Here is a 282,573-nt window from a genome sequence, read left to right as displayed (position 1 = left end):
TGGGAAATGGGGAGAAGAGGGCAGGAAAACACCTTCCCCGCTAGCCATAAATGTCCCCTTTGCCCCACAAAAACACTCTAGGATTTATTCTACTTTCCCATGGCGTTCACAGTCCTAGGGCCCAGATCCAAAGGACACGAAACTGGACTCCCCTTGGCCTCAGTGGTCTTCTCATCAGGCCCCTAGGGAAGGGATGCTTTCAGTTTAGGGTCAGCACATAAAACAGTGACGCCCAAGGGAGGTATGGCCAAAGGGTGACATTTCTGCAGGGATGTTTCCAACTCTAAAGATGGTCTGGGAGCCATGAGGAGTGGGTTGTTAGTGTCAGCGTCCGAGCTGGGTCCACCCTCTCTTCTAATAACTGCTCTGCAAATAAAACCTTTCCCCTGATTCCCCAGGCCTCCGTGGGACAAGCCCCGCATGTCTGCCTATGCACATATGCAACGGATGTACGGCTACATGTCAGCCTCCCCGGCAGGTCTAAAGGTTAATAGGGCAATCATAGAACAATATTGTTGCATAAAAATAGCCATCTATTCCCACCTAGCCTTCGGGTTCAGATAACAGCCGCAGCCATAGATCCTGGCTCAAGCGGGCCTCCACGCGGTTAGCATTTTATCATGCCAAATGACTGATTTCCAATATCTGGAAGCGTTGCTATTCGACAGGGAAGACGGGCTATATCAAACCAAGCCTGTATTAGTGAGTAAGCGAATTCCTCAGGCACATACATATTTCTGTGTCCCCTGCCGCTGCAGCCTCTTGAGAGCTCAGTGACATCGGTTCTGTTAAAGCCAAACCACCAGATTCCCAGCCAGGGGATCTGATCCCCACCAGGCAGGTTATAATCAACACACCGCCCAGAAAATCCCATTCAGGTGGGGGAGAAGGCTTTGAGTTGGGGGGTTTTGTTTCACATGAGGTCCATCTCTTGAAGATAAACCGCGATCCCCCTGCGAAAGGGTCCGCGCCGCCAAACGGGACCGTCCCATTCGGTCTGGTCCGGCGGCTAGATGGACTCAGAGCAAGAAAAGAAAACGTGACTTCGGGAGACGTTAGTAAGCGGTGGAAGTCGCTGGTGTTCTCGCTACCTGGCGGAGTAGCAAATTGACTAGATTTGAGCGACCAGCCTCAGCTTGACCACTGGCTTCTGCTCGGCTTCCAAGCGCTGCGCAACGGAAAAGAAAGCGCGACGGGTTTCGACTTTTTTTTCCGCGGCTGCTTCTTTCTTTGTTCCTTTCTTTACAACGCAACCCGGTGTTGTTTTGTTTTTTTTCCCTCCTCTCTCTCTCTCTCGGGCTTATGCTTTTGTTTAGCCTTGTAGCTTTGACAAAGTACAAATTTCTTCCTTTCAATGTCAAGAACTGCACAAGCCTAATTTAATCTAATTTACCACGCTGGCTGCTTTTTAGAAATCCAATCTTGTGTATGAAGCACGGAGAACACAGCCTGGGTAGATCTGCGCTCTTCCTCTCCGAAGAACCCGGGAAATGGTTCCTAAATTGCAAAACAAAGCAAAAGACACACACACGTTTTAAAAGGTCTTGGGACATTAATTTAGGAGCGAATGGATGTACACATCTTCGTTTGAACGCTAAAGAAAGTAAACGGGTCGGGCAGCTGTAAAAGGATGAAACTTTTTAAAAATCCAAGAAACACAAAACAGCGAAACGGATTAAATTCCAAAGAAATTCTGATTTTTTTAAAAAATAAACAAACAAACTGATCTTAACGCATTTCGGATTCAAACTAGAAATCTCACTCTGAAGCCACCCTGCAACCTTTTCCATTAAAACTGAAAAACAGTCTCAAGCAGCAGAACTGGAGAAAACTCCGTAGTCGGAGATCCTTCGCTCGTTGGGACGATGGGTGATTTTGTTTGTTTAGTTTAGTGGAAAAATAAAGAGCGTTTGGGTGAAATTCAGATCCATTTCGAACTACGCCGCGAGCTGCCGTGGGAGACGCTGATTCGATTTGCTATTTTCAGAATTAGTCTTATTTCGTGGGTTAGAAATAATGTCTTAAAATTGTACATGGAAGTGTGTATATTATCCACTCACATACACAACCTTCCTCCTATTTACAGGTACAATCTGAAGAAATTATTTATAATCCACATAATAAGTACCTAACAGCTACATATCTAGAGCTGTATAATCTAAACTCTCTCTCTCTCTCTATTATACTATACGATACTATTATATATTAAATATATTATAGCTATACAAACATGCATAGAATAATATTATGCACACGGACACACATTATATATAAATATATGTATGCGCTTGACTATGTGGTGTATATATACATACAATATATATGTGCGTATATATATAAATTATAAAGAAATATGTACAAATATATACAATATTTATACTATATGTTATGCATATAGAATATTACAAGTACTCCTTTTCTTTTTGCGAATACAGACTAACACGGCTGTTCCTCTGATACCTATATATATATATACACACATACAGAGAGAGAGAGAGAGAGATAATGTGTACGTGTGTGTCAAATAGATCTGTGCGTATTTCTTGAAGCAGTTGTGTATCCATATGTAATATATTTCTAACGAAGACATAGTTGCCTTTTCAGTGTATTTCCCCCCTGCTCTCAGAAACCCAAGCGAGTATTTTCTTTCTCCGCAGCCTGACTGGGACCTGAGTCTATTAAGGCTGATGGAGATTCTGTTTAATACTAATGCTTTCTTTTTTAAACAAACGAGTTTGCCGTGGTTGCCAGGAGCGGGGGAAATTTCAAGGACCTGTCTGCATTCGCTTTATCTCCGGACTTGTTCCAGGACTTTCACAATCTGTCAGATGCGTGCTCGGGAGTATTTCAGGAATAATAACAAAAATAAATGTTACAGGCGTTGTGTGGGGCTGGACTCGAACGCTCTGTCAAGGGAAATAGAATTCCCTATAAAATATCTCGCACTTTACATCCCAGGAACGACTGATACTGACGAGAGAGAGAAATCCAATGCAGCGATAGGGTGGGCAGTTTTCTCTGGATAATCTCGGAGGGGGCAATCGGCCTATTAATGAATAAAATATAGCGTTGCCTTTCAGGTTTTTGTAAAGTGCTGACAAATATGATTCATTAGCAATTGTATCTCTACAAGGGAGATTAACACAGAAATGACTTTTCTCCCTGGATGGACTCTCTTGGCTACGCCCTAGCCATGATAAAATACATTTTCATTCACAATGAAACTGGGGGCCGAGACCTCCTGCAACCGAACTCGACAAATGAGTCTGCCACTCCCGTTCAGTTTGGTTGTTTTTTTTTTTGTTGTTTTTTTTTGGGGGGGTTGGGGGAGTCACGGCATTTGCATTCCTTTTTGGAAGGGGACCAAAAGAAGAAATTAGGACAGCAACGCCTCTTGGAGAGAACGCTTAAGAAACCAGGTTTCCTGAGTGCTGGTGAACAATGAAGACAACTTTTAAGATCCGGCTGAATGGAAAAAAAAAGAAGGTTTAAGCGTATTTAAACGTTGTGAACGGTTAGGGTTACGCGGTACATTGACTGGACCATGCAGTCGACCTCGATATAAAGTCTTTCACTACGAAGAGGTTGCAAAACCAGGCCAGCAATCAGGTGCTTATTTCAGTACAGACTAGCAACAAAAGCACTGTCCAGATGTGTGTGGCTGCATATATACATTATTCCACGCATGCATATTATATCCTTACATACCTGTGTGTGTGTGCGCATCAGCACATATTGTATACACGTCCATTACGTGCATTCATATTATATATAATGGATGCATCCATCTCTAATATAGATGTATGTAATATAATGTTATGATGCATGCATAATGTATGCATCATATACATGCCTATTATAGATTATAGACTCGATGCTAAATTCTGTATTAAATCGTAGCATTTCACACGAAACAAATAGGAAACGCTGCACGCCCCAAAAGGGAGGAAAACATTAAACCTATTCCAAGAAACACCAAGCTCCAGGTGATTTTGCTCCTGTGACTCTTAAACATGATCAATTTTCGCAGCACTGCTGAAAAATCGAGGTTGCACAGGCATGTTTAATTATACTCGTCTCTCTGGCCGGGCGGGGGTGTAATAAAATAGGGGGTCCGATCGCAGAAACTTGGTCCAAGCTAATGTCCCGAGTGGAAATGTCCGAGGAACCGCTGCGGAATCGGGCCCTCTGCGGAGGCTAAATCCTGACTCTGAAATCTGAATCTTGAGGGAAGGGGGCTTTATTGAATTAAAATCTTTGTGTGGGGAGGAGGGGTGAAGAAAAAGAAAGCAGAATCCTTGCGAAACCAGCTATAACACAAATAAATGCAGGGATGCCCTTTACACCGGATTATTATGGTACTATGTGACAAATCAAAAGGGGACCCTTCCCTAACTCCCCATGTTAGCCCGAATTCCCTAATTAATCACACTAATCGGGCAGGGCGAGCTAGGGGAAAAAAAAGAAGCAGGAAATCAATAGAGACATTAAATAACAGACTCCATCTTCATGAAAGTGCGGTTGATGGACACACCTCCCACGCCACCAGAGCTCAAAGGTTATGAAAAGGAGACGGGAGAGACAAAGTAGCGGGCCCGATCCTGGTCCCCGAGAGGTCAATAAGAAAAGGAGGACTTGTGGCACCTTAGAGACTAACCAATTTATTTGAGCATAAGCTTTCGGAGCTACACGCCCCGAGAGGTCAATGGCAGTTTGGGCCTTTCTCCACCCCGATCCCCCAAACACGCCCACAGGTAGGGGAAATGGAAAGTTAAATCTCGGAGTCCCTGAACTCCACGTGGTTTCAGATTCGGGCCCCGCGTCCGTAACGTTTGAGGGATCGCGGCCAACCCTGGTGCGGTTTGTTTCTAACATGTGGCTCTAGGGGTCTGCTTCCCGGCAGGCGTGTGCGGTCCCAGAAAGAGGGGGAAGAAAGAACCCACGGAAAGGCATTCACCGGCGGAGCCGGCTGGGAAGCTCCCGTTCTCCCCCATTTCCCCCCCAAACCAAACGGTGCTGCCAGCAAGCCCAATATGGCCCCGCTGGGGGAATTCCTGGTACAAGCTCAGAGATCCGCCGCAAAAGCTCTGTGTAAATAACAAAAATAAAGGGGGGAGGGAAATCAGACAAAATAGAGACACTAGACCAGATGTGGGTCTAGGAGGCCAGCCTAGATGGTCCCTTCTGGCCTGTGAACATAGTACACGGGAAAGACCAGGTCTGTCTGCAACGCACACGCACAGGGCAGAGTCCCTTGTCCTTTGATGACAGAGGAAACCAGCGGGACGCTCCTTGTCTCCAGGGCTAGACCAAGGACCGGCTCAGCACTAGCGGGCCCGCAAGGCTCTAGGCTCCGATGGGGGGACCCCCACTGCCAGCTAGAACGAGAACAGCCGCGGTCCAGGCCGGGGGGAAGGTGGCTGGGCTGCGCTCAGACGCAGGGAGAGGGCACGGAGCGAAAGGGGCTCTGGGAGGTTGTCTTCACCCGGGGCTGCCTTTGATGGGAACTGTTACAGGCCCACCCCTGCCTCGCTTATCGCAGGGTGATGTCACAGCCCCGCAGACGCGTTCCTAAACAAATGTCACAGCTGTTTACATGTGGACAACGGTCTGAACATAACTTCCCCCCTCCAGCTACAAACACTAACTCGCTGGGCTAGGCTCAGATTTCTTTCGCTGGGCCCTTCCCTAAGGGTTGGGGCTGGAAACCCCAAAGCAAAGTCTTGGATGGTCTCACTACTCTCACCCAATCCAAACTCATATCTTAATCCGTGTCAGGGCCAATCCATGGATTCCATCAGGCACCAAGAATCCAGTGTAGCTCAGTGTCCTAGACACCTAATTTTGAAGTCATTGCTCATTGCTGACATAGGGTAGGTGGGTCACAAGATACCTTTTAGCTTCATTTATCACTGCCCAGCAGCCCCCTCAAGCCCCCATATCTTGGTCCTGTCCTGCAAACAAGCCCTGGACGGCAGGGAACAGAAGCCCTGGGCAGTGTGGACTGTCTTAGCAAACACTAATGCCACCAGCCCACCAGCCTGGTATAAAGTTTTTCTTATGTGGTACATTTTTATATAACAAAAAACCTTAATAGATAGATAGATAGATAGATGTGTGCATCTATGTATATGTTTGTGTGGAGATCTGTATATTTGTCTATATTTGTGTAAATATAGACAGATACACAGGCGTCCATATGGAAAGTCTGTATATCTATGTCTATGTACATGCATATATATTTGGAGATAGATAGAGATACATGAGCAAATATATTTGATTTTGCTACTGGTCCACCAGCATGGTATAAAGTTTTTCTTATGTGGTACATTTTTATATAACAAAAAACCCTGATAGATAGATAGATAGATAGATAGATGTGTGTATCTATGTATATGTTTATGTGGAGATCTGTGTATCTGTCTATATTTATATAAATATATTTATATAAATAAAGACAGATACACAGACGTCCATATGGAAGTCTGTATAGCTATGTCTATGTACATGCATATATATGTGTAGATAGATAGAGATACATACGCAAATATATTTGATTTTGCCCTAAAGAAAATCTTTATAGACTGATGCCTAGATATAGCTCTATAATGTATATATCGATGTAGCTGTTTCAACTACTTCCACATTCTGTGAGTGTCTATATTTAATTATCTTCTAAGGGGAAAATTAGTAATTGCTGAGTGGAGAAGAAAAGTACCTGGAATTGTGTAACTGGGCTTTTTCACTCCGATCTTTGGGCTTCGTGTTCTAAAGCAGGATTACACTAACTGCCGTTTCATATTTGCCCAGCTGCTACACGCAACAACCTGCCTCGCATCTGTGGAGCATTTCCCACGATTAATTATATTGGGTGGTCTGATACGATTTTATGCAGAGATCGTTAAACCAGACGCCACCGAACATCGCCCCAGAAATATTTAAGAAAGTCAACGGTGACCTTGGTATTTGACTCCGCGATGGTTTTCCGTATAAAGCAAAACGTGCACTTCACACGATGGAGGGGAAAGAAGAGGCTTCCAGCTTCATGAGGCTTCACTGTGGCTATTAAACCAGAGGCGTGAACAAACGAACCACCAAAAGGGGGTTTGGATCCTTTCCCACTGTCCCTCTTGGAGGAGAGAGGTCCCTTGTTTCGCACACGCTCAGGAAATACGGATGCGCGGAGCCCAGACTGTGTTACTGCTGCTAAGGAATTCCCTTCCCCGCTGCCAGAGCTTCTTTTGCGATTTATTTGCGTGTGAGTGTTTCTGAATGTGCAGTTTTGCGTGCCTCCCATTTTAGCCTTGAAAGATGGAGCGTGTTTGGATAATAGCTCCACAGAGCTGCCATGAGTTTGCCTGGGGTGATGTGGCTGTGTACTCTCCCTGGCTTTGGCTTTGTCTCTCTCACACACACAAGCTTAGAAGGCAATTTATCACACGGAAACTACCAGGTGGTTTAACAAATATTTTTGTGTGTGTTTGTTTAACAAATGGAATCAAAAACTCGATTTTGTAATGACTCCAACGATTCTGCAACCGGGAAGGCATTGAATAAACCAAGGAGATTTTCCAAAGGCTCCGTAGATTTTGTAATAACTGCAAATATTGTTTGATACTTAATTATACTAGCAAAGGAAGTGTTCGTGGTATTTCTAGGAAAGCCATTAATTACAACTGGAACACATTCACACAATGTGTGGGTGTGGGAGGAAAGACGTTCATAAATTTAAATAATTCACACAGACTCTACTTAGCCTTCCTCTGACAGCCCCAGTGAAATATCAAGAAGCACACACCGACCACTCACACCACACACGTATATGTGAGCGATTACACGTGTGGAACACACCTCCATCATGGTATCCCTGGAATAATAAACAGCACCTTTATTCTAATAATAGTATTTATGCAAATTCAACGAGCTATTAGCATAAAAATGCTATTTGTAATTCTAGGGATGCCATTCGTTAAGTCCGGAAAACTTGTGTGTGATCGTTCATATATATATGTGATCGCCATCTATCTATCTATCTATCTATCTATCTATCTATCTATCTATCTATCTATCTATCTATCTATCTATCTATATAACGTGTGTGTGAGCGAGATCGCTCATATACTGTGTGTGTGTGAGAGAGAGGGAGATCGCTCATACACTGTGTGTGTGTGTGCGTGAAATACGTGACTAAATCCACAGCTTTACAAATATTTCACATACACACTGTATGTGTAATATACATGTGTGTGCGCGTATGGAACACATTCGTGTATGTGTATATATAGAAAGAGCGAGAGAGAACACAGTCGTGTGCATATATGTGTCTGTGTATGTGAGAGATTTGTAAAGCTGTGGATTTAGGCACGTATTACACACACATACTGTATGAGTGATCTCTCTCTCTCTGTCTCTCTCTCTGTGACTCACACACACACACAGAGTATATGAGCGATCTCTCTCTCTCTCACACACACACACGCTCCGGGCTTACATAATGGCATCCCTGCAACTAGCATTTGAGGCTAAGAGATCCCTGGATGCTCGCAAGCCCTATTATTCGCACACCAGCGCTGTTTCTAACCCCCGGGGTGCCAGGACCGAGCTGGGGAACACACGTGCGCTCGCTCACATCTGCATGTGTGGGGTGGAAGCGGTCTTGCACATTCACCCCGACATTTCCCTGGGGCTGGGAGAGGAAAGCGAGGCAGCCCCTGTGTGAGCTGCCATCGCCACCCAGGGCCCGAGGTCACAACGCCCCCTTGTGCTGCCTGCCCCCCTGGCCACAACTGCCGCGTGGCTACACCCCAACACGGGCAGCTGTTACCCCCCCCCCCCTCCCCGCGCCCAGCATGGGACACCCGCGCCCAGGGACCGAGGCAGCGGGGCCCCTGCTTTCCAAAGCCCCTGCTCGGAGCCCAGGCCAGCGGGACGCGGGGGGCGCGGCCCGGTCCCGGTCCCGAGGCCCCCCCCCCGCCGGCTGATGGATGGCTCCGGGCCCCGATGCCTGCCAGCCCCATATTAATGAGGTGTGCGCTGACAGCCGCGAGTCAACAGAGGCCGAGGGGCCAGGGCTGCAGGCGCAGGGGCCGCCGGCTCGTCTCCGCTCGCTGCCCGGGCTCAGACTCCCAGGCGCTGGGGTCAGAGCCTCGGCAGACCCGCTCCCTTCCTATACCCCCGCGCTCGCCAGGACGCAGCCTCCGCCTGGCTCCTGGCCCAGTGCCCGGCGCCCCCCAGCTCAGGCACCACTCCCCCCGGCTCCTCCGCCCCCTGCCGGGAAGGGGGAACCTGCCCTCTGCCCCGCCAGCCTGGGCTTGCACGGCTGCGGGGGAGAGGGACCCTCCTGCTAGCCACAGTCTGAGGGCTTGGTGCAGCGGGGCCAGGCGCTGTTCGGAGGAGCTGGGTAGGGTGCACCCACTAGGCTTCCCCCAGAGTCAGTTCCGTGGGGATCCCTGGCACAGCTGGCCTGGCCCCATCCGCATCACAGCTGCACCACTTCTGCTGCCCTGGGCTCCTCCTGGGACATAGGTGCTGTGGGGGTGGCCGCTAAAGCCTAAGAGAGAGGGCAGGGTTTTGCCCTGAGGATTCATAGCTTTTTAAGATTGATAGATGCCTAGGATGGAAGGTCCTATCAACTGAACTGCTGTGTCTTCCAGACCCTAGGATTTCACCCAGTTCCCCCTGCCTTGAGCCAACAACTCAGGAGAGCTCCCTCTCTGCACAATGCCCACTCCTTGCTTTCTAGATTAGGCCTGATCCTCAACTTGTCCTATCTCCAAGGAGCTCTGATCATCATTTACATCAGCTGGGGCATTCCACCTTTGATGAAGCAAATACAAATACAACAAATAATAGTAATTAATAAAATAATCCATGGATTAAGAGTTGGGCTCAGTTTAGAAACCCAGAACTAAATCTCCCTGCCACTGCGACTTTGAGGAATATTTGGTTCTAGATCCATACTTTGTGGCTGGGCCCATCAAGAATGAGCAAGAACCAGGAGTCGGAAAAAGCATTTTCAGCAACATCCACCCAGCCGGGATGGTGCCAGTGTTCATATGTTGTGAAATTAGTCCATCTTATCAGAACCGCTGGGGACATGTCAGGTTTATTCAGTCCATGGGGCTGATCCCACAAACACTAAATGTAGGGGAGTGACTTTACTCACATAAGCAGAGCCACTGATTTTAATGGGATTACTAGAATGAATCAAGTGACTTGGGTGTCAGAGTAGCAGCCGTGTTCGTCTGTATTCGCAAAAAGAACAGGAGGACTTGTGGCAACATAGAGACGAACAAATTTATTTGAGCATAAGCTTTCGTGAGCTACAGCTCACCTCATTGGATACATTCAGTGGAAAATCCATCTGCCATCTTTGAAAGGAAAGGGCCCATTTTCACTCTTAAGTGGGGGTCATACAGGGTGCATGGCGCTTGTATTGGCCCTCTGCCTACGGGCAAATCTGACCCCCTGCCCTGAAGAGCTTACAGTCTCAAAGGCAGTCCCAGGGAAGCCATGACGTGGGTAGGAAGGAGGGTTTAGTGCATAAGGCATTAGGCTGGGACTCAGCAGACATGGGGTCAGCTCCCAGCTCAGACACAAGCTTCCTGTGTGACCCTGGGCAAGTCACTTTAGCTACACTGTGCCTCAGTTCCCCATCTACCAAATGGGATGATACTAATTCATGAGTGTGATGTACTGAGGTAATATGAACTTAAAAATGGCCAGACTGGGTCAAACCAAAGGCCCATCTAGCCCAGTATCCTCTCTTCCAACAGTGGCCAATGCCAGGTGCCCCAGAGGGAATGAACAGAACAGGTCATCCTCAAGTGATCCATTACCAGTTGCCCATTCCAAGGGGATGAGGGTCATATAAATTCATAGGTAGGGCCCTGAACAACACTGAGAAAGGAATAGTGAAGCTACTAATTAACATTTTATTCTTTCTCTTCAAGAGTGGGCTGACCCTCTGTGATCCTTTGGGCTCTGTCTGCTTTGCATAGTATCTGCTTGATGATTTCCAGATCATAGACTTCAAGGCCAGAAAGGATCACCAGATCCCCTAGTATGACCACCTAGGCTTGGCATGGACGTGTTCACCCTGGATTCACAATTAGGCAGATGATTCCACATGGCAAGGTAACTTTGCAAACAGAAAGGCCCAGCAAATAAATAAATAAAGCAGCCCCAAGCACCACTGCTGGGAGTGCAGGGATGAGCTCATCTCATCAGGAATTCAGAATATGCTAAGGAGATTCCAATAGGTCTGCAAATAAAGACACAAACCTCCATCTAAGATCTGGAAAGTCACTGTTCCAATTCTCCTGGTTTGGGTTTACGCGCTTGTTCAATGTAAACTCATGCATCACTGTCATTATTATTACAAATGCATTAACATTACCCAACAGCCGCAGAAGAGCTTGCTCCTTCTTATTGTATATCAGTCCCCCTGTAGAGCTCTCTTACTGCACAGATCTGAATATACCAATCTCAGATGCAAATGAACCCATGGAGTGCGACACAGATTGTAAACTCTGGGAAGTAGGCAGCATGTCTTCCTTTTTAAGGAATGGTGGTATTGTGGCAGGAGGGAGGTGGCAGGAGGGAAGGAAGGCAAGGAAAGGGTGAAATCCTCGACTCATTGAAGTCAATGGGAGTTTTGCTTTGACTTCAGTGGAGCCAGGATTTCACCCCCAAGGAATTCTGATCCAAAATGCCTGCTCGCAGTTTTGTACAGCACCATGCACACCCTTGACACTTACAGGATAAATCATCATAATGAAGAGTGCCTTTATTTTACTGTTTCTCACATCTAGATGGGACTGCACATTCAAAGAACATTCAGATGCCACTTCATGTCCAGCATGTCATGCTCCAGATGTACACATGCCTACATCTCACTTATGGTGTTCACAAGTCAGTAGATTGATATTGATTTTTAAACAGAACTCCCCAAAGAAATCATCACGAAAGGAAAGAAAAAATATATATATAGGCCTGATTTTGCCTGATTCCCTTCTATTTATAATTATGTCAATCCAGAGTAACCCCTTGTGTCAACAGATTTACCAGTGCAGGGCCTTCCTAAGATGAGGCTCATATATTTTAAAGTTTGTAGAGGGTTTGTTGTTTGTTTTTGCTTTGTTTTTGTTTTAAGAAAAAAAATTCCAGCCTTTGCTTTGAACTTCCTGCATTTGTGTGTGTGTGTGTGTGGCAGGGTGAAAGGGGGAGGAGAACCTGAATATTATTTGTGTTTCAAATATTAATTTGAGCATATAATTAATATATCTAACAGACAATGAACACGGGAGATAAAAACTGTCATATTAAATCAGAACACAGGCTACTGGACTAGATAGGCCAATCTGACACAGATCTGTATGTGATGTGTCAGAGGGAAGTCAAGTACCCCTGTCCTGTAATATACCAGGGCAGTACTTTACATGGGGATAATTCCATTTTGATGCACAGAAGGGATGGACGAATAACCTGGGTCATGAGTTTTGGGACCTCCCCTGTCTCTGGGGGCTCGGTCCTGCATGGAGGTGCCTGAGTAGGAGATTCCCCAGGTGGGTGAAGGGATGCTGGAGTCAGTATGGCTATCCAGAAGCGTAGCAGTGACTATTCTCCACCTCCCGGCAGCAATGCCAGTTCCCCGAGGAGCTCCTCATTCCCTCAGTATGGATGAGGGTGCAGTACTTTCACCACAGGCATGGCCCATCTCCATCCATCCCACCTGCCCCTTTTGAGTGCTGTGCACCCCGGCAGGAGACCACGCAGGCACGGGTGCTATTAACCATGCTGAGAGCACAGTGCCTTTGTCATTGGGTCAGGAAGTTGCTACCAGCTCATTGATGAGCATGTGGGCCTCTCATCCAAATCCCACTGAAGTCAAGGGGTGTTTTTGCACTCATGTCAATGGGGCCCAGGCTCTAGATAAATTTCTCCCCCCTGTACCCATCTCCACATCTCATAAGGCTTGCAAATTTAATCCTCAGTCCAACTTTCAGAGAGAAGAGGATTTTTTTTTTTTTAATTAAAGCATAGTTCTGGGAACGGAGTTTGGAGATGGCAGTTTTAGCCCTGGCTCTCATAGACTTTCCATGTGTTCTTGGCCAAGTCACTTCACTGCTCTGTGATTCATCCCCATCTGTTAAAGGAATGAGGCCAGCAATACATACCTACTTCACAGGGCTGCTGTGAGAATTAATTAATGTTTGCCAAGCACTTTGCTAGAAGAGAGGGAAGCATTATTAATTATCGTTATCGAGACACAATAACAATAACCAGCACTTCTCACCTTTGAAGCATTTACTACTTCATCCACCATGAGGCAGAGAAGTTTTCTAAACCCTGCTTTTACAGTGAGGGAGACTTGGGCTGAAAGGTTAAGTGATTAGCCCACGGTCACAGAAGAACTCGGTGTCAGACTTGGGATTAGAACGGTAAATTCCTGGCTCGCAGTCCCATGCTCATCCTATAATTCCATCAAGGTATCCTTGTGACATCCTAACTATGACCTTGAAGCCCAGTTTGAAATTTCCAAGGCTTCACATTCTTTCACATATGTTGATTTGAGAATTCTAAAAACAAAGGTTAGATTGTATTTATGTGTGGTATCTATTTTCAGTTCACAACAAATCCAATAGCCTGTTATGTTCATATTCAAATATACAACGTTGTTTAAAACAGTCATGACAAAGAAAATAAGAATTGGTAGTGCTTTGCATGACTGACCCCATTCACTTTATGATCAAAATCTATAGCCCCTTCCCCACACACTCCCCCCAAAGCCCAATGACCACCACTTCTTAAATAAGACATTTAAACAGACTATACACATGGAGTTAGAATAAGGCCAACATATTTTGTTTTGAAATATTGCATATTTACATTCCATAGTCCAATAACTTCCTATTGGTACTGAGAGTACATGATAGTAACATCAGTGGAGCTGCTCCTGGTCACACTTCTGCAGGCGTAACTCCGGAGTCACTTCACTGGAGTCACACAGGGGTAAGTGAGAGGAGAATTGGGGTCAGTGGTATTTACTCTGCACTTCTCCAGCTCCTTCCACCTGAGGATCTCAATACTCTTTTTAAATATAACTGAGTTTCAACCTCAGCACCCCACTGTGAGATAGGTGGGTATTATTATCTGGGGAAACTGAGGCACAGCATTGTTCAATGACTTGCAGAAGGTCTATAGCAGAACTGGGAAGGGAATCCCACCTCACAGTACCCATTCCATTCCTTAGCCACAAGACTGTCTTTTTTCTGTGTAACATCTGTAAAATATCATACTGACCCTAAGATCAGCGTATGGGACTTCGGAGCAATTCCAATATATCCAAAGTATTAACACCTACGGCTTCAAAAAGTACTCTGCACCCTTAAATCCGCCATACATACAAGAAGGACTCATACTAAAAGCATGTCCTTCTTTTGAAATATACTTTTGTTTTGGAGTAAAGAGCACAATTTTTAACGTCTCCTTGTGTAAACGACCAAGTAGCCTTAACTCCAATAAGGATGCATGTGTCGAAAGGACACATGGGGTAGGGACGTCTATTATCATATGTCTCCTTGTGGTGTGTGTGTCAGAGTTAATAAAACCCTAGGTGTTAGTAATGTGCTGTAGAAGGAATATGGTAAGATGTAAGAATTGATACATTTTACTTTGGTGTGGACAAAGAAACAGAAGTGCATGGCTGTTGAACTTAGCTTTGCAGTCTTTATTGAAGAACAGAGCAAAAAAAAAAATTAACAATGTTTTTTCTACATGAGCATCCTCAGTTTTATTACTTTGGTTTGCACCAGTAACTAAATCCCTTTTCTATCCTCCCTCCCCTTCCAGAGACTTCTAAAATCCCACCTGCTCTTTGAAGCCTCCAGCAAATACATTCCTACAACATGGTCTGGATCAGGGTAAATTGCCTTAGCTCCACTGCAGTTGATTTACACCATGTGAGGACCTGGCTCCAAGCCTTAGTTGAGACAGTAAACTCTTTGGGTATGTCTACATTGAAATGTAAGCCCATGCTTGAGGCTGGGGCTCAAGCCTAACCCCCTTGTGTCTACACTGTAATTGTGCTAATCCAGGGCTTGGACACAGGGGCCCAGGACACTGCAGAGCTGGAGGGTCTGAGCTTGAGTTAAGCCAGGACCCAGGGTCTGAGCCCTATTGTTCTGCAGTGTAGACACAGCCCGACTTGACTTGGGTCCCAGGAGTCAGCCAGAAGTATCCCACAATTCCATGGGACAACTTCCTTAGTCTTCTTTATCCCACCAATCTGCAATCCACTCTATGGAAGTCACCTCTGTTTGTGAAGGGCAGCAGCTCAGGTCAGGGATAACCCATTCTCTTCTGATCCCCAATCTGCGAGCACACTGTCAGAGAGCCTGCCGGGTTTGCAATGGAGAGTGAAACCGACCAAGTCTTTTGCAAAGTGAGCTGCTTCAAACTTCCTGTAACATGTAGGACAGGCAGTAAAGTAGCCCACAGTGCGGAGGTCCTACGTCATGGAGGATAGGTCCATCAATGGCTATTAGCCAGGATTGGCCAGGTGTCCCTAACTTCTGTTTGCCGGAATCTGAGGCCAAGCCCACTTACAGTATGTGGATTTTGGTTTCTTTTTTTCTTTCATCACTGTGAATATGTTTATAATAGCGTGTTGTGGATTTATTTTTATTTTTTTTAATTTCCCACTGGGGAGCATGATTGGCTCTCCGTTGCACAATCCTCTGCTGTGCGCATGTGTACAGAGCTAAAGAGCTTTAAAAGACTGCTTTTGGTTTTGATTTGCCTTTTGCTTTTGCATCGGCTGTGATGAATCACTTGATGATTACCATTCTGTTCATTCCCTCTGGGGCACCTGGCACTGGCCACTGTCGGAAGACAGGACACTGGGCTAGGTGGACCTTTGGTCTGACCCAGTATGGCCGTTCTTATGTTCTCAGGTTCTTAGGGTTAGAGCAGCCACATTTCAGGGAGAGGGAGCCACAGGCGCTGGCTTCCTCCTTGCCTGGGGGGTGCTCAACCCCCCACACCACCCCAGGCCCTGTCCCACTCCAACCCTTCCCCCAGACCCTCACCCCCACCCCACCTCTTCTTGCCCGCACTTTGCCCCAGGTCCCAGCCCCACTCCACCCCTTCTCCCAAGCCTCACTCCACCCTCCTCTTCCTGTCCTTGCTCTGCCCCCCACCTCTTTCTGCCCAGTTTCGCCCCCTCCCCCAAGCATGCTCTGTCTCTGCTCCTCCCCCTCCCCCCAGCACCACAGCTGATCTCAGTGGGTGGGAGGTGCTGGGAGGCAGTGGGAGAGCTGTCTGTTGGTGGGTGCTAAGCACCCACTAATTTTTTTTCATGGGTGCTCCAGCCCTGGAGTCGTGCCTATGGAGGGAGCATTAGGGACTCTGGGATATGATTACTTTGACTCAGGTCTGCACCCTGCAGTGTGGCCATCAGAGCCCTAGGTTCTAGCACAGGTTAGAAAAGTCTTAACGGAGGGTTAAAATACAACATAGATGCTCAAGCCCAGGGTTCCCTAACATGGGTCATCTGACTCGAGTCCCACGAACCCTGGGCTGACGATTGCCATGTAGACCTATCCTTTGGGGCAAGAGCTTTGGTTTTCCTCTTGTATGTTCTGCACGTTGTAAGGCACTGTGTGCAATCATTGCTTAATACAGCGGCATAATAACTCACAGTGTTATCCAGCAGCAGAAATGTGTCACCGTGCAGCTGTAGCATTCCAAGAACAGGATCCTTTAAGCCTTGACACTAGAGTCTGCCGATGAGAGGAAAGAAGGTGCTTTATTGTCCAATTTGTCTGATCACGGAGGGCCAGAGTATGATCTCACTTACACTGGTGAAGATCAGTGGTGTGCCTCCAGATTTACGTTGGCAGAAGTCAGATCAGTATTTGGCCTACCTGTACTTTAAGGTATTGATGGAGGGCAAGATTCTTAGCTGATGTAAATCAGCAGAGCTCCATCGACTTTCCCTGTGGTTAGTTCTTTGAAAGTTCTTTGAAAACACCTGTTGGCAGGAACTCCGCTGGCTCTGGGTGCGGATGGATAGCAACCCAATGAGCTCAGGAGGGCTCAGTAATCTCCCATTAAGTGACTGTTCCCTGGCTGGACAGGAGGGCCAACAGATCTCTATTTAAGCCTGGCAGCAGCAGCTAAGTGGCTGCTCAGCGCACTCCATGCCAGCAGCTGCTCCAGACCTGCTTCCTGTACTGGTCCTAGCTCCGACCCTTGACGGCTCCTGCTCCAGCCCTAATCCCTGCCTTCCTCAGAACTCCTGGTTCCAAACCACTGGTTTATCTCCAGACCACCACTCCGGTTCCGTGTCTTTGGTTCTGTTCTGGCTCCTAACTCCTGGCTCCAACCATTGGCTTGTCTCCTGACCATGACTCGGGTTCTGCCTCTTTGGTTCTGTTCTGACCACTGGGCCAGACTTCTGTTCTGACTACTAGGGTTCCCAGCCTACACCCTGGTGTGTTACGAAAGTGGAGCAGCAGTCAAAAAAGCTAACAGAATGGAAGGAACCATTAGGAAAGGGATCGATAATCAGACAGAAAATATCAAAATGCCACTGTATAAATTCACAGTATGCCCAGACCTTGAATGCTGCATGCAGTGCTGGTTACCCCCTCAAAAAAAGATATATTAGAATTGGAAAAAGTACAGAGTAGGGCAACAAAAATGTTTAGGGGTATGGAGAAAGTGAGTAAGGAAGTGTTGTTTACCCCTTCACATAACACAAGACCTTGGGATCACCCAAAGAAATTAATAGGTAGCAGGTTTCAAACAAACTTAAGGAAATACTTCACGCAACACACAGTCAACCTGTGGAACCCATTGCCAGAGGATGTTGTGAAGGCCAAAAGTATAAATGGGTTAAAAAAAGAATTAGATAAGTTCATGGAGGATAGGTCCATCACTGACTATTAGCAAAGATGGCCTGGGATGAAACCCTAATCTTCTCTGATTCTATGAAACCCCATGCTCTGGATATCCCTAAACCTCTGACTGCCAGAAGCTGAGGATGGATCACTCAATATTTGCCCTGTTTCCTTCATTCCCCCGGAGCATCTGGCTCCAGCCACGGTGGGAAGACAGGATACTGGGCGAGATGGACCTTTGGTCTGACCCAGTATGGCCGTTCTTCTGACTTGAGTGCTATGGGACTTCAAGGGAGCTATGCCCAGTTACAGTAGCTGAGGATCAGGACCGCAATCCTTTCTCTGGGCTTGTCTACATGGCACCCATCATCACAGCAAGCCGGGGTGAAACCCTACAGTACTGTAACCTGCCAAATATTAAGTGGCCATGTGGACCCTGCTGCTGAGCACTAGAAGTTTTGTAGCGTGCTTTGATCTATTGCTGAGAAAGGATTGAATTCAAACAGCAGGGTGTTAGAGTGGACTATAAAATGTACAGCGCATGGTAGAAGGGTCCACACGGCCACTTAGGGCGTGTCTACACTGCAATTAAAAACCCACGGCTGGCCCATGCCAGCTGACTTGGGACAAGGGGCTCAGGATAAGAGGCTGTTTAATTGAGGTGTTCATGCTTGGGCTGGAGCCAGGGGGTTAGGATCTGGAGGATCCCAGACCTTGGGCTGCAGCCCGAGCCTGAATGTCTACACTGTCATTAGACAGCCCCGTAGGCTGAGCTCTGCAAGCCCGTGTCAGCTGTTGGGTGTCTAATTGCAGAGCAGACGTAGTGTGTAGTACTCCGGAGCGCTGTAGATTCACACCCTAGCTAGGCAAGCACTAAGTCACCATATAGACAAGCCCTTAGTAGTTGCCCACTTCTGCTATCATTTCACCCCAGGCACTGGGAAAGGAGGGGAAATGCTACAGGAACTCAAACCATTATCATTAGCCGATGAAGTGAGCTGTAGCTCACGAAAGCTCCTGCTCAAATAAATTGGTTAGTCTCTAAGGTGCCACAAGTCCTCCTTTTCTTTTTGCGGATACAGACTAACATGGCTGCTACTCTGAACCTGTCATTATCATTTTGTTTCTGAAACATTCAAGGCTACCAGCGAAATTCTGAGGCTATTTATAGCATCGTAAAACTGATTCCTCTCCTTCCCCTTTAATCTGTTGTGCAAATACCTTCTAGGAATTGAGAAAACAAGAGCCTGATTCTGCTTTCAGTTAAATAGGGGTAAATCACGACAAGCTCTGCTTGAGTCAATGGGCTTAGACTGAAATAAGCCAGACCAGATTCAGGCCCCAGATAATGGTCCTGATTTCTCCTCTCCCTTGCTCCAGCTTTACATTGATGTAACTCCATTGAAGCTAATGGAGTCACTCTGGATTTACACCAGTCTGAGATCAGACTGTAGGTTTGATTTTTCCATCAGCAGCTCTACTTCTGATGCTGCTCTGTAGACTTTCACCACCGCATTTCCTTACCATTACCAGGAGGAAGGGAGGTAGGGCAGGAAAAATCATATTCCTTTCAATAAAAGAGCTAATAATAGTAAGAAGGGTGGTCTTGTTGTTAAGGGACTTGCTTGGGACCTAGGACATCTGGGGTTAATTCCCAGCTTTGCCATATACTCGCTGTGAGACCTTGGGCAAATCCCTTAATCAACTCTGTGCCTCAGTTTCCCCATCTATAATTTAGAGATAACAATTCTCCCTCTGTCTAAATCTGGTAGATAATTTCCAAGCAATTTTGCTGCTGAAAAATGGATATTTTCCAAAATATTTTTTTCACAACAGATTTTCCATTTTTCATTTTTTTTTCATTAACATTGGAAATGAAAAAAAAAATCTCCCTCCCCTCCAAAATTATTCCATTTTGAAGCCTGCAAAATAAAAACAATTTCACAAATTTTTGCAACATTTTCTTTTCCTTTCTGAACCACCTCTATTTAGCTCCTGATCCTACAACGATTTATGCGTGAGCGCAGCGTGAGACATTCTAACTTCTGTGGAACTACTCCGTGAAGCAAAGTTAAGCATGGGTATAAGTCTTTAAAAGACAGAGGCCTTAGCCTGACACCTCTTTGGGACAGGGACTCTCTTGTTATGTATATGTACAGCACCTAGCGCACAATGGGGCCCTGATACCAATTGACTCCCGCTGCCAGAAATGAAGCATGGTCAAGGGCACATGTCTAGGATTCGAGAAACATGGGTTTAATTCCCTGCTATGCCGTGGACTTTCTGTGTGAGATTGGGCAATTCTCTGAGCCTCATCTCTCCTTCTGTAAGCCCTGCCATTTCTCACAAGGGTGCTGTGATGATAAATATATTAAGGACTGTCAGGTACTACAGTAATAGGGGCCATCTATGTACCTAAGAGTATGTCTACATTGCACATTAAGCCAGGGCTCTGACTCAGGTTTGAGCTCAAGCCCTTCTTCCGTCCATGCACAGATCAGTCTGACTTGAGTCAGCAAGCACTTAGGACCTGGGTCCTAGGAACCTGCTAAAAGGGTGGGTCCAAGCCGTGTAATTCTGCAGTGTGGACACAGCTCCAGCTGCTGACCCAAATCAGAAGGTCCGTTAGTGGAGTATAGACGTGTTAGCACGGATGTGAGAGCCAAGCCCAGCATCAGTGGATACATCTACAGGGCAACAGAATCCCCATGGTGCTGAGTCTCAGAGCCCAGGTCAACTGACTCAGGGTCCTGGGGCTCAGCCCGCGGGGCTAAACATAGTAGTGTAGATGTTGGGACTTTGGCTGCAGCCCAGCCTCTGACAGCTGGTGAGCGGGGAGGGTCTGAAGCCTGGGCTCTAGCCCCAGCCCAAATGTCTACACTGCTATTTTGAGCCTCGCGGCCTGAGCGCCGTGAGTCTGAGTCAGTTGACCCAGGATCTGAGACTCGGCACCTCAAGCGGGTGCACTCAGCGTGAGCATCCACACTGTATTGTAAACCTGGGCTTGGAAACCCCGTGTGCATAAGGTGGAGTCCCACAGCCCTGGGTTTCCAGGACCATGTAGACATACCCTTAGCTAGCTAGACTGTAATATAAATGATCACTTGCATTGCACTTCTCACCCAGGGATCTCAAAGTGCTTTACAAACATTACCAGTGAATTGTGCCTCGCAATACACATCTTAGCTGGGTAAGAATTGTTATCCCTCTTTTACAAATGGGGAAACTGAGGCACAGAGATTAGCCCATGAGCTAAGAACATAGGCCTGGAGGGGACCTCCTGGGTCATCAAGTCCAATCCCCCGCTATTGCAGGCCTTCACCCAGCATCTGACCAGGATAAGGGTGTGAGTCAGTGGGTATGTTTACACTGCCAACCTCTGCCATGGAAGTGAGCCTTGGATTCCAAGTTAACAGACAGGAGTTCCTGCTATGGAACTAAAACTAGCAGTGTAGACATTCCTGCGTGAACTGAAGGCAGGCCTTCCAGACCCACCCATCTGCTGGGTTTCAGAGCCCAAGCAGGAACATCTACACTGCTATTTTTAGCCCCATAGCACCAGCCCCCTACGCTGGGGCTCTCAGACTCACTGCTCTGTTTTTCTGTTTTTGTTTTGCAGTGTAGACGTACCCAGCAACAAAGCTGAGCCCAGAGCCCAGGGGAAAAATTCTGGCCCCACTGAAGTCAATGGGAACCTTGCCATGGAGTTCAGCAGGGCCAGGATCTCACTCCAGGAATCCTGACTCCTTTTAGTCAACCTCTTCTACGTGGCTCGAAATCATTGACAATATAATAATTGAGTGTTGCAAAACTCTTCTGAAAGCCCAGCTGCATTTGTCGGCCCTGAACGGGGGTGAGGGAGGTTTGCATTTCAGACAGTGCAAACAAAGATTAAACAATTGATTAAAAGAAGCCCCACCCACAATAAATAGGGTTTATAGACATGTCTATCAGTGGTTAGCGATCGGTGCCCTCCCTGCAAAATGCTGAGGTCTAATGGATTGTTGGTGCTGTTGCACAGATTAGATAATAAAATTGACTTGGGTATTTATCAGGGTTAGGGACAAGCGCAGGACACAAGTGAACTCAGCTTTGTGAGGGACCAGGAATGCTCTAATCGCAAGGACAATGCAAGACGGACACCAGGAGCTGATTTCTCCTCCCAAGGTGACTCTGCCCACAAGGAGTTTGGACAAGGCCTGCTCCTGTCACAGGGGAAGAAGGAAAGGCTTAGGAGCCCTCTCTGCTGCAGTGCTAATTCATGGACTTTCCCCTCCAACTACTGCAGAGTGTAAATCATGCATTTCCTTCCTGGTATCCATGGAGGAGCACTGCTGTAAAGGAGAGGAGAATGATCTGCTCCCTGTGTTGTTGGCAAAGCTTATAAACTAGACACCATCAAATCATCGACGCTCAGCCCAGTTTGGAAGGAGACGTTCACCTGACATTGATATCTAAATAATACATTTTGATTATGGAGTATTGACGTGTCACAGGTTTATTAGATGTTTTCGCTAGCAGAGGAATAGAAATAAACCCAAACTGAATCAGCCTCAAAGTGTTCAAAATGCCCACCGTGATCTTGCTATCTTCATTCTGATTTCTGTCACACTGCCAATGGAGATCAGGGCCCCACTGTGCTAGGCACTATATACAGTAAGAGTGGGTCATTGCCACAAAGAGCTTGCAGTCTAAATGTGGGGGCTGAGCAAAGGGACACGGTGAAAGCCAGGCAGTGGGTCAGTCCTAAAAGCTGCAAATAGAACTTGCCTCTTCTGACTCCTAATCTTGTGCCTCGTCCACTCAACCGCATGGACCTTTCTGAGAAGCAACCCCAAAAGCCAAGATTGAACCCCTTGAACTTTGGGCTGTTCAACATCTCCATGCAGATCCAGACTTTTCAATCTTGGGCCCTGTGGGGAACTGTACCTTTGAGAGGCACATTTGGAACTGAGACAAAGAATGAAGAAGAGTCTCTCAAGCACCTAGTCTGAGTGATTATCGAACACCTGAGTCCTGGCATTCAGTAATCACTCAGAGACACCACAATCACATTTCTAATTAATCGCTCACCCCTAAAAAGAATATTTTGAAGTTAACAATCATAGCCTGATCTGAGTTACACCTATGTAAATCTGAAGAAAAAATCGATCAAAGTCAATGGAGTAAATTTCTTCCACAACTTTCTTCACATTTTCATACTTTTTTTCTGCAGTCACAAGGGCTAGAAATAATTTTTTTTTTTAAAGGACAGCTGAGATTCTCAAGAAATGACCTGACTCCAGGAGCTAGGGCTTTAAGTAAAACAACAAATATCACGGGACTTGTGATAAAATGGCAAGAGTTGGAAAAATTGCATTGACACCCTAGATTATTAATAGACATAAATGTAAGAAATGAATTTACTCTACACTGTTGATGTTTGTTTACTTTGTTTGCTTTTTGATCTTTGTTTTGTTCTTTTGATCTTAACTTTTTTCACTAGTGGTTAGAGGTTGTCAGAAATTTTCCAGTAAAATGTTTCTCTCTTGGAGAATGCTGATTGTTTGAAAGTGGTTTCACAGAAAGCTGTTGATTTTGTTTTGTAAAAAAGAAATGGAACATTCAATAGAATGTTTTGCTTTCTGTTTCAAAATGACTTTTAATGTACATTTACAATTTTCTATTGTACAACAGAAAATGTGAAAAAGTAAAATCAGAACAAAATGTTTCCGTTTTATCAAAATGAAATGTTCGGATGGACCTGAAACAATTTTTTTGCTTCTTGGTGGTGGGGGTGGGGGCAGGAGGATTTCATTTTGTAGGAAACGTTAAAAAAATGTTTTCACTGTGAATGTTTTTTTAGAAATTGTGGATTTCCCCATGAAACGGAAAATCCAGGCCCGACCCAGCTCTACTGCTGATGCTGTTTGCTTACAATCTTTTCTGAACATCTATCGGTTTAGACACTATAAACAGAGTCTAAAGAAAAGGAGTACTTGTGGCACCTTAGAGACTAATCAATTTATTTGGTTAGTCTCTAAGGTGCCACAAGTCCTCCTTTTCTTTTTGCGAATACAGACTAACACGGCTGCTACTCTGAAACCTATAAACAGAGTCTGTTTCACTTATGCTTATAGCCTGGTCTGGTCATGTTTAGTTGCAGATCCCTGCTGCATTAGCACAAAGCCAGAATGTTTGAGTTGCAATACTGCAGGGCAATATAGCCCTATTTATTTCCATATTGATATCTATCCAGCGCTGGAAAAAATACATGATGGGAACATTTCTGATGGTTTTAGGTTTTGTAATTTCTTCTTCTTCTTCTTCTTCTTCTTCTTCTTCTTCTTCTTCTTCTTCACAAGCTCCAAATTCCAGTCAGAGTTGACTTGTGTGTGCTGGTGGGATTACTCAGCAGGAAGAAGACAACCTGGTTGCAATCAGCAGGGTCTTTCCCCTGACAGCCAGTGCTGCTCATAAAGTAAGTGACCCCCAATCCAAAACTCCCCAGGGTGTGGTTCAGCCCAGTCCCTGCTTGGGTGGGGTCCAACCTTCCCCAAAGCATCAAGCTAGCCCTCAGCATTCCACCCCCATCTCCAATCTCCCAAACTACCATTCTGAGCACCTACCTGCGCATAGGGGACAGGGAAGCTGAGAGGTAGTTAGCGCCTTATTTGCCGGAGAGCAGGGAGCACTCCTCCACCCTGTTACAACCCAGCTTTGTCATGCCCTCCCACAGAAAAGGCTGTGAAAGGGGGCAGGGGTAGGGCAGAGAAGAGTGGTACAAACAAGTTAAGATACAAATGGGACATTCTTAATCCAGAATAGGTGCCCACATGCAGACTCATGTCGAAACAACGAAAGTTGTGTGAATGAAAACCCATACAGTGACAGGTTGTCTGTAAAAAGAAAAGGAGTGCTTGTGGCACCTTAGAGACTAACCAATTTATTTGAGCATAAGCTTTCGTGAGCCACAGCTCACTTCATCGGATGCATACTGTGGAAAGTACAGAACTTTTTATACACACAAACCATGAAAAAATGGGTGTTTACCACTACAAAAGGTTTTCTCTCCCCCCACCCCACTCTCCTGCTGGTAATAACTTATGTAAAGTGATCACGCTCCTTACAATGTGTATGATAATCAAGTTGGGCCATTTCCAGCACAAATCCAGGTTTTCTCTCCCCCCCCCCCACAAGAGAGTGGGTTTGTGGTGTGGTGGGGGGGGGGGGAGAAAACCTGGGTTTGTGCTGGAAATGGCCCAACTTGATTATCATACACATTGTAAGGAGAGTGATCACTTTAGATAAGCTATTAGCAGCAGGAGAGTGCGGTGAGAGGAGGTATTTTTTCATGCTTTGTGTGTATATAAAAAGATCTTCTACACTTTCCACAGTATGCATCCGATGAAGTGAGCTGTGGCTCATGAAAGCTCATGCTCAAATAAATTGGTTAGTCTCTAAGCTGCCACAAGTCCTCCTTTTCTTTTTGCGAATACAGACTAACACGGCTGTTACTCTGAAGGTTGTCTGTAGACAAGCTCTTTTTCTCCTCTCGCCCTGCTTTTACATCAGCTAGCTCCCCTGACTTGCTCCTGATTTATGCTGGTGTAATTCAGGGCTTGTCCACACTTAAAACGTTGCAGTGGTGCAGCTGCTCCGCTGTACAACTTCCGTGTGTAGACACCACCTACACCTGTCAGTGTAGGTAACCCACCGCTCTGAGAGGTGGAAGTTAGGTTGACGGGCAAATTCTCCTGTCCACCTTGGGCGGTCTACACTGAGCATTTTCCATACCCCTGAGTGATGCAGTCATATCGACCTAATTCCCTACTGTAGATCAGGCTTTAGATCCGAATTAAGTCCATAGACTGAGGTCCACTCACTGTTAAATTCAAAGCTCTTTAAAGAGCCTTCATTAGCCTGCAACATTCACACATTTAAATGTTCACATCAAGGTGTTATAAAAACACCCCCTTCCCCAGCCCAAACTTCACTGTGATTGGATTGCGGAAAGCAATCCATCCTGATTAGATCAGAAACCTCAGGTATGGGGTATCAAATAAAAAGAAATAATCAATGGGGGGGGGGAATCAGCAGCTACCTATCTGTAATTTATTAATTTCTTGTTAAAGCGTCAGAGTTCACAAACCATAGGATTAAAATCTAAAGTGTAACTCTCGTGAAACCAGGATTATTGCTAAGGACAGGTAAAGGTTTAATGGGCATGATCCAACTCCCACTGAAGACATTGGAAAGACCCTCCCTGATTTTAATGGAGCTACTTATGTGCTTAAAGTAACTTGCTGAATCAAGCAGTGAAGGACAGTTTAAATATGTATTGACTATTCGGAGATACCAGGTGGGCAAGTTTCAGAGTAGCAGCCGTGTTAGTCTGTATTCGCAAAAAGAAAAGGAGTGCTGGTGGCACCTTAGAGACTAACCAATTTATTTGAGCATGAGCTTTTGTGAGCTACAGCTCACTTCATCGGATGCATTCATCAGGTGGGCAAGGTAATCTTTTACTGGGCCAACTTCCGTTAGTGTAAGAGACAAGCTTCCGAGATACACCAGGCTCCTTTTCAAGCAGGAAATGGAATCTGTGACTGCGAGCATTTGGGAAGCACCATATTTCCCCTAAAGTTAATTGGCAGACAAGCAATTGCTGGTATTTTAATAACCTATTCATTGATTGCAAGGTCCCACTTTGGGCTAGGAAAAATAGGCCCTGAACCATTGCAATCAAAAGGAGTTTTACCCTTGGCTTCAACAGGAACAAGTTTTGACCCAAAATATGCTTAGACAAATCACTAAATACTGTTTTTACTGGGACTGTGCATCTTCAGACTGATTTCAGTGCTCTCCGAAAGCAAGGGTCAGCAAAGGAGAGTTTTGTCTGCTATTACAGCTGGGCAGAAAAGTTCAACAAAGAACCAGAATGAAATTTCACCAAAATGTTCATGAGCCTGTTTTCATTTTCCGACCAGTTTGAATGTCTGTTGCTTCTGTTTAATAAGAAGGAAGAAAGGAAGGAAGGAAGAGATTTTAAGCCTGAACAGAATTCAGCATGGCTAGCTCTTGTGATTTTTATTGTGGATCTCTTGGTGGAGTTTTCTTGAAGCCCCTGCTCCTGGATTCATGTGTTGATGTGAGAATCTCAGCTTTCATTTTAAAAGAACTAACTGTCTAGCTCATGGTTGCAAAGAAATGTGAGCCCTAAAGGCTCCAGGACCAAAGGCAAATAAAGAACCCCAAGTTTATTATTTCTGTAAAAAGTCATGATTTTTATTCCACTCTCATTATCTGTATTTATTTGGAGGAGGGGGAAGGGCACTGACTGAAAACATTTGAATGCCTAAGGTTGAATGGCCCCACTGGCTTATGCGCATGATAATTGTGTGTCTGGGGGGTGTCTTGGTTTCTTTGCTTTATTGTTCTGAGGTTGCTGTTTGTAAGGATGCATGGCTAGGAAGAAAGCCAATGGCTTCTGCTGTGTAGTGGATTTTACAAGCAAATACCGAATGCCCAAAGGTCTGTTGCTGCTAAGTTCTAATTGTGGTATTATTTTCCCTAATGGTCATTGATTTAAATTTTCCCCTTAGTACAGCAGGCATTGAGGTTTTATGGGAGATGTTACTTCATGGGAAAGCTGGGCAGTGACAATGTAAAATCAACTTTTCTGCCTTATATGTTCACAGACAAGGCGGGTGAGGTAATATCTGTTATCGGACCAACTGCTGTTGGTGAGGGAGATGAGCTTTTGAGCTTACACAGAGCAGGTCCTCGGGTCATAGCGTTATACAAAAAACACATTCACTAAAATTCAGTAGGGCTTTGTGCTGAACTGGATTTGGGGCTGATCCAGGACACCTGTCGCTGTCCTCTCTTGTCTACACTGCAATTAAACACTCCCTCTGGCCCGTCCATGTCAGCTAACTTGGGCTCGTGGGGCTTCGGCTGCAGGGCGATAAAACTGCAGTGTGGATGTCCAGGACTGGGCTGGAGCCTGGGCTCTGGGACCAAATGTCTACACTGCGATGGTATAGCCCCACAGCCTGGGCCCCATGAGCCCATGGGCCAGCTAAGAGTGTTTAATCGCAGGGTAGACATACCCTACTGGGACAGCCCGAGCGCGTAAAGGTTTGCAACAATGGACTCTTTGCTTAATACAGGCAGGTATCACCACGTGGCGCTGCTCTGCATAATTGTCCAAGTTCTTTTTCTTAGTGTGCAGGCAAATGTTCAATCGGGGGAAGACATATGCTCTTGTTAGTTCGTTATGCCAGGATGTGTGCACAGGCCAGGGTGCTGGAGCTATGTGTATAGTGGTGGTGCTGAGAGCCATTGAACCAAACTGTAAACCATGTATATGATGGAAACAACTTCAAGCCAGGGGGTGCAGCAGCACCCCCAGCACCCCTAGTTCCAGCACTTAGGGTTCAGGCAGCTCTGCAAGCAGCAGGAGAGTTTGCTGTCCATCATGGTCTGTGATTAGAGTTGATTCTCGAAGCAGAGTATCTCTCTGGGAACTGGGTATTGGTGTTGGGCTGAGATTCTTGGAAGAAGGAATTGCCCTGTGTGCTATTAGACCACATCTGTTCCAGGACTGGTGTGTGTGTGTGTGTGTGTGTGTGTGTGTGTAAATAAGACATATTGCATGTAGAACACATCCAGACTCTATATCCCTGATTTCTCCACCCCCCCGAGAAACTGATTTGCAAGGCCCTGGCCTGGACACCTGTGACCAATCACAGAGGAGTGATGATACCTTCCCATCAGATTCTACCACCTTTCTTCAAATTGGGTAATCTAAGAGTGGCTCTGTTTGCCTTGATTTCAATGGGATTACTCTGGGAGCAAGGTGCTACTTGGCATGAGTCAGGGTGGCAGAATCTGGCCCTTAGTAAAATAGCTTCTTTTTTTTATTGTCAGTTTGGGACGCTGACCTTGTGAACACACGACTTTTCGCCCAGGAGTTCTCTCTCTATCTATGGTACCTCCCTGAGCTCCATTACTGTAGTATCTGAGCACCTCACAATCTTTAATATGTTTTATTCTCAACCCCTCTCCCCTGCAGGGCAGTGAGCAATGCTATTATCCCTATTTTACAGGGATTGAGGCACAGAGAATTAGAATCATAGAATATCAGGGTTGGAAGTCCAACCCCCTGCTCAAAGCAGAACCAATCCCCAACTAAATCATCCCAGTCAGGGCTTTGTTAAAAACCTCTAAGGAAGGAGATTCCTCCACCTCCCTAGGTAACACATTCCAGTGCTTCACCACCCTCCTAGTGGAAAAGTTTTTCCTTTAATATCCAACCTAAACTTCCCCCACTGCAACCTGAGACCACTGCTCCTTGTCCTGTCAGAACACACAGGAAGTTTGTAGTAGAGCAGGGAAGTGAACCCAGGTGTCCCAAATCCACCGCTAGTGCCCTAACCACTTCTAGAGTCCATGGTCCTGCTACCCAATGAGTAAAGTTACTAGTGAATGTAAGTATTTGCAGGGCTGGGCCCTACATTTTGGTTACAGCAGATAAGAAAAAAACACCTGGGCGTGATCAGACTGCAGTAACACCCTGCGCTGTCAGTTTCCTGGAGGATGGAGGTTTGTTCTTAAGACGGCAGCCCGGGTGCCTGGGGCTCCTGAAGAGGGCATTTTTTGTCTTTGGGCATGGAAAGAATGAAAACAAATAAATAACCCACAAGTGTGGAGAGCATCTCAGTAGTTCTACAAACTTCCAACCCTGAGAAAAATCGGGAAAAGTCACGCTGATTTTGTTTTAAATTAGGGCATGAAAAGAGCCATTTCCACCAGCAGATTAATTCACTTCATCAAAAATAAATTACGTTCCAGCTAGGCTGAGTAATAAAAGAGATGTGATAAAACAGGTCGGCTTCCAACTTCAGAGTTGTATTGTCTTTTAAAATCAGCTCAAAATATTAAAGAAATCTATATTGAAATTATTTTTGAAATTGAAAAGTAACATTGGGCTTGGTCCTCTGGTGGTGTAAATGGGCATCATTCATTAAAGCCACTAAAAGTGCACTGATTTACACCAGTCTGGCTACTGAACATTCTCAAGCACTTTGGAATGACGTTTGTTCCTTGACCATTGTTTATCTTAGGCCTGGTCTACATTAGAAAGTTATACAGGTGTAATTATGTCAGCTCGGGGTGTGATTCTTCTCCCGATATAGTTAGGCTTGGCAGAATTTGATTTTCATGTTTTTATCATTTCAATGGATAATATTATTTATTTTTAAGCATTTTTTTTTCAATTTTTGTCCATTTAAATTGTCACAGTTGTGGAAAGTTACGGGGTGTCAGATAATGAAGAGGGTCAGACAATAACTAGTTAATGTCAGATGTTGAGATTCATAAAGATAAAGCTTTGTAACCACTAGAACACATATTGTCAGCATCACATCAATATATACAAAGTACATATCCTAAAATCAAACTCTAATAAGTTTTCAAGCAGCATTTTCTAATTTTTATTATGATCACCAGGAATGGTTTTTCGTCAGTTTATGTGTGTACGGTGAAAATTGACGTTTACCAACTTTTCTCAATAAAAATCTAATCCTTCCAAGCTTAGATATAGTTACACTAATATAACCCCTAGTGTGGATGCAGTTATACTGGTATAAAAGTGCCTTACAAGAACATAACTTATTTCTCTTCTTGAATCAGAATAAGCTATACCAGTCAAAGCACCTTTGTACTAGTATTAATGTACATGCATGGTGGGGGTTTTGCTGCTTTATCTATATCTGTGTAGTTAAAGCAGTAAAACTTTCAAATGAAGACGTGCCTTGAGTGCCTTTTTTCAGCCTTAAAAAAGATCCCATAATTTATTAGAGGATATAACACAAAAAGAAAGGTGCATAAGGAAAAAATGTACATCCCAAGTTCAGTGCGGTCTATTTCTTCAAGAAATACATTCTTTAGTTTGGGGACGTAACAGGTAATACCATAATAATGACAGATCATACCAATACCAAACAAAGAAACTCCATTAAAGTGTGAAATCCCACCAATCCAGTGCTTGGCATAGTTAACATAGCAATGTACCACGGAATGTAGAACTAATAACCAGCAGCCTGTGTGCTGTAAAAAAGGACTGACAAAATGAGTTAGCTAATGACATGTATAAAATCTGACTAAAGAAACATCAGGAACTATAGGTCAGCTTGTTATACCAATAAAATAAAAACCAGCAGGCTCTTATTAAAGGGGATAAGACAAAATGTCACATTTATTGTGAATACGAAAGGAATCATAGTAGGCCGTCAGTTATAGCTATAACATTTCATACATTCACACGTTCGTTCATACACACACACAGGTTCTGCAGCTGCTGTATAGTTACCAGTCCTGAATGTAGCTTGAGTTTGTGGCCTGGGTTCATAGCTTGTGGCGGCTAACTGGCCAGGAAAGCCGGGCACAAGGAAGAGCTGGGTCTCCGTTGGGCATGCACCGATGCCCTTCCATGTTGGCAGCACAATGTTACCCTCCAAAGTCTTCCATCTCCCCCATCCTTTTTGTAGGGTTGAGTTTGAATCCAGAGTCTGTCACGCTGCCTCTGGTTCGGTGTGACTGATCACCCGTCAATTGCAGACATGACTTTCAGCCTAGGACCTGGCTTTGATGTTTCTTCAATTGTACTTTTGTTCTTTTCTTTTGAGGGTGGACTCCTCTTATTTTGTCAGGGCTGTTGTCTGCATCTTCAGCTGTCGGTGTTTACACTTTATTTCATCAGGATAGGCTGGGGCTGGAGGTTGATTCCATCATCCTTACATACCTCATTCACACATCTAAACTAAACTAATAAGATTACAGCAGGGTTTTGCAAAAATGAAGGTTGCAGCAAACTTTCACAAAATGGAGGGAGCATTTTAAAATGGAGTTTGGGACAAGTTAAAATGGAGTTTGATTTACAATATGGACAAGTGTAAGGAATGGCAAACAGTGAATAGAAGTTACAATGTTGAAACAGTGTAAGTTTCAGCGATTTAAGCAGCAATTGGATTGAAAGTGAAACTCAATTAGCCAGTTATTGGGGTAACCACTTTTATGAATGAATGTTGTTTCTTTCATAAAACTTTGCTTATGAAGTTATATTAATAAAGTGAACAATTAAAAACAATTTCATTGATCAGTTCTACAAGCTTGTCATTAAACAAGGTTAAGGCTACGTGCGTTCCTTACTCAGCATTTGCTGTTACTACTAATGATTGCATTTATTATAGTTATGCCAAGAGGGAAATCATGTCTCACCAGTCTATTAGAATTTTTTGAGGGTGTCAACAAGCATGTGGACATGGGTAATCCAGTGGATATAGTGTACTTGGACCTCCACAAAGCCTTTGACAAAGTTCCTCACCAAAGGCTCTTAAGTAAAGTAAGCAGTCATGGGATAAGAGGGAAGGTCGTCTCATGGATAAGTAACTGGTTAAAAGGCAGAAAACAAAGCTTAAGAATAAATGGTCAGTTTTCACAAAGGAAAGTGGGGCCTCCCAAGGGTCGGTAGTGGGACCAGTGCTGTTCAAGATATTGATGAATGATCTGGAAAAGAGGGTATATAGTGAGATGGTAAAGTTTCCAGACTGTACAAAATTACTCAAGACAGTTAAGTCCAAAGCTGACTGCGAAGAGATCTCACTAAACTGGGTGACTGGACAACACAATGATAGATGAAATTCAGTGTCGATAAATGCAGAGTAATACACTTGGGAAAACATAATCCCAACTACATGTACAAAATGATGGAGTCTAAATTAGCTGTTATCCCTCAAGAAAGAGATCTTGGAGTCTTCATAAACAGCTCTCTGAAAACCTCTGTTCAGTATGCAGTGACAGTTAAAAAAAGCTAACAGAATGTTAGGAACCATTAGGAAAGGGATAGATAAAAAGATAGAAAATATCATAATGCCACTATATAAATCCATGGTACACCAACACCTCGAATACTGTGCGCAGTTCTGGTCGCCCCATCTCAAAAAAATTATATTAGAATTGGAAAATGTACAGAGAAGGGCAACTAAAATGATTAGGGGGATACAACAGCTTCCATTCCAGGAGAGATGACAAAGACTGGGATTGTTTAGTTTAGAAAAGAGATGACTAAGGGGGAATGTGCTAGAGGTCTATAAAATCATGAATGGGGTGGAGAAAGTTAATGAGGACGTGTTATTTATTCCTTCACATAACATAAGAACCAGGGGTCACCTAATGAAATGAATAGGCAGCAGGTTTATAACAAGCATAACGAAGTATTCTTCACACAATGCACAGTCGGCCTATAGAACTCATTGCCAGAGGATGTTGTGAAGGCCAGAAAGTATAACTGGGTTCAAAAAAGAATTAGATAAGTTCTTGGAGGATCGGTCCATCAATGGCTAGTAGTCAAGATGGTCAGGGGCACATCCCATGCTCTGGGTATCTCTAAACCTTTAACTGCCAGAATCTGGGACTGGAAAACAGGGGACGGATCACTGGACCCTGCCTTCACCACTCGCAGTAACCGGACTTTGAGTGTCTGCTCAGTAGAGCTGACTGGACACTGTCTTGTCCCCTTTTTTACTGGACTTTCCAGTCGAAAACCAGGCACCTGGCCACCCTAGCACCCACTAAAGCCACCAGGACATGAGGGTGCACAAGGAGTGTAGGAGTGCACCCTGACATACCCCGGAAAGCAACAAATGGCCCTTGCCTTGTCGTTTTCCCTTTGCTGGTCTCCCTGGATGCTCAGAGGGAAAGCAACACACTCCTTTACAACAAATCTTCCTGACTCTTGGATCCTGAAGCGACGGCTGGTGGGAAGGAGAGCTCTAAAGTGGTGCGTCCTGGCTCGCTCCCAGCTCCCAGCCTTTCCCTTGGAATGAGATAACAGGGAAAAGAGATAAGAGGAAAGTGGTTCATTAATTCAGCCAGGATTTCACTTTGTGTGGAAGAAACTATCTTACAAGAGCATTAGACTAAGCCAGAAAAGATCCTCTTAAACCTCAGCCCTCATGTAGTTAATATATACAGCTCCAGGACCAAAGTATATATAGACCATCACAAAATCCCTGCCTTTGAACAGTGTGTCAGCCAAGGGAATGTTTTAAGCCCACAAAACCAAGCAAATGCAGGGCAGCTTTTTCCACCCCGAGGCCTCGGTAATGCGGCTCATGTGGGGCCTGTCCCAGCAGACGATATTCGTACCTGTCCAGGAGACATATGACTTTCAAGGCTGGTAGAGCAATCCAGGAGACATGTGGATGGTTAAGATGCATGTGATGGTCCCTACTACAGCTAGACATGGCAATAAAGGATGCACCCAGATACTGTGCGGACGGGCTCCATATGAGTCTCGAGAGCGATCAGTTCTTTTTGATATAGGCTCTGATTCAGCGAAGTTCAACAAGACTTAAGCACATGCTTAAGCACATGGGTGGCATGTCAACCTCCCGTTGTGGGAGGGTAGCCCCAGCCCCACCCCTTCTGCCTGAGGTCCCGCCCTCCCCTGCCCCTCCTGCCCCCCTTCCCCAGCACTCCCTCCCCTGTTGGAGCCCCGAGCCCTGCACGCTGGCTGCTGGCCTCCCTGCTCCAGGCCTAGGCCACCCAAGTGCCCTCAGCCCCGGAGCGCCGGGCGGCGCATCCCCAGAACCCCCAGCCCCAGAGCACCGGGCAGGTGGCCCCAGCACTGGGCGGCCCGAGCACCCGTCTCAGCCACCCTGAGTCCCCCCAAGTCCTGGGCTGCAGGCTGGCCCGCCCTAGCTCCAGTCCCACCCCCAGCCCGGGCCATGGGGAAAGAGCGGGAAGCAGGAGGGAGCTTGGGATGGAGTGTGGAGGGGCCATGCCTGGCTGTTTGGGGAGGCTCAGCCTCCCCTGGCCTGAGATACCCACCGCCCATGCTTAAGCCACAGATACAAGCACTTGCAGAACAGATACAGACTCAAGCACATGCTTGAAGGTAAACGTGTGCTTGTAAGTGCTTCACTGAGCTTTCACCCCAGGGAAGGAGTGGGGGAGACAGGAGCTTCCCTGGGAGCCACTGTGGCAGGAGACTTCTCGTGGGTACAGAGGAGGAGAGGATATCGAAAACCTGTCTCCCCCAGACTTGTCTGACACTTAGGGTGTGTCTACACTGCAAAGAAAAACCCATGGCACTGAGTCTGAGGGCTGGGGTCAGTTGACGTGGGCTCACGGGACTACAAATAGCCATGTAGATGTGTGGGCTCAGACTGGAGCTGGGGCTCTGAAACCCAGCGAGGGGGGACGGACTCGGAGCCAAGGCTCCAGCTGAAGTGGGAATGTCTCGACTGCTATTTTTAGCCCTCAGCTCAAGCTCTGCAAGCCCAAGTCAATTGATCTGGGCTCTGAGACTTAATGTCACGGGTTTCTCTTTGCAGTGTAGACGTACCCTTACTCTTCAGCTCTGTAGGATTCACCACCGGTGCTGGCTGCTTGGCTGACCGGGCTGTCCCAGGGAAGGTCTGGGTGGAGGAGTAGCTCAGGAGAAGAGTGAACTCTCTGGCTCCTGTGTGTGTGTGTGTCTCTAAGCTTCTCCTAATAACTGTTGCTCAGATGGAGGAGCAGAGTCTGGAGTTCTAAAACTATCAGTGAGGTTTCTGGCTGTGAGTAACCAGTTGTGTTGATGGGACCCCTGATTGTTAGTACCTGGATGCAGTTCAGTGCCATTGTTCTTCAAGGACTGCAGGAGGATACATTTGCAATCCCATGGATAGATGATCATTGCTTATAGAAAAGACCCATAAAAGAGCTTACAATCCAGACAGACAAAGGGTGGGAGGGGAATCAGGTTCAATGAGTGGTCTAAGGTAACTCAGCAGAGCCAGGGACAGAATCCAGGTGCAGAGAGTCCCAGTTCAGTGCCCTGGCTGCGGGGCCAGGCTGTTTCTAGCCTGTGTTACCTTTTGGTTCTCAGGCCATGTCTACATGTACAGCTATGCCTCTGCAGCGTGTCTGGTGAAGACACTGGCGAGAGCTCTCTCATCAGCATTAAAAAAATGGCCCTGCGAGCAGCATAAGCAGGAGAGCAGCTGTGCCCACTAGTGCTTATGTGGGTGTAACTTATGTCGCTAAGGGGGGTGGAATATTCACACCCCTGAATGACATAAGTTTTGCCGACAGAGGCGGTAGTGTAGACATAGCCTTAGCCGGTCTCCGCTCAGTTCCCTTCTCTCTGAAACTTGACGTCTGTTTGGGAGAGTGTTCTGAAAGCCCGAGAGGATGAGGGGGCCATTAATATCTGATTTGGATGCTGAGCACCTTGGAGCAGGGAGCATGCCTGAAAAGAAAATTTATGAGGAAGACAGAAAGGATCTTGTGGCTACAAGTGACCAGAAGTCACCTGTCCTTATGCACTGTTCCTGAGCCCCTCCTTTCACGCACCTGGGCACAGCTGCGTTGTCAATAACATGGAGAGGGAAAGAATGTGCTGGTTGAGATCTTCATTTGTCTTACATAAGAAAGTCACTTTAGGCAGCAATTTACAGCCCTGTCCTGCGATCCTCGGGCATGCAAAGCTCCCAGGATCGGGTGTTAATTTTCGAGTATTTTTTCCATTTTGTTTCCAGCGACATTCTTTTTGGACTTCTTGGCGTCCAATGCTCATCTGCGATTAAGTGGAATATAATGAATGACGCTTGTGATGCTAGCTATGTACGAAAGGCAGCACGGTGCAGTTGACGGAGCATGGAGCGGGAGAATGTGGATTGGATTGCTAACTTTTTGTCACTACCCTGCTTCGTTCCCGCATCTGTCTGTGCATCCCGGCTGGGATGATTTAACTGGGGATCGGTCCTGCTTTGAGCAGGGGGGTGGGACTAGATGACCTCCTGAGGTCCCTTCCAACCCTGAGATTCTATGATTCTATGATTCTATGATACTACTGCTGTGCCGATGTAGATTATAAACCCTTCATTGCAGGAGCTGTCTCTTGCTATGCGTATGTACAACAGCTGTATAGAGGCCCGGACCTTTTCTGAGGGTCTTCGGTGCTGCTGTAATAATAAACAACAGTAATAAGGATTAAGAACATAAGACCGGCCATATTGGGTCAGATCAACGGTCCATCTAGCCCAGTATCCTGTCTTCCAACAGTGGCCAATGCCCGGTGATTATACTACAAGCATTAAATTGATACATATTGTAAACTGTAACATATTTTGCACGGGTAATCCATATGTAGTTTGGTCAGGGTTAGTTATGTTGATTGAAATAAATGAGGATTCTTACCAAACACAAGAGAAATTCTCTTCCTCCCTGCAGCTTTAAGAGAAAGATTTCTTCCACGCTTCTATTTAGCTTGCTGTGATTCTTTTGGGCCAAAGCAGAACCAGGGGTCAATCTGCTTTCACCTAGTGAGGGAAGGTAAAGTTCAGCAGAGCCTGTGGAGTGATCCTGAGATAACAGTTCAGTATCTAAACAGGTAACACCCAATTACAACAGAACTGTGTTGACTTACACTTTCCCTTATCGGAGGAATCAGGTATTCATGTAAATCACAAAAGGATTCGATGGACACCCATTCATTTTAAGCTTCCAACCAAGGAGCAAAGAGAGTAGTTAAACAAAATGCATGTTCCCCTTATCTTCGAGCTGTGACTATTGCTATGAAATAAAAACTAAATAGGAAAGTCGCTTATCAGGAAACTATAATTCCTTAATGTTCATTAGGGGTTGAGTCTGGGCTGGAATCAGACTCTTGGGACCACTTTTCGAACCCAACTGAAGTAATTTTCTGCAGACAAACGATCTTCCCTTATCACACGTTGTCTTGGCAATAAAAAGGCTCTTTCTTAAGATGCGTGTTTAGGCTAGGCTTGCTGAAAAAAAGAGGGTCAGCAAAAGCAGTCTTAATTCTGATGCTTACCTAAAAATAAACTACAAGGGACAGGCCCAATCTTCACGATGTCCTCCTGGGGCTGGAAAAGCATGCTCGGGTGAGTGGGCTTTAGACGGCAGTGTGAGAGATGCTGCGTCAGGACTTCATTGCATGGGCTAATAAGATTCTCTTATCACGTTTATTGGGAGATGGTGAGGCTAATAAACCAGAGTCAGGCTGAGAGCACTTAGTGGGGCAGAAAAGCTCAGTTTTCACAGAGTCTCGACAGTCAGAGCTAGAAAAAGCCCCTTGGATCCCTCCCGTCTATCTCCTGCATTCCGAGGTGATGTCTGTGCCTCGACTAAATAACTCCAACAAAGGGAATTCCACTTCGGACAAGGCAATTTTTTCCCGGAGTTTGGAGGTTTGGTTCGGATAACCACCCACAACCGGAACTTTCCTTTAAATCGGGTTTATTAAATCTTTCTCCCTGACCTTGAAGTCCTTGAACACCATTGCCAGTCCGGGGGAGGGGGGGGAATAGATAGCCCTTTAGTATGGCTTATTATGTATATTGTGAAAAGAAAGGGAGGACTGGTGGCACCTTAGAGCCTAACACATTTATTTATTTATTTATTTGAGCACAAGCTTTCTTGAGCTACAGCTATTGCATCATGTTGCATCCGATGCAGTGGGCTGTAGCTCACGAAAGCTTATGCTCAAATAAATTGGTTAGTCTCTAAGGTGCCACAAGTCCTCCTGTTCTTTTTGCGAATACAGACTAACACGGCTGCTACTCGGAAACCTGTGTATATTGTGATAGCTCCTAGGGGCCCTAACGAGAGCAGGCCCTCACTTTGCTGGGCACTGTACGAACATAGGAAGAGAGAGTGCTTGGCCCAAAGAGATTACAGTCTAAAAAAGTTAACATCTTTCTATGTTTCCAGATTTCTAGAAAGATATTTAAAAAAAGAAAGAAAATGACTGTGGTATTCCCCCCCCCCCCCCCCCCCCAGGAAAAGTAGAAAAAATAGAGGAGGGGCAATGAAAATTTGTTTATGACCTGCAGTCATTTATAAATGTAATCTTGTTGGATGACACAGACTCATTATTGGGTACGTCTACACGGCAATGTAACACGCGCGGCTGGCCCACATCCGCTGACTTGGGCTCGCGGGGCTCAGCCCTCCTCGCCGAGCCCCAGAGCCTGGGCTCGCCTGAGCCCGAATGTCTACACTGCAATGTTATAGCCCCACAGCCCGAGCCCTGCCAGCCCAAGTCAGCTGATGCAGGCCAGCTGTAGGTGTTTTATTGCCATGTAGACATATCCATAGCCTCCAGATATGGAAAAGAACTCCTAGGTCACCCAGTCCATCTCCCTGCTAGTGCAGGATTGATTCATATCAGGGTCTGCAGTTGTGCAGGCCAATCCGGATGCCTGTGTGGAGTTCCACTGATCTCAATGGGGCTGCATAGGGGCACTGGGGCCACATATGCAGACCGATGGCACAATCGGAGTCTGATTTTATTCCGTTGCTTTGTATCAGGCTGAAAGCTTCCTGGGCCACTTGCTGGCAGTCTCAGCACAGAGGCTAATGATTGAATGAGCAGAGAGCCCAAAATTTTCAAAAGCCAGCAGTGATTTTGGGTGCTTCCATTCTGGGGGTGCCCAGCTGTAGGCACATGAAAGGGGCCTGATTTTCAGAGGACAGGTGCCCTTTCAGGTGTCCCGAGTTGCCCTCTAAATCATTATTGCTTCTGAAAGTGTAGGCCTCTAGGGACTCTCTCACCCCTAGAAGTGGGTTCCACCAGGATATGGCTCTGGCAGTTGGAGGGGGACCCATACTGGGTGGGCCTTGTTCTGTGGCCAGTCACAAGTCTTCAGTTTCCAGGGCTGCAAATTCATGAGCAGCATTGGTGGGGGGAAAAGAGAAAAGAAAAGCAAGCATGAGATCACATTCTGATCTCTGGATGGGTGTTGCCTCTGGAATAATGGGTGCCCTGTTGTTCAAATATATGCTGTAGTGATTGCAGTACAAATAAACTTCCGGTTGTGGTTCTGCCAGCGGGAACATGTGAAAACAACTATACGTTCCAGCACACCTCAATATTGCTTCAAAACACAAAGGGTTTGTCTACATGGGCACGTTCAGGAAAATTAATCTGAATTAAGCGAAGGAGTAAATTTTAAGTGGATTAGTTAAACTGCACTAAACCCCTTTCTGAACACCCTAAATTCAGAATGAAAATGGCCTTAATTTGGATTAATTTTCCTGGATGTCCCATCTAGACAAGCCTAAAATTATATTAGGAATGATAGTCTTATTTGAGGCCAAATTCTGATCTGGCTTTCAGATTCCCCTTGGTATGGGGGTTATTCTGATCTGGGCGTTTAATCCAGGTTCAGTTTGAGGGGCAGGGTATTCATCTTTGGGGTTTGGTTCAGGCCTATCTCTCATTTATTATTAATTAGATCCAATTTGCATAGCTTTCATCTACCCCTAATTGTTTTAATGTTTCGGCTCAGGACCATACTGCCTTGGCTGAAATTTGAAATACTTTGGCCAGATTTATAGCTGGCCATAAAACGGAGAGAGGGAAATGTTACAACATTTCCTCCCACCTCGTCCCCACTTGTTTTTTTTTAATTCAAAATTCTGTGGAAAAATGTAGTCCAGATTTTAAAATCTGGAAAATTTCAAGTAAGCACATCCAATAGCAAAAGGGGCAAAACCTCAGGTCTTCCTGTAAATGTGAAGAAAGCAGAATGACGTCAACAAGAGCATAACACAGAGTCGCAGCAAATGAAAGCCCTAGCAGCGATGTCGATGGGAGACATGGGGGACCAGCACAAACGCGATTCAGGTCAGTTTCTTTAGCATAGACAATATTTTCTGTCACTGTAGTTCCTGCCTTGCGTCAATCTGTCCAGTAATAGACATGAACTTAACACAGCACTGTGGTGTAGCACCGGGAAGCTGCTACTGTCAGTGTTTTCACAAGGACGACATTGCTATGGTTTTCTACTGGGACCAAAATATGAAGTGTACGTGGAAATGCACACTAATAACAACAATAAGTTCCAGGGGCTGGTGGTGGAAGTACAGAGAACTGGTAATCTTGACACACCTAGGTTGTTTTGTGCAAAAGGGGGATTCTGATGGGGCGGAGAGTCTTGTAAAAAAGCAAAGGGATGATCAAGTAACAGAAGAACCTGATGTGTGTGTGTGTGTGTTGCTCTGTAGTGTGTAAATACAGTATACGCTGTAATAATTGCAGAGAGAAAGATCAAGTAACTAATTGGCCTCTGTTAGGAACACGATGAACAAGAATTGTCTCCATTTATTTCTTGACCTTTTGCTCTTCTGTGCTGCAAAGCCGGAGTAAACTGTTCCCTAGAGGTCTGTCATGTCCTTCCCTCTCCTAATATCAGCAGTGGGGTCTGGGTGGGCAGGAAAATTGAGGAGGTAGCATGGGGCTGCAGTTTGTGAAGTTACCTGAAGTTGTTTGGACTGATATTAAATTCAAGCTGATAGTACTGTTATGCTGGGAGTTGGGTGAAACCTCAGTGGAGCTGGGGGGTGTTACAGCTGTCCTTCATGCAGGATAAATATAAAAAGCAAATAAGCTCCTCTATGGAATAGATAGCTGAAAGAATAGAAGCCACCACCCAAAACACAGGGCACATGCAAGGGTGGAGTATGAGTTGAACTGTGTGTGCAGGCTGAGGGGCTTTCTCTGAGATCTGAATGCAAGCACAGGGGCCTGGGTGTTGTTTGATGGAAGGGTGTGTGTGTGTGTGTGTGTGAGAGAGAGAGAGAGAGAGGGCAGAAAGACCACAGGATCATACAGAGAAAGCCGCATAGACAGCCAGAGGAACATTTGTAGTGTGACCTTGAGAAAGCGCTCATAGAGAGCTTTTGGGCAGAATGCTGGCTTGAAAGAGACTTTGAACTGTAAGCAAATAAACTGTCTCCTACTATTTGATTCCTACTGTGTTCAGGGATACAGGACTTTGTGTACATTCTCTGTAAATAAACAGCATTGTACCAAAGAAATACCTGACTCTATCATTGATTTCTCTGTCTAACAGAAACAGCACTCAAAACCCCGAATATTGGATAACTGCTAAGGTCAAAAGGGGAACCAGTACTTTACACCTAAGGTCTCTTTCTCTTGTTTAGGGGGATTGAATGGCTCCTGAAAAATCAGAGTGGTATCCTAGGTGTTGACTAATATATGCTGGCTACCATACATATATTATGAATTATCTGCACCATACATACATTAGTATGCATTAAACACAAATAGGATTATGTACAAATATTGTAGCAGTTATATAACCTAAATTGGTCTATACCTTTATGATAATCCTGTTCACTTATGCTAAGTATCCCATAATACCTTGGTGCAGTAAACTTTGGCTTAAGTAGATAGGAAAACTGCCAGGATCAGGACATATGATTATTTTACTATAGCAACAGGCAGGGAGTTATTCTCACAGGCTGGTAGGAAGAGGAAGAGGACAAGACATATGATTGTTCTACCTGGGTACAAACCTAGGAGGAGCCTTCATGCCCCTTGGTACCTGGAATGCATGTGGTCAGAACAAAGAGATACCGGGTACACCATGGTACCAGGAAAACAAGGCAGAAACCTGATGAGTTAAATCTAGTTTCATATGACATATACACCTTTTGCTTATACACAGGTGGGGTATAAAACGATGGCTTTAGGGGTGTAAGTTTGGGACCGCACCTTCTGTGCAAAGTGAACGTAACAACTCTGCATAAGACAGCTTCCCGGAGACTGGTATTGTAGAGAACCTTTTCCCTGAACTATATATATTATTGGCTTACAGCAATAAACTTGACTGACATTGGTTGTTTGATTTCTTGAATATATTTCATAATGAACCAAAGCATAGTCAAGCAACTGACTATCAGATTTATCAACATAGGTGACAACATGTTCTTGGGCCATGTCTACACTACAAAATTATGTCCACCTAACTTACGTTGGCATCCAGCCACCGCAGTTATTAAATGATGTGTGCGTCTGCAGGAGAGTGGGTTTGTGTGTGGGGGGGGGAGAGAAAACCTGGATTTGTGCTGGAAATGGCCCAACTTGATTATCATACACATTGTAAGGAGAGTGATCACTTTAGATAAGCGATTACCAGCAGGAGAGTGGGGTGGAGGGAGGTATTTTTTCATGCTTTGTGTGTATAAAAAGATCTTCTACACTTTCCACGGTATGCATCCGATGAAGTGAGCTGTAGCTCACGAAAGCTTATACTCAAATAAATTGGTTAGTCTCTAAGGTGCCACAAGTACTCCTTTTCTTTTTGTGAATACAGACTAACACGGCTGTTACTCTGAAACCTGTGTCTGCAGTGCGTGTCCTCACCAGGAGCACTTATATGGACTGCATTGCCAGTGTGGGGCATTGCGGAACAGCTCCTGAAAGCCAGTGACAGTGGTTGTCTGGCGCTGCGTCGACCGAATTACATCGACCGTGACTCTACATTGCTCAGGGAGGTGGTGTTACTAAATTGGCATAGAGAGGCACTTACATGGGCAGGAGCCAAATTTAAGGGAAGACACTTCCACAGCTAGGTCGACACAAGGCAGCGTACGTCGACCTAACTCTGTTGTGCAGACCTAGTCTTGATCCTGAAAGGAGTCAATGGGAATTGCGAATGCTGGGCGTGTCTCAGGTTCAAGCCCAAAGACAGGCATACAAATCTGCTAGAGACAAAGGGGATGGGATGAGATGGGGCACCAGCACATCGCATAGCTGGGGTTTATAAATTAGACTCTCAAGAGCCATTGTAAATTTGTAACGGGAAATCACGACTCCACATGCAGAGTCGCCAGTGTGTACCAAGCTGGATGGTGTCTAACTCTTCGCAGACCTGGCATCCATGTGTTACACTCCTTCTCCAGTGAGTCATCAGAATTAACCATTCTCAATGGGTATTAATTATTACTATTCAGCTGTATTATGGTCTTAGCTCGTGGCCCCCGTCAGCAACCAGGAGCCCAGTGTGCTAGGTGCTGTCCATATATACAGTGGCCCTGATCCTAGAGAACTAAGTATAACACAAGAGATGACAGGGGGAGACAGCCAGCCCAGGGGGATCACATAGTACCAGACACCAAGAGGGCTGGTGTGGGAAGCTGCAGTCCTAGTGCATCAGCAGCCACTGAGTTGTGATCTCAGGCTGTCGCTCCCACCACCTAAGCCAACTTTACTGCAGGCCACAAACCTTTGTGCTCTGAATCTCCCTTAGCTGCAATACGGCGAGGAGCCACCAAAGTGTAACTCACGCCCTGTGAGTAGCGTTCCATCCAGTGTTAGCCAGCATGAAGTAAAGTATTAATGACTACTAGGGCAGCCAATTCTGGCTCGTCTCTGCTGTATTCCTCAGCAGCCTTTTACGTGTCATTTAGCAGTAAAAAATAATCTCCCATGACCCTCTCTCTCTTTCCCTGCTGTTCGCACATGTGGCTTCTGTGTCTAACTGGTTTTCTTTTTTGGCAAAGGAGGTGAAAATAAGCTCCTGTGAAAATTATTTATTTAGTATTAATAGCACAGAGTCAAAGCCTCGGCAGACACTTGGAGTAAACAGGATCATGCTAACAACAGTTGTTTGAAGCCAGGGCTTTGCTGTGACCCCAGGGTTCCCAACTGACGCCAGAAAAATGATATTTAGAAAAGCCCTTAATTTTTTTCCTTTTAATCCAAAATGCACCAAAATCTGGATTGCAGCCGGGCTACATCCTGCTGGATGATTAAATCCATGTTTATGTAGGTGTGGTCAACCCGTGCAGTTGTATTGATGGACTGCAAGGGAGATAATATGCCTCCGAGGCTATAAACACAGCCTGCTAATAATAACACTTTGCACTTCGATCACTGCTTTCATTTAGGAAGCGGCTGCCTCTCTGCAGGCACTGAGGAATTAACAGAGCTGACTGACGTTTTTTCCTCGAAGCATTTTTTTTTTCAATTCCAGTTGAAACATTGACTTTTTGACCAAAACAAAACCGGTCATTTTGGTGGGACTACTTTGGGGTTTTTTGGCAAAAAATGAAGAATCCAAAACTTTTTGTTTTGCTATGTTTTCTTCTTTCTCTCCGTTGTTTCCCTTTCCTCCACTTTCCACGGGGAAGGAGGAGAAAGGGGAAAACAAACCCCTTCAAAAAACAAAATCTTTTTTTTCCAGTTTCTGAAAACTGTTTTTTCCCCAGGCTTTGTTCTGTCCAATAACAGAAAAATCTCATGAAAAAGTTCAAATGAAACAAAAAATTGTCATTTAATTTGCAAACATTCACAGAAAATACCTAGCAGTTTTCAAGCCACTCTGTTAATTGAGGTAGGTAAGTGTTGTTTCCCTTATTTTGCTGAAGGATAAAGTAAGGCACAGAAAGGAAGGCTGGGCCAGCGGTTAGGGCATTTGTCTATGGGCCCGAGAGACCTTGGGGTTGACTCTCTGCTCCACCACAGACTTCCTGTGCAACCTTGGTCAAGTCACTTAGCCCCTCTGTAGTTGCCCAACTGTGAAAGAGAGATAGCAGCGCTGCCCTGCTGTGAGGTGCTCAGATACTATTGTAATGCAGGGCAGTGAAGTTCAGAAGGTAGGTGAAGTGACTTCAAGGTTACTCAGTGAGGCAGCAGCAGAGATGGGAGGAGAGCTGGTGAATGCAGGGCTGGTGCTGAGGAGTGGTAATAAATATGGGCATCTCATCCTTTACCTACCTAAAGCCTGTTTATTCTGGCTTTAGGTGAGTGAGATGAAATTCCCCCTGGTTCTTTTAGAGAGAAAGGAGAGACTCTTTCCTGTGCAGCTGGGACCTCCCTGGTGATGTAACTTATGTTGGAGCCCTCCTTTGCTGGAGCCATCACATGTGCATATAACCCCCTCTTCCCCTAGATGTCCCTACTGAGATGTTCTACTATGGAACCAGCTGCTCTAGGGAAAGCAGACAGATTTCTGAGAATTCCTCCTTGTTAAAGCTTTTGGAAGCCCCAAGCTGGCAGCTTTCATGTTCAAAACTGGTGTTATAATCACATATTGGTTTTGGTGGCTGCATAGTAATGTACAGTACATGGAAATGTCAAATGTGGGAGTTCTGCAGCCCTAGGTTACAGTGAAGCTCCCAAACATACTTGGAGCTTTGCCAGAACTTCACAAACCCTTTGCAAACTCAGATAATGGGTAACCTTGCAGCACAAAGGCTCAACAAGGAGTTTACAAACCCTGAGCTTTCTGGGTGTCATGAGTATCCTGCTCCACGTTGGAAGCCATCAGGTGGAAAACCAGTGTGTAATCACATGGGCTGCTGGTGCTGGTCCTCTTTATTTACTGTAGCAGGACGTTATGTTTTCAAGGTGGAACAAATATCAGGCATCCAGACTGAAAAAGCAAAGGACTCCTTCCTTTCAGAAAATATCATATTGCCCTATATAAATCCATGCTACACCCACATCTTGAATACTGCATGCGGATGTGGTCACCCCAGCTCAAAAAAGATATATTGGAATTGGAAAAGGTTCAGAAAAAGGCAACAAAAACTATTAGGGGTATGCAAAAAGAAAAGGAGTACTTGTGGCACCTTAGAGACTAACCAATTTTTTGAGCATAAGCTTTTGTGAGCTACAGCTCACTTCATCGGATGCATACTGTGGAAAATACAGAAGATGTTTGTTTTTATACACACAAATCATGAAAAAATGGGTGTTTATCACCACAAAAGGTTTTCTCTCTCCCCAACCCACTCTCCTGCTGGTAATAGCTTATGTAAAGTGATCACTCTCCTTACAATGTGTATGATAATCAAGGTGGGTATGGAACAGCTTCCATATGAAGAGAGATTAATAAGACTGGGACTTTTCAGCTTGGAAAAGAGATCACTAAGTGGGGGATATGATAGAGGTCTATAAAATCATGAGTGGTGTGGACAAGGTAAATAAGGAAGGAAATATTTACTCCTTCTCATAACATAAGAGCTAGAGGCCACCCAATGAAATTAATAGGTAGCAAGTTTAAAACAAACAAAAGGAAGTATTTCTTCACACAACGCACAGTCAACCTGTGGAACTGTTTGCCAGAAGATGTTGTGAAGGCCAAGTCTATAACAGAGTTCAAAAAAGAACTAGATAAATTCATGAAGGAGATGGGCCAGGATGGGCAGGGATGGTGTCCCTATCCTTTGTTTGCCAGAAGATAGGAATGGGTGATGGGGGATGGATCACTTGGTGATTATCTGTTCTGTTCATTCCCTCTGGGGCATCTGGCATTGGCCACTGTCGGAAAACAAGATACGGGGCTAGATGGACGTTTGGTCTGACCCAATATGGCAACTCTTATGTTCTTATGTACATGGAAATATACAAATGATAATTGATGTTACATCTTGTCTGGACCTGTAATGTACTGGTGAATATCCAGAGTTTGGAATGTGGTTAAACTTTACAGATATTTACCTAAATCACTTGGTTTTATGGTAAAGACAAGCCTGTAATAGAGTTGTCCAAAGGATGGCAATTCTAGTTCTTGAATGATTTAGAGATTTTGAAATTTGGCTTTGTTTCAAACTGGAACAAAATCCTTACATTTTGAAATTCGCCTCCAAGGAAAATTCAGAACACATTTTCACTTTGGATTGATCAAAAGGTTTCATTTTGAAAAAAACGGAAATGTTTTCATTTTGATTTTGACTTTATTTCACATTATTATAGAAAACAACATTTTTAAAAATTTCGAGATGAAAAGCCGTTCCAAAATGAAAAATTTAAATGTTTTGTTCCAAACATGTCAAAATGGGACATTTTGATAATCATCAGAACTATTTTTCCCCTCCCAACTGAAATTTCAGCAAAATCAACATGATTTCGCAAACTGCTTTGATTTTGACAGAAGTGCATTTTCCAAAGGAAAATGGTTCCATGAAATTTTTTTACAACCAGATGTACCTGAAACAAAAGTCTAAACTTTAGGAGTGTTGGAAATGCAAAACCAGACCTAGAAGGATGGTCTTGTTAAAGCAATGGACAAAGGCTCATGACAGCTGAGTTCAACCTGTGTGACCTTCGGCAAGTTACTTAATTTCTCTCTGTTCCCACTCTATAATATAGCATTAACAATACATTCTGTCTCTCATCCTTTCTCTGTCTCATCTATTTGGACTGGACACTCTTCAGGGTATGGATTGTCTCTTCCTACTTTTATGTACATCTCCTAGCACAGTGGGCTCTGATCTTGGCTGGGGTCTCTGTGCTACTGTAAGACAAATATTCATAATTCATTGTTGCCTAATGACCTTTCATCTTATAATGGTGAAAACGTGAACAGAACTAACAAAAATCTTTTTTATCTTATCTGAATTGATTTATCTGTCCCTACAGTGATGCCCCAATAACAATGAAAGCTTCCATTTTAAACAATACAGATACATTTCTTTGGGAGAACTGTGAGGAAGAGTTTTCTGTGCTTTGATAGTGGAAAGACCTACATAGGCATATTGGTAGGCCAATGCAGGTCAGTTGTGTTGCTGCTTTACTTATTCTTATTTTGGGGGCATACTTAGGACTTCAGTCTGCAGGGCTGTTGATCCAGAATCTTTGATCATCATGAAATTCACAAGAACATAAAAAAAATCCCCTAATAAGCAGGCAAAAAACATAACCAACAAGATACAGAAAAAGATACTCCATATAGAAAATGGTATCCTTTTTCTATAGCCCAAAGAACAAGCATGTTTATCACTGAGCTGTTTCATCTGCCCATAATTTTCCAAGCATTAAGTGACTTATCCTCACAACACATCTGTACTGTGTTATTTTTAGTCCTGGTTGAACTTCATTAATACACACATATTTATTGTCTGTATTTGTCTAAAAGCTAGTGTGAAACATGTCAGTCTGTGAGTTGTTCATTAAATTCAGCTATTTGCTAGAAACTATTCATGATTCATGAAATAGTCTTACTTCAGTGCCCTGATTGGATGACTGAAACAGAATAACATGTAGACACTAATAGCTGAGATGCTTTCAGCAGAAGTTTTCAGATGAATACCTGTTTTTAAAAATTCATAGCGATTCCAGGATTCATGGACACTTGGAATAAACTGGTCATCATCTGACTGCTCGTAAACCATAAATAATCTGAGTCCATGGATAACGGTGCAAACCCATTACTTTTATTTGTGAAAATATTTGCACATTTCTAATTGTATGCATCAACCAGTGGGAATTCTTATCCCCTCTCAGTGCGTAAGTTAATTAAGGCAATGTGATGAAGTATGTAGTGTACCATGCTGGGACTTCGGAGCCTTAGTCCTGGTTCTGCTACTGATCTTGGAGAGATCATTTTACTTCTCTATGTCTTTGTTTCTCCTCCTACTGTTCTCTAAGGATGGCTATGTATCACCCCACTTTCTTATCCAAATGCACCTCTTTGACATGCACGCAGTAGTATGATCGCATAGCATATCATATGTCAAAAAGCAAAAAAAAAAAAAAAAACCCCTGTCCAACTACACTTCCCCTGGAAGGAGAAAGAAGGAAGGGATTGTACGTAACCAGTGCTAGTCATATCACTGACGGTGCTATTAGAAGATGCTCCGATAGTACAGTGCTAGGCATAGGGTCATAGGGCTGGAAGGGACCTCAAGAGGTCATCTAGCCCACTCCCTGCACAAAGGCAGGACCAAATAAACCTGGACCATCCCTGGCAGGTGTTTGTCCAACATGTTCTTAAAAACCTCCATTGATGGGGATTCCACAACCTCCCTTGGAAGCCTATGCCAGTGCTTAGCTGTCCTTATATTTAGAAAGTTTTTCCTAATACCTCACCTAAATCTCCCTTGCTGCAGATGAAGCTCATTCCTTCCTGTCCTGCCTTCAGCAGACGTAGAGAACAATTGATCACAGTGCTCTTTATAGTAGCCCTTAACATAGTTGAAGACTTATTAAATCCCCCCGAGTCTTCTTTTCTCAAGACTAAACATGCCCAGTTTTTCTAACCTTTCCTCACCCCAAGAATGATATTAGCCTTTGTTCACAATGGCATCACATTGTTGGCTCGTATCCCATGTGTGATCCACTCTAACCCCCAGATCCTTTTCAGCAGTTCTACCACTTAGCCAGTTATTCCCCATTGTGTAGTTGTGCATTTCATTTTTCCTTCCTAAGTGCAGAACTTTGCACTTGTCTTTATTAAATTTCATCTTGCTGATTTCAGACCCATTCTCCAAATTTGTGAAGGTCATTTTGCATTCTAATCCTGTCTTCCAAAGTGCTTGCAACCTCTCCCAACATCTACAGATTTTTATAACCATGCTGTCTACTCCGTTATCCAAGCCATTATGGAAAATATTAAATAGAACTGGACCCGGACTGACCCCATTAGATATGTCCTCCCAGTTTAACTACTTTTTGAGTATGATCTTTGAACCAGCTGTGCACCAACCTTACAGAAATTTCATGGAGACTGCTTTCCCAAGTTTGCTTATGAGAATGCCATGTGGTACTGTGTCAAAATCCCTGGCATGTTTTAAGTATTTGAAGCAGCATTCTCAACCCATACCTAGGGGGTTTGTAAACTCCCCTGCCCTTCCCATGTTGCTATGGGTGGGACTGTGCTCACTCACACCTAGCTAAATGGGAGGGGAATTCCTGGGATAGCAAAGGTTTAGAATCACTGCAGTAGAGAAAGGGGCTTGTCCAAGATCACACAGAGAGTCGGCAGAGCCAAGAATAGAAGCGCAGACCCTGGGCTCTGCTTAGGTCATTGGACTTCTCTCTCTGAAGGTTTCTGGGTAATGCAGATGTTGCTAGTCTCCACCGTAGGCTAGAAAGAAAATGGCACCCACCCCTTAGAGAATCCCTTAACTATGCCCTAACCAGACATGACAACACTATGAGTTATTTGTTAAGCTGAAATAAACCACAGACGCCTGCTCCTCCCCTCTGTACAAATTCGTCAATTTTTTTTCCTCACACCTTCCTTTCTTCCCTAAAGTGCCAGGTCTGTTCCATTCTCCCACGCCAGTGGTGGAGTGTTTAGCAGTTAATATCCTGCTGTCTCCGATTGCGCGTTGAGAGGTGTAACGTTTGATAAGCTCCATTTAACTTGGCTGTACAACATTGTTTAAATAATTCAAATACAGATTGGCCCTTTAGAAGTGTTTCTGCTCTATTGACCTTGCTGGCCCTGAGCTACCAGGAAATCAGGGCGGGACCCAGCCTGATGGCTTCTCGAGCTGCCAGTCTGAAAATCAATTCCAGCTCTGCACGGCACCAATCACACCCCATTATTTCTAGCTAGCTGCAGGCCCGGTATGTGGTTAACCCTTTGAGAACGATGCTGACTTTGACAAGAACTAAGCCCAAGGTGTTTTTTTCTCCTTCAGTGGTTCTTTGTGGGACTCTCCTGAATCGTACCGCTGCTGTTCTCTTTGGAGTGGGGATTCGCAGTTTTTCACAGTCCACACTCGTTTGGCGTTTCTTCTTTTTAATATTGGTGTGCTGGGTGTCAGTTGAATGAATTCATTAGTCATGTATCTGCATGATTCCGCTCTCTGTGCGCTGACCTGTGTGGAATGAGGAACAGGACCCACTGGATGCGGTAGTATCTTTAGGTGTGGGTCCACTTTTATTATTTCTTTTACAATAACCCTTACAGGCCTCTGGAGTCCATTGTCCTTGACACTGCACAGACACATAGTAAGTGATAATCCATGTTTACAAGAATTTAGGTAATCCACTGGTGAGTGTGTCTTACAGGTCCCTCTCTGTGCTCATCTACATGAGTCTATGAGCAGCTGAGCTGGGGTGCTCTTTAGCTCAAGCTGCAGCTCTGGCTTTTAGCTCTCAAGGTCCCTAGTTTGATCCCCATGTATCTGCTAAGATGGTGGCCATCACATTTGCAATCCAGTTAGACAAGACAGACTAAAGCTGTGAGAAGATGAGTTTTTTTATTATTGCCATTTTACAGAGGGCAAACTGAGGTCATTGGTCCTGACTCAGTAAAGCGCTTTCCTGAAGCAGGGGCAGAGGGTATTTCTACACAGCATTTTGGAGTGAGCGGGAGCAAGCCTCCAGCCCGGCCCACAGACTTGGGCTAGCAGGGTTTGTGCCAGGGCTCTAGAAATAGCTGTCTAGACAGAGCTCTGAAGCTGCAGCTCAGGGTCTCAAGCCCAACCATTCTCTAGGCTTCAGAGCCTGAGCCATAACTTCAAAGGCCTGTCTATACAGCGGGTTTTGGAGCGCTAGGCCGAGTCTGTTGACCAGAGCTGGGAGACTCCTGCTTGCTCCAAAATGCTGTGTAGACGTGCCCTAAGTGACTTGCCCAGGGTCACACAAAAAGGCTATGTCAGGGCTGGGAATTGAAGCCAGGTTCATGTGTCTTACTCACAAGAGCACCCTGCCATTTGCATAAACAATCCGATTCTTTGGGAGTATTCCCAACCTAGAAACAAAAATGTCGACCTGGAGGGTCCTGGACAATGTGCTTGATCGATCCACTGCCCTCTTAGCAAGCCTGAAGAGTAATAAACTCACCCACACAAAAATGACATCTGAAGAAATTTCCTTTCTTTTCAGTGTTTCAGACTTTGGTGAAAAACCACGGAAACAACAATAAAAAGGGGCCCAAAGGGCAAGCTGAACATGCCCAGCTGTGATCTGCCACGACATCTAGGCCAGGGGTTCTCACAACCACTTCTTTGAGGCCGCACTTTGAGGCCACCAACCCTTCCTAAAATACTTAATGAAAAACAAATACATATGCACAGATATGTGCCCAAATCACTGTAATTTATCGAGGCCTTTTTTTTTTTTTGCAGACTCAACAACAAAAGTAATGTCCAGTTGTCGCTATTCTTTACTGGGCCTAAACAGACTAGAAACAAAAATAAGGTGGCTTTGCACATTCTTGTTTTTCTTCTGTTTGTTTCTTTTGCTCTCTCCCCCCCCCCCCCCCTTAAGTCTTGCTAACTAGTCAATCTGCGGCTGGGAAAAGTAACATTGGTATGTTTGTTAAGATCACTTTTCACAGTAGCAGACTTACTAGCTAGCTGGGAGGCTGTGAAAAGTGATATTAGCAAATGTACAAATGTATCACTGTTCACAGCAGACTTACTCAGCCCTGGCAAGCCAGGGGACAAATTAAGACCTGGATGGGGAGATGGATAGGGAGACAGTGGGGGCCAGGGGCAATGTGAAAGGGGGGTAAGCTGAGGGCTCGCCCCCACAGCCATGGTCCAGGGCCAGACCCTGAAGCCCCACAACTGGAGTCTGCCGCCCACCACTCCAGGGCTGAGGCCCAAAGTCCGAGCCTCATCGTCTCCAGGAAGATGGGGAACTCCATGGCTGCCTGCTTCTCTAGAGTTTGTGGATCCACAGGGGGGCAGGGCTCACCCCCTGCTGGTGCCCCTCACCCCAGTCACTGCACTGGAAGCTCTGGCCACAAGAAAAGCCCCTGGTGGCCGAATGCGGCCACAGTGACCGCATTTAGAAATGTTGATCTAGGCTCTGCTGGAACCATGGAGCCACCAACCTCAACAGCATGCAGGAGATGAAGCTCCTAGGAATCAGGATACATATGAACATCAGAGCAAAGAATGCAAAAGCCACTTCTCTGACCTGGCCTTCCTTCTTCATTCAAATGCTTTCTTAGCTCACACAGCTCTGATGTCAGCTGAGACACAGAATCGTAGCCCATTTCTATGATTAAAATAGTCTCTGACTATAATTTCAGCCGAAAACTATGTGATCCAAATGTAAATAAGATGTCAGCGACAATACACAGTGTTGTATTTAACCAGAAACTTACGCTTCTCTATCCCCCATAGGATCCAGCGATGTTTCATAATCTGCTACATAAACTGCACAAAGCATCACTTCACCCACCATTGGGATGGAATGTGACAGCTGCTTAATGCACAGTAAAACAGCCCAATATTTTATGTCAGGAGGTGGAGAATATCTTGTCTACCTGAACTTATAGAGTGTTGTTGTAGCCAGGTTGGTCCCAGGACATCAGAGGGACAAGGTGATAACTTTTATTGCACGAACTTCTGTTGGTGAAAAAGACGAGCTTTCGAGCTCATTCAGAGCTCTTTTACAGAGCAGAAGCTTGTCTCTTTCACCAACAGAGGTTGGTCCAATCAAAGATATTACCAACCTTCCCAGTTGTGGGAATTTACATAGGCAAACTGTAATTATGTCAGGTGGAGTTTGGACAGAACATCACTTTTGATAAGGCTGAAATGCGATCTTCAAGGCTCATACATGGACCCGGCTCCCATCTGACATCTTGTCTGAAAGCTGGCACTTTCAACACTGCACGTGCCTTCTCATAACTTCTTGTGGCATCAGCTCAGAACTAATTCAGAATGAAGAGGGCTTTCTGTTGAGTCACCAGTACTGATCCTGACAGCCGCTGGGTTTTTAACGGAGCTCTCACACCCGGCTTCCAGCAGAGACTCAAGCTTCATGCGGGCTCTAACAAGATTACAGCGCATGGCGACAGAGTTGCAAACTGTTTCATACCTAATATGAAGCAGTTCAGCGAAGTCTCATCACAAAGGGCTGAGGCTGGGTTTACTCCTTGTGAGGGATAAGTGGAAATGGAATGAGGAAACAGCTTCATTTCTGGCAGAGCTGGCTATGTGGACAGGGGTGGATGGCTGGACTTTTCTGGACCTTACTGTTCCTGGGAAAGTTGCAGTGTGGTAAGGGTATTTGGGAGGGATTCTTTGGACCATGGTACAAGGTGAAAACCTATCCTACAGTGGTTAGGGAACAGAACAAAGTTACAGCAACCAGCTCCTTCTCAAGGCACATAAAATACCAAAGGCTAAATTTTCCCTTCAGATGCCTTCATGTTATTTAAGGCCTAAAGGCATCTTTATGATCATCTTGTCTGACCTCCTGCATAACACAGGCCAGAGACCTTCACCCAGTGATTCCTGCATGAAGCCCATAATGTCTCGTGGAGCTAGTCTGTATCTATTATAAAGACATCTAGTCTTGATTTAAAGACCTCGAGAACCCATTGCGCCTAGAGAGCTTGTTCCAATGGTTAATTACCCTTGCTGTTAAAAATACACACCTTATTTCAAGTCTGTATTCATCTAGCTTCAGCTTCCATTGATTGGTCCTTGTTATGCTTTTTCCTACAAGATTTTTAAGTGTATCTACTATCAGACATCTTCCCCCAGGTAGATTCTCCCATTGGAATCACATATACTTAGGTGGTAGCTCATAATACTGTGTCACTTCTTACTCCCTTTACTCCACCCTTGTTGCATGAATAACCTTCTGTCTTGCATCCTTCTTCTGCCGGCCTTCTTCCATGCAGCTTCTGGACTCTGCTCTTCGATGCCACCCACTGTGTCCAACATTTATTCTATGAAGATCTAATTCTCCCTTCAAGTCATGCGCTAAACTCCACAGCTCATTCTCTTTACTTTTTGCTGTATCCCCTTCTCCACACGCTTCTGTCCACCGTCTACTTGATCAGAAAGCTCTGTGGGACAGGGACCTTATCTTGGTGCTTGTCTGTAAAGCATCTAGCGCAATGAGGGTGCAATGTACATCAGACAGAACAGTTACAGACTAGCCCAGGTTGTCTCCTAAAATGGGAAAATCTAAAAGCAACCTATTGGTGCCCCTCTGACTTTGTTCAACAAATTGTTCCAGCCTGTGAACAATGTTTCAGAATTGCAGGGTGTCTGGAGCATGAGTTGGTATCTGTGGGAGACACTCTCACATCTCTAGGCCCTGATGTATAGCTGAGCCAGAAGAACCCAGCAACCTTAAAACAATCACTGGTACATCCACTCTGCTCAGCAGCATGGATTGCTCCTGTACTATGAACAAGAGAAGGAGGTTGGTCTTGTAGTGGAGACACTGGACTGGCCTTCAGGAGCTGTAGGTTCAATTCCTGCTGTAGACTTCCTGTATTCAGGTCTGCAGATATACAATGTGGGTGGTAATAATATACTTCCTTTGTCTCATCTATTTAGTTGATAACTTCTTCAGAGAAGAGACAGCCTTACTATGTGTATGTATAGTGCCTAGCACAATGCACATAATTTTGAGTAGATCCTCTAGGCTTTACTGGGGAGGGCTTGAAAATAATAATCAAATGAATACAAACAGTATCTAGACAGCAATATCTGCATCAAATAAAGTAGAAGGTAGAAAGAACGCATCGCACCTGCCCATACAGCTCCCTATTGCCCACCACTGGGATTTCCAAGGGGCTGAAAGGGGTTAGGCACCCAGCTCTCACTGAAATTCACTGGGATTTGGGTGCCTAAATCCCTTAGACTCTTTTGAAAATCCCCATTTAGAGCTCAATTGCAAGCAGAGCAGGGAGGCCGAATATCTTAACTGACATCTGCAGAGAGCTCCCAAGACAACTGTGTCTCGCCTGAAGAGCCAGGACTATGGCAAGCTGGAATCCAGGCAAAGCTAGGCCACGTTCACCTCATTTTCCCTCTTTTAACTCGCAAAGGGTTAAGGGGTGGGGCAGCTGTTTGGTTAGTAGCTGTCGTGTGAACCTGCACATTTGCCTGTGACTGCATTCCTGGGGCTTTCAGCGTTGGCTCCTTGATAAGCTGGGACCAAAGTCCTCTTGCTCTGGGCAAGGAGAACAAACAGGGCCCCGATGGAGCAGTTATTAATTCCAGCCCTGTGTCTCTCAGCAACGGGCTCGCCGAGCGGCCTTTCACACGCTGATCAATACTGCTGAGAGCTGCCAGGCTCGCACTGGGGTGCCAGGGGAGAGGACTGCTCCCTTCTTACTCCCTTATTTTGCTTGTGATAGAGGTTCTCAAATGTTTCCATCCCAGGACCCCCTTTTCCCCTCCCCTTGTATAGCCAGGATTGAGTTGGGATCTCCTCCCATTTAGCACTATGAGTCGGGGAGGGTGGTCAGAACTAGGGAGTCAGGGAGGGTAGTCACAACTAGGGACGTCCTGGACTGCTGTTCATAATCTCCTTGGAGGGTCACTGGCCACAGGGTGCAGACCCCTGGTTTGTGAGACAGTAGGAAGGGGAGCAAATGGAGCTGGAGTGAAGTAGGAATACCCCTATATAGGACAGCTGCCCTTTCGACCGACACACCAGGGATTGAACCAGGGGCCTCCAGAATTAATAACTCAAGCTTGTACAGCAGGTATAGACACTGCTTTTTAGGTCGGGGCAGGAACAACTCATCTCCTCTGTGGATCAGCACAGATGGGGACTTGTAACAAGCATTCCCCAGTTGGTTATGTACCCACAGTCTCTCCACTCTGCCATTTTCCAGGGGCCATGAGTAGAACTGGTCTGAAAACCAACTTTCTTCCCGGGACACATAGAATCATAGAGTCGTAGGACTGGAAGGGACCTTGAGAAGTTATCTAGTCCAGTCCCCTGCACTCATGGCATGAAGTGTTATCTAGACCAGGGGTGGTCAAACTTTCTGAGCCACATACAATAATCTTCAGAAGTTCGAGAGCCGCAAAACACAAACAACCTTTACACATGCATTTAAAAAAATATTAACATCCTACTAACTGTATCACAGTTAATTACTGCTAGAGCTACAGGCTTTGTGGGTTTCCATCCTGGTCGTAAGTCTTTGGAAATCTGGTTGATACGTTGTCAAGGCAGTACAAAGGAGCTGAGTCAGATGTTGATTTGTAAGGACTGCATGATGTTTCGGTTTTATGAACTTCATCACGGATTACAACGATTCACGGCAGTATGTTGTTCCAAAAATTGAAATGAGTTGAACACTAGACTTTTTGAGTTGAGGATACTTCATTCCTGGCATTTGCTTCCAGAACTCGATTGTAATCTGTGATTTATGCATCATCTTTAGAGCCTGCTCTTCCTAGAGTTCCAGTAGTTCCATTTCTACAGTAGATGTTTCTGTACCAGTGGTTTTGGGAATCGGACAGCCATCGTTGATCATATCAAACATGAATGGGTCTACAAGAAAGGTGAAGCAGGATCTCAGCTTCTGCAAGTCTTCAAACCTGTCTTGAAAGTCATCAAGCAGTCCTTGTAATTTACCTCTGTATTCCTTGAGTTTGTGATCTTCTACTTCAGGGAATGTGTTTACCCTGCTCTTGAGATGGGGAAAATGGTTGAAGTCTGTTGATACTATGTCTCTTTGCAGAAGCTTTAACTTGTTCCAGAAGCTGAAGACTGAGTAAGGTCAGAAATAATCCTTCCCTTGGAGTGCCAAATTGAGAGTTTGCAGATGCTGCATAATATCAGTGAAAAATATCAGATCCTGCATCCATTGCTCATCTTTCAGTTGTGGACAGGACTTTTCCTTTTCTTCAAGGAAAGCACTGATAGGCTCCAACAGTTCCACAAACCTATTTAAGACATTGCTGGTTGATAACCACCTCACAATACAGTAGAAAGAGATGTCGTTAGGTTTGTCTTCAAGATCCAGCTCTTCAACGAAATTTTGAACTATGTGTCTTCCCATTCAAGTGGGTGAAATGGACAATTTCCAGGACTGTTTTCAAAATATTTTCATACTTGAAGTATCTGCCTGTGAGGCGCTCACAATGGACAATGCAGTGAACAGGGAGAAACTCCGGAAATTTGAAATGGCTTTTCAAAAATCCTACTTTTCCCCCCACCATTGCAGGTGCTCCATCCATTGCAACACTGTCAAGTTTATCCAGTGGTCCATCGGCATTTGTCAATGCTTTGTCAAGTGCGTTCTTTATGTCAACAACGCCCGTTGTTTCTTTTAGCCCCACAAAGTCCAACATTTCTTCTTTCACAATTACATCCCCGGAAACATAGTGAACAAATATCGCTAGTTGTGGTTTATCTTGAATATCTGTGGATTCATTGACAGCCAGGCTGAATACCAGAGAATTCTTTAGATCGTTTTGCATCTTGCTTGCAACATCATCGCTGATCTGGGAAATCCGCCTCTCCGTATTGCGGCGCTAAATGGGAATTTGCTGCATTAGTTGTTGGAGTTTTGTGTTCCTTGGATCTAAAACTGCCACTACTCCTGCAATATTCTTTTAAACAAATTCTCCATCACAATACGGACATTTCACATGAGCGGTAGTCCATACCGTGACAAAACTAGCTCTCCCCCACCCCAAAGGCTGCACCCCAGCCAGAGCCCTCACCCCCTCCCACACCCCAACCCCCTGCCCCAGCCTCAAGCCCCTCCCACACCCTGAACCCTTTGGCCCCACCCCACAGTCCAGGGCCTTCTTCTTCCGCCCGAGAACGCGCCCCTGCCCTGCCCCTTCTTCCTGAGGCTTCGCTCCCAGTTTGCTCTTCTTTTCCCCTCCCTCCATCTCTCATTGCTTTCCCCCTTATTCCCCGTCCCTGTCAGAAGGGACTCGCCTGCAGAGCCAGGACTGGGAGCTACAGTCACACTATGCAGCAGGAGGTGGCCCGGGCTGAATAAGGGCTGGCACGGGTGATGACTAGGCACCTCCCCGCCTCGCCCGCCCACAGAAATTGGACTTTGGGTGTCCAGTCAGTAGATCTGACCAGACACTGTCAGGTACCCTGTTCGACCAGACTTTCCTGTGGAATACCAGGCACCTGGACACCCTAGCAGGGAGGGGAGCCGTCTGGAGCATGGTCTCCACACTGACACTGGCACTGTTAAGGAACAAAATCCTGCCCTTTTTGCATGGGAGGACCCTTAGCAGAGGAACTGGCGTGTTTTGTGGCACAAAGGGGGGGGGGCATGTTGGGGGTGCATGGAGCTGGATGATCTGCAGCTAAACAGACGCACTCCTCCTGCCCTGTGCCTGGCTACTCAGACCAGATGCTGGTTTGACTTTCTCATTAAAGCGCCATTGTATTTTACAGCTACATTATTTTTATTTAAACATTTCCATCAGGCAGCACTGAGCGCCCACTGTAAGCTGCAGCCAGGCTGTCCAGCCCCCCTGCAGCCCAGACCCCACCCCCACCCTCCGAAATGGAAGCTGGCCTTTGATTGGTGGAATCATGCCCACAGCTTTGCAAGCAGCCCCAGTGGTTCCATGTGGGTGCTCGGCTCTGGGTTTGGCCTTTAAAAGACAGCTCGAAGAACCCACATGTGGGCAGGGGGGAAAACAAGAGAAAAATTGAAATGCTTTTTGAGTGTTCAAGCGGACTTAGTCATTTCCGTGGACAAATGGCTCGCAGGGAGACAGACGCTTTGGGCCAGGACTCACCAACGAACAGCCTTGACTCAAAGGTTGTGCAGAATCATCTGGGAAAGCGTGGCTGTTTCGGAGAGCACGGGTTGCCAGGAGGGGTGAAGTTTTAATCGTGCAGAACAATCTTTTCTCATGGAAAACTTTCTGTACAAACCCACCAACACCTGTGGTCGTTAAAGGGCCTGTCACACTTTTCTGCCAGAGCAGGGGTGTGAGTGGCATTCCAGCACGGGTAATTTACACACTCTGCCTTTTCCCCGTAGTTCACTTAGATGCTGTTCTTCCTGTTGCTAATGCTGGTAAATTGTGTGCCATATCCCACACCAAAAACGCTGACTATACCCTAAAGGGGGGTAGGTCAAGCCCTGGCCCCACTGAAATCCATGGAAGTTCTGCCATTGACTTCAATGGGGCGGGACTTTACCCTCTCTTTAAATCTATCTACCCAGAACAAACCCACATCTGCAGGCTGATACGACTGCTGCATGAATCATATACAACACCCCCACTTGAGGAGTGACCCCTGGCCCCTTCACCTCCAAGAACTCACCTGGGTGAAAGGAGCTACCATGGTAATAGACTTCAATATCCTCTCCATGCATTAGCCAGTCGCGGACAGACAAGATGTACCACCATCCATCTATCCAGCATTTTGAGATTTGTAAGCCAGATTTGTGTTCAGAGGGCTCCTGTACACGCACATGGGTTGGTATGGATTCCCGGGGGACCAGGGCTGGGAGCGGCTGTCATCCTGGATGAGACCTCATGGCTTGCTCTGTAGTGGCCTATTGCCACAAACACAGTCCACCAGGCTGCAAACAAAATGTCCGTGGAGCCACAGGAGGTCACGGACACGGGTCAGACTCACTCCAGCGCCAATTCCAATGGCATTTCAGGCTTCAGTTGAATATTTCACACATTTCTGCAGCCAGGTGACTACCTAGTAGTGCAGCACCTCCCGATATTTGCACAGCAGGGTGTTGAAATCGTGGGCGCTCAGCTGAAATTTTAAAAACGGGAAAACAGAAAACGGAGATAAACCTATTTTCCCGCCACCTTCAGACCGTTTCCCAACTTTAGACAGTCGGAAACCAGTTCCAAAATTCATTTTAATTGAAAAAAATTGTGGAAAAACAAAGTATTTCTGTGAAATTGTTCAGTTTTGTGCAACCCCAACTTTACAATGAACAAAAAATGTGAAAAATTTCAGGCGGGTCTAGTTGTCAAGTACTGGAAACTCAGTTTTTTCTCCCTTTAGTAGACGAGCTGCTTTCCTTTTGCGCAGTGGTCCCCATCGCAACTTCCTTCCTGTGTTAATGATGAACTCAGTGGCCTGGTCCATGTGTAATGTCCCATCCCATTCAATGGTGGATACTGTAACCACGGAGTATGGGCTACTCCAAAGCTCAGCCTTGTAGAAGCTGGAGTGCCACAGGATTCGAAGCAGCCCAGGTTCCACCAGAGGTAATGCAAAGGCAAATGGGTGGCGAACTAGAGGAAGTAACACTGGGGCCCAGGACTATGGGTAGATGAGTTCATCCCTGAGCTAGGCTGGGGAAGGAGAGCAGAGAGGTCTCTGGCTGGCACAGACAAGGTCTCTGGTGGGAAGCACTGGAATCATGTATGTAAATATTACTTATGGAAACAAATCTGCCGGGAAAGCAGATGTTGTGAACCAGACTAGTGTAAACATGCCCTTTCCTTGGGATTTGGGCAGGCACTAATATCCCCCACCACGCCCAGCCAAATGGAAGTAAAAATTACATTAAAAAACTATTTAAAGCCAAGCCAGTGCCTCTGACTCCTATGGAAAAATGACATCATCAATTCACGTAATCTCTAGTTCTCCTTATTTGCATTAGCCTTGTCAGCGGGGCTGTGTGACAGCAGATCAAAGGCAGCACAGGCCACAGAGCCTTGTCTAGATGGACCTGGGAAAAATGAAACAGCAAACTGTTGGCAACTAGAAATGCTTTCTACTCACGGGGAAATAATCAGAGCTCGATGTGGATCTCAGTGGTTTCCATTCACAGGAGACTGTGTTAACATCCTCTTCAGTTCCCATCCACCTAGGTACATGCCCAGGGAGTTTCACTTGGAATGGATCCCCGTGTTGTCATCTGTATTAAAGTAGCATCTAGAGGCCTCAACAAAGACCAGCCTCCCGATGTGCTAGGCATTGTACAAATGCACAGTAGGAGATGGTCTTTACCTCAAAGAACTTACCGTCTCACTAAGCAAGGCAGAATTATCATCATCAACCTCATTTTATCAGCTGGGGAACTGAGCCACAGATAACTTAGATACCCAAGATCCCATGTGAAACACAGAGCAAAAAGAGGGATTGAATGCAGATCATCTGTGTCCCAGGTAGTGCTTAAACCACACAGCCATCCTTCCCCTCCACATAAAGCCCTATACTTTGGTGAATTTGTCAAATTCTAATAATAAGAATTAATAAGTAGTGGGAGAATACTGAGAGGAATAGATTTGGAGACAGTGTGATTCAGAAAATATGTGAGCTTCTCCAAAGCTTTTAGATGCGTCACTTGGAGTTTGCTTGCCTCATGATAACTCAGCTGTAATGGATATTCAGCACTTGCTGGCAGGATCAGAGGTGGGGGTGGTACAGAGGGCACCTCTAGGAAAAAAATAGATGTAAAGCTTTAAGCTGATGCCCTCCTTGCCCACTAAACTGAGGGCATTTAGAATTGGAGGCTAAAATGTTAGGGTCTGATCATGCATTCTTTGCATTCCATAGGAATGCAGCCCAATGGACACAGGATGGGGTTATTAATTTGTACAGCATTATTCATGCAAACTGTATCCCCAAACCCTTCACAGAGTTAAGCGACAGTGGCAGGATAGAGGGATTTAAAGGCACAAGCAAGGGAGGAAAGAGAAGTTTCCAGATGGGATTTGAAAAGAGATGTGGCAACACAAGATGGAACCACTGTGGAGGAGAAAGTCCCTTGCATGTAACACAAAAGCCAGGGGTCACCCAATGAAATGAATAGGCATCAGGTTTAAAACAAACAAAAGGAAGTATTTCTTCACACAACGCACAGTCAACCTGAGGAACTCCTTGTCAGAGGATGTTGTGAAGGTGAAAACTATAACTGGATTAAAAAAAAATTAGATAAGTTCATGAAGGATAATCAATGGCTATTAGCCAAGATGGCCAGGGATGCAACCCTATGCTCTGGGTTTCCCTAGACCTCTGACTGCCATATGCTGGGACTGGACGGCAAAGGATGGATCACTTGATGACTGCCCTGGTCTGTTCATTCCCTTTGAAGCATCTGGCATTGGCCACTGTCAGAAGACAGTATACTGGGCTAAATGGACCTTTGGTCCGAACCAGTATGGCCGTTCTTATGTTTTTACATTTTTATGCACCAATGTTCATTGTGGGAATGGGCAGAGAGGAGACTGGTGCTAGATGACCAGAGGCAAGGAGGAAAGAGAAAGAAGGAGACAATGTCCATGAGGACGGATGGAGTGATAGGCCCACAGAAGGCTTGCAAAGCAAGGAGATCAATTTTGAACTGGATCCCAAAATGAATGGAGAAGGGGAGTGGCATGGGAGCACTTCTCTACAAACATAAGAAGGGTCCCTAAATTCAGTACGTGCAGGGCTGCAGGGGAATCTCACAAGAGTATGGCATGGTACACGGAGGAACCCCCCAGGCACATAATAGGGTGGAGTCATGGTGGGTGAGTGAAATCCTATGGCTTGTGCTATGCAGGAGATCAGACAAGATGACCATAAAGGTCCTTTCTGGCCTTCCAGAATTTGAATGCACAGAATTTTAGCCTTACAACACCTGTAGCAATGGAGAAGCCTGGCCTCCCACACCTGCATGCCCAGTTGTTCCCCTTCTCTATGGGGATCTCTCCACAGGGAGCAGTGTGGGCAAATAACAAACAAACCGACAACTTGTTTTAAGACTGGGCTGGATCAGTTTATGAGGGGATGGTATGAAGAGGTTGCCTATGATGGCATGTGGCCCATTGGTGACTGCTATTACCAAATATCTCCAATGACTAGAGGTGGGACACTAGATGGGGAGGACTCTGAGTTACTACAGAGAATTCTTTCCCAGACGTCTGAGTGATGGGTCTGACTCACATGCTCAAAGTCTAACTGATCTCCGTATTTGGAGTCGGGAAGGAATTTTTCCACAGGTCAGATTGGCAGGGACCATGGGTGTTTTTGCCTTCCTTTGCAGTGTGGGTCATAGGTCACTTGCTGGTTTGAACTAGTGTAAATGGTGGATTCTCTGTAACTTGAAGTCTTTAAATCAAGATCTGAGGACTTCAGTAACTCGGCCAGAGGTTAGGGGTCTATTTCAGGAGTGAGTGGGTGAGGTTCTGTGGCCTGCAATGTGCAAGAGGTCAGAGTAGATGATCATGATGGTCCCTTCTGGCCTTAAAGTCAATGAGTCTTTGCTTAGATTGCTCTACCCGCAGCCTGCGTTTTGACCCCCAAATTGCCTGTTGCTGCTGGAATTCCCTATCACTTGGTGACTCAGCTGACAGAACGAGAGACAATGGCATTTTACATCAGCCCAGGCTATCAGGAGCCTGCCTTATCCGAGTTGTGTTTTTCTATTAGTCTAACACTCCATTGTGCATCCCCTTATCAGCTGAAATGTTGATGTAATGCCTGGCTTGGAAGTGGTTTCTGCATCCTAGCATTAGGACAGCTCGCTTTTATTTGGTGGGGGAGGGGAAGGAGCAAGAGGAGGTTTTATCAGGATTCTCATGAGATAGGAACCCTGCTTGGGTACTGTTAATGCTGAAGGGATAATAGCAAAGCTGAGTGAACTATTTGCAGCTAGTAATTTATTGGACAAATTTCTGTTGGCAAATTATCTTTGAAGGGTCCTAGCTATTTTTAACCATAGAATCATAGAATCATTGAATATCAGGGTTGGAAGGGACCTCAGGAGGTCATCTAGTCCAACCCCCTGCTCAAAGCAGGACAAATCCCCAACTAAATCATCCCAGCCAGGGTTTTGTCAAGCATGACCTTAAAAACTTCTAAGGAAGGAGATTCCACCACCTCCCTAGGTAACGCATTCCAGTGCTTCACCACCCTCCTAGTGAAAAAGTTTTTCCTAATATCCAACCTAAACCTCCCGCACTGCAACTTGAGACCATTACTCCTCATTCTGTCATCTGCTACCACTGAGAACAGTCTAGATCCATCCTCTTTGGAACCCCCTTTCAGGTAGTTGAAAGCAGCTATCAAATTCACCCTCATTCTTCTCTTCCGCCTCTCCTCATAAGTCATGTGTTCCAGTCCCCTAATCATTTTTCAGAGTAACATCCGTGTTAGTCTGTATTCGCAAAAAGAAAAGGAGTACTTGTGGCACCTTAGAGACTAACCAATTTATTTGAGCATAAGCTTTCGTGAGCTACAGCTCACTTCATCGGATGCATACTGTGGAAAGTGTAGAAGATCTTTTTATATACACACAAAGCATGAAAAAATACCTCCTCCCACCCCACTCTCCTGCTGGTAATAGCTTATCTAAAGTGATCACTCTCCTTACAATGTGTATGATAATCAAGGTGGGCCATTTCCAGCACAAATCCAGGGTTTAACAAGAATCATAGAATCATAGAATCATAGAATATAAGGGTTGGAAGGGACCCCAGAAGGTCATCTAGTCCAACTCCCTGCTCGAAGCAGGACCAAATCCCAGTTAAATCATCCCAGCCAGGGCTTTGTCAAGCCTGACCTTAAAAACCTCTAAGGAAGGAGATTCTACCACCTCCCTAGGTAACGCATTCCAGTGTTTCACCATCCTCTTAGTGAAAAAGTTTTTCCTAATATCCAATCTAAACCTCCCCCACTGCAACTTGAGACCATTACTCCTCGTTCTGTCATCTGCTACCATTGAGAACAGTCTAGAGCCATCCTCTTTGGAACCCCCTTTCAGGTAGTTGAAAGCAGCTATCAAATCCCCCCTCATTCTTCTCTTCTGCAGGCTAAACAATCCCAGCTCCCTCAGCCTCTCCTCATAAGTCATGTGTTCCAGACCCCTAATCATTTTTGTTGCCCTTCGCTGGACTCTCTCCAATTTATCCACATCCTTCTTGAAGTGTGGGGCCCAAAACTGGACACAGTACTCCAGATGAGGCCTCACCAATGTCGAATAGAGGGGAACGATCACGTCCCTCGATCTGCTCGCTATGCCCCTACTTATACATCCCAAAATGCCATTCTTGGCAACAAGGGCACACTGCTGACTCATATCCAGCTTCTCGTCCACTGTCACCCGTAGGTCCTTTTCCGCAGAACTGCTGCCTAGCCATTCGGTCCCTAGTCTGTAGCTGTGCATTGGGTTCTTCCGTCCTAAGTGCAGGACCCTGCACTTATCCTTATTGAACCTCATCAGATTTCTTTTGGCCCAATCCTCCAATTTGTCTAGGTCCTTCTGTATCCTATCCCTCCCCTCCAGCGTATCTACCACTCCTCCCAGTTTAGTATCATCCGCAAATTTGCTGAGAGTGCAATCCACACCATCCTCCAGATCATTTATGAAGATATTGAACAAAACCGGCCCCAGGACCGACCCTTGGGGCACTCCACTTGACACCGGCTGCCAACTAGACATGGAGCCATTGATCACTACCGACAATCTAGCCAGCTTTCTACCCACTTTATAGTGCATTCATCCAGCCCATACTTCCTTAACTTGCTGACAAGAATACTGTGGGAGACCGTGTCAAAAGCTTTGCTAAAGTCAAGAAACAATACATCCACTGCTTTCCCTTCATCCACAGAACCAGTAATCTCATCATAAAAGGCGATTAGATTAGTCAGGCATGACCTTCCCTTGGTGAATCCATGCTGGCTGTTTCTGATCACTTTCCTCTCATGCAAGTGCTTCAGGATTGATTCTTTGAGGACCTGCTCCATGATTTTTCCAGGGACTGAGGTGAGGCTGACTGGCCTGTAGTTCCCAGGATCCTCCTTCTTCCCTTTTTTAAAGATTGGCACTACATTAGCCTTTTTCCAGTCATCCGGGACTTCCCCCGTTCGCCACGAGTTTTCAAAGATAATGGCCAATGGCTCTGCAATCACAGCCGCCAATTCCTTCAGCACTCTTGGATGCAACTCGTCCGGCCCCATGGACTTGTGCACGTCCAGCTTTTCTAAATAGTCCCTAACCACCTCTATCTCCACAGAGGGCTGGCCATCTCTTCCCCATTTTGTGATGCCCAGCGCAGCAGTCTGGGAGCTGACCTTGTTTGTGAAAACAGAGGCAAAAAAAGCATTGAACAGAGGCAAAAAAAGCATTAGCTTTTTCCACATCCTCTGTCACTAGGTTGCCTCCCTCATTCAGTAAGGGGCCCACACTTTCCTTGGCTTTCTTCTTGTTGCCAACATACCTGAAGAAACCCTTCTTGTTACTCTTGACATCTCTCGCTAGCTGCAGCTCCAGGTGCGATTTGGCCCTCCTGATATCATTCCTACATGCCCGAGCAATATTTTTATACTCTTCCCTGGTCATATGTCCAATCTTCCACTTCTTGTAAGCCTCTTTTTTATGTTTAAGATCCGCTAGGATTTCACCATTAAGCCAAGCTGGTCGCCTGCCATATTTACTGTTCTTTCGACTCATCGGGATGGTTTGTCCCTGTAACCTCAACAGGGATTCCTTGAAATACAGCCAGCTCTCCTGGACTCCTTTCCCCTTCAAGTTAGTCCCCCAGGGGATCCTGGCCATCCGTTCCCTGAGGGAGTCGAAGTCTGCTTTCCTGAAGTCCAGGGTTCGTATCCTGCTGCTTACCTTTCTTCCCTGCGTCAGGATCCTGAACTCAACCAACTCATGGTCACTGCCTCCCAGATTCCCATCCACTTTTGCTTCCCCCACTAATTCTACCCGGTTTGTGAGCAGCAGGTCAAGAAAAGCGCCCCCCCTAGTTGGCTTCTCTAGCACTTGCGCCAGGAAATTGTCCCCTACGCTTTCCAAAAACTTCCTGGATTGTCTATGCACCGCTGTATTGCTCTCCCAGCAGATATCAGGAAAATTAAAGTCACCCATGAGAATCAGGGCATGCGATCTAGTAGCTTCCGTGAGCTGCCGGAAGAAAGCCTCATCTACCTCATCCCCCTGGTCCGGCGGTCTATAGCAGACTCCCACCACTACATCACTCTTGTTGCACACACTTCTAAACTTAATCCAGAGACACTCAGGTTTTTCTGCAGTTTCGTACCGGAGCTCTGAGCAGTCATACTGCTCCCTTACATACAGTGCTACTCCCCCACCTTTTCTGCCCTGCCTGTCCTTCCTGAACAGTTTATAACCATTCATGACAGTACTCCAGTCATGTGAGTTATCCCACCAAGTCTCTGTTATTCCGATCACGTCATAGTTCCTTGACATCATCAGGACTTAGTAGATAGAATATCCCAGGTCGGGGTTCCAGGTTAAACCCTGGATTTGTGCTGGAAATGGCCCACCTTGATTATCATACACATTGTAAGGAGAGTGGTCACTTTAGATAAGCTATTTACCAGCAGGAGAGTGGGTTTGTGTGTGTGTGTGTGGGGGGGGGGGGGTGAGAAAACCTGGATTTGTGCTGGAAATGGCCCAACTTGATTATCATACACATTGTAAGGAGAGTGATCACTTTAGATAAGCTATTACCAGCAGGAGAGTGGGGTGGAGGGAGGTATTTTTTCATGCTTTGTGTGTATATAAAAAAATCTTCTACACTTTCCACAGTATGCATCCGATGAAGTGAGCTGTAGCTCACGAAAGCTCATGCTCAAATAAATTGGTTAGTCTCTAAGGTGCCGCAAGTACTCCTTTTCTTCTTGGCAACAAGGGCACACTGTTGACTCATATCCAGCTTCTCATCCACCGTAACCTCTAGGTCCTTTTCTGCAGAACTGCTGCCTAGCCATTCGGTCCCTAGTCTGTAGCAGTGCATGGGATTCTTCCTTCCTAAGTGCAGGACTCTGCACTTGTCCTTGTTGAACCTCATCAGATTTCTTTTGGCCCAATCCTCTAATTTGTCTAGGTCCCTCTGTATCCTATCCCTACCCTCCAGCGTATCTACCTCTCCTCCCAGTTTAGTGTCATCTGCAAACTTGCTGAGGGTACAATCCACACCATCCCTCCAGATCATTAATGGAGATATTGAACAAAACCGCCCCGAGGACTGACCCTTGGGGCACCCCACTTCATACCAGCTGCCAACTAGACATGGAGCCATTGATCACTACCCGTTGAGCCTGACAATCTAGCCAGCTTTCTAGCCACTTATAGTCCATTCATCCAGCCCATTCTTCTTTAACTTGCTGACAAGAACATTGTGGGAGACTGTGTCAAAAGCTTTGCTAAAGTCAAGGAACACCACGTCCACTGCTTTCCCTTCATCCACAGAACCAGTAATCTCGTCATAGAAGGCAATTAGATTAGTCAGGCATGACTTGCCCTTGGTGAATCCATGCTGACTGTTCCTGATCACTTTCCTCTCATCTAAGTGCTTCAGAATTGATTCCTTGAGGACCTGCTCCATGATTTTTCCGGAGACTGAGGTGAGGCTGACTGGCCTGTAGTTCCCAGGATCCTCCTTCTTCCCTTTTTTAAAGATGGGCACTACATTAGCCTTTTTCCAGTTGTCTGGGACCTCCCTCAATCGCCATGAGTTTTCAAAGATAATGGCCAATGGCTCTACAATCACATCTGCCAACCAGCTTGTTTGCTGTTCAATATAACTTTGGTTGGATCATCTAGGGAATTGAATCTGGGATCTTTGGATCAAAAAGCATATGTCCCTAGCACTTCAGATAAGGGACCAACTCCATTACCGTGAGAGCTGTAGCAGACTTACAAATCACTTTATGTGGTTCAGCCACTAGAGGGGGACAAAGACACACCTAGCTAGTATTGGATGTGTCAGAAATGGTTTATGTGAATGTATTTCAGCCTGTGTGAGGCTCATGGACTGTTAGTCACAAATATTGCTTTGAGTATTCTCTGTTGATAATTTGTAAAGTGTAGTTGCTCATCTGAGTCACATGAGATAGTTTCTGCTCCATGATTGGTTGATGGCCATGCCCACAAACTGGTTTCAAGTTGCCCATGAGGCTGCTTCCAATCTGACTCCTCATGTGGACACATGATCATAAGCATCTTGCATGCAGATACGTATTCATGCCAGTGCACAAATTGTACCCGTCTGGGCTTTCACACATCACAATGAACATTTTCAGGAGTCAGTTCACACTGTTCTACTATGACTGGGTTTCACTTCGCATTCAGGTTCACTCAAGCCCATTATGTTGAAGATAAAACTGCAACCAGTACATGTTACTGTCTGTCTGGGCTAAGAAAAGTCTGTCTTTTAGCTCAAGCAGCAGAGCTTCAAAGCTTTCAATCCAGCAGACCCAGGTTCAATCCCAGCTGTTGATGACCTCTCCAGGGGCATGGCGTTACACATAACAAGATATCTGTCTGTCCCACACCCATCACTACAGTAGCTTAGCAGCTACCGTGTCAGCTTTCAGTTTGTTCGATTCAGAAGACCTCACCATGTGCCCAGCTGGCTCCAATGTTGTTACAAACGAACACCTAAAATTTCACCCCCTGAAAAACTGGTTTAACACCCAGCCAGAACAAACACTTCATGCTGAGAGTGGATGAGAAGCTCGTGGGGCTCCAGAAAGCTGCAATCCAGACTCGCTGGTTTCATTTCAAACTTTGAACCCAGGACTAGCAGAGTTCATAATGGCAGACAAGCAGTAACCCTGGTACTGGCTCTCTGCACAGTGGTGAATTTAACTCCTAGGGAGTGGACTTAGCTCATTGAATACCAAAGTCACTTCAGCACCCTGAAGCATGAGAAGATTCACAAACAACCCCAAACCACCTCTCACCAGAGTCACAATGTCCATGAGGACGGATGGAGTGATAGGCCCACAGAAGGCTTGCAAAGCAAGGAGATCAATTTTGAACTGGATCCCAAAATGAATGGAGAAGGGGAGTGGCATGGGAGCACTTCTCTACAAACATAAGAAGGGTCCCTAAATTCAGTACGTGCAGGGCTGCAGGGGAATCTCACAAGAGTATGGCATGGTACACGGAGGAACCCCCCAGGCACATAATAGGGTGCAGTCATGGTGGGTGAGTGAAATCCTATGGCTTGTGCTATGCAGGAGATCAGACAAGATGACCATAAAGGTCCTTTCTGGCCTTCCAGAATTTGAATGCACAGAATTTTAGCCTTACAACACCTGTTTAAAACAAACAAAAGGAAGTATTTCTTCACACAACGCACAGTCAACCTGAGGAACTCCTTGTCAGAGGATGTTGTGAAGGTGAAAACTATAATTGGATTAAAAAAAAATAGATAAGTTCATGAAGGATAATCAATGGCTATTAGCCAAGATGGCCAGGGATGCAACCCTATGCTCTGGGTTTCCCTAGACCTCTGACTGCCATATGCTGGGACTTACAACACCTGTGCTGTTTCTGTTGTTACAGAGTATTGCTTTGAGTCTCTCTCTGTGTGAGTGGTTGTTGTTACAAAGAATTGCTTTGAGAACAGACTCGAACAGAGTCGGTTGGTGATCTCTGGGCAATTCACAGCTATCATAGAATCATCATAGAATACCAGGGTTGGAAGGGACCTCAGGAGGTCATCTAGTCCAACCCCTGCTCAAAGCAGGACCAATCCCAAACTAAATCATCCTATGAGTGCATCGGACTTACAACAGGGAAGCCAAAACTTTTCCCAGGCTTGGGAAGCCTGTGTTGTTTAGTATGATTTATTTGTATTATGGAAATGCCCAGAGTGCTCAGTCAGGGATCAGGGGTCTATTATGCCAGGCGTTGTACACACATATATTGAAAAAGACAGTCTCTGCCCCAAATAACTTAACATCTGAACCTATGATGAGAGACAAACAAGTGGAGATAAACAGACATTGGGGAAAGACCAAGTAATGGTTTCTACCCAATCATGAACCAGAATTTATGATTCATTATTTATAGCCGAGTAGTGCCTAGAAGCCCCAACCCAGCCAAGGGCTCCATTGTGCTAGGTGCTGTACAAACACAGAGCAAGGGAAAATCCTCCAAGAATTTATAATCCAAATGTGAAGTGAGTTGCCCAAGGGCAAAAAGCAGTGTAGAGAGAGGGTGAGAACCCCGGGGTCTAGTGGCCAGCATTTGGAGTAAGCATAAATATTTACCTGGCCCAAAGATCTGAGCACATAACAACTCCCTCAATAAGGACTTCAATGAACTCAGTGCTTCCTTTCAAACTTCTAGCCAGCCGTTGGCTGGACCGGCCATTCTGTCTGCACTGCAAGTAGTTGGGCTTTTGTCTCAGTCATCATTTCCATTGTTATCTGCTTCTATCTGATCTTCTCCCCAGCCAAACCAGGAAACATGTTTCTGTCTCCGTCTTCGACGGCTTTCCATCCTCTTCCTCCGTCAGGAAGACAAAAGCAAACCAAGCCCTTAACAAATCAGACATTTCCCTTTCCCCTTTGCCTCTCATTTCCCCCTCTCATTTTTTATTTGGACCAATTTTCTCATTTTCCTTCTTGTTTATTGAGAATATGCCTGCAGAAGCCTGAACTGTTCTCCATAATTCAGCATGCAGTGGGCCCCATCCTGCTCTGTTAGAATCAGAGGGAGTTTTGTTACCTTTACTAGAACCTCAGCTGGTAGAAATCAGCATAGTTCCACTGGCTTCCGTGGAGCATCACCATTTTCACCAGCTGAGGATCTGGCCCCCGCAACATCAGTGGTGAGCAGAATCAAGCTCCGAGGTCTTAGTTCTTGTATGTCAAGCAGAGCTGTGCTAAATGTTCTCTGGGAAACCTTTCACTTAAGAAAACTCACCTGTTTTGCGGCTGCATTACAAGACTTGTCCAAAAACAGTGCGAGTAATTAACCATTGGAACAATTTGTTAAGGGTCACGGTGGATTCTCCATCACTGGCAACTTTAAAATCAAGATTGGACATTTTTGTCTAGGAATTACTTTGCGGCAGGTCTCTGGCCTGTGTTAGACAGAAGGACAGACTAGAGCAGGGGCAGGCAACCTCTGGCACACGTGCTAAAGGCAGCATGCTGGCTGGTTTTCAGTGACACTCACTCTGCCCGGGTCCTGGTCACCGGTCCGGGGGGGCTCTGCATTTTAATTTAATTTTAAAGGAAGCTTCTTAAACATTTAAAAAATCTTATTTACTTTACATACAACAAAAGTTTAGTTATATATTATAGACTTGTAGAAAGAGACCTTCTAAAAACGTTCAAATGTATGACTGGCACGCAAAACCTTCAATTAGAGTGAATACATGAAGACTCAGCACACCACTTCTGAAAGGTTGCCGACCCCTGGACTAGAGAATCACAATATTCCTTTCTGGCCTTGGAATCTGGGAAAGTTTGCTGACTGATGTAGGGAAGTTTAGGGTGAACCTGTAGGCTCTGCATTGCTTTCAGCCAGTGGGATGCTGCCTAATGTGCCGTGTAATTTGAGCAAAATGTCTCTCCAGTGCTGCCCTACACCTTGGTCTGAACGTTGCTCAGAAGTTCCACCTTTCCACTGCAGCATGGACGCTAAAGCCAGCCACAGTAGTGGAAGGGTGAGAGGTCTTTTCTGATTCCTGATTACTCTGCTTGGGGAAGCAGATGGTCTTTAGTCTGCCTCAGACAGATGAAGATGGCGGAAGCTTGCATGACGTTTTGATGTGATAAGTTGATGTGATAAGGGGAAGAAGATGCTGCTGTGGATAGAGAATACCTGATCATACCACCAGTTATATCTTATTTGCTGGTAAAAGGAAACTTTTAAAGCTCATCACTGTATGTAAAATTCCATCTGAGAATTCTTTTAAAGCAAGGAAACACAGCTAAATTGCCCTCTGTTTTACTGAAGTGTTAGATTCCACCAGAGAAAGACATGGTTGTGATCTTGTGAAATCCAGTTATCTGACTCACTAAAGGACAAATGGTTCATCTTGATGGGATGAAGAGGACAGAGAGAAACTGTTTCAGCAATAAACAAAACAAAATATAACCACTTGCAGGGGGGGTCGGTGTGACGAGAAATGCCGAAGAGTACACCGTGCTGTCTGATAGTTGCTGGGTTAAACCCGCAGGGTCCAGATCTGGATTGTGATAGACATTTTCCAAACACCATATCTTTTTGGATCCAGGGTTTCAGGGCCCACTCTGGGGCCTGTTAACGCCCTGTCGGAGTTAGATCAGGTCTTGAGCTCAGTCCAGAACAGAGAGAGTTTTGAAATTCTGGGCGTAGGTACTGCTCTTGCTGGAGTGCGGTGTATGGATCAGGTCAGCGTTTTGCATTTGAAAACATTTTTGATGGAAAATGGCTTTTTATCTAAATGGAATTTTTTGTGGCAAATTTTCAATTCTTCTGAATTTTTCCACAATGAAATGAAAATTGAGAACTAAAAAAAGTTAAATGTTCAAAAATAACCGAAAATGGAAAAATGTGAGAGAGGGTGATTTTTCTTAAAAACAACATTTTTCCTACTTCTGTTTTTTTGAGGAAAAAAATCAGTGAAAAATTTAGGGGAAAAAATGGACAAAATTTCATTTTTTAAGACATTTTTCATGGAAAAATACTATTTTCCAACCAACTCTAACTATGCAAAATGGGAACTTGGGAGTTTTAGATTCACTAGTTTCTCAGCCAGTGCACGAAGGGTCTGTAAAACACATTAACAAGCAAAGTTTTCTTAATCTTTAGTGATGAGTAGGATGGGCATAGTTTGAATAGGGAGACAATGTTACCTCTGTATTTGGCACTGGGGAATCCAACACTAGACTATTAAGTATGGTTCTGCTGTCCACATTTTAAAAAGGATGTTGAAAAATTGGAGAAGGTGCAGAAAAGAGCCACAAACATGATTGTAGGCTTGACAAAAAGCCTTATGGTGGGAGACTTAAAGAACTCAGTCTATTTACTTTATCAGAAAGACTGAGAGGTGACTTGATTACAGTGGCTAAGTATCGCCATCGGGAGAAAATACCAGGTACTAAAGGGCTCTTTTATACAGTGGAGAAAGGCAGAACAAGAATCACAGAATCATAGAAGATGAGGGTTGGAAGGGACCTCAGGAGGTCATCTAGTCCAACCCCCTGCTCAAAGCAGGACCAATCCCCAACTAACTCATCCCAGCCAGGGCTTTGTCAATCAATGGCTGGAAGCGGCAGTCAATCAAATCTGAATTAGAAATCTGGCACAAATTTTTAACAGGGAGAGTGATTAGCCATTGGAACAAACCACTGAGGGAAGTGCTGGATTCTCCATCTCTTGATAGCTTCAGATGAATGTGAACTCTCCATGTGATGCTGTGGCCAAAACAGCTAATGATCCTGGGATGCATAAACAGGGGGATCTTGACTAGGAGTTGAGAGTTTATTTTACTTCTGTCTATGGGACTGGTTTGACTCCTGCTGCAATATGTCCCAATGCCAACAATTCAAGAAGGATGTTGGTAGATTGGAGATGGTTCAGAGAAGACCCACGATAATGACTAAGGGATTAAAAAACCTGCCTTAGAGAGAGAGAGATTCAGAGAGTTCAATCTATTTAGTTTAACAGAGACAAGGTTAAGGAGAGACTTGATCACAGTCTATAAGGATCTATATGGGGAACAAATATTTATTAATGAGCTCTTCAATGTAGCACGATCCAATGGCTGGAAGTTGCAGTTGAACAAATTCAGACTGAAAATAAGGCATACATTTTTAACACTGAGAGTAATTAACCATTGGAACAGTTTACCAAAGATCATGGTGGAGTCTCCATCACTGACAATTTTTAAATCAAGATTGGATGTTTTTCTGAAAGATCTGCTCTAGAAATTATTGTGGGGAAATTCTCTGGCCTGTGTTATACAGGAAGTCAGACTAGATGATCACAGTGATTCCTTCTGGCCTTGCAATCTGTGAATCTATGAAATCAAGACTGGCTTTCTTTCCAGAAGATTTGCTTTAGCCAAACACAAGGTATGCTTTAATCAAACACAAGTTATTGGGTGCGCTACAGGGGTAAATGGGTGACATTTAATTGCCTGTGATATATAGGAGATCAGCCTAAATGATCTAATGATCCTGTGTGGCCTTAAAATATATGGGTCTATGAAAAGTGGGTGTGGGGTGGCTTACAGGAGAGGTTATGGGCGGTGCCAAGAGTTTGTTTTGGTTTTTGGTTTTGGTTTTTTGCCTACTAGGCTCATGGGGTTTCTAGATGGCTTCCCCTCAGCAAGAAAGGATGAGTGGAAGATATCCCTCAATAGCAGAACTAACAGAAACATTGGAGATAGTATTTAGAGCAGAATTCTAGCCTCCTGCCATTTCAGAACATTGATCATGCTCACTTGATTTGAAGAGGTGATTCCCTATTTGTTGCACTGGAAGAAGGTGCCTAGGATTGTTTTATACTTAGAGAAACTTTAACAACTTAGAAAATCAGGGAGATGAAGGCACACGAGTGGGAATTTTTGCCAGAAGCAAAGAAACTGATTCTGAGCCAGGAAATGTGTTATTGCAATTTTATTACTGAAGCCAGAGTTACAATATCACTGAAGGGGATTGCGATTCAGTGTGGGCAGCTCATCAGGGCTGATTCTGCTTTTGTTTTCTTGCTGGAACCTGGAAAGGATCATTATTTAAAAACCACAGGAAGACAAGATTCTGTCCTCTGTGCTTCAATAAGCGGTGCGGCAGGCAGAGTTGTGGGAAAGAGATGTTTACGGGTCTTTATGCATAGAGGGCAGTGTTACATGCCGAGAGGGGGTTTGTCTAGTGGCAGCCTGGCCATCAGCTTACATCCCTAAACCCCCTGGTGCAACACTAAAGTAAATCTTTCTGGAAGCCTGACCCTCTTTCTTTAGCTCCACTTACCATATTACCCTCCCGTCAATCACGCAAAGAGTCCTGCTGCAAAAAACGAGATCATGTCCCAAGACAGCTACCAAGAGAAAGCAGGAGGAGCTCCTTTCTCCTGCAGCAGGGTACAAAGGAGCTCCCAGTGGGGGTCTCTCCCAGCTGCCAGTGTGTGAATCGAGTCCTGGATTGACGCAGCCAGGTGTGATTCATTTAGAACACGCTCCCTGTGCTTCAGAAGGAGGTGCTGTGGTCCAGGCCCCGATCCTGCACCACTGACGTCTAGGGAAGCGAACTTCTATGAGTGTCGGGCCAAGCCTCTCGGGGTTAAATTAGGGGGCTGAGAGTCAAAATTAGTGGCTCCTTTTCCCAGCTCATCTGTGCACTTGCAATGTAGCGGCGAGGAAGTCATTTTGCCCTTCTTGTGACTTTTGCTCTTTATAGTAGGATCCAAATAACAGCGTTTACTGAATCTACACAACAGGGAAGGCCTAGCTCCGTATTCAGACTGCTACTCTGGTTGAGGTCTGGTGACTTCGAAAACACAGAACATGGTGAGTGCCACTCAAGGCCTTACAAACTATTTAAAGGGATACAACTCAAGTTCTGCACACGACATGTCTGTAAATGGACCTCTGTTTCCAGGCTGTAAAATGGATATAATACTTTCCTCCCTCACAGGGACATGCTGAGGCTTGGTTACTATTTGAGATCCTTGGATGACAGGTTATAAGTGGAAGGGAGGTCTGGTGGCTAAGGCACTGCTACCGGCTTCCTTTATGAGCTTGGGCAAGTTGTGTCTGGTCCAGTGATCAGAAAGCTCCTATTGACATCCATGGAAGTAGTGGATCCTAGAAGCTTTGCACATCAGGTCATTACTTTCTTTGCCCCTCACTTCCCCATCAGTGAAATGGGGATGAACAACACTTCCTTTGTCTGTTGTGCCTATTTAGACTGTAGTTCTTAGCGTAGAAAGTGTCTCTTACTACATGTCCGTACAGCGCCTTGCACACAGAGGCCCCGATCTCAGCTGGGACCTCTAGCCATGACTGTAAAGTAAGTAATATTAATAGTCCCTATAATAACTGCTTCATATGCTAAATGATTTAAAAAAGAAAGGCTCATCATTAAATCCTCCCGAATGCATTTTCCAGCCCCTCCTGCCTTGACCCCAATTGCTTATCAGCTAGGATATGTTTATCCCTCATCTTTCCTCCACCCCACCCCCCTGCTTTCTTTTTTCTTTCTTCTTTCCTGCTTTCTCTCCCACTGTTTCTTTCTCCTGGGCCAGCCCACATACACTCCCTGTCTCCAAGGCCGGGCCTCAGCGTGCAGAGGAGTCACAGGAGTGGAATTTCAGACTAAACTTTCCTTTTGAACACCACATTTTCAAGGGCATGAGACTTTCTCGGCCGTTGTTATGCTGCACAATAGAACTGGAAGGTTCTGGTTTGGGCCACTGTCGAGTCCCGCAGAACCGGTGCTAAGAAAGGACTCTCTCCCTGCCCGCCCCCGGGGAATTTAATAACGAATGGGTTCCTTTGACCGCTTTAGTGGACCATCCTATCAAACACTACAGCAGACACGATATGCTGTAGCATTCTATAGGTGTTACATCACTGTAACATGCACCTTGATGGAGCTGCTCCTGGTTTATACTGGCCTGAGGGGAGAATCAGGCCCCATTGAGCAATGGCTAGAGTACCTTACTGGTTTCCGGAGGGCTTTCCCATAAAGCTATATTCACAGCTCTGCTTGAGGGGGATATACCCTGCTTTGGTCTGTATTCTTCACCAGGTAACCTCAATCTCAGAATCTACACAGAGATGCTACCACGGAGGACTGGATAGCTCAGGAGACTGAAGTAGGGAGCCTTTCACCTCCAGGTCACTCTTAAGATTCCAGTTGAAAACAGTAGGAGCTGAAAGTTGTTACCGTACTACTGCTCTTCAGTGGCTTCTGTGAAATAGTAATACCAATGCGTAGCTCTTTTCAAAGGAGAGCAGTATCCCTGTTTTACAGAGGGGGAAACTGAGGCACGGAGCAGTGACGCGACTTGCTCAAGGTCGCCCAGCAGGCCAGTGGACAACCAGCAGGACCAAGGACTGAATCCTAGTTCAGTGCTCTAGCCACTGGACTGCATGATGCTTTCATTCCGGGCCTTAGTGGACAAGTGTCTACACCATAAAAACCATCCCAGCAGTTGATGCCTGTGGTCCCCGCTCTAGGGGGGTGGAGAATGGAAAACTTTGGCAGATGGCCCCCTCCTACTCAGGGATGGGGCGCAGAGGAGGGCGAAGTTTGCACTGTTGCTGCCCAAGAGAGACACCTGCTCTCTGGATAAATAGAAGCCCTAGGTCCCAAGCGCTGTTAATCTAGTGTCCTTCCCCAGAACTAAATTTAAAATCTTGTCACTCTTCCTTTCTCCAGGAAGGCAAATCAGGTCCAGTCCTCCTCTCAAATAAATAAGGAACAGAAAAAAAGCAAAGCCAAACCCAAGCTGTAAGCCAAAATCACATGGAGCTGGACCGTGCATGGAGCTCCCAGGCACTACGATAATACAAATGGGAAATAGCAACAATCATGATAATAAGACACAGGCTGACTTCGCTGGGTAGTCACGGGCCAGATGTTGCATTCTGTCCACCCCCTTCCTTTGTCTACGTCAGAGGCTCTGGTTCCCAAAGCACTTGTTGTGGGTCAGCAGACAGCTGGCTGGTGATATGGGCCTGACTCCTCCTTGTTTCCCATTTTTAAATGGCATTAAAGACAATTCAGACACATGTCCTGCGTTCCCGTGGGTCTTTTCCATGGGGTTACCCTGAGAGTGTGAATGGGAAAGGAGGCATTCATGAGACTCTCTGCTAACTACAAAACTGTTCAAGGACCCCTTGATCTGTCTTCTGTGTAGACGCCAAGGCATTGCATTGCCAGGCACCCCAGACTGCAGGGCAGGGGTGGCCCCTCGCAGATCTGGCGTGCACCCCGGAATGTCACTGTTGGATTTGTCAAAAGTGCTTAAGCAGCTGAGGAGCATAAGTTGCACTGAAAGTCTGTGGGCCTGGTGTTCTTACGTCACTGACGTGCTTTTGAAAATCCTATCCCAAGCTCTTTGGGGTGGCGCACATGCGAGGCATATGTCTGTATAATGCCTAGTGCGCTAATGGGAGACACATAGAAATAAGAGAGGCAGTGTGTCCTAGTGGATAGAGCTCTGGTTTGGGACCCACGAAACCTGCCTTCTACCCCAGCTCTGCTACTGGCCTGCTGGGTGACCTTGGGCACATGGCTGTGCCACTCCATGCCTCAGTATCCCCAGGGGGACCAGGTAATGGATTGTGAAGTGCTTAGAGATCAGTGGATGACAACAGCTAGGTATTATTAATAACCATAGTAAAAGACTGTCACATTCTGGGGGTGCTCGAGGTGGCCCATTGTGCCTGGGATCACCACCCTTACAGAAAATCAGTCTGCCGCCTGCTTCACCATTGATGCTGGAGGGCTCCCCTTTGGCAGGCAGGGGCCTGAGCCAGGTGCTAATCAACCTGGCTCTCAACTGGGGTGTTATGGATGCTTGTGCAAAGCGGGTCTGGTGAAGACCCCCCTCATCTGACTTGATGGCATTTGACACTCACTCTGAGTAGGTACAAATGGGTAGACCAGGGGCCAGAGTAGTGATGAGTCTGGCCTGATATTTCCAGATACAGTATATCGGCCTCTATATTCCGCACAGGGCCAAAGAGTGGCAAACCCCCATTAGCTCAACTGATGCAAACCCCTGCTTAGCTTAATCTCTAGTTAATGGTCAGCAGCGGAGCAGCTGCACTGATGGCTAGCCACTGGCTGCCCCATCAGGGCTATTGCCAAGGGTGGGTGTGTGAAGCCTGAGGGCCACAGTCTCTGCTAGAGTAAATTCAAGTAGCTCAAGACCGTGCCTTCCAACTTCAGATGGGCCTGGTGACCTCAGGGCTGCAGCCCTCTTCTCTGATTTCCTCTCCTGAAGCCCCAGAGCACAGGCGAGTGGGAAAACCAGCCAACTTGCAGGGCCACTGCGCCCATTCAACGCTGCACAGAGGCAGAACGGCAGAGAAACTAGCCACTGGCTACCTGCCGGCTACATTCTTCCATCCTCCAGGGGGTATTTGGTACAGGGACGCTTTTAATTTTATTACAGGTTTCAGAGTAACAGCCGTGTTAGTCTGTATTCGCAAAAAGAAAAGGAGGTCTTGTGGCACCTTAGAGACTAACCAATTTATTTGCGCATAAGCTTTCGTGAGCTACAGCCCACTTCATCGGATGCATGTACAGTACTTTCCACAGGATGCATCCGATGAAGTGAGCTGTAGCTCGCGAAAGCTTATGCGCAAATTAATTTTATTACAGGCAGACACAAACTAACGACACACGACTCTTTATTAGAACAGTAGTGAAATGATGGGCAAGCTGTGGGGGAGGTAGGATAGTCTGAGTTCCCACAGACCTGCAGAGGAGAGTGTGTGTGTATTGTATACCCAGATGGAAAAGCTACAGTATCAATGTAGAAGCGTGTACCGGGCTGCTGGCCCTTTGCAGTAGTGTCAGAGGCCAGTTACCCCATTCCAAGGGTCTAGAATAAGCAAAACCATCACTGGGTGAGAGGAAGATGGTCCCAGAGAATAGTTAGTGTGAGGGAGGGCAATGGTATGAGGGGAAACCCAGGCTATTGCTCCTTTAAGGGCCTGGGACCAGGAGCCTTGCAGAGTGTGTGGGCCCAGGCTCCCCCCCTCTTTCCCAGGAGTCTGGGGTTATTAGACCCACCTGGGAAGGATGGAGGGTGACTGGGCAAATGACTCAAAAGGCCTGTCGGGAAAAGAAGCCCCCCAGTCTACTACCTGCGCAACCCCTAAACTTGAGGGGTGAGTTGTGCACTAGGAAGCCACCGTCCCAGGAGGGAGGACTGTGAGAGGGTAAAGTTGAGGGGTGAGCTACAGGCTGGGTGGGCCAGGACTGGAAGCAGAAGATGCAGCCCCAGGAAAGAAGGCTGTGAAACCGCTGAACCTGCGGTGGGCTGAATCTACCAGCCACCCCAGACTAGGCGTGCACAGGCCCCACAAAGGAGGAATTGAATTTGAAGGGAGAACAGTTTGCAAGCCAGGGGGCTGTGAAACCCTGAACTGAAGGTGGTGTGTGCAAAAGGGGTTCTTTAGCAAGCTGGATGGTGTTTAGTAAGTTAGACCCCAGGAGAGGGGAATAGTATTTTAAAGACTCTGGGTCTGGGTTAGTTTTTGAATCTCAGGGAAAATGAGGCCTGGCGGGACAGCACCTGTCTACACAGAGGCAGTGTTGGTGGTGACCAGAGCTAGGCACCGGGATCCAGGCTTCTGGCGATGTGTTTCTAGCTTTTGCACTGTTTGCTTTATAAATGTAGGCAAGTCACTTCACTCCTCTGTGGTCAAAAGGTGCCATATAAATTCCAAGTATTAAAACCTGAATCAAAACCCCAGAACCCAAAATATTGTGGTGTCTCGAGGGTCATAATTTGCCTCAAAATTTTGCTGCTTGATCTCATCACTATTATGCTCACTGTTCTTCATGTCTAGAGAAACTCCTGTGAATGCTTCATCTTGTTTAGCTCAGGACAGTGCGGTATCTTTAATAACCCAGAGCGTACTGAAAATAGACCAGTTACCATAGACCCCTTTTCTTTCCATGCCCTGCCATGTGTTCAAACTCCTCTCAGCTGATCCGGGCGGTGATGGAGCTCCTGTTCGTAACACACAGGAAACGTAGCGAATGACAGATGTAAAACACAGACAGGAAAATACTTGAGTGACTTTCGCTGTGATTGTTTCATTCTGTAGTGTCTGAGGCTACACAGATCTCAGGGCTGGGTCTGGCTGGGTAGGGGGAGTTGTTTAGTCGTAAAACTATATTGCCTGGATTTTTTTATATAAAAGGTCTTCTCCCCTCCCCCCTCCATTTCGAATCTCTGGGGCCGTCGGAAGCGTAATGGGCGTGAGAGAGCCTCCATCCATCACAGACCTTGAAGAGTTCAGCGAGGTGCAGCAATCCAAGAGGAGAAACATTCCTCCGAGAACTGTCTCTCGGGTGGGGTGGGGGGGGGGGGGTGGGGAAGAGAAAGGAGGAAAAGATAAGGCCGCCTTAATTTGTCTTTTTTAATTGGCTCAGAATACTTGAACGAAGGCTGGTTTGTTATCCTTGGCTCTGCTCTGGCAGGCGGCCAAGATCCAGGGCCGGGACGGAGGCTTCTGAAGAGTAAACCTCTTGTGAATATCCTATTAAGACTCACTCCAGTTCTTGAAAGGAAGATGTAAGTGGGAACAGAAGTGAGGGGTGTGTTTTTTTAAAGCTGGGCTTAAGGGAACAGCTGGGTAAAAAGGACACCAAGGGCCATGCTTTCATTTTCTTAGCATCTGCCCCAGGGCTGGCTGAGTTTTTTAAATACTGAACCGTGCACTGATATTTCACTGATTCCTCAGTTTCCCTCAATGGCCAAAGGGCCCTTTCTGCCAACCTTACTCCTGGTTGGTAATATCCTACTCCACAGGTAGTTGTTTTAACGGGCCAGATCTCAGCCTGACCTATGCAACCACACAGGGTGAGGAGGGGAAGTAAGACATGCTCCCCCCCATCAGTGGGCAGCTTCCCAGAATCTCTGCTGCAGGCACAGTTGGATATGGCCATGGGGGCATGTCTCGAACTCCACCCCTGTACAGGTGGGCAGAGCCTTGGCTGGAATACTCTAAGCTCCTTTAGGCAGGGACCATCTCTTCAGACATGTCTGGAAAGCACCAAGCCCACTTTTGACATGAATAACATCAGGGGTGACTAGTTTCTGAACCTGTCCTTGTAATCGGAGCATGTACATTGGATGCAAAGGGCAATCCAGTGGCAAGGCACTAGCCTGGGACTCCAGAGACCTAGATTCAGTTCTCTGCTCTGCTACAAACTTCCTGTGGGATCTTTGGCAAGTCACTTAGTGTCCTGGGCCTCTCTCTCCCATCTGTAAACTGGAGATAGTAACACTTCCCTACATCAAAGAGGGGTTGTAGGATGCTCAGATACTAGGGTAATGGGGGGCCAGATAAATATCCTGGACTGTGCCAATTACTGTCCGATCTGTCCATGCTTGCATCCAGAGGTTTCTTCCATCTTTGCCTCTACCCGTGAAGCTGTTTGAGGCAGTGACTATCTGTGTGCTCATCCCTCAGATCTATTGGCCAACCAAGGCCAAATCTAAGACATGAAGGGTAAAGGAGCATAAATATCTAGCCGATTATTTAGTCTCACCTGCTATTTCAACCTGGGGAAAAAAAACTGTTTTCCTTTCTGGAGGATCTGGGTAGTGCAGGGAGGGGGAAGAAAAAACTTCACATAAAATTAAATAATGAAGGAAGCTGGGGCAGCTTGTACAGATAATGGGATGTAGTCCCACTGTGTGGTGGGATAAACTAGGCCACTGCCTTCCAGGAACTATACAAGGACCAAGTGTGAAATGATTGGAGATCAGACTAGATGATCATACTGGTTCCTTCTGCTTTAAAACCAATGGAATGAGTTGAGTGGTCTTACTGGAGAACTGCCCACCTCACAAGCGTGACCCATTCTCCATCCAGCTGGCATCTTTGCTGGAGCCCGAACCCTGGCAGGGTGGCGTTGGGATTTTGCACGGCTGCTGTCCATGCCGTTTCGGAGATAAGCGGAAACCTTCCTTCTCCAGGGTTACCACCTCTGAGGGGTGCCTGGTTTGCATGAGCAAATTAAAAATTATTTGAAGCTAGCCATCGCGAGGGTGTTATCACGGATCATAAAGGACCACATGCCCTCCTGTCCCTTCCCCAGTGCACCACTCAAGCGTGCTTGTGGTAAGTTTCTGGGTGGGGATCTCAGAGCTCGTTCAATGTTCAGCTTTGGGTTGTGCAGATCTCTGCCAGTCCAAGCAAAAACGAAAATCTTGAAACCTTCCGGCGTTCCAGAATGCCAACCTTAGGACATAGGCATTGCCGGGCTGGGCCAGCCCCAATGGCCCTCTAGACAGGGGCCCACCTCCGACAGTGGGCAGCACCAGATGCTTCAGAGGAAGGTGTAAGAACCCCTCAGCTAGCAGATGTGGGATGCCCCCATGTGTTAGGTCTCCTCCTGATCTCTGATGGTTAGAGACTGGCTTACGCCCTGAATCATGAGATTCAGGAGCTCTTCCAAATTGTTTATCATTGATGATGGTAACTCTGGACATCCTCGTTAGCCATATAAATGTCCCATTCCTTTTTTTAATCTCATTTTTCTGTTGGCTCTCCCTGAGCACAGCATCTAGCTGTCGTTTCTCTTTCAGAAAAGGGCTGGTCTCAAACAGCTTGGGGCTTGGTGCAGAGGGCCCTAGAAGTTTGGGACCTTTTCCGAAATCCTGAGGCCTGCAAACTGCGAGTGACACCTACGGAGCTAGAAAGGGAAAAGTTCTCGGACAAACTCAGTGAACATGGGGATGTTACAGCAGAACTCACCCGCTATGGGCCCAGTCCAAAGTCCAAGTGACTCCCATTGACCAGGCTTTGGATGAGGCCTTGTACCCCTGCTCAGACTGTGTCATTGGAGTGTTTTACATTTTTCTTTTAAAGATGTACGAGTGACGTCTTATGGCTAAGCACCAGCCTGGGAGTTGGGAGACCTGGGTACAATTCCTAGCTGTGCCACAGAGTTCCTGAGAAATATTGGGCAAGTCCTTTAATCTCACCATACCTCAGTTTCCCCCTGTGCAAAATAGGGACAATGTGTTGTATCTGCCCCATGGGCAGATTTTGTAAGAAAGGGGTGAAATCCTCAGATGGAAGCTGCTAGGTACAAGCCAAGGCTTGCTGTACCAAAGCTGCCAGAATCCACCCAGCGATGGCTTCAAAGCACTCCCTCTGGTTGAAATTTTCCAAGTTCCCTATGGGATTGGGATGCCCAGTTCCCCCCAGAAATTAATGGGACTGGAGTGTCCAAATCTCCTAGGCAGCTCCACAGGTTCCCCCTCGCTGCCGCTCTTTTCAAATGTAGCCTTTCTGCTTCCCGATAGGCACAAGACTGAGGCCCTGAGCCTGCAAACTCCTACTCATGTGCTTCACTTTACTTGCATGATCAATGCCATTGAGGGCATAGGGCTAATACTGTGCGGCAGAATAGCTCTGCTCAGGTGCTTATACAGCTCCCGTTACCGGAGCTGCCGACCATCTCACAGCCTTCGATGTATTTGCCCTCACAACACCCCTGGAAGGTCGGGAACTGTTGTTATTCCTATTGTACAGATGGAAAACTGAGGCACAGAGAGATCCTCAAAGGTATTTCGGCTCCTAACTTTCACTGATTTGACATAACTTTGAGGATCTGGGCCTAAGTGACTTGCCTGAGGTCACACAGAGCAAGGAATGACACATCCCCTGACTGAGGCCATAGCCAGAGCTCTAACCACTAGACAGCCTTCCCCCATGGCCTAGGTGCATGTGTTTGTAGGACCGAGTCCTGCGCGAGCTGCCTTTTGTGAAGGCCAGAGGGCCGTGTGGACACCTCAGCTAAAAATACCTCCCAGCCCTCCCCCGCCTCATGAGCCCCTGACAGTAACCATGCCATGACATGCTGTCCGTCAAAGCAAACTTGGCCAATGTCAGCCACAGTTCGCTGTAATCTCCCTGGGGGTACGGTGGTGCCAGAAGTGACAGCTACCTTTATCCACATCTCTGGGATGTAAACAATATTGAGAAATACTGACAGGCGGAACATTAGCATCTAATATCCTGCAGCCACTTCACCCCAGACTAAGTTACTGCAAAGCCTCGTTTCTTAATACCCGGGGTTTCTGCACTTATTACCCTTATCTGTGGCAGCAAAGGACCTCAGTGAAAGACACATTTTGGTGCTGGTTTTGGAATGTTTTTGCAAATCCTCACATTTATAGGCAAAGACCAGGAGATCAAAGCCCCCTGGGGTTTATAAAGCACGTCAGGCTGAAAGTTTGACATCAATTAAAATGATATACACGTTGTCCAGATTTATGAGCACACTCATATCCTCCACCCCCCACCAAAAAATTAATGAGAGTCTTTCAAACGAATTACATTTCAAGGTATGTTGGGGGGGGGGGCGGGAGAGATGGGGGCCGGAGAGCAGGAAAGGGATCTGGGGTCTGATTGTCCTTCTGTTTGAGTCCAAGTTGCAGCAGTGCATGAGCTGAGTTTGGCGGGCTCGTCGACACTCTCCCTGGGTGGCTGCTTCCACTGGGGCCATTCCGTATGTCTGTCAAAGCTGAAATTAGGACTGGCTGAAAACGTTTCTGTCAACCCTAGTTTTGGGCAGAAAACGGGGGTTGCCACTAAGCAGGTTTTTCACCAGAAGTGTCTGCTTTCTCCAGAACATTCTGATTTTTCATTGAAAACTGGAGGACTGGAGAATTGTCAGTGTTTGACTGAAAACCCAAAATTTAGGCTGAAAACAGCAAGACTTTGATTCTGAAATGGGAATAGTGCTAGTGACTATGGACCAAGCTCCTCAGCTGGAACTGCATCTCCCATTATGCACCATGGCCTATGACTCCTGTCATGTACCTCCTCCTCTCATCAATAAGGACACTATGGTGCATCATGGGACATGTAGTCAGGCCTATAGGGGAGAATAAGGCACTGCGGCAGGATTTCCAAATCTGCTTCAGTTCTCAGCTGAAATATTTTGTGGGGTTTTTAGTTTTGTTTTTGCTGTTTCCAAAAAGTCAAATGTTTCCATGGAAATTTTGATGAAATCATTTTGTCAAAAATTTCCACAAGGGTAAAATGTTTTCTAACCAGTTCTAGTTGAAACACTAGGGAGCAGCCTGGAGGCATTTCATTTGCAGCCAGGGCCAACCAGTTTCTCTCAGGTTCTCTTCTGGCGAGATTTATTTAATAGATTTTTCAGTTCGCTGGCAACTCTGAAAAAGTGAAAAAGTTTCAGTTTGATTGAAACCGTTCAGCAAACGTGAAATGAATTTGTGAATAGTTGGCTGAAACTTCATTTTTTGGCTAACAATTCGTTTGCTGAAAACGTTTTCCCCTGCTCTACCTCTGACACCTCGTCATCATACATGGAATCAGAGTCTTTAATGGGTGGTCTTTGTTAAAGAAACTAACTACATAATGCAGACATAAACCAACAGGCTTCTACACCACTTGAGTTACAGCATTGTCTCTGCTGTTTACCGTGGCCCACATGCTATCTTGAACAGTCTGTACAACACCCAGGGACATCTAATGGCTGAATAATATACTGCAAGTAAAGATACCACAATAGTATTAGCATTTAGGTAATGGCGTAGTAAGATTTTCACGCTCAGAATCACTGTTTGAATTCTCTCTTAGAACACAGCTTCTTTGACTGGATGCTGGAATTAGCGAACACCTAATGGGTAAAACAACGGATGCCAGAAGAGATCCCCATGGATGAGATTATATCATATGTTTATATGCACTAGGCATGTGGTATGACATATGGCAGCTGCATCAAATTAAAGCAAAACACCCACTGCTTCCTGATACGAGAAGGAGGTTCACACATCAGTTCACAGTTTGCTTTACTTGCTGTCATGCTATTATGACATCTGGAAAGTGACTGGAGGATTTACTTGGATAGGATTGTGAAAAGAACAAGTTTGGCAGACAACGGCACCACAGTGATAGCAAAGTCTGTGACAAAGGGAGTGAGGTTTAACCAATAATTTTGGCAAGTACTGGCACAGAAATTAAATTCCTTTATCCCAAGAAAATTGAACTCAGTAAATTAAGTTTCTCCTACAAGCGAGACACATATAGAACAAGAGAACATAAGAATGGCCATACTGAGTCAGATCAAAGGTCCATCTAGCTCAGTATCCTGCCTTCCAACAGTGGCCAGTGCCAGGTGCCCCAGAGGGAATGAACAGAACAGGTGATCCATTCCCTGTTGCCCATTCCCAGCTCTGACAAACAGAGGCTAGGGACACCATCCCTGCCCATCCTGGCTAATAGCCATTGATGGACCTATCCTCTATGAATTTATCTAGTTCTTTTTTGAACCCTGTTATAGTCTTGGCCTTCACAACATCCTCTGGCAAGGAGTTCCACAGGTTGACTGTGCGTTGTGTGAAAAAATACTTCCTTTTGTTTGTTTCAAACCTGCTGACTATTAATTTTATTTGTTGACCCCTAGTTCTTGTGTTATGATTGTGATTTAACTTCTGTGGGTGCATGTATACATCAGGTCACTCATTGCACAAAGGCCAGCCTGCAGTGTAACTAGGGAATAGATTACTATATGTAGAAATTACAGAAATTTTCAGACAGGACGTTTTTCCAATGGAAAATTCCAACTCATTGAAACAAAAAACATTTCACATAAACATGCTGATTTTGATGAAAGTCCATGGGGGAGGGGGGAATGGAAATAATCATTCTGATTTTCCATTTTGAAACAACTCTCTGTTACAACTTTTACCTTTTAGAATACAACATTTTTAAAAGTCAAAAAACAGAATGAAACGTTCCCATTTTATTGCAATGAAATGTTTCAAATGATGGGAAACAAAAGTGTTCGGTTTGAGGTTTGTTTGTGTTTCATTTAGTTTTGAGGGAAAGCTGGGGTTGGGTTTTGTTTTTTGTTTTTTTGTCAAATCATTCTGCTCTGGAAGACTGGGTTTTCCTCCCCAAACTTGCAGCATTTGCCAGCAAATGAAAAAACCCAGTTTCCATCCAGCTGTAGAAATGCCTCAGGGCACATGAACAATGGTGACGACCGAGCACACTTTGATCACTAACACGTGCAAACACACCTGCTATCGCCACTGTCAGAGTAGTGCCAACTCTCAGGGGTTTATTGACTCTTGCACTATTTGGTGTTTTTCTGCATGGCTTCTGGAGTCATGTGATCATCACGCAAGCATCTCAAGAAGAAGGAAGTTTCCAGCCCTTGCAGAGAAGACCCTGAAAACGTGGACACTGACGGCTCAAACACTGGACGGTAAATATAAAGGTCCCAAAGTGTGTAAAATAAATCTCACGATTTTTACATGTCTCATGATTTTTTGGAGCCTCATTGAGGATTTTTGAAAACTCTGGCAGAACTGCTGCTGCCTTGTCCTGCTACCCACCCTACCCCTTAGTCTCTTTATTCACCCATATCATAGTGTCGAAATAGATTGTGAGCTCTCAGGGGCAGGGACGGTGCTGCTGTTCTTTCTTTGGTCACTGTCTAGCAGAGTGCCTGATTTCTGACTGGCACCTGAGCAATCATTGAACCATGGTGCCTCTCAGTATAAATACAGGTTTCAGAGTCGCAGCCGTGTTAGTCTGTACCCGCAAAAAGAAAAGGAGTACTTGTGGCACCTTAGAGACTAATTTATTTGAGCATAAGCTTTCGTGAGCTACAGCTCACAAGTGAGCTGTGGCTCACGAAAGCTTATGCTCAAATTGTAGCTCACGAAAGCTTATGCTTAAATAAATTTTTTAGTCTCTAAGGTGCCACAAGTACTCCTTTTCTTTCAGTATAAATACTATTTCATTAAAATAATGTTGTTAAAAGAACATGAAGGTTGCAAAATCAAGCACCCCAAAAGTTAAGAAAGAGCAGCATTAAGATGGTCTATGCAACCTTAATCCAACCCCCTTGTGTGTATGCATTAAGATACAGTCTTTAATTATATGAGCAAATCCTATTTATTCCACAGGAGCCCCACTTCATTCAATATTCCTCTTTATCACCAGCATTCTAGGTGTGGCCCATACATCATATATTGCACACCATACAAACCCTGCACTGACTAATTATTCGTTTCCTCGTTGGCTTTTTGATTGTGCTTTTATTGCAGTATTTCAGTTCCTTACAGACATTAGTGACTTTATCTTCACAACAGCACTGTGAGGTGAGGTGGTTTTATTATCTCCATTTTACATCCGGGGAACGGAGGCAGCGAGATTAAAGCCAAAATTGTCAAGTGTCCCCCAATCTGATCAGCCTGGGACCTGATTTTTCAAAGTGCCAAACATTATACATAGACTTGGAAGTCTAGACTTTTATCGGTAAATGTTGCTGAATGTCAATTTCACAGTTCACGCACAATCCGACAAAACCCTATTTCCATTGGCGACAACTGAAATTCGCAGATAGAGAAGGTAAAAACAGTGCTGCTTGAGAACTTCTTAGAGTTTGATTGAAGGATATTTAATTTGTATGGTTTGACATGTGATGTTGACATTTTGTGTTTGAATGGCTTGTGGCGTTTTGAATCTCAGCATCTCCGAGCATTAAATAATTATTGTCTGGGCCCTGATAATTCCCCGCAACTGTGAAAATTTAAATAAAAAATGCTTAACAATAAACACAGATTAGCCATTGCAATTATATAAAAAAATCAAATTCTGCCACAGCTCACTTGTCTGCCAATTCTAATTATACAGCACTTAATCACACTCCCATTGACGACAGGTAAAGCTGCGGGCGCCCAGCACTTCTGCAAATCCGACCTCAGGGGCTCAGCTTGGGTACCCAGAAACTGAGGGACACACAATTAGTGAACAACAGTGAAAAAATTAGTTGAAGTGACTTGCCCATCACCACAGAGGAGCTCTATGATACAGGCAAGGAGAGAATCCAGTTCTCCAGGGCAGTATTCTATTGCCTTAATGAGACCAATCTTTCTGTTTCTGCCATCCCGTCTCATGCAGGGGTTCTGCCGACAACAGCCTCCTTCACTGTACAGCCCTGATTCATCCCCATCCTGTGCACTGTACAAGACAGGGATCCTGGGGGGGGGGAGGGAAATAACATGAGTTCAAAGTGTCCTGTGGAAAAATAATATGCACCCATGTCATTAAAAACTATACCATAACGCATATGCACAAACAGGCAAGCTTAACTGTGGCATTTCCCAATGTCTGAGTTCTTGATTTTGCAACCTTAACATTCCTTTAGTGTAGGGGACTTTGTGTGTGAGTTTTGTTTTGCTACTGTTTGCTCTTAATGCCATTTCCTACATTTAAAAAAACCCGTAAACCGAAAGAACAAAAAGTTCATGTGGTTCCATACTGATGCCCAACATGGGTCGTAAGCAGAGTTGGCATCGTTAGAACCACAGCACTGTCCTCTACTGCTTGAGCTAACAGAGTGACTGGTAGCAGTAGAAGTCTGTTATCTTCTGTGTGGTTCTGCCACTAGAAGGGGCTGAAGACAAATGCTTTGCTAGTGGATTTCACTGCTCTTTTATAGACAGCAGAGGCATGTTGAGATTCAGGACTAATGTACTTTCCCTTAACCCACTAGAGAGGAGTGTTGTCTAGTGTTCACGGAGTCTTCTTCCCGCAAACCCTAGTCTCTCTTTGTCCCCTTCTTCTTCTAGCCCCATCTTCCCAACTCCTGGCCCTCTCCCCTCCCCTGCTGGTATCCTCCGACCACCCATATCCTGCCCTTGCCCTGTGTCCCAGCACCACAGGAGCCCTGGCAACTCAGGGAAAGTTCTGTTTAGACCTGGGATGGATGGAGCATGCTCAGTCGCTCTGTGCGGATGGTGCCCATACAGTTGGGTTAGTACAAAGCAGGGGTGGGCAACCTGAGCCTGAGAAGGAGCCAGAATTTACCAGTGAACATTGCCAAAGAGCCACAGTAACACATCAGCAGCCCCCTGTCAGCTCCCCCACCCCACTCCCAGGCCCTCCCACCCACCGGCAGTCCCGCGGATCAGCGCCTCTCCCTCCCTCTCCACACCTCCCAATCAGCTGTTACGTGGCATGGAGGAGGCTCGGAGGGAGGAGGGAGGAGCGAGAGCATGGCAGGCTCAGAGGAGGGGACGGGAAGGGGTGGAGTGGGGGCAGGGCCTGGGGCAGAACCAGGGGTTATGCCTAGAGCATCCCCCGGCCCATTGGAAAGTTGGCTCCTGTAGCTCCAGCCCTGGAGTCGGGGCCTATACAAGGAGCCGCATATTAACTTCTGAAGAGCCGCTTCCGGAGCCACAGGTTGGCCACCCCTGGTACAAAGGATCGGGCAGGGGCACAGAGAATGGACAGAGGATCACAGGGAATGCACAGGCACAGCAAAAGGCCCCAACGCGACCCCATAGCTAAAATTCAAGGCCAGCTCCAAAACACAGCGGGACTAGAGCTCCTCAATGAAACAATGGCAAGATGATTTTTTTTTTTTTAACATGTGCAGAGCAATTCGTTTTCCCTTAACCCACTGGTCGCAAATGGCCGAGCCATTTCAATGGAAGTTTCCCCTAAAAATGGAGTCTGAGGCACACACCTGACATGGAAAATGTGAGCCCAAAATGTTCACGTCTGGCAAAGGAACTGACGCCAAGGTCTTACAATGGGAAGCATCAGGCAACCTTAACTCTAGGCTACCCTTACTCCCTTTGCCACCGATAACCAATATTTCTAAACTCACCGTGCTGCTGGGAATACACATCCCCCCGGTTAGGCGGCAGATAGGGGAGGCCACCAGAACGTGTAATTATGTTGCACTAAATGAGCTGCAGAGACTTTAGGTAGGCAATGAGCCACAATCGATTATTGCCACAGTCACGGTGGGTGAGGATTTACCAAAGGAAAAGGTCACTTTTTAATGACCTCCATCAACCCTGCCAACCTTCCCTTCCTCCTCTGTCCCAGATGGCCAGATTTCCAGGGGGACTTAAATGCCTAGTGGGATTTTCAAAAGTACCTAAATCCCACTGAGTTCACTGGACGTTGGGTGTCTAACCCGCTTAGCTATTTTCGAAAACCCATCCAAGCCCCGATCTACATCTTTAAGCCCCTAAATCCCTTTGAGAAACCGGCCCGGTGTGATAATTTCAATGGTATCTGCACTTGAGAAACCAGGCTCGAAATGCCAGGGGAATGAATTGGATGCAGAGGCAATGAGACCCAGCGGTCTAAACACAGCACCAGGAGCCAGGAGCCAGACCTCTAAGCCCAGTGCTAGCCCCGGCTCTCCTTAGTCTTGGGCAAGTCCCAGTGGATTCATCGGTAAAATGGTGGGAGAGCTACTCAGCTACTGCACAGGGGTTTTGTGAGGCTCGTTTATTTGAAGCGCTACGTCCGTGCTCAATGTGGTTGTTATCATTTCATGCGCCTCCGGGTTGTGGCAGGGCTGTAAATTCCCTGCGATCGTTTTCCTTGTGGTGTTTGGAGTAAATATAAAACAACCCTAAATATGTGAGACTCTAATAAAAGGTTACAGATCTAAAAATGGACAGAGGATCACAGGGAATGCAAGGGTAAGGATACTGTATCCAAACTAGATGACCCATCCTTAGCATACAGCCTGCTTTCATCTGACTTCCCCTTCTGTGACTCACTCAGATACCCCCAGCCTGTTCATTGGCAGCTCCTCTTCATTTTTGCCAGCATAATTTTGTTCAGTTACTCCAGCGTTCAGTGCTCTTCCTGTGACTGACTGTGGCCTGCAATGTAAATTAGTCTGCAAGGATATAATGAGAGCCAAGAGCGTCTTTAACCCTCGGGAGCCAAATGCATTTGAAAATGAGGTCCAAAAAAGGTCCCCATCAGAGGCACCCGAGGTCAGTAGGGCCGGAGCTGCTGGTCACTGCGAGGTACAGTTGGGAAAGGACAGGGAACGGGTGAGTTAAATAGGTATCCTTACTCCAGAAATGGTTCCACTGGGGCCACTTGTAGAGTAAGATGCTACCCAGAGTCGGTATTTAAGAGGCTTGATGAGGTCAAATAGTCTGCTCTTTGAGATGAACAGGGGTATGGCAGAACAAGGAGCAATGGTCTCAAGTTGCAGTGGGGGTGGTTTAGGTTGGATATTAGGAAACACTATTTCACTAGGAGGGTGGTGAAGCACTGGAATGGGTTACCTAGGGAGGTGGTGAAATCTCCTTCCTTAGAGGTTTTTAAGGCCTGGTTTGACAAAGCCCTGGCTGGGTTGATTTAGTTGGTGTTGGTCCTGCTTTGAGCAGGGGATTGGAGTAGATGACCTCCTGAGGTCCCTTCCAACCCTCATCTTCTGTGATTCTATGAATCAGAACTTTCGTGGAGACATCGTCTTGTGACCCCACCTCTCCTTGCATTCACAAACGGACGGCACCCTCTCCCTCCTGGTGGTTGGCTGCCGACTCTCATGATTTTATCTCACAGTTTGGGGGTGCTGTTGTTGTCGCCCCAACTCCTGGAGTGACATGATTGCTCAAAAGTCTCAGATTTCACTACCAAATAAAAGTTTCTACTGCCCCATGATTGTGGAGAAGACATGAATTCTAAATGCTTAAATTGCAGAAGGAAAATAAACAGAACCCCAAATATTTCATTTTAAAATATTCTAATGTTTAAGACAATTGTAATTTTTGGTGGGGGGATGGAGGGAGCTTTTTGAAAGCTTGGGGTTGGCTATGAGGCACATATAAGTGACCATACAGCCTGTCTTTACCTGGACAGAGTGTTGTTTTTTCCTGTGATGTCCCAGAAACTTCTCAGGACATCTGAAACATCCTGTTTTTTCATTGCATCAATCAAAAAATAATAATAATAAAAGCAATTTGTCTGTTTGGGACATATTGCTGCACCGAGCAGAAGTTGCATGTGTCCTGCAGAACTGCATTCAGAGCTAAAAGGAAAACCCATGTGGGGAGTCAGCTGTGCCAGGGAAGTGTACAGACACCGCTCACAGCAGGCATGGTCAAAGCTGTTCTTTTGCTCAGAGTGAATGTCAGTGACATCTGATCGATGAGAAAACTCATTCAGATGTTATGTTACTGGAAAAAATCCTCTGCCCTGAGAAATATGCCAGCGTGGTGGTCAACTCAAGAGCTGGCAGTCCTGAGACCAGCGGGCACAATAAAAAGTGTACGCTTGCCTTTTGTGGGCTATTTTGAATCCCTAAAAAATGTTGCCACAAAAGTCCCAGGTTTTTATTTTGAAAATATGATCACCCTTATTTAAGTGGAGGAGTAACTTTGGGAAAGAACGGATGTATTTTTAGCTTCTTTACAGCTGGAAGGAAAGGGGACGAGCCAGTATCATCTGATCAGCCAGCTCTCCACAGACAAGTCCCAAGCTCCTTTGTAGAGCACAGCTGAGGAATTGCTGCTCTATATATTAACACTTTTTCTTGTTATATCTGGCCCCATTTATTTTTCAAAGACATAAGTTAAGTGTGGGGCACCATGGTCCAATAGATGGGGTGGGGAGATGGATAGGGAGTCGGGAGTCATATTTTTTCCTTTGCTTTGAAGACAAAGTAGAAGAGAAGGATGGGCCAGTGGTTTGGGCACTAGCCCTGGAAGATGTGGAAGACCTGTTTTCAAGTCTCTTCTTTGCTCCTGGCTTTCCTACGGGCAAGTCACTTTGTCTTCCAGTGGCTCCATAAGGCAAAGCGCTCCAAGAGGACAATGCGCTGGATGACTCAAAATGAAATGTCTGGGATCCGTCAAACAAACCAAAGTATTTTCTTTCCATTTTGCTGTTGGAAAACAAATGAAAAAGAAATTCCTCAAATCAAAATTTCCATGTTGCAGAAACCATCTCCGCTCCTTTGCCTTGCTTCATTTTCACTGAAAGACCAGCAGTTATATCCTCCCCTTGCCTTTCCCTTGACTTCTTCCGATATCCCTCTTAGCCAAAATTATTGTTGTCCCTACAAGACACAAAGTGATGAAGTGACTTGCCCAAGATCAGTATAAATAAAAATAAAACCCTATTCACTAGACGAGGCTGCTTCCAAGCACTGTAAATCCAAGAGGTTTATTTGGGATTTCTTTAATGGCTTTCAGGACATGGGATCATCCATGTGCAAATGGGAGAATCCCTGAAAGCTGGAGTGGGTGGGATGCTGGAGTGGGTGGGATGCAACAGCCACATGCAGGTGGGGCAGCTGATAACTGGCCAAACCCAGTGTTCGGTCACATGCTGGCAGACATAAGCTGTCTGGCTGCGACATTCTGTGTTGTGGCTTTTAGGACAACAAGCGTTAGGATCGTGGGAGCTGTGCAAAGTTGGGGAAAGCTCATGGCACCACATCTGCTCTGTCCTTTGTGGGTGGCCCTGCAGAGCTGGTGTTTTGGTGGAGAAACCACAGCCATCGGGGCTGAGGATCTGCAAGGGAACCCTGGCTGCAAAGTGCTCTTCGGACACCACCACTTGCTTGGAGTTCAAGGGCTGAGAAAGCTCCCCTGCCGATTGCTGCATGGAGCATGCGCCTCAATAGAGGGAACTGCATGCCATCTGACACATGTTACAGACCACTTCTTTACCCAGCAAACTCTGTCTTCAGGGGGGAATGTGGTGGAGTCCCTTAGGAGTCATGGGATAAACATTCTTCCCTGCCTGCCCCTGCCCTTTCTTTTCAAGTGCTGACTAAAGGTGGCAGGCTGGCCAGTCTAGGGACTTCAGTCCTTTATACATGGGACAGGTCCAACACACAGACCTATCGGAAATGTGAGCCAAAGCGGCCAGCCCTAGCAGGGAGAAGGTAGTTCTATTTCCATGCCTGGTCATGGGTGTTGTGGCTATCCTGGCTTGGAAGTCTGGAAATATAGATTTGGTCCTTTGCCTTTTCCACAGACTCTCTTTGTGACCTGGGGCAAGTCTCTTCATCGCTCTGTGCCTCAGTTTCCTATCCCTACAATGGGGTAGGAAGTACTTCCTTGCCTCCCAAGGATGTGATGGGAATAGATGCACTCCCTTATGTGTGCTGCGGTGGTGGTCAGGAAGAGGAGAATGGATGCACTCAGGGCCAAAGGGCAGTGGCATCTAATTAGTGATGTGGACACCTCTCCTCATCTTCAGATTACAGCCACTTGGCTGCAGCTACACTAGCCTTTTTTCTGATGAATTTCCCACCACTGCTAATATAGCCTACCCTACTTGAGCCAGTAATAGGGGTTGAACCTGGAACTCTTTGCGGTGAAAACGTGAATTTCTACGGCACTTGAGCCGGAAGACCTAAATCCCCTACTTGGCCGTTGTAGCAGAGTTAAGCTGTTCGGACCAGCCGGTAGAGGGAGCCAAAGACACACATTCTCCCAGCATGGTTCTGTGAAGCTCTGCTGGTGAAACTACCAGTGTAGACAAGCTTCAGGCATGTGGACGTTGAAAGGCATGAGCGATGACCATCCCGTGGATGGTGTGCACCGGTTAAAGTGTATTTCTGCTCCTTTGGGAAGCAACCCTTTGAGACCCTTGGCTGAAAGGGGCTATGGGGTGCAATATATTGCTATATGTTTTAAACTGCAAGGACATCAACCAGATTATTCAGCATTTAGAATGATTCACTTTGCCCAGCACTTTGTTTTGCTTAATTTAGGGCACAAGGGAAGGAATCTTTGGGCTCCTCCTCTATTTCCCCCCATGCATTTATTCAAGGACAGCTGGGTTCAGCTCCAGCTGGAGTATGTCATAGAATATCAGGGTTGGAAGGGACCTCAGGAGGTCATCTAGCCAACCTCCTGCTCAAAGCAGGACCAATCCCCAATTTTTGCACCAGATCCCTAAATGACCCTGGGTTTAGCAGGCCAATGCTCAAACCACTGAGCTTTCCCTCCCCAATGTCAGTATTGCTTTAAGCACTGCATAGAACGGGGTCGCCTGCAAGCTATTTGCCTAAGGCCCACTGGCCTGTCTTCCTACCAAGGATCTAAGAGTGATGGGAGGAAGAAGCCAACAGGGGAGAAAATGGGGAGGCGGATGCCCCAAAAATGTATGTTTCAGCATTGGCCAATCTGCGGAGAGCAATCCTATTTCCATGGTGGGATTTTGTGCACTCCCTAATGTACTGGTCCCTGCAAGTGGGCCAGAGAGCCAGGAATGCCAGTGTTCCCATCCTGCTCCTAACACGAGTTCTCCTGGTCACCTAAGCCAAGTCACGCTGCAGCCGAATTTTCAGAATGGGCCCCTGTTTTGGAGTGCGCAACCTGGGACATCTTGGGCATGATTCTTCAGAAGTGTTGAGCACCCACAACTCCCAGAGACTGCAGTGGGGTGCATATGGTCCGGGCAGGCAGCCTCCTCCTCCCTGGGATTTCTGTGTGGGTGTGGCCCATTAAGGCAGGGCCCCCACTGACTTTAATAGCAGTGGAGGACTCTGCATCTCAGAGAGCTCTCAGCAGTTCAGAGGAATGAGCCTTCAGGATGAAATATTTGTGTTGTCTTTTCATTATCTTACAATGCAGGAGAAAACAACCCTGTGTTACGTTCCTGGATTGACAATGGAAAAGACAGGCCTGGTCCTACTCTCCTGTACTCTATTGTAAATCAGAACCAGTTCAGGCCAATGAATTTCCTGTGGGAGTAAGTAAAAGGAAATACATTTTCACACCCTGCACTATTAGCCAATGGAACTCATTGCCACAAGATATCATGGGAGTCTGGATCTTAGAGGGTTTAAAAAAAAGACTGAACATTTATATGTATAATAAGAATATCCAGAGTTATAATGGTAAGGATTAAAAATAATAGGCCAGAGCTTTGGAAGGGATATAAACCCTCATGCTCCAAGGCATGCTCCAAGCTCTAACTAATGGTGGTCAGGAAGAAACACTCCCAGGGGCATTTATTCCAGGGAGTCTGGAACCTTTCTCTGAAGCAGCTGGTGCTAGTTACTGTTGGAGACAACATACCAAACCTGACCCAGAACAGCAATTGCTAGGTTCCTATGAGTTACAGCAGCACATAGCTGTCTTTAGCAAGAGGAGAATCAGGTCAGAGCGCTTTGTGACTGAGTGTTGTTGTTTGTGACTCATATATTAATTTTAACGCACAGCTCCTGCCTGTCCTTCTCACTCCCCTGCAGAAGTCAAGGCCCCTCAGCTGGTGCCGTCTGACGCAGGTTGTATCCCTCCTGGCATTACTGCCGGCTGGGTACAGAACATTCTCGCCGGAGGGGAGGGGAGGGCGGAGACGGGAACCCAGCACAGCTGCTCTCCGCTGTTACCTTGAGCTCTGGGGAACTTTAAAAAAAATATTTGGGATGGAGTCAGCTTGTTTTGTGTCAAAGACACACAGGAGTGTTCCAAGAGCAGGAGGGGGAGGGATCGGATGGGAGAATTCTTCGGTAACGCCATGCACAGATGGCTGCATCCCATGACCTTCACCTTGCACATTTGCTAGGGGAAGATCCCTCGGATTTCTCCTACATTCATTTTCCGGTCTCTTCCCAGGTGAAAGCTAACCAGCTTTTGAACCAAAGCACCAGGAGAGTCGAACGCCCCGTCTAGGGCCTGATTCTGCACTCACATTGGTGTAAACTGGGAGCGACTCCAGGAATGGGATCATACCAGTGTACAGGACAGGAGAGTCCTCAGGCCATTAGCCTCCACTCAGGAGCCTTGCATGTTATTGAGAGTTTTGCAGTAGCACTTAAAGTTCCAAGCAAAATCAGCATCCTATTGAGTTAGACACTGGTCAGATATAGAACCTGCTGTCTAAACGCAGGCAAAGTGACTAGTCATAAAGCAGAGTTTGGAAGAGGACCCAGGTTACCTGAGTCCCACTCGAGCGCTTTATCCACTCACCACACTGCCTCTCTCTCGTGTCTAGTCACCACCAAGTGCAGCTAAGACTATAGCGTTTGTCACCCGTTGCTCCTCAGTGAGCCAATGGGAACTAAGGATGCTCAGCAGTAGTGAGAATCAGGCCTGGAGTTATTGCATCAAAGAGAGACTGTGCTGCGGGTGTAACCCACACACCTCCTGGGTGTGGTGTCCTGTCCTAGTTAGTGGCACCGAGACCACTATAAAAGGAGTCTGCTTAGCAGCCAGTTGGCTTTTAGCTCATGCAGAAGAGACTCATGCACTAAGCTCCAGAGGCCCCAGGTTTGATCCCGCCCACCAACGACCAGGGTCTGTTGGCATTACATGGGCAGCACACAATAATGGTTCAGTGTCCCGAGCATTCAAATAGCAACCAGAGTGTGTTTTTTGTTTCCTTCACTCACTTCATAGAATCATAGAATATCAGGGTTGGAAGGGAGCTAGTCCAATCCCCTGCTCAAAGCAGGACCAATCCCCAACTAAATCATCCCAGTCAGGGCTTTGTCAAGCCTGACCTTAAAAACCTCAAAGGAAGGAGATTCCACCATGTCCCTAGGTAACCCACTGCAGTACTTCACCACGCTCCTAGTGAAAAAGTTTTTCCTAATATCCAACCTAAATCTCCCCCACTGCAACTTGAGACCATTACTCCTTGTTCTGTCATCTGCTACCATTGAGAACAGTCTAGAGCCATCCTCTTCGGAACCCCCTTTCAGGTAGTTGAAAGCAACTATCAAATCCCCCCTCATTCTTCTCTTCCGTAGACTAAACATCCCCAGTTCCCTCAGCCTCTCCTCATAAGTCATGTGTTCCAGTCCCCTAATCATTTTTGTTGCCCTCTGCTGGACTCTTTCCAATTTTTCCACATCCTTCCTGTAGTGTGGGGCCCAAAACTGGACACAGTACTCCAGATGAAGCCTCACCAATGTCGAATAGAGGGGAACAATCACGTCCCTCGATCTGCTGGCAATGCCCCTACTTATACCGTCCAAAATGTTGTTAGCCTTCTTGGCAACAAGGGCACACTGTTGACTCATATCCAGCTTCTCGTCCACTGTAACCCCTACGTCCTTTTCTGCAGAACTGCTGCCTAGCCATTCGGTCCCTAGTCTGTAGCGGTGCATGGGATTCTTCCGTCCTAAGTGCAGGAGTCTGCACTCATCCTTGTTGAACCTCATCAGATTTCTTTTGGCCCAATCCTCCAATTTGTCTATGTCCCTCTATATCCTATCCCTACCCTCTAGCATATCTACTTCCGGGGAACCGGGACTGAGAATAGTGGAGGTCACTGCACATTAGTCCAACAGCTTGTTATTTTCTCATTTGGTGTACTGATTCTGGTTTGCACCTCACTCTGCAGGTGAGCATAACGTGAGAGATCTTTCTGTGAGGAGCTTGCAGACTTAGATCAAGGGCTGACAGGATAGGCTGAGGGACCAGTGAAAGGCAGCCCGCAGAGAGAGGCTGGGAGGACAAAGGGGAACAGAGCCCTGCCTTCTTCAGAGCTTATTCCAAAGCTCAGTGTAGTCCTGGGAATCATCCCATTGACTCAAATGGGCTTGGGACCAGGGCCCCGATGCGCCGGGCAGTGAAGGAAGCGGCATTCCACTCCCTGAACCACCAGGCAAACAAATATTGAACAGTTGCCTCATTCACTGAGCATCCTCTAGGGCAGGGGCCAGCTGAGGGAACATCTGTGATCAGGGGTGATCATGCCACTGAAGACTGGATTGTAGCGCTCTGCTTTGCAGCTGTCATGTTCCTTGTAAGGGAGTTATTTTCCATGTGTGTGTACAAAAATGTGAGATTTGAATCCCTTGTCCCATGCACATGTGGGTGCATACATGAATGCACACGGGGTATTTTTCATTCTTTCACACTGTCCTGACTACCCCATTTTAACCTCCACGCCTCCAAAGAGACAGATCAATGCCACAGATCAATAGGTAACTCTGGAAATCTTTGTCCGTGTCTCCACCTTGCAGGTTCTTCTTAGGAACTGATATCGTGGGGATGCTAACGGGGGGTCGTGAACTGTGCACTGAAGATGCTATCACATCAAGCCAGTGTTTACACGCTGCTGCCAGGTTATTGAAGATCAGAGAGTAACTAGCCCTAAACATAGCTACTCCTGGAGTGGAGCGTGTCTAGGCTGGTTGATACATGCTCAGCTGCTGACCTGAAGCTGACCTTTAAGACCCGTGAGTTATCAGGGGGAAGCAGCCATGTAGTGGGGCTGAGGACCACCTAGCGTGCAATGTGAAGGGCACGGTGATTGAATGCAACTTGGCGAAGAAGCTATAGACCGGTCTAGGGACATATCTATAGACCCTGTGCTGGTGACAATCAACATAGTGTCATAGACTGCAACAGAGTTTTGTCCATATATACATGGCAGTCCACGGGGCTGTGCTGCTTGATAGCCTCTGACGCTCTAGCCTATGAAACCCTGTGGGCCAAATCCTGCTCTGGTGTAAGAAAGCACAAATGCCATTGACTTTAGGGAATGTTGTGCCCAAGCAAACCAGGGCAGAATTTGGTCTAATGCGCCCCCAAAGATTCATTTACAAAGCCAGCTGCACTTTCAGGGGGTCTTTCAGATTCACCGGGGTGCCTCAGGAAGTGTTAATGCCGCGGAGATCGTCAAAGACAAAGGTCACTAGGCAGGGGTGAGTCTAGCTGCAGGAGGGCAGGGAATGGGTTCCCTGCCAGAGAAAACTCTCACTGCAGGTTGGAAGTCATAGACTCATGGTCAACAGGGAGCGTCATGACCAGGGATCCTAATTTTCCGTGATAAAAAACTCCAAAATTCTCTGATAAAAAACCATAAAATTTTTCTGTGACGAAAATGAAATGCTGATCTATAGTTTCCCTACCCACAATATATATAGGTATCAGTTGAACACTGTGTTTTATTGATATATTTACAATATTTTTAAGCTGACAGCCTGAGCCCTGCCACATGGGGCTGACAGGCCAAATGCCACCCATTCTCCTGATTAGCTGAATTTTTGACTGTCCGATCTGGCCCTGGTCCCAATTAGGTCCGCTAATCGGGGTTCCACTGCATAGGGTTTTATTTTTTCACAAAATGTAAAAACTAAAGATTCTCTGTAAAAAACACAAAGGCCACATTTTTCTGCATTTTTTTCTGAGGCTGATGGATTTCTAGGCTCCCTGGTCATGACCATCTAGATGACCTCCAGCAGAAGACAGGCCAGAAAATCCACCCTGCAGCCCCTCACCACAGCTGCTGACTCATCCATCGGTTGTGTCAGTGTGGCAGGCAATCTAATGCCTGGCAGTTATCCCCATGCTGAGAGGGGATGGTGCATACAGCCACCTCAGCTCTCTCCTCTGATCGTGTGCCCATCCCAGCAGCTCGCTGGGGCTGTGGAACGAGGAGCAGCTGTCCCCAATTCCATTGTGTTTGGAATCACTGGCAAAGGCACCTGGAGCCCAGGCCCTGCACTTCCTTGTATGTCTTTGTTATAAATCAAAACTGAGGCATGCAGCCCTCAGCCAAGAGTGCTGGGGAGCACTAGGTTGGGGTCTGGGCCTGCTCGTGGCGGGAGAGGCTCCTGCACCTTCTCCTCTGCCCTGTGATCCCACCCTGGGCTGAGCAGGCGTTCAGCCTTGCAGGGACGGATGAGACCTAATTACACCACAGCGTGGCTGGCTGCAGTGTTTGGGGTTTTTCTGGGCGGGCTCTCCAGTAGGTTCTGACCAGGCCTGTCCCTGCTGAGATTGGGGGATGACGATTATTCCTTGTATAGCACCGTACATTCACCCAGCACTGAGTCACATGCCTCTTTCCGTTACACTGCCCTACATTCAGAGGAGCCCCTTCACATCTCACGCGGCTATCCTGTGTCCACCAGTGTGCATACAAGCTGAGCCTGGACCTGAGAAATTCTGAGCATCCTGGTGCGGGGAGATTCCTTTGTGATCAACACTTCTTTCTCAGGAACGCCCCAATGAGCCACGCTCCCTACTGCAGTGGGCTTACAGCCTGAGGGTGTATGCAGGGCTGGAGTTAGGGGTAGGCAACCTAGGTGAGCTCCTGAGGTGCCGGGCTCGGGGTGTGCTGGGCTTGGGGGGCTGGTTTTGTTGTTAGCACAAATAAATACAGATTTACAGATCCTAGCGTACAAATGTATCGTCTTCTATGACAGGGATAAACCAGGCATGCAAATCGGGCATCAAAGTCGGGAAATAGGCTACAAATGCAATAAAAAATAAGGCATGAGCCAGCCATGGGTGTCTAATCGCAGTGTAGACTCAGTCTTAGAAGAAACCCTTTGTCTCAGATCACTATGGTCACCAGGGTGATTTTTGGGGATCTTCCCCAGTGTAAATACAGCTACAGAAATCACCCCCTTGCCCGTACAACCGCAAACATTAAAGATCAAATCCTCAACTGGAGTAAATCAGCATAATCCCACTAACTGTGCTGATTTACACCAGCCTAGGGGCTTGTCCACACTTGGGAATTCACCGACATAGCTATGCTGGAATAATTACTCCAGAATAGTCATTTTGGTGTAAGCCCTTGTCTGGACACCCTTATTCTGTATTCATACAGGGAGCTGTTCTGGGATCACTATTTCAGTGAATTCCCAAGAGCTGACAAACCTGAAGTCTGTAGATTCTTATGGTGTAAAGTTTCCAGGACATTTCGTGGGCACCTTTTCCCAGCGTGAAAGTTTTCAATTCCATCCAATCTGTGGATGCCCCAGCATTGAACAGAGGGAATTTCTTTATGCACTGGGGCCAGTGATGGCATGGGGTGGAAGGACTTGAGTGTGAATTGTATGAAATAGAGCCAAACACTGTACTATCATCCACAGGCCTCCACGTACATGCTCTGCTCTTGCCAGTCTTAGTACGAGCAGGACCAGGCGATGGGTGTTCAGATCCCTAAAATGGCCCCCTCAAGGATTGAACTCACAACCCTGGGTTTAGCAGGCCAATGCTCAAACCACTGAGCTATCCCTCCCCCCAATGTCACTTGACATTGTTCATGTTTCGTGGGTGCGTGACCCTCAATGCTCAAACCCACACAGAGATTTCAAGCTGATCCCACTGTCATTTCCAAAGTCCAATCCCACACCATTAGCCAATGGGAGCTTTTCCGACTTCAGCTAGCTTGGGCTCCCAGTGTGGAAATGAGTGTGCTATGCACTCAGATGAGTGCTTGTGACATGTTCCTTTTCCACAAACCCCTCGGGGAGCAAACAATCAGTTCACACAAGTGTTTGTGTAAAGGAAATACAAAAGCTGCAAATACCAGTGCAGGGAATTGATGGTGTATATTCCGAAGGACACACACAACTCCTTTTTATGGCAATCACCCAGCTCTAGAAATGTTCTTATTGATCGTAAAATTACCCAGCTCCTTCCTACGCCTAGCTGCAACATCTGACTCCTGTTTGTTTCTGCACAAAGGATTCACATTTTTCTGTTCAATAATATGCAAACTGTGTCGAATGAATGCATCATGATGAGCAGCACTGCCAGGGGAGTATTTTTATGTGTAGTACATTATCCAGCCATTAGATGTCTCTGTGTGCTGTATAAAATCATAGAATCATAGGACTGGAAGGGACCTCAAGAGGTCATCTAATCCAGTCCTCTGCACTCATGGCAGGACTAAATATTATCTAGACCATCCCTGACAGGTGTTTGTCTAACCTGTTCTTAAAAATCTCCAGTGATGGAGATCCCACAATCTCCCTAGGTAATTATTTATTTAACCACCCGGGAAGTTAGGAAGTTTTTCCTAATGTCCAACCTAAACCTCCTTTGCTGCAATTTAAGCCCATTGCTTCTTGTCCTATCCTCAGAGGGTAAGAAGAACAATGTTTCTCCCTCCTCCTTGTAACAACCTTTTATGTACTTGAAAACAGTTATGTCCCCTCTCAGTCTTCTGTTCTCCAGACTAAACAAACCCAATTTGTTCAATCTTCCCTCATAGGTCATGTTTTCTAGACCCTTAATCATTTTTGTTGCTCTTCTCTGGACTTTCTCCAATTTGTCCACATCTTTCCTGAAATGTGGCGCCCAGAACTGGACACAATACTCCAGTTGAGGCCTAATCAGTGCAGAGTAGAGAGGAAGAATTACTTCTCATGTCTTGCTTACGACACTCCTGCTAATACATCCCAGAATGACGTTTGCTTTTTTTGGGACAGCGTTACACTGTTGACTCATATTTAGCTTGTGTTCACAATAACTGAGGCACAGGGAGACTAAGACCCAGATCCCCTGAAACCAGCTAGAGTTTGGCACCTAACTACCTTTGAGGATCTGGTTCTAAATGACTCGCTCAAGGTCACACAGGAAGCCTGTGGCAAAGCTGGGGCACATGCCCCAAGTCCTAGGCTAGTGTCCGAACCACCGGATCATCCTTCCTCTCTACTGCAGCTTACTTTGTCTGGGCCTGAGCTTTGAGGCTATACAACAAAACGGGACAACTCTGAATATTAGATTCTGGCTTTTATTTTTACTGTGTCACTGGCCTGAGTTTGGCCTGAGAGAACTGCAGGGGGAGTAGCGGGGAGAGAAGGGCTTAACCGCTCAGAGGGGCAAGAATTTATTTTTAGTCTGTATTCAGTAACAGTAGAAACAGTAGATCAAGAAAACAGAAACAGTAGATCAAGCTCCGCGGCGTCCTGTATTGCATAGGTCATTTGGGCCATTGCCATGGCAGTAGCTCATGAAAGGCAAACCAGCGCCAGCTAGGGGACTAAATGAATAGCAGAGAAGGTAACGATGGCCCACACTTGTTAGGTTGGACACTGGTCATTCTTTGCAGCTATTTTCCTTGCACAATGATTACTTTGTCCGAATTAAAACAGATAATCAGCTCCCAGATTTCGCGTCTTCTGACCATCCTCACATTGAACTTCTGAATCGGGACTTCACGTGCTAGCTTTTTAAAATTAATTATGATTTGTGTTGCCGGAATACCTAGGCACTCCAGTCACGGACCAGAATCCCATTGTGCTAGGCACTGTACAAACACAGAACACAAAGTCAGTCGCTGCCCCAAAGAGTTTATAGTCTAATTAAGTGGATCTGACAAGCTAAGTAATTATTAAGTGGATTTTCCTTCCTGGGTGGACAGCTCCAGAGGTTGAAGTATATTCTCTATCTCCAATGCAAGTATAGTATCTATCCCCAGTAGCAATGCAAACTTCCCTCAAACAACCCGGCGCAGAAAGTTGGGTGCTATTATTGCCTATGGTTTCTCCAGCACCTCACAGGACATAAGGAAGAGCTCAGAAGTTCTGGGCTTGATGCAGGAATTACAGGGCGAAATTCTCTGGCCGGGGCGCTGCAGGAGGTCAGAGTAGAGGGTTGTAAGGGTCCTTTCTGACCTTAAACTCTATGAAGCTCTGAACACAGTTCCTGCCCTCAAGACTGTACAGACAAAGGATGTGGGAGTGGGACAGATGTGTGGGGCTAGATCCTCAGCTCCACTGAGTTTAAAAAAGCGGCATGGATTTACACCAGATGTGAATCTGGCCCCAAAGCTGCCTCAGATAATAGTAGGCACAGAGCCTTTCAGTTGCATATGAACCCCCATCCTCATCCTCTCCTGTGTCCTGGTGCCCCAGCTGTTCACTCCCACTTAGCACTCCCTGGTTAAATACAGCAAGATCTCTTTCCTCCCTGCCCACTGCACCCCAGGGAATTGGGGCTGAGCATGGGGGACAAAAAAAGAAAAGCAGAAGAGACGGCCAGAAGGTCCCACTGTTGTTTAGAGATGGGGGAGAGGCCTGGCCCTGGGATATGGACTAGCTCTGCTGGACTCTCTGCCTGCCCCCACAGAGAGAACAAGGCTGGAAGTTGCTCTGATGGATCTCCTAGGGCTGAGAGAGAACATGATTGCCCCACCCCTGCAGTGTAGGCCAGCTCCAGGCTCTCCTCCCCAGCTCCATCCTTCTGTCTCCATGGCCCATTCAGTCCTTGGTGTCTCTGCTGAGACTCTTACCATCCTCCATCCACTGGGAACAGGACTGACGCCACCAGCTGGTGAGGACAGCAGGGGCCTCAGGCCTCACTGGAGACAGATTTGAATCAGTAACAAAAAAGTGGAAGATTCGTGGGAGCTTTTCCTTATCATAATCTGTGAAGAAGGAACAAATGGCATTCACAATCACTGCCATCAGCGCAGAGCAACAAGTCACACGGTTGCAAGCCACTGGGGATGCTGGCCCATTTGAAACATGCTACCTGCATCACAACGTCCTTGGAATTACACACTAACATGACCACGGGGGGCATTTCTTCCTGACCGTGGACAATTACTGAACGGCTTATGTCCTGAAACAGGAGGATTTAAACTGAATGTAAGCGCAGATGTTCTTGTTATATATATATATATACATTATATATATGTATATACACATAGTCTAAACTTTCATTGAAACCGTCTGAGCTCTTTGCCTCAAGAATATACTGTGGTGGGGAGTTCTGCTGGTTAACACTGTGTGTATGTGTATGAAAGTATGTCCTTTTACTAGCTGCACATTGACTGCCGTACCTTTATATTCATTGAATGCTCCCTTGTTCTTGTATGGAGAGACAACATTCACTGGGTCCTCCTATTCACTCTCTCTGTGCCACTGGTTGTTCTATCCACCTCAATCTGTGACCTCTCATTTAACTGGCATCAGAATCTGGCCCATAAAATGGTAAGGCAGCAGGCTTCCTACAACCATGTCCCATGGGCCAAACAGCACATAAGGGGTGGCATTTATCGCTGGTGTAAGTCCAGTGAGGACAATGTAATAGCACCAGGGGTGAATCTGGCCCAGGGAGCATTTTCTTATCTTGTCCTTTTTCTGTCTGTGGTATTTATCAGGCTCCCATTACTTGAGTATCTGAGCACCTAACTCTCCTTCATGTATTTAGCCCCACAAACCTCCCCTCCCCCCCCCCCCCGGTGAGGTAGAGCAGTGCTATCATCCCATTGTACAGATGGGGAACTGAGGCACAGAGAGCCTAAAGTGACATCACCAGGAAATCGCTGGTGGGGCAAGGCCTTGAATCCAGATCTCCCAAGTCCTAACTCCTGCACGGCCCTTTTAAAAATACACTCAGTGCCTTCCATAGTCAAAGCACTCTGCTACAGCAGCATTAACAGATTAAGCTCTGCAAACGCCCTGTCAGACACACAGGCTGGCATTAGAATCCACGCGGAAACTGAGGCATTGAACTGGAGTGACTTGCCCAGACCTACCCGAGGCATCATGCCCCCCCCAGCACAGTAGTGATCACAGTCCACATGGCTCCCAGTGCTGGGCCCCAGACTGCGCCCCCCCTCCCCGCCCCCCCGCAAATAGAACGTCTGCAATGTTTTTTAACGCGACAATTCTCCTTAAATGTGAACCCCTTCCGGTGGCTGGTTTCTTGCCCGGTGCACGCGCTTCCTCTGTGTTTGTGAGTCGCTGCTTAGGTTAACAGCGAAAGTACGTTTTTAACCCTCTCTGCCCTGCAGGGCTACAGCAGCTTGGGGAGCGCAACCTCATGCATCCCCCACAACGCTGCAGGAATGTTCTCCGGGCTGATGGCCAGGGGTGGCTCGACCACTTTCGCCGCCCCAAGCAGTCGCCGCTCGAAAGCCGCCACGGCGGGAAGAGCAGCGGAGCTGCTGCGGGATGCGGACCGCCGCCCGGTTCTAAATGCCGCCCCAAGCACCTGCTTGGAAAGCTGGCGCCTGGAGCCGGCCCTGCTGATGGCGTACGCTGGAGGCAGAAAGAAAACGGCCTGGTTTCCAGATGCCAGGTGGGGCTCACAGCAGTCGCAGCTGGGGAATCTCTTGCTGTGGAAACTCAGCAAATTGGAGCAGCAAGCGTTCAGAAAAAGTAAGGATGGAAGGCCCTTTGCCAGGGTACCGTTGCACTCCGTACGCTGCCTCAAGGGCTGGCTTTGCTTCAAGAGGTGGCTACTCAGCCTGGGATTTGTGAGGAGGGAGAGACACCTGGCGGGAATACAGAGGAATAGCCTCTTTGGCACTGTATGTATATATATGTCTCTTCTTCCTATATGTTCCATTCTACGCATCCGATGCAGTGGGCTGTAGCCCATGAAAGCTTATGCTCAAATACATTTGTGAGTCTCTAAGGTGCCACAAGTCCTCCTGTTCTTTTTGCAGATACAGACTAATACGGCTGCTACTCTGAAACCTGTGTTTGAATGTCTGTCTGCTTTAGAATACTCCTGGGCCAGCTTAATACCGGTCATTTACATCATCTCCACAGTCTGTGTGCTTCTTTCATACCACAGCTCTTTACAAACCAAGGTGTCTGCTAACAAGAATTGCGCCACTTGCCAGCTACTGCTACAATGCAGCTACCTCTGGGGTGGAACATGACAGCCATTTAACAGCATACAACACGCCCACATCACAATGTAGGGCCACAGTTTAGAAAAGCACTTAAGTATTTGCTTAAAGTTAAGCATGCACATATATGCTTTGCTGAATAGGGATGCTAACTTGAATTAGGTGGCAGGAGAGAAAGTAAAGAAAATTGAAACTTCAGGGGAATATTTAAGATGGCAGAATGTACCAACCCATCTGAAATTTGGCCTGGACACAAAATAACAAAATATCCTGGGACGTTCAGTTACAATAAGTGGTCAAGATCTTGGTTTATTAAACATTTGAATCAAGACAGAGGGAAGGGCGCCCTCTACTGGATCGTCAGCACAGATGACTGCATCACCCCTAGAGTGGGCCTGGGTGAAAGTTTTTGGATGAAACCTTTTTCTCCAAACCTCCAGGTTCATGTTGACCGAAACATTTTGAGAACGTGTGTCAAATTCCCAAACAAACAAAAAATTTCAAACAAGTCAAAAGGTTTTGTTTCGACGTTTTCAAAACAAAACATTTGGGCTGTTTGACTGGAAATGACTTTTTGTTTCAAAATGCACTTCAATTTTTTTAAAAGGCAAAAACACTTGAATACGAAACAAAACATTTCATTCGACATCCTCCCCCCCCACAACCATTCCCCCCCCCACCCCCCTGACTTTTTTGGTCTCCAAAAAATTCAAAATTTTTTGGTTTCATATCAGACCAAAACTAGTAATAATAATGACAGTGTTGCATTAGTTTGCACTGAACAAGTGCATACACCCAAACCAGGAGAATTGGAACAGTAACTTGCCCTCAACCTTTCCAGCTCTTAGAAGGAGGTTTTTGTGTCTTTAGTTGCAGAGCTATTGGAATCTCCTTAGCATATTCTGAATTCCTGATGAGATGAGCTCATCACTGCCCTCCCAACAGTGGTGCTTGGGGCTGCTTTATTTATCAGAGAATCATAGAATCATAGAATATCAGGGTTCGAAGGGACCTCAGGAGGTCATTTATTTATTTGCAGGGCCTTTCTGTTTGCAAAATCACCTTGCCATGTGGAATCATCTGCCTAATTGTGAATCCAGGGTGAACACGTCCATACCAAGCCTAGGTGGCCATATTAGGGGATCTGGTGATCCTTTCTGACCTTAAAGTCTATGATCTGGAAATCATTAAGCAGATAATATGCAAAGCAGACAGAGCCCAAAGGATCACAGAGGGTAAGCCCACTCTTGAAGAGAAAGAATAAAATGTTAATTCTTAGCTTCATTATTCCTTTCTCAGTATTGTTCAGGGCCCTACCTATGATCTTATATGACCCTCATCACCATGGAATGGGCAACAGGGGATGGATCACTTGAGGATTACCTGTTCTGTTCATTCCCTCTGAAGCACCTGGCTCTGGCCACTGTTGGAAGACTATGTGGGCCTTTGGTTTGACCCAGTATGGCCATTCATATGTTCTTATGTTCATATTATCCCAGTACATCACAGTCATTCATGAATTAGTATCATCCCCATTTTGTAGATGGGGAACTAAGGCACAGTGTAGCTAAAGTGACTTGCCCAGGGTCGCACAGGAAGCTTGTGTCTGAACCAGGAGCTGACCCCATGTCTGCTGAGTCCCAGTCTAATGCTTTATGCACTAAACCCTCCTTCCTACCCACATCATGGCTTCCCTGGGCCTGCCTTTGAGACTGTAAGCTCTTCAGGGCAGGGAACATCTCATGAGGGGTCAGATTTGACCCTAGGCACCAGCAGAAGTCCCATGCACCTCATATGAAAACGGGACCTTTCCTTTCAAAGATGGCAGAGCTGGTCAAAAAATGCTGCAAATAATTTACAACTTTTTAAAGTTTTTAATGAAAAAAGAGTCAAAGTTTTGAATGTTTGAAAAATGTCAACCCGTTCGACAACAGGATGTGAGTGTAGGGCCTGGGCCAGCCGACACTTAGACACATGATCTTTGATTTTTTTGGTTTGGCTTCAAAACCAAAAATCAGTGATTTCCCCAGTCCTTATCCCCAGCACCCATCCTGCACACATTCCTCACAGCACCCCTGGATGGGAGGAACGTAAATCAGTCCCATTACTCTGACAGTTGCAGAAACTAAGGATAAGTGTGATGGTCAAATATGAAACTGCAGAACTACTGACTGTGGTATGCAACCCATTGCTTAAGTCAGCCTCTGCACCAGATGATTGGAGGGTAGCTAATGTGACACCCATATTTTTTAAAAAGGTTCTAAAGGTGATCCTAGCAACGACAGGCAGACAAACTTAACTTCAGGACCAGGCAAACTGGTTGAAACTATACTAAAGAACAAATTAATCAGGCACATAGATGAATGCAATTTGTTGAGGAAGAATCATAGAATCATAGAATCATAGAATATCAGGGTTGGAAGGGACCTCAGGAGGTCATCTAGTCCAACCCCCTGCTCAAAAGCAGGACCCATACCCAATTAAATCATCCCACCCAGGGCTTTGTCAAGCCTGACCTTAAAAACCTCTAAGGAAGGAGATTCCACCACCTCCCTAGGCAACGCATTCCAGTGTTTCACCACCCTCCTAGTGAAAAAGTTTTTCCTAATATCCAACCTAAACCTCCCCCACTGCAACTTGAGACCATTACTCCTTGTCCTGTCCTCTTCCACCACTGAGAATAGTCTAGAACCATCCTCTCTGGAACTACTTCTCAGGTAGTTGAAAGCAGCTATCAAATCCCCCCTCATTCTTCTCTTCTGCAGACTAAACAATCCCAGTTCCCTCAGCCTCTCCTCATAACTCATGTGTTCCAGACCCCTAATCATTTTTGTTGCCCTTCGCTAGACTCTCTCCAATTTATCCACATCCTTCTTGTAGTGTGGGGCCCAAAACTGGACACAGTACTCCAGATGAGGCCTCACCAATGTCGAATAGAGGGGGACAATCACGTCCCTCGATCTGCTCGCTATGCCCCTACTTATACATCCCAAAATGCCATTGGCCTTCTTGGCAACAAGGGCACACTGCTGGCTCATATCCAGCTTCTCGTCCACTGTCACCCCTAGGTCCTTTTCCACAGAACTGCTGCCTAGCCATTCGGTCCCTAGTCTGTAGCTGTGCATTGGGTTCTTCCGTCCTAAGTGCAGGACCCTGCACTTATCCTTATTGAACCTCATCAGATTTCTTTTGGCCCAATCCTCCAATTTGTCTAGGTCCCTCTGTATCCTATCCCTGCCCTCCAGCGTATCTACCGCTCCTCCCAGTTTAGTATCATCCGCAAATTTGCTGAGAGTGCAATCCACACCATCCTCCAGATCATTTATGAAGATATTGAACAAAACCGGCCCCAGGACCGACCCCTGGGGCACTCCATTTGACACCGGCTGCCAACTAGACATGGAGCCATTGATCACTACCCGTTGAGCCCAACAATCTAGCCAACTTTCTACCCACCTTATAGTGCATTCATCCAGCCCATACTTCCTTAACTTGCTGACAAGAATACTGTGGGAGACCGTGTCAAAAGCTTTGCTAAAGTCAAGATACAATACATCCACTGCTTTCCCTTCATCCACAGAACCAGTAATCTCATCATAGAAGGCGATTAGATTAGTCAGGCATGACCTTCCCTTGGTGAATCCATGCTGAGTCAACACGGCTTTTGTGAAGGGAAATCATGCCTCGCCGATCTACTAGAATTCTCTGAGGGGGGTCAACAAGCATGTGGACAAGGAAGATCCAGTCAATATTGTATTCTTGAACTTTCAGAAAGCCTTTGACATGGTCCCTCACCAAAGACTCTTATGCAAACTAAGTCATGGGTTAAGAGGGAAGGTCCTGTCATGGGTCAGTAAGTGGTTAAAAGACAGGAAACAACGGGTAGGAATACGCAGTCAGTTTTCTCAATGGAGAGAGATAAATATTGGGGTCCCCCAAGGATATGTTCTGGAACCTGTACTATGCAAGGAGTACTAGTGGCACCTTAGAGACTAACCAATTTATTTGAGCATAAGCTTTCGTGAGCTACAGCTCACTTCACTAAGTCTCTAAGGTGCCACAAATACTCATTTTCTTTTTGAGAATACAGACTAACACGGCTGCTACTCTGAAACCTGTACCATTCAAGATATTCATAAATTATCTGCAAAGGGTGTAACCAGAGATGTGGAAAATGTCCTGATGATAAAATATTACTCAAGATAGGTAAGTCCAAAGCTGACTGTGAAGACTTACAAAGAGATCTCACAAAACTGGGTGACCAGACAACAAAATGGCAAATGAAATTCAATGTTGATAAGTACAAAGTAATGCACATTTGAAAACATAATCCCAACTATATACACAAAAGGATTGGGTCTAAATTAGCTGTTACCATTCAAGAAAGAAATCTTGGAGTCATCATGGATAGTTCTCTGAAAATATCATAGAATCATAAAATATCAGGGTTGGAAGGAAGCTCAGGAGGTCATCTAGTCCAACCCCCTGCTCAAAGCAGGACCAATCCCCAACTAAATCATCCCAGACAGGGCTTTGTCAAGCTTGACCTTAAAAACCTCTAAGGAAGGAGATTCTACCACCTCCCTAGGTAACCCATTCCAGTGCTTCACCACCCTCCTAGTGAAAAAGTTTTTCCTAATATCCAACCTAAACCTCCCCCACTGCAACTTGAGACCATTACTCCTCATTCTGTCATCTGCTACCACTGAGAACAGTCTAGATTCATCCTCTTTGGAACCCCCTTTCAGGTAGTTGAAAGCAGCTATCAAATCCCGCCTCATTCTTCTCTTCTGCAGACTAAATAATCCCAGTTCCCTCAGCCTCTCCTCATAAGTCGTGTGCTCCAGCCCCCTAATCATTTTGTTGCCCTCGGCTGGACTCTTTCCAATTTTTCCACATCCTTCTTGTAGTGTGGGGCCCAAAACTGGACACAGTACTCCAGATGAGGCCTCACCAATGTCGAATAGAGGGGAACGATCACCTCCCTTGATCTGCTGGCAATGCCCCTACTTATACATCCCAAAATGCCATTGGATTTCTTGGCAACAAGGGCACACTGTTGACTCATATCCAGCTTCTCATCCACTGTAACCCCTAGGTCCTTTTCTGCAGAACTGCTGCCTAGCCATTCGGTCCCCAGTCTGTAGCAGTGCATGGGATTCTTCCATCCTAAGTGCAGGACTCTGCACTTGTCCTTGTTGACGCTCATCAGATTTCTTTTGGCTCAATCCTCTAATTTGTCTAGGTCCCTCTGTATCCTATCCCTACCCTCCAGCGTACCTACCTCTCCTCCCAGTTTAGTGTCATCTGCAAACTTGCTGAGGGTGCAATCCACACCATCTTCCAGATCATTAATGAAGATATTGAACATCCACTCAGTGTGCAGCAGTAGTCAAAAAAGCGAACAGACTGTTAGGAACCATTAGGAAAGGGTTATAGAAAATAGGACAGAAAATATAATGCCTCTATATAAATCCATAGTACGCCCACACCTTGAATACTGTGTGCAGTTCCGATTTCCCCTTCTCAAAAAAAGGTACAGTAGAATTGGAAAAAGTACAGAGAAGGAAAACAAAAATGATGAGGGGTATGGAACAGCTTCCAGATGAGGAGAGATTAAAAAGAATGGGACCGTTCATTTTAGGAAAGAAACAACTAAGGGGGGATACGATAGAGGTCTATAAAATCATGACGGGTGTGGAGAAAGTGAATAAGGAAGTGTTTTTTATCCCTCACATAACACAAGAACCAGGGCTCACCCAATGAAATTAATAGGCAGCAGGTTAAAAACAAACAGAAGGCAGTACTTCTTCACACAACACACAGTCAACCTGTAAAACTCATTGCTAGGGAATGCTGTGAAGGCCAAAAGTGTAAGTGGGTTTAAAAAAAAATTAGATAAGTTCCTGGAGGAGAGGCCCATCAATGGCTATTAGCCAAGATGATCAGGGATGCAACACCATTCTCTGGGTGTCCCTGAACCTCTGACTGCCAGAAGCTGGGAGTGGATGACAGGGGATGGATCACTCGATAATTACCCTGTTCTGTTCATTCCCTCGGCAGCACCTGGCACTGGCCACTGTTGATGACAGGATCCTGGGTTAGCTGGACCATTGGTCTGAGCAAGTATGGCCATTCTTACATTCTTGTGTCACATGATTATCATGATGCCAAATGAGAGTTTAATAATGAAGGCAGAAGAGTGCTCGGATAACAAAGTTCTTTATTTGCTGGCCGGCAATAGGCACTGCATGGACTGGCAGCCCTGGACATTAAAGACCCCGGCCAAACCAGTGCAGCACTGACAGAGACAGGGCCAGCTTCCTCTTTGAGGCCCTGCCAACCCCCTGACAGGAAGAACCCAGCTCCAGGGGCAGGGAGTACATCAGTCTCCAGGGCCCAGTCAGCCTTTGGCTTCTCTTATCCTACAAGTGAGCCCACTGGCCCCTACTATGACTCCAATCACTGCGATGCGGATACAGGCTCCCTGGGCTGGGACTCCCTTGCACGGGGTGAATGAGTTCTGCCAACTTCTGATTAAGCTTCTCTTTGCCTCCCCATAGGCTTGCAGAGTCCCACCCCAGCCCCCCAGAAGCCTCCAAAATGAATAATTTCCTAGTACAATCCGGAGCTGATCCGCATACACCAAACAAGGGGGGGGGGAAGTCCTGTATTAGATGTCCAAGGGGTACCCAAGCAAAGTGGCTGAAGAAGGCTCAGTGGAGGATCTCCCACAGCTAGCACTCCATGCCGTCGCCTGTCTCTTCCAACGCTGTCCCACGGGCGTTGGCGGGGCTCTGGGCTACAGCAGAGGCTCTGGCTCATACTGCTTTTCCGTCGCCGTGTAAAAATCCTCAAGGATGGACTGCAGGTACTCAAAGGTGGGCCTGTCCTCTGGCTTGCTCCTCCAGCACCTGACTATGATGCCGTAGAGTTCTGTGGGGCAACCGTCCGGGCATGGCATGCGATAGCCCCGCTCCAGGTTCCGAATGACCTCGGGGTTGGTCATGCCTAGAACAAAACACACCCCCAAACCTGAGTGTGAGTTCACCACAGATGGGTGTCTAGGTGCCAGGAGAGGAAAGCACCGCTTTAAAGCTGCAGAGCGTCATGGCAGCTGCTGAGGCCAGGCTAGAGCTCACCGGCTACTTGTTATTATTGACATGACAGTAGCTCCTAGATCAGGACTACATTGCATTAGGCACAGGAGCTGCCTCAATAATCTCACAGGCAGGGTACATCTACACTGCAATCAAGGGGAGTGACTGTCGCTCATCAATACATACCCAAGCTAGCTTCAGTCTCGCTAGCTCAGGTCCAGCGATGCCATGGCAGTGTGGGCTTAATGGTGGGCTGGCCACCTGAGTAATTACCCAGGGTCCCAGGTGGGTGTGTACCGCCCAGGCTGCTGCAACTTCACTGCACCAGTATCTGAGCTAGCTGGATTAAATCTCGCTTGAGTCCAGCATCTCTGTCCAGCGTCCTCCTCCAGGACTTACCCTAGCCTGTGTGCCAGGCTGAGGCCCCAAAGGGAGGTCTGTCTATAAAACCTCCAATAAGGACCTCCCCTTAACAGAGGGATGGAGTCAAAAGAACCCTAGGATCTACAAAATAATCAAACCAGGAAGGGGAGGGTGGTTAAAGGGTCAAAATAAGGGCCCCAGAGGGGGATGCTGAGCAGAGAACCCTGGACAGAGCCCACTGCTCCAAGGAGGCAGAGGAAGCTACCCAGAGGAACTCTGCATGGATGCATGAAAGAGCAAGGAATGGTCACAGAGAACCCCACCCAGCTTCCTGCTCTTGGAGCAATGCCAGACAGAGAGCCTGACAGAATGCCATCCTCTCCAGCTGCACAACAAACCCAGCATGGGCGGTAGCTCGGCAGCTTTCCCCCTCCATTCCCAGCACTTACCTTCCATCACCATCCCTTGGAGCCAGAGAGCCATCTGGGTTCCTGGACCAGTCCCAGCCCTTAGCTTCCCTACAGAGTTTGCCAGCAGGGACACACCTAGGCTAAGCTGGCTGGTTTTGTGCCATAGATTGCTGCCCAGTGGGAACTGGATTGCAACCACCAAACACGTTCCACCTAGGCTACCAAACAGCCTACACATTGCAATGACTTCGTGGTCCTGATTCAGCAAAGCACTCAAGTACTGAGCAGTTCCATCCACTTAAATTTAAGCACCTGCTTAAGTGCTTTGCTGACTCGGGGCCTCGGCAGGAGTCAAGCAAGTAACCTGCTACGAAGGTAAAAGACTCCATATCCCATGGCTGATCCACTGAGCAATAGTCCTCGTAGCTTTTGGAGCAGCAGTTTCAGTGGGAATCATGATGCACTCCAGAGTAAACAGGAGGGAAGTCTGTATTCCCAAGGGACCATACCTGGATAAGGGGTCCTGCCGTAGGTTATAATTTCTGTTAGAAGAATCCCAAATGACCAGACGTCAGATTTGATTGTGAAAATCCCAAAGTTAATTGCCTCTGGCGCTGTCCATTTAATGGGGAATTTGGCACCTGTCAGGAAGAAATAAATTTTAAAAAGGACATTAATGTGTAGCGTCTTCCTGGATTCATGCTTTGCACAGGCTGCTCAAGAGTGTTGGTCTCCTAAAGGTCTTATCTGGATGTTGGGTACTGCCAATTGCACGCTGGGGCTTATACAGTCTTTGTTTAAAGTACAACAGAATCAAGATGATGTATCATAGGATGGACCAGTTCCTGTCTTTTTCCTTCATTATAAGGCATCCTTGCCTGTGTAGTTTCATTTTGCTCTCTCTGGTTCTACTTTACAAAACAATGAATGATCTATAACCTTAAAAAGCAGGTGCAAGTTAAGATGAAAAGGTCATCAAATGCATCATAAATCACATGTAGCATGCAAACCACACATACATGATATGAACGTTACAGAGAATGAGCAATGGCCAACAGAAGAAAAGAACATCTTGTAATTACGCTAATAAAGTGACAGGTTTCAGAGTAACAGCCGTGTTAGTCTGTATTCGCAAAAAGAAAAGGAGGACTTGTGGCACCTTAGAGACTAACCAATTTATTTGAGCATAAGCTTTCGTGAGCTACAATTTATGCTCAGATAAATTGGTTAGTCTCTAAGGTGCCACAAGTACTCCTTTTCTTTTTACTAATAAAGTGAAAAGTTAAAAGGATCAAAGGCTTAGAAGACCATTTTTGGTATTATCCATGGATTTAATAGATATTGGCTTTCAAAATACTTGCCATAAGTATCACTTCCTACAATAATATTTTAGAGATAGAACCCAGGATTTTCAGGACCAAAGCACAGGCTGCAACCATTTGTGCTAAAGGAATGTTATAAACTGACAGCATTTGTAGGTTTTTACCTTCTATATGGCCTAACCATTAGTGGAGGGCACGGTGCATTCAGACAGCGATTAATATCTTTGTAATGATCTCCCGACCATGAGTAATCAGTGGGGCAACAATCCATAGGCAGCACATAATGGAGGCTTAGCCTCCCCAAACCTCTTGCCACCGGGGGCGTGGCGGAGGACAGTGGCGGATTTGGACCCCCTGAAAAATCTCCCCCCGCTACAGCCCTGGGGCTGGAGGAGCTCTTGCTTGGGCTGCGGTGGGGGCACAAAGCTTTTCCGGTCTCAGGGCCACAGCAGAGGGGGGAGCAAGCGGGGGGCGCGGCCTCAGGGGGAAGAGGCGGAGTGGGGCTGGAAGGAGGCTGTGGGCAGAATGGGGGCGGGGCCACGAGGGAAGCGACAGAATGGGGGCGGTGCTCCAGGCCTGGAGCTCCAGTCAGGGCAGAGAACTCCGCTGCAGTCCCAACCGAGGCTGAGAGCTCGATCCTGGCTGGGCCTGAGCTCTCAGCCCCCCCTGCCTTGGCCAGGGCCATGGGGTGGGGGGGCTGAGAGCAGTGAGTGGGTGTGTGGCCTCAGCCAGAAGAGGCAGGGCAGGGGACTAGCCTCCCCAAGGAGAAGCTTCACTCACCGCCCATGCTAGAATCCAAGACCTTTAGCACAAAAACACAAGCCTCTGCCACTTCAAGTAAAGCAGTAACTCCCTTAGAGGCCAGCGGTAGTAGGATTTTATCTTTTATGCAGATCAGCCACTAGAGAGGGACACAGTATTTAGCCAGTGTGCTACAGAGGGTGTAGAGAAATGTAAATATACACCTCTACCCAGATATAACACGACCCGATATAACACAAATTCGGATATAACATGGTAAAGCAGTGCTCCAGGGGGGTGGGGCTGCACGCTCCAGTGGATCAAAGCAAGTTCGATATAACGCGGTTTCACCTATAACGTGGTAAGATTTTTTGGCTCCCGAGGACAGTGTTATATCGGGGTAGAGGTGTATGTAAATTTTAAAAATATATCTGAAAATCTGTCCCACCTTTATTTACCTGGAAAAACCTGAGTTCAGGGTTCTGTGTCTCTCCTAGCATCAGATCAGCATAAGCCCACAATTCAGGTTTTATTAAGGACAAAACAACCCAATATAAACTAAATATTTTAATGATTTTGATGAAAACAGCATTTTTATTTAAATCCCTCCCTGAAATCCTGCAAACCCAAACACAATGGGCACAGTATCAAAAATCAAACCCAACACAAAACATTTCAGTTGAAGTGAAACATTTTGCGGCGGGGGGATTTTGAAATGTTCGTGTTTCATTGAGAATCAAAAGACAGGTGTATTTTGAAATATCAAAATCCTTCACCAAATGGAATCATCATGCTCCAGCCAGCTCTATGGGAGACCAAATGAAACTTAAAAAATGTCTGTTTTGTTTCCCGTATACTATATAAAGCCTCGTAGCAAGTTGAATGAATCTCTCTCATAACCAACATCTCGGTAGCTGAAGAATACTATAGCTGAGTAAACTGTATTTTGCTGTGTGCCAGTCGGGTGTGGATAGACAGATGAGTGAATTGAACCGCCAAGCTCAATGCCCCTTTGGTGCCCACATTCTATTAGTCCCACATATTACCATAGCAGAGACCCAAACTGGGAGCTTTGTTCAGGGCACTAGCTCTATCAGTTGATTCAAAATGCAGCTTCATATGAGCTGAACCAGCTAGAAGTTGCTCTTTGCATAGCTTTTTATAAAGAGACACTCCCTCACTCACAAGAGCCACTAACAGAACCACTGCGTTACTCAGATATGTCTCCAAACTTGTGGGGATGGGAGTTAAAAATCCAAATTTTGTCAATTGTCCTTGGCTTTTACACCTGGCCACACCAAAACCCTGAGTCAGAATGGAGGCGTTTTTGAAATCTGGATCCACACCAAATTTTGCAGTTCAAGCCCATTTCTTACTGTTTCATTGTATATTCATCATTGCGGTATGCAGATATAGGCAAAGTGTTCATTTCCCTACAAAGACCCCAGTTCAGGGTCCAGCATCAGGGAGGTTGAGTTTATCCAGTAGCAGAGCCAGAGATCTTAGCATGAATCCATAGGATGTCCCTGTATCTATGGTATTCTACTCCATAAGAACATAAAAACGGCCATACTGGGTCAGACCGAAGGTCCATCTAGCCCAGTATCCCGTCTGCCGACAGTGGCCAATGCCAGGTGCCCCAGAGGGAATGAACAGAACAGGTAATCATCAAGTGATCCAGTCCCTGTCACCCATTCCCAGCTTCTGGCAAACAGAGGCAAGGGACACCATCCCTGCCCATCCTGGCTAATAGCCATTGATGGACCTATTCTCCATGAATTTATCTAGTTCTTTTTTGAACCCTGTTACAGTCTCCAACATTAAATTCCCTCTGTTTGGATGTGGAATTGTGTGAAGGAGAAATGCAAGCTGCAAATGTAACTTCTTCAGCTAGGTTCTTCCCTACAGCACCATGAGTGGAACCTACCTTCTTGAGCCAGGTACTCATTTTCTATTATCCTGGCCAGGCCAAAATCAGCAACTTTACAGCAGAGCGTCTCTGAGACGAGGATGTTGGCTGCTCTCAGGTCTCTGTGGATAGAGTTCATTCTCTCGATGTATGCCATTCCTTCTGCAACCTAGGAGAGCAGAGATGGACACAGCATTTACCACAAGAATATTCAAATAAGTCTCCTGGTTACTAGACATTAAAGATGGAAAAGACCTTGTCCGTCCCCTCCCTGACACAAGACTGTACTATTATTCCATGTATTATGGTAGCAGCTACCGGCTCCAACTGAGAGAAGCGTCAGACTGCTCTCAGTGCTGTATGTACACATAGTAAGAGACAATCCCTGCCTCAAAGAGTTTAGACAAGACAAAGTGTGGCAGAAAGGAAGGGTTGTTCTTGCCATTTTACAGATGGGGAAATGAGGCACAGAGAGATGAAGAGACTCGGCCACAGGACATCTGTGGGAGAAGCAGAAACTAAGCCCAGATCTTCCGATTCCAAGGCTCAGACACAAGACCATCTCTGATCCCCTACATCTTGGAGTTTAGTTGAAAATATTGCAGATTAAATAAAAAAAATGCTTCCCGTTTTTCAGTCACAGCCACAGTATTTTAAATTTAAGATGATCAACAGTAAATGATCATTAATAATCTTATCCATTCACCTCTTCTGTACCGTACTTGTATTTTGTTTGCTCGTGCCTGACACTGTGGATGACTCAGGAGGCAATGAAGATCCTGCATGAGCAGCCAAGCAGTATAGATAAGCATAAAACCCATAACTCACTGAAAGACCAATGGAAGCTGTATCCTAGAGCATTAATATGAGGGGAATGTGTTAGCATTCTGAGCCAAGCCCCAGACCCTGCTCAAGTCCCTCGTAGAAACACTCCCTGAACTGAGCTAACTTGTATATAATTTGCTTATTATTGTTTTTGTTCCCTTGCTTCTGACACCTGGTCTCTGTAGATGCCTTAGAGCAAGGGACCAGTGTTTGGGAAGCATCTAACACACGATAAGCTCTCCTGTAAATAAGAGAGATTTAGCAAGTTTTAGGGTTTGGGGCCTTTGCGGAAGCAGGGAGCTTTGAAGGGGATTTGAAAAGTGACAGGTTCAAATTTAGCCCAGACACTAATCAGGACCATAGATGGATGAGTATAAGCCCTGGCAAGAAGGCCGAGCACCAGTTTGGGTTTTCACACGCCCTGAGGCTAGGGCATTACAATTTTCCACCCACTAAGATTCTCATCAGCTTCTTGCTTACATGTGGTTTTAAACAGGATACTAACATGTACTTTCCAAATATGTATTTCACCCTCTATCAACACCCTTCAAGCTCGAGTGCTGCTTGCCTCAGTGGAAAATGGAAGAATTGATGTCACTTCCTGTCCTGATGTTAATGAGATAGCACTAGACCGATGGTTTCCTTTCAGCATGTGTGTGCATCCGAGTGTGTGTGTGTGAGACTGACCACAGGATGAATTCGGTACACCCAACCACTTTCTAATTTTAACTACAGCTGATGCTATTGGCTGCAAATTGCATCTGAAGGGTCAAGTTACCTTGGGACACGATGTATTCAAAACACCACGAGTAAATATGTTGTGAAAAAGCATGACTGGCTTTACATCAGCCCCCATCCAGAAACAGCTAGTGATTAACTGAAGCCCAGCATCTGGGGTTCGCGCAGCTCAGGATCTGCACCAGGCCTGCAATGGCTCAGGCGTGTGCAGCGTGAAGGGATGCAAAAAATTCCCGTGCAGCTCCTGCACTGGCTTGGCTCGCTGAAGCCTCCTTTAGGTGCATGTGATAGATTTGCTGTCTTCAGGCTGCATGATCCCAACATTCTGTGGCCTGTGCTGAAATCCTCTGGCCTGTGCTATGCAAGAGGCAAGACTAGATGATCATAATGGTCCATTCTGGGCTTAAAATCTACCAGCTTCTGCTATGCTGGGTACACACACAGCAAGTCCAGCCATTGGAATGCGTTTTGTCAGCCCTTATGCCTGGCAGGGGACATTCTCCACTTTATACATGGGCCATAGGAGGGACCAGACTGTAGGAACTTCAATGGGGATTTATGAGGCTAACAGCGCAAGCCTCCTACTTCCCTCTATTTGGAGATTACACCAAAGATTCAGTAGTTTGAGATTCCTCTGCTTAACAGAGAACAGGGCCTGTGACTAGAAACAGACCGAGTTGCCCACTCGGGTGGGATTTTCACAGAAGCATCCCTAAGCATTCCTTCAGCAGCATCCCTAAGTGCTTTAGAGACACACGCTTGTGTAATGGCAAGTATCAGTGCCATGCCTTTGGGCAGCAAGGAAAGAGTTAAGAGCTAGGTTGAATGCCACCTCTGCAAAGGGCCAAGAACACTGGGAGCACTTGGAGCCCAGAGCACTGGGGTTCTGAGGGCAGCTGGACAGATGCTCCTCCTGCAGGAAAGGGCCCCTGACTCCCATGCTAAGTGGCTGGGCCAGGAGTAGGAGGATGATCAGCCTAAATATGCTGATTTGCAGGCAATTTGTTTGTTTCTTTAGAGGGGACTGGCTAGAACAAGCCACTCTCATATTCCTTTGGGCTGGGCTACTGAGAGCTCCAACGTTCTGTTGTTAAACTAAGAATCCCTTCACTAGAGGGCAGTTTTAGATGACGGGGCCTCTTGCTGCTTGCAAGGGGAGGGACAAAAGATTCCTTCTTCGAATTCCAAGTCAAGGTTTGGCGAGAGTCTTGAAAGGGAAGGAATTTGCTTAGGGAAGGATCTAGCCGTAGATTTTTTCTTTTTTGAAAAAGTTGGAACGTTTCGACCTTTTCTAAATGAACCATTTCAACTTTTTGTTTTGAAACAACACTTCCTTTCAAAAGTTAGCTAGCTTTAGTTGCAAAAAACAAAGAAAACAAACAAACCAAAGGGTAAAAAACATCCAGAAAAGAAACAAAATAGAATGAATCCCCCTCCCCCGCTCCATCCCAAATTTCTGGTCAAACAAAACATTTTGTTCAACCGGAAATAATTTTTTTTTCATTTGTTTGTTTCAGTAAGAAAAACCAAAAATGCTTGGGTTTGGGTCTACCAGCAACAATTCCCCCTTCCCTGCCTCCCAATATTTTGATTCGGTGGCCAAATTGAAAAAAAATCATTTATTTGCTCAGCTCTGCTCCTGATATGGAATTTTTCTCTCTCTTCCCTACAAACTCATTGGGCCAAATTCCCTGGTGTAACCCCCAACTGAAGTGAGTGGAGTTACCTGAGGGATAAATTTGGTCGGTTGTGTTTCTCTTCAGGAATTTAAAACTAACCACTGATTATTTCCTTCAAGTTATAAAAAATAGAAACAACTTCTAATGACTGAGTCTGCAGCTGCTCCCCTTAAGCTATTACGGATATCAAAGGTAGGGCAGCAGACCAGATTTTATCACTAGTGAAGAGGAAAAGAACTGTTACACCATTCACGGGAGGTATAAAAATAGCTAATAGGGCTGCTTCTTAACGATATTTCAGTATTTTTGCTTCTGGGTAAATGAAAAGCAGATGCTTCTGCCATGTCAGATAGCACCTCCTCAGAAATACACATTTCCAGGTATTTTATTCATTTAAAAACAAATATGAATTGTGGCTGGATTCTGCAGTACCTTGGAAAAGAGACTTGTTAAATACAGCATAACTGAAAATGACTGTCAAGTTAGCTCATCACCACCAAAGAGAGGAATGGTGGCCATGTGGCTAAGGAATTGCATTGGGCGCCAAGAGCACTGGGTTCTAATCTCAGCTCTGACCTTGGATAGCGCCTCAGTCCGGCTTTCTAAAATACTCAATGCCAGTCTAGCTCTTCTCCTGTGGAAATCAATGACAAAGCTCATATTGATTCCACCAGGAGCAGCGTTGCGGGCTTCTGAAAATCCCCAGCTTTATGGGTAAATGTGGGCAAGACCCTGCAGCTGAGTTTCTCCACCTGTATAATCTGATGAAGTGAGCTGTAGCTCATGGAAGCTTATGCTCAAATAAATTTGTTAGTCTCTAAGATGCCACAAGTACTCCTTTTCTTTTTGCGAATACAGACTAACACGGCTGCTACTCTGAAACCTATTAACGTGCTTATATACCTCCAAAGAAGTTGTGAAGCTACACTGGTTAATGTTTGCAAAAAAACATCTCCAGATCCTCAGATGGAGGACACAGTGGTCATATTACAACAATAAGCGCTGCCTAACGTTAGGCATCTCAGTGCATATTAATCCCCCTAATTTATGTTGCCTTATCTTCAGAGGGGCTGAGCATCCATTACTCCCAATCAAGTCAACCAGAACTGGAGGTGCTCAGCACCTCTGAAAACCAGATTCTCTTCTTGCCTGTGTCCCTACACATGGTAGATCACTGTTGCTCCAGAGCAGGACCATCTCTTACGAAGGCCGTCTGGAGAAAAGAGAAAAGACTTTTCTGCTCACGAAGCCAGGAAAGACTGCCTTCCGTATTACACAGAGTGCTAGGAAAAGGACCCCCATGTGAGGTGTCAGATGATGCTGATGATGGGCTGACATTCCCATCGGTACTGCAGGTGAAGGGAGGAACCCCTGGCTATTACATCTGGAAGTTCACAGAGTCATAGATTCTAAGGCCAGAAGGGAACATTTTGATCATCCAGTCTGACATCCTGCGTAGCACGGACCATAGAACTTTCCTGAATTAATTCCTGCTTCAAGTCCAATAACTGTTACAAGGCTTTTAGAAAATATTCAGTCTTGATTTAAAAATTACCAGTCATGGAGAATCTACCCCCCAGCCCTTGGTAAGTTGCTCCAGTGGGCAATTACCCTCAAAAATGTTAAAAAATGCACATTATTTCTAGTCTGAATTTATCTAACCTCAACTTCCAGCCATTGGTTACTGTTATACCTTTATCTGATAGATTGAAGAGCTCTCTATTATCAAATTTCAGTTCCCAGTATAAATATCTATAGATGGTGATCAAGTCACCCCTGAACCTTCTCTTGGATAAGCTAAATAGATTGAACTCTTTGAGTCCACCACTATAAGGAATATTTTCCAATCTTTTAATCATGTTCATGGCTCTTCTCTGAACCCTCTCCAATAATATGTATCCCCTTTGCATCTGCAAACATGTAATCTTGGATAACATTGCACCATCTTTCAAACATTCATTCTGGTGTCTCTGACTACAGACCTGGGCTGACATGTCAATGAGTTTCGGGAGATTTAGTTGGCATCCATCCTCTGTCTTCAAGAAATCCAACAAGCACCCTGTAAAAGAGGAGACACACAGTGCTCTCTGGATGATATGATTTGAGTGAAAGTTGCACATTAGGTCCACTTCTTTCTCTTGCCAGTGTTATCCAACCTGTCTACAGCTTTTTTACTTCTGGGAAGATCTCGGGAACTTCACTGCCTCTATCAAGTGCACCAGAGTCAGAGTGAAAACACCCACTTCGCTTCATATTTTGTACAGAGCTCTTTGCAAAGCCCATAGGATTCTTTACGCCACCCACTGATCAGCTGTTTGGTGGCAGGCAGGAAGCACTGGGGGTGGAGGGAGGGTGGGGTGTGCTCAGGGGAGGGAAGAGGTGGGGCCTTAGGGAGGGGGCGGAGCTTCAGGGCGGAGCAGGGCTGGAGCACCCACCCAGAAAAATGAAAGTCAGCACCTGGGGCATTGTCCCCTACATTACCTGTTGCAGGCATAGGATTTTCACAAATCCTAAGCACTGGCCTAACCTTTGAAACTCAGCCAAAAATGTCTAATGAATAAAGCCCGGGGAGGCTCTTTACCGTTGGCCATGTACTCTGTCACAATGTAGATTGGCTGTTTGGTGACTACTGCATGCAGCCGGACCAGTTTGTCATGCTGGAGCATCTTCATCAAGTTTGCCTCAGCCAGGAAGGCATCGGGAGGCATGGAGCCCTCCTTTAGGGTCTTCACAGCCACCTTCACACTGTTCTTATAATAGCCTGCAGCAAAAGAGAAAGGATGGTCCAATGGTTAAGGTGCTAGCCCGGGACATGGGAGAAACAGGTTCAGTTCCTTTCTCTGCTGCAGCTTTCCTGTGTGAGGAGCAAGTCAATGGAAGTTTGGAGCCTCACTACCTCTGAAGCTCTGTGGCGCAGTTCCCCACTTGTACAATGGGATAATAGGCCTTCCCTATCTCACAGGAGTGTTATGAGAGTAAATACATTAAAGATTACAAGATGCTCAGTTACTTCATAGACTTTAAGGTCAGAACAGACCATCATGATCATCTAGTCTGACTTCCTGCACATTGCAGGCCACAGAACCTCACTCCTGTAATAGAACCTGTAACCTCTGGCTGAGTCACTGAAGTCCTCAAATCATGGTTTAAAGACTTCAAGTTACAGAGAATCCACAATTTATACTAGTTTAAACCTGCAAGCGACCCATGCTCCATGCTGCAGACATGGTGCAGAGGAAGGAGAAAACCCCCCAGGGTCTCAGCCAATCTGACCTGGGAGAAAATTCTTTCCCAATCAGTAAAACCCTGAGCATGTGGGCAAGACCCACCAGGCAGATTCTACCTGGGAAAGAATTCTCTGTAGTTACTTGGAGTCCTCCACATCTAGTGTCCCATCTTCAGTGATGGGGGTGGGGGTCATCTACCTTAGATAGAAAACTAACAGCAAGAAGCCCTACTGTGTAGAGGTTCCAGGAAGGGGTGGTGGAGAGTAGAGGCAGCTGGGTACACACTAGGAACTGGGGAAACAGACCACAGCGCACTGGTGGGGGGTGCTGGAGTGGTGGAGACGATGGCCCATATAAGCACTCTTTTCAGCCAGTCTGTAAGAGGAATTCATGCCTCTGGGGAGTAGGTAACCTTGGAAGGAGTTTGGAGGCTATTCCAGAGGGTGGTATCCTCAGAATGGAAGAGGCAGGGGATCCCAGGCAATGTTTCTGTGTCTCTCTTTTCCATGCTGGGGATGGGGGGCGGGGGGAAGGAGCCCTTGTGGGTTCTGCTCTGGAGGAGCTGAGCAGTAAAGCGTTGGGTGGTGTGAGGTTATTGAATTCCTGGCAAGAGGAACAAGAAGTGGTAAAGCTGAGGGCAGATGGCAATCAGGTGCCTGACAGCACACAGGGCCCTGAAGGCTGTTCCACGGCTGAGAATGGATGGAAGGGATGTCACCACCATCTGGATAAACATGGCTTATTACAGAATCATGAGTGTTCCACGGGAAGGAGACAGACCAGGGCCTCCAGTCCACTCCCCTTCCCCTGGCAATGTGGGATCATCCCCTATGGCAGCAGTTCTCCACCAGGTGTCAGGTTTCAAGGGGGCTGCCAAGCAGGGCCATCATTAGACTCGCTAGGGCCCTGGGCAGAAAGCCAAAGTCCCATTACGTGGTGCTGAAGCCTGGGACCCTGAGCCCGCCACCCAGGGCTGAAGCCGAAGCCTGAGCAATGTAGCTTCGTGGGGGCCCCTGTGGAGTGGAGTCCTGGGCAATTGCCCTGCTTGCTACCCCCTAACACTGGCCATGGCTTTTATATGCAGAAAACCAGTTGTTGTGGCACAGGTGGGCTGAGGAGTTTTTAGAGCATGTTGGGATGGCTCAGAAAGAAAATGATTACCATAGAATATCAAGGGTTGGAAGGGACACCTCAGGAGGTCATCTAGTCCAACCCCCTGCTCAAAGGGGAACCAGTCCCCAATTTTTGCCCCAGATCCCTAAATGGCCCCCTCAAGAATCAAACTCACAATGCTGGGTTTAGCAGGCCCATGCTCAAACCACTGAACTATCCCTCTGCCCCTGCCCTGTGACAAATTCTCAGGACCTTTCTGTGGTCTGCTTTTAAGCCACTTGAATAATGTGGCTCCCACCACTCCCCATGAGACGGCTCCCCAACATAACAGACCCCCACTGCTAGGAAATGTTCTCCTCATATACGGCCTTCATTTCCTTTGCCATGTCATCCCATTTCTCAGCTATCTTGCTATGCCCCTCACCGTGGTATCTGAATCCGTAATTAAAGGAGCTGGGACTTTGCACATGCAGTCAAGTCTTCTGCACAGTGCTGGCCAAAATTGCAATCCCTGCACTCTCCTGGGAGCAATCAACCACAAAGGGGTGAAAGAGGAGGAGGAGTTAAGCTCCAGCTGCTCCCCACACTGACCAGTAATGTGTAGGACCACAAGCTGCATCCTCTGAAGGGGGATCATGGCCCCTGTGTCTTAGGTAGGTATAGTGTCCCTCAAAGCACACAGCCTCTTGCTACTCACCCCCTGCCCTGCAAGCAGGGCTGTAACAGATGGCAATTTCCTGCAATATCTGGAATGAACTTTACTGAATTAGGTTTAATCTTATTGAATCAGGTTTCCTACCTTTGGAGTCCATTGTATTAAACATGCAATTGTTTGTGTGTTTTTGTAGGACTGTAATATAAATGTTAGGAACTTCAAAGAACTGTTTGGGACAGTATGTGTTAAGTGGGATTCCTAGAAGGTACTTGGGAAGCCCTTTGAAGCTACACCTTGGGGAGAAAAATGACCTGCTCCTGGAAATTCCAGATCAAAGACCCCCAAACTGTATCAAGGGCAGACTAAACTTTTCAGGAGGGTGCTAGTTCTAGGCTGAGGCTATTAGGAACCTGTTTTCTGGGTGGTTTGAAGGATTCTCCTGCCAGAACCCATGTTGGAGACAGCTGGGACAGAGCAGAGGGATCTCTGGTAAGCTTATTAGCATACACGTAGGTTCTTTTATTGTTTTAATGTGTTTTCTCTGTAATGGTTTTAAGAATAAAATAGGCTTGGATAGGAAGTGGTGGGTGGCAACTTACAACTGTTGACAATCACTCTGCGATCAGTCTTTGGAAAGGAAGCAAGCAGGCCTGTTTCGGCAGCCTGTCTTTTGCTGGGAATAACACGGGGAAGGCGGGGAATTCTTCAGGGTGGACATTTCCCAGTCCAGAGGGACAGAGATGTTTCCACCCAGGAAAGGCAACGGCGATGGGGGCAGAAGCTTGGGAGTGGGTGCCCTTGCTGAAAGACTAAGGGGAAACACAGGTGCAGTTGTCTTACACCTGTGGCAAGAGCTGTGTTTTAAAGCCCCAATGCAGCCTTAAAGAAGCATAGTTGAAAGGGCTGCATAATTCCCATCCCTCCCGTACCATGAGCAGCGGGCTGGGTCCTAGCAAGGCCCCGCACTCATGACAATTCTGAGAAAACAAGGTTTCCCCTTTTCCTGGGAGCCACGTGTAGTGACCGGGGCTGACCCTGCTGGGCCTGGAGAGCGCTGTACTTACCCATCCAGACTTCTCCAAACTGTCCCGCACCAAGTTTCTTCACAAGCTTGAGAGACTCCCGTGGGATTTCCCATTCGTCCTGCCCCCAGGGCCTCTGGGGAGTCAGGGATGTGCACGGAGTGGTCAGCCTCTGGCACAGACCATCCCCTTTGTCTGTGTATTGAGAGAACACCTGTCAGCTCGTCGGTAAAGGGCCAAACCCTCCCGCCCAACCTCCAGCCTGAGTCGCTGGGCTGGAGACGTGCAGAGGGTAATTATCCTCCTCCTCAGTGTGTGGAACGGCCACTCCACACAGGCTGCTTCAGCCCCAGAGCTCTGAGCGCCCCAGGAGCATGGCCTGGAGGACCCATGCAATGGCAGATCCCCTAGTGCAGCCCTTTCCCCAGCCGGCTCATGCCCCAGTGCATCACAGTGGTTGCACCCCCTGCCCCCACCACACCTCTCTCCAGAATCCAGTCTCTCCACACATCCCCTCCCCTGTGGAACCTCCGTGGCCCCGGCAGTGCCTCGGGGAGCTCACTGTGCCCCTGGAAGGGGCAGTTTTGCTCGTGCGCACCTCTGCTTTGGGATGTTCACTTTGCTTACAGCTGTGGGTGGAGTGACCTGCAGGAGCTGCCCGACTCACTTCGTATATCTCCATTCCACTGCAGCCCCACCCAGTGCTAGCTAGAGCAGGCGTTTCATGCCCACCCTGCGTTCACCTCCCCATTCCCTATACTGCCACCTACTACAGGTATTGCTCCCCACGCAGTCGCTGCTCAGTGGGCATGTAACTGATTGATAACCCCCGTCTGGTCATAAGGCACCAGACCATGCGGCCTCCTCATGCCCGTAAGCTGTACATCTTAAATGCTACAACAGACGACCCTGTCCGGGGACACGGGCAGCTTACTGCTGTAATGCTGGACTAGATGGTGCAGCGAGGAAAAGGTGATCCTGGGGGAGATGTAGTATCCCCCACCGTCTAAGGAGCGGATCCTGTAGTGTTTGATGATGTCGCCTTGAGCAGAGGTGCTGTCTCTCACGGACAGTGAAAAGGCATCTGGGGAACAAGCAGAAGAAACCACACTTACTGGCCTGGCTGGCACTGGTCTGAGACAGACCTGATGGCTTTCGTCTTCCTTCAGTAGCCCTGTGTCTGCAATGGGCTATAGCCCCTCTCACAGACAGGTGAATCTATGCTGGGAATATTCAGGTGCAGGGCACGCTACACTGCTGCCTCCCATCCATCTTCCATCTTGGTGAGATCTGGGCAAGTGTCCTTTCAGCCAGACCACATTTCACAGGGACATAGCATTTACCAGTCTGGATCTAGCTCTTGGTCCATGATGTCCAGCAACCCCATGGACAACGCTGGAGGCTTCCGAGCATATGTGTCTGTGGGGGCAACGGATGTCATGGAACTCTATCCTGTCCCCTCCGAGCGATCAGCATAGACTAAGGAGCCTGATATTTCATGGCCATTAGGAACCTTGGCTTGCTTTGCTCTGAATGCTAATGGACCTGCTCTCTTTGAAACTCCACCATGAAGATTAGTTTTGTCATGAAGGCATGAATGGGTTTCCGCTCCCGGCTCTAACACAAGCACCCTTCGCGATCTTGGACAAGTCACTTAGTCTCTCTCTATGCCTCAGTTCCCCATCTGTAAAATGAATCTTATGCTTCCTTTCTCCTACCCATTGTCTGTCTGTGTAGATTGTACGCTCCTTGGGTATGTCTACACTGCAATCTGAGGTGTGACTGCAGCATGGGTAGACACTCAACCTAGCTTTGGTCTAGCTAGCTCGAATAACAACAGCAATGAAGCTGAAGCAGCATGGGCTGTACAAGCCCGCCTGGGACCTTGGGTATGTACGCGAGCGGCTAGCCCGTGCTGCTGTCACACCCCTGGCTGCAGTGTTGACATACCCTTTGGAGCTGGAACGTTTCTAAGTGATAGAGTTGACGTATAATAATGAGGATACAACATGATCCCATCAAGATATCACATGATTAAATATTGCCAAGGAAGTGTTATCACCCTGGTGATGACCATCCCAGTATCTGGCAAAGCACCTGGGTCCTGACATGCAACATCCTTATTATTTAAATCCTGGGGTTTCGTGCAGGTCTGAAAATACACCTCTAATCTGCCCTTCTCGACTCCCTGCTAGTCCAGTCCAATATGGGTTGCCAGCAGCCAGTACATTTATGGAGTGATAGTTTAAAATGTACATCAGTAAAACTTGCAAAACAGCGTAGAGACTATTTCCTTTGTCTGCAGTATGTTTCTGGACTGGGAGTACGCCAGATTAATGTGGATTTATGTGATTTTTTTTATGTTTGAAGGCCTGGATTCTATAGAAGAAAATCTGTCATATAGGACCATAAACAGAAGTCGTGTGCACCCAAAATTGCTTTGAAATCGTAGTATCCCAGACATGGGAGGACTTTTAAAAATGTGTAATACCGACCTATTGGCCTTTTTTGTATTTTGTATTGTGTCAGTAAAAAATGTGGAGGGTCAGTATGAATATGGTTAAGAAGTGTTAGTTGTCTTGTCTGCAGAAGTATTCCTCTTCCCCCTCCCCCCTGCCCGCCATGCAACATTCCTTGCTATTCCAGTCTTGAGCCCCCATAATTGGTGTTGGTCCTACTTTGAGCAGGGGGTTGGACTAGATGGCCTCCTGAGGTCTCTTCCCACCCTGATCTTCTATGATTCTATGATTCTAACTCTGTCAACGGACTTCAGTCCTGGGCTGCAATACCGCTGACTAGTTCAGTCTTGCATTGCAATGCAACTCTGAGCCCTGACTGGCAGCATTCCCTGCTATTCCAGTCCTGTTCTGACTGTTCTGCCAACTCACCTTGTTCCCATTCTCCAACAATACCCATTCCTGCTGCAGCCCTGAGTCTCTCCTCACCAGTGACTGGCAATCCTGCCCAATTGTGCTTGTCTTTTACATCAAATTCTTCTGGATATATTCACCCTGACGCAGTTTCAGCTTCTGGGGAATCAGGCTTTGGGAGGTCTTTGGGCCAATGCTTTCAAAAGTGGCCAGTAATTTTGGGATGCCTCTGTTTTTGGATTACCAGCCTGAGACTACTTGGGTCTGATTTTCAGAGTGTGCCGAGCAATCAGTCTTTTAACTGAAAACCACTGGACCCTTAGCGACTTGAACAAACACTGAAGGGCAGTGGTGGATTCTCCATCTCTTGCCATCTTCAGATCAAGACTGGATGCCTTTCTGGAAGAGATGTTCATTGTGCAGGAGATCAGACTCAGTGATCTGATGGGCCTTGTAGCCTTAAAATCAATGACTCAATTATGTGAATAGGAGCGATGGTGCTCAGCACCTCTGCAAATCAGCCCCAAGAGGCCTCAAGTTGGCCAACCAAAAATGGAGGCGTGCAAAACTAGGGGACACTTGGTGGAAATCCAGATCCTGATTATCCAAGTGTCCTCTTCTCCAGCACTTCCATTTGCTTGAGATTAACTTGCTTTTCTCAGTGAAGTGATCCACTCTAATAAGAGCTCTGCCTGATGATTAGAATCTAGCAGTCCTACAGACAAATCAATCAGCTGTCTAATGCTAGCCTTAATATTTACCCTGCCATTTATGTTAATGAATGGCTGTATCGTTTTGGGCAGTGTAGAATGCATTTCAACTGGCACGGGAGTTTAGTCTGTTTCTTGAACTTCATCATGTCACTTCTTTTTTCCTAAGCAGCTCCGGTTTATTTCAGGGGAGCGGAAGAAAAGATTTTCAGCGATCGTTTCCATAGCTGTTCATCTGAAATACGAGACCGCCAGGGTCTGGTTCATTTCAAAGTCATTTACCCATTCGGGATTGATTACAGAACAGAGCCGGACACCTGCTACTAGTGGAAAGGGAAAGTGTTAAGGCTGGAAGGCTTTAATTCTCTCTTCTCTAAACAACAATAACAATGAAAGATTGACACAAAATCCCCAACACTAGTAGCTTCAATGACTCACAGTCACCTCTGCAATAACAAAGCCGCATGCAGAGCTCGGTACTAATAAGGAACACTGTACTAATAAGCCAATGAGTACAGCCAGCTAGGTCAATCAGCCCTACAACAATAATTCAGTGTACACATCCCAGCATGCAGATGCATCCCTGCAGTAAGAATTTGAGGGGGTACCAACCCTCCAGTCACTATGTGCATGAGATCTCTGGCCAAAAGGAAGGGGTGAATTTTACTCTTCCAAGGGCTAGTTATGATTTCTGTGTTGGGACTAACCATAATAATCTCACTGTTATTTGTTTCCCTCACCCCCCTGCCATTTGTTTGTTGTATCCACTTCTTGCCGTTCATCATAGGACAAGACTTTGAACTCAGGGACCGTCTTTTTGTTATATGGGTGTATAACCTGCAGCACAGTGAGGCCCTCATTCAAGTCCCCTGAGTGTTACCACAAGACAAATACACATCATCATAATGAGCAAGCAAAAGTGAGCAAGAAAATGAGACGAAATCATGAAGACTACCTTGAAACAATGGACCTGTCTGAGTGGACTGGCAATTCTGTTAGGATAAGCAGATGCTTCTCTGAACTATTCAAATCTTTTGTACAAAATTCTGATCTCATGCACATAGGCCCCAATCCAGCCTAACTCTACTGAAGTCAGTATATGAACCATTTATCTAGGGCAGGGGTGGGCAAACTTTTTGGCCCGAGGGCCACATCTGGGTATCGAAATTGTATGGTGGGCCATGAATGCTCATGAAATTTGCGGTTGGGGTGCGGGAGGGGGTGAGGGCTCCAACTGGGGGTGCAGGCCCTGGGGTGGGGCTGGTGATGAGGGATTTGGGGTGCAGCAGGGAGTTCCAGGCTGTGACTGAGGGATTTGGAAGGTGGGAGGGGGATCAGAGCGGGGGCCAGGGTTGGGGCACAGGAGGAGGTCAGGGGTGCAGGCTCTGGGCAGCGCTTACCTCAAGCAGCTCCTGGAAGCAGTGACATGTCCCCCCTCCAGCTCCTATGTGGAGGCGTGGCCAGGCAGCTCTGCACACTGCCCTGTCTGCAGGTGCAAGCCCCACAGCTTCCAGAAGCAGCAGCATAGCATGACACTCTCCAGCTACTATGCGGAGGCATGGCCAGGCGTCTCTGCCCCGTCTGCAGGTACTGCCCCTGCAGCTCCCATTGTCCGCGGTTCCCAGCCAATGGGAGCTGCAAAACTCGTGCTTGGAATGGGGTCAGCGTGCGGAGCTCCCTGGTTGTCCCTATGCCTAGGAGCTGGAGGGCAGACATCCCCGCCATGCTGCTGCTTCCGGGAGCCACGCGGAGCCATGGCATGTGCAGAGCAGGGCAAGCCCCTGTCCCTGCTCCCCGGCGGGAGCTCAAGGGCTGGAATGAAAGATCTGATGGGCTGGAAGCAGCCTGCGGGCTGTAGTTTGCCTACCCCTAAACTAGGTACTTCTATGTAATATCAGGCAGCTGCCCCTAGAGTGTCCCTTTGTGTAGTAAAACTATTTCTCCATGCTTATTTTCCCCCCTACTGTTACTCACACCTTCTTGTCAACTGTTGGAAATGGACCATCCTGATTATCACTACAAAAGGGTTTTTTTCTCCTGCTGATAATAGCCCACCTTAATTAATCACTCTCATTATATTGGGTATGGCAACACCCATTTTTTCATGTTCTCTGTGTGTATATATATATATCTTCCTATTGTATTTCCCACTGCATGCATCCGATGAAGTGGGCTGTAGCCCATGAAAGCTTATGCTCAAATAAATTTGTTAGTCTCTGAGGTACCACAAGTACTCCTTGTTCTTTTTGCTGATAGAGACTAACACGGCTACCACTCTGAAATCCGATTCAGCCTAGTTTTGGCTCATTCTGTAATTAGGGCTGTCTTAGCCTCAGGCTCTCCATCCTCATACACCCCCATTCCTGTAGTATCTGAGAACCTCCCACGCTGTATTGCATTCATTCTCACACACCCCTGTGAGGCATCATCCCTGTCTTACAGATAGGGAACCAAGCAGAGGGAGATTAAATGATGTGCCCAATGGCACACAGTGAGTCTGTGGCAGAACCTAGGAACTTAACCCAGATTTCACAAGTCCTACACCAGTGCCTTGCCCACAAGTCTAGCCTTCCTTTCTGTGGCATTACATCAGGGTAACTGAGATCAGAATTGGCCCACTGAGTCTGCAAAATTAGACTGGAAACTTCTGATTCTCTTATGGGATTTTTACTTCATTGTGCCTGGAATGGTCCTGCCAAGAAAACAGCGCTTATCACAGCAGTGTAGCCCCACAGCACTGGTCTGCCCATCCTTAGCAAAAGTTACAAGTGGTGCCTTAAGAAAGACCCAAAGACCCCGTCAGTTTCAGTGGGATCAGTCACTGCACAGGTAATATTTGCTTAGCCCTTCCAACATTCAAACTTCAGTGATGTTGAGCAAAAAAGCTAGATATTGTGGGCAAACTCTTCCTTCCCCCCAGATGCTCATTTTCTGTTTGTCTGAGGTTAGTGAGGCACAGCTGTTTCCACAAGTTTCAGTACAATTATTATTTTTTGGAAGGTTTGTTTATTTCCTCCAGCTTAAGCAGATTTGCTCTCTGGTATCTGTTTCATTAGTGACCTGCTTATCAGGTCGTCTTGACAAATGCCCCACCGCACTGTGCTGTTGACGGTACCCCTAGTGTCCTCTATAAAATTTAAATTTAAATTACAATACTTTAGAAAATCAATCATAGACAAAATTAGATTACTGGAACTGTAAATACCTGCTTCACTACAATGGTAAGGATGAATTCTGAACATGTAATACACTAGCAAAGTTCTGTGTTCTGTGTCCCCATCTAGTGGCTGCGCCAGTCACAGATAACAGCCTACTATTGTTACCAGTTAATGGAGTCACTCCTTTAGCTCAAAAGGTAGAGGCCAGTGCTGAAGGTCAGGAGTATAAACTTTGCTGATGGAAGGTGGAAGTAAATAAATATGTAAATAAAGAACAAAAACCTTTAAGTTCAAAGAGCAACATGAATTCAACCACACTCCCCAGTGTGTATTAATTTATAGCTTTAATAGTAATACTTTGCACTTCTGTCTGTGGATCCCAAGGTGCTGTACATTGGTGAATTCAGCCTCACAACACCCTTTGAGGGACAGCTTTTCTCCTTTTACAGATGGGGAAACCAAGGTTGAGAGAAATTAAGTGGCTTGATTCAGGAAGCCTGTGATTCAGGAAGTCTGTGGCAGAGTCAGCAGTCAAACAGAAGTCAAGAACTTAGTAAAATTAAAAGAGGGATTGATGACTTATCTGGATAAAAACAGCCAGAGGTAGAATAACAAATACCAAAATAACAGTGTGTGTCAGAATAAAGATAAAAGTTCACACTTTCAGGCATAAGATAATCACCAACTATTACAAATTAGGAGGAAATTGTCATGGACCAGACTGCAGTCGGAAGAGAGCCTGAGATATAACCCCTTGTATTAGAGGCCCGGTATGAGGCCTGAGCTAAAGTAGTGGGCAAGCTTTGCTGATATAAAGCAAAGTGAGCAAAAGTCCGGCTGTGAGCAAACCTCAGGCTGTGCCTGCTTGCAAGTTCACCGAATCTGGCAAGAACAGGGCTGATATTGCAGAAACGCGCATTCCTAAGAAGTGCTAGGCACAGAACACTCCCACAAACACACTCCAGAAGAGTGGTACCGGAAAATCCTGATATCAAGGATTGTACAAAAACATTCCCCATGGATAACAGGAACACACTGAACCCTCCTAAAAGATAAGGTCAGGATGACAGTGTGATGAATAGAGATGTTTTGATGGAACCACCAGGTATCAGGTGATGGGTGATAACTAGCCACGTCCAGGGGCAGTAACTAACTCTGTCAGGGGGCAGTACGTAACTTGTTTGCATCAAGGTATAAAGAGGTATCTCTGAGAGAGTGTTTTGGTCCAGCCGAGGGGGGAATGGAAAGTGCTGCCATACACAGACCTGCGTCCACTGTCACGGACATACATGTCTTAGTATTCTCATAGAGTCTTCCGGGGCTATTACCGTGCTTTGTCGACAATAAACCTGGCCTGGTGCCTTTGTACCTTAACAGATCTTGTGGTCATTGGGTGGTTCACTCGAGGTCTGCTGTGCCAGCTGCCGGCGCAGAACTGGGGCAGCACACAGGGAGAACACACACACACACACAGCCAAACTTCTAACCACACAGATTATGCTGCCACATCTACCTTCTTCAAGATGTCTCACACTTTTCTCGGTAACTTCTTCTCACCACAGTACTGAACATGATGGACCTCGGCTCTGATCCAGCCTTTCCCCGCCTATGTTCATATGTTTGATGTCTCCTGAGTCCAAGTCATATATTTTATTCACAAGATCCTACTTCCACCCCTTGTATCAGTCGAATCAGGGACAGAAAATACTATGTGGGGTAGATTCACCCATTCTCCACAGCACTGACAAATATAGAGTTTATTCATAATTATTATTTATTTGCCACAGGTCCCAATCAGGATCAGACCCTCACTGTTCCAGAGATGGTACACATGTATGGAAAGAAATGGTCCCTGCCACCAAGTGTTTACAATCTAGGCCATAGATAGTGTCATAAATATAAAGGGAAGGGGTAAACACCTTTAAATCCCTCCTGGCCAGAGGAAAAACCCTTTCACCTGAAAAGGGTTAAGAAGCTAGGATAACCTCACTGGCACCTGACCAAAATGACCAATGAGGAGACAAGATTCTTTCAAAGCTGGAGGGGGGAGAAACAAAGGTTCGCTCCGTCTGTGTGATGCTTTTGCTGGGAACAGAAAAGGAATGAGTCTTAGAATTTAGTAAGTAATCTAGCTAGAATGAGGATTTTTATCAAGCCTTCCCCAGGAAAGGGGGTGTAGGGTTTGGGAGGATTTGGGGGGGAAAGACATTTCCAAGCGGGCTCTTTCCCTGTTATATATTTGTTTAGAGATGCTTGGTGGTGGCAGCAATAAAGACCAAAGGCAAAAGGTAAAATAATTTGTACCTTGGGGAAGTTTTGACCTAAGCTGGTAAAAATAAGTTTAGGGGGTTTTTCATGCAGGTCCCCACATCTGTACCCTAGAGTTCAGAGTGGGGAAGGAACCTTGACATGGTGGCAGAGGTGGGATTTAAAGGTGTTTACCCTTCCCTTTATATTCATGACAGATACCACAGAGACCAGGAATATGTGTGGGCAAATGGCCCCACTGAGTTGCTTCACTGAGCTGCCTCACTGAGTTTGGTTGGATGAATTCCTGGAGCTTTCATCACACGACATAATCTTTAATTAAAGATTAAGTTTTAATTCCTGGAGACTCCAGGACAGTTCAGGAGGGTTTGCAACCCTACCTCACTCCCTTTCCAGCCCTTCATTTGACAGCATAGGGTGAACTGCTGGGCCTGCATGGAGTCCCACTGAATATGACTGTCACAGCCATTCCAGAGCCCCACTGAAGTCAGTTACCCAGGCAAGACCCAGCTTAAATGAAGGCATAAGGTTGGACAACTGTTCCCAGAGAGTAGTTATCAGTGGTTCACAGTCAAGCTGGAAGGGCATAATGAGTGGAGTCCCGCAGGGATCAGTTCTGGGTCTGGTTCTGTTCAATGATTTAGAGAACGGCACAGAGCATACACTTATAAAGTTTGCGGATGATACCAACCCAGGAGGGGTTGCAAGTGCTTTCGAGGATAGGAATAAAATTCAAAATAATCTGGACAAACTGGAGAAATGGTCTGAGATAAATAGGATGAAATTCTCTAAGGACAAATGCAAAGTACTCCACTTCGGAAGGAACAATCAGTTGCACACATAGAAAATGGGAAATGACTGCCTACGAAGGAGTACTGCAGAAAGGGATCTGGGGATCATTGTGGATCACAAGCTAAATATGAGTCAACAGTGTAACACTGTTGCAAAAAAAGTAAACATAATTCTGGGATGTATTAGTGGGAGTTGTAAGCAACACATGAGAAGTAATTCTTCCGCTCTACTCCACACTGATTAGTCCTCAACTGGAGTATTATGTCCAGTTCTGGGCACAACATTTCAGGAAAGATGTGGACAAATTGGAGAAAGTCCAGAGAAGAGCAATAAAAATTATTAAAGTTCTAGAAAACATGACCTATGAGGGAAGACTGAAAAAAATTGGGTTTGTTTAGTCCAGAGAAGAGAAGACTGAGAGGGGACATGATAACAGTTTTCAAGTACATAAACGTTTGCTACAAGAAGGAGGAAGAAAAATTGTTCTCCTTAACATCTGTGTATAGGACAAAAAGCAATGGGCTTAAGTTACAGCAAAGGAGGTTTAGGTTGGACCTAACTTCCAGGGTGGTTAAGCATTGGAATACATTGCCTAGGGAGGTTGTGGAATCTCCATTATTGGAGATTTTTAAGAGCTGGTTAGACAAACACCTGTCAGGGATGGTCTAGATAATACTTAGCCCTGCCATGAGAGCAGGGGACTGGACTAGATGACCGCTCAAGGTCCGTTACAGTCCTATGATTCTATAATAATGGGTATAAAAAACAAAAGGAAAGAGTGGGCAAGAGAGGACGGAAGTAACAGTGATCGAGGCATGTGGCTACATAGCTAGTCTATTCCTGGCTTGCTTAAAGGGACCACATCCTGCTAGCCGCAGAATCAATACTGATGTTACTGAGTGGCTCTCTGAGGTGAAACTCTGAAGTGCTTTTTTTCAGATTTTCCTGTCCCAAAACTTGCCCTAGATAAGCCTGAAGTTCTGGATGTCACAGATCTATGTACAAAGAAACCACCTGGCTAGACCCAGCTCAGTAAGTCTGCACTGGGTGGGAAAAGGCATGGTTTTATGTTTAGAAAAAAAGTTTGTCACTCTGCTTCAAACACAGGGGCTTTGGCTTACTTGTTGGAGACAGTTACATAGAATCATAGAAAGGGAAGGGACCGCAAAAGGTCATCTAGTCCACTTCCCCACTCAAAGGCAATGGTTTTCAACCTGTGGTCCGCAGACCTCTAGGGGTCCACAGACTATGTCTAAGATTTCCAAAGGGGTCCACACCTCCATCTGAATTTTTTTCAAGGGTCCAAATATGAAAAAAGGTTGAAAACCACTGACCTAGACCACCCCCTACAGGTGTTTGTCCAACTTGTTCTTAAAAACCTCCATTGATGGGGATTCCACAAACTCCCTCGGAAGCCTGTTCCAGAGCTTAACCACCCTTTCGGTGAGGACATTTTTCTTAATATCTAACCTAAATCTCCCTTGTGGCAAATTAAGCCTATTTCTTGATCAATCTTCAGTGGACATGGAGAACAATTGATCACAGTCCTCTTTATAACAGCCCCTAACGTATTTGAAAACTGTTATCAGGTCCCCGCTAAGTCTCCTTTTCTCAAGTAACTTGCTCTCCCTGCTTAGCAAGGCAAGGTCTTCTTTGCCTGAGAATGGCACATCTAATCAACGAAGGCTCCTTTCAGTGTTGTGAGCTGGAAAAAGAGCTTGTCACCCACACTACTGGTATGTAATGGTGGGGCCCACAATATGTCTAGGGACTGGCCACACAGAGGAAGGGACAGTTCCTGTTTTGAAGAGCTTCCTTGCCAAAGGTACAAGAGAAACACATGAAAGTCGGTGAAAGAGGCGATCGCATTCAAGAATCTAAGCCAGCTGCCCCTCCCCCAAGCTTTTATTAGAATCATAGAATCATAGAATCATAGAATATAAGGGTTGGAAGGGACCCCAGAAGGTCATCTAGTCCAACCCCCTGCTCAAAGCAGGACCAATTCCCAGTTAAATCATCCCAGCCAGGGCTTTGTCAAGCCTGACCTTAAAAACCTCTAAGGAAGGAGATTCTACCACCTCCCTAGGTAACGCATTCCAGTGTTTCACCACCCTCATAGTGAAAAAGTTTTTCCTAATATCCAATCTAAACCTCCCCCACTGTAACTTGAGACCATTACTCCTCGTTCTGTCATCTGATACCATTGAGAACAGTCTAGAGCCATCCTCTTTGGAACCCCCTTTCAGGTAGTTGAAAACAGCTATCAAATCCCCCCTCATTCTTCTCTTCTGCAGGCTAAACAATCCCAGCTCCCTCAGCCTCTCCTCATAACTCATATGTTCCAGACCCCTAATCATTTTTGTTGCCCTTCGCTGGACTCTCTCCAATTTATCCACATCCTTCTTGAAGTGTGGGGCCCAAAACTGGACACAGTACTCCAGATGAGGCCTCACCAATGTCGAATAGAGGGGAACGATCACGTCCCTCGATCTGCTCGCTATGCCCCTACTTATACATCCCAAAATGCCATTGGCCTTCTTGGCAACAAGGGCACACTGCTGACTCATATCCAGCTTCTCGTCCACTGTCACCCCTAGGTCCTTTTCCGCAGAACTGCTGCCTAGCCATTCGGTCCCTAGTCTGTAGCTGTGCATTGGGTTCTTCCGTCCTAAGTGCAGGACCCTGCACTTATCCTTATTGAACCTCATCAGATTTCTTTTGGCCCAATCCTCCAATTTGTCTAGGTCCCTCTGTATCCTATCCCTCCCCTCCAGCGTATCTACCACTCCTCCCAGTTTAGTATCATCCGCAAATTTGCTGAGAGTGCAATCCACACCATCCTCCAGATCATTTATGAAGATATTGAACAAAACCGGCCCCAGGACCGACCCTTGGGGCACTCCACTTGATACCGGCTGCCAACTAGACATGGAACCATTGATAACTACCCGTTGAGCCCGACAATCTAGCCAGCTTTCTACCCACCTTATAGTGCATTCTTCCAGCCCATACTTCCTTAACTTGCTGACAAGAATACTGTGGGAGACCGTGTCAAAAGCTTTGCTAAAGTCAAGAAACAATACATCCACTGCTTTCCCTTCATCCACAGAACCAGTAATCTCATCATAGAAGGCGATTAGATTAGTCAGGCATGACCTTCCCTTGGTGAATCCATGCTGGCTGTTCCTGATCACTTTCCTCTCATGCAAGTGCTTCAGGATTGATTCTTTGAGGACCTGCTCCATGATTTTTCCAGGGACTGAAGTGAGGCTCACTGGCCTGTAGTTCCCAGGATCCTCCTTCTTCCCTTTTTTAAAGATTGGCACTACATTAGCCTTTTTCCAGTCATCCGGGACTTCCCCGGTTCGCCACGAGTTTTCAAAGATAATGGCCAATGGCTCTGCAATCACAGCCGCCAGTTCCTTCAGCACTCTCGGATGCAACTCGTCCGGCCCCATGGACTTGTGCACGTCCAGCTTTTCTAAAAAGTCCCTCAAAAAAGTCCCTTAGCTGGCTCAAAAAAGAATTAGATACGTTCATAGAGCACAGGTCCATCAACTGCTCTGAGCCAAGATGGTCAGGGATGGAACCTCATACTCCAGGTGCCCCTAAGCCTCTGGATGCCAGAAGCTGGGACTGGACGACAGGGGATGTTTCACCCAATAACTTGCCTTGAAGCCTCTGACACTGGCCCCTGTCAGAGACAAGATATTGAGCTTGATGGAGCATTGGTCTGAGCCAGTGTGGCTGTTCTTATACATAATAGATTGTAGAAGTGGGCATTGAGGAGGGATTTCAATGAAGAGAGGTTAGCAGCTTTTCATACCACTGCAGGGGACACTCCAAATTTCTGCCTATCTAAGATACTTATATGGCCCCCAATACTGTACTATCCAACTGCCTCACAATCTTTAATGAATGTAGCCTCACAACACTGCTGGGAGGTAAGGAAATGTTGTTGTCCCCATTCTACAGATGGGGAACAGAGGAGCACAGAGAAACTAAATGACTTGTGTAAAGTAACACCGGCAGTCTGTGTGGATCAAGGACATGAACCACCTCTCCCACGTCCTAGGCTAGAGCCTAAACCACTGAACCACCTTGTCTCTGTGACCAAGTATACTCCCATCTTCTATGCTGACGGAGGCAAGAACCATAAAACAAGAAAGAACAAAAACAAAGTCCCCTTTGGAGAACCCGGTCTGTTACTTCCTGGTAATCCTCTGCCCTGAAGTGAACACAAAATGGCTGCCGGACTTTGCAGACAGCACACTTCCTAAAATTGTAAAGGCATATGTGAAGGGGCAAAGAACCTCCCCGCCTCCCACACACGCACCAGTCAAGAAGGGCTTAAAGAACTCTATGGTCACAATCAACCCAACCCGCCCTTAAAGGGGAGGTGCTCAGCCCAGTTATGATTACACTCTGAAACAAGCACCGCTAGAGCTCCCAGACCAGGGCTACATCTACACTACATCATTTCCAGAGGCGCAGCTGCACCAGGCTGCTGTAGCGCTTGTGGTGAAGACACTCTTAAGTTGACAGGAAAGAGCTCTCCCATCATCTTAATAATTCCTGCCTCTGCAAGAGGCGATAGGTATGTTGGCAGCAGAAGCTCTCCTGCCGACATAGTGCTTAGGTCGGTGTAACTTATGCCACTCAGGGTGTGGATTTTTCACATCCCTGAGTGACGTAAATTAAACTGAATTAATCTGTAGTGTAGACAAGGGCTAGGGCATGGGGCTCTTTGCCAAGGAACAGCTTGGCAGCACCGCTAGCCTGCGCCCCCTGAGAAAAGAAGGCAGGCTGGTTTGTTGCATTTATTGACATCCCCAGGACTAATGCTTGGCCTGTAGCCATGGAGTAGACTGGGAGCTGGGATTTCCTGTGGAGCCACAGAGAGAGCTTTCCCTCCTTTGTGTGAGGGAGGGCTCTGGCTCCTTGTGGGCCTTGGGACAATTTGCCTTTTTATTTAGACTGTTTTATACCCTTCTGGAAGAGGGTGGACTTGCTAAGAGGTACAGCTGGAGGGCTGTACCCCAGGACTGGCCCACAGGAATGCTGTCACCCAAGGAATGCTGTATGAACGCCTGCCTTCATCCCAAAGGGGCAACCTTGAGACATAACCTTTGACAGTGCAGCACAAAGAAACAAGATCTTAACAGTTATATACACACAAAAGATTATGTAACACCGACAGACAGTGGTTGGCGGCAGATGGGATCGAACCTGGGACCTCTGGAGCTAAATGCATGAGCCTCTATTGCATAAGCTAAAAGCTACATGGCCCTTAAGCTAAGGCTGTAGCTCAGTTCCATTAGAGGGGACAGAACACCATACCCAGGACATGTGTGGGTTACAATTGTTTACTTCAGCGATTCCCCCCTTCCATCTATGTCTGATTGAGTCCTCAACACCTGTGCATCAGTGTGTATGTGAAAATTAATAACTAGAGATGGGTGAATCAGTTCAGAAAGCTTGTGAATTACCCTTTCTCCCCTGGCCCAAACGTATGTCCATGCACAGAATCAAGCCTTTCAGAGGCTCTGAAACATTTGGATCAATTCCCCCCTATTAAAGGTAGCAGGGAAATTATTTTTTCCCCCCTGTGAAAAATTTCCACAAAAATGAAATTATTTTCATCAAAATGTTCTTCAAAATGTGTTGAGTTTTGGTTGAAAACCCAAATGTGCTATGAAAAATGTTGACAAAATGTTCATTTTGTCAAAAAAGCCATTTCCATCGGAGAAAAACAACTATTCTATGGAAAAATTTTGGCACCACTCCCCCTTGAACTTCCCACATCTTTGGCACAAAATATGACAGGGGCTGTTCTGCGGATAGCTATCATTTCCACACCCACACCCAGGCACTGGAACTGGAAATGCAAGAAACCTTGTGAGAAAATCTGATCTCATGAAAGTAGGGCCCAGTTTTGCAGATATGTTGTATCCAATCTAACCTGTCTAGGTTGGTACAGCTCCAGTAGGTTTTGAGAATGTAGAACCATAGGAGAAGCAGCCAAATTTGCGGGGGTTCTAATTTGAAATCATTGGAGGTTTGTCCAGCAACGGCAATAATCAGAGGCAACCCACCTCCCAAATCTTACCTTTATTTGTTTCACTCTCTCGTACAAGGAAAGACCCAACTTTGTTGCCAGGAGCCATCAACAGCCGTTCGGCATCTTTTCTACTGAGAGCTTTAAAAAACCATCTGAGGGAGAAAAGTCATGAAATAGTTATGAAGAGCTCCAAGAAGAGGGAAATGCTACCCAGCTGTTCACTGTCGTGCCATTAAAAGGCTGAGTGTTGTGTTTAGCTTAGCAAAATGGAGCTAAGAGGGGACAAGATTGCTCTTTAGAAATACATCAGGGGAGTGAGAAGAGCTATTTAAGTTGAAGGACAAACTTCAACAAACTGGGGATAAACTGGCCATGACTAAATTCAGGTTGGAAATTAGAAGAAGCTCTCTAACCATCAGAGGAGTGAGGTTTTGGAACAGCCTTCCTACAGGAGTGGTGAGGGCAAACAACCTCACTAGTTTTAAGATGGAGCTGATAGGTTGATGAACAGGATTAGGTGAGGTGGTTATGTGTGATTGCAGGGGACTGGACCCAACCCAAGCCCTCACTTTCAGTCCTAGGTTGGATGTTCCTCTGTCTAAGACTGACTACATTTCAGGATGGTTTTAGGTTGGGAAGAGTCCCCTAATGCAACATTTTTCAAGAGATTAGGATAAGATTTCTGTCCACTTTGCGTCCAAACATCAGTGTGAACGTATATCCCAGGGATAAGCCTGTATATATTCTTTTGCAGGTTCAGCTGGACACGTCTTCACTTCTCTATCTGAGTAAGTCACATTGCACTGGGCTGTTAAAGAGTTGTCATGTTCTGCCCCAAGAAAAGGTTTTTCAGTGGTGAGCGGAGTGATGGCTGTATATGCAAGCGCTCTTCCTCAGTGGAGACACTTAAAAAGTTCATTTTAGTTCTAGAGATATTGCTGGTTCTACTTGTATTCCCTGTTTTATAAATATACAGCACATCACTGGAATCACTCTGAAACTGGAGTAGGGTGACCAGCTGTCCCAATTTTATAAGGACAGTCCTGATACTTGGTATATCCTATATAGGTGCCTATTATCCTCCACACCTCCATCCCGATTTTTCACACTTGCTATCTAGTCACCCTAAACTGGAATGACCTTTTTTTTAACTGTACCCACTGTAGTCTCCTTTGGAATTCGTTGGGACCAAAGCTACTAAATAATCATATGGCATTATATTACAGAGTGTATCCTTTTTAAGCAGTTACTGATTGCAAATATGTTAAGAGACTGAATTCCTTCCAAATTGAAATTGAATGCTGCCTTTTACTTTTCTACCACACTAGAAACTCCATTTGCACCTTCTCTGAGCCCTTTAATTCACTGGTATTTAAAGGATATGAAGATATTAGGAATTCAATCCTCCCATTAGAAAGATAGGGAACAGTATCACTGTTTTTGTTACTCTTCTGAATCACAGAATATCAGGGTTGGGAGGGACCTCAGGAGGTCATCTAGTCCAACCCCCTGCTGAAAGCAGGACCAATCCCCGATTTTTGCCCCAGATCCCTAAATGTCCCCCTCAAGGATTGAACTCACAACCCTGGGTTTAGCAGGCTAATGCTCAAACCACTGAGCTATCCCTCCCGCACAAATTCTCTGGCCACATTCCTCTTGGCAATTCCAATCCCCTAAAACACTCTGCATTTTAAACTCCACTTCCTGTCCTAAGCTGGTGTGTAGTATTACGGTGGGCTGTGAAACAGCTGTCACCTTCCAGCACAGCTGTGGCTGCGTTTTGGTGATGGATTGTCAGCCCTTCCTGCTCCTATTTTTATAAGAGCCCTGGGAGGGGTTATTATAAATATAAAGCACTGATATTAATGTTAATGTTTCATATAAGCTCATGCACGTACTTTTCCACTTCCAAGGTATCCATTTGTGCGACGAAGTTACTGGGGACGTAACCCTTCTTTCCAGTGGTGAGAGACTTTGCCAGCCACCAGTCCCCATCTCTACAAAACCAAACAGGACAAGAAGCATGAACACCAAAAGGAGCTTTGGCCTGGCTCCCGCCTAAGACGACTCATGGATTTGGAGGCTTCATGAACCTTGCAAAGTAGGAGGCACGTTCTGAAGCCCTCTCCCATGTAGGTAACCCTGTACTCACCAAGTAGCACCACAGGGTATGTCTACACTGCAGCTGGGAGGTGATCAAGCTAGCGTGCTACAAAATAGCAGTGTCCCTGCAGCAGCACAGGGCTGGGCTAGCTGCCCAAGTACAACCCGGTCTGAGATCAGAGGTCCATGCCGCCGGGGCCACCCCGATATTTTTAGCACACTAGCTTGATCAGAACTGGCGCAGGTATGTCTACCCAAGCTGGGAATTACACCTCCCAGCTGCAGTATGGACAGGCCCATAGACGCTCATTTCTATAGGCCACCCCCAGTTTGAAAGCAGTCTAGAAAGGCAACCTTTAAAGACGTTGGTTTATTCAACCCTGAACAAGTCGGTGTTTTTCACTTCCCACCTTCAGTCCCAAGCTCCCAGCCAGAGACCCGGGCATTGTCTTCAATTCCCCATCTGCTCCTCACTGCTGCTTCCTTTATTACATTAGGCAGCTCTCTGCTTTGGTCACTCTGAGTGCCTTCAGAAACCACAGCACTACCAGGGTAGTAACTGAAAGCTGTTCTCATCCGCTGGATGTTCAGGAGCCCACATGTAACCAGCTGAGTGGTCTCAGCCCGGGGGACAGGTGTCTGAATCAGAAATATCCACCAGCATCACTAACCCCATTTGTGACAGCCTCAAAGAGAGATCATGGACTAACACTTAATAAACAGCTCGTTCACTGCAGCTCCCTGAGGGGGAGAGTGGAAAGTCACATGGTAGGGTAGTGCAAGGCAAGCCTGCAATGCTGCTTGCATCTGGATTAACACATGGCATGTGGCACCTTAAAGACTAACCAATTTATTTGAGCATGAGCTTTCGTGAGCTACAGCTCATATGCATCCGATGAAGTGAGCTGTAGCTCACGAAAGCTCATGCTCAAATAAATTGGTTAGTCTCTAAGGTGCCACAAGTACTCCTTTTTCTTTTTGCGAATACAGACTAACATGGCTGTTACTCTGAAACATGGCATGTGTTTCAGGGCTGTCAGTCTGTTGCCTTTCACTGGTACTATGGTCACACAAAAGTTTTTAAAGCAATGTAAACAATGTCCCACCCCAAACTAAACCAAACCCATATCCTTTTTAAGGCAAAGATCAGCCTACGGTGTATACACAGCTAACAAGTCATTATTTATACTACTTTAGTGCGTATGAGCATCAACTCACAGCAAAGCCACATTGCTTGGTGCTGTCCATACACATGTGAACAACAGTCCCTGTCTGAAAGAACTTTTAAACTCAATAGACTCAAAATGTGTTATCATCCCTGTTCTACAGCTAGGGAACCAAGTGACTTCCCAAGATCACAGAGTTAGTCTGGCACAGCCAAGCACTGAACCCAGATCTCTGCAGCCCCACGGTATTTTATAAAGGCTTCTTCTTCTAGGCAGGGGCTAGCAAGTGCTGTGGATGAGGATCACTTACCTAGATAGGATTTGAAGCTTCTCTCCCTTGGTCAGCTCCAAGTCGCGGTCACTTGTGGAGGCGAAATCATACAGTACAATCACAAAGTCCTCACCTGCTGCAAGACACAGTGACACTATTGGGTTTAGCTGGTCTGCCTTTGATTGGGGAATTAAATACGTGGTGCACGGATTTTAGTGAACCCCAATCCATCCCCTGCCCTTGGTCATAGTGGATGACACCACCATCTTCTCAAGTACTTGTACTGGGCCTTCCCTTTTAATTCAATATCTCTCTAGACCCGCACATCTAGGCCACATTTAAATCTTGTCGCTACTTTCTACACAACTTCTCTGAGGCCTTGTCTACACTGGCAGCAGTGTGTAGCGTACGAGTAGCCACCGTGAAAAGCAGGCTGCGTCCACATTGTGGTGTGTCACTATATGCAGCAGTGAAAGGCTCCCCTCTGCCAGAGCCTTTCCCTGCTACTGAGCCTTTCCCTGCATCGGGGAAAGGCTCCTGCACAGGGAGGAAATGGGACACTGCCCTTAAAAATAGCAGTGGAGATGGGGGAGGCATTGTTTGGGCATGTAAAGAGCCATGTAGGGTAAATATGCTAAGGTTCTAGTGTGTCTTTACTCACCTAAGCAGTGCCTCACTGTCTACACTGCTATTTATATCCGTGCTGGGGGGCATGAGGTGTATGTACTCTACATCAGTGGTTCTCAGACTAGGGCTGCCGCCTGTTCAGGGAAAGCCCCTGGCGGGCCAGGCCGCTTTGTGTACCTGCCATGTCTGCAGGTTCAGCCGATCGCGGCTCCCACTGGCCGCCGTTTGCTGCTCCAGGCCAATGGGGGCTTCAGGAAGGGTGGCCAGCACATCCCTCGGCCCGCACCGCTTCCCGCAGCCCCCACTGGTCTGGAGCGGCGAACCGCGGTCCGTGGGAGCCGCGATGGGCTGAACCTGCGGATGCAGCAGGTAAACAAACCGGCCCGGCCTGCCAGGGGCTTTCCCTGCACAAGCGGCGGCCCTAGTTTGAGAACCACTGCTCTACATGTCTCTGCGAAGTGTCGACATCGCCTAAGACCCAGCCTGTCCTCTCAGTCCACTCAGCTAAATTTCTCCTTCAGGCCCCCATCCTCTCATACCTCAACTACTCCAGCTTCCTCCTTGCTGGCCTTGCCCCGCTCAAGACCATTCAAAGTGCTGGTTCTGCTGCAGTCCTCTTCCTGGCTCCTGTCGATTTCCATCAGCTTTGGATCAGGTCCTTGGATTGTAAACGCTTCAGGGCAGAGGCTCCAGGCCTGATTCTCTGTCCCAACACACCAACTTTACACCAGCAGAGTTGCACCAGTGTAAATGCGGTGCCATGAAACGTAGACTCGGGCCCTGCGTCTTACTCTAAACGCTGGCCACACCCAGCACTTTGTGGTCACTGTCAGAGTATGACTAACATAATAATCCACTCCAGTTTGGACCCTTTGTCACTGAAATACTTGGTGGTGTTGTTTCATTGCTACATTTCCATGCCCTGTGTCCACGGCACGGCCGCATCTCTCTGAACAAGTATGTAACTATTCACGTGTGCTCTGTCTGGTTACAGCCACTGAAGCAGAAAAGACCTCTGCTTTCCTGACATTCTGGGGCAAATCAAGCCCTACTAGGAGCTTAAGTAAAAACCCATGTGATGTGAAAAGACTTTGTGTGCGCACAGCCTAATTAATGCAGCAGGGGTGATAAATATTCTATATATAGAACGTCGCAAGACAGACAGTCAAGTCACATTCTCTCTTTGACCTTTTCAAATAATGCCACCAGCAAGCAGCCCAGACTACCCCTTTCACTGAAAGATAATATGTCTCCAGAGCAACACGAGTTTTTGTGTGTGCCGGGCCTGGCTATTGGTTTGAGATTTATTGGCAATGTCGCATAACCCAAGGGGGAAACCAAAGCCTCCTCCAGCTTGTAGGGAGGAGCTTGAAGGTCAACTGGGCAGATTCAATTGTGTCAGTTTGAGGCTTCCTGTTATGAGGTAGGAGCAGCTCCAGTGAGAGCAAAAACTTGGAAACATCATAACGTTTTGCATTACTGTGGTGCTTTCCATCTGAGGATCTCAGAGCACGTCACACAGGGTAATGTGCTAGCCCCCACATCATCCCGTAGAGGCAGTTAATATTTATCCCTGGTTTAGTGATAATGAGATTGGGAGGAGAAGAGAGGTCAAATGCCCATTATTCTCCAAAGAAAGGCAAATTCTCATTGACGGATATCATCATTAAACCATATTGATTTACAACTCAAGACAGGTTTCAGAGTAGCAGCCGTGTTAGTCTGTATTCGCAAAAAGAAAAGGAGGACTTGTGGCACCTTAGAGACTAACCAATTTATTTGAGCATAAGCTTTCGTGAGCTACAGCTCACTTCATCGGATGCATAAAAGTGGAAAATGCGGTGAGGATGTTTTTATACACACAGACCATGAAAAAATGGGTGTTTAACACTCAAGACAAGCTTTTGAGCTCACATAGAGCTCTTCTTCTATATAAGCTCAAAAGCGGGTCTCTTTCACCACAGAAGTTCGTCTAATAAAAGATATTACCTCAACCACCTTGTGTTTTAAGAGATTATGATAAGTTTAGGTCCTAACATATTTTGTATTAAATTAATATTTCATTATAAACAGAAAAGAAACATTTAAGAAGAAAAACATTATAATTTAAATAACAAAATCAACAAAATCCAATTTAAATAAAAAAAAAATCCATGCCCCCCCCCTCCTCCGCCCGGTCAATTTTTACCCACCCTGGTCAATGGCAGTTTCTCCACTGACTGCAATGGTTTTGGATTAGGCCCTATGGGAACATCTTCACTGCAATAAAAGACCCCGTAGCGCCGAGTCTCAGAGCTTGGGTCAACTGACTCGGGCTCACGGGGTTTGGGCTGTGATGCTAAAAATAGCAGTGTAGACGTTCCAGCTAGGATTGGAGCCTGGGCTCTGAGACCCTCCCCCTTTGCCAGGTTTCAGAGCCCTGAATATCTGCACTGCTATTTTCTCTCCACAGCCTGAACCCGGTTCCACAGCCCAAATCCTGAATCAGTACCACAGGTCTTTGTGGTATAGTACTGTAAAATAAGGGATAATACCACTTTATGAGCTCTTCTGTACAGCACCTAGCACAGTGAAGCCCTGACCTCGGGAGGGGCCACTAGGTGCTGCTATAGTATAAAAACAACAACAACCCACATACTTTAATCCCAGCCCAGTGACTGCTTGGGTCAGCCTCGCTTTCAGAAGGGCTCCCTTAGTCTGCACAGGTTTAGGGACTACTAGTTCAAACAGTTCTCCCACTGCTGTCCCATCATGCACTGGTGGATGTTACAGATGTCCCAGAACCCATTGCTTCAGAGAGCTGGGCTGGGTCCTGTGGGATAGCTCCTCAGAGGGCATTGTGCCCAAAATGTTTTACAACAGTGCTAGGTGGAGGTGGGGCAAAAGGGCCACAGTTCAGAACGTGAGTTGGCAATGGCATTGGCGAGGCCTCATCTAGAGTCCTGTGTCCAGTTTGGGGCCCCACACTACAAGAAGGATGTGGAAAAATTGGAAAGAGTCCAGCAGAGGGCAACAAAAATGATTAGGGGGCTGGAGCACATGATTTATGAGGAGAGGCTGAGGGAACTGGGATTATTTAGTCTGAAGAAGAGAAGATTGAGGGGGGATTTGTTAGCAGCCTTCAACTACCTGAAAGGGGGTTCCAAAGAGGATGGAGCTCAGCTGTTCTCAGTGGTGGCAGATGACAGAACAAGAAGCAATGGTCTCAAGTTGCAGTGGGGGAGGTCTAGGTTGGATATTAGGAAAAACCTTTTCACTAGGAGGGTGGTGAAGCACTGCAATGGGTTACCTAGGGAGGTGGTGGAATCTCTTTCCTTAGAGATTTTGAAGGTCAGGCTTGACAAAGGCGTGGCTGGGATGATTTAGTTGGGGATTGGTTCTGCTTGGAGCAGGGGATTGGACTAGATGACCGCCTGAGGTCTCTTCCAACCCTGATATTCTATTCTATGATTCTAATGCTAGTGTGGACACACTAAACCGTCTGTGCTTTCTCTGGTCCTGTGCTCCCAGGTCATCTAGGAATGGCCCAGTTCTCTAGAGCTGATGGCCGTAAGACATGGCCGTAAGGGGCTCAGAGCAGGGTTAGACAACACTTTCATAAAAACAACAGAGGCCTCTTTATGCAACAGCTTCCACTGATGCTACCACTGGGTGTAATGTAATGCCAGGGGCCTCTCAGGCTGCTCAAACATTTTCCATCAAAACTTTTTTTCTGTGGAAATTTGGGTGAAAATGTTCGTGGGAAGTGTCAAAATTCGTGGGTGGGCTTTTTGTTTGTTTTGCAGGTTTTTTGTTTTGTTTTGTTTTTTTCTTCAGAAAACTGAACATTTTTGGTCACAAATGTTTTAGTTTTAGGTTGAAAGTTTTTCAGACGTTGGTCATAAATTTTCACTTTTCATTTTTTCAATATTTCCAAAATTCCCAATGGACACAACTCCTCCCCACCCAATGCTTTAGTCCATGTGTCTAGTGGGGTAAGCATTAGGACAAATATTTTATATTAGTGACTAATGATTTGGGGGACCACGATTTTCAGAAATCACTCAGCACCTGCTCTATGAAAAACCAGGACCAGGTTGGCAACCCCAAAATGAAGGTGCTCGAAAACCCCTAATGTTCTCCAAAAATCCAGGCTGTGATGTGGATAGCAAGACAAAGGAGAAGGGAATTCCCTTTACCAAACACCTTTACAAAACCACCATATCTTCCCCTCTACCAAATGCAAGACCAGGACTCCATTGTGCCAGGTGCTGTACAAACAGAACAAAAAGACAATCCCCACCCTCAAGAGCTCAGGGAAGATGTAGGCCCTTTGGAGAATGCCAACTTTCAAATCCTACATGGTCACCACTGGGGACTTAACCCATGGGGTGTGAAATGAGCAAAGACCCACAAGAAGACAGGTTTGTATTTTTTAAAATCCCTAACTATAGGGCCTATAGGCCTAATTGAAATATACACCGTACAGTGCTGCCAATTCTTGTGATTTTATCTGGATTCTATTGATTTTTGGTATTAAAAGTTCCAGCCTCTGGAATCAAGTGACTACCTAAGAATCTCAGCTTTCATTTAAAAAAAGTCATTTTTTAGCTACCATGGTTGCAGAGAAGAGATTGAAAGTGTGAAGCAAGTTCACCCTAAAGTTTCACAAACCAGACAGTAAAGAAAAAGAACCCAACATTTATTCTTTCAACAATAACAACAACACCTCATGATTTTTAAAGCAATTCTCATGATTCTGGGGGGCCCCAATCACGGTTTTTGAATGTGTGGGGTTGGCAATACTGAAGAAAACACATCTCAGGTCTTTTATTTCTTAGGCTTTTTTGATGGCTGAACTGCCTAGATTTTGAGCTTCTCAGTCAATTCACATTAATTGTCTTGTCTTACTGGAATAAATTAATTATTCCAAAACTGTTCGTAAAACTGTGTTGTAGCAAAAGAGCACTTTTGAAAATCCTTCCTCAGTCTGGAAAAAATAAGAACCTCACCACCCCGTTTCTTTGAACCTTCCCCCCAAACTAGAACTGAACCCAACCCTAAACCAAGCTGTTTTGGTTGTGTGTGTATGTGTGTTTTGAGATGGAATGGAAAAAGTCCCTGTAATATATCGCTGAAGTATTTTTCATTTTCACTGAGCACCTTTGTACTTCTGCCTTTTGGCCGGAAGCAGAAGTGAAAGCTCCACTTCTGAGGGAAGCTGCTCTCATTGTGTTTCTGGCTAGACTGGAAACAGGAGATGACAAATCCTCTCAAAAGCCTGCATTTGAGATTTCCAGACTGATTTTGCAGACTTGAGAATAAAGCTGGTTGGGAATTTTCTGTCAAAATGGTGCTTTTCCCCCTATGGAAAATGCAATTTCTGAAAAATCGTTCCATGGGAAAGACTCATGAGACAGTCAAATTACAACTCCCATGATGCTCCACAGCTCACACACAAAATATCTGCCAGTTTAATTCTACCAATGCAACACCTTTGTGTGGACACTCTTACATTGGTTGAAGTTCATTCCTTATTAAATATAAGCAGTCAATATACAGCACTCTTCAACCAATTTCAGAAGGGCCAGCATCAATTTAACTAAACTGAGTTAGTGAAATTAGTGCAATTTGTGTGTGTGTGTGTAACTGACTACTGAATGTATCTTACATCTCCTGCTCACTGCCCTGTCCACAGAGGATATGAGTCTATTACAGCCATTGTTAATGCAGATTAGCTCTTTAGCTCAAGTTGTACCAACTCCTGATTTTATTTTTGGAGGTCCCTGGTTCAACCCCCTGTGTCTAGACCTTGCTCCACTTGGCCAATTAACAGAGAACATGTTTTCCCTTATGGCTGTTGAGCAGAGAGAGAAATTGACGACTACCAATATTTACATCAAATCCTTCTAACAATTTGTCTACTTTGCCACCCCTGAGCCACTCAGCTAAGCCGGCCTAAGTTTTAGATGGAGACCAGGCCTAGATGTACTAATAAGGAACGAACAGTGCATCTGTGTGAAAATTGTAAAAAAATAAAACACAAATGAATTGATGATATTAGAACTGGTTCACCCAGTCACCGCACATTGTCTTGCAAGAACCCAGAGGAGGAGAAGGAAACAGAAAAGTGATTAAATGTAAAAATCTTACCTTGCTCTGATGGTTGGTTTAGAGGCGAGGTACTAATATGTTGTCTGAACTTTGGGAGAAACAAAAAAATTCCATTTGTTACTTTGCTGGACTAGGGGAAGGACCTGCTTTGTGGCTCAAAAGTCACTCACGACCTGATCCTAAACTCATTGAATCCAATGGGAGTTTTTCTATTGCTTTAAATGTGCTTTGGAACAGGGTGTTTATGTATTTTCATGGTGTTAGCATATTTTACTATGATGCATTCAGACTTGTTTGCTCATGTCCTTAAATAACCACTGGTCTCCTCTCAATTGATTTGGATGATCATAGTGGAGTTACCTGCTTAACTAGATTCCAAATGTTGCCATGCTATATAATTCAGTTCATTGTTGCAAGATCTCTGTTAAATGATGCACGATGCAATCAATGAACCTGCTGAAAAAATTTACAAAGCAATATTACTTCAGGCACAAAACCAGGAAACTGCCATAATTGTCTCGAGGTTCATGGAATGTCCTTGCTCATGAATATCAGGGATAATTATTTACACCTGATTTAAATTTAAATTTATTTAAAGACACAGATTTAACTTTAGATGCCTAACTTTAGTCCCCAAGTTTTAGGGGTTTAATCCTTCTGCACTTCAGTTTTCCGTTTGATAAAATTATGTCATTTAGAATCTCTCCAGGTTTTCTCAGCCAGGCAACAGAAAACAGCAAAGGCTGGGTGGTTATTCACCTAGCTAGCTGTATTCTTCCCAGATCCAGTCCATTCTCCACCTTGATATAATGCACAGCGTCAGCACATGATTGTGCCAGACATCCATCTGGTCTCAACCCCTCTTGTGTCTACAGCAGTGGTCTTCAACCTTTTTAAGCCCCAGATCACTTTCTGAATGTAAGGGCAACCCAGGGTCCACCCCGCCCCTTCCCCAAGGCCCTGCCCCACTCATTCCATCCCACCTCTCTCTGTCGCTCACTCTCCCCCACCCTCACTCACTTTCACTCGGCTGGGGTAGGGGTTTGGGGTTTTGGAAAGGGTGCAGGCTCCGGGCTGGAGCGGAGTGGTTTGCAATGTGGGAGGGGGCTCTGGGCTAAACCTGGAGCAGGGGGTTGGGGTGCAGGAGGGGGTGCAGGGTTGGCTCTGGGAGGGGGATCAGGGCTGGGGTAGGGGGTTGGGGTGCAGGAGGGGGCAGGGGGGCTGGCTCCAGGAGGGGGCCCAGGGCTGGGGTGCTGGCCGCCCACCGGGCGGCACTTACCTTGGGCGGTTCCCAGTCAGCGGCGCAGAGAGGCTAAGGCAGGCTCCCTGCCTGCCCCGGCCCCACACCACTCCTGGAAGGGATCAGTGCAGCCCCGTGGCCCCTGGCGGGAGGTGGAGGGCACGTGGCTCCGTGCGCTGCCCCTCTCTGCAAGCAACGCCCCTGCAGCTCCCACTGGCCACAGCTCCCCGTTCCTGGCCAATGGGAGCTTCGTGGGCAGACCCGCTGCACCACCGGAGATTGCGATCGACTGGGAGATTTCTCTAGGATCGACCAGTCGATCTCAATCGACCAGGTGATGACCACTGGTCTACAGAATCTACCCATGTAGATGCTTCCAGGGCCTCTGAGCACCTCACAGTCCTGAAGAGGTTTTATCCTCACACCACCCCTGTGAGGGAGGGGAGCATTAACCCCATTTTACAGATAGGGATCTGAGGCACAGAATAGAGGAAGTCTGAGGCTCAGCCAGAAATAGCACCAACGTCCCCGAGGCCCAGTGCAGCACTCTAGCCACTGCTCCATCCTCCCTCACCTTTACAGAGGAGGTGGCCTGAGTTGAAGGGAACTAGAGGGCTCATGTTACCGCTGGCAAACACAAGTGCTGCCCTACTGATTTCAGAACTATCTGTGCCGCCATGGCTACACAGGACACAGAAAGGAAGTCACAAGCCTCTTACTTACCGGGGGCAGGGGTGGAGGAGGTTTCTTCCTGGAGAATACCTGAGGTTTTTGCCTATTCGCAGCCTCACACTGCTTTTGTGGCGTGGACTGGCGGTGTTTGCTCCCATACAGTCCCATGCTGTGAGAGAGAACACAAATGAACATGTGATGGGGCGACTCACGGACTCAGGTCCTATTCAGTACAAGTAAGGGTGGTGTAAGAAGGTCCCAAACTAAGATAAGGACAAATGGTAGGGGATGGGAACACAGGGACGAGTGAGAGGTACTTATAAGACCCCCATTACTGTAATACCTGAGAGCCTCACAGCAGGCCTGCAGGACTGAGAAACACTGTTCTCTGCATCTTCCAGATGGAAAACTGAGTGACTTGTCTAAGGTCACACAGGAAGTCTGTGGCAGAGAAGGGAACTGGGTGTGCATCTCTGAGGCTAACACCCTAATCCCTGGACCATCCTTGCTTTCCAGTGGCCCAAGCCTATAGAGGCACTCTGGGGCTGAGTGTTTGGAAGGTAGCAGAGGTTTTGAATAGAGATGGTTGAAATGTTTGTGTCAAAACATTCTTTGCCAAAAAACGGCTTTCTGACCACAACCTACTTCTTTGCTTTGGTCGAAATTTTCTGCTTTGTCGATGATGGGGGGCGGGGGTGGGGGAGGGGAGAAATCAGGTTTAGGAAACCCAAACATTTCTACTGAGAAGTAAATTGTTTCACTTTTCAGATACCCCAAAGATTTTTCAGTGACAGGTTTTTAAACACCTCCCCTTCCCTATATATATATATTTGAAAGAAAAAAAAAAGCCAACAAAAATTGGCATTTTTCAACCGGCTCTAATTTTTTAGTTTAATGCAAAATCATCTCTTGTCCTACATGCCTAGGCAGGAGAATAAGGGCGCGTAGATGCCTTTACAACCCTGCATGGACTATGCCCCCTGCAGGGGTGGGAGAATAGATTCTCTAGGACTGCTGCTCCTCCTCCCATATGGGTGGGCGGCAGGAGTGGGAAACGGGGGGCTGCCCTGACTTTGCTTGTTCCCCTTTTGCTGATCCTGCATGGAAGAGGAAGGATTCTGCTACTTGTATAAATCAGTAGCAGATTGAAGCCTTGCCCTGGATCCAGGGGGACAAGCCGGGAAATGAACTCTGACTCCGAGAGAAGGCTTCAGCGGCAGGGCAGCTGCTGCTGCCTGCAACTCAGGGCAGCTTGTCAAGTCCCACACACTCAGCAGGATTACTCGGGGTGAGACAGGGTGGCAGCATCAGGCTCCTAGGTTGTAAGATCTTTCGCCCAGGGAATCCACCTCTATTTCCGATGGTTAGCATTAAACCCAGATATGGCGCTGATATGTGATGACCGACCTCTTGGGTGACACCCCGGGGATTGAATAGATAAAAGCATGAGATGCACCTTGAGAGAAAGCTCCCTAGCTGGAAGCTATAATGACTCATAGCCTCTGTGGATTGGCACAGATGGGGATCTGGAACACACACTCCCCAGTGGGTTACACTATGAAGGGTAAAACATCTGTAAATTACAAGCTGATTTTGGTTTCCACGTTGGCAGCTGCTAATCAGTTCTTCAATGGAAACAACAGGAAGAGGGTAAAAAAGACAAGTCATCTGATTAACCAGAAGATGAAAGCTTCTCCATGTGAAATTGGAAAAGGAGCTCAATAAACTATGGAAATCCAGGGTGCACAGAAAGCGTGCAGTGTTTCTAGTTACATGATGGTCCTGAACTTGTGGGGTCAGATGCTGATACACTTGAGGAGTAGGAGGACTTGTGGCACCTTAGAGACTAACAAATTTATTTGAGCATAAGCTTTCGTGCTCAAATAAATTTGCTAGTCTTTAAGGTGCCACAAGTACTCCTTTTCTTTTTGCGGATACAGACTAACACGGCTGCTACTCTGAAACTTGGGGAGTAAGTTATGCTCTCCGTGAGTAAGGATATCAGAAGCTGACCTGTGCAGTCCTTTTTATACACATGGTTCCCAGAGAATTCCACCAGTTTTAGGACAGATTCTGATACCCTGACTCCAACTGAGTAGCACATTATCCGTGAATCACCCCAGGATTGCCAACCTCCAAGGTTCAACCTCCAAAGTTCTGATTTAGTTGGTGTTGGTCCTGCTTGGAGCAGGGGGTTGGACTAGATGACCTCCTGAAGTCCCTTCCAACCCTGAAATTCTATGATTCTGTGATTCAAATGTCATGTGCCAGACCCCGAAAAATCACTAGACGGACTCAAAAATCATGTATCAAAAAGCCATCTCTGTGGTTTTGGTTCCTCTTTGAGCTCCCCTCACCACCCAGCATCTGTGGGACATTACCATGTTGCCCACTCTCCCGAAATGGATGATTTGGGCCCTGCTCCAGGAGCTCTGGTGGGGGGACCCTGCTGAGAGCAAATCACATAGATTTACCTAACATGCTGCCTGACAGTGCGGCACTGTCCTTCCCCTCACCTCCAAAACTGTAATGACCCATGTGCCCACCCAACCTCATATCTGCCCATCCCAGCAGCAATTATGCACCCCCAGCCCCACATCAACACGGCCCACAGCTTCCCCTTCTGCCTCAGCATATCCCTGCTTCTGGGGTTCTTCACCCCAGTCTCCCAGGCCTGCGGGAGCTGCTGCACCAAATCCCCTGTCCCCACGTTCTCAGGTCTGGAGTTGAAGGGATGGGGGGAGAGGAGCAGAGAGCAGACTGACGCATTCATCGCAGGAGGAAAGGGGGAAGCAGAGCCACCCTGAGCTGCTGGGCTCATTTGGCTTCCCCTCCCGCTCTCTCCCATGGGAATGGTGCCGGCTAATCCCCCTCCCCTACCAAAAAGCCCATGGGGGTGGGGAGAGTTCTGCCCACCTCCTGCTGCAGCCTTGATTGGCTGCTTTCCCCCAGGAGGCGGGGAAGCTGAAGGCAGTGAATCAGAGGGGGGTTCCCTTGGACAGAGCGGAAATGCCTGAGAGGGTGGGAGCTTTTCCCATCACTCCCAGAAAAGGGCGCAATTGGCGTTACTTGCAATGAAACCGCGAGAGCTGGAGACACCGAATTCCTGTTGACTTCACAGGGCCTGCTGTGAGGAATGGCTCACCAACTTGCATGAGGGTGGCACAGTCTAGCCATGTATATATAGAAATCACTTTGCCACTGATATGCAGCCGTCTCTGGGGTGGAATCTGGTGGCAACTGAGAGCAGGAAGCCTCAGCATACAGACTTGATTTAGTTGGGGATTGGTCCTGCTTTGAGCAGGGAGTTGGACTAGATGACCTCCTGAGGTCCCTTCCAGCCCTCATCTTCTATGATTCTATGACTTCCAGCAAGAAGGGGAGTTTCAGGTACACCAAATCTAAAAGACAGAATTTGCCCGATGGGGCGGAGCTTCCAGCTTCCCCCCCTTTGGCAAGATGCCCTGCTCTTGCAAAAAGTGACTTGGAGTCTTTCAATGCACTCAGGTAGTCAGGACCTGAGTTTTTGGATGGTCTATGTGAGAGTACAAAGCCCCCTAACGCCACCAAGGACATTGGTTCAATACTGACTCAGAGGAGAAAGCCTCACTTACTCAGACACCTACTCCACTTCCTTCAGCAGCTTGGGCTTTCTTTGGCAGTCTCTCATCCAAGTATTGGCAGGGCCTGACCCTGCTTAGCAGAGCTAGGTGATTATTAGGAGCAAATGTGATCTATTTATTGAACTTGCCCCATTCTTCCCACTTGTGAATTGTCCATGAATGGATCATGATTGTAATTAATTTGCTCATTTTCTGAAGTTGTCGAATGCGTTGTGCAAATACATTTCAGCCTGTGTGTTGAACTACTTGCCACATGTGGTCATTTGAGTATTTAATATTCAGAATTTGCTCTTCAAGTCATGTTACTGGTCCAGTAAGCCATGAGGCATTGCTGCTGATCTTTGGTTGGATCATAGATCTTATTTTTGCTTGGCTTAAAACCATTCACTTTCCTTCCAGATTGTCTAGCTACCTTCAGCCTCATTCTAAGTGTGTATCTAGCTATGGTCTCCACCCCTGTGGCATCTGAGCACCTCACTATCTTTCAATGTATTTCTCCTCAACACACCTTTGTGAGGTACAGCAAGTGTTATTATCCCCATTTTACAGACAGGGAACTGAGGCACAGAAAGACTAAGTGATTCATCCAACATCACACATAAAGTCTATGGCAAAGTACAGAATTAAACCCAGGTCTCCTATGTCCTTGCTTATTGCCCTAACCACTAGACCATCCTTCCACTCAACATGGAGGATATCCAGGCAAGAGTAAGTGGAATTGCAGGCAACCAGGTGTATCTGCATAAATATAAGTTCCTCCCCAAACAGAAATGGCTGCATTGAACGCTACTCAGAGATGGAAAGTTTATGGGTCTTAACAACATAGAGGAGGTGCAAAGAGGCCCCAGGATAAACAGAGATGGCAGCGCCTGGTTTGTCTGATGGCGTAGGAAGGTTTCACATTTAGAAATGGTTCTCACAAAACTACACAGAAAAAGTGAACAAATGTGGCTCCGCCTAGATGAGAATTGGAATTTGTGAAATATTTGCGAATAATTTTCCCCCGCTCATCATCCCACCCTACTTTTTAAGAGATGTAAGAAGACGAGAGCCGCAGTCATTTACAATTTCTGACCTGATTCAAACATTCTGGAAACACTCTGTTTAGACTCTTGATTTGCGGATATGCCAGTCCTACATGAAGATGACTGTTGTGCAAAGTGCTCAGATAGATAGATAAGAGAGAATCTGTCAGGTCTCCTGTGAGGTGCTGAGCCTCCAAAGATAGTCAAAATGTCTTTTCATTTTTTTTTATTTATTTTATTTTATTTTTTACAAAAACTAGGTTTTTGGTCAACAAATAGAGTTGAATTGAAATTTTTTTTCACAAAAAATTGTTTTTGGCAAAACTGAGTTTTTTAATTTTGAAAAAAAAAAATTTGCGAGAGGTTTGAGATGTTTTGTATCAAAACAGCTGGAAAATGCTCCCCTCTCAATTTTTTATCTCCCTCCCCTTTATTTTCCGCTGAAAAAGAGGGGAAGGAGGTAAAAAGATGAGACAAAGTGTGTGTGGAGGGAATATTCTGATTTACTGATTAGGGCTGTAGAAAAACACCCAAAATATTTATAATACATTTAAATTGGTATTCTATTATTAACAGTGCAATTAAAACTGTGATCAATTGCAATTAATATTTTTAATCTAGTTAATTTTCTTTTGACTTAATGGCATGAGTTGACTGCGATTAATTGACAGCCCTCTTATTTACCTTTTCCCACTTGAAAAAGTTGAATTTTTAAAAAAAAAAATGAGAGAAATGGCAGGGGAGACCCTCTTTCCCATACTTTTATTTTTTTCTTCCACTGGAAAAGTGTGAAAAAAGTAATATTTGCGGCTGTCAAATGATTAAAAAATAATCACAATGAATTATGAGATTAAAATAATACTCGCGATTAATTGCAGTTTTAATCACACTGTTAATAAGAGAATACCAACTGAAATTTATTATAAATATTTTTGGATGTTTTTCTACATTTTCAAATATATTGATTTCAGTTACAATACAGAATACACAGTGTACAGTGCTCACTTTATATGATTATTTTTTAGTACAAATATTTGCACTGTAAAAAAGATAAACAGAGGAAAAAAAATTTTCAATTCACCTCATACAAGTACTGTAGTGCAATCTCTTTATCGTGAAAGTGCAACTTACAATGTAGATTTTTTTACATAACTGCACTCAAAAACAAAAGAATGTAAAACGTAGTGCCTACAAGTCCACTCAGTCCTGCGTCTTGTTCAGCCAATCGCTCAGACAAACAAGTTCGTTTACATTTACAGGAGATAAAGCTGCCCGCTTCTTATTTACAATGTCTCCTGAAAGTGAGAACAGGTGTTCACCTGGCACTGTTGTAATATAAAGTGAGCACTGTGCACTTTGTATTCTGTGTTGTAACTGAAATCAATATATTTGAAAATGTAGAAAAACATCCAAAAATATTTATAATAAATTTAAATTGGTATTCCATTATTGTTTAACAGTGCAGTTAATTAATTAACTGTTAACTCAAGCGGTTAATGCAAAACAAACTAGATTAAAAATAGTCACAATTAATTAATCAATCTATATGCACTGTCAATTAATTAGTTAATTAATAATCAGACAATTACTCAACTGGTTAATTAATTAACAACTAATTAATTAATTGGTTAATTAGAACTATTTTTTAATCTAGTTAATTTGTTTTGAGTTAACCGCTTGAGTTAATTGCAATTATATAGGCAGCAGAAAATGTTACTCTGCCACCACTATAATATCAAATAAATGTTTTTTTTCTACTTTCTTTCCCTTTTCCGCTTATTTCCCCTGTCCCCACCCCATTCCAGAAAGTAAATAAGAGAAAAACCAATAACAAACAAATTTTTGAAAATCAAACTGCTTTTGGTGTTTGGAACCAAAAATGAAACACAAATTGCAATCTGAAATGAAAAGTTTCATTTAGTTTGGAAGCTTTCTGCAAAAGAACCAAAATTTGGCATCAGACAGTTTTGAGCCAAAAGATTTAGTTTGGAATAATAGATTTTCTACCCACTCAGGTCCATGGGAGTTGAGGGCAATCAGCACTGCATGGGATTGTTATGTTCATGGCATATACATAGAGCTGTTAGATAGAACCATAAATACTCTTCCTGGAAGGTTGTAATGTAGCGTGACTTTATTTTTTTAGAATTCAGAACACACAAAACCCCCAAAACAAAGAGAGAGAAAGCAGGCTACTCCCCAAAACAGAAAGGTGCAACTCACCCGGCCTTACACTAGGCTGGCTCTCTGCTGACTGACTGATGCTACTAGGTAGGGCCCAGATAACACACTTCCCTTTAGACGTCCCCCCACCCAGCCAAAAATCCCTAAAATTTAAAGTGACAGTCTACAATTTTAACACAGATTTTAATATACCCCAACGATCAGGCTCATACAGTATGCCAGAAAAAACACAAAGGCAACAGACACACTGATTATTTATACAGCACCATCAAAAGATGCCATGTGCTTCACAGAGAAACAAAGGATATGTCTACACTGCAATAAAAGACCCATGGCAGCTGGCTGGGGTAGCTGACTCAGGTTCACGGGTCTCAGACCCCATGTGGGAGGAGGGTCTCAGAGCCCAGGCTCCAGCCGTAACCCTAACATCTACACTGTTATTTTATAGCCCTGCAGCCTGTGCCCCGCGAGTCCAAGTCAGCTGAGCGGAGCTCTGAGACTTGCTCCCGCGGGTTTTTTATCACAGTGTAGATGCAACCAAAAGGATGGACATCCATTGCAAGAGCATATACCTCTTGGTGCATTGACCAGTGCAGATTTTCGCCCTTGAATCCCATCTCATTCCCAGTCCAAATGAAATAAAACGTCTGCGCCATTCTTGCTGCAAAAGATATCACCCGCCCGGCAGCTTTTGAGGCCCATGTTACAGCACACGTCGGTGGAGTGAGGTCGGAAGGAGAGGCACACCTCCTGAAGCTCAGCACAGCGTAATTCTGCCCACAGCAAGGAAGCCTGTGTTACTTTTAGAGACACAAAAGCCTATTTAATTTAGCTCTCAAATACCTCTTCCAGCTGACAGACATTTAAGCCTTATTGCTGCTGGGCATTCAGGCACCAGGACAAAGCCCCATGAGTGACGCCAGTTTACCTTACCGTGGGGTGAGCTGCACACACTGATCATGCTGCGCTGATGTAAAATGGTGTCTACACTGATATGGCTAATGTGGTGGCTAAATACTCAGGGCCAGATCACACTGATTCTAGATTCCACGGCTAAAAGGGACCATTCTGATCAGCTAGTCTGGCTTCCAGTATAACACAGGCCACAGAACGTCCCTAAAATAATTCCTAGAGCCGTTCTTCTAGAAAAAACATGGGGGGGGGACACGGACAGGGTAAATAAAGGTCAATGAAGCCGCGCTGATTTATACCAGCTGAAGATCCAACCCTCATTGTAGACATATGTATCACACAGCAAGCTTGATGACGACAAGAATGGAAACAAAGCACTTTCATGACTAGTTAAAGCCCACAAACCATTTGGGGACCAAATCCTTAATGGTGAGAGTTTCTAAAGTGCAAGGGACTTAGGTACCCAACTTTCAATAGCCGTCGTCAAACTCTGCTAGGCCCTTTTGAAAACTCCACCCTTGTCCTTACTAAGTTTTTATTCAGGCAAAGCTCCCATCGATTCAACTGAATCAGGACTGTGGGGTTCATCCCATTGTGTTTCTGAATGTCCATCATTGTAATATGGAGCTGGCCTTGGACTTCAAGTCCGGGCAATGACTTCCATACTAAAGAAACTAATCTACTTCTCACAAGGAGAGCTAGGCAAATAATGGATTTTTCAGCTCACCAGCAATTTCAAAAAATAAAACCAAAATGAGTTTCAGCTTGAATTGAACACATTTTTGGTAAATCGAAAGTAAAAAAAAAATGTTTTGGGTCAAACAAAACAGTTCAAATTTTGTATCAGTTTTGAGCATTTAAAACATTTTTGATCTTTTTAAAAATGAAATGAAAGGAATTTTTGAAAAGAAATCTTGTTTCAAACAGAAAAATCAAAATGTTTTTGACTTTTTCTGAAAATTTTGTTAGGTTTTCTTTTTTTCTGACTGAAACGATTTGGCAAAACTGACACGAATTCACAATATGTTTCGGTGCCGACAAAGCTGCATTTTTTGCCCAAAAAAAGTTTTGTGTAAAAACCAGATCTATTTATAATGGGTCAGTCTTGGGCTGCTCCACCACTCAACCAGGAACATGCTCATCTGCCTGCTCTCCCTGGCATGTTCCTGTAACCCCCATTCACCACAGTGACCATTGCTTGTGGGACTGTCTGCATTGACTTTTGCACCTTCTTGTTTGTCAGCACTTGGTTTTCGGTAAGGCTGGTGTTTTGGTACAAGAACTTCAAGTGGGAAGTTGAAAGGAAGTGGCTAAACCACTGAATCAGCTGATACCTTTAAAATGAGACTGGAAACTGAGTCAGCAGTGTGCCCTTGTTGCCAAGAAGGCCAACGGCATATGGGGCTGTATTCGTAGGAGCCTTGCCAGCAGATCGAGGGAAGTGACTATTCCCTTCTGTTCAGCACTGGTGAGGCCACACCTGGAGTATTACGTCTAGTTTTGGTCCCCCCGCCCACTACAGAGTGGATGTGGACAAATTGGAAAGAATCCAGTGGAGGGCAACAACATGATTAAGGGTCTGGGGCACATGACTTATGAGGTGAGGCTGAAGGAACTGGGGTTATTTAGTCTGCAGAAGAGAAGAGTGAGGGGGGATTTGATAGCAGCCTTCAACTACCTGAAGGGGGGTTCCAAAGAGTCTGGAGCTCGGCTGTTGTCAATGGTGGCAAATGACAGAACAAGAAGCAGTGGTCTCAAGTTGCAGTGCAGGAAGTCTAGCTTGGATATTAGGAAACACTATTTCAACAGGAGGGTGGTGAAGCACTGCAATGGGTTACCTAGGGAGGTGGTGGAATCTCCCTCCTTAGATGTTTTTAAGGCCCCGGCTTGACAAAGCCCTGGCTGGGATGTTTTAGTTGGTGTTGGTCCTGCTTTGAGCAGGGGATTGGACTAGATGACCTCCTGAGGTCTCTACCAACCCTAATATTCAATGATTCTATGGAGACTGGAGACACATACTATGTGTCTGAGGTCCATGTAAGGTTCTCATTACCATAGAACAGTGGTTTTCAACCTGTGGTCTGTGGACCCCTGGAGGTCTGCAGATTATGTCTAAGATTTCCCAAGGGATGTGCAACTCCATTCAAAAAATGTTAGGGTCTGCAACTGAAAAAAGGTTGAAAACCACTGTTGTAGAGGAACAAACACTCTACTGCTCCCACTGAAGGGCACTGAAGTTTTTGTCTTTGACTTCAATGTGAGCAAGCTCAGCCTCCAACAGAACCATGAGGGTGGACAGGAAGAATAACTTAATAGGTCTTCTCCATCTCTGATTTCTGTGTGCTAGATTCAGGAGTCCACTCCAGCTGCTTGGAGCTTCCAGAGCAGTGCAAAGCAACTGGGACAGTCTCCCTCTGGACCGACACACTGGGGACCGAAATGGGGCTAAAAGCGTAAGTGGTTTGAGCTAAAGAGCCAAACTCTGTATCTGGGGGCTGCACCAACGTATATCCTCGTGGATTGGCCCAGAGGGGACCTGTAACACACACTCACTAGTGCATTGCACAACCAGAGCATAGTGGTGAATTTGATGCTATGATTCAATGATATTATTCCTGTCCCAATAGTGCTTTTGGGTCCAAGGATCAAGGATTGGGCCCCCTTGCACTAGGCATTGTTCAGACCAATGACAAAGGAGACAATCCTCGCCCCTCAGATCTTACAGTCCAGGTGCCAGCTAGGACAAAACACGTGGATGAAAGAGACAAAGGGAGGTTGCCTGGGATCACAAGGTAGCAATAAAACAAGAGTTTAGCCGAAAAGCAGAGGTCTCAGCTCACCTGTCTACCTCACTCTCGTGAAATTGTGCAGTGGTAAATCAGACCCCCACCGCATTAAACACTCCAAGGTCTCTTTTGTTGTTTGCAGAGCTGTCCATGTGGTTGCATTTTATGGGCCAGATTCACCGGTCCTCTCCAGTTCTTTTGCACGAGTAGGACAACACAAAGCAGCTGAAAAACCAGCCCATTAAACCCGGGATGCATTGTATCACTAGAGCAGTGCAAAGTAGCTGCAGCATACCGGGGAATCCTGCCCTATATTTTTATCTTCTGCCTCTGAAAAAGAAAACCCTACTTATTTACAGTTATTCACATATAACGTAACTGGCTTCCATCCCCTCGCTGGTTTTTTGAGTTGCTAAATGATTATTTACTTAGGTTAAGGCAAGAAAGAGATGTAAGATAATGCAACCGTACTGTACTATAAACAGTCCCCATCAGAGACAAGGTCTAGCTAAGGCAGAGAAGGTGGAGTGCGTGACTATCTTCCTGTAGCAGGATGCAGTGGCTGATGTGGTCAGGGCCTAATTTAAACTTTCCCATCTCACAGGCATTGGCATCTGCTTCGCTTTCCTAATGCTGCAATATTGGCCAGCAGATGTTCCTGGGGGGTAGCCTGGGGAAATCCACCCCTGGTTTTACAGGAGCCCTGGGGATGTTTGGGAGCAGGGAATTAGTTCTAAACAGGGCTCCAGCTCTGCTGGATGTCTCCAGAAAGCTGCCAGTTCGTCACCGTTAATGGCGGCTCCTCAAGCCAATTGCTGCCCCGACTGGTAGGAGCCAGGCTGGGTGCAGGGCAAATGGAGTGGTGCTGTCCTGCTCCTGCAGGATAGCCCAGAACACGACTGCTTGGTCCTTTGCAAAGAGCAGGGTGAGCCCCCAGCTAGCATGTGCTGCAGAACATACGTGCTAGCCTGCTTGAGAACTGGTCCTATCCTATTCGTGATGCTCTGATCCTATCCAGTCTCCCCTTTGCCATATAAAGATATTGGGCCTGATCTGCAGTTTCATGTAGGCCTCTTTATGTCATTCTGGCAGTGCAAGGGCTCATAAAGTGAGTGTCGACATTTCATATTAAGCCCGGGCTCTGACTCGGCTTTGGGCCCAAGCCCCCTTTTGCTCCACACAAAGATCGGTCTGACGCGGGTCAGCGAGCTCTCAGGAGCCGGATCCTATGACTCTGTGAGGTGAGCAGGCCAGACCCTGACTCCTGCTGTGACTCCGGTCCAAGCCCTGTCATTTTGCAGTGTGGATCCAGTTTGAACTGCAGACCTGAGTCAGAAGGTCTGTGTGGTACAGTACAGACATGCTAGCACGGCTGTAGGACCCAGGTCCAGCAATGGTAAACCCAGCTTTGCAGGGCAGTGTAGACACTCAAGCATAAGCTTGGAAACACCGAGTCCACAAGCCCAGGTCCCCCACACCTGGGTTTATATTACAGCATAACTATACTGCCTCTTGGGGGCTGAGTCGTTGAGGTGCTTGATCACAGTCCTAAAGGTTGTGGGTTTGAGTCTTGCTCGATCTCACACTGAAAGGCTGCCTCTGGTTCCCCCAGCTGCAGAATGGGTACTGGGTTCAGGCAGTCAAGGACAGGCAGAGGTGATGCCGACCACATCACACCATTGTGTACCATATAAAACAGGTGTGGCTTACCTGAGTTAGCCCAGTGAGCCATTGGATGGGGGGAACTTTGGCTTGACTCTATAGATATACCCCGAGAAGGTAGAACTGAGCCCCCCTGCGCAGAGGGTAGAGCTGGCATAAGGAGGCCTCTGTGGTGCCCCTGTTCCCAACTCTGGGGCAGATCGGGGGTTTGGCTGAATGCACCACACTAGGGCTATTCCCTGCCTCCCAGGCTCCATGAGAAGCAGTGGGTCAGTCAGAGCAGCCCAGAGGCTTCTCTGATTTACACCTGGAGCCGGACAGGATCCTGCGTGGATCCATAACCCAGGGAGAAAAATAATGCTTCAAAGCGACCTTAACCTGTGCTCCAAGTGCATGAATGGAGTAACTGTGATTTGGGTTAATTTGGGATCTCTCAAATCACATCAAGCCGGCTTGTTACTTCCATCCAAACAAAGGCTGGTTCAGAATCACCTGTCTCTCGGAGTCTTCCAGCTTTCTCGCTCCAGCAGGTGAATCCAGCCAGCAAAAAACAGATCCACTAGTTCATTAAAGCCTGCTTCAAAAGGTGGTGCCTTCTAGCAGGAAGCCGGCTGGGATGATAGATTTCAGAGTAACAGCCGTGTTAGTCTGTACTCCTTTTCTTTTTGGGATGATAGACTGCATGTTCGGGGGGTTAGGGGCTCCAGGCGGAGCAGATGCAAAAGCTTTATGAAAAGGGAGGGGAAAATAAACTCTTTCTCTCCAGAAGTAGAAAAATCTCCGTTTGCCGCCGGGGTAGTTGTTTGCTAATCAAAACCCCTGTCTGCAGGAAAAATTGCTGATTTCACAGAGAACAGCAACTGGCTGAATCCTGCCAGCTGCTTTGCTGAGCAGTAAGAGGCTTTTCACGGGCAAGCTCAGCAGGTCCTTGGAGCTTTATTTACTCTAGATTGTACCTCCAGGGATGTAGGTTTTATTTTTTATCGTCTATTTATTACTAATTAACATCATCAATTAATTTCGTGTTTACTCTGTGCTTTCCAAACAAAGGGCTAGATTGCGCATTTGCCCTGCTCTATGCGGCTGTGCAGGGGATGGAGGGAGGGGGAGGGGGAAGTGCCCCAGCAAAGGGGGAGATACAAGCAGAATGCCCCAGGGGGCAGTATTTGCATCACTTAAGGCAGTGGTTCTCAAACTTTTGTACTGGTGACCCCTTTCCCATAGGAAGTCTCTGAGTGCGACCCCCTTATAAATTAAAAACACTGTTTAATATATTTAACACCATTATAAATGCTGGAGGGAAAACAGGGTTTGGGGTAGAGGCTGACAACCTCCCATGTAATAACCTCACGACCCCCTGAGGGGTCCTGACCCCCAGTTTGAGAACCCCTGGTTTAAGGTAAACAACAGTGTGTGCTCTTGTCCATGCCTATCTTTGCAAGCCAGCAGGTGGGCTATGTGGTTCAGTGCCTTGGCCATGCCCCCTATTGTCTGGCCACACCCCCTTTGGACAAGGATGACTCCCAGGTGTAGCGGCTGACTCAGAGGTGCAGTGAGTTCTGGCTGCCTCTTTTACTGAGATGTTGGGATGGGGAAGAGTACCCGTCCATCCTGGCACATCCACTCAGGGGCAGCCACAGTTTACCCCACAGTGCATGACACCACCTCCCCAGTCCCAAAGGGCTCACAGACAAGGTGAACAAAGACACAGCAGGACCCAACAGCTCAGAGGAGTTCTCTTTAGGAGTGGAAAGTGCCTACCAGGCATAAGGAGACAAAGGACTGTAGATGCTGTTTGCCACCTCCCCAGAGTGGCAATAAAAGTACCTGGCTTGAAAGAACCCAGAAGTTCAAAGCGTCATGTCCTGCCAGGCCCCTTGGGGCCAGACTCTCAGCTGGTATAAATCACCAGCCATGGAGCTACACCAGTTTACATCGGTGAAGGTTCTGGTCCTTTTGTGTGGGCAGAAATCCCCCATCCTGGGACCTAAGCACATTGACAAATCCTGTGCAACACCATCAGTCCAGAACAACGACTCGGACAACACAACCAGACCCACCCAGCCACCATTCACTGACAGCTGCTATATATGCTCCATCTTCCCCCAAACAAACCACCTTGGCCCCTGCACCCCCAAGGGCTAAGCAAATAGCTGGGCCTGATGCCTGCCCTGAAGGCCTGAGTTATCTCAAACCTGGGGAAGGGCATGAATGCCAAGAAGAGCGCCCTTCCTGCAGCCCCCCTCTTCTGTGCACATCCAGCAGGAGGGGGAGAAAAGATGGTTTGAGAGGCAGCTTTGCAAACTGTTATCTCTTCCCAGGTTTTGCTGTCTGCTAGGATAATAAAAAAGAAGTGTCCAGTTACCCAGGGACTAAAGACCTTGGCAAAATCATGCACCAAGCCCTAGGATTCTGCAGGTTGGGGGAAGAGGTGAATCGATGGGGGCTAAAGACTGCTGTACTCCACCCTCCCACTCTGTCCCCCGAGGGCAGCCATGGAGGGTGGATTTGTGGAGCAGACAACCGTGGTTCTTACCCTCCTGCCCTGCCCATTGAGCCAACCCATGAAGTCCTTACTAAGCTCAAATGTTCAGTGAAGTCAGCGGAGACTCCAGATTGGGTGTTGCACCTTTTGTTTAGCGCATCTGACGCTCACTGCACCTATTTTAGATTCTCTTCCTCTTTGTCGTGGAGAGTTGAGTAACTGTGTTTCCATTGCATGAAAACCCACAAACAACTCAGTGAAAATATATTTGGAAGTAAAGAAATGGGCTAATCTTTTTCAGCAAAACTTTCCACAGAAAAATGTTGAAAAACAAAACATTTTGGGGGGAAACATTAACTTGGTTATACTAAGCTGGTCTTGCAATAATTCACACTTTTTGATAAAAAGACCATTTTCAATGAAAATTTGTTCCAAAAATGTCGACCAGCTCTAATTAGCCATAAACTAATTCAGCTACAATATTCGGGGAGGCAGTATGTCCTAGGGGATAACGCACAGGAGTGGTGCTCAGAAGACCTCTGTTCTAACCCCAGCTCTGCCACTGGTCAGGTGGGTGATCTTGGATAAGTCATTTCCCCTCTCTGTGCCTTGGTTTACCCTTCTGTTAAATTTGACAATGACATTTACCACTTTGAGGTGTACTGATGAAAAGCACTCTGTAAGAAGTAGCTGTTATGATTATTTAATAAAACCTGCTGGGGCTTTGCCTATAGGCTGCATAAAGAACTGTTTCCTTTTAACTGAGCGACCCCGGTTCCTGGATTATGAGACAGTATAAAAGGAAGGAGGTGTCAGTTTTCATCAGGCCCTTCACGAAAATTCAATCTATGCAACTCACTGAGGCATTGATTCTGCAAGTAGCTCTGCGTGGGTGGACCCCTTCCCGTGGGGAAACCCGTGGAAGTCAATGGGGCTCTGCATGGGCACAAAGGTCCGCTCTCTGGATGCAGTTGCAGGGTGGGGCCCACGTGGGCTAATCCCCGCACGTGTGTGTTACTTTTACTAACACTCATGGAAAGTATGGCCCTGTTTCTGCAACTGACCACATGTGGGTGGATGCCTGGGGGCTGCCTGGGGCCTCATTGACCCCGACATAGCGGGGGTTTCCTCAAGCACAGCCATGTACAGGCTCAAGTGTTTCATAGATCCCATGGCCAGAAGGGACAATTGTAGTAATCTAGTCTGACTTCCTGTATAACACAGGCCACAGGATTCCAACTGAGGAGAATCCACCATGACCCTTAGTAAATTGTCCCAGTGGTTAATTACCCTCATGGTTTAACATTCACACCATGATGTCTGCATGCCCAGGAGACAGCTAAATGAGGAAGCTCTGCGGGTAGGCATTTGCTGAACTTCTTCCTCCTGAACTTTCATTTTATCGGTTCCACTTAGCTGAGGCCGGGGATGCAGTTTCAGGATAAACCAACGAAAGGTGCTTCACTTGAACACAAGACAAGATTCACCCGGGGCGGGGGTGGGCGTGGGTCTCCTCCACAGCCAGAGAAAGCCCCTGAGCTCTCTGCTCTCACCACAGCTTCACTTCCTACTCCTATGAAAAGGGAAGTTGCTTCTTCAGAACTTATTCTCCACTGCTTAGGTAGGACAGAGTCGCTGTGACTAGATACAGCTGAAAGGTATAAATAGTCTAGTATCAACCCAAGTCCTCTCAGTAGGTCTGGGAAATGAGTAGAAAGTCCACTCAAAAACTTTCTTCCGTTTTGAGACAAGCTCTCTGTACTTAAAATGAGAAAACCCACTGGAACTGGCAAAAACCTCTAAGCGAGCAGAAATATTTTAAGAGCTCCCACTGCTAGAAGGCTGCGAGAACATGGGGTGCTAGAGAACCGTGGTCATGAATGCCGCATGGTCTAGTGGCAAGACCACTCACGTCAGAGTCAGGAGTGCTGGGTCCTCTGCCTTACTCTCCCTGGGGGATCTTGGACATGTCACGTAATTTCAACACCTCTGTCTCACCTCCCACGCTTCGTCTGTTTAGAGTAGGGAGTGTCGCTTCTGATGGCTGTACATGGCAGAGCATAATGGGGCCCTGATCTCGGTTGTGGCTTCTGGGGCTGCCGTCATATTAATAATAATAAATCTTACTCCTCAGGGAACACCTCCTCCCAACAAGCTAGACTGAGGCTATTTCAGGACAGGCAGGAGGGAGTTCCAGGGCCCTCACAGAGAATGACAGCCTACAGCTGCCTCTCTTATAACCAGGGGAACTCCAACTTGGGTGCCTCTACTGGTCTCATGTATGGGGAGAACTCTCAAAGAGAGAGACAGTGTCTCTTGTTATGGCCCAGGTTATTTAGTGCTTTAAGGGCTGGTACTTGGTACCAACACCTTAAACTCCAGCCTGAGTCCTGCAAGCACCCAGCTCATGGCAAGAGATCCCATTTAGCAAGCAGGCTGTCTCATTCTGCCCCAACTTCAGCTTCCGAATGGATGTAGGGACGTAGCCCGAAGCAGAGCACATGGCAATCACCCTTGGTGGTGACACAGGCATGAATCATAGCAATGAGGTCTGTGTTGGAAAGAAAGGGTTGCAACCTCCTGACCTGCTGTGATCGGCAGACAATTCAACTGTAGACTCCATGCAACAAGGAGGGAATGGGTAGGGTGTAGGAAGATGATGAGCAGAATTTAAGGTCAGAAGAGCCAATTAGATCATCCAATGTGACCTCTTGCATATCACAGCCCATTAAGTTTCACCTAGTTACCCCATCCCATAAATAATTAAATAATCATTGGAGCATAGACTTGGGACTCACATCTCCTGGCCCGGTGACTATTTGGGTATTTTATACAAAGTGAAACAGTGTCAACAGGAGAAACTGAAAGAGTCCCAAACCCAGATACCCGATAGCAAGGTTTGGAAAGATGAGATTTTTATCAGTCAATGTCGATAAACGTTGATCTCATCACACATACCACAATGGATGAAAAAGTATTTCCAGTCGATTATCAAAATGTGCAGATAGGCAAAATAAGGAAAATGCTGCTTGAGGACTTCCATTAGAGATCGATCGAAGGACATTGACTTTGTAGATGTTGACGTGTGATGTTGACAATTTGTGTTTTCATGGCTTTAAGCTGCACCTTTTGGAACCTCAGTATCTATTATCAATGAATAATGATGGTCTGACACCCCACCATTGTCTGACCTCCCATAATTTCTTGCAACTGTGAACATTTAAGTAGATCAATGCAGAAAAAATGCTTGAAAATAAACATCAGCATCCATCGAAATTAGGAAAGATTAAAAATGGAATTCTGCCAAGTCTAGCCATAGCCTGTTGTTAGGGCACTCCACAGCCCTTGAGAGGGAACCCTGGGTTCAAGTACCTCACATGCCAGGTGAGGGCCTTAACCACTGGGCCCCTGCCTGAAAAAGGGGACAATCATGGCACCACCTCCCCTTCCAGCCGCTTGGTGAATCTAGCCCATGATTTCCTTTGCTTTTATTTAAAAAAAAGCTGCACAGAAATTCAATGAAACGTTTCATTTCAAGGCACTGCCACGTTTCTGTTGACCCAGAAGGAAATGTTTGATGACTTTTCTGAATTCTGAATTCCGAAAAATTTCAATTTCACGTCGGGCCAAACCAAACCAGTTTTTTTTCCTGGCACCGCCAGCAAACCAAAAAAAACCAGCTCTACTCGCTGCTCCCCTGCTTATACATCCCAGGATCACACTAGCCCCATTTGCCATGGCATTGCGCTGGCAATGGTTTGCCCATTATGACCCCCAACTCCTTTTCACATTCAGTGCTTTCCAGGATACTGCCCCCATTTCCAGAGGCTCGGCCTGGTGTTCTTGTTCCTACGTGTCTAACTGCACGTACTAAAACTCATTTTGTTCGAATGGACCCAGCTTACCAAGCTATCCCTTGTGCAATGCTGAGTGCCCTGGTCTCATCATTATTTACCCATCCGCCTCTTCGCGTCATCATCTGCAGGTCTGTAGAAACACGGTGACGGGGTTGTTCCGTTCGGTCACGCGCACTTCTAGATGGCCCGACAAAGTATTTTTTAAAATGACTTATGATGATGACTTATTATCGACTCCTCGTGGACGTCGCAGAAGAAAGGAGCGCTGAGGAGGGGGTTGACTGAAGAGAGGATAGTGGCTGGCCAATGTGAACTGGGAGGGAGTTTTGGGTATATGGGAGCAGTAGACAATTTTGGAAACCATATATGGAAATTTTCCTCAGATATGGGGCAGGGGAGGGGAGAGGGATGCTTTCTGTGGAGATGATGATGTCTTTTACCCTCCCTCCTCGCTCAACCACCTTTTTTCTGGCTGCACAAAAACTGCAGCTAGATTTTCAGCGGATGTAAATTGGCGTAATCCGCCAAACCGTGCCGCTTTACGTGAGCTGGGCCATTTAGACCCAGCTGAGGACTTGACTCATGATTGTTTCCTCACAAGCATTGTGGTTTTCCCTCCCACAGCTCTAGGAGGACCATGAGAGTTTACCAGGTCACGCTGGGCTGTATCCAGGGAGGAGCCTGACTTGTGAAACTCAGAACTGAATCCGAACTTCCCCAAAGTTTTGGTGTGTTCAGTTCTGGAGTTTGGGGCTAGACTCATCTGTAGTTCCCATCAGCTGAAGCTAAGCCTGAATATAGAGGAGGCCAGATGCTCAGCCGGTATAGACCATCTCAGCTCCACTAAAGTTAATGGAGCTATACTGATTTAGGCCAGCTGAGGATCTGATTCATGAGGTGCTAAGGACTGGCCTTACAGCCGTAGTATTTTTGCTATACCTGAGGAAAAGCTGAGACAGGGCTGAATGAGTTAGGCAATTATGCACATATGAAAAGATCGATCAGGAATTTGTTTTTCCTCTTCAAGTCTCCATTTCACTGATATTCCCACACAAGAGATGATCATTTAAATGGAATCAGATCCCACTTCCAAAAAATAAATTGATTCCTGAACAGTTTTAATGGGGTCAAGAAATATATCAAAGTCTCAATCAGATTAACATTTCCCTCTCAACTAGGATCAGTGACTTGGCAGGATCTGAGTAAGGGAATTTCTAAGGTCCTTGGAATGCTTTTCTCTGTCTGCTCCCACAAGTCACCACCTTTCTAATTCTCACCTGAACATATGTATCTCCCTTGCCCAGAGCTCTTTGTTTCTCTCTCCCTCTGCTATTATTCCTCATCTAAATGTCATTTAATTATTTCTCTTATCAGGATTCAATTTACATGAAAGACACTGAACCAAATTGGGGCAGACCCTGCAATCTTGACATCAGCAACATCCTACTGAAATCAGCGGGGAGTCTGGGTGTACAAGGCATGAGACCAGGGCCCAAGGTTGTGTGCTATCGAAATTCACTTATTTACAGCAAAGTAATGCAGACTATAAGCCTGATTCCCTATGGGGCTATTCCAGTTTTATGGTATTGTAAATTTATCTTATTTACCATGGGAACATCTCTTAGGTCTTGATCCTTCTCCCTTTGAGGTCAATATCAAAACTCTCATTACCTTCAGTGGTGCAGTATCAGTGGATTTACACAGGCATAAAACTGGAGTAACGCACAGTTCAGATCAGGCCCAGAATTTCCAGCATCTAGCTCTACCTCACTTAAACCTGTCTTGTAAATTCAGGACACTCTGGCTATTACTGTTCTCTTCTATTATTTAGAACTAATAAAAAAAAACCTCTTATCAAAACTTCTTTTTGACAAAGTAAAATTTTTGTGAAACATCCATTTCCACAGATTTTGTTTTCTGGTTTTCAATCAAAACCAAAATATTTTCAGTGTTTACCAAAAACTGATTTTTTCCCCCATTGATAATTCCGAAAATTTAAACTAAAAATATCCACAAAAATGGAAAACAGTGTTTGTCAAAAGTAGTGTTTTTTTTTTTCAAAATGTTTCACAGGAAAAAACAATTTCCCAATCAGTTTTATTTGTATTATGTTGTCCCATTTGAAGACGGACATTTCTCTTTCAATACTTCTCATTCACTGACAGTGAAATATATGATAGAAAAAAGAGAAAAGACAAGACAGAAAACAAGATATATCTTTTACTCAAGTTTCTCTGTTAATCTAGCATAGCTTTATTCTCAATCCTTCCGTTCATACATATCTCATATGCCTTTGATTTCCCCATATATCTCATCTAGCTTTTACTATTGCCCATGGCCCATTTCTTAAGCATCCCCCCTCCTGAGTATCCTATTTTGCGGGATATCATTCCTCTTGTCCCAAGATTACCTCCAAATTTCCACACAAATCAGGTGTCCCTTACTTTTCTTGTTGAAAATTATTTGCACCAGACACCCCTAATCATTGCTGGAGAGAGAGCTATATGCGCTGGTGGAAGGAATCCTACTGCATTTGAACTTTCCTGCACGAACAATTTTGTTGTCCCTCATTTTGCCCATTACCCCAGTTTGGGTCTCGACAGTTGGAGAGGTATTGTCTCAAGCTGCAGGGCTGCCTTTTGTGTGCTGAGTGGCCTGTAAGCATGTGCTCAATGGGTTAGTGCTGCAATAACACGGTAGTGGGGGAGCCGCAGGGACCCTTAACTGTAATAGTGCAGCGGGATGAAGAATACAAACAGATTAGTCCATGAACCTTCCTAATCAATTAGCAAATACATTATTCATTAATAAAGCTTTTAATTCATCAACCAGCCATGGTCATGGTTAGACAAATCAGTTATTCACTGTTCTTTCCCCCACATCAGTTGGCACAGAAATCAGTCCCAAACCATTGCTTTTTGTTCTTTGGTCAGCTCTCCTGCGTCTTACATTCCATGCAGTGGGCCGGCTGGGAGGTTGAGCACTGTGTTTCCAGCATGGCACTTCTGTGTGCAGAGAATAAAAGGTACAAAATTGGGTTGCTATTCCTGTTTATGGGGGTTAGATGTTACTGCTCAAGCCCACTAGTATCCCATCAATCCGCATTTAGGGACGTTCATTAATCCATGGCTCAGAGCTGCATATCGAGAGATGGTTGCTATCTCCACCACACTTAATAATGATAATCAGAGACTGTAATCTTTTGTCAAGGACAGTGGAAGTTATATGTACATCTCTGTAGATCAGTGGTGGGCAACCTGAGGCTCAGGCCACTTCCTGCAGCTCCCATTGGCCGGGAACAATGAACCATGGCCCCTGGGAGCTGAGGGTAGCCATGCCTGCGGACAGTCAATGTAAACAAACTGTCTTGCCTCCTGCCAGCGGATTACCCTGATGGGCCCTCGTGGGCTGCAGGTTGCCCACCACTGCTTTAGATGCTAATTTCATCTCATTCTAACTAGCTCTAATTTTTACTGCTCCTACAGCCGGACACAGATTTGAGACATTGACGAGAAATGCTGGGAGCATTAAATAAAGGTCTGATTGCCCAGCATGGATGTCAATGAATGGGAGTTTAGACATTGCCATCAACTGGAGCAGGATTTAGCTCTAGGACCCTGATCTTGCACATTTATACAAGCAAGTAGACACCGATGGCTGCCCAGAGCCTTATTGGTATCAATGGGGAATAGGATCCACTCCGGAGTGAACTGCAGGATCACAGCCTAAGTGATCCTTGAGCAATAAATGTGCCTTTCTTCTGTCTCGTGAGATGTAAAAAAGGAAAGGGAAAGTGTCCTTCTGAAACGTCTTTTTATTTTGAGAGAGAAATGGAACAAGAAAAAGATGAGGAAGTTTTGTTAAACAATTTGCAAAGAACCGTGCAGTAGTGTAGTATCCATGCATTCCTACCTTGCTCATCACTGTACGACTTGGGCTCCTTTTAACTCCATGGTGATTTTTAACAGTGGTTGTACACCTTTCAAAAGCCGTCATGAGGTACCGGGCTGGGGGAGGGAGCCTCCTTTCTTACACTATCCTTTGCTAAATACAAACCCAGGAATTCCGTGGACCTACGAACAGGAACATTTTTGTGGGCACCGTGGGGGACTTAAAAAAAACCTCTTGGGTGAAGGAAGAGCTCCACAGTCGAAAACAAGGGAGCCCAGATCTCCGTCTGAAATGGACGGCATGGCCCAAGTTTTCAAAAAGCTGCCAGTGATTTTGGGTGCTCAGTTGAAGACACCGTGGGCTTGATTTTCAGAGACGGTGAGCAGCCCCCGACTCCAGCAGAACGCAGTGGGAGCTGCAGATAAAAATTAAAAGACTAGCAATGTCTCAAGCTGAGAATTTTGGTCCAAATATTTTAGATTTTTTTGTCCCTTAGAGTCTCGAGGCTCAGATTTTGAGCTTCCTTAACCCATGCACTGCAAAGTCTTGTTTTCACCGAATAAAACGAGAACTGACACCATTAACGAGCCATTTTGAAGCCTGTGTCAGGGCAATGAAATAATCTCATCAGGATCCTACTAAAAATCTGTGATTGCTACAATCAGATACCCTCCAGCCGGAGTTTGCAGCCCTCAAAGGTCCATGCAAACCCTTCTGTTAAAGTCATTTAATACTCTGACTCAACTATTTCAGCTGGTATCATGGCATTTGCAAATGTAGATCCAGTATTAACCAGGTTGCCTTTATTTCTGTGCAACTGTCCATTTTTCTTGCTAATTTATTGCAACATACTTCTGTCCAATATACACAGTAGCTATGAGAGGTCAGTGCACACAGGGAGTGTTGAGTGTGCACTAGGAATCCATGCAGATCAGGATAACACTTTTCACGTATACTGCATCTCTGATCTGAAGAACTCAAAGCCCTTTATGATTTTTAATTGATTAAGCCTCACAGCAACCCTGGGAAGTAGGTATAAATAGTCCCATTTCACAGATGAGGCGCAGAGAGATTAAGCAGCTTGTTCAAGGTGGCACAAAGAGTCAGTGGCAGAGATGGATTTAAAAGAACCCAGGAGTCCTGACTCCTAGTGCAGATTGGAGAGGAAAAATTTGCCCTTCATTTGTAAGTGTTACGGCACACAGCCAGCTCCTCAAAGATATTGAGGTTCCTAACTCCCCGAGCTGCTCTATATTTTGGACAGGGGTATGTTGATTTCAATGGGAGTTAGGAACCTCAATATCTTTGAGGATCTGGGCCGACGCCCATGGCATGAATGGTTGAGATACAAACACAGGACTTAATATTGCAACCACGCAATGCACTCAATGCACAGAATGCCAACTGAAATCAAACACACCCATAAGGTAACGGGGCTGCAAGTTAGAGCTCTACCTTAGAGAATTTGAAGATTTGGGGAACAGACAACTGAAAGCTAGAGAGGTTTAGACAGAGGATCCCAGGTGTGTGGGTGATGAAGTCTTCTGGGAGTGAAGCAATTACACCCCAGCTCACTCTGTTTGAGATCACCAGCATCCCAGAAGCTCCATCCCCAATTAAATTGAACCCTTTGTCTGCCTTACCCAGGTTAAATAATGAGCTACAAAGTTCAGGGTTTAAATTAAAAAAAAAATGAGAAAGTGGAAAATATTTCCCAAGAGGAGAGAAATGTCACTGAATCACATAACCCACTGTGGGGCAAAGCGGAGAGAGGTCACTTTAGAAGTGCTCTCTTCTTACAGTGTCTTCTCTGCCCATCATGCCATGATGGAGGTTTAAAGCTTTGGTTTGAACCACACACAGTCCTTCAGGAGACCAATACAACAAGCATAATTTATCTATTAAGCACCTGGTCCTGCAACTCCCATTAACTTCAGGATTGGGCCCTGATTTCACAAGAAACACACGGGGAAGCAGCTAATCATACCTTTATGTTTCAATGTATTTAATTCTTTCAGGAAAAAGAAGGTGACCAATGCCCAAGAGGGAAGTTGCCAGACCGGATTTTGACAGTTAACTGCAACAGTACCCCGATAAATAAATCAGATTGCCGTTAGCTACCCAGCAAATTTCCAGCTCAACATTAATTAATGAGCAACCTTGCTCAACTCAATGGGAGTTAAGTGTCTAACTCCCTTGGGCACTTTGGAAAGTGTCACTAGGTGCTTATCTGCCTCTTCAGGCACCTAAATATCTTAACCACCTGGCCCCTCGGCACTGAATATTAATGGACCAGATCCTCAAGTGGTGTGAATTAGCATCATTCCATTGAAGTCAGTGGAGATATGCCAGTTTACATCAGCTGAGGATCTGACCCCCCGCAAAGCACGGAATCACAGAAAGGTAGGGCTGGAAGGGTTCTCAAGAGGTTGTTTAGTCCATATAATATTTTTGTAGTAAGGCAGGTACTATGCAACCAATGAAAGAATAATCCTCACGATAAAGTGGGGCTAATGGAAAAGTGGGGCTAATGGAAAAGCAGGCACTTACCTTGGTGTGTCTCTTGATCGGACTACAGCATAGTTCTTTAACTTCTAGTCATCCTCCAGCGTGAAAAACTCCTTTGCAGGGTGTGTGTTGAGGACCATTGGCCCGTCTTGATAAGTTTTGATTCTTAAAACACACACCGAGAGAAACCCCAATTCTTCTTGGCTCTGTCAGTTGACTGCTGTTAGTGGTTTCCTGCCGAGAGCAGCTGAATGACAAATCTAGCTGGTTTGTTACACTTATAGTAATTAGGGACTGGTAGTGCAGCCACACCAGCACGCCAAGTTAATGTTAGAACAGTGACCAGCTCATTAGTGCTCTTCCCACACCCCCCCACACCCCGCCAAGACTCCCCAGGCTACGTGAAAAGCAGTGCCCGGGTGCAGATAGTGCCTGCTCCCCTTCTAACGCACACTGATGCAATTCGAATGTAACTCCACTCAAGGGCGTCAGATAGGTATATCAGTCAGAGAAGAATCAAGCCCTGAAATTTTTTGCCTAGGTGCCTTCAGGATTCTACATAATGGCTCACAAGTAAGTGCCCTCTGGCCAGCCAGGGGGGGAACTGAGCTATGTACTGGGCAAATTGAACATGAGAGAGGATTTACCTCTGGCCAGATTCCAATGCCAATGGTTATACATCCTGCCTAACTAAAATTCCCCCTGTGTATTCATCTAGGTTATTGCCCTGTTTTCTAGTTCACTTTCTGTTTGGGACTGAGGTGCAGCTGATGTGCATGTTTAAATAACAGTTATGTTCCATGCCAGAGCTGGCTGCATTTCAGAGATGAGATAAGGATTAGACTGAGAGACAGGAGAGCAGCTGGGGATGGGACGTGCAGAAGGTGGTAATTCAGACTCTGCCCAGTCTGTCCCTAACGCTGGGAAGTGTGAGGATTTGCATTTGTCATGTGAGCTTTCCTACCTTTTGTACATTTAGGCCTTGATATTGCAATCAGCTTTGTGTGGGCAGAGCCCTCTGCCCCCTCCTGGAGCTCTACGGAAATCGACAGTGTTCTGTGCTGGAACAAGAGTGTGTCCACACAGAGCTCATGGCGGCATTGTGCCCCTTAGTTTGTGGTATTTCTGTGCATGTTATTGCTATGAATGGGGCTGTGTGGACACGGAGCTGAATTCCCAGATTATTGTATATCTAGGGTGGTGTAGTGCCATATTGAAGTGACACTTCAACCCAACCATCTTCATTGAGGTTTCAAACCCAGAAGCCCACCTCTGTTGACAAGAGCTGGGCAAATAATTGATTTTTTCAGTTCACTGGCAATGCAGAAAAATTGCGGGGGGATTCATTTCTGGTTAAACGAAATATCTGATTTTGAGTCATTTAAGTTTTCCAAGTTTTCTTAAATAAAATCAGTATCGAAATCAAGAGCCATTTTGAATGGAAAAAGTGAAATGGTTTGTTTAGAAAATGTCAAAACGAAACTTTGAAATCTTTTCAAACATTGAATTTGGTTTTGGTTTTTACGGACCTACACACTTTGCCAGAATCGACATGAATTTGTGAGACAGTTCAATTGTCCCAAATCTGAATTTCCAACAGGAAAAATTGGCAGTTGAAAAATTTCATTCAGCTCTACAGCTGACCCCTGTTTTCATCGGATCCAGATGGTGCCTTTCCCCCCTTCTCACCCGGGGCATGAGCCAAAACCCAGCAAAGCCAGGGAATCTTTCCACTGACTTTAATGGCTTTTAAACGGGGCGTGGATGAAGGCAAGCTGGCTGGAGCTTCATCAGCTGAGACAGAGGTGATGCTGGTGAAGGCCGTGATGAATTTTGTCACCTCCCTCCATAGAAGCATGTGCCAACCTTTTGTCAAAGGGGTTTGCTATCTAGGAGCATGGTTTGGGCCGCTTTCGGCCCCTGCAATCCCAGGTAGCAACGCTGGCTAAGAGCACACTGTCTCCTGGCTAAACACAGATGGGGGCATCTCTTTCTCGTGGAAGGGGGCCTCTCTGGAATGCTGACGCCTGCCATGTGACGGGGCACAACCCTGACCCATATCAGAGGGGGGGGCACTGAGGTCAGTATCTTAGGAGCACTTGTGCGTGTCACATGACCTCCTTACTACACTCTCCTTTGGTCACCTCTATGCTGGATCATTGTATTGTCCTCTAGTTAGTGCTCCCCGTGGAGACCCCTCCCCCCCAGGACAAGGCAACTCTGAGTGAACCTGTTACACTTGTGCTCCAGACTGCTTGTAATTCAGTCTGCTGCTTGTAATTCAGAGGACTGGTATTAATCCAGAAAGCCATATATGCCCTGAAACCTGCCTACTATGGGGAATGCAGCCATGGAAATGTGGCAGAGATGTTCTGTTTTCTTTGATCTGTTCCTTTAAACGCAAGAAGGTCTCCCCGCTCTTTGGGGGCTAGGGATATAGGGCATTCTTGGTGGAGGGCCCCCAGCTCCCTGGATTTATTGCTGTATTAGAAGTGGTTTGTGAGAGGCGGAGTGTATTGACATTTAAGCACCAGGCAATCCAGTCTAAGAGGCTATTTAGCAACCCCCACACCACTGATAAAATATCAGACAGAAGCTGAAGAGGATCGAGATAAAAGAACTCAGCAAGAGACACTATAGTCCTGCCCTCAACTAAATGGATGAAATCCAGCTGGTAACTAACCCCATTGAGCACAGTGATGTTATACCAGGGACATGACCTTGCATAGTACAATCGTGGAACATTGGGCAACGTTGTATTTTGGATTGTGCCGACAATTTATTATCCCTCTGTCAATGGGGAAACTGTGGCACGGAGGGGATAAGTGACTTGCCCAAGGCCACACAGCTAGTCAGTGGCATTCATGGGACACAGAACTTCTAACTCCCTGCTCTGTGTTCTAACCTCTAAACTGCTCCTGCCCTCATGATCCTTCTTGGTCTGGAATCAGACTGGCCACTCTTTTCTTTTAATTTCCAAAGTCTAAACCACAGCATCTTGCCCTGCCCACCATCCCTCTCTATCCTGTAACAAAGATGGGCTGAAATTATTTTCCCATACCGCTTTCTTCTCATTTTCACAAAGGATCTGACGGAAGCCCCCTTGCTGGAGTATTGAACTAGACAAGCTATTAAATATTGGGTTAAATATTTATATTGGATGGGTTGGGTTAAAGGCTGAGCATTGTTCTGGGTGGGAGTGTGAGAGAACACACAGATACGAAGGTCATAGGAAGAACAGAGAGAGAGGAAGAGGAAGGCCAGGTCTACACTATAAACTTACATTGATCTAACTACATCATTCAGGGGTGTGAAAAATCCACGCCCCTGAGCAATACAGTTATACTGACCTAACCTCCAGCATAGACAGGGCTAGGTTGATAGGAGAAGCTGACAGGAGAAGCGGACATACTGCCTTTCACGGAGGTGGATTAACTATGCTGACAGGAGAAGCTCTCCCATTGGCATAGCAGCGTCTTCACTGAAGCACTGCAGCAGGACAGCTGCACCGGTGCAGCGTTTTAGGCATAGGTGCGGGAGCCAGGGGTGTGGCAGCACCCCCAGGTTTTATGCGGGGCCCTGCTCCTGGCCCCGCACCTGGGGTCCTGGCTGCCTCCCCGCGCCCAGCGCTCCACTTTTGGCTCCGCCCCTGGCCCCAGCTGTGGCCCCAGCCTCAGCCTCCTTACCCCTATCCACATATCCCCCACCCTCCGGCCCCCGGAGCCACGGCCCTGGTCCTGGCCCTGGCTCTAGAGGGCGACAGGGGACGCGGACAGGAATAAGGATGGGGCGCAGCTCCCCCACTATTAAAAGTGGTTCCGGCGCCACTGGTTTTAAATGTAGACCTGCCCGAAAAAAGGCAAGCAAAGCCAAGCAGGAGCCTGTAACCACAGTGTGGCTGACCCTGGAAGAAAAAGCTAGAGAGCTTTTGGGTCTGTTGTTGGCTAAAAGGATTTGAGTGGCTGGTCAGCTCAGAAACTGCTCCTTTTTGTTCTTGGTTCCTTCTGTGTTCAGAGACACAGGACTTTGCAAATGAAACAAGACTGTATGAAAGAAATACCTGGCTCCGACCAATTTCTACCCGCAACTGGGACACCCACACAGCCCCAAATGCTGACTAGCCACTCGGGTCAAATAGGGGCATCATTGATGCTTGCTGTGGGATTTAGTTTCCAAGGACAGGGCATGTGAATGGGGATTCTTTTGGGACCAAGATGGAACAAACAATGGAGGTGCCTTAAGAAACCCAAAGTAGCCAGCAGGCTTTAAAGCAGGAGCTGGAGGCTGCAAAAGGATTTAAGCCAAACCTAGAACAAGAACTGGAGGTTTCCCAGAAAGGCCTCAGGGACTTCCAGACTGAGATGAGATCCCTGTTGGAGCAACAACTACAAAGTGCCGGGAAAGCCTGGAAAACCCCACAGCAGCACAGCTAGACTGGAATGGTAAAATGGCCGCCGGATGGGAGGCTCTGGGAGCAGGGTAAGGGGAAGGTGATGGGGAGCTGCTGACGTATTATTGTGGCTCTTTGGCAATGTACATTGGTAAATTCTGGCTCCTTCTGAAGCTCAGGCTGGCCACCCCTGAGCTAAAACCTCAGCTACAGAAGGAAATCAAAGGGTCACGGCCCACAGTGGAAAGCAGCCATCTGGATAAGGAATTGAGAGAGAGCCAGAGGACTTGGGTAAGAAGGGATACTTACAACAGTTTTCTAGGGGCCCAGAGGGGAGAGGTCGGGCTGTCCCAACTCAAATAATATAAAAGCATTGAGAGAAAAACTCCCTTTGTCTCAGTTCAAAATCATAGCCAGCTCGGGGTACGTCTACACCTAAAACACTACAGTGGCGCTGCTGCCCTGCTGAAGCGCTGACGTGAAGACACTACCTACGGCAACGGGAGAGGGGTTACCTACGCTGACAGGAGAACTCCTCCCATTGCTGTGGGTGTAGAACTTGGATCTTTTCTTGCAGCAGTGCACCAGAAGAGGAAGCAGCTGCGAGTGAGGAAGGTGGAGGCTGATCACCATGAGTCCTGTAAGTACAGCTCCGTGTTCAGTATGTGTGATGAAAGAAGGGATTCGAATCTGGCCCGGGACTGTACTGAACGATTGGCACAAATGATACATTTGGTTTCAAAACAAGGGAAATTGGCAATAATGCCAAAATTAAAGGAAACAGTTCAATTAAATCATAGAAATGTAAGACTGGAAGGGACCTCAGTCGCTCATCTAGTCCAGTCACCTGCACTGAGGCAGGACCGAGTATTATGTAGACCATCCCTGACAGGTGTTTGTCTAATCTATTCTTAAAACCTCCAGTGATGGAAATTCCACAACCTCCCTACGTAATTTGTTCCAGTTCTTAACTACCTTTACAGTTAGCAAGTTTTTCCTAATGTATAAATCTAAATCTGCCTTACTGCAATTTAAGCCCATTACTTCTTGTTCTGTTCTCAGTGAATAAGGAGAACAATTTATCACCCTCCTTTTTATAACAACCTTTTACATACTTGAAGACTGAGTCCCCTCTTAGCATTCTGTTCTCCACACTAAACAAACCCAATTTTTTCAATCCTCCCTCATAGGTTGTGTTTTCTAGACCTTTAATCATTTTCGTCGCTCTTCTCTGGACTTTCTCCAATTTGTCCACATCTTTCCAGAAGTGTGGTGCCCAGAACTGAACACCATATTCCAGTTGAGGCCTTATCAGTGCTGAGTAGAGTGGAAGAATTACGTTTTGTGTTTTGCTTACAACACTCCTGCAAATACATCTTAGAATGATGTTTGTGGTTTTTTTGCAACAGTCTTACATTGTTGATGTGTGATCCACTATAACACCCAGTTCCTTTTCCGCTGGTACCGTGAAAAAATTGGCCACGAAAAGGATGATTGTTATAAATTTAAGGCAGGCCAAGAGAGACCGTTGCAAGCACCTAGTGAAAGCCTCTCTCCCAGTTCAGAAAATGGGGGGACCCCAAGTTGAGGGGGAAACATTTGGAGGTACACGTTTCAGTCCCACAGGTTTGCTTAGATCTGAGTGGTTCCACAACAGTAATGGGAGTCTGGCTATTGAGTGTGTATCAGGATCTATTTTGTGTGACATGGGCTCAGACATGACAGTTATTGGACTGTACAGGCTAAACAGGCTAGGGAATAGTGAATCCAAAACTGAGCCACTTAACTGGTCTCAAATGCAGATAGTGACTTGGGGAAGGGCACCTGTCCAAAGACTGGAGAAAACTGAGTTTCTGAAATGTGAGCAAGACATCTGGGTGGCTGAAAGAGTGGATGAACTAATAATTGGCTTGGATTTCATTAGGGCGAACAACTGTGTAATCAATGTCAGGAAAAATGTCTGACAAATTCAGTCTGTGGAAATTCCCTTTAAAGACATGGCGCAAGCAAGAGGAATGGTTTGTAGGCAATTGGTTTGCAGTGAGGAAGTTGTCCTGCCCCTGCAGGTAGAAACCATTATAACAGCTACGTGCTGTGATGGCTTTCCAGCAAGGGACACCTAGGGAGTGGTTGAAATTAGTCCGAGACTCAGACACTCAGGGAAATCTTAGTTGCTAGCGCTCTTGTGGATCTGAAATGAGAACTGATCGCTGTTCATTTGCAGAACCTTTCTGAAAAGCAGAGAATAGTAAAAAAAAAAAAGGGGGGGAGGGCTGCCCTTGCAAAATGTGAATTAGCGGTTGAGTTAAATACCAGTCTAGAAGAAAACTAGAAGAGGAAAGGTTGAATGGGAGGGAAGGTGAGCTCCCAGAGTTTCTACTGGTCTTCTTCCAGTGCGATGCTGTCCGCTTAAATGGGGAACAGCCAACCAGCCTGAGACGCTTTCTGGTTAGCAATCAGAAGATGTTTTCCTGGCCTAACAGAGTCATAGGCTGTACTGCACTGGTCCAGCAGTTGACTGATACTGGGGGAAGCCAACCCATTTAACAGCCACCTCACCAGTTGCTAGTAGCAAACAGGGAAGAGGCACTATCAGCCATTGAGGAAATGTATCAGGAAGGCATAACTCAGTCTTCAACCAGCCCTTGATTCTCACCCAGAGCACTGGCCAAGAAGAGAGATGGCAGTGCCAGGTTCTGTGGGAACTGTAGAACATTAAATGAAGGCACCTAAATGATTATTGTCCATTACCACAAATAGATGATACCCTGGATGCTGTAATAGGTTTAATCTGGTTTTCCACACTGGATCTTAAAAGTGGGTTTTGGCAAGTGGAAATGAAAAACCTGCTTTCCCAACAGGACCAGGCTTGTGGCAGTTTAAGAGATGTCTTTTGGCTTGTGCAATGCACCAGCCACATTTGAGAGACGAATGGAGAGGGTGTGATATGTAATGCCCCTCTCAGCCTGGCTGTTACGCCAAGATGATATCCTGCTGCATTTGCTAAACCATTTGAGCAGGAACTAAAAAAATGTACAAATGGTTGGTGGTAAACTGAAGGTGGCCACTTTGAAACTGAACCCAAAGATATGTGAGTGGTTCCAAAAAGAGGTGCCTTTCCGAGTACAAAATATACCCCCACACGCCTCATGTTCGGGCACTAGCTAAGGTCCCCAGCAAGCCTCTCGTATGGAGTTCCTGAAGAGAGACAGAGGAACTTGGATTATGGAGAAACCCTTCCATGAAAACTGGAAAAAGTTCAGCGTTTTGCTAGGGAAGATGTGAGGATAGCCTCTGATACAATGCAGAGACTCAAGGGTAGCCAAATGTACTGACCCTCCAAGCTGCATACGATAATCTTCTGACATATGAGAGCCAGGGCGCACCTGCCAGGACTTCAGCCCTGCTTCTGTTGGACCCCCAAGTCCCTGCAGGCACGCCTCGTGGGACTGAAGCTCCAAGACCCCCCTCCCCTCTGGGCAGAAGCCAGAGGCAACATGTGTGTGTTTGGGGGGGGGGGCACATGGAGTCATATTATTCCCCCCCCTGCAGATTTTTGCAGGGTTTGCTGACCCCGCTCAGTCACATGGTGCCACAGGGCCCCCTCCCTGCATGGCAGCTGCTGGAGCGGGCAAGCTGGGAGCTGCGGCTGTGGGGAGAGGCAGCGGCAAACAGTTGGGAGCTGCAGGGAGAGTCGCTGTTCCTCTGAAACCTGTTTTTGCTGCTGTCTCTCCAGGCAGAGCTAAAGCAGCGGCCCCTCTCTGCAGCTCCCAGCTGTTTGCGGCTGCCTCTCTATGCAGTGCTAATGTAACCCGCACACTTCCTGGGAGTGGTATTCTGGCCCAGCTAGTGACACTAGGGTGACCAGATGTCCCGATTTTATAGGGACAGTCCCATTTTTGGGGTCTTTTTTTATATAAGCTCCTATTACCCCCTACTCCCTTCTGATTTTTCACACTTGCTGTCTGGTCACCCTAAGTGGCACCAAGACCACTTAGAGAGAGTTAAATGAGTCGGCTTTACAGCCCTAGCTAGCAGCCACTTGGCTTTTAGCTCATGCGGTAGAGGCTCATGCACTAAGCTCCAGAGGTCCCAGGTTCGATCCCACCCGCTGTCTGTCAGTGTTACACTGACACCGGGGAGCTGCAGGAAGGGGCTGTTGAGGGTAAAGGGGGGCCTGCCAGAAGGGATGTGACTCATGCTGTTGGGGGGATGGGCCTTTAAATTGTGGAGCCCCCCCCCACTCTCAGCAGGTACCAGTCGTCTCTGGCAGACATCCCCAGCCCCACCACCCTGCCGTAGGGCAGAAGCCCAGAGCTCCCCCCAGAAGTCTGGTAGGTGGCAAACGTGGGGGAGCTCTGCAAGCCGCACTTTAACTGTAAAAGAGCTGCATGTGTCTCGGGAGCTGCAGTGTGGCCATCCTGCTCTATGACATATAGTAATGTGAGGAAACATTTAAAAGAGGGAACCTGGTCTTGTTCCATAGTCCTAGGAGAAAGGAGGGAAGGACCCCTACCTTGTATATACCTTGGGAGGGACGCTACTCAGCAGGGACTCAACTAACCAAAGTGGTGTACAGGATACAGTTGGCTCCCAGGACTAAACCTCAAGTTATCCATAAGGACCTTCTCAGGCAATATCAGGGGGATAGGATTTCAGCATGGCTGCCCCCCAAATCTGACTGTGGGCCCTGAGGCTTGGAAAGTTGTGACAGCAATGAGCCCTTCTCCCCGTGCCCCCATTTGAACAGAATGGGCAGTGTCTGGCTCAGCCAGCAAATTCCACGGAAACAATAGGCTTTCCTCAGGGGCTGTTTGAAAGGGGCCCTTCTCTCGCAGATAAAAGGAAACGGCAGAGACAAGCCTCAAAGAAAATTGGGAGGGAATACAATTATTTTCGGTTGGGCTTTTTTTCTGAGTCAATAAACTGAATTTTATTTAAAAATGGGGAATAGTTACAAACCTTACTAGTGGCTGCACCATCTAGTGGCCTGTTTTACAACTAACAATATCCTCGTGCTATTAAAAAGCTTTCCAGTTAAAATCTTAGACTATTATAGGTCAGAGTAAGCATAGAAACACAATTGTGTTTTATTTAAAATAATACCTGTAAAACAGTGAACAGCTCTGAGTATCAACCTCAGTCTTAACCCAGGAGCTTGCAGGAATTAGGAAGCCTAGAAGCTTGGGGTTGCTGAAATCTACCGCTTGCTGACTGATAAGTGGAATTAACTAAACTTTAAAGGAAACTTAGCTATCTTCCCTGATGATAATTGACAACATGAGGTATACAGAGTGGAGGTCTATGGGGAAGACAATACTTTTTAAAACAATGAACAACAATGTATAAAGATCTGTACTTTTTTCCTACTTCCATGTTCTATTTTTCTATGTTTCTATTTTCTCCCAAACTTGTAACCATGTTTTGGGTGTATACAATGCTACATAATCCCAAAACAAGGGGTCCTTTGCAGTATTACAGTTCTGCTAAGCATCTCAAGTCTTTGGTCTGTGAAAAATATTGTCAAGGTCAGCTTTTGTGCGTTCCTAAAGTCCTTAATTTTCACTGCAAGTTTATTTGAAGACTAAAACTCTAGTTTTAATCTGTATTCTTTGTCTTGCAAAGTCCTTCTCACTAGTTCAATTCTTTCTTTTAGTAAGATGGCTTGTTCAGTGCTTTTGTATGCTTTACATTCTTCAGGAAAAAGTGGGAAAGGAAAAGCTTCAAACCTTCACGCTACATTCCTAATTTTGGGTTGCCAGTTAACCTTCCAAAAATGACCGTAAACTCTTCCAAGTCTGTTTTTATTAATAGCATATATACCACTTACTGCAAGAAGTGGACTTTGGATTTATCTAGTTCACTGAATTCAACTACAATTGTGGTCGGTGCGTTGGCACCCAGGACCTTGAAGACCGATAGGGAGAATGATTTTGTCTTTAGCAAGTGGGCCAACAGAGAAACCAGGTTAAAGAAATTGGTAGCCAACAGGTTTCCCAAATCTTGGATTTTGTCCCATGTATTGAACTGGAATGTCGTCTGAAATCTTCTATCATATTCACAAGACTTGTTAGCCTAATATGCATAAAAGGGGTTATATGTCTTCTTCTGTAGGCAGCAGTCTATGAGACCATGAACCATCTCTCTCTCTTTTGCTGATCTTTCAGTCCAAGTTTCAAAAGTTTTTCAAATGCATCCAACAAGTCCACACTACTCATCAAGACACAAAAAATATTTCTCCTGATGTGTGTGTTCATTCTCTGCTTATGAGCAAGCTCCAGTATCTTTGAACTCATCTTTCCTACAGGCAGTTTGTGCTGAGTCTTGCTGTTGGTACTACCAGTCCTTGGTATGCCACTCTAGGATGATCCTACTATCCACTAATGGCCAACCCAGTCAGCACTGAGGGGAGATTCCAATGACACTCAAAGCTGAGTTTCTCTTCCAGAATCACTGTGGTGGATCCGTGTTCTCTGCAGCTTGCCAAGCTTCTCAACTGGCTCAGAGTTGTAACCTGAGATTTTTGGCATATCATTGTTTTTTAGTGCCAGCATAGTAGTATAAAGTGAACCCTAGACTGGTCCTGAAATTTCTTCCCCACAGCGTGTGGTTTGTTCTGGGCCAGCTCCTTCAGGGCCAAAGCATCGTCTTTTCTCAAGGAAAAACTCATGTTTTTCAGGAGGAGCTGAATCAGTTCAAAGTCCTGTTCTGTAAAACTGCTAATGAGCATCTTCAGAATATTAGAGATCAGCAGCAAATGCACTATGTGAAACTTATACAGATGGCCAATCAGGGCAAACAGGTTATCCCGCTCTTTCCTTTCAGCATCACTTTGATAGAATTCATCAAATTTCCTCACTACAGCTTCCAAAAAGTGAACACCAGCCTCAGTTCCCACGGGATGGTGAAGAATGCTGTCCCAAATGACACACACCATCATCCATCTAGCTAGCAGCCATCATGACTGCAGTAACACAAGCATTCTTAAGAACATCTGTTAGCATTTATTCCTGTCCTTGCTACTGTTAGTCATGTATATCTCTTCCAACTGTCCACTTATGGAGGCCAAATTTGGTTCACTCAATCTGCTAATTAGACCTTTCACTGTGTTCTTCAATCTTCCCAGTTCTTCCTTCTTTTTTTTTTTTCATCCACTGTCTCATCAGCTGTTCTCACTGGAGGGGGAACATACGTCGTAGCCCTATGGCAAAGACTCATCTCCTCTCTGGAGGTCTTGGCTTTGTTGGGTTTATAGGTGCCACCAACCTCTGGGGACATGGAAAGATTTCTGCTTCCTTTCTTCTCATGCTCCCAGTTCCTTTCCACACCCGCCTCCTCTGATGTTTCTAAAGTGTCTTATATCCTCATCTCCTCAACCCTGTCTAACTCCCTCTCCTCATCTTTCTCCTCCCCATCTATCTCGCCCTCCTATCAGCATCTAATGACTCCATATCTATATCCTCCTTATCATCTTTCCCTCATTCAGATCTAGTTGCCCTTCATCTGCATCCTTTTCCTCTTTGGATCTAGATCCTCCTTGCTGCTCTCCTCATAGAGCCTGGAGAGGGTGGTCTCAGGCCCCAGGGCGCCCAGCACATAGCCCATCCCATCCTGGGTAAAGCTCTGCAGCGCCGAGGAGATGCCCCCCTTCCTGTGCTTGCTAAGCCCCAGACATTGCTCCAGCTGCCGGATCCTCTTCTCCACATTGGCCACCAGCAAGGCCTGTTTCTGTGAAGAGGCCGTGGCAGAGGGTCCCTGCTGGAAGAGCCACTTAGCTTTCTCCTCGGGGAGCTGCCGGTGCTGGTCTCCAGGGGGTGACGAGGCCAGAACTGCAGCAGAGCAGGGACATCACCCTGGGCCCCTATCCGGGCCCTCCAGCTACTCATCCCGGCTAGCCCCTGCCTTGCCCAGTTTCTGGCAGTTCCACTTCAGCCTGCACTTTTCCTTCCTCAGCTCGCGGTGGCTCTTCCTGCCCCGTCCCCCGAGGGGGGGAGGAGGGTGGCTCCCTGCCGCCTGCACGAACTCCTGCACCATCAGCCACAGCTTCTGCAGCTTGCCCAGCTGCCAGCTGCCAGCTCCCACCGTGTCCTCCCCGGACCCCTGCTACCCACATCATGCTCCCCACAATGGGGCCACAGTGACATTGCAAACCACCTGGGCGCCACCATCTTGGGTTGGTGATGTGAAGACATCTGGATAGTTGAAAAGTTATTGCTATAGGGGCGACTGAGTGTCACCATTTCCAGACCTCCTCTGGATGATGAAAGAATCTGAAGTGAAGGGGTGTTTTTATAGCTGTCTACACTACACACTTACTTTGGTATAACTACGTCGCTCAGGGGTGTGAAAAATCCACCGCCCTGAGCAACGCAGTGATGCCAACCTTAACTCCTCGTGTAGAGAGAGGGAGCGTGTCTCCTGCCGACATAGCTACTGCCTAAACCGATGGGAGAGTGCTCTCCCGTCAGCTTGGAGCATCTTCATCAAAGAGCTGCACCGGTGCAGTTGCATTGATGAAGTTGTGCCAATGCGGTGTTTGTAGGGTAGACCTGCCCTGTGTCTACACTGCAGTGGCTGGCCACCTCAGCTGATGACGGTGTCCGGGACTCAGGCTAAAGGGCTGTACAACTGCAGTGCAGACATCCGGGCTCAGGCTGGAGCCCAGGCTCTAGGACCCCAAGAGGGAGCCCAGACAGCTTCCCTGCAGGTTAATAGCCGGACAGGCTGATCCCTGTGAGCTCGTGTCCATGGACACAGACCAGCCACAGGTGTTTTATTGCAGTGTAGACACACCCTGCTTGACTCTGGAAAAAGCTAGAGCGAGCTTTCGAGTCTGGTGTTGACTAAATGGGTTTATGGGGGCTGGTAAGGTGGTTCCTTCTGTGGTCAGAGACCCAGGACTTTGTACATTCTTTGTAACTACACAAGGTTGCACCCAAGAAATACTTGGCTACCACCAGTTCCTACTCCCAACCAGAACATTCACAGATCCCTGAATTCAGCCCTTTAAAGCACCAGGCAGCTAGCCAGCCTGTAAGGTAAAGAAATGAGTGCAGTTCACACTACCCCCTCCTGCTCACTATTGCCACATAGGCCATGCTGTCCCTCAGAACTAAGTACATTGCTCCCGAGAAGAGCAGTGAATCCTGGTTCTCCACTGCCTTGCTCCTCCTGCAGTCACTCCAGTGCCAAGAGGGTCTGAAAAGCAACCCGGTCACCCACTTTGCATTCGTTTTGTGCAGGAATCAGTGACAGCACAAGGATGGGGGACAGTGGAGAATTGTCCCTCGCTGGCTTTGGGATGGAACCTCTCTATGTTCATCTCTGAACTGGCTCTTCCTTTTACACTGCTGGGGGCCCTTGTGGCAATCCTGCATCGAACTCACAAAGCTCTCTAAGGGCTTCATTCTGCTCCCAACAGCAAAAGTCCCCCTGACTCCAGTGGGGACATGGGCAGGCCCTGAGCTTTCCGAGTATTTGAGAGGTGACACACCACCTTCATATGCCTTTACAGCTGTCATAAATATAAAGGGAAGGGTAAACCCCTTTGAAATCCCTCCTGGCCAGGGGAAAGCTCCTCTCACCTGTAAAGGGTTAAGAAGCTAAAGGTAACCTTGCTGGCACCTGACCAAAATGACCAATGAGGAGACAAGATACTTTCAAAAGCTGGGAGGAGGGAGAGAAACAAAGGGTCTGTCTGTAGTCTTCTTTGCCGGGGATAGACCAGGAATGGAGTCTTAGAACTTTTAGAGTAACAGCCGTGTTAGTCTGTATTCGCAAAAAGAAAAGGAGTACTTGTAGCACCTTAGAGACTAACCAATTTATTTGAGCATGAGCTTTCGTGAGCTGTAGCTCACTTCATCAGATGCAGTGAGCTGTAGCTCACGAAAGCTTATGCTCAAATACATTTGATAGTCTCTAAGATGCCACAAGTACTCCTTTTCTTTTTTAGAACTTTTAGTAAGTAATCTAGCTAGGTATGTGTTAGATTATGATTTCTTTAAATGGCTGAGAAAAGGATTGTGCTGAATAGAATAACTATTTCTGTCTGTGTATCTTTTTGTAACTTAAGGTTTTGCCTAGAGGGGTTCTCTATGTTTTTGAATCTAATTACCCTGTAAGATATCTACCATCCTGATTTTACAGGGGGGATTTCTTTATTTCTATTTACTTCTATTTTTATTAAAAGTCTTCTTGTAAGAAAACTGAATGCTTTTTCATTGTTCTCAGATCCAAGGGTTTGGGTCTGTGGTCACCTATGCAAATTGGTGAGGCTTTTTATCCAACATTTCCCAGGAAAGGGGGGGTGCAAGTGTTGGGAGGATTGTTCATTGTTCTTAAGATCCAAGGGTCTGGGTCTGGGTCTGTAGTCACCTAGGCAAATTGGTGAGGCTTTTTACCAAACCTTGTCCAGGAAGTGGGGTGCAAGGTTTTGGGAAGTATTTTGGGGGGAAAGACGCGTCCAAACAGCTCTTCCCCAGTAACCAGTATTAGTTTGGTGGTGGTAGCGGCCAGTCCAAGGACAACGGGTGGAATATTTTGTACCTTGGGGAAGTTTTGACCTAAGCTGGTAAAGATAAGCTTAGGGGGTTTTTCATGCAGGTCCCCACATCTGTACCCTAGAGTTCAGAGTGGGGGAGGAACCTTGACAACAGCTCTCCACTGGATGCTCTGTATTTAGAATGAATGAAATTGCACATCTCCCTCACCTGATTTGCTCCCAGGGAATTATAGTCTTTGCTTTTGTAGGACTCCTGCTAGAACCTCTCACCATCCAGCATCTCTGGGGATGGCAGAGCCCTTGCAGCCTCTGTCAGGGATTCCATTTCCACAAGCGCCTCGGCTGTATCGTACAGTCACTCAGCTGTTGGGAGGTGACACAGCCAGATGACATATATATATATATATATATTCCCTTAGCTGGCTGTGTGACAACTACTGGCTGCATTAGCTACAGATTTGCTTCCCCCTACTGCCATATTTTCTAGCTGACTAGCAACAATGTTTCATACTTCACATGCCAGGGTCTTAAAGCACTTCACACGCTTTGATCCTGCAGCTCCTTGTGGGGTGCACGGTGGCTGTATGCAACCGTTGCACTCCAATGCCTGGGTAGATTGAGGTAACACAGACACCTCTCCTTCCCTGCTTCCTCCTTGCTCGGAGTGCGCAGTGTGCTGCTCACGAGGCGGTACACCAAAGAAGGGGAGCCTTGGCTCCACCTATTTCCTGTCCACTTGCTCTGGGGGAGGAGTCATGGGGGTGCGTCACCCACATGCCACTTGCCAGATCCAAGATCCAGGTAATTCACTCAGCAGTATAAGGGAGTCTTACTTCCTCTCATGCCCCTGGATGGGTGTGCAGCCCAAGTCACAATTTTACCCAAACTTACTAGGTTCGGCCATTCTTGAGTTAAAATCCCTAATCAGAACATACTCTAGAGGATTTTCCACCACCCACACGCTGGAATAACTCAACAATAGCTGAACGGAGTTTGCTCAAACTTCCCAGAGCCATTCACCTTGGGACTGAGACAAAGCACGGAGAATTTCACCCCAAAAGGTATTTGTTTGGAAGAGCTATGAACAACTGGAACAGCGGTGACACCCTGGAATTTGAAACTCAACTTTATCTAGAAGCCAGTGAATCCACTGAAATAGACCCATTGGTGTTCTATATGAAAGTCACTCCTGTACAGAGGGGTAGCCGTGTTAGTCTGGATCTGTAAAAGCAGCAAAGAGTCCTGTGGCACCTTATAGACTAACAGACGTATTGGAGCATAAGCTTTTGTCGGTGAATACCCACTTCATCAGATGCATCTTACAGATGTTCTTATCCCATTACCATAGCATCTCGCAATCTGTAATGGATTTATTCTCACAACACCCCTGTGTGGTAGAAGGACAGTGCTCTCATCTCCATCTTGAAGATGGGGAACAAAGGCACAGAAAGACAGGGTGACTTCTTCAAGGGAGTCTGTAGTAGGCAGGCACGAACCCAGGCCAGTGATCAAGCCACTGGCCCATACTTCCTCTTACCCCTGAAATTTGGGCTTAAGAGGCACACAGGCCTTGTGCAGGGCCTTTGCATAGGAATGAATTTCACCGGGTTCCCTGGGCAGCTCTTACCATTGCCTGGCTCCAGCTTCAAGCCTGGCAAGGGCGTGGGGCCTTGGGGGGGAAGAGGAGGAGCAGGGGGGCCGGGCCACAGAGAGGGGTGGGTCCTCGCGCCCCCCACAATTCTACCGAGGTTCCGGCGCTCCTAATCCCGCCGACATAGCACTGTCTACACAGGAGGTTAAAGTTGGCATAACTGTGTTGCTTAGGGGTGTGTATTTTTCACACCTGTGAGTGACATAATTATACCAAAGTAAGTATATAGTGTAGACTTAACTGTCAGGGTGGCTAAGCACTGGAACAAATTGCCTAGGGAGGTTGAGGAGGATTTTAAGAACAGGTGAGACAAACACCTGTTAGGAATGGTCTAGTTATTATGTAGTCCTGCCTTGGGTGCAGGGGACTTGACTAGATGACCTCTCGAGGTCCCTTCCAGTCCTACCCTTCTGTGATTCTATCATTCGATAATTATTTCCCCATCTAGCTGACATTTATAACACTTCCTGCTTCATTCTGCTGGAGAATGGACTGGATGTTGCACTCTTATTACTTTAAAATGTCAGTGAATGCCCCCGGGTATTTGGAGACATGATTTGGTAATGAGGTCATTTAGCAGGCTAGTGAAACACGACGCTCCACCGGTGAGTTAGCATGAGCCCCTGAATACCAGACTGCACTAGCAAATAAGGGCTCAATCCAGTCTGGGCGCTGAGTACATCCTGCAGTTTACAAGAGGTGCTCAGTGCCGTAGCAGGATTGAGCCGATACTGACTGTATTCAGGCGGGGTAACTCTCAGCTCTTCCTGACTACAACGGGAGCTGAGGGCACTTAGCTTCTCACAGAAGGAAACCGTCCAGGATCAGTGAGGCTGGGCCAGTGACGCATGAGTTTATCGCCTTGCAGATCCTCTAACACAACTGTCAGGGCTCCCTGTCAGAAAATGAACCGGCTCGTGCTCAGGGATAGCAATAGCGTGGCATCGCCCAAGTCTGTTGCAGCACAGTGAGGTGCATTATGGGAAACCTAAACCTTCTTCTGAAGCATCGGCTGTAAGAATAGATTTGTGATCATTAATAAAAGTTTGTCCTTGAACTGTACTTTTTATTCTAAGATTTCCAAGCGCTGGGTAAGTACCATCATCTCCTCGTGACAGATAGGGAAACTAAGGCATGGAGCAGTTTAGTGATTTGCCCACACCCACACAACAATTCAGATGAAGGAAACTCTGTGGGTGAAGCAAGCTTGATCTTCAGGTGACCTAACTGTTATCCTACAAAAAGTAACCCACTAACCCCCCTTTCTGGCCTATGACTGCAGGAGTGTTAACGGGCCACTTCGCCTTGAATGGTCCCTTCAAATATGTGCTAACTACTTGTGATAAACTATCTGTTCCACCTTGTATTTAGCTGTGGCGCTCTGAGTACCTCTCGCAGACCTGGAGAAGAGCTTTTGGGCATGGCTACACTTGCAGATGTAGAGTGCTCTGCGTTAAACCAGCCTTTGGAGAGCACAGTAGGGAAAACGCTGCAATCTGTCCACACTGACAGCTACAGGCACACTGGCATGGCCACATTTGCGGCACTTGCAGGGGCATTGGGAGCGGTGCATTATGGGCAGCTATCCCAGCATGCAAGTGGCTGCAATGTGCTTTTCAAATGGGAGTGGGGTGGGATGGGGTGGAGTGTGACAGGGAGTGTGTTGTGTGTGTGTGGGGTGAGAGAGAGTGGGTTTTTGGAGGGCTGAGAGCATGTCAATATGCTGTCTTGTAAATTCAGACAACAGCACATCCCCCTCTCGCCCCCGCCTCTCTCTCTCACACACAGCATTCCACACTAATGGTTGCTTTGTCTCGGAGCAGATAAGCAGCCGGGCTGTCAGAAACGGAGCTTTCAAAGGGCACATCCGCATTCCTGCAGCGATTCAAAAACAATGACAAGAGTGGCCATTTGACTTAAGGGGATTATGGGACGTTTCCGGAGGGTGATCAGAGCACAGAAATGCAACACCTCGTTCACACTGGCACCGCGGCGCTCCAGCAGGGGTGCAGCAAACGTTATTCCACTCACTGAGGTGGAGTACCAGGAGCAGACCAGCTGCGGAATCAGAGCGCTCTACAGGCCTTGCCAGTGTGGACGGGGAGTGAGCCCGGGGCTCCTTTACTGAGCTGTAACTCGCAAGTGTAGCCAAGCCCTTTGCATGGCTCGAAAGCTTGTCTCTCTCACCAGCAGAAGTTGGTGAGAGGTTCTCCCCAGAGGTGGTAGATAGGTTGGCAGAAGAATTCTTCTGCCACCTTAGGGCCATCTACACAGGGGTTAGGTCGGCTTAACTACAGATGTGAATTTTTCACACTCCTGAGTGACACAGATGGATCAACCTAATTTTTTAGCATAGACCTGGCCTATGTGTATATCTACATGCCAGGAGGGGAGTGCAGATGTCACATATTCCCAGCCCCCTCCTCCTTTTGCGCATTCACACTAGACTAGACATAATTTGGCCCACAGTACATTGCGCTGAGATGCATTCTGTAGGGCGAGTGCTCCATAAAAGCAATGACTGACGGATAAATAAGCATCAAGATTGGGCCATCAATGGTTCTTTTTTGTACTAAAGCGATTTAGTTACTGATGTAGGGCCTGGTCCCAAGCCTATTGAAGTCAATGGCAGTCCTACCGGTGACTTTGAATGGGCTTTGGAACAGGCTCTCAGTCATGCTGTGTATTCCTGGCAACTTTGAATGTGCTGAGTTGAAATCAGTAACACAGATATGAATAGAATATGAACAGGGGGTCAGCGCAGGCTCCATTATTGTGGTAACACAGTTCTTCAGCCTTTGTTTGTGTGTGTATTGATTTTACTGTGCAAGTAAATGAGTCATTTATTTGCTGGTTAGAACAGAATGTCTTATTAACCTTTAAACTCAGCTACATGCCATTCAAATGTGCAGGGGTCTCAGTGCCTTTCTTATGCCTTTCTTGCAGGTCTTCCTCCTTGGCCCACCTGTCTGGAACTCAGTGCAGGACTGGGGCCTAAACATGCATTTTGTAATTATTGTTTTATAATGTTGTGTCGAAGGGCAACAGCTGCATGGAAGAGTAGGAAAGATTAAATTTTACACCTGATCAGAGGATCTCAAAGCACTTTACAAACAATACTGAATTTATCCTCGCAGCGCCCCTATGAAGCAAAGAATTGTCAGCCTCCTTTCACAGGGGGGAAACTGAGGCCCAGAGACTATAGCCATGCTGTTCCACAGGCTATGATCACTAACATAAAAACTCCTTGGGCTACAGCTCACATCTTTACTATAGTATAGTATTGTGTTAGTTATAGGACATGGTTGCCCTAGGGTGACTAGATAGCAAGTGTAAAAAATCGGGACGGGGATGGGGGGTAATAGGTGCCTATATAAGAAAAAGCCCCCCAAATCAGGACTGTCCCTATAAAATCGGGACATCTGGTCACCCAATTTTTAGCTCAAGTTAATTATTGTCAACTGACTTAGCTAACACATTTGTGAGTATGGCCCGGCCCCTCCCCAATTGTTTAGTCCAGGTCACATGTGTTTGGGAAGCCAAAAACCTGGGAGAACTTGGTGAAAGTCCAGACTAACGACTACAAAGGTGTTAGCTAAATTGAATTAACCAGCATCCAATTCACCTGGGTTCAGAGCAACTTTAGTGTAAACAAAGCCATGCACGATAGAAAGAGCTGTCCTCACTTTGCATGACTCCACCTCCCCACCTCACTCTCATTTCGCTCCGCTTACACCTCTGCTTGCTCATTGCAACCCTCCTTGTGCAGTTGGAAAGGGTTGTCTTCCTTTCCCACTCTGGCCCTGGTGTCTTGTTGAATGCAATGTTGGAGAAACCTGTGGAGGGGAGCCAATGTGGCCTAGTGGCTGGGCTTCTGGAGAGTTGGGTTCAATTCCCTGGTTTGCTAGGTAATCTTGGGCAAATCCCTTCCTGACTTTTGCCTCAGTTTCCCCAATTGTAAAAGGAGGATAATGGTACTGACCTCCTTCATAAAGTGCATTGAGATCTACAGATATAAAGTGCTCTACAAGGCCTAGATATTATTATTAATTATTAATTATTATTATTATGTATACCAAGCACTCACCATTCCCTTCCAATCCCTTCTTGAAGGGTATTTTTTCCTGAAGCCTGCCAGCGAGGATCTGCTGCTAGCAGGCATGCTTGCAAGCGCCCACCTTTGAACCTTCACCCCATGTATCAGATCTGCCCAAGTTAGACTTTCGGGTGGGCATCACGTCCCTTCATATTTTATGCCTCTGTAAAACGCCCGAGACACTTACAATGCTCTCTACACAACAACATACAATAATAACAGCCGTATTAACAAAGAGCATAACGGCATTAGAAGACCTGGGTTGAAATCCCAGCCCCATGGAAGTCAATAGGAATTTTGCCAGTGGAGCAGGATTTCACCCCTGGGATCTAATCTTGGTTCAGATACTTACTTTCTGTGTGATGCTGGGTCAATCACTTAATCCCTCTGTGCCTCAGTTTCCCTGTCTGTCAAGCGGAGGTGTTAACTATCTCACATCAATGTTGGGAGACTAAATTCATTTATGTTTGCAAAGTGTTTTGAGATCCTCAGGCAGGAAGAATTAAGATGTTAATAAAAAATGGAGGTCATAGAATCATAGAATCATAGAATATCAGGGTTGGAAGGGACCTCAGGAGGTCATCTAGTCCAATCCCCTGCTCAAAGCAGGACCAATCCCCAATTAAATCATCCCAACCAGGGCTTTGTCAAGCCTGACCTTAAAAATATCTAAGGAAGGAGATTACACCACCTCCCTAGGTAATGCATTCCAGTGTTTCACCACCCTCCCAATGAAAAAGTTCTTCCTAATATCCAACCTAAACCTCCCCCACTGCAACTTGAGACCATTACTCCTTGTTCTGTCATCTGCTACCACTGAGAACAGTCTAGAGCCATCCTCTTTGGAACCCCCTTTCAGGTAGTTGAAAGCAGCTATCAAATCTCCCCTCACTCTTCTCTTCTGTAGACTAAACAATCCCAGTTCCCTCAGCCTCTCCTCATAAGTCATGTGTTCCGGTCCCCTAATCTTTTTTGTTGCCCTCCGCTGGACACTTTCCAATTTTTCCACATCCTTCTTGTAGTGTGGGGCCCAAAACTGGACACAGTACTCCAGATGAGGCCTCACCCATGTCGAATAGAGGGGAACGATCACGTCCCTCAATCTGCTGGCAATGCCCCTATGTATACATCCCAAAATGCCATTGGCCTTCTTGGCAACAAGGGCACACTGTCGACAGCTCCCTTACCAGAGTACCTGGTGCATTTAACCTTACACCGCGCTGGTGAGGGAGGGTAGCGCTGCTCTCTCTGTTTTACAGGTGGCAAACAGAGAGACTTTGCCTTGTCAAATGGGGAACCTGCAACCAAGCAGGGCAGTGAAACTGCATCTCAGGAGTCCTAGGCCAAACCACTGGACCATCCTTCCTCTCCACAGCAGTCACCAAAACACCCTCCTGATGAAGAACCACAAAAAAGCCCTGCTCTTTCCTCTCAAGAAATTTCGCCCCAGTAATTTAAGACTGAGATTTTCACAGGTGCCTAGAGCTGTGCCTTTAAATCTCCTACACAGCTCTGAAAATCTCCACCTTCATGGTGCAGATGGCATACACCTGCTGGCACCCTATGTGCAGCCAACCTGGGTTCCACGCAACCAATCGATCCAGAGCACCTGGTCTGAGAAACGGCAGACAGCAACTCTGCACAACTCCAGTTCACTTCACGTGGATTGGCAAACCCACAATAAGCCAGTCCAGTACGATGGACTTAGCAACCAAGTTTTCAGTGTGTTGCTTGAGAAAGCCCTTGATAAGTACTAGGCAATGATGCCTTGACAGGGACATTGCTGGAAGATGACTCCCACCATTGGCAATGCACAGGAGCCAGAGACCAAGAAATCTAATACGGTGCTGGACAGGCAAGCAGATCGGGTCAAATAAGTGGTGTGATTACTGAGCGGTGGGGTGGGAAAGGTATGGGAGAAACATGCAGGTTTATTTTCAAACACAAACTCCAGATCAGATACTTTTTATGCATCCACACTGAATGTTTTCAAAGCTACATCCAAATTATGTGATTTTTTTGCATTAGTTAATATAAATGATAATCTAATCCCCTTCCCTCTTGGCACCCGACTATAGGTAGAAACATGGCTGCCATTCATTTCAGGGGGGTCAGGTGACCTCATAAACCTGAATGAAGTCTTAAATCACTAGAACATTAAACTCAAATCAAACACACCCATTGGGGAGGAGCCATCTTTAACACTGGACTGGACTGGGCTGGTTGGTGAATTTGCAACCCTGCCCTCTGCTGGATGGAATCAGAATTTCTCAAGCGGCAGAGCAGGGCAAACTGCTTGCAGCAAATAATTAAGTTGACAAGTTTTGCTCTCCCACCCCCACTTATTTGCGAATTACCCACAAATAAACTTTGATTTTTTTCAAATGTGTTTGTTATCTGGACTGACAGTCACTTTATGTGAAAATATTTCTGCCCCATGGGCTGTTTGCGAGCTGTTAGCTTCATCTATGCCTTGGACATTTTTTATGGTGTACGATTAGTCTATTATGACCATTATTGTTATTAATTATTATCGTGGGAGTACCCCAGTCATGAAGCAGGACCCCTTTGTGCTAGGCGCTGTACAACTACAGAACAAAGAGACACTCTGTAAATTGCCTAGCTGCTTTTTGACAATCCCACCCTTAAACTGTGATTTTCAAAGGAGGCTCCCGCTCCCTTCAGTTCCTTTAAAAATCCCAGTCGTAATCCATCGATTGTAAAGAACTGGCTGGTGTGTTACATGCCACAGCTTTTTCTTGATTGGTATCAGCACTGCTCAGCTGTGTGTCATAAGCCCTGCTCTGCTAACAGCTACAGGAGATTCTCCTCTTAAATAGGGGGCTGTCCTGTGGGAGAAGGAGGAGATGAGTTCTCGCTGCTGTATGTATGCCATGTGAATGGCCCTGGTGTGCAGCAGAGAGGGGAAGGCAAAGAAACCTAGAGCGGGAGACATCCCCCCCCCACCTATACAAAGGGGGAAGTCATGCATTTCTCTCACAAAAGCTTAAGAGCAGTATGTGAAAGTGGGGAAGGGGAATGAAAGGGTTTAACCCTTCAGAGCACTAGCAACTTCCAAACTGCCAGACAAACAAAAGCTGAATGCTCAATGTGTTTTAAAGAGACAAGGCGGGGGAGGTAATATCTTTTATTGGCGAGATAAACAAACTTTTGAGCTTACACAGCGCTCACGCGCGAAAGCTGGTCTCTCTCCCCAACAGAAGTTGTTCCAATACAAGATTTGACCTCACCCGCCTTGTCTCTCTAATATCCTGGGACCAACATGGCTACCACAACACTGCACGCCACAGTGTGTTTTAAAGACAGACACAGCACTTAGACACAAAGGCGAAAAGTGCTTTACAAGTGTAGGTAAATACAGAGCTTCAGCCTCCAAAGGGTTAAACTTTAACATTGCTAGAAAGGGATTAAAGTCAGCCTGACACCTGGCAGCCACTGCTCTTTACTCACCTAAACCCAGTGTTTAAATCCATCCCAAGGCATAGGACTTTGGTGAATCCGGGCTGAGATCGCTTCTGGCCATCCAGGTTCTCTTTCAGGCTCTGAGGCTATGGGTACATGTAAAACACTACGCTGGCAGAGCTTTAACACTTCAGTGTAGACGCACTCCACAATGACGGGCGGGCTTCTCCCGTCAGCGTCGTTAATCCCCCTCCCTGAGAGGTAAGAGTTCTTCCGTCAACCTATCACTGTCTACACAGGGATTGGCATAGCGATGTCTCGCAGGGGGGTGGATTTTTCACAGGCTGCAGTGATGTAGCTGTGCCAATGTAAGCTTCCATTGTAGACCAGCCCTGAGATTTGAAACAATCTTAGCACCTTTCCAATAAGAAATGTTTAAACACAAAGGGGGGTTGTTGCTAGAAAAGCACATCACACTGTTTCATTGGTTAGTGTAGACAGGGCCAGACGGTGTCATAAGTCTGATAACAGAAACATGTTTTCACCCACATACCTCTCTACCTCCCTACCTAGCCGTTGAGAGCTCAGCCCCACTCAGGAGGTGCTCAGTAGCTCTCAGGATCTGGATCTGAACAAAGGGCTTTCAAAGCTCCTCCCATAGGCCCCCCATGACTGCTCTGTGGTCCCCGTGCAAGCAGCATAATCGGGGAACCAATAAGCAAAAGCTGTGCTCTTCAAACCACAGCTGGTAATTGTCCTAAATAAGAATACCCTGGGGTGGCTCCCGAATTGCTTCATGCCAGGGAGTCTTCATACAAGAGCCATTGCCACATTCTGAAATACCCCGGCTTCCTGTTGTTTTTAATTACATCTCAGGCATCTGGTTTATTACATCTCAGGCATCTTGGCCTGCCATCCCCGACGACAAGGGTAAGTGCCATCAACCCAGATGCTTTGTCAGCTGCACGGACTTCACTTCTCATGCACCCAGCCCTCCTTTGCTCCTTACCCCAGCGACCTGAACCTGGGGGGGTTTAGGACCCAGCCCAGCTCCTGCTCCCTTTCAGGTCTCTTCAGGGTTATTACTTGGTGGGAGGTAGGGACCAGGGCTCAGTGGTGTGAATGGGAGGGTGACAGAAAATCTGGACTGAAAAGCTCCAACTGGAATAGCTCGCCTGTATCCAGGCAACAGGCCTGACGCAACCACCGACAAAAAAATCCCTTAAAACACACACACACACACACACACACAGAAATTTCAGCAGCAAGACAGAGACTAGAGCCAGACAGAAACCTGATGGCACCACTGACTGAGCTTTGCAAACCCCAAGTTGCAAACCAGAGGCAGAAGGAGTGACAGAGCAAGACAGCATGTCTCTGGCATAGTAATTGTGACTCATCCCCCGGTAAGTTCGATTCCTTTATTTGCTTCCTAACGTGGGCCGTAGTAAACCGTAGTGTCACCCAGACGATGGAGCGAAGCATCAATAAAAGAGGCACTAGCAGGAGGATTGATGAGACGGCCTCACGGGTCTTTTTTGTCCCTGGTAATATGGTCAAGGGTAAGACAGTGGTATCCGAGCCCGGGAACTGGGTGGAGGTCGAGTGGAGATCCCCTTGTTGGGAGCTGTCCATACTAACCCCAGCATAGTCCAGGAAAGGGCATTATCAGGTGTGCTCATGTGCTCCAGCGGGGCACCTTACTAGAGTGACCAGACAGCAAATGTGAAAAATCGGGACAGGGGGTTGGGGGTAGTAGGAGCCTATATAAGAAAAAGCCCCAAATATCGGTCACCCTACATCTTATGTCCCGGGAATGCACACTTTTTATGGCTTGCCAAAATCCATTCAGGGACTACACCCTGGGCAGTGCTGTTGATTTGAATGAGCTTGTGGCAGGGTTTGGATCTGAGCAGAATTTGGCCCAAAGTGGCTGCTGCATCCCCCATTTCCCCCCCCCAAAAAAACCCCATCAAGGACGTTCAGTTAGACTCCCAGTTAGCCTGTACAGGAACAGATTCCCTTCTCAGTTACATGGCTGTAAACGGGATGTGTGTGTGTGTGGGGGGGGGGAACTTGGCCAAAGTCAATAGAAAATCCCTAGACGGACACCGGTGGAACTGAGCAGAGTCTGGGCCATGTAAGGGAAAATCATCTGTGGCTCACAGCCCCGACCCTGTGCAAGTGAATGTTGGGGTGCTAGGTGTAGGCAGGATGGGCTGCCCTGGCGGATGGTGTTTTCAGGGTTATTGTCATTCCATCTTTGAGTCAGACACCGTGTTAGAGCCTCAGCTGGAGCAAATCAGCTCCACCAGAACTCTACTGATTTACGTCAGCTGAGGATATGGCCCAGACAGTCTGTTCTAACAGTGGGAAAAAATCCAGAACTCCTGCAAAGCCTTTTCCACGGGCTTTGGGTTTCTTGAATCATAGCACAGCAGAACACCGCCAGTCCACGCGCCGTATAATTGATACACACGTAAATTACTAAGGGGATCTCTAACTACTTCTCAGTAAAGATTCCAGAGCAGCAAGCACTCTTATTATTAAGACTTCCCTGCCCTTATGAAATATACAACAGTATATTTACTGTGATTACAACATTATTAACATGAATACAACTAGACTGCTCCTTTCCAGTAAATAAACCCTGGTCCACCTGGCGATGGGTTATCTTTGCTTTGTTTGCTCATGGAGTTGCTAATTTACAAAGTTCAGTGGAGCTCCCAGTTGTCAATAGAAGTTAGGGAGATTCTGCTGTAAGTACAGTCCAGTGATTTGTTTCTTTAAGTGCCATAGTTTTAAAATGTGGTGTTGGATGGTGTTCGAAGAGTTAACATTTCTCATCTCTCTGCGAAAGCAGGGCTGCCTGCTAATGCACATTTAAATATTACCTCTTGTCCTGTGGTCATTATAAACCCATTTCGTAGCTGCATTCTGCTCATAATCAACTCTCAGCCACCCGAGTTTTTCAAACATAGCAGAGAAACTGAGTCCAGAAAAGAGAAGCCTGACCCTGTGGTAGTTAGCAGACCTGCAAAAAGAAAAGGAGGACTTGTGGCACCTTAGAGACTAACCAATTTATTTGAGCATAAGCTTTCATGAGCTACTGCTCACTTCATCGGATGCATTCCAGACCTGGAATCTTTCCGGGGCGGTTAGCTGTCAATTCATCTTTAAACAATCGTGGATCGATTGACAATTTTGGTGAATGCCGGGTAAAGAAATGAATCGGCTGTGTGTTTATATGGATCACATGCGAAGGCACGGAACTGGATGAGACAGAGAGTCTGGAACAATAGCTATGGCAGACAATGGATACTGACCCCCCCTGTACCTGGTCTGTTTTAAAAGGAACTTGGAGCCCAATATTGCAAGCGGCGGGGAGCTGCCATGAGCTGCCTCCACTCCTGGAAACTTCAATGGATGTGCAGGGTGCTCAGCAGGTCACAGGATCAAGCCCTGAAAGGAGTAAAGAGCTTCTACAAGAAACCCCTCCCCAGGCTAAATTCCCTCCTGTATGTAAGGAGTTAACTCACTCCCCACAGCTCCCAGGGAGAGAAGTATTTTTCATTCATCCCAGAAGGAGACAGAACGCTTTACATTTACACAGGCCAACTTGCCAAAGGATCCCTAAGCACTTTGTTGCTTCTGTTCATACAGCCCAAGTGAAATGCAGCTGGTTCTGGAGTGAAGAGCAGCAGCCAGCGGAGAGGCAGGGAAGGGCACAAGCCCAGGTGCCCTCGGGACCTTTGGCACCAGGCTGTGTCTGACCTATGTGCAGCTGGGCACAAGGAGCCTGCCCTCACCCCATTTGTGTCCTCAGGCAAGGATCACCATTCTTGCCCTTTGTGGAGCAGGGGCTGCTCCCTCCTGGCACTGCCAGGGCACAAACCATCCTAAAGCGGGCAGGGTGGGGGGGAGCAGTGTAGAGCAGGGCTCACGTCCACACTGCCCCTTTGCATTGAAGCACTCCAGGATGGATTCACAGCTTCCTCGATTTCAAAGCCAGAGGGGCCCATTGTGATCATCCTAGACGCACCTCTTAGAGGATTCCACTGGGTAATTCCTGCCCCAAATGCGTTGCCTTGCTGGGGCATATCTCTGAGAACGCCATCCAATCCCCATGTAACGACCTCAGTGGGCCACGACCCTGGGCAAGCGGTTCCAATGGCTAATTACTCTCCCTTCTTTGGGGTGGTAGGGCGAGAGTCCTACCGGGAGTCCCCACTGATGGTGCAAGGCTGTGCCCAAGGCCACAACCGAGCCCTTGGGACCAGCATGTTCAAAAGAGCTCGGGGCCAGGCTTCCAAGTGCTCTGCGCTCACCCTGGGGCCCGATTTTCAGTAGAGCTCAGCTCCTATTTAGGCAGCTACACAAGGGCCGGATTCACAAAGTGCCTGGCATCCAGCAGTGCCTGTGTTTTCAGAAGGGATCTGCACGCAACGGGCTGGGCTCCCTGGGCTGTGTGGCTGCTTATTCTGTTGCCTGAGTGCTTCTGAAAATTCAGCCTTTAGGTCCAATCAGGGCAGTTACAGAACTCTGCTTCTCTTTCCCACAAGGGTACTGGTCAGACCCTGGCTGGGTTTGTGCATAACAGGAGGTGAGGACCAGTTGCAGTTGGCTGCGGATGGGCTCATACAGTAGGCAAAAAGCTGGAAACTGGGCTCCGAGGAAGAAGTCAAAATTAAACACTTTGGGAGAAATCCAGGTTCCATTGAAATCAATAGCAAAACTTCAGTGGGGCTAGGATTTCCCCTCCCCCCAACCCGCCCACAACTCGGGCTATGCACACCTGGGAAGTGTGGGGAATTATTTGAGGTTGACAAGGGGCAGGGGGGAATAGCGTCTTTGCTTGTGGGGACCCTGCCTACCTCTGTGTTTATACAGTTTATCCCTGATACTGACCACTGAGATTTGAAATTAGCCTGGAAAAAGTCCTATAAAATGTAGGGATCAAAACTTTCATTGATCCCCGCAGAGTGTGAGGCCAGGGGGAGCCACGGTTGCTCAGGATCAGGCCCAGCACTGATTCAGGAAGCTTGGGTGTACTGTATGCTCAGAGAGATGCTCGGGAAAATCCTAGTTTGTAATCTTTAGGGCCTCTCTGGGTGAACAGCCTTCCCCCGGAAGAAAGATGAGGAGACGCACAAGGAATTTACAAGGCAATGTTAGGTCGGTTGTACTGAATTCTCTCCGTCAGGGATGACTGGGGGATGCAGTGCTGCTGGCTGGGTGTGTTTGACAGGGCTGGTCCCCTCCCTTTTCCCTGAATCCCTTTTTATCACAGTTTTGCTCTTTTTCTGAAGTCTGGTGAATTGGTTTCATTTCCCCTGCAAACCAGCGAGCGATCGGTCAGCCGGTCCCCACGTCTCCCCTCTCTGGATCTTCCTGATCATTATTTGAGAGAAGCAACAAAGGAAAGGGCCAGGACGCATCACCTAATTACAGGTACCAGGAGGTGAAAAAAGCTCAGTTCTTCCTACTCACCTCGCAGAGTCTGGGAACCAGACTGAGGGCCTGATCCAAAACCTGTTGAAATCAGTGGGAGTCTTTCCATTGACTTCATTTGCTTGCGACTGGAATGTAAAGGATGCAATTCAATGTGAGCCTAGGGTGGGAATGTTCTCCCTCAGCTGCCAGGGCTACCATAGGAAAGACAATATGTTTATGAGCTGGGAGGAGTCCAGAGCAACCCATACGCAGCCAATGGCTGGTGCTGGAACATGGGACTGCACGATCAGGTTTTATTACCATGAAGAAGGAACAATGGTGGGAACGCTGGTGATAACTCAGTGTTAACTATTTCACTGCTGTTCCAGTTAGCATCAGCAGCCAGCGGATGTGTTTATTTGTCATTGTATTAGTGGTGGCACTAGTGGTATTACAATCGTGCCTCCAGGTTCAAATCCAGGTTGGGACCCCATGGCGCTAGGCGCTGTACAAACACATCGTAAGAAACGGTCCTGAGCTGAAGAGCTGACAGACTAAACAGACAAAGGGCGAGAGGCAAGAAGGATGATCACAGACTTTTGGGGAAACAGCCAGACTTCAAAATCATGATATTTGGGGTTCAGAAAAGTTATTTTATCTCAGATGTGAGACCTTGTATACCTCCCTCTCTGCCCTGTGCAGTTGCACTCATGGGGGAGCTATGCCTGTCTGTACCTGCAGCACTGATGCCCTCTGGGCACTAAGCCAGTACAGGTTCAAGAACTGGTCCCAGTAAAAAATGTAAAATTCTCTAAAACGGTCCCAAAGTGTTTTTTCTTGAACGTATTTGTTCCGTAACGAAACGGGTTCAGAATCAGCCGGTCTGCGTTAGCGTGTGTCTGTAGCCTTGTCTACACTGGCAGTGGTGTGTAGGGTAGGTGTAGCTACACGCCGCAGTGAAAAGCAGGCCGAGTCCACACCGCATTGTGTCGCTATGCATGGCGGTGAAAGGCTCTGGTGGGGGAGGGCGGGGAGAGGGAGAGGCAGCGGGGAAGGCTCTGGCAGCAGGAAGGCAGCAGGACACAATACTGCTAAAAATAGCAACGTAGGCAGAGAGGGCGCTGCTTGGGGGTATAGGGAGCCATGCCGGGTACATACCCTAAGGTTCTGGTGTGTCTGGACTCACCTAGGAAGTGCCACACCATATACACTGCTGTTTATACCCATGTTACGGGGGGCATGCAGTGTCTGGATTCTACATACTCACGTAAGTGTAGACATAGCCTGAGAGTGTGTCGGAGGAATACATGATGATGGATAGTGGTCCTACAGTGTAAAGGTTTGCTCCACAGTGACCTGCATAATGCATTCATGGCTTTGCTACCCATGAGTAATGCCGCCAGGTGAAACTCAATCCAATCAGTCCTTTAAGCTGTACCACTGCATGTATTTATATCGTATTCCCTACACACCTACCCCCGATCCAACACATACTGAAGTCAATGGGAAAACTCCCAATCACATTGACGGACTTTGGATCAGGCCCACAGAGAGACTAGTCTTGAACATGGTTTTTTTCCTTCTTGATTCATGAGGCTGAAGGTTGTTCCAGGCTATTGAAGGACATTATGGAAATGGATCTGTGTGGCAGGGACATATGGCAAATGATACAGTAATAGATCAGACATTCACATGCTCTAATATAATGCAGGGAGAGCAATCCTCCACAGAGCCCTGGGGATGGACAGATGACCTAATAGGTCTTTTCAGTCTCTAACGTCCATTCTGCAAGGACTGTTATTTATCCACCCGCTCTTTGTCCCACCAATGCTGCATATGTTTGGGGGTATAAGTGCACGGAGACAGATCCGTGCAACACAATTCCCAAAATGTGCGCCTATTGTTAACCCAAAGCCACCGAATTCTGATACCCCTTCCTCATGCGGAGGGAAGTCTTCCTCCACGAGCAGCCCCATTGATTGGCCACTTGTGGAGTAAGGGACTATTCAACCCAAGAGTATCAGCATCCCATCCCTGACTGGAAACCACAGGCCAAAAGGGCGAGCCATTGTTCCCAGCATCGGCACCATCTGCACCCTGCCCACCGCGCACCTGTGATGCGGTTCCACCAAGAACCGGCTGGCATATGAATGCAGGGGAAAAGCTGCTTGTTAACGGTCACAGGGAGAGTGGAGCCAGCCTCCTGCCCTCTTCTAATCTCTATGGCAACGTTTGCGAGCTCCTCTCTGCCAGCCCCACAGCAAACTCACTCCCGATTGTGCAGCGCAACCAGCCATTGCTTCCCGGCTCCCAGCAGATCAGCTGGTGACAGCAGCAAACAATAGCTCTCCTTACCCTCCCCAAACATACCCAGGAAATAAGGCACCCTAGAGAGAGCAAAGCAACTTCTTCCCCCTCCTTTGGCAGGAGATGAATCCGTATATTGTTCAACACAAACCTAAGGCTCAGGAGGGATAGAAAACTGCTCCCTTCAGGGCTCGATTCTGCCGGGTACAGAGCACCCGGTGCTCTGAGCATCTTCAACAAGACCTGAGAAGTTGACATCAGAGCTGGCTGGAAAATTTTCAGACAAACAGGTTGCTGCCGGAAACGGTCACGCCGCTTTGACGAAACTGAAATTTTTTTTCATGAGTGTCTGTGAAATTTCTTTTTGGAAAAAAAAAAAAAAAAGGGAGGGGGGTAGAAGTTCCAAAAATGCCTCAGTGTCCCACTTTGACATTTGCAGAATGAAAAGTTGGGGTGTTTCCCATCAAAACAACCTGTGGGTTAGAAATCGACTTTATTTTATGTTAAAAAAGTTGGGGGAAAAAAAGGAAACGTTTTGAATGTATCGAAATAAAAGGTTTGATTGAGCCAACGTGAATTTTCGTTCAGAATGTTGTTTCGTGAACAACATTCACATTTTAGCTGTTTGTCCCTATTATTTATTTATTTTTGAATTTTGAGGGTTTTTTTTGCCAGACAGAAAATCTGTTTTCCAGCCACCTCTGCTCAATGCCTCACAAGAGGCTGTAACAAAGGGACTGTCCTGCCTCCAGATGCTTATCATCTTCCACGGGGACTTGTCTTATATTTAGATTGTAAATGATTTGAATCAGGGATTATCTCTTTATGACTGGTGCCCCCTTATCATCATGACTACTGAGAAACTTGCCATATCTAGCCATTGGGACCCTATCCTGCAGCCCTTATGTAAGGCCGACAGACTTCAGTCATCGGCAGGCAGGATTGAACCGGGGACCTCTGGAGCTCAGTGCATGAGCCTCTACCGCGTGACCTAAAAGCCAACTGGCTGCTAGCTAGGGCTGTAGAGCAGACTCATTTTCTCTCCTTCTCTAAGGGCTTGTCTACACTGGCACTTTACAGCGCTGCAACTTTTGCGCTCAGGGGTGTGAAAAAACTGTCTACACTGGCGTAGTGTAGACAGTGCACCAGCGCTGGTAGCTAGGCCCCTCACGGAGGTGGGTTTTTAGAGCGCGGGGAGAGCTCTCTCCTTGTGCTCTGCTGCGACTACACAAGCCGGCAGCGCTTTAACTTTGCCAGTGAAGATGTGCCCTAAGTGATCTCAGTGCCACTAGATGGGACACAATACCACACCCAGGAGAAGTGTGTGTTACACTTCCTCACCTGAGTAGTCTCATTGACATCAATGGGAAGGTGCTACTCATGTAAGAAGAGAAGGGCTGCACTCAGGGATCCTGGGAAAGAATCACCTTGTGGTTAAAGCAAAGCACTAAAACCCAGGAGATCTGGGTTCAGTTCCCCGGCTCTCCTTGTGTGTGCTTGGCCAAGTCACTTGCTCTCAGTTCCTCATTTGCAAAATGGGACTAATAATCAGCCCTTTGTCTGTCTTCCAATTTAGATTCTGGGCTCTTCAGAGCAGTGATTGTCTGCACAGTATCCGGCATGATGGGGATCTCATCTCATTTCATGCCTCCAGGTGCTACTGCAGTGCACATAATTAACATTGCTGCTGCCGGTGTGTCTAATTACCCCATCTCCCTGTATGCTGCCAGGGAGAAGCATGCCCACACCCCATTTTCCAGCTCTTTCGACTGTAATTGGAAGCTCCTCTGCCTAACCTTCTTATCTGTACAATTAAAGTCAATACACCCACAAGAACCAGCAAGATATTTACATAACAGCCATAAATAACTGCGCCCTGTTCTATTGGTCACCCTCATCCTGCCTCCCCATCTACCCTCTGCGTCCTGTAGCAGGGATTATGTTTTTGCTCTCCTGTTTATACACTGCTCTTTGGGCACAGTGTGAACCTGCAGAGGGCAGGGAATCAGCAGGCACAGAAGTGCCCAGCTGGCTTCTCCACTGATCCTACATATGTAACTCTTACACTCCTGGTTGGAGTTGTCGGCAGCAGGGATCAAAACCAGGACCTCTGGATTTTAATGCATGAGCTTCTACTGTCTCAACTAACTTGGCCAAGGCTGTGGCAGGCTCATCAATTGCTAGTTGGCCTAGCTACCACTAGAGGGGGACAGAGAGCCACACCGAGCAGGCATGGCTTATCGACGGAGAGGTGGGAATTCAGCATACACAGGACAGGGTGAAAGGGGAGTAGGTGGGCCCCCTTAGCAGCAGTCCCTCCATTACATGGGTGTCCCTTGCTACTGGCCGTGAGAAATATTCGCATGGAACTCCTATGGGTTTGGGGCCAGAAGTGCTGAGCACCCTCTGCTCCCATTGGCTTCAGTGGGCAGGCAGGACTCTCAGCACCAGTGCAATGTTTTGTTCCTCCATCTGAGAGGCCCAGGTTCCCCATTCATTGTAAGCCATGCAGCAGAGATCAAAGTCCATTAGATGGACATCCACGTGCAGTCCCTTCTAACCCTATGATTCTATGCCTGTTCCCTGAAATTATTTTGCCCGGTGCTTTCGTGGAGAGAACAGATACTTCCTCATGAATCCAAAGGCCTGGGTGGATCATGGCCAGAGGCGACATAAGTTCTGCTTAGTGAGCAAAGCCTCCCAACTCTGTAACTGCAGTTGCTAAGGGCAGAGTGTGGGTCCCCCAACTTCTCTGGAGTTTTGTTTCCGGCTGCCTTCAGAGGGGTGTCCCACGCCGCATCCACAGCATTTCCCCCCTGCATAGTCGTCCCTTTTTGTGGAGGCTTAGCCTCCCAATATCTCTTATATGAGCCTCCCATGGGCCTGGGTCATGTTGCAACTCCTGCTATTGAGTGTATCAGTGGCCACAGAATGATTGCCCAGGTAACCCGGCCAGTGGCAGCTAAAATTTCCATCCTCGATGGTCCTCATGTGGAACAAGACCCATTAAGTTCTTCAGGGTAGGGAGCATCTTTTTGTTCTGTGCTTGCCCTGTGCCTAGCACAATGGGGTCCTGGTCCATGACCGAGGCTTCTAGGCGCCACCACAATACAAATCATAAATCATCATAATCATTCAGATGGATTTTGCTTTTCTCACCAGGATCCGGCCCAGAAGTCTGGTTTACACACAGACTTGCACCAGCTGAACTCAGTCAGGTTCCTAAAACCTACTTAGGTACTTTGGCGCAAGTCTGAAGGAGGGAGAGACAGGGGAGGGGAGTCACTTATTTCGGAATAAAAGTAGCAAAAATTGACGTTGGTTAAAACAATTGACTGTAGCCTCTGATTCTGAAATCAGAGTGTCCCTACATAGCCTCACACTGAAATCAGTTTACGTTCACATGGTTTGCTATTTGTGCATAGATCACCCCTGTGTTTTATTGCTAATGATACCAGGCTAGCACATTGCAGCAGAGGTCAGTATCACTACCTCTATTTTAAAGAGGGGCGAACAGAGGTGAAGTGCCTTGCTCAAGGTCGGGAATAGGCGACTGGTCTCCTGGGGGCCAGTCCAGTGCACAGTCCACTAGGCAACTTGGAGAGCTCTTCAGTAAAGGAGCTATGTAAGTCCTTTCTTTGGGCCAGGGAAGTCTAGGGTTTTGCAGCTTGATATATTCTTCTCTTCTCAAAGAATAAACGAGTAGACTAATAAAGGCTATTAAATCACTTGCTGCTCATTCAGAACAATACAGGGAAATAGCATAATGTACTGTCCATCTAACATAATGAAATGAAAGGGATACTTTGCTCTTTGCACATCACTCCATTTGATACAGAATATTAACCAAATCTCAGTTCTGTGTCCTTCTTTTTTCCTCCAAAAAATCCAACCCAATAAAATTAACCTGTTGATTCCTTGACGCTCGACCTCCCATGGTGCTGAATGCCCACTGAAGTCACTGGGAGCTAGCGGTGCAAAATGCCTTGCCAGGCGTAGTGCTCTACGGACAAATAAGACAAGGTGTGGGCCACGTCGCGTAAGCCACGGGGCAGCTGTCGGGTGGGGAAAGGGTTGATGTTAAAGTAGGTCATTTAAAATGCCCCTTCCATTATACAGCGGTGTAAAAGGCCATGGACCTCACTGTTTAATATGGAGTCATTCGTAGCTCAACGCCTTCCATTTCCTTTCATCAGCCCCTGATTGACTCATAATGGCAATGTTATTATTACCTGTCAGCCAAATGGGCTTTGACAAAGCAAGTGGAAGGTTCCACATCCCCCAAACCCTCCTCCCTCTGTGCCCTAGACATGAAGGCAAGAGGGAAGCTGAGTCATTCTACAGGATGGAAGCTTCTCCTGACATCTCTCCAGAGTTATATTAAGGACTTGAGCGCATCGCTTTCCTGCAGAGGTTCAGGAATTAGGTTGCAAATGACTAATTAATATCATGATCAAAACCATGTTAATGCAGTGTGTGAGTTAGCCTGCGGAACCCACTGCCACATGATATTACTGAGGCAAATGTGAAACTGACTTGGACAGTAAAAGCATCTAGGGTAACAATATTCAAAGGCTAAAGCTGTAACTGTACAGTTAGAAACATAGGAATAGCCATGCTTACTGGAACAGATCAATGGCCCAACTACAGTAGATTACCATTTTGTTTTCAATAGTGACCAATGCCAGATGCTTCAGAGGAAGTATAAAACCCTCACAATGCATCTCATCGTGTAGTGCAATGCCATGGTTGGGGGCAGGGAATATCTTCCTGTTCCCAGGGGCAATTAGCTTACACAGTATGTCATGAGTATTGAAAGCACTTGAATATTGTTACCCTAGCTGCTTTTACTACAGTTGCTATAGTTATCGGTTTCACAAATGTCCAAGTCTGTTTCAGAGTTTACTATTTTCTCAGTAATATCATGTGGCAGTGGGCTCCACAGGCTGAATCATGCATTGCAATAACGTGATTTGTTTTCTTATCTGTTCTAAAAATCAGCCAAGTGAGTCTCCGCTCTCTTCATATTTCACGAAATGCCCTCTTCTTAACCCGTTGCAGGAACAGAAAACCAGAGCATTATCTGCTCATTGCAAAGGCCCATTGATTTCAATGGGTACACAAGGAATGCTGGCTCGAGCCATACTCACTTATGGGCCAGGGAGGCCATCATGTGCCAGCAATGCCCCTCTGCCATGTACACTGGTCAAACTGGACAGTCTCTATGTAAAAGAATAAATGGACACAAATCAGATGTCAAGAATTATAAGATTCAAAAACCAGTCAGAGAACACTTCAATCTCTTTGGTCACCCGATTATAGACCTAAAAGTTGCAATTCTTCAACAAAAAAACTTCAAAAACAGACTCCAACAAGAGACTGCTGAATTGGAATTAATTTGCAAACTGGATACAATTAACTTAGGCTTGAATAGAGACTGGGAGTGGATGGGTCATCACACAAAGTAAAACTATTTTCCCATGTTTATTTCCCCCCACACACACTGTTCCTCAGACGTTCTTGTCAACTGCTGGAAATGGCCCACCTTGATTATCACTACAAAAGGTTTCCCCCCCAACCCCACCCCCGCTCTCCTGCTGGTAATAGCTCACCTTACCCGATCACTCTCCTTACAGTTTTCAGAGGAACAGCCGTGTTAGTCTGTATTCGCAAAAAGAAAAGGAGTACTTGTGGCACCTTAGAGACTAACCAATTTATTTGAGCATGAGCTTTCGTGAGCTACAGCTCACTTCATCAGATGTTTACCGTGGAAACTGCAGCAGACTTTATATACACACAGAGAATATGAAACAATACCTCCTCCCACCCCACTGTCCTGCTGGTAATAGCTTATCTAAAGTGATCAACAGGTGGGCCATTTCCAGCACAAACCCAGGTTTTCTCACCCTCCACCCCCCCACACAAATTCACTCTCCTGCTGGTGCTAGCCCATCCAAAGTGACAACTCTTTACATAGTCAAGTCGGGCTATTTCCTGCATAGATCCAGGTTTTCTCACATCCCCCCCACCCCCATACACACACAAACTCACTCTCCTGCTGGTAATAGCTCATCTAAACTGACCACTCTCCAAGTTTAAATCCAAGTTAAACCAGAACATCTGGGGGGGGGGGGGGTAGGAAAAAACAAGAGGAAACAGGCTACCAGCAGGACAGTGGGGTGGGAGGAGGTATTGTTTCATATTCTCTGTGTGTATATAAAGTCTGCTGCAGTTTCCACGGTAAACATCTGATGAAGTGAGCTGTAGCTCACGAAAGCTCATGCTCAAATAAATTGGTTAGTCTCTAAGGTGCCACAAGTACTCCTTTTCTCCTTACAGTGTGTATGGTAACACCCATTGTTTCATGTTCTCTATGTATATAAATCTCCCCACTGTATTTTCCACTGAATGCATCCGATGAAGTGGGCTGTGGCTCATGAAAGCTTTTGCTCAAATAAATTTGTTAGTCTCGAAGGTTCCACAAGTCCTCCTGTTCTTTTCACCTGTCAGCAGTAACCAAGCAAACCGAGTCATTCTCTCCAGGCAGAGCCTTTTCAATAATTCGCTATAAATAATGTGTACTAGTTACTGTTCCTTCTTACCTATACAACGTGTCACATGTTGCCATGGATATTGGATATATATTATGCCTGAGCTGGAGTATATACCGTATCGCACTGATGAAGTGCACTAGCTTAGAGGGTGGCATTGACTCCTGTGCAGAAGGCAGCGCAAAGGGCTGAACATAACTTAGGTCCCAGATTTCGGATATGATGGATCTCTGTTTATCCTAGCCAGAGGCTGGGAGCAAATTAGGGTTAGGGTTACGAAACTGGTTCTCTTAGAACTCCACACACTTTTTTACATGCTTATAACTTTCCGCATTAGCTTTCTGATCCCCGGTGAATGTACCTCGGGGGGAAGCGGGAACAAAATCCCTTTTGTCAGCGTTGAATTTGGAAAGGGTGGGAGGGATAAGACACTTTGCTGTTCAAAAGAAAAATCTATTTGCACGTTTTGAGACAGGGCGGCCTGGGAGGTTTCACAGTGAAAACTGCCTATTTTCGCTTGGGGCGAGAGTGGCGACGGGTTCGAGGCTCACAATGGCAGTGGTTTGTCTTTCAATGCAGAAAAAATCCTGAGCCAGGGACCTGTGACAATGAGAGAAAGTGTCATTTCCCCACTGGGGAATACCAGTGCAGGGACAGGAGGTAAGGGCCTGATCCTGGAACAGTAGTTTCAGGATCCTATTGTACTAGCCACATACAGACACAGTGAGGGACAATCCCTGCTCTGAATAGTTTATGCAACCTAAATAGACAAGACAGACAAAAGAATCTGTAGAGCACCGACCACAAAGGGGGCAGGGCAAGGCGCTACCATAATCCAAATAATTATAAGTATTTATATCCCCATTTCACACCTAGGGAACTGCATCGCAGAGGCCCACATCCTCAAAGGTAGATAGGCACCTCATTCTTGTTGATTTCAATGGGAGTTGGGTGTTTAGATACCTTTAAAGATCTCGACCGGAGAGAGTGACTTAACCAAGATCACACAGAGACTCTGTGGAAGAGCTGGCAGCTGGACCCAGATCGCCTATCACCCTGCTTTAGCCACTAACTCACCCTTCCTCAGCAGCATGCATGGATCCTAACAGCCAGCCTCTGATGCTTCCATCAGACATCCAGACGAGCCGCAGCGAGAGCTGCGAGCTTGAATCTACTCTAGCTTTGCAGCCTCATCCTGCCCCTAAGATAGCTCCCATGAATCTGGGGAGCAGGAACAAGCCTGTCGCTTGAATAGCTCTCCACCTACAGACTGTCTGTGTGTATATTATCAGCTTCCCAGTCGGTTTCCCTGCCAACACACAACAGTGGGGCAAACCTTGCTGCCTGCTGGTGTTTATTTTAAATTGAATCTTCGCTGAAAAGATTTGCGAGGAGTAATTGTGGTCTTAATTTCAAAATTACAGGGGCCCTCGTGGGCATGAATAGCAGGCAGAAGAATGACTGAATCACTCAGATTACAATATTTAGTGTATTCAGCTAGAAGGCTGGATATCCACTGGCAGTTCTTTCTGGGCATGCTACCAACCCAGCAGTACGTATTTTTGTTTTGTGTTTTTAGTCCTTTGGATCTATTCCTAGCTCAGCCACAGACCTAGCACATGACCTTGAGAAAGTCACTTAACTTATCTGGGCCTAACATCACCCCGTTCCATGTAACAATAGTAGTGCTTAGATCTCACATGTCAGCCTCATTTATCTCCATTTTACAGATGGGCAAGCTGAGGCACAAACAGGGGAAGTGATATGGCTACAGGGAGTCAGTGAGAATAGAACCCACATCTTAATCCACTGCCATCTCAGCTGACTAATAAATCTTGCCTACCTCAGAGCAGTGATGTCTGTAAAACATGCTAATAGCCTCACGTGAAAGGTGCCAGCAGTGCAGGGTTAGTCTCAGACGAAGAGGTGTGTGAGCAGAGTGGAGATATGTGAAATTTCAAAGTTTAAAGGTTTGTTCCCAATACTGTTCTATTCTACAGCTGCCCTTATACTGCGCCCATCACCGTACGTTCATTAAACGACGCGATTAACACCTGTCATGTGTTGTTTGCTCTCTCCGCCTCTTCCCAAGGGGAGAAGAGGGTGCAGTGGAGTGTTTTGTTTTGGTAGGGTTTTAGGTCTTGTTCTGTTTTTCAAGATACAGATTGCTCTGTGTTTATGTCAGAGAAGACAAGGAGCCCACAACCCCAGGTCCAAACACACTGAACTTTGGAAAGATTTGGGGTCTGAATCCCAGTCTGGATATTTATGTCACAGTCACCCCTTTTATCTATAACAGGCCAAACTCTGTCCCCTCCTCCCAATCTTCTGCAATGAGGAGATAGATCTGAATATTATGGCTTGGGACCAAAAGTTCAGATGCTTGAACAGACCTAATCCTTTGTATCTGAAACATTAAGGTCTGAAAAACTGGGCTGGAACAAAAAATGTTAATCAAACATTTCCCAACCCCCTTTGGCTTGAATTCTGACTGGAAGTCTGAGCTTTTACTTCATCTGAGCCTGTTTGATCGAGAGCCTCACTTCACCAATGGCCAATGCTGGATGTTTCAGAGGAAGGTGTAAAACCTCCAGAATGCATCTTGTTATGCAATGCTATGCTATCACTAGAGAGGGACTAGGCTATCTTCCTGACCTCATTATGGCCTGAAGCTTAAGGATTGAGAGATCTTCATGACAAAGGTTTCTCTAAAATTTAGAGCTTGTTAATTCTTGCCTAAGAAAACCATCAGAAATCTGTAGTGAAGTAACATAACCCAGGAAGAGCTTTGCACAGTGGTTTATAACGTGCTTTCACATGCTGCATTCCAGCCAGGTTTTAGGAGGAGCTGTCACTCAGCTGTCATTTCCTTTTTTTTCCTTGCAGTTAAAACAATCATTTGTTATTTTTAGGTGTTTTCCGTAATTAAAGTGACGCCGGAGCGGAGAACCAGCTGATGTGGCTGGCAGGCTTATGAGAGCTTGCTTTTGTGCATCAAGTCAGCAGATGGAAGCTGTTCTCAGAAGGATTCCCTGAGTTTTGCTGTTGCCCTGAACTTTACAATCAACCTCTATAACATTTTACTACAGAAGAGGATGTCGTTGCCCAGAATCCAAATAGAAGAGGTGGTGGACAGTCCAGATGCCTCCTCTGAGAATGCCACACCCCCACATGACCACCTGAGAAGCCTGAAGGCTCTGACAGAGAAACTGAGACTGGAGACCAGGCGCCCTTCCTACTTGGAGTGGAAAGCCAAACTTGAGGACCAGACGTGGAAGAGCCCCAAGCCCTCTGTGGGGGAAGAGGTTAAAGAAGAGAAAAAGGCCACAGAGGAAGTCATCCCTTTAAGAAAGGTGCAGGTGCATCTCAAAGGGAGTTCTTCCCAGGAGAAGGTGACTCTTACTTCAGGGAAACTAAGTGGTTTTGAAAGCATTGAGGAAGCTCTGAATTGGCTCAGGAAGGAACTGGTAAGTGGTTTCCTTTCCAAGATAAATAATGGTCTTAAAAGAGAAGATTAAATTGACTGTCTAGTCCAGTGGTTCCCAAAGTGGGGTCTACCATGGGTTATGTGGGGGTCCACCCCTTGAGCCCGAGTACTGCAGTGGGGCTGGAATGCGCTGGTAGAGTGTTATGACACTTCTACCACAAGGGGGACACCATCTTGTTCTCAAAATGGCGTCCTCTCCACAGTGTGGTCTCACCGTACATGTAAGGTCACCCTGTGCAGAGGACACCATCTTCTTGTGCAAGGTCACGCTGTGTGGAGCAGGCCATTTTGAGAATAAAAGGGTGTCCTTGCACTTCGTGACCTCACACACATGGTACAGGAGAGCTCACGCTGGTGGGGGCATTCCAGTAGTACCAGGACCTGCCTGTCCATGACTACACCACAAATATAATTTTAGTTAAAGTGAAAATAAGGGTGATGTGTAGGGCCCTACCAAATTCACGGACCGTGAAATCTGGTCTCCCCCATGAAATCGGGTCTTTTGTGTGCTTGTCCCTATGCTATACAGATTTCACAGGGAGACCAGCGTTTCTCAAATTGGGGGTCCTCACCCAAAAGGGAGTTGCGGGGTGGGGGGGGTCACAAGATTATTTTAGGGCAGGCACAGTATTGCCACCCTTACTTCTGCGTTGCCTTCAGAGCCGGGGACCCAGCAGCAGCGCAGAAATAAGGGTAGCAATTCCGCAACCCACACCCTGCAATAAACTTGCAACCCTCCTCGACTCCTTTTCGGGTCAGGACCCCTACAATTACAACACTGTGAAATTTCAACTTTAAATACTTGAAATCATGAAATGTATGATTTTAAAAAATCCTCTGACCGTGAAATTGACCAAAATGGACCGTGAATTTGTAGACAAAAATGGATCCGTGGTTAAAATGTGGAAGCATTAAGAAGAAATATGTATCTACTATTGAAAGGGACTATGAACTCAGCAAGGATCAAATAATAACTAACCCAACAAAGAGAATAATAAGAACATGAAATCTATGTATAAAAAACGAAACGGGCCTGGGGAATTTAGTCAGATGGCAAATGGATCCTTGGTGGAAAAAAGTTTGGGAACCACCTGTCTGGTACATTCTGTCTTTGGGGCTCACTCGTTACAGCAATGAACAATCTTTTGGGGTTTTTCTTTCTCTGGTAGGAGCAGGGGGCCGTTTGGGGACAGCAAGGTTGTATGATAGCATTATTTAGGAGGTCGTACCTGGAGCTGAATCCAAGCATCTGGGCTGCCACTGGGTTCTATTAAGGTGGGAAAACTCTACACAGCAAACAATCCCTTTGATGAATGGTAGCCTCTTTTATTTTTGTTTTGTCTATTTGCAAATTACAGGTGACCAGGTGACAATTCGTACACAGGGATTGGCTATTCCAACAAACTGGTTGTGAGAAAAGATGTCAGCCTCATGAGATAGTCTCTCTGTCTCTGGGTTTTTTATGGTCCCCATTACTCTAGTATCTGAGGGCGTGATAACATTCAATGTATTTATCTTCACAACACCCCTGTAGGGCAATGTTGTTATCCCCATTTTACAGATGGGGGAACTGAAGCGCAGAGAGGCTAAGTGACTTGCCCAAGGTCACATGGGAAGTCCGTGGCACAGCAGAGGCTTAACCCCAAGTCTATCAAGACTCCAGTGCTCTAACCACCCAACAATCCATTCCTCATTGTCACAATGAGTATTTATTTTCTATTATTCATGCCATGTGACTGTTCACCTGAGTCACATTGTTTTATTCCTGTTGCCTGATTGGACATCCTAGGCATTATAAAAGGAAAAGGTTCCTTGTTTGCTTGTGAACACTCTGCCAACATTCATAATTGTTTGCCAGATTTGCAGTAATAATCATAATGTCTCTTCTAAATGGCGGTGAGAGCACTTTGGGTGTGAGTGTACTTGTGAATATTTATTTGCACGAGTGCTTTGCTTTCCACAAGAAAAAAAATCTTGTGAATAAAATTTTCGCTACCCAAATATTGGCAAATAAATGAATAAACATGACTTAATGAGTTTCATTCACAAGAATATTCACACATACATTTTACTGCATTTGCCCAGCACTGCTTTACCTGTATATAAATTATTTGTAAAAGTGATGTGTGATTTTGGTTGTCTCAGTTTTTGGGTGTCCAGCTTGATACACTTGCCAGGGGTCTGATTTTCAGAGTGCAGCTGCGTGGCCCTTTTCTGAAAATCAGCCTCTTTAAGGAGTCTCAAGTTGGGCCCCCCAAAATCACTAGTCATGTTAGAAAATCTTGGCACATTGCCTCAGATTAGGATCCATGTCGAATTTGGGTTTATGACTCAAACCTCACTCCCCAATGGCCTTCATCTGAAAAACAGAACTGAACAGTCCCAGTGATGATGGCAAGGTGAAAGTTTTGTTTTCCAAGCCCCAAGTTCAAGAGGATTTGCATCTGGACTTTGGATTCTGCCTTTTACACAGGTAGAGATTTATTTTGAGCCCCGCTGTGCTGTTCCGATCTGGGGCTTGGGTTTGGGGGTGGACGCACACAATGTGATGAAAGATAAAAGTGGTAAATAAACAGAGAAAGATAAAATAAAAAGAAGAAAAAGAGCTATCTACATGTCCCACTCTCCTAATGATACCCATGGGCACTTACAAGACACTCATCACTGGATCTGACAGCATCTTACATAATTTAGAAGAATTTCCCTGAAACAAAGAGCATGTTTTTGACTCACCACACCACTTCATCCCCACCTAGAATGGACCAAAGATGGGGAACAGCTGCCAGCAGACTGTTAGAACATATCAAGGCTTGAAGTTGGCAAAATGCCCTAACAAACAAAATACCCATCTTATACTGTGCTCTAAGGGTAAAATCCCTGCCCCACTGAAATCAATGGCAAAGCAACCATGGACTTTGGTGGGGCTAGGATTTCATCTTACAGGTCAAATTCTGCCTCAGTTGCACCCCAGTGAATGGGCGTTACACTTGCAACTCTCAGGGTACAATTTGCCTCCAGATGTGGCTAGGCTTGGGTTTACCTGTACTTCTAGCAGGAGCAAATACCAAGCAAAGAGGGCCTGCCACTGACAACATCTTGCCCTGGGGAGCTTGGCACGCCATCCAACACCCTACCCTGTGGGCCTTGGCGTGCTACCAGGTGAGCGATAAGTATTTCTGGCCTGTGTTATATGCACAGAGAAAGGGAGCTGGGAATGCCGTGAGCTCCATCCCGGGACAGCCACTCCAGCTGAATGCAGGTGCAGCAACAGGGCATCACATGAGAGGCAACCTCTGAGGAACTCGGGACACGGATAATTTAGGGCATAACCAGCATCCTAACTACCTTCTGGAATGGACCTGGCAGCAGAGTACAGAGCAGCAGTCTAATCGGCTTTCGCCAGTCTGCCCTGAGCAACAAAGTGGCCACCTGCATTCTGTGCTAGCCAGAGCGGCCTTCCCTGGAAGTCACGTTAAAGGAGGTGGTGCTCATCTAACCCTTGAGGGGTCAAAGGCACACGCATGTGGGGACACCCAGCCAAGAAACGGGTCAATTAAAAGTGCCCAGATATAAAATTAAAGCTCCAGCTTAGAGCTAAACCCTTGCTGCAAACCCAGGGCATATAATTTCTTCCAGGGACATAAGGCACATCCTTCAGCTCCTCAAAAGGAGCAAGTTTGACTCCTCAAGGCCACAGGTCCAATCAGAGAGGCCAAAGGGGCAAATCCAAGACCTTATTGCAAATCTAGGGGAAATGTTCATGGTCTTCAGCTCCAGTGGTCCAGGAAGAGATAGCACTCACTGAGAATCACGTGATAACACATTAGGGCCAGCCCCTCAGCTAGTGTACATCATTAGTACAGCTCTGCTGAAGTCAATGGAGTTGCACCGATTGACACCAGTTGACCATCTGGCCTTTAAAGTCGGATAGAGTCTGGAATGCAAATTCCCTCCCAAGGCCCGTTTTGCAGCTGTAACTGCAAATTGTGCAGCTCAGCACACTACAAGCTTCTCGAGGGGTTGAACTGCTTTCAGTCCCAGCATGCTCGAGCCCTGGAAATTATTCCCATGTTTGATTTTTGTGCTAGGTGAACAGTTCTGACCAGCTCTGAGTATTCAAATCAGGTTAAAGGTCTTTTAATATCATAGAGTAAATCCCTAAATTCCCCGCTCAATGAAAACCAGCAGTTAAGTCAATGGGAGTAAAGTCTTAAGGAGTGGGCCCGTAGAAAATAAGGCCTGGTCTACACTAGAGTTAGGTCAGCGCAAGGCAGCTTACGTCGATCTGCCTATGGAAATGTCTACACTTACATTTTGTTCCCACCGATGTAACTGTCCAGCAACACCGATTTAATAACTTCACCTCCACGAGCGGCGTAGAGGCAAGGTCAATGCAGTTGGGTCGACACAGTCTCAGTGTAGACACTGTGTTGCTTACGTCAACTGTTACTGGCTTTCAGGAGCCTTCCCACAATGCCCCACACTGACAGTACAATTGAAACAAGCGCTGCTGGTGAGGATGCTCACTGACACAAGGAGTAAAGTTTAGCCATATACAAGCAATGTAATTACTGTGGCAGCTGTATGCTGACATAACTTAGGTTGACTTAATTTTGTAGTGTAGACATGGCCTAAGTAACATTGCAACATTGGCTTTTCTTGGTATTTACAAAGCAGAGTAAATTAATCAGTGTCCTGAGGGTGGAAGGCCCAACATCTGCCCTCACCACAGATTCAGGTTCTGCTCACAGATGTGGTTAGCTCTGACTGAAGTAATGGACTTTGACTCTTAATATTTAGTTGTTTTCAGGGATCGGCCAACAGGTTCAGACCGACGAAGGGAGCCAGGTCCTGTCCTGCAGTAAAGCTGGTTGGCGTGGAGGGTGTGGCAGCGTGGAAAAGAAAGTGGAAGAAAAAAAAGTGAAAATGTTGAAATGAAACCTTTTGATTTCATTGGAAATTGTTTTGCTTTGTTTTGCAATCCAAACGCTTTCGAAAATTTGAGACGAATTTGTGACATTTTTCGGACAACCCAAATCTGCATTTTTCGGCAACCTTAAGCTTAGTCCAAAAAAATTTTCACCCAGCTCTACTGTGAATATAGTTGGTGTGAATGGTCAGATTTACGAAGGTAGATCCAACTTCTAGTGAAGTCATTGAGAGTCTTCCCATTGACTTCAGTGGGCACTGGCTCAGGTCCTAATTAAAAAGGCAGTAATGGTATCTAAACCTTAGTGATCCTTGGTGTCTCCACTTCAGATCAATTTCTCATCCACATCAAAAGCTCTGTTACTCTGCAACAGGTTTCCAAATGGGCCTATTTTTATCCCAGCCTCTGCTCCCAAAATGAGCTAAATGGGCACTAAACTGAATTCGGAAGAAGAAGCTCGAGCAGGAACACTGTTGACGTGCACCTCATTGCAGATTGTGCTGGTGTTGTGGGAGGATGGGGAGGAGTCTTTTGGCTTTTCTCAGATTGGATTTACTGAGAGATGCCGGACTGGCAGCCCGTGCGAGCAAAGCTCTCTCTTTATGACAGCATGGACTGTTGCAATGCAACTTCCATCCGCTGCCCTACCAGTGTTTCTCAATTCTAACTCAGTCAGCCAGCTGCAGCCTGATTGGCCAGGACCATTCTCCTCCCACTGCCCTGATCTGCATTGCAACAGAGAGAGATGCTGGGAAATATCACCCTATGGCACACAGGAGTTCCCTGGGGCAGCTTTTCTGTGCTCTGCCCCCTCCTTACCTCCACTGAAGCGAGGGGCACAGGCTCCTAAATGATGGTCCAAGGGGCCCTTGCTGGTGGTGTGCAGAGAGCTGGCTGCTCCTATGGTGCTGGTTTCTTTTTGCTTTCCATCAGGTGTATGCCATGGAAAGAGGTTAAAAACAAATGAAATATTTTCCTAATATTACTGTCCCACAGAAGTACTGACTATCGTTAAAAGCAGAGAGGAAGGACAGTGCAGTGATTAGGACACTAACTTAGAATGTGGGACGCTGTAACAAGGAACTTAATCCGCTTTCAAAGCAGAGTACAGAACATGGATTGACTGGCCTGTTAGTACACTGTATTCCTTGTGTTGTATGGACACAAGTCATTGGAGTGCGCACTAACTAAAGTTAACGTGGACTCATTCCCGCCCCCTGCCCCCAGCCCCTACCCTGTGTAGACAAGCTCAGACTCTCTGTGCTTCAGTTCCCCATCTGTACACTGAGCTTATAGCACTTACATTAAGGATTGCAAAGTGCTCAGATACTACTGTAATGGAGACTTTATAAGTACCTTATCTAGATGGACAAGACTATTATGGGGTTGCACTGAGAGGGGAGTGATCTGCATGGATGGGAATGGAAAGAGAGGTAGGTCCATGGAACTCTCTATTATGATGTGCTCTCCACTGTAAATATCCGATAAAGGGCCTTCTGGGCTGGTGAGGGTGAGCAGGATGCATCCCTTTGGTTAGGAAGGAGGTACTGAGACTTCACTGCTGCGCCACATGAAAATGGAGGTTATATACCAATAGCTAAAAGAAAAGGAGGACTTGTGGCACCTTAGAGACTAACCAATTTATTTGAGCATAAGCTTTCATGAGCTACAGCTCACTTCATCGGATGCATACTGTGGAAAAGACAGAAGATGTTTTTATACACACAGACCATGAAAAAATGGGTGTTTACCACTACAAAAGGTTTTCTCTCCCCCCACCCCACTCTCCTGCTGGTAATAGCTTATCTAAAGAAATCACTCTCCTTAGCTCCAATAGCTGGGACACATACCTTCTGTTGTCTCAGAATGGGACAAAACCAATGGGGCATTTCTGCGTCCCTTGTTGAAAACTGAGCAAGTAGGAAAGAGGAGAGCAAATTCTCCTTAAAATGCGAATAAATCGACGCTAAGGAATAATCCTGCATTGGCAGGGGCAGGAATCCAGGGCTCAGTCTTGCACTGTTGAAATCAACGGGAGTTTTGACTTCAATAGAAGTAGGACCAGGCACTAGTTGTGCTAGCTGGTCTTTTCCGCCTCTAATTTCCAGATTTCCATGATAAAATAGGATCCACACCCCTCTGATTATATGACAGGGTTCAGTTGGGGTGTTCTGCTCTCCTGCCTTTTTAAATGTAAATGGATCTGTTCAAAACAGAAATCATATTGAAAGAGATTTCTTACCAGCCACTTCTGAACTGGATTCTGGAATATCCAATTGACTGTTCACCAATCATGCTGTCAGTTGTTTGTTCTTCACACAGCTGGGCTGTTTACCTGTGTATTTATGATTGGTTTCATTGTCCAGGTCAGATGAAGTTGAGCCACGTGTTACAGTTGTGTTGCTGGCCCAGCAGGGGAATGTTTAAATTGAAAAACAACTGTGGCCACTGACACGTAAACAGTAGCCATGTTCACTCTTTCCAGTAAGTTGTGTAGAACTCTGTCTACCTGACAGTGTCCCTTTATAACGGAGGTCATTCATAATTGACAGTGCCTTCTGTCACACTTGGGTTAGGTGTTTCCATTACTGTCAACTAGGAACTAGAACAGCAGAGCCACGGTTAGGATTTCTGGTTTCTGCCCCAAGCTCTGCTAACTTTCTGGGTGATCTTGGACAAGTCACTTAACCTTCCTCTGCAGATCTGGTCCGGTCTCCCATCAGTGACAAGTGAACTGCCTAGATGGCTCAGAGATCAGCAATTCCAGTGTTGCTGCACCATGGTTTGCCCCTCTGTAAAATGGGAACAGCTCTAATACATAGCCCCTCGCATTCATGGGGAGGGAGCGATCAGTTGGTCTCAGAGAGATTTGAGATCCTCCAGGGAAAGGTGCTCTGTAAGTGCAGAGGGCAGGGGGTCTGATTCTCAGAGCTACTGAGCAGCCAGAACTGCAGTTGAAGTTCATGGGATCTGTGGGTGCTCAGCACCCCTGAAAATCGTCACATCAGGGAAGTGAGCTATATAGAGGCAGATTCACACTGCTGTAAATTGCCATAGTTCCATTGTGATGATGGTTATTTTAGACCGAACAAGCCTTTGGTGATGCCTGGTTTTCCTTTGTGTATCTCGAGCCAACTCCCCATGAGTGGAACATGGCCTCATGGATTCCACTCATAGCCCAGTCACCACAAATAGATGCCTCAAATGTGTAAACACCCCGAAGGAGTTGTTACCACACAAGATGTTCGTTAGTTGTCAAGAAGCAAAACTCTGAACGTCAGATCCCAATCAGAGATGGGCAGAGTCTCCAGCGTCATTGCTCCATTGTGCTGATAATCCTTTTGTCAGCCATCACAAAGCTTTGTTTCTTTTTCCTTTATGTATTGTCTGGAAGGAAAAAGGCAGCTCTTCTTAACGGAGCTCAGCCGAAAGAGAAGCAACTTCCCACCCAGCCCCTAACCCCACCCGCCACAGAAGCGAACAAAGCCGGAGGAGAGCTTTATCTCCCTGGGAAAATGTTGCTACCATCAGTCACTGCAGCTCCTGTTTCTGGTGCGTTGTCTCTCTCTCTTTGTGATTCAGCCTGTGGGGATGATAATGCTGCTTAGCACACTCAGAGCCCTTTGCATGCGGAGATCTCAAAGTGCAAGGTGTTGGAACTGGCAAAGAGAATGACAGTGACTTGCCCAGCAGAGCTAAGAATAGTATTCATGGCTCGCCTTGTTAAAACCTCAGCTGTCGCCATGGGGCGGGCAAGAAGGGGAGAGGAAAGTCTGAGATTAGAGCTATGAGCACCATCTGCCATCTTGGTATTTTGGCTTGTGTGAAAACGTCAGGGTGCCTTAACAGCGTATCAGCGCCTCGTCAGAAAGGCCAGAGTGGGTTCCAAAAAAGGAAAAGCTAGTTTCATGAAAAAATTGGAACTGTCCAAGTGGCTTTCATGTCAAGGACCCCTCTTTTGTTATTTCAACATTTCTGTGACTTTTTTAAAGCATTTTTTTTAGACTATTAACCGAAAACAGTAGCGAAAACTCAATCAAAATGGTTGTTGACGTTCTTAATAAACAGAAACTTTCGGCAGCCATTTTGCCAGCCTCTTTGGTTAAAACAATAAAAACGCCTGCAGAAAAGTTAGAAAACTTCCCCCAGAAATGGAAACATTTCAACAACATCAATACTTCGTAAGGCTCCGTTTTGCTCGGGGGGTGGCGGTTGTGAGGGGAAGAGACAGGAATGACATCACAAATGCTGACAATGCTACAAGTAAGCTGCCTCTGAGCCTGGTGTAATTGCGTAACCGTGACTCAGTCCTCCCCCAGCCACTGAGATGAGGATCCAGGGTTTTCACCATGTTCTTAGGGCATTCGGGCACATTCTGCCAGGGCCTGGCAGGCTCTGCAGTAAGAGAAACCTGCCCCTGATTAATCCTAACTGTGTTTACATCAGCCCTGAGCACACCCATCGAGCACAAGGCCTCACAGCACCCCAGGGAGGCAGAGGACTGACAGGAGGGGAAACTGAGGCCCAGAGTTGCTCAGCGACTTACCCAAGGTCCCACAAAATGGCAGAGATAGAACCAGGCCACACTCCCAGTCCCTGGTCCTGCAAGGCAGCGGTTCCATCCCCAGGCCTGCACTGAGACCATCCCTGGGCAAGGCACCAGGGTCTTTCCCCTGCAACATTGCCTGTGCAGAGACAGAGAAGAAGCAGCTTGTGCTTCTCCTGCTCAGGGCCTGCCAGGGGCTAGTTCGACCCCTGATACAAGCTGGGGCAGCCCCCTAACTCATGGTCCTGTTGCAATGGCCCTGTGAGGACTTTTCAGAACTGAACTGGTGGGACATAGGACTGCCCTGGCCACTGTCCCTGCCACCCTCTATCGCCCCTTGTCTCTGTTCGTGGGAGGAATGCATTGAGCCACATGAGCAGACTTTGTGCCCCCTGCCTCAGGGGCATTCCCCCAGGGTGCCCTCCAGCCCCTCTGCGGCAAAACCCTACATGGCAGGGATTAGCCTGATGCTCTGTGTCTGTTTCTGAGCAGCTCAGGAACAGATACAGGCTCAAACTGGAGGGAGCCCAGAGAAAGGCGACAAAAATCATAAAGGGGGTGGAGGAGCTGACTTATGGGAAAAGATGAAAAGAGCTGGATCGGTGTCAGACTGTGGCTGACTGTGCTCTGGCTTGGCCAGAAAACCACCAAGGGCCTTATCCAAAACCTATTGACATCAATGGGAATCTTCCCACTAACTCCAGTGGGATTGGGAGCAGGCCCCAGGTTGGAAAATGAAAGCCATCTACAAGTGTTTGAAGAGGGCAAGCCCCAGAAAGAGAGCGGGGTCGGTTAGGAGGTACCAGGTAGGAGAAGCAGACTGAAACTGATGAAAGCCTAGCCTCTGTTTGTCAGAGGGTGGAGATGGATGGCGGGAGAGAGATCACTTGATCGTTACTTGTTAGGTTCACTCCTTCTGGGGCACCTGGCACTGGCCACTGTCGGTAGACAGGACACTGGGCTGGGTGGACCTTTGGTCTGACCCAGTGTGGCCGTTCGTATGTTCTTAAAGCAACATTTAGGAACTTTGGAATGGCCAGACTGGATCAGATGCAGGTTCCCTCTAGTCCAGTATCCTGTCTCCAGTAGTGGCCAGTACAAGACATTTCGAAGGAAGGTGTAAGAACCCCACAACTGGCAGGTGTGACGCAATTTGCTCTCCACATTCAATCTCAGCCTGGTCTGCAATAGTCACAGGCTGGCCTAAGCCCCAGAGCCTGAGGTTTTTATTTCCCTTCCAAAGCTCTTTATTTTGTTGGTATTTACTAATCTAACGCTGGCTATTCTTATTCTCTGTATAATGTCCAATCCCTCTTCGAATCTTGCTAATCTTTTGGCCCACGATATCCAGTGGCAATGAGTTCCACAGCCTAATAATGTGTTGGGTGAAAGGGCATTTCCTTTTATGCTTTTTGAATCTGCCACCTTTCAAGGCTAGATATCAGGAAACAACTTCTAAGCAGTGAGATCTACTATAATGCAGAACAGCATCTCCCATGGGCAGCCCCATTGCAGGAGCCACTTAAAACCGGGTGGGACAAGCCCCTGGTGAATGTAATGCACCAGACCCTGAGCTGGTGTATATCAGCCTAACTCCATGGAATTAGGCTGATTTACGCCAGCAGGCGATCTGACCCAGGGCGGTGGGAACAATTCCCGGGGAATTCTTTCCCCATCTATAATTGCTGTTTCTCTTAAATGTTGCTCACTCGGAGATAAATCAAAGTGCCCTCAGCTAAAGGGAGAGGGAAGCTGGGTGAATCCCGAGTGCTGCGGTGACTGATTGCCGCCCCCTCCCCCCCCCCATCTCTGTGTTTCAGGCAGAAATGCGCCTGCAGGACCAGCAGCTGGCACGGCAGCTCATGCGCCTGCGAAGTGACATCAACAAGCTGAAGATCGAGCAGACCTGCCACCTGCACCGATGCATGCTCAATGACGCCACCCACGAGCTGGAGGAGCGGGACGAGCTCGCCGACCTCTTCTGCGACTTCCCGCTCACGAGCTCCTTCAGCCTCTCCGCACCCCTCAAGCTCATCGGCGTCACCAAGATGAACATCAACTCCCGCCGGTTCTCGCTGTGCTAGAGCGGGGAGGGGGGCACGGGAGGGAGCACCCCGGGGGGAGGGCTGGGGGAGCGGAGGTGCAGGCAGAGGGATCCCTCCACTGAACTGCCAGATCCGAAGACTCAAGAGGATGCAGAGGGGAAGAGGTAAAATGTGGTGGATCCCACAGCTGCTCTTGCCTCCAGGTGGTGCCGGTAGATCTCAGCCCTGAGACAGTCTGGAGAAGCCTACAGACAAGCTGGGGTATTAGAACCATCAGGAACCAGGAAGAGCCTCTGAGGCTAACACCTGCAGTTTAGTCTGCTCCTTTGCAAGTGCAATCCCACCTCCTCCTCCTCATCGGTAAGTAATTGTAAAAGACAGTGGCAGTTCCAGAAGGATCATCGAGGCAGCAGGAGGCCACTGGACCTCCCAGGTGCTTGGAAATCAAAGGGAAGGTTACAAGTACAGCCATGCACCAAAGCAAAACCCCTTTCATCCGCCTGGGGCCAGAAACCATGGCTCCTCTAAAAAAACAATGATACTCCTCTGTTTGGAAGGGCTGAAGGTTGCTATCTTGATTAGAAAGCTGATTTCCAATGGCAGCCGCGCTTCCAAGGGATGAGTTATAGTGGGTTTATGTCGTGCACAATCCCAAAAGAACGGCAGAGAAGCTGGGCTTGTCCTGACTTGTGCCTTCGCTGTGAATGGTAACTATGGACATCATACACATTTATACAGCGATTCAGGCTGGTCTGTGCCCTCTGGAGGATATGATCAGGGCTGCAAATGTTCTGGATCTCATTCTTAACTTGCTTTCTCTACAACAGCCGTACGAGGCGGCTCGGTTATCCCCCAAACAGACTAAGAAACATAGGGCAATAGACCCGCACTGTGATGGCCCACATCCCCATCCCACTGGCATCAGGTGGGACTCGGCCAACACTCCCCAGGATCAGCCTCCAGCGTGCCAGGCTAGCCGTATCCAAATAAAAGAAGGAAATGTAAAGAGGAAAACGGATATGTTTCCTAGTGACCACAGTAGTAAGAATTACTGTAAAATTACTACAAGAAAGAGAGCTATTGCCAAGTCTGCTGTTGATCTGTGGTGTGAACGTATGCTCAGCAACACAGAGAGTGACCATTTACTGCCAAACAGAGCCATCAGTCTATATTGTATCAGGATTGTTTCAAGGCTCTGCTTCCGTCCCTTCTAAGCCTTCACCAAACACAGATCTCTGGGGCAATGCCCTCCATTCTTCACAAGCGTAAAGGAACTTCTGTCCCTAACTTGCATTACTCATCATACCAGGCCAGCTGTGCTCTTCCCTACCTGCGAGATCAGCTTCACAAATCAGTTTCCCAAGCGTCGGCTTGGAGGAAGCTCTTCTGGTGAATGGCAGAGGGCTCAGACAGAGGCACCTGCACGTCTTTGATCGCAAATTTTATATTGTGTATAAGCCCATCAGAATCCACAGGGACCTAGAAAGGAATGACAGGGCAGTGAAGTCTTTTCGGTTTAGTTTTTTCCTTCCCTTGAATGATTTGGGCTTTAGTAGCTCCAGGGTGTCCATATCATTTAATCGGAAACGACAACAGCTTTCAGAGTGAGCAGTGGTTCAAGATTGTCACTGGAGGTCATTAACCGATTCTTATTGCAGTAAGGCATGCTAGTTAGCCACCTCTTATGCATGGGGTATTAATCTCCCAGAAACCGGTCAGGAGGTCTGTCATGGGTGCGTGACCACTGCTAACATTCAGTCTTGATTAAAGTATCGACAGTATCCTACAGTGCTGGTCCAGTACTGCAGTGTTCTGTAGCAATGGCTGATTACGACAGTAACAGTAATACCCAGCTCTTAACAGTGCTTTTGATGAGGAGATCTCAAAGCAATTTACAAAGGAGGTCAGTTTCGTTATCAATACCCAGAAAGGCACTGGAACAAATTATCAAACAATCATTAGTAAGCACCTAGAGGATAACAGTGTTATAAGGAATAACCAGCATGGATTTGTCAAGAACAAATCATGCCAAACCAACCTAATTTCATTCTTTGAGAGGCTTACTGGCCTGATTGATATGGGGGAAAGTGGTAGATGTGATATATCTTGACTTCAAAAGGCTTTTGACACAGTCCCATATGATATTCTCATAAGCAAACTAGGGAAATGCCATCTAGATGAAACTACTAGGGCAAGTGGGTTATCAATGGTTTGCTGGGGGATGTGTCTAGTGGGGTCCTGCAGGGGTCTGTCCTAGGTCTGGTGCTATTAAATATTTTAATTAATGATTTGGATGATGGAGTGAAGATTACACTTGTAAAATTTGCAGGTGACACCAAACTGGGATGGATTACTAGCATTTTGAAGATTAGAATTCAAAATAACCTCGATAACTTAGAGAATTGGTCTGAAATCAACAAGAAGAAATTCAATAAAGACAAGTGTACAGTACTTCACTTAGAAAGGTAAAATCAAACGTACAACTACAAAATGGGGAATAACTGGCTAGGTCATAGTACTGCTGAAAAGGATCTGGGGGTTATAATGGATCACAAATTAAATATGAGCCAACAATGTGATGCAATTGCGAAAAAGGCTAATATCATTCTGAGGTGTATTAACAAGAGTGTCATAAGTAAGACCTGGGAGGTAGCTGTCCCACTCTACTCAGCACTGGTGAGGCCTCATCTGGAGTACTGTGTCCAGTTTTGGGCGCCGCACTTGTAGAAAGATGTGGACAAATTGGAGAGAATCTAGAGGAGAGCACCAAAAGCAATAAAAGAATGAGAAAACCTGACCTCTGATGAAAGGTTAAAAAAAACTGACATGTCTAGCCTTGAGAAGACTGAGAGAGGATTGATAATTTTAAAACACGTTAAAGGCTGTTATAAAGAGGACGGTGATCGGTTGGGCTCCAATGTCCACCAAGGGGAGGAGAAGAAGTAATGGGCTTCACTGCAACAAGGGGGATTTAGGTTAGATACGAGAAAAAACTTTCTAAATATAACTTATATAAGGAGAGTTAAGTAGTGGAATGGGTTACTACAGGAGGGTGTAGAATCCCTGTCCCTGGAGGTTTTTAAGAACAGGTTAGACAAACATCTGTCAGGGATCGTCTAGGTTTACTTAACCCTGCCTCAGCGAGGAGGGATGGATTAGATGTATGGCTGCCTGCGGTGCTCAAGAGCATGGGTACCTGCCTCAGGCCAGACTGTTAGTAACCAAGACACAAACTCCGGATTGGCTGTGAGTCCTACACTTAGATTTCATAGCCAATTACCATGGGTAAACTCCTCGGGCACAACAGCACCCTTAGCGCGGAGTCACAGGTAGTTCCATTGGGTATTCTGATCTGTCTCACCAACCAGGTGAGCATACCTTTGTGATAGATGGTCCCTTACACCAAGGAGCACAGCAATATTCAGGTTACTCTCAGTCCCAATGGATCAGTCACTTACCCCAGGTCACTTGCACCCTAGCTCTCACACCAAAGACAATGCTTGTAGCCAATCCTATAACAAACTAACTAAAGATTAATTAAATAGGAAAAGGAAACCAGAGAGTTATTTACAAGGTTAAAGCAAGTAAACATAGATACACAAATGAGTTACAATCTTAAATTGCAAAAGGTAATAAGAGCTTCTATAATCGGCAAGCTCTGTATGTCTTTTCGGGCTAACCCAGGCTAAGCAACTGGGGATCTCTCACTCATCCCTAGAAACACTGTGCCCCCCAGAGTCAAAGCAGCATAGAAATACTAAATTCCTTTGGTTTGTGGTTTTCATCCCCCTACTGCCATGTACTCTGAGTTGCAAACTCAGGTGATGGGAGGAATCCACTTGCATGACTCATCTTCACATGGAGGACAGCAGGACAAAGAAGTCTTTTGTCCTCCTGTTGACTGCATGTAGGGAAATTCCAGTTGCACTGTCCTACAGTGATTCATCTGGTATCGATGGTCCTTGCCTTCTGGGAAGGATGTAACACCTTCTGCTGAAGATCAGCCCTTCATGCCAATTAATGTCTTTCCTGTCTGATAATTTACACAGTCGTTTTCACAGGGATTCATAATACAACTGCTTTCAGTGGTTCTCAACCTATTTACCATTGTGGGCAGCATATGTGGCCCACAATGTGTTATGTGGGCCCATCCAATGTTCCCTGTATGGCCCTGAGGATGTCACATGGTCCGCAGCTGTGTGCTGATTGGGCCGCAGGTTGAGAACCACTAGATATTACCTTACAACATAGGATACAGAGGTTATATGTGAGATTAATGCATGCATTGACTCGCAAGCATTCAATAAAGTCTAAACACATTCTTACCATTCTAATACTTATTTTAATACTTTCAACAGACTGATTCTAGCTATGTATTTGCCAGCATTCAGCTGAGATGTGGGGGCCTTGGCATAGAGCTGGCACCTGGTATGCCAGTGTTGCAATGACTTCTTGAGGTCCCTTCCAGCCCTACAGTTCTATAATTATCCCTATCTTACAGATGGGGAAACTGAGGCACTGAGTGGTCCAGTGACTTGCCCTCGGTCACCCAGCAGGCTAATAGCAGAGCTGAGATTAGAACGCAGGGCTCCTGAGTGCTAGCGTGATACGCTATTCACTAGGCAACACTGTGCCTAGCAATACTCTATGGTTTTGGGCCACTACCGTAGCATACTTGGAGTACATTGTGTAACCGTTACACAGGTGAACACTTACTCATGTACATCGTCCCTTTAAATTCAATAGACAGCTGTGCATGTGCTAACCAATATGAGTCAGGACCTTGATTTTTTTAACACAGGGATGGGAGTAGAACTGATCAAAAGACCAATTATTGTATTTTTGCAGGAAATTTTGAAAAATGCTTATTTTCCAAAAAATTCTGTAGAATTGTTTTTTTTCAATGAAAAACCAAAAATGAAATATTGTTGGCTTTCAGAAATATTTGCAGTCAAATTTTTTACCCAAAGACAAAAAAGGTACTTAAAAACATTTTTTTTTTACCAAAACGCAGAAAATGTCAACCAAAAATGAATGTTTTCATTTGGATCTAAAAGCGAGTTTGCACTGAAAAAATGCTTTGATGAAAAAAATCCAATCAGCTTCAGGAAGGAGGTAGGTGCATCCGACTAACAGAAGGAATGGGACATGATGGTTATTACATAACTAAAGACACCCAGATTGGATTTATCACAATGGACAGTCTTTTAGGACGGGAATAGATGGATCTCATTTCTGAGCCATCAAGGACTCACTCAGTCACTGTGAAAAGTTAGTGTAAGTATAATAATAATCAGATCAGGGTAGCTGGGTGAGACATTTCAAAGATGGGGGTTTAAGAAATGAATCGTATTTATTAGAGATGGAATGCTCAGAATTGCCAGCTGTTAGTCAAAATGCACATTTTTGTAAAATAAAAAATGATGTCAAGCTTGATTCCTGCCGCCGATCGCTCACTGGCTGGTGTAGCACGTTACTCAACAGCTACACTTCCAGCCGGGGGGATATGGATAGGCTCTGAAGGATCCTCAGCCATCTCAATGCAAGTATGACGATCCTCCAGCTTCAGTCATCCGCAAGAACCAAACCTGTGACTTTCAGCACTGAGCTCTACCAGTTGAGCAACAGAAGTGTGTCCATCAGCAAGTAGCACTAATAGGCTGCTATTCTTTGTGGGGACCAGGCACTAACGAGGGATGCAACACACAAGCACTGTGCAAGGTCTTCAGTGTAATCTGTTGGTTTGTCTAGATTTGTACACCATGCACATCACCATGCTAGCCAAGAACCTCCACCAGCAGCTGCCTGCCTTGTGGACTTGAACACGGAGGCTATAAACAGGGTGAAAATGAAGGGGTGGGTTTTGTGTGGGTGGGAAGCAGCTGTAAAGGAAACAAGACAAAATCAGTCACAGTTTGTTGTTGTTACTCACCAGCGAAAGAATAGTGGGTCCAGACACTTAACAGAACAGCTGTTTATAGCAACAACAACAACATTTACATATCTGGTGGGGGTAGGGGAGTGGGATTTTGCAGACAAAGGGCCAGATCCTTCACTGGTGTGAAACACTGCAGCTTCCTTGAAGGAGGGTAGGATGGTCCAGTGGTTGGGTGCTAGGCTGGGCCTTGGGAAACCTGGGGTCAACTCCCTGCTCCACCACAGATTTCCTGTATGGCCTGGGGCAAGTCTCCGTGCCTCAGTTCCCCATCTGTACAATGGGCATAGCAGCACTTCGCTGCCTCACAGGGCTGTTGTAAGTAGAAATGCATTAAAAGATTGCGAGGTGCAATGGGTACCTATAAGTGCCTAAGGTAAATAGATGGCTTTATGCCAGCTGAGGATCTGGCCCAAATAATCATCTGCAGAGTTGACTGGTGCCTTTTTTGTTCTGAGAAGAAGGAAGTGTCTCAGTTCCTTGACTTGAAGTAGTCACACTCCATGGACAGTTGTGCCACATGTGTTTGATATGGACTGCAATAGTCCTGTGGTAGCAGCTTCTGTAAAGCAGACCAATGCCAGACTTGGGTTAAAAAAACCACACAGCCATGTGCAGCTCCCTGGGAGTCACGTCACACCCCACAGTCAGAATCCAGACCAAGTGCAACAAATGGTTCATGGCTCTTTCAAGCCAGCTGGCTGTGGTTTCAAATGGCTTTGCTGCAAAAGCAGCTGAAATGCAGTGGGTCCCTGCTGAGTTTTGCTCTGAGGTTTCTGAGTTTGTTCAAACCCGAAGTGCGCTGTGAAACTCAGGGAGAGCGAATCCACATGCACAAAACCCGTCACAAATCTTCACACATGGCCCCGTGAACAAAAAACAGCCTTAGCACCTGCAGCAGGGTCTAATCCTGTTGATCTCTCACTGAAGGCAATGGCAAAACTCCTATAGGAGCAGGACTGGCCCATGATGGGACTGCCACATTTGCTGGTGTGGCTCGTGCCCCAGAGGCCTGCAGACTTAGTACAACATCTGTAAAGGGTTTCTTTGTTTTTTTCCTAAGGGAAGCATCTAATTCTTAACTTTGTGGCAATACAAAGTGCTATTTACATAAGCAATGAGTGATTTGTATTTTCATGGTTTCCGCTATTGTTTCTATATTACTGCTATGACAAGTGAACTGAAATAAAAAGATCATGACAAAAAGACAGTGTATGGATCTCATTTAAACAGAAAAAGCCAGGAAATTGAGAGTTAAAACTGTTACTCCCTTGCTGAAGCTATACATGGCATCCCCTAAGGCATGTCAGGCATCAAGCCATGCTACTTCTATTGTTGTCTGAATAATAACAGACCCAAACACTGAGTATCCTCCTCGCTATTGGGTTTTTGGCTCACAGAGAGAAGCTATACACTCAATGGGTTTTATTTTAGATAAGGGAAAACATAATGAAAGAAAAGAACCAAAGTGAAGTCTGCTTGAGAGAGCACAGTGTATGTTTCTCTCCTCTGTAACATGCTATATTGGAGGAGAGCACAAAATGCCAGCCGCTTCCAGCCGATTCCTTGGATTGTAAAGGTGCAGTACATAGAAAACAAACCCATGCACCATTTCCCTGGCTGCATGTATCACGCCTGCCACCATCAGTGAACTTCCAGGGAAGCTGATTTCTCTTTGGAGCAGCACGCAAAGTGTAAAGGCCTGTCTGTCCAGCCCAAAACCTATGCACTGGCCCAGGCATAGGGTCCACCTGGGTCTTAGTGTCCACCCTTCCGCCTCTTCCTATCCCTGTTCTGACCCTTCCTACAGGCTCCCACCGCAGCTGGCTGCTGTAGCCTGGTGAGTCTTCCTCTGCAGGGGATCTAGTACTTAAAAGTGAAAAAGCCTCCAGCCTGCCAGACCTATTAGCACAACACAGTATTCTTGTCAGCAAGTTAAGGAAGTATGGGCTGGATGAATGCACTACAAGGTGGGTAGAAAGCTGGCTAGATTGTCGGGCTCAACGGGTAGTGATCAATGGCTCCATGTCTAGTTGGCAGCCGGTATCAAGTGGTGTGCCCCAAGGGTCGGTCCTGGGGCCGGTTTTGTTCAATATCTTCATAAATGATCTGGAGGATGGTGTGGATTGCACTCTCAGCAAATTTGCGGATGATACTAAACTGGGAGGAGTGGTAGATACGCTGGAGGGGAGGGATAGGATACAGAGGGACCTAGACAAATTGGAGGATTGGGCCAAAAGAAATCTGATGAGGTTCAATAAGGATAAGTGCAGGGTCCTGCACTTAGGACGGAAGAACCCAATGCACAGCTACAGACTAGGGACCGAATGTCTAGGCAGCAGTTCTGCGGAAAAGGACCTAGGGGTGACAGTGGACGAGAAGCTGGATATGAGTCAGCAGTGTGCCCTTGTTGCCAAGAAGGCCAATGGCATTTTGGGATGTATAAGTAGGGGCATAGCGAGCAGATCGAGGGACGTGATCGTTCCCCTCTATTCGACATTGGTGAGGCCTCATCTGGAGTACTGTGTCCAGTTTTGGGCCCCACACTTCAAGAAGGATGTGGATAAATTGGAGAGAGTCCAGCGAAGGGCAACAAAAATGATTAGGGGTCTGGAACATATGAGTTATGAGGAGAGGCTGAGGGAGCTGGGATTGTTTAGCCTGCAGAAGAGAAGAATGAGGGGGGATTTGATAGCTGTTTTCAACTACCTGAAAGGGGGTTCCAAAGAGGATGGCTCTAGACTGTTCTCAATGGTATCAGATGACAGAACGAGGAGTAATGGTCTCAAGTTACAGTGGGGGAGGTTTAGATTGGATATTAGGAAAAACTTTTTCACTAAGAGGGTGGTGAAACACTGGAATGCGTTACCTAGGGAGGTGGTAGAATCTCCTTCCTTAGAAGTTTTTAAGGTCAGGCTTGACAAAGCCCTGGCTGGGATGATTTAACTGGGAATTGGTCCTGCTTTGAGTAGGGGGTTGGACTAGATGACCTTCTGGGGTCCCTTCCAACCCTTATATTCTATGATTCTATGATTCTATGATAACACTGAACATGTTAAAGAGCCATTCAAGTGGTAATCACAAAACGAAAAGTTTCAGAGTAACAGCCGTGTTAGTCTGTATTCGCAAACAGAAAAGGAGTACTTGTGGCACCTTAGAGACTAACCAATTTATTTGAGAATATTTATTTCATCCGATGAAGTGAGCTGTAGCTCACGAAAGCTTATGCTCAAATAAATTGGTTAGTCTCTAAGGTGCCACAAGTCCTCCTTTTCTTCAAGTGGTAATGAAGCCATTTAACAGGCATTTGCCAGCCCCCAGGTATATACTGTCAGTTTCTGAATTTACTGACAAAAAAAGTTGTGCATGACTGTAATATTTAATCAGAACATGTCAGTCTACAGGACCTTAGTTTCAAATTTGCTTTAGAAATATTTCATTAGTGTGTTGTTGAAGATTATAAAATCACATCTCTAAAAAATCCTTGCATAGATTTTTAGATGCACAATCTGAAAATTCATCTTTAGCCTTAAATGCTTGGATCTTTGGACATATAGTTTTTTAAATAAATCCTTCAAAAGACCACCCTTATCTAAAATACACATGCGAGCCCAGGCTGCCGTCAGACATAGGGGCACCAGTTTAATAATACAGCATAGGGCCCCATAAATCCTAAGGATGGCCCTGCCCCACACTATTCTGTCTGAATAGTCCTGAGCCTATTAAAAGGAAAACATATTGCAAAGGAGTCTTCCATTAGGAGCACTGCTGTATACCCAGAGGTAATTGCTATTAATAATGCTTAGCACAGATTTACAAAGATCAGCTAATTGATCTTTGCGACCCCTTTGCAAAGCAGGTAAATACCATGATCCTCCTTTGGCAGATATGGGAAAAGAACTACAGAAAGGCTAAGCGATTGGCCCCAGGTTCCACAGCTAGTCAGCCACATGGCCAGACTTTGTGTGCCAGCATCCCTGGCCTCGATTTTCAGAAGTGATTTGGGTGTCTCGGTTTCAGAGCGCTCAAGTGGAGATGAAATCGAGCCGTCACTGGGCCTGCTTGGATCTGGTTTGTAGATTAGGGCCGGTGTGGAGTAAGGTGTGAGTCGCAAACCCCATTTCAGACATGGATCCGGAGCTGAGGCTATGAGCCGACATGTATCAAAAACAACTCGTGATTTTGGGGGCCCAAGTTGAGACACTTTAGAGTCCGGAGCCCCCACCCTTCCAAAATCAGGGTCTCATGTTGCACACCCCAAATCACCAGTCACTTTTGTAGCACTGGAACCCTGACTACCAACCCTGTTCTCAGAACACTATGCAGCATTGTGTGGTTAGTAGTTCACTTGGGGCCAAATCTGCACAACTGGGCAGCAGGGAGCCCAAATGCCCGTCTGCCCACACAAAGGGCTGTTTGCAGGCACAGAAGTTGTCTGCAGCCACACTGGAGCCCACAGTCCATCAGAGCGGAGGGCTGGCTGGTCGGCCGTGGTTGCTAATGCTTTTGTGTTGCTCTAGCAAAAGCCCAACTCGACCTCAACCTGGCCTGAAGCCGATCGCTTCCTTTCCTCCTCCTGCAAAGAGCTGACTGGTTCAGCACTTGTGGCCAAATGGGTGAAGAATTAAGATTCCCCCTGAGATTTCCCCACTGTGACAAGGCATAAAAGCCAGGGGCAGGGGTGGGAGGCGCTAACTCCAGGTTTGGACTTTAGAGGAAGGTCAATGAGTCAAGATCCCGAAGGAGCTCGAGAAAGACTAGCAAAAGGGGCTTCGTTTAGGCCTTTCGGTCTTCTGGGCCTGCAGTCCGAGAGCAGTTTATCTCTCCGTGCTGCAAGGCCCTGAGCAATTTCTGGCGGTGCTCAGCACCCTAGCTCCCATAGACGTCCAGGGGAGTTGTGAAGAGAGTTGCCAACTTGGTCATATTTAAAAACTGGACACTCCAGCAGGAGTGCTGGAACCTCCCCTGCCCCGCCTCTTCCCCACAAAGCCCTGCCCCTGCCCCACCTCTTCCCCCGAGCCCCTGCCCCTGCCCCTGCCCTGCCTCTTTCCCTGAGGCTCCACCCCAATCCACTCCTCTTCCTTCCCTGCCGCCCGGGTCAGGAGGGACTTGCCTATGGAGCTGGCACTGGGAGCTGCAGCCACCCGACCACGGTAGGAGGTGGCCCCAGCTGAGTAGGGCCTGGAGAGGATGATGACCCGGTGCCTCCCTGCCTCCCCTGCTTGCAGTAACTTGGTCTTGGGTGTCCTGTCAGTAGATCTGACTTTCTGGTCAAAAACCAGGCACCGGACCACCCTAGTTTTGTGAGCGATCAGTCCCTCCAGGCCCTTCTCAGGAGCGTGCAGGATCGGGCCCCATAGCATTTCCATTGCCTGGCTCCTGCCTTCCCTCCTCAGGGCCTGGGGCTGGCAATTGGCCGCAGTTAAACTCAGCCACGTTCCCCTGCGACTGCGTTCCTTGGCAATCTGGGCCTGACGTCACTGTAGTTTCTCTGCCAGGCACAGGGTGACTAGCTGAGGAATAACAATGACTAATAAATAACTCTGCATGTTTCTAGTGCACCCTTCCCAACAAGCCTGGGGGCAGCTCACAATCCAAAACACGATCCAACCGCGCCAGCCAAAAAACCAATAAGACCTTCTCCAGGTTCCATTTGAGCCTCCTCCCAAATGAGAACAGTGGGCAGAGTCCAGAATCAACTGGGGTAAAGCTAAAAAAACAGCACCTTAGAGACTAACAAATTTATTTGAGCATAAGCTTTTGTGAGCTACAGCTCACTTCATCGGATGCATAGAATGGAACATATAGTAAGAAGATATTTATACATACAGAGAACATGAAAAGGTGGAAGTACCCATACCAACTGTGAGAGGCTAATTAATAAAGAGGAGCTATTATCAGCAGGGGAAAAAAAACTTTTGAAGTGATAATCAAGATGGCCCATTTCGGACAGTTGGTACGAAGGTGTGAGGATACTTAACATGGGGACATAGATTCAATTAGTGTAATGACCCAGCCATTCCCAGGCTCTGTTCAAACCTAAGTTAATGGGATCTAGTTTGCGTATTAATTCAAGCTCAGCAGCTTCTCGTTGGAGTCTGTTTTTGAAGCTTTTCTGTTGCAAAATTGCCACCTTTAAGTTTGTTACTAAGTGGTCAGAGAGGTTGAAGTGTTCTCTGACTGGTTTTTGAATGTTCTGATTCCTGATGTCAGATTTGTGTCCGTTTATTCTTTTGCATAGAGACTGTCCAGTTTGGCCAATGTACATGGCAGAGGGGCATTGCTGGCACATGATGGCATATATCACATTGATAGATGTGCAGGTGAACGAGCCCCTGATGGTGTGGCTGATGTGGTTGGGTCCTATGATGGTGTCACTTGAATAGATATGTGGACAGAGTTGGCATAGGGCTTTGTTTCAAGGATAGGTTCTTGGGGAGCCCCTTCCCCCCAATCCCTGCTCACTCTGAGCCAGCAGTCCTCAGACTTGAAGACCTAGGGTCCCACCCCTATGGCTCAGGAGCACTTGCTGTTGTAATTCTAATCAGTACAGCTACATTGGATTGAGACACTACCCACTGGAGCAAAGGAACCATTTGCAGAAATGCCTCAGGGATGCAGGCACATATGTCCCATTTTCAAAACGGGTTCAGGCACTGGGGCCCCGAGCCTCACAGGTATTTAGATGCTTAACTCTCATGGGAGTTGGGCACCTAAGACCCTTTCAGGATCTAGGTCCTAAATCCTCATCAGACTTAGGGTATGTCTACACAGACTGAAAATAGTCAGTTAGACGTTCACACTCGGGCTTTGAAGCCTGGCAAGCGGGGTGGGTCTCGGAGCCTGCGCTCCAGCCCAAGCGTGAACATCCACACAGGTATTTTTAGCACCGTAGCAAGAGCCCTGCAAGCCTGAGTCTGTGGACCCGGAATCTGAAACTCACTGCCGTGGGTCTTTTTCTGCAGTGTAGATGTACCGTAGGCTCTCAAGTGCCCGAGTCATTTTTAAAAACGTCGTTTAGGCTCCTAAACCATTTAGGGGCTTTTGAAAATTTTATACCTATTCTAACAAATAAAAAGGGTCAAATTTTTGGTGACAATTTCATGCCATTTTTCAGCCAGCTCTATTTTAAACCAGCCACTTACCACCTGCTCAAAGCTCCCATGCTACCAGTGGTACCTGGATGGAGGCTGGATCACTTTAAGGGAACTGTGTTGTTTGGACTTCTGAGTAACCAGTAAGGTAATAAAGAAGCTGTTTTATGCTGGTTTGGTAAATCTAAGTATTGGAATATCCACCAGCTTTTGGGGGATTGTCTGTCCCATTCTTTGCAGTTCACCCTAATTGACTGACCACAGCTGGCCCCCACTGGGAGCCCGGTCACAGCAAGACTCTCAGCCAAGGACCTCTACCTATTATATTCCTGACTGGTGGTGTCCTTGCACTCTGCGTTCTCACAACCAGCAGGAGGCCTATGTCACAGAATTCCTCACCCGCTGTCACCTTGCACCCTGATAAGGCTCAATACCCCCTGTGCTAACATTGCTGGGGACAGAGAACCTGACAAAGTACCTGATCTTTTCAGAATCCTAGAGGAGATGGAAAGAGCACTCATATCTCTTAGCACAGGCTGCTCCTGTCTCTTGCTCCCGACCCAGTTAGCTTGTTAGCTCATGTTGCTGTCGCTCCTTCTTGCAATGCCAGTGTCCTGTTCTAACCCCAATGTTGCCCTTGTGCCAAGCTGTAGCAGATGTTTGGGGCCTTCTTCCAGTGGAGAAGAAATCGGTGATATGGAGTCTAGGTATATTCTGTGTGTAATCTGTTTAATTTGCACATATAAACCACTCCTGGAACAGAGGTGGCCACAAACAACATGCAGGACAATCCCTTCTTGCAGGAATCTCAGCCCAGCATCAATGCATGGTTCCCAGAGAGACACTCTGGACAAGAATTGACTCTACCCAGACACAAGGCAGAGAGTAAGCAAACTTTCCTGCTGTTCACTCAGCTCCCGTTCCAAAGGGCCACCACCTCTACGCAGACCCTTGCATAACAAAACAACAGCATGTGAGATGTCTACCCAAGATTGAACATTTGCTCGCATACTAAGAAAAATAATTTGGAAGATTATGTGTAACAGCACCACCCGGTGATATCTGCGGAACGGTGCTTTCAACTAAGAAAACATCTAGTGGGCCAGATTCACTGGTACAAGCCGGTTGCTTTACACCGATCTGATGATGCAAATCAGGTGTAAACCTAGCTCTACTTTGCATCACCAAAGCAGCCGGAGTGTAGACATGCATTTAGCCCTAAATAGTGATAGAGGTTAATGATGATGCCTGCTGAGAGATGATGTAGACAGCTGCACACATAAAGTATGCTTGTAACTGTGCCCACACTACTCACTGCCCAATGACGCATGCTGGCACAGGCTGGTTCTTGGTACCCACTGCTGGCTAGACTGCATATAGAAGCTTATGAATCTGCTCGTGCTTCTGAGCTATAGAACCTGCCCACTAGTTCAAACAGATGAGCCTGATGCTTCCAGATCAAGGTCCTATTCATTTCCCTGAGACCATCCATCCAATCCTGGACCAGGACCCATTGTGCTAGGTGCTGTACAAACACAGACCAAAAAGACAGTCTCTGCCCCAAAGAGATTACTGCTCTCTCTACAGTACAGATATAATTTCAGGGTCCTTTCACCTTTATGTGAGTAGGTTTGGCAGGATCTGGCAGCTGGGTAGGTCATTGGCATTCCTTGTATTGTCCCAGGGGATTATTACACAGTATGCACCGAGCAAGGATTTCAGAGCCCCCTTGTTTCATCCAAGGCACTGGTTTTCTTTATAATAAAATATGAGCACCCTAACTCGTTGGAAGAAAAAGAATTATTTACCAGGATGGGTCATTGGCACAGAGAAGGAAGAGCCTTGAATAGGTGGATCAGGATCCTAACTGAAATCAACGGGAGCTTTATCATTGATTTAAGCAGGTACAGGATCAAGCCCCAGGTGCTGGGTCATGTAAATCCTTTCTACAGGCACAAAAATGAAAAGTTCCCTCCAGGCTCCCAGGGCAGCAGCAGACGCAGAGCCACACAGCATTGCAGACTGGCAGCCATGCTCAGGGCTCTGTTGGGCAGGGAATGACCTTGATGCCCTCATTCTGGGAGCAGAACGCGGAATAATTCCTTCTCTTACGGAACCCGGCACATCTAGGTCCCTAACTGGGCCAAGACAAAAGGAAAACAGCTGTTAGTGTGTGTGTTGGGGGGGGGGGGGATGGGACTGACTCTAAATTAAGGAAACAGCAGAGCTTTTTGGTAATGACCCACAACCAGGTTTTAGCTGCCCTTGGGAAACAAACCACATTCATACAGAGTATTCATCAATAGCCCAGCTCTCGCCAGCACGGTCATCACAAAGAGCTCAAACAGACCAAGGAAAACATCTCCTTCCACTAACATGCACCTCCATAGCACCTCCAATCCTCATTAGCAGCATAGGGCCTATGACACACAATGGAGCCGTTCTGATTCTATCCAGTAGGGGGCAGCGGAGAACATACACGATAGCCAATAGATTACCAGGCCCATGGGCACACAGCCAAGGAGGTTTTGAGCAGCTCATGGTTTACCTACTCCTGTGTATTGTTCCTTAGGGAGACTTATGGGTTTGGGAGGGTGCCAAGGGCTTTGGGGAGGGTATCTTGTGGCGGCAATTCCCCAACAATGGCCTCTAACGGCATATACCCCATATCAGATATAGTAATGTTACAGGGATCCGGCTGTATGTGGGACGTAAGCAGACAGCCACAGTAAGAGGACGTTAGCTGGCTTCAGGCCCAGGGCATGGCTGATCAGAAGCACCACTCTGGCTAGAGCTAATGCACTGTGCACATTCCTGCATCTCCCGCTGTGCACATTCCACGGACTGCAATGGAAGCAGGATTGGGTCTGGTTTGAGAACGTCACTGGAGGAGGGGAGAACTGGGAATGTGGTCCTTCTGGCACTGTGGCATGTAAAGGACATTTCTCCTTTTAGTTCTTCTGCCCTGCTGTGGATCGCCCTCATCTAGAAGCTACGCACCAATAAAGACACCTTGCCCTTCTAGAGCACCATTCATGTGAAGGCCCCAAGGCACTTTACAAAGAGTAGTTCACTTTGCTTCATGGCTAGCTCTTGGGGCATCCATTTTACAGGTGGGGACACTGAGGCACAGAGAAAGTAGGGGAATGGCACAGTGCATCAGTTGCAGAGCTGGGGGAATGGAACCCAGGGAGTTTTTATTGCTTTGCTCTAACCAGCATGATATTCTCTGTCTTCCACCATGCCTCCAGAATCACAGCCAACACAAATCAGTTGCCCTTTCAACAGCAAATACATATTTCAAGTCTGGGGTGTGAGAGATGCCATCACAGGTCAGCCCCCTGCGTCCCTCTGAACTCGATTTGCTTCAATGTGTGAGTGGCACACGATGTGCGCTGTCTTCTCCTGCCTTCCTGCAGGATCCTGATCCTCTGGAGTCTGTTAATTACAATCAATTGCTTTTCTCCTTCTCTGCAAAAAAGGGAGGGGGGGCTTGTTTTCCTTTCCCACAGGCAGATGCTGTCGACAGCCCTCAAACCTAACGGAAAGCAGGTTTTGTCCCTCAGCCCAGGGCCAAACCCAGCTCTTGTTATTCACACAGAACTCTCATCCTCCTCTCAATGGCCCCAAGCCAGAACAGTCCTTAAGTACATACTTCACTGAACAGGAGGAGCCTCAGTGACATCAGTGGGACAAGTCACAGGCTCAAAGCACCTGACTGTACCAATTTTAGGTATTCATTTGGGCCCCCATCACCCTGGCATCTGAGCACCTCAAAGCCTTCTAAGTATTTATCCTCACAACACCCCAGGGACAAAGGGCAGAGCTGTTATTGGACAGATGGGGTCCTGGGGCCCAGAGAGCCTGCGTGACTTGCCCACGATGACACAGGAAGTCTGTGGTGGACAGAGAATGGACCCAAGGTCAATTCCCAGACTAGCGTGCTAGTTCCCAGTTCCCAGGCTTCCTCTCGAGTGCTTTTGGATCAGACCCAAGACACATGGTTCCGCTGACTTCAAGGAGTGTTTTTGGTGAGGAGAACAATACCATACCCTACATCCAGCGCTTAATTTGTGCCAGGGCTTGCCAGGGCTGAGCCCCGGCACCTCTAGGTTTGGCAGTTCCTAGCCCAGGCACCTCTGGGCTTCCCGCGTCAGTTATGTATGTAAAGAAAAGGCTTGCACCCCGGCATCTCTCATTACAAATGAAGCACTGCCCACCTGTTAATTTCGCTCCCCCAGGTGTTGGGAGGAATTCAGTTGCACATCTCCTCTTCATGGGGGAGTTGGGGGTGCAATCCACAAAGCCCTACGTCTACATCCGATGAAGTGAGCTGTAGCTCACGAAAGCTTATGCTCAAATAAATTGGTTAGTCTCTAAGGTGCCACAAGTCCTCCTGTTCTTTTTGCGAATACAGACTAACACGGCTGCTACTCTGAAACTTTGTCTTTTGATGTTCCACAATGCTTGCTCTGATGTTGATGGTTCTTCTTTTGTGGACCAGGAAATAACACCTCCTGCTGTAAACTAGTATTTCACACGTGGTAATGCTTCTCTGCCCACTGGTGAGTTACAGAGCAAACACTTAAATAGAACTTTACAGCATGCGATAGAGATGTTATCAGTGAGACTGAGGCACGCAGCAATTTTCAAACCTTCCATAAACTCTAAACACTAAGCACATTTTTATAACACGAATACCTGTTTTACCCGTACTAACACACAGGTGACCCAGACTGGTTCCAGCTAGGTATTTGTCAGGCTACATCTACACTAGAAACTTCAAGTGCTTTGAAGTGTGAGTGTGGTCACGCGCAAGTGCTAGGGGAGAGCTCTCCCAGCGCTCCTGGTAATCCACCTCCACGAGGGGAATAGCTCCGAGCCCGTCTACACTAGTGCTTTAAAGCGCTCAAACTTGCTGCGCTCGGGGGGGGAGGGATTTTTCACACCCCTGCGCCAGCAAGTTAGAGCGCTATAAAACGTAGGTCTAGACAAGCCCTCAGCGTTTGGTTGAGACCTGAGGGCCTTGGCGTGAGCTAGCACCTCATCTGCCAGCGTCACACGGCAATTAGTGTCAACACAGCCCCAATTTCACACCCTGGGAGAGGCAACGATTGTGGCCAACGTGTTCAAAGAGCTGGGGTTTTAATACCTTGCAGTGGAGCCATTTTTGCTGGCTGCAACTTCCTCAAGGGTTTCAGTTTCTTTCCTGATTTAGGATTCTCTTCCTGGAGGAGCGGGAGGGATTTTTGCATCTGGACTAGTTCAACGACAAAGGGCAGAGTCAGCATGTTTTAGGATATTTACCCACCCTGCGTCTTCCCTGGAAAGCTACTTGGAACTGACGTCTGTTTCCCATCGGTGTTGTTTTCCCCTCCAGGAGGTGGGCCGGTTTGTAGTAGCAGAGTTGAGGGCGAGAGCGTGGCGTTGGGTTCGTTATTGTGAGGGTTTCTTGTGAGCACTGGGCTGAGCACACTGTTTTGTTGTAAGGTTGCCTGGGAAACCTGGGGAGAACACACTGATTTGTTATTGCATGCTTTGTTGTGTGCATCCGGTTTGCACTCGTAGGGTTGCTCATAAGTATAAGGCTCTGCACTTTAGCTAGGGTTTCTCTGCATGCTGGACAGCGGAGGGCAAGGCGTGAAGGTGTCTCTTAAAGGGCAAAGCCCCTAAATCTCTCCTCCAGAGAGGGCTGAATCTCCCTCATGCTTCCCCAGCCGCAGTAGGTGCTGCCTTGGGGAGAGATGCATTATGGGAAGAACAAAGTTGCTCCCTTTAAAATCTGCGAACCAGACAAAAAGAGAGAATTTCAGAGAGGTGCCAGCAGCAAATAAAGGGGGGGGGGGGGCAGGGGAGTGAGGCACAGCTCAGGCGCTGTCAGTCTGGTTGCCATGGATTTCCTGCTACTCAGCTGCGTCCCGTCTCTGTCTGGCGTGTGGGATGGAGCGTGAGAGTTAGAACCAAATGGGAGTCGCACTTGTGGAGAATTCATGCCTTTGCCCTGGCTCGCTACGATTACATCAGCCTGTGGGCCTGCGAGACACACCGGCTCACAGGGCCAGCGCGAGCCAGGGCACAATAAACAGAGGAATAAGAAGGCCAGGGACCCGGTCTCCACTCCAGGAGACACCGGCCCTTCAGGGCCGGTTCACTTGCTTCTCTCCTGTCTCTCAGCATCGGCGCACACGCTTGCAGATGTGGTCCGTGGTGTCTCCGGAACACTTTCCACACCCCGTCATGCAAGTCACATTGTCTGATGATGAAGCATGGAGGCATCAGCCAGAAAGGAGCCGCGCTGCATGGCAGTTAGCCGCTGCTGTGCATGGTGAAACCGGCCTTCTGATTAGCCGCAGCCACTGTGCGCTGCAGAGGTACACACACACAGCAACGACACCTTGCTCTTCGGGGCCAGTCCGATGGCCAGTGAAGTCAATGGGATAGAATCGTAGAAGATTAGGGTTGGAAGAGACCTCAGGGGGTCGTCTAGTCCAATCCCCTGCTCAAAGCAGGACCAACCCCAGCTAAATCATCCCAGCCAGGGCTTTGTCAAGCTGGGCCTTAACAACCTCTAAGGATGGAGATTCACATCCCCTGTGTGGTAGTTATGAATTATCCCCATTTTGCAGGGGAAAACCAAGGCAGGGAAAAATGAAGTGACTTCCCCAAGGACACACAATGTGTCAGTATCAGGAGCCTGAAATACAACCCAGAACTCCTGACGCCCGGTCCAGTGCTCCAACCACTATGTAACACTTCCCCTCCTGCAGGTGGGGTTAGGCAGTCATAGAACTGGAGGCCAGAAGGGGCTAGTCTGACCTCCTGCATATCACAGGCCACTAAACCCCACCAAGGGCCCCCAGGATTGAGACCAATCACCTGGCTTAGATGAAAGTATTACAACCCTCAGGACACTAAACTACTGTGTGCCACAGACAGAGAATAGGCAGGACCGAGGTGCACCAATGATCCATTATATCTTCAATACATCTTATCTGGTAACAAGAATTCAAGCTGCAGAGGAGTAGCAGAGAGGGGACATGAACACAAAGAAGGAGCATCAGCCATCAAGCCTGGATGTCAGTTTATAGCAGTGGCCCCCAAACTTTTCAGGGTTGTGCCTTCCCATACCCCTGTAAGCAACCCCCGCCAGCCAGGGCCCGGAGTGAGGCTGTGGTTCCAGGAGGGGTGGAGGAGTGACGCGAACAGGGGTAAGGGGGCCGAGGCTGTGGCCACAGCTCGGGGCAGGGCTGGGAGCAGAGCGCCGGCCGGGAGCTGAGGCCAGGAGCCGGGGCCCTGGGTGTAGGGCTGGCAGCCGGGGCCAGCAGCCAGAGCCAGGGCCAGGAGCAGTGCTGGATGTTGCTTCCTCCCCACCCCCTGTTGAGGCTGGTTTGGGCCCCAGCCGTGCCCCCCCAAACGGTCCTCTGCACCCCCTAGGGATGTGCACCCCACAGTTTGGGGACCTCTGCTTTACAATGGTGGAAGGTTCTGGATAGGCTCCTGGCCCGTGGAGCTGGGCCCAGCTCCCTGCTCGGGGTATTGTGACCTGGCTCCCAGGCTCCCAGCACCACTCACTCATGACGTCCCGATGGAGAGGTGGCTGGGCCAAACCTGAGTGGCACTGGGAGGCCGTGCGCCGGGTCGCAAGGCCTGGAGCAGGGAGCTGGGCCCAGTCCCATGGGACAGGAGATGTTGCTGCAGGGTGAGGTGCAGCGAGGCCCTCCCCCTCACGAATTCAGACCCTGGGCGCATTGCAAAAAAAGACAGAACTCAGTTGGCCTCAGTAAAAACGCTGGGAACCACGGCCACAATGCAGCCACCCGCTCCTGGGCTCGCCACAGGGGTCACCAGGCGGAATCCTGCAGCCTGTGTTAAGCAGGATGTCAGACTGGGTCCCAATGGCTCCTCACAGCCTTGAAAGCGCTGACTATGAAAACCCCACTTGCAGGGGGCGCAAGTTGGTGATGGCTGGGATGCCCTTTAGGTGTGTTCTAATGGCCTGTCCATCAGGCCACGCTACGTTATGCAGAGCCCAGCTGATGTCTGGGTCTGTTTCCCACACAAACTCTTAAGTGCTGTATTAACCCCTTCTGAAATTCTGCACCCATCATTGCAGGGAATGGGGTACATAAGACATTGTGTTATTAGTTTGAGGCAATGGAGGGCGGTTACTATATACTTTGGGCCTGAATCTCTTTTCACTTACACAGGTGTAAATCAGAAATCATTGAATTCAAAGGCATTTCTGGTGCGAATGAGGGGGATCAGGTCCCGTATGTTTGCTGCAGGGTAGCATGATATCTGATATCCCCTCCATGGCAGAGAAATGTAGTGAGAAACCACATAGACTCATCTCTACCACGCTCCAGTCTGGATCTGGCAGAAACACGTTTAGCTATCGCCCTTGTGGTTGTTACTATCGATCACGTTGGGGCAGCAGTTTGCTGCCCAGTGAAGACAGGACCGAACCCTGGGATAATAACCTATTTTTCAAAACATCACCATTGACACTTGAGGCAAAGCAGAAGCTGATGTCAACAGGCTTTGGACCAAGCCCTTGACTAAGGTGAATGAGGGTGCCGGGCTGCTCCAGCCACAGAATGGGAGGGTGTCATATAAACGGATACTTCCCCTGCTCGTTTCCAAAGGCTGATGGCACGCAAAAGGAGCACATAAACCTGGCATGAAAGCGAGGCCCGAGGGGTCACAGGGGGATACATGCAGATGGCAGCAGTGCCAGTCGGAGGGTAGGCTTGGTAACAGAAGGGCTTCTCATTCCCAGACTCCTGCCAGCTGACCATGCTGTGGGGGGCTTGCTTGGTGTCTGGAGACAGTGGATGACTGGCAGAGGGAAGGACAGCTGGAAGGTGGTGCCAGCTGATTATACAGCAGACAGTGCCAAGATCAAGCATGAGGAAAGGTGATCAGTGATGAAAAGACTTGACGCTTCATGCGCTGGAATAAAGGGATTATAATTTATTAAGGATCTGCCAAAAAGTATTAATTGGCCTCGGACACATAAAAAGACTTCAGTCTGAGGCTATTCTTCTGTGCAATTAAATGTATCTAAGGCCCCTACTCTCTGTGTGTGTAACGATAACTAGGCTTGGAAGGATTAGATTTAATCGGTAAATGTCGGTAAACACTGATTTCTCCGCACACACACAAACTGAGGAAAAAACATTCCGTCAATATTAATCGAAATGTACCGACGGCAAAGAAAGAAAAACGCTGCTTGAGAACATCTAGAGTTTGATTTAAGGATATTTACTTTGGATCTTTGGATAGGTGGTGGTGACAACTTGCGTTTTCATGGTTATAAAACTTTCCCTTTTCACTTCTCAATATCTACCTTCATTAAATAATCACTGTCTGGCCCCGCATTGTCTGACCCCCCTTCTCCATAATTTCCCATAACTATGAAAATATCAATGGACACAAATAAAAAATATCTTAAAAATCAACATCAATATTAGCCAATAAAAGTATTTTCAAAATTGAATCCTGCCAAGCCTAACTATCACATCTTTGTTTTTATTGTCTTTTTAGAGTAAATACAGAGGGGCATGAACCCAGACTTCAGATGTGAACATGCCTGGACTCTCAGCGGGTACAAGGACACTCAATCCAAATCCAGAATCAGATCCACATTTTCCAAATGCAGCTGTGAAATGGATCATCATTGCCACACTGTTACCTTGCAACCCTCAGTCTGTTTGTTGTATCCACTTGTTATAGTTATTTTTTCATATTACCCTAGTGCCTAGAAGCCCTGTGCAATAGATCAAGACCCCTTTGTACTTGGCTGTTGTTTCTCATCTTATACTGAGCCTGGCAGCTCTTTGGAGCAGGGCCTGTCTGGGTGTTATAAGTGTACAGTGCCTAGCACAATGGGACTCTGATCTCAGACTGCATCCTCTAGGCACTACTGCAATAAATTAATATTAATACGTCCCTCGGCCCTCGCTGCTTCCAGCAGCTCCCATTGGCCTGGAGCAGCGAACCGCGGCCACTGGGAGCCACGATCGGCCAAACCGGCGGATGCGGCAGGTAAACAAACCGGCCTGGCCCACCAGGGGCTTTCCCTGTACAAGTGGTGGAACAAGTTTGGGAACCACTGAACTAAAGGCATGTTTCCAACGATTCAAAAATCTGTATCCAGAGCCAAACAATTACCAAAGACAAACTATTTCATTTCCCGGAGCACCCCTGCGCGGGAGCTGACTAATACTTGTACCATCATGTTACAGAAATGGAAACTGAGGCACAGAGTGATTAAACAAGCACAAGGCCACGCATCCAGTCAGAACGGAAATTAGAACTCTGCCTGCTATGCCCTCACTCGCTGGAGACCAGGCCGTCTCTCTAGAGGGCTGGTGCAAAGGAAAATCAACAGAAAGACGTGAGTAATAACTGGAGACTGTAGCAGGGGAGAGAGTGGGGAGGGTTTGTATGTTGGGTCCCCTTTGAGGGTGCGTGCTCTATCGCTGGGAGCTAGCTCTTAAAGTATATTTCCTTCTCAATGTGTAACCCCCTGTCAATTCTCTGCACCTCTCAGCTCTTTGCCAACCCGTAGACCAGACATCCTGGACCCACGGCATCTTCGCAGGTTTGACCTGTTATTCAGGTAGGTCTGACTCCTGCAGACAGTCACCGCTCCTGCCAGTGCCAGGCAATCACTCAGGTGGCAATTATGTCCCCTGTATAATGACGCAGTCTCCCACACAATCAGGCTGCTCCTTTCAAAGGCAAGGGGAGTTTTATCCCAGAGGTCAGTGGGTGCAGGATCTGGCCTTGAGAGATCACCTCTGCAGGTCGCTTTTTGCGGTGTGCTGTGCCACGGTCCAAAGGTACTACAGCACCATTGTCTTTTCTCTGCATCTGGCTTCTCTTACACAGCACAGAGCACATGTGTGCCTCACTTATCTGCTCTATTGCTCAGCATGGACCTGAGCCAAAGCCCACTGAAGTCAAGGGAAAAAAAAGCCCATTGATTTCAATGGGGTTTGGGCCAGGCTCTCCAGTTGCAACTGCAATGTCTGTGCGTTATACTACAGGACACACGGCAGTCTCAGAAATCTGCAAACTCCACCCTGCAGCCCAGCTGTCACATTGCAATGTCCATCAGCAACGCTCCCAGGAAAGGAAGATCAGAGAGAGGGAGGTTGTTATAAGAGGGCGCAGCAGGGAAGGAGATAGACAGACATAGAGGGAGTAAGAAACGCAGCTGTTTGCTGGGGAGACGTTATTCTGCTGGCAGCATGGTAGAAACTAACACAAAAATGAAGCTTTCACTGGGGAGAGGGGAGTGAGTGCCCAAACATTTAAAGGGACAGGACATCACAGAGGTGCCTTAATTCGCAACAGCGCTACACAATGGCTTGGGACAGGATTTGAAGAACAGCTGTTTTAAACTGGGGAATTTAGGGAGGCAGAGTAATTATCCGAACTGGACTCTAACCAGTACATTGGTTGTAATGCCCTGATGTTAAGAACTGGGAAACTTCGGACTTATTTTGATGAAAGAATATGTGTGATTCAATTTCCCCCCTCACTTTGTAGTGTTACCTGGTGGGCGTGAAGGGGTTAACTTCTTTCTTGAAACAAGACAAGTGGAGTGATTGAGAGGAAGTCACCTGAAGCATAGAACTACCAGAAACTAACATCTCTAGGGGGTAACAAATGCAAATCTGGAGACAGGAAAATCAGTCTGCAGAAGTTCCACCCTTGTGGGTGGAAATTTCAAAGACTTGATTAGACTGGATTCAAGAGGCCACACAGACAAAGATCTGAGAACTGTATAAAGTGGACAGCTGGATAGAGGGGGAATCATGCTCCCTGGCACCAAGAATTGACATGACACTAGGGGGACAGATCCTGCTGGAATGGTTTGAAGAACTCTGAAAGGGCCCCAGGTTTCCATGTGGAAGATGGGTGGCATCTGATAGGGCAGGCTTGCACATAAGTAGACTTGGAAGGATTAGATTTTGTATTGGTAAATGTCAATTTCACCACACACACAAACCAACCAAAAAATATTTCCATCAATAATACTCAAAATGTACGGACAGGCAAAGTACAAACAATGTGGACTGAGAATTATTAGAGCCAAAATCCAATGATTTCGCCTTTTCAGTTAGGCTTGTTAGAAACGGTAACAAATGAATAAATAGCTAGTGAACAAATAGTAAAAACAGATGGGGCTGGTTGATTTAAGAGTATTTACTTTGTCTATTTTGACAGGTGGTGTTGATAATTTCTGGTTTAACAATTTAGAAAGCTTTAACTTTTTTCAGAAAGAAAAGGAGGACTTGTAGCACCTTAGAGACTAACCAATTTATTTGAGCATGAGCTTTCATGAGCTACAGCTCACTTCATCGAAAGCTCATGCTCAAATAAATTGGTTAGTCTCTAAGGTGCCACAAGTCCTCCTTTTCTTTCTGCGAATACAGACTAACACGGCTGCTACTCTGAAACCTTTAACTTTTTTGTATCTCGGCATCTGCTGTTATTAAATTATTGTCCAACACCTTCCCATAATTTTCCGCAACCATGACAATTTAAATCAATAACATTTGTAAAGGCTAAAAATAAACATTAATATTGTTCACTGAAATTATATATATATAAAATAATTTTGCTAAGCATGGCACATTTACTTGGGACAAAATCATTACAGAGAAAACAGTCTTGAGAACAATAAAGAGTTGTTTCACCTGTTACCCACCCAGTCTTTCTGGTGTTCATGTACTGTGTGATGCTGGATAAATTGCTTCAGCTATGTGGGCCCCATTGCTCCTATCTGTAAAATGGGATTATAACAGACCCACCTTCAGAAAGTGCTTTGAGCTCTGTAGATGACAGGTGGTAGATGTGCATATACATGCTTGCCAGATGTTCTCCCACTGGGATAAATGCAAAGGACCAGCCCAATGCACCATTAAATGCATCATTTCCACCCTATTTTGAGGACTTGCGTGGGACACAATGCGGTGCACAGATGCAGATCTTCTCCGCAGGGGTGGATTTCACCCACTTAGTTTTTTTTCCTCCAGATTGGCTTCTCCCCACTCCCCCGCAGCTCATCTCACCCAGCTCACTGACAGTTGTTCCATCCAGTTCAGTTTCTTCTCTGGAACTTCCTCATCTGCAAGAGAAAGATAAGGTCACTCGTTTGAAACATATGCAAATGTCCCTCCTCTGGTCTCTGTTCAGAATAACGTTGCCAGCAGCCCCTCGCTGAGCAGCTCTGGGAGTGCTGACATAGCGTGGGGGTCACAGAAAGTCTGTGATTGATTTGGGAGACTCATTTCCTTCGCCCCAAACCACCAAACTGATTTTGTTCTTCAGTTAGGGTGACCAGATAGAAAGTGTGAAAAATCAGGACAGGGGGGTGAGGGGTAATAGGCATCTACATAAGAAAAAGCCCTGAATATCGGGACTGTCCTTATAAACTCAGGACATCTGGTCACCCTGCCTTAAGTTTTCTTGCACCATAGAACCAGGAGATGGACACACACACAAACCCGCTCCCCCACCCCATGCAACCGGTTAGATCATGCAGTCTGTCCTCCCTCCGCAGAAATATGGAATAAATATAGAAAAGTAATAAATATAAAAATGATAGCAATCTTGCATCACACCTTCGTTATTTAATGGCTCTTAGAGCTAAGGTCTTTACTCATTATTAATTGTTCTTTATAGGCCTGACCCAAAGCCCTTGAGAGCCATTTCATTGACTTCAGGATCAGGCCCTATGTAAAGTCCACAGCAGGCAAGTATGTAAAATGGGGATAAACATGACAACAGCTCAGCTGCTGATGTGCTGAGTCTACTGCCTATGCTGCTGACCAATATTATCCCATTATTTCCTTGTACTCCCCCGTCTGTCTGTATCCATCTGTTGTCTCATGGCTTCTATTTACAGTGTAAGCTCTGCGGGGCAGGGACCATCTTTTTGTTTTGTGTTTGTACAGCACCAAGCACAATGTCCTGGTCCATGACCTGGTCTATTTAGCTTAACAAAGAGAAAGTGGTGACTTGATTCCAGTCTCTAAATACCTACCTGAGAAATGGCTATTTAATAATGGGCTCTTTAGTCTAGTTGAAAAAAGTATAAACCAATCCAATGGCTGGAAGAGTTCTAATTTCCATTCCTATTGGCTGCGTGGCCTTGTGCTTGTTTAATCACTCCGTGCTTCAGTTTCCATTTCCGTAAAATGGCATCCTCCTTGCAGCGTGACCTTGCATGTATGGTGCGAGTGAGGTCACACTGCATGAAGGACGCAGGGTGTGGGCTCCACCCCCAGGCTCCAGCTGCAGGGCCACGGGATCCAGCCCCAGCTGTGCAGCAGCGGGGGCCAGCCCGGGGTCACCATCCCCCACCCATCACCCCTGTCCCCCACTGCGTCCTCTGGCCCTGGGTTTCGGTGGTGGGCACAAGATGGCGGCGGGCACACGATGGTGGTAGCAGGCCCCTGGCCACTGGGCTGTGGGCTCTGGGGGGCCCCAGCCATCGGTGGGCGCCAGTGCTGGGACTGGGCTTACCCCCTCCCCCAACATACGCACCCCTTGCTCCTGGCCCCTGCTGCATCCTCTGCTCCGAGGTCCCGGATGCAAGGCTACAGTCCCCGGGCTCATCCCTCCAGTCCCCCCCATCACCTCTAGCCCCTGCTTCCATTGGCCGGGAACGGCGAACCGCGGCCACTGGGAGCTGCGGGCAGCTGTGTCTGTGAACGATCGATGTAAACAAATTGTCTTGTGGCCCGCCAGCGGATTACCCTGACAGGCCACGTGCGGCCCACGAGCCGCAGGTTGCCCACCACTGCTCAAGATATTCTTGCTATAAATGTCCAATCCCTTTTTTGAATCTTGCAAATTACTTGAACTCAGTGACTTCCTCCATGCCAAGAGTGCAATCCTGCAGTGTGCTGAGTCACCTCACCGTCCACTGAAGCCAACAGGAGCCGATGTTGTCCAGCACTTCAAGGGATCAGGCTCTACATACTTCCACAATATGGAATCTAATAAGAGTCATTGACCGTTAAAAGCCCAGTTTCTCTCCCCTTTTAGGAGCATTGTCTGCTTGGACTGGATCAACTCAACTTCCAACCTACAGAAAGCAGCTATCATCCAAAGCTCCACCACAGAATAAGAGTTCAAAAATGCTGTTGAACTCAGATTGGTGCAAAGGAAATATGCACCATCTTAAAGCCTGGTAACTTCCAGTTGCTAAGACACCGCCAGAGTTATCTTAACCAGATTAGCAAAATTTCCCAGATTTTCAAAAGAAACTAACTTAAATGGAATTCTGCTCTGCAATAAAAGCTGCATGCAAAGCGGATTTGGTAGCTGGCTCTTCTGTTAACTTTATGTCTGATGAACATGAAGATGCTGCAAAGGATCGTGAGCCCCGGTGGCTCCTTTGAAGAAGAGGCAGGACTTGATCCTTTCTGAAAAGAGTTCCAACCCCTTCTCTTTTTATCCATGACGATGAAAAAAGACAGAGGATATGTTCGAAGGAGGCTGCACCCAACGTGAACCAGGGCCGATTATATATTAAAGTGGTTTTTGAAAGGTAAAACCAGCATTTCTGAGCTGATCTCTTGCTGAAAAGTGATATTATTCCCCCAAGGATTAGTATTTAAACATGGATCACCACAAATTCTTCCGAGCATGACAGCCCAGCTTTAAAGCAATCTAGGCACGAACTGGAAGGATAATTGGATGGAGTGGTAAAGGGGAAAGAATCTCTAGGTCACGGGCAAACATGCAACAAATGTGACTCAACATCCTTCCTTTCTGATGGCTCTTTGGAGTGTACCCTGTGTGGAATGAGTTCTAGGCCCTGTCCACCCTGGACCGAGCTGGTCAGAAAAATACCGATGTTTTTGCATTGTTTTTCATTGGAAGTTGCAAATTCATCAAAACGGCAACATTTCACCGAGACGGTTCAATTTTGAAAAGGCTCCATTGGAACTCAGGTAGGAAACCTGCTCACTTGGAAACCTGTCTGGTTTCCAGCCAGCTGGCCCGCTTCCTCAGCAGCCCACTACGCAGGCTGATGGGGAGCCTGGAAGCCCTGGCTCCCAGTCTTGTCACTCCTTGGCAGCCTTGGGTCCCAGAGATTCCAGGCTCCCAGCTCCTTAGTCTGCCTCGTGGACTAATGGGGAGCTGGGAGCCCTGGAAGTCCCAGCTCCAAAGCTCATGGCTCCAGGATAGCTTGGGCTCACAGGGTGCGTGGCTCTAGGGCAGGACCCCAGCAGTCTGTCCTGCGCTCTGCACCTTTTTATGGAGAATTTGGAAGTGTTTACTGTCATCCCAAACTCACATAAACCTGATTTTGAGCTAACAAACCCCTCCATGAAGTGGAATGACCTTTCGCCAGGGTTTCCACTCACTGGTGTAGCTGTGCTGTTCCAAGTCCCTACTGTAGACACACCGTCTACTGATACACCGCAGGGCCCGAAGCTTACTAAGCTACATCGGTGGCGGAAATCCCAGTGTAGACAAGGCTGTGGTCTCTGTTTGGTCCCAAGTGTGTGAACATGAACATCCCAAAAAGCAGGTTCAAGCATGCACTCACTGCTTCCTAGACAGTTCCATCAGAGCTAGACTGTGCTCTTCTTGTTCTCAACCAGGGGAACGAGGCCTCCTCACTCCCCGAAGCAGGACCTGCCTGGGTCTGGGGTGGAGCTCAGCCCCTGTTCTGCAGATATCCCTCCCGCAGAGCAACTGAGGGAGGAATGGGCTGTAGGTGGAACCTTGGCTCCCCTCCAATTTGCTAGACCAAATGCTTGGCCAGGCAGAATGGTAGCATCCTTTCAATGGCTGGGGTGACTTACTTCCCACTTCAAGAACGCAGGGAGCAGGGTGGGAATGGTGCCCCAAAGGGTTGCGCCTAAGGGCATGATCTAGCTCACCAGAGAGACCAAGGACCAGACAGGCCTGGAGAGCAAATTGCTTTCTCCCCTCTAGAAGCAGTCCCTGCAGGTCAGGTCCAGGCCTGGTGGTGGGTGAGCTTACACTGCTGCAGTCCAATGCCCAGACCGAGGACTTGAGGCACCCAAGCTGTCATTTCAGCAGCATGAAGGAAAGTGACGAAGATACACCAGTTCCCTCCTCCACAGTGAGACACGCCTCTGGGTGTAAGAAAGTCCCACACAGTCCAGCTCTCAGTTAATACCCTGATGCCTCTGAGGTCAAAGATTATCCTGTGTGACAGACCTGCAGAGAGCGGAGAGCCCCAGGACAGCAACTTTTGTCCTGGGACCCAGAAGCTCAGCAGCTCAAGACATCCCAGCAAGCGGTCAACGGACACTATGTGCATCTCAAGACCTCACGAGGGGACTGCCGCTAATGAATTCATTGCTTATATTTTGAAGGAAAAATCTTTGAGTGAATGAAAATCCCATTAAAACGTGAGTCCAAATCCCAAAGGCAGCACTGAAAATCTCAACCTCGAAGATTTTCATTCAAACTATGTAATGGGATTTTCATTCACCCAGAGATTTTCATTCAAAATACAAGCAATGAATTCATGAAAAGAAGCCAAGCCACTACCATGACTTGCCATCTCAAATGGCTTCAACTGAGCTTCCCAATAATTCAAGAGCTTTACTCCTCACCCCTTATTTTGCCTCCCCTTTGAAGTATGATGCGATGTTATAGAACCAGTATCAATGAGACTGCAAGATCCTCAGGGCAGAGATCTTACCTGGAAAGGGTCATGCACAACAGAGCGCTATGTAAACAGCTGGGCTTTGGGCATCATTAACTTGAAGATGCCTGTGAAAGGAACAAACAAAGCACTAACCGTGTATTCTGACAAAGGGGTCCAATTATCACTGAGGGCCTGTGGAGATAAATCTGACAGAGGTAGCTCCTGGAACAACTTTGGGAGATGGAGGATTTTTTTGACAAATTTCATTGGGAGGGAATAATTTGCCCTTTTTATTCAGTGCTGCTCCACACCCACCTCTACCCCCAGATTTTTCCAGGGGGAAAAAAATAAAAAATAAGGAAAAAAGTGGTGAGCCTGTCCTGCGGCTTTCTACTTGATCCAGCCGCGAAGCAGAAGGAAGATTCTGAAGGAGAGTAGATGAGGCTGCTATGGACAAAGACCTCATCTGTTTAACGAGCTTTGACAAGCGCTGGCCATTAGCGAAAGGCAGAGGTGAAGAGTGAGTGTAGGAAAGGAAGGGCTGAGACTCCTTAGTTCTGGTCCCAGCTCTGTGCTTCCCGGCTTCCAAATGGTTTGGATGGATGAAAGTACTGATATTCTCAGAAGAGAGGTGGCAGAGAGGAGGCTGTGTGATAGAGTAGATGGGCCCAGGGCCTAAGAGTCAGGACTCCTAGGTCTCTTCCGAGCTCCACCAATGACTCTGTTTATGCTCTTGATCATGCCACTTAATTGCTCTGTGCCTTGGTTTCCCCATCTGTAAAATAGAGACAATGTCACTGTGCTTGGAGACCTCCATAGAGCACAAGTGCTGGTTATTATAGATGGTCCAGTTGTTCATCCTAGAAGGAGATATTCGGCAGCCATCATGTAGTCTCTGAAAACCACCAAAACAGCTGGCAAAGAAATCAGGGCATTAGTCTTATGCTCAGTTATTTTTTTAAATAAATATGTTTCTAACTTATTTTTTAAACAACCACCTGGGGCCTCAACAGAGGAGGTATCCCCTTAAATGTAAGCAGTCATCGGCACAGTGACACAGATGCCTGAAATAGCTGTGACCCCCTGATCTAGAAACTTAGCTTAGGAGCATCTGAGTGGCTTATGCACCGTGGAAATATGAATCATTTTGACTCCGCTCAGATTCACCAGATGGCTTCCTGAATACTTTCCTCAGCAGGACAGACACCTGCGAAAGCAGATCCTAATATGAAAGACGAGAGCCACTGTGCCAACTGACAATTTGGCTATTTTGAAACAAGGGTGAAACGCAGTGTCTGGGACATTTGGTGTTTGTTTGTGTTGTCTTCCAGTGCTGGTGACCACAGTTCACGCCATCCAGGAAGTAACTGGGATTGAAGTGGTATCTGCACCCTGAGCTGGCTCTCTGCACTGGGGTGAATTTCACCCATAGTGAAAATCCATCATCGGTCTCTTCTCTTTATCCTGCTTCTTAGGTACTTACTCAGAAATAAGAGCAATACACATAGAAGGACCAGGTCAGATCCTCAGTGGCATCACTCTGTTGACTGCGCTGAAGCTATGCTGGTTTACCCCAGCTGAGAATCTGGTCCAACAGGAAGAAGAATTTTTTAATTTGGTGTATCCCCTACTTGTGGCAAGAAACATGCTGCAGCTACAGTTGGAAAAGATCTGGGTAATGTCATGGACGTTCAACGTTTGCAGGCTGGGGGCAAATAATAAGACGGGCAGGAGAAACAAAGCCTCATGACTTGAAGGCGTGAACTGATCTGCCTTTCGGGATCTGGAAGATTTGTTTTCAAATCTCCGTTAGGCAGGATTTCTTACCTCGCCTGGGGCATTATATGGGAGTTTCACCTCTGTCGGAAGCATAAGCTCTGATGAGTAAAGTGAACAAACACCCTGCTTTTTTCCCTGGCCTGTCCCGTTTCTCATCAATCGAACCAGAAATCCACAGCCTAGCCATGGAACATGGAGGTCTTTCCATTTACGCTCATAACACTCCCTCTGCTCTGGGAAGCCATTCGCTCCAGCCCCAGGGACAGCAGCATTTCTAATGAGGCCCATGCCAATAGCACCAACCCAGGAGAAAGGGAAAGGGGTCTTCAATAGGTGGAGAGTGACAGGGGTCCTTATTTTTCATATTGGCCACCTTAGGTATGGGCCTCTCCGGAAAACAGGAGAGAGGACTGGATAGACAGGTGATCTGCCCCAGTCTGACTGTTCCTATGGGCCTGAGCCTGTTACCATTCCCACCAGGGGCAGATGATGTCCAGTATTCCTGACTGCTCCGTTTCAATAAACCCCATTCACATACCCCCAGATTGCCATGTTAGACAGAAGGAGCCGCTCAGTCCTTTGGAAAGATCCTGCACCTCTCTATGTTTCCTTCCTTTTGTTCTAATTCACAGGGAGCTGGACTGGGGATAAAAGGGACAGTTTCTTCCAGTGAAGAGCACTGAAGCAGCCTTTGCTCAGCTGTACAGTAGGTGAGTTCAGGGAGGGAACTAATGCACTGGGGTTTGGGAGAAATTCTAGGACCAGGGACTGATGGCTCGGAGCAAGGAAGAGCTGAAAGGAGAATGTGACTGAAATAGTACAGAGCCAGTAAAGTTGATGGAGCACGAAAGACAACAGGGTTTTTCTTCGGGCGCATGGCTGCAGCAAGGAATTGATGTGTATAGAATAAGGAAACACACTGTCTGAATTCAGTTGCAAACTAAGAGCCATACAGACCTTTCCAGGGCACCATCCCTTGAACTCCTTTCTGGCCGGCAATGTTAATTGATGCATGTGTTTATTAGCATAGTTTAAATGTGCCCATCTTCTGGTCTAGCTAGTCAAGTGCCTTGGACCAAAGCTGGGGATAGGCGGAAGGGGGAAAATAGTTATATAAAAAGAAATGAGCTTGGCCCATGAATCAAAACATTGCCTTTGCTCTTATTGATAACATTCATGTTTCAGTAAGGGCTTTCTCCAGCTCAGACCAACTTCTCCTTCTGCCAGACCCTGCCCCGAAGTTAGATTCACAGAGTACATCTATACTGCAAATCAACCAACCAGACACGGCCACGAGTCTCCGAGCTCGGGTCAACTGGCTTGGGCTAGCAGTGTAGCTGTTCCTGCTTGGCTTCCGAACCCCAGCTCCACCCCAACTGGGAACAGCTCCATGGCTATTTTTAGCCCCATAGTGTGAGCCCTGCAAGCCTGACTCCATTGACCCAGGCTCTGAGCCTCACGGCTGTGGGTTTTGGGTTTTTTTGCGGTATAGATGTACCCATAGAGTTTAAGACAAGAAAGGATCATTAGATCATCTAGTCTGACCTCCTGTCCAGCATAGGCTATTAAATGGTACCCATTTACCCCTGCATTGCGCCCAGTAACTTGTATTTAACTAAAGCCAATCTTCCACAAAGGTGCCTCGTCCTGATCTGAAGCTATTCAGAAATGGAGATGCCACCATTTCCTTGTTTCCATTTATTCCAGGGGTTAAATACAAACATTAAACCTTATTTTTCATTGGAATTTGTCTGGCTCCAGCTTCCACCCATTGGGTCTTGTTCTGCCTTTCTCTGCTAGATCAGAGTGCTGGATACTTTTTTCCCCATTAAGGTATTTAGATACTGTAAACAAGGCACATCTCAATCTTTTCTGATTGAGCTTCCTTAAGTCTCAGAATGATGCTAATACTGTAATTAACTGGGTTGTCAGTGTATGTGGGGGGGTGGAAGGGAATATTACTGCCCCCTAATGGATGGAATTTGAACATACTCATGTGTCTTAGCCCCTATACCACTGACAGCTCATGGAGATTCTCCATAACCCACGTAATCCGGACCTGGACCTGTGGAGCAGGAGGATCTGAATTCAGTTTCCCACTGTCTCTGTGATCATGAAATGCAGCATGGCAACAACTGTGAAGTTGTAAGTGACCACAAATTTCTTAGAGAACTTCACACATCAAGTGAAGGCCACACGCTGGCTTATAAACGTTAGTGAATCCATTGCTTATGACATCACAACCTGTTGCTGTGGAAATGATTTTGATGTCACACACTTAACATTATTGCTCTGTTATATGATCAAGACAGAGAGGGAGACAAACTGCTAGGGAGTGACTTGACTGCAGTGCAAACGGCTGAGAAAAAACAGGCAAAACCTCTGGCAGAGAATTAGGTTGGACTGCCTAGGTGCTGCCCTGTACAGTGTAACCTGTTGGGAGCAAAGGACATTGTCCGGCCAGACAGGCCTGGTTTTGACTACCTTGTTTGGAAGCAGAGACTTTAATCACATTTACTTGCAGCTGAGGAAACCTTTGTATGTCAAGTGACATCCGTCAGCTTTCAGATGCCACCGGCCTCTGCTGAGCAGCCACCCACGGGACCAGCAAAAACCGATTCCCTCATAAAGGTTGGTCTTTAACGAAAAGTTGAACAGAGTTGCATTGGAAACCACAGGGGATATTTCAAAGGGGTCACTTCAAACAGGGGTTGTTTATTGGGTGTGGCGTCCTTTCACTTTGACACGTGAGAGCCCCATAGTTAACGGAGTTCATTCCATAGCAGAAGAAGGAGGGTGCAATGGTCAGGCTAGCCTGGGACTTAGGAGACATGGGTTCGATTCCCTGCTTTGCCACAGATTTCCCAAGTGACCTAATGCAAATTATTCAGCCTCTCTGTGCCTCAGTTTCCCCTCTGTAAAATGGGGACAACAACACTGCCCTGCCTCCCAAGATTGTTGGGAGCAGCTCGGATCCTATGGTAACAGAGGCCATTTACGTCCCATAGATAGGTAATAAGGACCTGATTCTCCCCTCACAGTGGTGAGAATTAGGAGTAGCTCCATTGAAATCAGCTCAATTACACAAGGTATAAAACTGGTGTGATTGGAGAATCCAGCCCTGGGCATCGAGGGCTAATATGAACATGAGTTAAATTGGTATGAAAAAGATACTTGTGAGAAAGGAGCTCAAGCCCTGCCCTGCACAGACCAGACCTAGCCCTCCAGCCATGGGAGGGGTTTGTCCTTGATTATACTTGTGCAGCTTGTCATGCTATTAAAAAAAAACAAACAAGTAAGGTGTGTTACTTGTATGCACAGGTGCCTTGTGCACATCTCCCCTTTCTTGGTATACCTTCTTCATTTAGCAAGTATAAATATTAGCTGCTGCCCTTGATTTAAGTCCTGAAAAACATTATTGGGTCTGCAGGATAATAAAAACAAAACCCAACTCAGAACTGTACTGCCATTTAGCTACATTTCTCAGGCCAAGCTTGCCCAGGGGTGAGAGGAACAAGGGCTTTTCAAAGATGATTTCAATAGGAGTTTGATACCCTGGTGTTATTCAGGCTGGTCTACACGCTGGAGGCTCTGCTGGCAGAGTGTAGACACAGGCTACAATCAGCAGAAGGGATTTTTCTCCCGGGATAGGAATACCGCCTCCCTGAACCACCTTAGCTTCTGTTGGCATAGCTGTGTCTACACTTTGGGTCCTGTTGCCATAGCGGTGTTGGTCTGGTGTGTGGTTTTTTTCACACCTATGCTGGTGTCATTTTTAGTGTGGACCCGCCCTTAGATAAATCACAGGCCAGGTCTACACTGGACATAACTACAGCACTCCACGGTGTGAATAATTCACACACACCCCCCAGGCACCAGAGCTATGCCGACCTATCCCCCGCTGTAGACCCAGGTAGGCTGATTGAAGAATGCTTCGGTCGACCTAGCTACCCCCTCGCTTGGGAAGGTGGAGTTTCCACAACGACAGAAAACCCCTTACGGGGTAGGGCACTGTAACTATGCTGTTACATTCCCCGTAGTGGAGACATGGCCTCAGTGTTGCTGCCTTAGCAGAAGCGGCCACACACAGATCATTCCCCAGCGAGACACACTCAGCCTCGGAGCATTTACCCTGCCTCACTTCCTAGATCGATTCCTGGCTGCGTCTCTTAGGAAAATGAGCTGCTGCTTCAGGTTGCCATGCAAACCGCCAGCATCCGGAGCCAAGAAATGCACGAAGTCTCTGAGACCAGTGGCTCTCCGTTTGTCCTACAGACAGAGCAAACAAATGGCTGCCAGTCAGCCCTACAGTGCGACAGGGTGAAGAGCCGGGACAGGAAAGCACTCTGGGAAGGTCACAGCTCAGAGACGCTGTCTTGGCTGCAAACCTTATTTGCTTCCATTGGCTTTGCATTAATAACATCCCGGATTTCCATGCTAAACAAAAGAGCGTAAGGGAAGGATTAGGCCCTTCCTTCCCAGAACTGGAAAGTAAACACTGCCGCAACTATCTGCTCATTCCAGGCTGTAAGCACGCAGGACAGCTGCTGGGTGACTGGAGCTGTGAGGGTGGCATGAGGAACCCCCTGGGAAATTCAGCTTCTCAGATTTGCCTGCATGGAACCTCACAATGGCCAGGGGAGCTCAGTGCTTCTCCGGGGAGTAAACTGAGGCACAGCGAGGTGACGTGACTTGCCCATAGCAGGCATGTGACAGAGGTGGGAAGAGACTTCAAGAGTGACAGCAACTAGCTCTGTCCTCCAACCACAAGAGAACACTTCCCGATCCTCACTGACACAGCTGGGGACTCTGTGAGGGCACTGGCCAAGGTGAGATTGGTCCCCCATGCAGGGCTTGCCCATCCATGTACCACTCTATCGTTCCTTGTGCACATAGGACCCGATCTTACACCGCTGAGATCAATGGAAGCTTTGCCATTGCCCTCAGTGGAAGCAGGATCTAACCCAGGGAGGGGCTGGCACCCTCCCGTCCAGCTCCCCCACATCCCCAGGAAACGGGTCCAAGTTTCATTTGCAAAGATGCTGGCAGTAAACGTGAACGTACGCCAGCAGGATGCCAACATGCAGCACCAGCTCCCTCAGAGCAGGGCATTTTGCGCGAGATAGGACCCAGCTGGTTTTTCCCATACGTCATTTCCTCAGGGTCACCTCTGGGCTTCTCACCAAGTACGCAATAATTTCCGCTGCCTGTGATTTCATGAAATCCTTCCCCTCTGCCTATTCCACTGTAATATCTGAGGACCTCTCGCCCCCTCCATTTATTCTCACAGCACACCTGGGAGGGACAGAAGTGCCTCTATCACCCCTTTTCAGGTGGGAAATAGAGGCATGGAGATATTCACATGACATGTACAGACCATCTGGGATAGAGTCCGGAACTGAACCAGATCTCTCGAGTCCCCATCACGTGCCTGGACCACCAGATTTGCTGCACTGGGCCCATTTCTGTCTTCACTGCCCCATCACCCCACCGGCTTTCCCTACTTCACAGGGTACTGTGAGAACAAAAGCCCTTAGTGGTTGTGAGCGGCTCAGATTCTACATGATTAGGGCCATAGAGGTGCCAAAAGGGAACTAGAAAAAGACAGCAGGGTTATATGGGGAGTAATGAAAAGCAGAATTTAACCCTGTGGTGGATGCTTCTACTTAGATTGGAAGCTCCAATCAAGCTTAGATTTGGATCAGGAGCTGTCTTTTTGTTGTGTGTTTGTACAGCACCTTGCACAATGGGGTCCTGGTCCAAGTGATACCACAATGCAACTAATAACAGGACACAGGGAGACCTTTAATTTTACACATACACGCACGCCCTCTCACTCTCTGATGGAGCTTTTACTTTTGTTGTTTCTTGACCAACGTGTGATAGCTACATGCCATACAGGACAAAAGGCACTAATTCCTTTGGCAAATAAGGCCCCACGCAGCTCTCAGGTCAGCAGAGAGATGGTTTAGCAAGACATCTGCCCTGGCACACCCAGGACAGGAAGTGGGAATGCCTCTCACGTCTTAGTGAAACCACACTTTGCTCTCCACATGCGTAAGCCCGGTCTCTTAAATGTGACCCCAGCTTGTATAGATTCCATTGACCTTCAGGAAACATGACGTCTGAGTTATGGGGGGGACCAGTAATCAGGGCTCTTCAGAGGCCAACCTACGCTTCCCTAATGGGGTTATTACATACGCAGCTAATTATGGCAGCTGCAAGGAAGAGAAGCAACTGGGGTGCTCAAAGAAACCTTTGAGCTGCCACAAGCAGAGGGGCCAGTCAGCCGGCTTCAAGGGAAGCTGCCACAAAGGCGGGCCCCGAAACTGCTCTGCAGCGTGTCACACTGGCCTTGCTCAGGGCCTTTGGGCCGTCAGGGGATGTTTAAGGGCTTTGGGCACCTCATTAGCTTGCCAGGGCATGTGGGTGTTGGGGAACAGGGAACAGTTTTGATGCAGCCTATTGCACTTTCTAACCACACCGTATTTATTTACAGGGGCTTCCCATGGCCCCCGAGCTGACCTTCTACATTCCTCTCCTAAGTGTCTGACTCTTGAACCAAGTGGAGTTAAAACTGTTGAAGAGGGTCACAGGAAGAGAGGAAGGATGGCCCGGGTTCAATTCCCCACTCTGGTGCAGACTTCCTGCGTGACCCGTGGCAAGGGACGGAGGACCAGATTTTTCCAAGTGTGCCTAAAAAGGAAGATGCCTAAACATGAAGGGAGGCACCTAGGGCCAGATTTTAAAGGGATTTAGGTGCCTAAATACATTTGAAACTATCTGGCCCGAGTGGGATTTTCAAATGTGCTCAACTCCCATTGCTTTCACTTTTAAGAATCGTACTAGGCACCAATACCATCATCTTCAGATACCTAAATAGCTTTGAAAATCTGGTCTCTCCGTGCCTCTCTCTCCCCAAAATGGGAGACACCAGGTTGTTGGGAGAGTTGTGTTACTGCAGCCACCTTAAGGGCGTCCCCTTGTGGCTCCAGGATGGCGCTTCAAGCGGCCCCCTGCCTCATTTTCTCTCTTCCAAGCGCTCGCAGTTCCCTCTTCCCCAGGGCCAATCGCCTGCCCACATTCTCCACTCTCATGTCATAAGATGGAGCACCCTCCTGCAGCAGGCCACAGCATGACCAGTGCACCTGCCTTAGCCCTGGTCTACACTAGGACTTTAGGTCGAATTTAGCAGCGTTAAATCGATGTAAACCTGCACCCGTCCACATAGATTCATAGATTCATAGATTCATAGATATTTAGGCCAGAAGGGACCATTATGATCATCTAGTCTGACCTCCTGCACAATGCAGGCCACAGAATTTCACCCACCACTCCTAAAAAAGACCTCACATCTATATCTGTGCTATTGAAGTCCCCAAATTGTAGTTTGAAGACCTCAAGGAGCAGAGAATCCTCCAGCAAGTGACCCGTGCCCCATGCTACAGAGGAAGGCGAAAAACCTCCAGGGCCTTCCAATCTGCCCTGGAGGAAAATTCCTTCCCGACCCCAAATATGGCGATCAGCTAAACCCTGAGCATATGGGCAAGATTCATCAGCCAGATACTACAGAAAATTCCTTCCCGGGTAACTTGGATCTTACCCCATCTAAAAACCCATCACAGGCCATTGGGCCTATTTACCATGAATATTTAATTACCAAAACCATGTTATCCCATCATACCATCTCCTCCATAAACTTATCGAGTTTAATCTTAAAGCAAGATAGATCTTTTGTCCCCACTACTTCCCTCGGAAGGCTATTCCAAAACTTCACTCCTCTGATGGTTAGAAACCTTCGTCTAATTTCTAATCTAAATTTCCTAGTGGCCAGTTTATATCCATTTGTTCTTGTGTCCACATTGGTACTGAGTTTAAATAATTCCTCTCCCTCTCTGGTATTTATCCCTCTGATATATTTATAGAGAGCAATCATATCTCCCCTCAACCTTCTTTTAGTTAGGCTAAACAAGCCAAGCTCCCTGAGTCTCCTTTCATAAGACAAGTTTTCCATTCCTCGGATCATCCTAGTAGCCCTTCTCTGTACCTGTTCCAGTTTGAATTCATCCTTCTTAAACATGGGAGACCAGAACTGCACACAGTATTCCAGGTGAGGTCTCACCAGTGCCTTATATAATGGTACTAAAACCTCCTTATCCCTACTGGAAATACCTCTCCTGATGCATCCCAAGATGACATTAGCTTTTTTCACAGCCATATCACATTGGCAGCTCATAGTCATCCTATGATCAACCAATACTCCAAGGTCCTTTTCCTCCTCCGTTACTTCTAGTTGATGCGTCCCTAGCTTATAACTAAAATTCTTGTTATTAATCCCTAAATGCATGACCTTACACTTCTCACTATTAAATTTCATCCTATTCCTATTACTCCAGTTTACAAGGTCATCCAGATCCTCCTGTAGGGTATCCCTGTCCTTCTCTAAATTAGCAATACCTCCCAGCTTTGTATCATCTGCAAACTTTATTAGCACATTCCCACTTTTTGTGCCCAGGTCAGTAATAAAAAGATTAAATAAGATTGGTCCCAAAACCGATCCTTGAGGAACTCCACTGGTAACCTCCCTCCAACTTGACAGTTCACCTTTCAGTAGGACCCGTTGTAGTCTCCCCTTTAACCAATTCCCTATCCACCTTTCAATTTTCCTATTGATGCCCATCTTATCCAATTTAACTAATAATTCCCCATGTGGCACAGTATCAAACGCCTTACTAAAATCTAAGTAAATTAGATCCACTGCGTTTCCTTTATCTAAAAAATCTGTTACTCTCTCAAAGAAGGAGATCAGGTTGGTTTGGCACGATCTACCTTTTGTAAAACCATGTTGTAATTTGTCCCATTTACCATTGACTTCAATGTCCTTAACTACCTTCTCCTTCAAAATTTTTTCCAAGACCTTGCATACTACAGATGTCAAACTAACAGGCCTATAATTACTTGGATCACTTTTTTTCCCTTTCTTAAAAATAGGAACTATGTTAGCAATTCTCCAATCATACGGTACAACCCCTGAGTTTACAGATTCATTAAAAATTCTTGCTAATGGGCTTGCAATTTCTTGTGCCAATTCTTTTAATATTCTTGGATGAAGATTATCTGGGCCCCCCGATTTAGTCCCATTAAGCTGTTTGAGTTTCGCTTCTACCTCAGATATGGTGATGTCTACCTCCATATCCTCATTCCCATTTATCATGCTACCATTATCCCTAAGATCCTCTTTAGTCTTATTAAAGACTGAGGCAAAGTATTTGTTTAGATATTGGGCCATGCCTAGATTATCCTTGACCTCCACTCCATCCTCAGTTTTTAGCGGTCCCACTTCTTCTTTCTTTGTTTTCTTCCTATTTATATGACTATAGAACCTTTTACTATTAGTTTTAATTCCCTTTGCAAGGTCCAACTCTACTTGACTTTTAGCCTGTCTCACTTTATCCCTACATATTCTGACCTCAATAAGGTAGCTTTCCTTACTGATCCCTCCCTTCTTCCACTCCCTATATGCTTTCTGCTTTTTCTTAATTACCTCTCTAAGATGCTTGCTCATCCAGCTTGGTCTACAACTCCTGCCTATGAATTTTTTCCCCTTTCTTGGGATGCAGGCTTCCGATAGCTTCTGCAGCTTTAATTTAAAATAATCCCAGGCCTCCTCTACCTTTAAACCCATAAATTCTTCAGTCCAATCCACTTCCCTAACTAATTTCCTTAATTTTTGAAAGTCAGCCCTTTTGAAATCAAAAACCCTAGTTGCAGATTTATTTTTGTTAATCCTTCCATTCAGTTTGAACTGAATTAGCTCATGATCACTTGAGCCAAGATTATCCCCTACAACCATTTCCTCTATGAGGTCCTCATTACTCACCAAGACCAAATCTAAAATGGCATCCCCTCTAGTCGGTTCAGCAACTACTTGCTGAAGGAATCCATCAGCTATCGCATCTAGGAAAATCTGAGCCCTATTATTATTACTAGCACTCGTCCTCCAGTCTATATCTGGGAAGTTAAAGTCTCCCATGATCACACAGTTTCCATTAGTATTTACTTTATTAAAAACATTAAAAAGGGCTCTATCCATATCCAAATTAGATCCCGGCGGTCTATAGCACACCCCAAGCACTATCCCAGGGGAGGCTCTAATAGTTTTCTTCCCCAATTTAATTGTTGCCCAGACAGACTCGGTCATATCCATTTCATCACTTCTTATTTCTTTACATTCTATCTCATCATTGATATACAGTGCTACTCCACCACCTTTACCTTTATTTCGGTCTTTCCTAAACAGCACATACCCTTCAATACCTGTAGCCCAGTCATGACTACTATTCCACCAGGTCTCTGTTATACCTATAATATCTGGTTTCACTTCCTGCACCAGTAACTCTAGTTCCTCCATTTTATTACCTAGGCTCCTTGCATTGGTGTACAAACATCTTAATTTTTGCTGTTTGGCCTCACTCACATTCTGTACCCTATTAGGCACGGTTATTTTACTACCAGTATAACCTATTAGACTTGTATCTACACTGCCCTTCCTCCTACCTACAGCTGTATCCACTCTTACTTCATTTTCTTTCCACTCTATGCTAAATTCTGGCGTGGAGATTACCTGGACATCTCCCAACCATCTCCCCCAAATTCCTAGTTTAAAGCTCTCTTAATCAGTTGTGCCAACCTCCATCCTAGAAGTTTATTTCCTTCCCTACTCAGATGAAGTCCATCCCGAGAGAACTGTCCTCTATCCATGAATGCCTCCCAATGACCATACATCCCAAAGCCCTCCTTATAGCACCACTGCCTAAGCCATCTATTGATAGTCATAATCTTGTCACACCTTTGTTGCCCTTCTCTAGGAACAGGCAGAATCCCACTAAAGATCACCTGAGCCTCAATTTCCTTAAGCGTCCTCCCCAACCTAGCATAGTCTCCCTTAATACTTTCCAGCGAGAATCTAGCCGTATCATTTGTTCCCACATGAAGGATAATTAGGGGATTCTTTCCCGCTCCCTTTAGAATCCTTTTCAACCTCAGGTCTACATCCCGTATCTTAGCACCTGGAAGACAGCACACCCTCCTATTTTCTGGATCAGCTCTGGTTACAGGCCTATCTATTCTTCTCAGTAAAGAGTCCCCAATCACATAGACCTGCCTTTTCCTAGTGACGGTGCTATTCTCCAGTCTATCCCCTGTTCCCTCTGGCTGCAAGTTCTTTCCATTCCCATTCTCCCTTGTAATCCTTTTTAACCCATCCTGTATCCTCCTAGGGCTCATATTTGGTGTAATCTCCATTAACTCTTCCCCTTTTCCTATAGGACTAACCGCTCTTCTCTTCTTCCTTGCCCTGTCACCTTCAGTGACTACCTGCTGAGCCCCTTCGTCATTTTCCAACTCTGCAAACCTATTCTGAAGCTCTATTTCTCCTTCACTAGCCCGTCTTTTCCTCTGCCTAGTTCTTTTAGTCACATGCTTCCACTGACCACTTTCCTCACCCAGTCTCCCCTCAGAATTCCCTAGTCCTGCTTCCATCTGCAAGTCTGAGCTTTTCCCTTCAGATACCTCATGTCTTTGCTCCATAATCTGCTCAAACCCCTTCCTAAACTCTACCAGACTTTCCACCTGCATCTCCAAACCTCTGATCTTTTCCTCCATCAGCTCTATCAGACGGCATTTCATGCAGACAAAACTCTTACCAGGTGCCCCCTCCAGGATCATGTACATACCACAGCTTCCACATCCAGTCATCTTCATTGTGTCATCTGCTACATGGGTCACTCCCACTGCCACCTCTGAATCTGTCATAGCCTTTCCACCTAAATCCTGTTAATCAGGGAAACACAAACCACACCCAAACACCACCACCCACAGCAAAAACAAACCCCACACAAGCACCACAAGATAAACTCCCCTTTCAAACTCCCACTCAAACTCCCCTGTTTACAGCTCTGTTTGCTAGCT

At 46.6% G+C, this 282,573-nt stretch overlaps 2 protein-coding genes and 1 pseudogene across 5 annotated transcripts; 1 reads left to right on the top strand and 2 right to left on the bottom strand.

The window, feature by feature from the left end:
- Positions 1–116,911: 116,911 nt before the first annotated feature.
- On the bottom strand, positions 116,912–209,075 carry BLK (BLK proto-oncogene, Src family tyrosine kinase). 4 transcript variants are annotated; one of them, XM_075126339.1, is made up of 13 exons: positions 208,886–209,075; positions 159,895–160,012; positions 157,971–158,019; positions 151,251–151,344; positions 149,570–149,668; positions 147,720–147,823; positions 132,747–132,896; positions 131,855–132,007; positions 128,377–128,556; positions 127,778–127,854; positions 122,572–122,722; positions 119,091–119,222; positions 116,912–117,719 (listed from the first exon to the last, which is right to left on the bottom strand). In XM_075126339.1, exons 1-13 carry the CDS (start codon positions 208,906–208,908, stop codon positions 117,511–117,513), a joined length of 1,539 nt encoding a protein of 512 aa, XP_074982440.1. In that variant the 5' UTR covers positions 208,909–209,075; the 3' UTR covers positions 116,912–117,510. The 4 variants fall into 4 exon arrangements, with proteins under 4 accessions (XP_074982440.1, XP_074982439.1, XP_048701741.1 ...); XM_075126338.1 differs by having other exon boundaries at positions 151,251–151,347; positions 208,886–209,074; XM_048845784.2 differs by lacking the exon at positions 208,886–209,075 and adding an exon at positions 184,819–185,161 and having other exon boundaries at positions 151,251–151,347.
- Positions 194,751–203,584, bottom strand: LOC125634918 (nucleolar MIF4G domain-containing protein 1 pseudogene; annotated as a pseudogene).
- An 857-nt stretch (positions 209,076–209,932) lies between the features above and the next one.
- Positions 209,933–238,177, top strand: FAM167A (family with sequence similarity 167 member A). The gene is made up of 3 exons (XM_048845786.2): positions 209,933–210,243; positions 226,041–226,595; positions 237,912–238,177. Exons 2-3 carry the CDS (start codon positions 226,224–226,226, stop codon positions 238,173–238,175), a joined length of 636 nt encoding a protein of 211 aa, XP_048701743.1. The 5' UTR covers positions 209,933–210,243; positions 226,041–226,223; the 3' UTR covers positions 238,176–238,177.
- The last annotated feature ends 44,396 nt before the right edge of the window (positions 238,178–282,573 follow it).

The sequence above is a fragment of the Caretta caretta genome, chromosome 3 (assembly GCF_965140235.1).
Source record: "Caretta caretta isolate rCarCar2 chromosome 3, rCarCar1.hap1, whole genome shotgun sequence".
Classification (NCBI taxonomy): Eukaryota; Metazoa; Chordata; order Testudines; family Cheloniidae; genus Caretta; species Caretta caretta.
The sequence above is the reverse complement of the archived record's forward strand: the minus strand, read 5'-3'. Positions and strand labels throughout refer to the sequence as shown.

What these genes read in the sequence shown, in the direction of transcription:
- BLK (XM_075126338.1), bottom strand. Translation starts at nt 208,908, where the DNA reads ATGGATTTAAACACTGGGTTTAG. An exon ending in AGAGAGTGAAACAAATAAAG is followed by an intron (nt 132,897 to 147,719) that starts GTAAGATTTGGG and finishes CTTGTTCCCCAG; the next exon opens with ATGCCTTTTCACTGTCCGTG. An exon ending in TGAGTACCTGGCTCAAGAAG is followed by an intron (nt 119,223 to 122,571) that starts GTAGGTTCCACT and finishes TCTTCCTGACAG; the next exon opens with GTGCCAAATTCCCCATTAAA.
- FAM167A (XM_048845786.2), top strand. Translation starts at nt 226,224, where the DNA reads ATGTCGTTGCCCAGAATCCAAATAGAAGAGGTGGTGGACAGTCCAGAT. An exon ending in ATTGGCTCAGGAAGGAACTG is followed by an intron (nt 226,596 to 237,911) that starts GTAAGTGGTTTC and finishes TCTGTGTTTCAG; the next exon opens with GCAGAAATGCGCCTGCAGGA.